This window comes from Anolis carolinensis, chromosome 5 (genome assembly GCF_035594765.1).
Source record: "Anolis carolinensis isolate JA03-04 chromosome 5, rAnoCar3.1.pri, whole genome shotgun sequence".
Classification (NCBI taxonomy): Eukaryota; Metazoa; Chordata; class Lepidosauria; order Squamata; family Dactyloidae; genus Anolis; species Anolis carolinensis.
In genome coordinates this window covers 187,006,758-187,295,115 of record NC_085845.1, presented here as the reverse complement: position 1 = coordinate 187,295,115, position 288,358 = coordinate 187,006,758, and the positions used below count along the sequence as shown (strand labels likewise).

General features: G+C 41.3%; 5 protein-coding genes, 1 long non-coding RNA gene and 1 other non-coding gene across 19 annotated transcripts in view; 3 read left to right on the top strand and 4 right to left on the bottom strand.

Annotated features, from left to right (window-relative positions):
• The window catches only part of cacna2d4 (calcium voltage-gated channel auxiliary subunit alpha2delta 4), a 228,961-nt gene extending 109,410 nt beyond the window's left edge, over nucleotides 1–119,551 (top strand). For 2 of the 4 annotated variants that reach the window (XR_010006905.1, XR_010006902.1), the window contains 13 exons: nucleotides 57,842–57,903; nucleotides 62,055–62,069; nucleotides 87,055–87,099; nucleotides 91,011–91,073; nucleotides 93,729–93,799; nucleotides 95,057–95,132; nucleotides 98,067–98,119; nucleotides 101,088–101,143; nucleotides 102,788–102,808; nucleotides 110,209–110,326; nucleotides 113,289–114,405; nucleotides 115,331–115,440; nucleotides 116,616–119,551. Coding sequence is in view for 1 of the 4 variants with exons in the window: in XM_008110464.3 (XP_008108671.1) it covers nucleotides 57,842–57,903; nucleotides 62,055–62,069; nucleotides 87,055–87,099; nucleotides 91,011–91,073; nucleotides 93,729–93,799; nucleotides 95,057–95,132; nucleotides 98,067–98,119; nucleotides 101,088–101,143; nucleotides 102,788–102,808; nucleotides 110,209–110,326; nucleotides 113,289–113,401; nucleotides 115,358–115,440; nucleotides 116,616–116,711 (872 nt within the window). In the remaining 3 variants the exon portion in view is untranslated. The remainder of the gene's footprint in view (nucleotides 1–57,841; nucleotides 57,904–62,054; nucleotides 62,070–87,054; nucleotides 87,100–91,010; nucleotides 91,074–93,728; nucleotides 93,800–95,056; nucleotides 95,133–98,066; nucleotides 98,120–101,087; nucleotides 101,144–102,787; nucleotides 102,809–110,208; nucleotides 110,327–113,288; nucleotides 114,406–115,330; nucleotides 115,441–116,615) is intronic. The other 2 variants (XM_008110464.3, XR_010006904.1) reach the window with 2 other exon arrangements.
• Nucleotides 917–53,149, bottom strand: lrtm2 (leucine rich repeats and transmembrane domains 2). 3 transcript variants are annotated; one of them, XM_008110462.3, is made up of 5 exons: nucleotides 52,685–53,149; nucleotides 52,301–52,466; nucleotides 14,708–14,860; nucleotides 10,859–11,449; nucleotides 917–6,347 (listed from the first exon to the last, which is right to left on the bottom strand). In XM_008110462.3, the coding sequence occupies exons 3-5, from the start codon at nucleotides 14,772–14,774 to the stop codon at nucleotides 5,896–5,898; spliced, it is 1,110 nt and encodes a 369-aa protein (XP_008108669.2). In that variant the 5' UTR covers nucleotides 14,775–14,860; nucleotides 52,301–52,466; nucleotides 52,685–53,149; the 3' UTR covers nucleotides 917–5,895. The 3 variants fall into 3 exon arrangements, with proteins under 3 accessions (XP_008108669.2, XP_016849101.2, XP_008108670.2); XM_016993612.2 differs by lacking the exon at nucleotides 52,685–53,149 and having other exon boundaries at nucleotides 52,301–52,622; XM_008110463.3 differs by lacking the exons at nucleotides 52,301–52,466; nucleotides 52,685–53,149 and adding an exon at nucleotides 18,345–18,485.
• On the bottom strand, nucleotides 100,365–100,428 carry LOC134299824 (small nucleolar RNA SNORD113/SNORD114 family). Its single transcript, XR_010007064.1, has one exon. It is a non-coding gene; the product is annotated as a small nucleolar RNA SNORD113/SNORD114 family (small nucleolar RNA).
• adipor2 (adiponectin receptor 2) lies at nucleotides 118,806–152,563 on the bottom strand. 4 transcript variants are annotated; one of them, XM_008110465.3, is made up of 8 exons: nucleotides 152,406–152,563; nucleotides 140,218–140,452; nucleotides 128,745–128,861; nucleotides 126,930–127,101; nucleotides 125,287–125,473; nucleotides 123,904–124,091; nucleotides 121,927–122,120; nucleotides 118,806–121,299 (listed from the first exon to the last, which is right to left on the bottom strand). In XM_008110465.3, the coding sequence occupies exons 2-8, from the start codon at nucleotides 140,383–140,385 to the stop codon at nucleotides 121,171–121,173; spliced, it is 1,155 nt and encodes a 384-aa protein (XP_008108672.2). In that variant the 5' UTR covers nucleotides 140,386–140,452; nucleotides 152,406–152,563; the 3' UTR covers nucleotides 118,806–121,170. The 4 variants fall into 4 exon arrangements, with proteins under 4 accessions (XP_008108672.2, XP_062839182.1, XP_062839183.1 ...); XM_062983112.1 differs by lacking the exon at nucleotides 152,406–152,563 and adding an exon at nucleotides 151,104–151,211; XM_062983113.1 differs by lacking the exon at nucleotides 152,406–152,563 and adding an exon at nucleotides 149,604–149,685.
• Nucleotides 152,564–163,146: 10,583 nt separating this feature from the next.
• On the bottom strand, nucleotides 163,147–287,581 carry wnt5b (Wnt family member 5B). Of its 5 annotated transcripts, none has more exons than XM_008110459.3 (5): nucleotides 287,305–287,446; nucleotides 187,997–188,127; nucleotides 185,255–185,502; nucleotides 171,608–171,900; nucleotides 163,147–164,595 (listed from the first exon to the last, which is right to left on the bottom strand). In XM_008110459.3, the coding sequence occupies exons 1-5, from the start codon at nucleotides 287,308–287,310 to the stop codon at nucleotides 164,137–164,139; spliced, it is 1,137 nt and encodes a 378-aa protein (XP_008108666.1). In that variant the 5' UTR covers nucleotides 287,311–287,446; the 3' UTR covers nucleotides 163,147–164,136. The 5 variants fall into 5 exon arrangements, with proteins under 5 accessions (XP_008108666.1, XP_062837224.1, XP_062837227.1 ...); XM_062981154.1 differs by lacking the exon at nucleotides 287,305–287,446 and adding an exon at nucleotides 227,092–227,252; XM_062981157.1 differs by lacking the exon at nucleotides 287,305–287,446 and adding an exon at nucleotides 188,250–188,273.
• On the top strand, nucleotides 213,724–223,190 carry LOC103278822 (uncharacterized). The gene is made up of 3 exons (XR_506351.3): nucleotides 213,724–216,643; nucleotides 217,700–217,991; nucleotides 219,807–223,190. It is a non-coding gene; the product is annotated as an uncharacterized LOC103278822 (long non-coding RNA).
• On the top strand, nucleotides 227,369–234,572 carry fbxl14 (F-box and leucine rich repeat protein 14). Its single transcript, XM_062981152.1, has one exon. The coding sequence runs from the start codon at nucleotides 228,155–228,157 to the stop codon at nucleotides 229,460–229,462; it is 1,308 nt and encodes a 435-aa protein (XP_062837222.1). The 5' UTR covers nucleotides 227,369–228,154; the 3' UTR covers nucleotides 229,463–234,572.
• Nucleotides 287,582–288,358: the final 777 nt, after the last annotated feature.

The window sequence follows — 288,358 nt, the reverse complement described above, 5'->3', positions numbered from 1 at the left end:
TCCAGATGCAGCCTGACTAGTGCAAAATAAATTAGATCCTTCACTTCTCATGAATTGGAAATTATTGTTCTATTAATGAAGCTTAATATACCACATTAACCTTTTTTCCTCCACCACACTGCTGACTCATGTTTAGTTTGTGCTGTAGACTATAATCCTAGGGTCTCTTTCACGTAGTTTCACATTCTCTTGATGCAAATCTTCATTGAGAGGCTGGAATTCAAACTTAGAGAATGCTGTAGCTTTAATTTTTTGTTGTTCTCAATATGAACTAATCCTTTTTAAAAAGTTCTTTTGGTTTGGGATGACCAATGAAATGTAGCTATAATGTGACAGTCAAACTACCTAGAAGTCTCTGGATAAATGTTTAAATGAAGCATGACTTGTATGAATGGTCTCATATCTAAATTAAGCTGGTGATTCTCAGATTGCCAGCAAGTCTTGCAGTGTGTTAAAAATAACAAAGAGCCTTGTGTCACCCTAAAGGCTTTTATTATAGGCCATGGCTTTCATGGGATAGAATTCATGAGATGTATTGTTATTACACATGGAAAAACACGGTACACAAAAGAAAAGCACATTGTGCAAAGATTGGAGTGGTGTCTCTGTATGAACGTTTGTGTATATCAAATGAGGGTAAACATACAATCTAATGAATCCATGAAAGCTTATGCCAGCCTTTAAAGTGTAGCAAGACTTTATTTTTTGCTGTAACATGTCTGCCTGCCTTTTATTCACAGGCACATGATTTAATCAAAATTAAGCAATTCACTTAGCTTTACTTCTTAATCCTTCAATTTCTTGTGTATTTGAGGACATCACTTTTATGCCACTGTTGTTCTTATGGAATTCCTGCATCAAACCTCCAAAGAAGTTGGAGTGTGTTATTTCCACAAAATAAATGTAAAACATGAGATGCTTAGGAAAATACATTCTTTATTATTCTTCTAAAACAACAAGCCAGAAATATAATATACCTTCAGCTGCTTTTTTAAAAAACAACAACATATTGTTCTTTCTTAAATTCTAACAGAAAGAAAAAAGGATTGTATGCACCACCTGTCCATCCCTCTTGCCCCTTTCCCCAGGAGTTGTGCCTATCCCTGTTTTCCTGGGTCTTTCTAATTGTATTAGAGAGAGATATATACATTTTCTCTGGTTGCTGTATTGACCTACCAGCACAGGAGAGCATATTTCTTGCTTATGACACCTTTCTTGGTGGAATTAAATTGTCCTTCATTGGGGCTTCTGGCCAGCTACCAAGAGCCATTTTTATTGTATCCTCTCAGCTATTTGTTATCCGTACCTGATAGTCTGGAGCGCACAAAGAACATTTTCACAAATGATGTTGAAATCTGTATTGAAACTCTATGCATGCATATTTCCGCAGTGATATCACATGCCACATGCATTATAGGTGTTAATATTGCAGCATTTTCACATTTCTAATAATCTTCCAATCAGTTTTTATTGGGAAAGGTCAAGATATTAAAGCAGGCTGTTTTGTTTTCAGTGATGTCATGGCCATTTGTTTTTGAAACCTGGTCTAGTTCTTACATAGAGTAGGGGGAAGCTTTTGTTAGATTATTACAATTAGTAGCTGGATAGTTAGGGACTTCTGTATGCAGTTATCAAAGCTGTTTCCCATGTTAGACCATGCAACAATAACGTTCCAAAGTGCCACGTTAATAATCTGCGTGCATTGTTTTTATCATTTGTGAAAATGTCCTTTGGACTTGTATATACAAATTCTAACAGTGGTGTCATCTTATCACTGAACTCCTGAAAAAAACTCCTTCACATATGCTACACAACCATGCACTGCTGGTAGTATTTTGGACTTAGCATAGGTACTTTGTTACAGCCATGCATACTAGAAGGATTATACTGACTCTGCTGAAGGGCCCCATTGCTGAAGTATTTACCTTCTCAGTTCCACCTGTCAGTTCTGAAATATTCTAGATGTGAGCTTCTATTCATATGAAATACCACTATTTGAATTTGGAAATCCATACTTTTATCTTAATTCTTTACACTGCCCACACCTATGATCAGTTCTAGTTGCATCAATACAAAAATGGTGATATTCTAAATTCTTGCATTCTCAGCAGGTGGATCTTGGCCAATGGGCTGGGAAGATGATGAGATGCAAGAACTTTTAAATAATTTCTGTGGTTCTAGACCTCGTTCAAGAGTAGTAAATTATGTATGCTCTAGAACAGAGGTGTCAAACTTATTTTTATCGAGGGGCACATCAGCCTTGTGGTGGCCTTCAAAGGCCTATTGAATCCATGGATGGAGATGCCGCAGATAGAGGGACAACTGTAATTTTTTCACTTAAGGGTTGGTGCTCTTTAGTATTTACTCAGTCTGGGTCCCCAGATGTTCTTGAACGACAACTCCCATCACTTTTGATTATCTGCCATGCAGATTAAGGATAATGGGGATGGTATCCCAGTATCACTTGTGGCTCTGCGGTTTAGGAAAGGTTAAATGACATTTTAAAATCAGACATCATATCCACAAGCCTTGTATTTAAATTCAGACCCCACTATCCTGACTGAACAGAATAAACTGCAGCCTTCCAGAATTTACTGTATCACAACTCCCATCAACTCGTCATGATGTCTAATGATGAGGAATACAAGAGTTGTAGTCCAGCATCTGGAGGGCTACATAAATGACATAGAGGGCCAGATTCAGCCCACGAGCCTTGTGTTTGACACCTGTGCTCTAGAACTTCAAATTACAACTGAAGGCACAGTTTCCCAGTAAATTCAAGAGGACATTTCTCAGATCAGCTTATTGCATTCTGAAGTCACTTAAAAGTTTCTCCATAAACCAGTGGTTATCAACCTGTGGGTCTCCAAATGGTTTGGCCTTAAACTCCCAGAAATCTCAGCCAGTTTACTAGCTGTTAGGATTTCTGGGAGCTGAAGGCCAAAACATCTGGGGACCCACAGGTTGAGAACCACTGCCATAAACAATTTACTCCCAAATTCTCTAGTATATTTGGGACCAACCAATGTCCATTCGTCATCCTCTACTTTGGTCTACAAGTTATTATTTCTTCCCTTCACTTACTTCCCTTTTATGAATTTCTAAATGTGGAAGTATCAGGGTCAGCTCTATGCCATTTCAATGAGAAATTAGAACAAAGTTTAAGGTTGTAATTAAACACAAAACATGGGAAACAAGAGATTATTGGCAGCAAAGGGAAATGTGTCATAGGTGAAAATAGGGGATGGGAAGAGGAAGGGGGTTTTCTCACCTCTCACTTCCACTTGTTATTTTATTTTCCCTGTTCTCATCCCCTAAACACAAATGCACACATCATTTCTTTTGTGCAAACATGTCATCATTATTCCTTACAAGTAAAATAGAGATCTATAAATATACAGCTCTGACATAAATCCCATTTCAAGTATGATTGTGCTGTCCAATATGTTACAGAGGTAAGTTCTTTCAGGAAAATGATAAAGACAGTAATGTTGGAATGGTATATCCAGCAAGCAGAATGCTAGTCCTGTTTTGCTGGGTATATAAATAGTAGTAGCAGTATAGACATACACACACCGTCTAGATTACCCATCAGATAGGGATGAAGCAGGAGTGGAGCTGGGTGTTTGGAGGAACTGCAATATATAGATGGTACACAATAAGACAGTCCTTCTGCTCCTTTCTTGGAGTTTGTTCCTTGCCCTAATGTTGACTTTCTTCACATGCTTCATAAACTGAAATGCCACAATCAGTTAGTTTCCCATAGTGACCTCCCTGAAGTTCCATCGAATATTTTCTCTGTACTAGAAGTATATTCCATCTTTTTGGATCTGGTAGTCCTTGGCAAATAGGATGAGAAAGGGTTGAATTGTTGCTCCGTGAATGGAGTCTCAAGTCTTTCACAGTGTTCCTGTTTGCTGATAGAGCATTTGGGGATGAATTAAAAGGCAGCGAGCACTACTTCTATTCAAAACCATCAGGAACAGCCAAAGTAAGAACTACAGATCATCTAAAGGCATCAGAAATACAAGAAAAGAAGGAAGAACTCTGGTAACCGGGTCCCTGCCCAGCTAAGGTGATTGCTGGGCTCTGCTCCTGAGTTGCTGGAGAGAGATTTCAGAATCTGGGCCAGCTGCCAGGTTGTTTCATGACTGCAAGGATCACAGTATCCAGAAAAACTGCGGCTGCACGACCTCTTGTGTCAGCTTCCTATCCCAGGAATACCCGCTGTGACGGGCTAGAGCAGGTTACCATGGTAATATGTACTCTCCCCTGGAGACAGCACTTTATCCCACTTTCACTGATATAAAATGCGTCCTTATGCTGATTCTCCGCCCCTCCCCTTCTGCACCTCTGCCATCAGTTGGAAAAGAGATGAGGCTAATGTGATGTGCTACAGACCTGCAAAAGGTATTCAGGGCTCGAATTCATAGGGTCACTGAGGGATGTGCAAATGCATGTGCTCATATGTGTGTTTAAGTGCAGTCATGTATAATGTCCAAAGATGTTTCTCAGAACATTAATTTTGTCCATGATTTTAGGTGGACTCCTATATGGGTTCTTGGTATATTAACCCACAGGTGAATATATTATATATGTATGCCTGTATCAGCTGACTGTTTACATGAAAAGCTGACTAACATCTTCAGATCTGTGCACAGCTTCTCCTTTTCTCAATTTACACAGAGTCTCCTTGTTTTGTTTTTTTGTTTTTCTAGCTCTAAATCATGCCCCCAGTCCTCCCCATCAGGCCCACCCTATGTTGCACTGCATACATGGAAGCAGCCGCATGGCTACACAAATGATTCTCGCTGTGACCTCCAGGGTGTTTGATATACTCACAACCACTTCAGGATTTCTCCCTAACATACTCACTAAGGAGATCAGAAAGGCAAGAGCAGCCTCTTAATCCTTAGAGAGACCATTTCTGCCACAAAGATTGGTAAGAGCCTTTCAGATTAATTCTCCAATGTCTTCGGGAAAAAACATTTTCCCTTGTGCACCATGCATACTAGCCTTTCCAAAATAACTGCTTGTTAAATAGCATTCATCATGTTTCTTCTCATGTACCATCTTTCCTTTTCGAGCACTGTTAAATGATAATTGCAGGATTCATAAATTATCCATATGACAAGGATGAGCTGGTACATGTTTTGTGTTTAACCAATAGGCATGTACAGGTGGTATGCAATGCAACACAGGTATGTATAGGAATGTTTGTTTACATAGGTGGTAATCAGCCTTTGTTAATGCATTTGTCCCAATTGTTTAGTATGTAGACGAGGGCACATGCCAGAATGAATGTGCGAGGTGCTGCTTTTTATTCTAAAGAATGTTAGTTCCTGTCTTATGCCAAAAGTACGGAGGTCAGGCTCTCTGTTGCTATAATGCACTCACGTACATTGGTCTTGGAGTTGTTGTGAAATGAGTTCTCCCACCCATATAGCTAGTGGGTGTAGTGGATTGCCATCTGGCAATGTCAGTGACCCCACTCACAGTAACCTGTGAAGTTTTTAGTCGTTTTAACAGGAATTGGCTTGGTGCCTTCAGCTGCTCATTTTGTTTTCAAAAGGCTCTGTGATGCTATGGGAAAGTGAAGCGGGATGAAAAGTATTCCAGGTTGCCTGAGTTCCCCAGGTGAACTTATTAATGGGGAGTCTTCTGCAAAGAAGAGAAGTGATGAGCCTTTGAAGTCTGACTACAATTTATTCTCTTGGAATTACATGAGAATAGGGGAAAGTGAGATGGACTGAATCCAGAGCCAGGTATCCTGATAAAGCATATTTGACTAATTGAATAAAGAGAAAGCAGCACAATCCATCTCCATGTCTGGGGGGAAGCAAAACTGCCCAGGCTATAGGCCTCTGTTGTATCCACTGCCACTGATTCCTAGATTCATGCCACAGAGGAGATCTGTTTTTGTTCCTCATGTTCACCCTCGGTATCACCCATTAATGGCTGCCTCTTCTTCAGCTCCCGATGGTATTTAGCCATGAGGGATGCATAGATACAACCATAGGCTGCTGCCACTACCATCATGATACACACAATGCCACAAACTACTCCTGCTATGATGACTGTGCCAATGGCTCGGCGCACACTGACAGGCCGGTACCTTTGCTTCTGGGGGCAACTCACACTGGGCTCCTCTTCTGTTTCAGAACTTGCTTTAGGTTTGGGAGCAGTTGTTCCTTTACTGCAAGGAGGGCCAATATTGTCCAGTACAGTAGAACTGTTCTCATCCTCCAGCTGGGAGCAGTAGTTAAACATCTCCACGGGCACCATGCGCATGTCCTTCCCCCGCAGCTCCTTAGGAAGCGTACATGACAGCTGGTCTATCTTTCCTCCTATCCCACACAAAAAAAAAAAATTACTTAGTACCTTATTTTAATGTCATTCCAAATTATATTCAACGTAGCAATTTACTACAAGTATCATGGCTAAAGACTTAAATTTATTATGTTTCCACTTCTCTACGCTATTATAGTATGTTTATATTGTAGAATTATAGAATGAATTATTACAAGAAATATTTTGCTATTTAATTCGTTGGAATCAAACAGGTGTTCCCTTCTTTTTCAAAGTGGTAAACAATAAATAATTGAAACAACAGAAATAATTAAAACAAAATAACAACCAGATAAGTAAGAACAGACATTCCAGAGCAATGCTCAGCCTTTCAAATAAAGCAATGTGTTCAGCAAGCAGTGAAAAGTAAGTGATAATGGTGCCAGGTAGACTGCAATAGGAGAGTCGGTGTAGTGTAATGGAATGAATGCTGGATTACTACTCTGGGAAACAACGTTTTGAGTCCACAAACTTGGGCAGGTCACATTCTCAGTGCCATAGGGGAAGCAATGGCACACCTCCTTTGAATAAATCTCCTGAAGAAAGTCTGTGACAAGTTTGCCTTAGCATCTCCATAATTCAGAAATGACTGGAAGGGACATGTCAACCACAAGGCCTCATTGTACAGGGCTTCCATAGCATAAGTGACACTCCTCAAAAGCCCCATCTCTGGATCTTAGGTGGCAGTGACACAGAGCAGGATATGTACAAAGATGTATGTACTGGAAGTATTTAAGGTCCGCTGGTATGAAATTTTTTAAGGGCTAAGATCTAAGACTAGCTAAGAAACAAATTGATTTTCTGAGTAGAGGTAGAATACTATGTGGTCTGCCTATCCAGCCCCAACAAATATTCAAAGCATCATTTTGGACCAGCTTTTCAATAGTAGTCCCTTGTAGAATCTAATAATACATGAATGCATAGATCTGTTTTCTTCAGATCTGGCTGCAGATTAAATAGTCTATCTTAAGCATGTAAAAAGTCATCTCTGTTGCATGAATATGCAAAACAAGTACTGGATTCCCTTGTTGCATTCCTGTATTTTTATAAGAAGTAACCCATCAAAATTAGAGAGTACCTATATTCCTGTTCCTGATTTATTTGATCCCAACCAGTAATGGTTCTATCTCACCTGAATTAAGTTTCAATCCAGTTCCTCACTTTACCTCATAGTTATTAAATGTTTCCTCATTAGTTCTGAAAACGCTTCAGCCCAAAATATACTAACTTGCCTATTGCTCATACCAAGAATGATAGTTTGCTCTAGTCATAATTACATATACATTGTAGATATGGAAAAATTACAAAGAAATTGGTAGGTCTGGGGAGATTCAGGACATTAATCAAAGCTAAGTTGCTTGAACATGGACCAAGTATGAACACGTCTGATTTAATGGAGACACAGAGGGCATCCCCCAAAACTAATAAATTTTCTCTTAAGATTTCTATACAAGAGAAGAAAGGGAGAGGATGCGGGTGTTTTGTGAGTGACAGATCCATCTTCTGATAGCAAATTGTGTTGCCATGGCTTTCCAATCTTCATGCTTTGAAGGAAGGATGCTGAAGTACTACATCAAGAACTATTCCAGTGCTCAGTACTTACTCCTGGGAGTAAGAGTCACAGAATAGGAATGTTTACCATGCTTTTGTACAGTCAAGGGTACTTGAGAGAAAGTGGCCTTGAGAGCTTCTTTGCAAAAATGAAATCCTTCTGCATTTGTCACTCTGCCATACCTATTATCCCCTCTATCCTATTGCACTTTTTGTGATGTTGATGCCAACTGAACAGAACACAAAGTCCTGAGCAGTTTTTAAAGTCATCATAATTCCCAAGCCCTCCACCAGTACTTCTCAAATTCTGCCTAGAGACAACAAATATATAGTTTTCATAAAAGTTGTCAGAACATAACCGAACATGGAGAAGGTAACAAGAGGTGAAAATTCCTCATTCAAACAACAACCACCACCACCACCATGCCTGTTTGGCTACAATTTTAGCTAAATTAACTGTGGCCACTTCTAGCCATATTTAATTTTCAGAACAATTGTTCACAGAAAATGTAGTCAGAATAAATTGGCAAACCTCTGAACTATATTCTTTGATATAATTCCCCCAGCTCTGGCTTGATCACCTGAGAAAGGACAACTAGCCATGCAGATTCCATCAAGTTCTGCCAGGAAACAAATGATGCTGGTAACTCCTTTAGAAATTATATAAAGTAATGTATGCAATCATCCTGACAAACAGAAAAAGTTACAATCCCTTTTTGTTCCAAGTATGGAAGCTTGAATTTTGAGATCAAGATTCATATTCACAGGAATCAAAATTAGATTCTCCTTTAATTGATCTTCTGTGGTGAAGAGAATTACAGGCATACCTCAGTTAACAAAGCCTCTGGTAGAGAAGACCCTTTTTATAGAGTCCTTTTCTGTTGATCAATCCCTCCACCTTTTCCCTTTAGTCCTCTATATAGATGGGATGTTTAAACTGTATTACTGGTGGTGACTGAATGGAGAAACATAGATATTCAATTGCCAAATTACAACCAAATGTTTGTAATAAACTGTGCAATAAAGCTTGAGCTTGGAAAAATGATATACTTCTCCGCATTCAATGCTCCTCTAGTTGTTTGTGCCTGTCTACTACAGACAAAGTAACCGCAGCTGCTTCTTGAGCAGTGGTTCTCAACCTGTGGGTCTCCAGATGTTCTGGCCTTCAACTCCCAGAAATCCTAACAGCTGGTAAACTGGCTGGGATTTCTGGCAGTTGTAGGCCAAAACACCTGGGGACCCACAGGTTGAGAACCACTGTTCTAGAACATGAGTGAACAGAAAAACAGAAAGGAGGAGTGATGTAGCTCTCAAAAGCCCTCACTGGTATATTAAAAACACATAGATCTGTGGGTTTTAAAAGAAGCTTTCCAGAGATCTGTAGAAGATTAAAACTGTTTTTGTTTACTTATGCAAGGCTGACCTGAACTGGTTGTTTAATTTCCCATGTGTATACTGGTAGCTTTGAATAAAAACATTGGTGAAATATACTGAACTGGTCTTCATTTTTGTATCTACTTTGGATACAATTCTTTTGTTAAAGTAGTTATTCCAGAATAGATCTCCTTTGGTAACTGAGTTATATCTGTATTTTTCTAGTTGCCAGATCACAATCCTGCTGAATCTTGAAGTGATTGCAGACCGCTATCCATAATATTACAGAGAGACTTGGTATTTCAGAGAATAACCAAGGGGCATTTTTTAGCTGTCTAAGTACAAGTCACATTACAATCTCAAGTTATAGAGATCATTTATTTGTGGAATATCCAGTGAGACATTGAAAATAGCAGCTTAGCTTAGCATGCTTTCGTGGCCTTTGAATCACCAAAGTGGAAATGCAAGTCTTATGGAAATGAGATTCTTCTCCATGGAAGTAGAAAGCTTTAGACCCCAACAGGTCAAACTTTTGAACAATCTCTAGCTAGAATAGGAATCCTCTTTATCCATTATTAAAAATCATAAAGTGGTTGAAGCCTCCATCCTTGACCATTCACCTTTTGTTCAGTACAACACAAGGAGGATGTCCCAAAAAACTGCTACTAGTCCCAGAAATGAGCTTTCATAGATTAAGAGTTTAAACACAAATAATTAAAACTAATTTTTGAAAAGATAACTAGCCAGTTGCAAAAAAAAAAAAAAAAGTAGCAAAACTGTAATCACGGAAGATGGTGTGCTAGCAGTTAGAAACACTTCTTATTCATCCAGTGATGTCAAACACATTGCCAATTAATTGACTCAGAGGTTACTTCCAATTAACACATTATCAGTGACATTTGAGACATTGGTATCCTGTCTTTGCAGAACTAAATGGGGGAATCCCTGGTAAAAGTCTAGAAGTCACATTTTGCTGTGAGCATCTTGCATGTGAATGGTACAGCTATGCTCACGTTGTATGAGGTCAAAAGCCTAGCCAGAGAAAACAAATTCTAGTTTTTAGCCTGTTTTTTTTAAGCATTTTGTATCAGCTTGAACCCTCCTCTTAATGAAAACTATCTGAACACACTCGATGCCATTCTCTGTGCATTCTGGTAGTCTTTTTCCAACATGATGATCTACAATCAGTAAGTTCAGAAATTTCTAAGTGATCAGATTTAATATTCTCCCTATTTGAGTCCCTCAAAATAAATCTATTACTGGGAGGCCGGGTGACTGTCATACTTTGCCAAGAGAACAATGGCTTAAGAAGGCACTTGCTACCTAAACAATACCATACATCATACATATGGTATTGTTTAGATAGCAAGTGCCTTCTTAGTGTTACATACAATGCCATTTAGCTGGATTACAATACATTGTGACTATTCTCCTGATCCAACAACTAGAATTTAGGTCAGCCTGATATTCCAAATTGTTTCTCTTTTCTTTGTGTGTGTTTTTTTCAAGCGCCCTAAAGCCATAAAAGAATAGCTGTGAAGAATTTTCTTCATTAATAACCAACCCTTTCCCCAATAGTACTTACCTCGATAAGAAAACCATTCCATCCAGTATTTGAAATCTCTGAGGTTACAATCACATTCCCAGGGGTTGTCCCCTATTTGCAACTGCTGCAAGCTGACTAATGGCTCAAAGGTTACTCTGTCCAAATTCTGCAGGCGATTTGACCTGAGAGAGAGCCAACGAAGAGAAGGGAGGTCATCAAAAATGCCTGAAGGTATTTGAGCAAGTCCATTGATGGAGAGATCTAGCTGACGCAGAAGAACAGTGTTCTGCAGAATATCTTTGTCCAAACTCCTGATGCTGTTGTTCCTCAGTTGTAGTTCAGTGAGGTTCACTAAGTCTCTGAACACATTCTCAGGAAGTTGGTCCAGAAAGTTGTTGGAAAGATCCAGTCTCTGGAGAGCAGAGAGATTGGCAAAATCTTGTCCTGACAAAGTGCTTAGTTGGTTGTTGAGGAAAAAAAAGGTCCTAGTATTTGTAGGAATATCTAAGGGGATGGATGAAAGGCCCAAGTCACTACAGTCTACCTCCAGAGTACCACTGTTGCACTTGCAAGAGGACGGACAACCAACGAGGGATTCTGCTGCACAGAATGAAAGCCAACAGGCAAGCACTGCAGAAGAGAACAAATACAGATTATAACATTCTCAGTGACTATATTGATGTACAGCTTCATTTATGCATACTATCTGGCATTGTAGAAAATTGCAGAAGTATCTTCACCATACACTGAGCAGAATCTATTTCCTGACCCAAGATCTCTTAGTTATAGCTTTAGTTCACCAGTCATCACTTTGTTTTAACTCCTCTATTCATGTGAATAGTCGTATATTCACTTTAAAACAAAGCATCCCCTTCTGTCTTCAGATAATAACATGAATCAGATTGGGAGCCAAATGAGCTTTCTCACAGATGAGTCCTTATACTGCCAGATGGATTCCCACTGTGTGAGCTTCCTTCCAGTCTTTCGTTAGCTAGCGGGACTAAGGAGTAAACATCCTTACAGTATTGTGGAGAAGAAAGGTCATTATGCTCCAAAGGGCTTTGCTGCCCTAATGTCAAGGCACTCCAATATCATAGATAAAATGGAGTCAAACATATTTGGGGGACAATCCAGACCATGTATACACAACATTCAAAAGACAACTATATCTGAATGCCTTTAGGATACAGTTTAGGGCACAAATTATCATTTGGTGTTTTCTTGATAATGAAAAGTATAATGGATAAAGATGACTTGGAGTCCAGCAGCTCCTTGATTTAAATGCATATTTTGGTTCATGTGTCAAAAAGGCCTAGTTGCATGCAAATTACCAAAATACAGTTTATGAATTTATAACCAATACCAACTAAAGGTCATGAAGATATGAAAGGCAACCCTTAAAAAGTGTTGCATCATTTCCTTAAGGTCAACAAATACCATACTCAAAGGGCAGAACGCAGCATGCAGTAAATTCCAAAGACATGATTCCACCCAAGAGAAGGTACTGTCTCATGGTTCCCATAAGGAATAAGACAACTATAACTAAAAAAAATTCAACCCAATTTTTGGTAGGGAGATTAGTTGCTTCATTTATTTGATTTAAGACAGAAGTTTCTACTTCATTACTTGCCTGTGCCTTTGACAAAGCTGATTTTAATTACCATAAAGACAAATGTGCTCCATAGTTACTCCTTTTGATCTGTATTTTTGAAAACATGAATTTCAATCTGTTTATATTTTCTAAACACATCGCAGATTTTGGATTTGGTTTAAGTCCAAAGTCACTGATTAGGACCACAAATTTGTATGTTGGTGGTTCTAAATCACAGTTAAACTTCTGTCCCCTTTATTATTTATAATTTTGATACGTTATGCAATATTTCCATTAGCACCTAAAACATTGGCATTAGTTCAATGAAGTGATATGGTCCTTAAAATATTAAAGTTGTAAACAGGGGAACTTTAATTTGTAAGATTGATCATAAATTTGTTCCTCAGAATGAATGAAATTTTTCTTTGTGTAGGTCTATAGGAGATTCGATTTCAGGATGCTATATTCGTCTGTCATAAAGGAAAGTAGGAACAAAACAAGGGGGTTGGGGTGTACTTTCTGAGACCTCAGAGCTGCTTTATTTCCAAACAGAGGTCATCTCCACAGATATCACAAAGGATGCTATGTATCCTGAAAGGAGATCCTATTGGCACCAGAGCTGATATTGTCTGGCCAGAAGTATTTAATTCCCCTTGAGGCCTCCCACTCTATAGAACTACAATGATGCTTGAAAGAGCAAGAAGGAAAGGAAAGTGACATGAATCGTTCAGGTGATCCTGTCTTTCTTGGATGCTTGACAGAAGTGCCATATTAATAATACAGTGCTACCGGGTATGATGAGAGACATTTAGCTGCTTTAAGTACAGAAAGGTGAGAATATATCAGGAAATGCTATATGGGAGCCACTGTTCCGTGTTCATTTAATCAAATGTTTTTCCGTTTTCTTGTATTTAACTATGTTCCTGTGGAGTACCATCATTAGTGAAGATGTACTTCTACCCCTTCTAAAAACCTGGGTTCATAGTTTATGTCATCAAAATGATGGCCTATAGAGAGAAGGTCCCTGTTACATAGACTCCTGGTGAAGCACAGTCTCCAACTTTAATTGGTCTATGGTCTGATTTAGTAAGAAAGTAGGTAAGTGCAATTAGATCTCAAAATTCATTTTACTTGTGAGTGTTCAACAGAACAGCTAGAGAGTTTTCCTCCCATGAAAAGCAGTGATGGCTGCTAAACAATGGTCTAAGAGAAATATTTGGCATACTGTATGTCAAGAAAAGGTAATGTTACTGTGTGGGGTGTTCAGGACTCTAGTAAGATGATCTCGGAATATAAGATTAGGCTAGGGCTCAGTGGCATTTAGAGTAAATAATTTATAACAGCATTCTAAAAGGCAAGGGTGTATAACAAAGGCAAGACTTGTGGGCGAAAGGAACTAATTCTCTTAGCAAGTTTCATTGACATCTAGCATTCTGACCTCTAGTCACACCTTTCGAAGGGAGTCTCTACCTCCTGCTTGGATTCACGGCATGTATCCTCACTAATGAACACTTTTCACAATGCACTACAAAGATTGCTTGATGGTTCACTGAAGTACACTTAGTTTCCCTTTTACTTCCGTTGCTTTTAATTTGGAGTCTCATCATTCTCCAGCTCTGGATTTGAGGCTCCAGGATGGATTTGGCACTCTACGGTGGGCAAGATAGATTCATGTTGAAGTTATTAGTTGAAAAGGGGAGTCGAGATGTGCTTGCACACTTTTTAGTGAGCATATCAGTGTTAAATTCTTACTAGTAGTACTTAAAAATTTCATCTGCCCCATTCAGAGTCCTTTGTACATAATAATATGGCATCTAAGCTTTATTCCCTGAGACTTTCCCCTGTAATATAAAACAGCAGTTGCGGCTTGTTGTTTTTAAGAGAACTAAAATGCCACTGAAAAATGAATGGCAGGGGTTGGTGCTATATGGACAAAGAACATTTTAGAAAATAAGTGTTGATTGTTAACATTTAGTGAACTTTTCAAACATGTTGTATATTCTTTTGGTATTAGGAGCTAATGGTATCCACAATTTTGCTGCTCTCAAGTCCATTCAGTACAGAAGGTTTGGTTACATATTATTGGTTTTAACCCATGAACACATTGTAAGGTCTCTCCTTGAAATTACACTTCTTGTCATTCTTTGTGTAGAAAAGGTCTGAGAACTAGACCAGCATTATAATTCTCTTGTTATTAAAGGGAAACACTGGTTGTTCTCCGTCCCCACACCTTTTTACTCATTATTTGAGAAGCAGAGAGTGGTCCCCCGTCTGAAAACAAACAGGACAATACTTACAGCTAGTTTCTTTCCATCTTGAGGAGAGCCTGTTGCTGCACCAGTGGCCTCCACTCAGAGACAGCATGATGGGCGCTCGTTCCCCACCGCAGCTTGTGCCTGCCTGCCAGGCTGGCACGCGTTCTTCCAGGACTGAACAACAATCTGACTAATCTGGAAGACAAAAGCAGAGCAAAAGCATATGGCTGTCAGGTGTCTAACAGAATCATCCGTATAGATCTGGAAGAAACTCTAGTACAACTGGCTGGCTGTTAAGGCAAGAAGAGTGCTTAAAATAGCCAATGGTGGATTGGAAGGCAGTAGAAGTGCCTCAAAAGTAGTGTTAGGTGGTATGTTGCTTCCAGGCTTTTTAGAGCATTCCCAGCAACTGTTCTAGGATATCTATATGCAGTGGTAGTATTGTGTCCCAATCGCTGGAGAAGGGGGAAGAGTGGGGTAATTCACCCAGAGTGAATTGCACTCTGAGTAGCAGATATACCATAAATGGATATGATAAAATCGGGTTTTCATGAATTAAAGACAGAGAGCAGGAATGGCTGAAATCTATTGACCAAGAGATGTCCACACTGCTTTAATGGCCAGATCAGTGAAAGTGTGTCAGAGTTTTACAATATGGAAATGTTCAGTGTGTAAGTACAGTAGAGTCCCACTTATCCAACACTCACTTATCCAACGTTCTGGATTATCCAACGCACTTTGTAGTCAATGTTTTCAAAACATCGTGATATTTTGGTGCCAAGTTAGTAAATACAGTAATTTCTACATAGCATTACTGTGTATTGAACTACTTTTTCTGTCAAATTTGTGGTATAACATGATGTTTTGGTGCTTAATTTGTAAAAGCATAACCTACTTTGATGTTTAATAGGCTTTTCCTTAATCCCTCCTTATTATCCAACGAATTCACTTATCCAACGTTCTGCCGGCCCGTTTATGTTGGATAAGTGAGACTCTACTGTATTTTTAGTGTAGTACAATGAGGTATATGCCAAGAGATGGATGGGAGGGATTTAAATGTAGTGTTATGTGGTGTCAGTCACTAAACATAGCCAATGATGGCCAATGTTTCTTAACATCCCTTGTATCTACATTTGAAACAAAAATCGCAATAGCTGTAAATGTGCGACATGGAGAGAATATTCTGTCTACAAAAAAAAACACTTCTAGAGTGGAAACAATCCATTGGGTCTGCAGTAGACATGCATTCTTGAGGGAAGATGAGCTAATTGCAGACAACAAATCACAAATAAACATGCCTTTATTGACAGGAGTGGAGTTAATTATGCAGAAAGATCTCAGATACTCCTTTTCCACTCTAGGCACGCCATGCCTGACTGGATCTTTGTTTTCAATTTCTTACCCACTTTTTTGAGAATCACTGTACAGAATTCTCAAAAAAAAATCTCTAAAGTGATTTTCAAAAAAATCACTGTACAGAATAGGAGCCCCCAGTGGAGCAGTGGGTTACACCCTTGTGCCGGCAGGACTGATGACTTGAAGGTTGGGTTGCTGACCTGAAGGTTGCCAGTTCAAATCCAACCCAGGGAGAGCGTGGATGAGCTCCCTCTATCAGCTCCAGCTCCATGTGGGGACATGAGAGTAGCCTCCCACAAGGATGGTAAAAACATCAAAACATCCGGGCGTCCCCTGGGCAATGTCCACTTTCTGATTTGAATATGGTTGGCAGTTTAATCCCAGATATGTGCCAATATTTGAGGAGTCACTCTGGGAGTCGTTTCAGATGTTTTTCATGAAGAAGGTTCCAAGTCTGATACCTGACATTTCTAGTTGGGTCTGGGGAAGATTCCTATGTGACCTCCTAGAGAGCCATGGCCCATTAGTATAGACTAGGCATGGTCAAACTTTGGACCTCCAAGTGTTTTGGACTTCAACTCCCACCATTCCTAACAGCCTCAGGCCCCTTCCTTTCCCCCCTCAGCCGCTTAAGCGGCTTAGGGGGGGGAACGAAAGGGCCTAAGGCTGTTAGGAATGGTGGGAGTTGAAGTCCAAAACACTTGGAGGGCTAAAGTTTGCCCATGCCTGGTGTAGACTATATTGATTTAGATCAGTGGTGCACAACCTGTGGCCCTCCAGGTATTTGGGACTCCAGTTCCCAGAAGCTGCAGCCAGCTTGTCTAATGGTCAGGGATTTTGGGAGCTGAAATCCAAAAACCTGGAGGGCCACAGGTTATACACCACTGATTTAGCTGTACTCTCCATCTTACTCAGTAATATAAACTTTCTTTATCCACTGTATGATGACTGCAACTTTAAATGATGTAGGATGTGTGTTTGAACAATATTGATGTCCTAATATGACAGATCTTTCATGTGCTTTCAAGCATAATGCTCTTCAATAGTTCATACATTCATCTGGCAGTAATCAAGTGTCCAAAAATCCAGTGGTATCTATCTACATGAGTCAGGCATCGCTAAGATCTCTTCACACTTTCCAAAGCTGTCCACACCATTTCCAATAAGTTTTAAGAATAAGGTTAGATAAGCCCTAAATATACCACCTAACCTAGCAATCCTCACATGGTTAGCTGTCATGCCACACTTTTATGGTGAGGCTTGTAGGGACCAGATGTGCTGAAACTAAGGAATATGTGTGTCCATGGCCCTGGGGCAAAGCATCCCTCCAGGATGGCAAAGTGGATGTAATTCCCACAATGGAAACTGGGGAAGGGGAGCAAAGAAGTGAAGGAAAGGAATCTTAATTATACAGTAGCTGAAGAATCAAAAGTGGGTTTTTGGAAGTGCTGAGAGAATGGTAGGAATTACATTTTAATTTAAAGGAGGTGTGTGAACACTTCAGGTGAGTACATGCGCACATCCTCAATTGAAATCCCCAAGGTGATCAGTTTCCCCCCCTGATGATCATAATGAAACACCATGACAACAGGTCCTCCCCTTGCCCTTCAGATGCCCAAAACAGGAGGAGGGGTGCAGGCAGGGGTCTCCGTTTCTGGGAAACATCACTTGCAACTCCTCCTCCTGATCTTTTATGTTCATTTAGGGGGTGCAATCCTCTTCCCCCCCCCCCCAGTTGTTGGCTCAGGTGGGCAAGAAAGCCCAGGAGCATCAGGCTTCCTCCCCGCACCCCTCCTTTTGCTTCCTCCCCCCCCCCCCCCCAAAACCACCTTGCTCCTGGAAAATTTTATGTCTCCTTTTGGCTTTATTTTTAGATTTGTAGGATATGCCCGAAGCTGGGTCCACATCCATCACTTTGCCCTCATTCGTTTATTTCGATGGGCAATCAAATCCTCCCAAAGGCTCTTAAATTCACACAGCACTGAGGGCGAGAGGATTTGGTGCGGTTCCCGAAAGCTTTTGAGAGATAATCAGGCAGAAGAACACAGGGGTGAAAGATATTAGGAATATTTACAAAAATTTTGCTGTTGGTCCTCTCCTTTAAACACATACACACACAGAGAGACACACTCCTATCACCTTCCTCCCCAAACCTGATCTGGAATCTGTCCCTCCACTTCCCTCCAAAAGGCAAAGCCTAAAGTCCTTTTGTGCCTGCCAGAGCTCGGAGCTCCCACCCAAGGCTCTGAGCCAGCCCCTGAATTGCCCCTCGCACATCCCTCTTCTCCTTTCAAAAAAATCAACACAAAGCAGGAGCGTTTACCTGGAGATGCTCTCTTTGCCAGCCTTGGCTCTGGCCAGATTCCACCTTCTCTCCTCTCTCTCTCTCTCTCTCTGCCTCCTTAATTCCCAGCAAACAGGCTTGCTTCTCTCCGAGTCTGTGTCCTATTTAACTCCCCTACCACACAGGAACCAGCAGCAGAGTTAAGCTGACAGCCACAGAGACTTAGCCGGCTGCTCTGGATGGCTGGGCAAGAGAGTTGATCAGTTTCAAATCCTGTTGTGGAATGATCCGTCCTTCTTTCCCTGAGATATTCGGAAGTGCCTGCCACTCTCTTTGCCTGTTTTGTTCCTACCCCTACCTCTCAGCCCTGGCTGTGAATGGGGTATTGCTATTACAAGCTGGCTCTGATGCTATTGCTGACCCACCTGTATTGCTCAAGTCCAAACAAAGGGATGCCTTTCAGAGGGCAATTTGAAACTCCCTCCTACCTGGCTATGTTCGGAACTTTAAGACAGAAAATGTCCATATCTCAACAAATAAAAGTGTTGGAATTTAAGGCTGGAAACCATGGTATTCTCTAACCTGGAAACTCTTTACCTTACAACCTCTGAGGATGCCTGCCATAGATGTGGGCAAAACGTCAGGAGAGAATACTTCTGGAACATGGCCATACAGCCCGGAAAACATACAACAACCCTCTTTACTTGATCTTGTTTTAACAGATTGTTCTTGTTACCAGTTCTGATTTACACACATGAGGATTTGCCCCTTGGATCAGGCCATTACACAATGGCACATTACCTCACATCACATCAAATGCAATACTTTCCAATGGAATCCACTCACACATTCACACATATTTTGGGGTTTTTAGAAGTAATAATAACACACACAAATTGAAGGAAAAATACTATGTATGTTCTTTAAGGATTTTGTTTTCATTATTAGCAGATTGTAGGACTGAATCCTGATTAATCCTGCCCCCATTCAAATGTCGTGATCCTGCTATAAAATGTTTGAAGAAATAAAAGCAAAAAAGCTGCTTCTGTACATGTGGAAGGGGTATTTGCTGTATTATGACATGACAACACAATTTTCTTTCTCAAACGCACACATACCAAAATATCTCTGGCTTCCAGGTTAGCAATAGATATGACATCCAACCTCCTGTCAGCCCCATCACCTTCCTTCTTAGCAACATGGTGCTTTCCAAGTTGCCATCCTTTCCCTAGAAGTTGCTACAAACCTTTTTTAAACAACATTTAAATCTTAAGACATTCTACAACAGCTTATCTGGAGCATGTCATATGTAAATAGGAATAGTTTTCAACGTTATAATTAATGCATACTTCCATCCATCATCATCATTATAATTCATTATTGCTACTAATGACTTTCACAGTCCTTATGCAACAGTATAGTGCTACTCCTTTGACTAACATACATATTACAAAATAACAAAGTCATCTGATTTTTGAAATCTAGACAGTATTGGAAATATACCTTCTCTAAACATGATCAAATGCTTTTTCAATAACTGGAGAACTATTATTTCAAAACTATGCATTGACTTTTTCTCTGTTGGTTGGGGAGTCAATGAGTTATTTATCATGTTCATCCTTCATTGACATCTTCTACAAGCACCAGCAAAATTAATGTAATGGAAACAAAATATCTTTAATATCTATGGATTTAATATTCATATGACATGAAGAAAGATAGCTAGAGTACCCTTGTGATGGAATAAAGATACAGTCCAGAGAAAAGCTGCATTTGCTGAATGTCTGCTCATTATACCTGAAGATAAATTCAAAGAACAGCACAACCTTTTACGTTGAAGTCTGTATTAAGTGGTTGGTGCCACCAGTGTGGTAACTCAGGATGTCACTCTCCTCCAGATCTCCTCCAGACTATAGAGAATCCTTAGTAATGTTTTTATGCTAATGATTTTCACAAATTGTTATTTCTATATATCACTGAATGTAATGACAAAAGTCGTGACCAAAAAGGCACCAACAACAGACAGAACAGTATGTGCTTATAGCAAGTGTAGACGAAGCTACATGATTTGTAATGTCATTGTAACTGAGTAATCATGACATCTCTGACCATAGCCTATGAGCATTAGAAGATTCAAAATCAAATCAGTATAGAGTGTGAGCTTTGCATACATATTGAAACAGTACATGGAAGCTTGTTCACGCAAACTGTTTTTGTTGTCACAACTAATTACAGGGAATTTTATTTTTAAAAAGTCAGCTGAAATAATAAACAGCATTTTATATATACAGTAGAGTCTCGCTTATCCAACATAAACGAGCCAGCAGAATGTTGGATAAGCAAAAATGTTGGATAATAAGGAGGGATGAAGGAAAAGCCTATTAAACATCAAATTACGTTATGATTTTACAAATTAAGCACCAAAACATCATGTTTTACAACAAATTGACAGAAAAAGCAGTTCAATACACAGTAACGTTATGTAGTAATTACTGTATTTACAAATTTAGCACCAAAACATTGCAATGTATTGAAAACATTGACTACAAAAATACTGAGTATTAAAAGGCAGACTGCATTGGATAATACAGAACATTGGATAAGTGAAGGTTGGATAAGTGAGACTCTACTGTGGTGGACTGCATCCACCACAGTTTCCTAGTGGCAGCACTGTCTATAGTATATCAGAGACCATTCTCATGGACTGGAGGTGTGCAGGACATGTCCCATCACACACTTTCACTTCCTTTCTCATCATCCCACGTTCTCTCTATGTAACTCCAGCCAATCCTCCCCTTTCTCAGTGTATCATGTACATGCAAACTTTCTGCATAGTGCTGGTCTTCTGTAAATGCATCAAATTCCTGAAAATGTAATGTATTATTCCTTCTGCCCTCTATCTTTTTCATCTGCTGCCTCTGTTTAGTGTCTTCCCCTCTGCATTTTTTGAATGTCTCCAGCTCACATTGATCTATATGCTGCTGCCACAATAGCAACAAGAGAGACCAGGAGAAAGGCAAATGCATGTGCAAGTCTGGATGCCCATCCTTGCAGAGGGAAATCCAGGTTATTTTTTTTCTGAAGGATGCTGGCATGTCCTATGGCTGGACCTCCTAACTCATGTTTGTGTCTGTCTGGTCTCTGATTCGCCTTATGGCATCAGTTGGTATGGTGATGTTACAGGAAACTTGAGAGATGCATGAAGTAATTCTCAGGGCTACATGTGGCCTATGCAATAGAGCTTTTGCAGAGGGAAAAGGCACTGTGGCAATTTGAGTCTTCATCCTGTAGTATCCTTTACATCATTGGTCTGCATGAGGTGAGTAGGAGGAACAAGACTGATACATGGGCAATGACTCAAAGGATATCTGGCATCCAGAGCTTATTACTGTTTCTTTTTTATTTGTTTGTTTCTTGCCCTTTTAGGCAAAAAAGAAAGACAGCAATTGAGGACCAACATCTAAATAAGTCTTCTGTCTTAAGTAATTCTGTAGAAGATGAGATTTCAACAAGACTAGCTTTTTCCTACACAGCATATAACATCATTCAATTATCTAATAGCCATACTCTTCTGTATGCCTATTTTTTATTCCTTACAGTCTCAGAGACAAAACACAGGGAAGTTTTAAACTGAGTCCTATGTTGCACATTGTGGTTCAAGGATGGTCCTTGTTCTGAAACATTGCTGCTTTGCATAAGTTTTCTCGCCATTCACAAATGTGAACATTTCGATTAAACCAAGGAGGGCACATACTAAGACCTTACATTGGGAACTGAGAATTGGTTGTAAATTTAGTGTACAGATTCAAATACCATTACTAATAGCATTAGTAATAGGGTGAACCATGTACCCCATCAGAGCGTGTGACTTTAAACACTCTTACCTGAACTACGCTCATCTAAAACATTAAGCTTGTAGTTAGGCATTACTATGCAGTGACATCAGTATGCATTGTCATATGTCTTTGAGCATAAAGGATATAAATCTGCAGAAAGTTAGATATAGCATAAGTTTGCAAATATAAACATACTTGATGTGAACAAGCTCCCTTAAAATCACTATGAGTCACATCCAAATAAATGTATTAAATCAATGAAACAGACATATGTATATGTAGCCATCCATAGGTATATGGAAACAAGAGATTTTATAAGCTTTCTTCTGAACAGGTGCTTTTATTACTCAGTTCTTCAAGAAGTTAAAATTCTTTGACTTCTTTGGAATTTACACCCTGATCTTAAACAGTTTTACTCAGCAGTAAGTCCTGCTTAATCTAGTAAGACCTTTTCCTAATAAGTTTGCTATACTGAGTATGTTTGTTAGAGAGTAAATTACACTGAGCTGATTTGTTTCTGAGGAGTGCTTCAGTATTGTGCTGTCCATGTGTTTTTTAATTGCTGTTGTAATTATATTTTTGATAGTTCTTGGTACACGGGCTTGTTCCATATTTTAAAAGTATTGTCATACTATAAAAATGTGGATATAAAGAGTCATTTACTCATGTGAATCTATACAGACAGACACCCACACCCTTGAAATAATTCAAATATTCATGTGTAAATACATGACGAACCATCTTGTGTGTTGATATATCAGGAAAAAATTATAGAGACAGCTGCTCTTTGAGCTTTAGTTTTGTGAATACCAATATAATTACTAGGGCTAAAGAAAGGCAATCGTTTTTGAAATAGTTAGAAATAATTTGGAGGGATGCCACTTCCTATGCTATGCACACATATATAGTTTGTTCCTTCTTGTGTGTAAATAAAGACTTTTTCCATTTTGATGCAAACAAACATCAACAGTGGGGTGATGTACACACCACAAGATGAAAGCCATCTTTCAAAACTCCTCCAAATCCATATAGTCTCATTTTAGCATATTTGCTGTTCTGTGTAAGTGTAAAGCTGCAGGATGTAATCCTCTAAAGATTTGGATGGAAATGTCATCGTTATGCTGATAGAGTCGTCCCTGTTGCTTGTTTTTGCCTGGTGCTGGGAGTATATGGAAGTGCTGCACTGTTGTCTGAGTGTAGTGATGAACTAGAAGTGAGACAGCAAACTGAACCTTAAGCCAGAGAAAGACTGGACCTCCACTTAAAATTCTGGTTGGTGATGAGTGCTATTGTAAGAACTGAGGGATTGTAGCAGTGGTCAAAACTATGACTTCAGAAGCTGCGTACATCTATGATTACTTGTTTTGTCAATTGTGTAATTATTTTGCATTGCATTGCTTTTAATAAGTCTGGATTTTAAGTTATTCATATTGAAGGAACTAGCAGAAGTCATTTCAGAACCACTGGCAATAATCTGAGAATTCTTGGAGAACAGTAGAAGTCCCAGCAGAAAAAGAGGACCCAGACATTTACCGTTGTCACGACCCAGGCTTCAGAGCACCAAAAACCATACACAGGCCAGAATCTATCTAATATCTTTATTAAGGAAATATATATAGTTAATAAAAGCAAGTGTATGAAATAGTCCAGAAGTAGACCTTTCAGGGAAGGTCAAAATTAGTCCAAGAAAACAATGTCCAATATGAAATATTAAGGTCCAAAGTTGTAATCCAATAACCGAAACACTCACTTTGCCAGGCAAAGTGAGGGGAGATGACAAGGTCCTTTAGTCCATGAACTTGAGCAAGGCTAGGAAATAACTTGAAACAAGGCTTGATACAAGGCAACAAGGAACGAGGAGCGAGAACAAGATCCGTGGAATTACTTGGCAAAATCCGGAAGACAAGGCAAGGTTGAGTCCTGGAAAACAAGGCAAGGTCCGTGGAGGTAAACAAGGCTGGAAACGGGAACGAAGGCTTGGAAACGGAGCGAAGGCTTGGAATCAGGAACAAGGCTTGAAACAGGAACGAGGCTTGGAAACGGAGCGCGCTGTCCACACACAACTCACTCCAGTAGCTGACGAATTGACTCCGCAAAATCCCTCTGTGGGTAAAACACCTAAATAGGGTCTAGTTTTCCCACCAAAGAGCAGTTCTCTGGGGAACCAGAAACGAAAGCTAATCTCTGAGTCCAGATGCATGACTCCTTAAGGTTTCCCATGGAAAGCAGGCTTAATCAGCTGAATTCTTAGCAGCTATCCTAGCACTCCTACGAGAGGCCGCTTGAACTCCTCTCTGTTGTTTACAAAACTCGTGGCGAGAAAACACAGGAGATTTAGACTCAGGGCTTGTTTGACAGATTTCTGGAAGACAAATCTCTTGCAGGTGCAAGGTTCCCAAATCTGGCTGGGAAGGTTCCAATTCTGACTGAGACGGTGAAAAACCCAAGTTCTCCTCTTCATCTGGGACTACAGTGCCATGAACGGGACTACATGGCCCATGACTCATCACACTATCCCCCTCCTCAAGCCCCCTCTCAAACCGGGACTCTCTCCCCGAGGCGCGAGGCCGCGGCTTGGCGGGATAGGTCTGATGGAAGCGGCGGGTTAGATCAGGAGCATGGACTGTGGAAGTGTCTTCCCAAGAGCGTTCCTCGGGGCCAAAACCCACCCAGTCAATGAGATATTGTAGGCGGCGGCGGTGAAAGCGAGAATCCAAAATGTCCTCAACCTCGAACTCCTCCTCCCCATTCATCAAAACAGGAGGGGGGGCCGGTCGGTCTGTATCAGGGCGCACACCATCCGCCGGAAGGAGCAGGGAGCGGTGGAACACTGGATGAATGCGCATTGAACGCGGAAGTTGGAGTTTGAAAGTCACGGGGTTAAGTTGCGCCACCACTGGATAGGGGCCAATGAAACGGGCATCTAACTTCCGGCAAGGGCGATGGGAGGGCAAAAAGCGAGTGGACAGAAGAACCCGGTCTCCTACCTTGATTTCGGGGCCCGGCTGGCGATGTTTGTCCGCGTGACGTTTATAGTCCTCCTTGGCTTGGTTTAATTGCTGGAGCAAGAGTTGTTGCACCGCTGTGAGTTCCTGCAGCCAGTCCTCTGCTGCGGGAACTTCCGAGGTTTCAATGACAGGGGGAAAGAAACGTGGATGGAAGCCATAGTTTGCAAAGAACGGCGTTTCTTTAGTAGAAGCCTGGACCCCATTGTTGTAGGCAAACTCTGACAGCGATAACAGGGAAGCCCAATTGTCTTGCTGGTAGTTCACATAACAGCGAAGGTATTGTTCCAAAGTGGCATTGGTGCGCTCAGTTTGCCCATCTGTTTGGGGATGATGAGCCGAAGATAAACGAGAGTCTATGCCCAATAGTTTTTGTAGTGCTTTCCAGAAACGAGAGGTGAATTGGGACCCACGGTCTGTGACCAAACTCTTGGGCAATCCATGCAATCTGAAAACATGTTGGAGGAATAGATCTGCAGTTTCTTTGGCCGTGGGAAGGCCATCACAGGGAATGAAATGGGCTAACTTGGTGAAAAGGTCCACCACCACTAGGATCGTGGTGAATCCACAGGAAGGTGGTAGATCAGTGATAAAATCCGCAGAGATTATTTCCCATGGGCGGGATGGGGTAGGGAGGGGATGCAGAAGCCCTGAGGGCTTTTCTCTTCTTGTCTTGGAGCGCTGGCATACTGGGCAGGTGTTGACATATTTTTCCACATCCTTGCGGATCTTGGGCCACCAGAAATCTCTTAGGATCAAATGCATGGTTTTAAATAGCCCGAAATGCCCTGCTGGCTTGCAGTCATGACACAGACGAAGTGTTTTTTCCCTGCCCGGTCCTGGGGGGATGTAAACACGATTTCTATAGCAAAGTAGCCCATCCTTAAGCGAAAAGGGAAAACGTAGTCCTTGGCGAAGTTGGTCCTGTGCCCAGGCGTCTGCTTGCTGACTAGCCCTGATTTCCTGAGCACAAAGGGGTCCTGGAGTAGGGGAAGTTGATTCAATGGGAGTGGATTTGGTGTTTCCCACTGTGAGCGTGGCAAAGTTCTCGGGTTGTAGCAGCTGGGACTCAAAGGTCTCCTTGCGCCCTGCAGCGTATTCCGGTTTCCGTGACAGAGCATCTGCTTGCTTGGTCTGGGCTGGGGTTACATAATGAATTTGAAAGTTAAAACGTTCAAAGAATAAAGCCCAGTGTTGTTGCCTCTGATTTAGCTTGCGGGCAGTTCTTAGATGCTCTAGATTTCGATGATCAGTATGGACTTCAATGGGAAATTTGGCCCCTTCTAGCCAATGTCTCCAAGTTTCAAAGGCTGCCTTTATGGCCAATAGTTCCTTTTCCCAAATGGTGTAATTTCTCTCTGGCGCGGTCAATTGACGGGAATAAAAGGCACAAGGATGAAGATGGTCTCCCACTGGTTGTAGGAGTACAGCCCCAATTGCCACATCGGAGGCGTCCGCCTGCACAACAAAAGGGGTTTCAGGATCTGGATGCTGAAGGATTGGCTGGGACGTGAATAATTTCTTTAGTTGCTGGAACCCTTTCTCTGCTTGATCTGTCCAGCGGAAAGGCTGTTTCCCACGGATGCAGCTGGTGATTGGGTCAGACCAGCGGGCAAAGTCTGGAATGAACTTGCGGTAGTAGTTCGCGAACCCCAAGAATCGTTGCACCTCTTTCTTGTTGGTTGGCGCCCGCCATTCCAATACTGCCGAAACCTTAGCCGGGTCCATGGAGAGCCCTAGTGGTGAGACGCGGTACCCCAGGAAATCTACTTCTTGTAGATCAAAAGCGCATTTTTCCAGCTTGGCATAAAGTCCATGATCCCGCAATCGTTGTAACACCATTCTGACGTGGTTCTCATGCTCTGATTGTGATCTAGAAAACACCAAAAAATCGTCCAGGTAGATGATCAAGAACCGATCTAGATAATCCTGAAAGATGTCATTGACAAAATGCTGGAACGTTGCGGGAGCTCCACATAATCCATAATTCATAACTCGGGACTCGAATAATCCGAATTTAGTCTGGAAGGCGGTCTTCCACTCGTCCCCTTCTCTGATGCGAACTAGATTATAAGCCCCCCGAAGATCCAGCTTGGTGTAGACCTTGGCTCCCCGAGGTCGGTCTAGTAGGTCCGAGATCAAGGGCAGGGGATAGCTGTTCCGCTTAGTGATATTGTTCAATGCTCTATAGTCCACCACCAAGCGTAAGTCCCCTGATTTCTTTTTCACAAACATCACTGGGGAAGCGGCTGGGGATTGAGAGGGTCTGATGAATCCCTTGCGAAGGTTTGACTCTATGAACTCCCTGAGAGCTTCTTGCTCCGGTTCAGTCAGGGAGTAGAGATGTCCTCGCGGGATCGGGGCCCCCTCCACCAAGTCAATGGCACAGTCATAAGGTCTATGTGGGGGTAATCTCTCGGCTTCTTTTTCATTGAATACATCCCAATATTCTGAGTACTTCTTGGGCAAGGTGATAATGGGTTCAGTGTCTGTGGCATGGCAGACCTTGGCTACAAGGCAATGGTTTTGGCAATATTTTGAAGCAAACTGCAGTTCTCTGTTGGACCAGGAGATGCTTGGGTCGTGAAGTGTCAGCCATGGAATTCCCAAAATTACAGGGAAATGGGGAACCTCGGTAACAAAGAAGGAAATCTCTTCCATATGTTCCCTTATCCACATTCTGGTGGGTTCCGACCACTGGCTTACGGGACCCGTCTTGAGGGGGCGGCCATCGATGGATTGCACCACACGGGCATTCTTGAAGTCATGGTATTGTAATCCCAGAGAGTCGGCATACTCTCTATCAATGAAATTGTTTGTAGCTCCTGAGTCTATCATGGCATGGACCATGACTGGCCCCTTTTTTGCTGACCACAAGGTGACCACTAGAAGAAATAGGACCCCGGTTGGCGGCTCTTGAGTGGGTTTTTTGACCGGGTTGGCGAGCCTCTCTACGCCCGGTCGCTGGCTTCCCCCGCCGGCTGTGCGCCAGCCGCCTCAGACGTCTTCGTCTCCATGGAGGACGCCGCCGCCAGACGGGCGGGGGGCTTCCCTTTGGCTGGGCACTCTCTGGCGAAGTGGCCCCCGTTTCCGCAGTACCAACAGAGATTTAGGCGTTGGCGGCGGGCCTTCTCGGCGGCATCTAACCTGGGACGCACATTGCCCAACTGCATCGGCACCTCCTCGCTCCCCCTGGGGTATGGGGCTGGTGGCGGGGGTCTCCATACTGGACGCGGCTGGACGCTGGTGGGAGCGGGAGGTTTCACCCCAGCTCTACCGCTCTGGCCTCGGACCCATTGTTTTCTGTTAGCAAGCATGACTTCAGCTCGTAAACATTGATCAATGAGTGCTTCAAGAGAGTGGGGGAGATCCACTTTGGAAATTTCTTCCAACATCTCGATGTTGAGACCCTCCCGAAATTGTCCTCTGAGGGCTATATCATTCCATCCGGTGCTGTGGGCCAGCACTCGGAACTCGGCTATGTACTGGGACAAGGGTCTGTCCCCCTGAGAGAGGCGCCGGAGTTTATGGCCGGCTGCCTCCAAATTGTCTTCGATCCCCCAAGTCGCCTTAATGTGATCCAAGAAGTGTTGCGCTGATCTTAGGTGTGGGGAAACTTGGTCGAACAGTGCCGTCGCCCAGTTGGCCGCTGGCCCGTCTAAAAGGCTGTAGATCCACGCCACTTTGATGTCTTCTTGGGGAAACTCGGCATTGCGGGCCTCTAGATAAGCTTGGCATTGGCGACGGAAAACATGAACCTTAGAAGCTTCTCCAGAAAACTTGGTTGGCAATGCCAGGGCCGGGAGTCGGATTCCGCGTTCCTTCAATCCCTTTATTTCTCCCTCCTGCGCATTGAGCTTATCACGGATGCGGTCCACTTCCTCCTTGTCGATGGTGTAGCTGAGCGGCTGGCCTCCCGGTCCGGCTCCGGTAGACATTCTGGCCTAGGTTAATTGGTGCTTAGGGTGGCGGAGTCAAACTGTCACGACCCAGGCTTCAGAGCACCAAAAACCATACACAGAGGCCAGAATCTATCTAATATCTTTATTAAGGAAATATATATAGTTAATAAAAGCAAGTGTATGAAATAGTCCAGAAGTAGACCTTTCAGGGAAGGTCAAAATTAGTCCAAGAAAACAATGTCCAATATGAAATATTAAGGTCCAAAGTTGTAATCCAATAACCAAAACACTCACTTTGCCAGGCAAAGTGAGGGGAGATGACAAGGTCCTTTAGTCCATGAACTTGAGCAAGGCTAGGAAATAACTTGAAACAAGGCTTGATACAAGGCAACAAGGAACGAGGAGCGAGAACAAGATCCGTGGAATTACTTGGCAAAATCCGGAAGACAAGGCAAGGTTGAGTCCTGGAAAACAAGGCAAGGTCCGTGGAGGTAAACAAGGCTGGAAACGGGAACGAAGGCTTGGAAACGGAGCGAAGGCTTGGAATCAGGAACAAGGCTTGAAACAGGAACGAGGCTTGGAAACGGAGCGCGCTGTCCACACACAACTCACTCCAGTAGCTGACGAATTGACTCCGCAAAATCCCTCTGTGGGTAAAACACCTAAATAGGGTCTAGTTTTCCCACCAAAGAGCAGTTCTCTGGGGAACCAGAAACGAAAGCTAATCTCTGAGTCCAGATGCATGACTCCTTAAGGTTTCCCATGGAAAGCAGGCTTAATCAGCTGAATTCTTAGCAGCTATCCTAGCACTCCTACGAGAGGCCGCTTGAACTCCTCTCTGTTGTTTACAAAACTCGTGGCGAGAAAACACAGGAGATTTAGACTCAGGGCTTGTTTGACAGATTTCTGGAAGACAAATCTCTTGCAGGTGCAAGGTTCCCAAATCTGGCTGGGAAGGTTCCAATTCTGACTGAGACGGTGAAAAACCCAAGTTCTCCTCTTCATCTGGGACTACAGTGCCATGAACGGGACTACATGGCCCATGACTCATCACAACCGTCCAGTTAGCCTGACATCAATCCAAGGAAAATTCTGGAGCAGATCATTAAGGAGGCAGTTTGTAATCACATAGAAAAGAATGCTGTGATTACTAAAAGTCAACATGGATTTCTCAAAAACACATCATGCCAGACTAATCTTACATGTTTTTCATTAGGGTTACAAGCTTGGTAGATGCAGGGAATGCTATGGATGTAGCATATCTTGATTTCAGTAAGGCCTTCAACAAAGTTCTTCTTGACCTTTCTGCAAACAAAGTAGTCAAATGTGGGCTAGGCAATGCTACTATTAGGTGGATTGGAAATTGGTTAAGTAACCAAACCCAAATGGTGCTCGCCAATTGTTCCCCTTCATCCTGGAAAGAAGTGACAAGTGGGATGTCACAAGATTCGGTCCTGGGCCCAGTGTTGTTCAACATCTTCATAAATGACTTAGATGAAGGTTTAGAGGACAAATTCTCAGATGACACCAAATTGAGAGGGATAGCTAATACTCCAGAAGACAGGCTCAGAATTCAAAATGACCTCAACAGATTAAAGAGCTGGGCCAAAACTAACAAAATGAAATTCAACAAGGACAAATGTAAGATAATACACTTATGCAGACAAAACAAAATGCAAAGATATAGGATGGGTGATGCCTGTCTCTACAACAGTACATGTGAAAAGATCTTGGCGTCTTCGCCAAATTGAACATTAGCCAACAGTGTGATGAAGCAGCTAAAAGGTCAATATGATTTTGGGCTGCATTTTAAAAAGTATAGTGTTTAAATCGAGGGAAGCCATGGTGCCTCTTTATTCTGCTTTGGTTACACCTCACCTGGAATACTGTGTCCCATTCTGGGCACCACAGTTCAAAAGAGATACTGACAAGCTGGAAGGTGTCCAGAGGAGGGCAACTAAAATGATAAAAGGTCTGGAGACCTGGCTCTATGAGGAGTGTCTTAAAGACGTATGTTTAGCCTGCAGAAAAGAAGGCTGAGAGGAGACATGATCATAATGTATAAATATGTGAAAGGATGTCATAAGGAAAAGGGAGCAGGCTTGTTTTGTGCTGCCCTGGAGACTAGGACTCAGAGCAATGGGTTCAAATTACACAAAAGGAGATTCCACCTGTTCCGTCCCCCAGGACGATGGTTTGCCTTACTTATTGGTCGTTTGTTTGTTTTCCCTCCTTTGCATTTTGTTTCAGCCTCTGGCTGCAAAGCCCAGGAAAGGTGGCTTGAAGTCTGCAAGAGCTGGCTGCAGTTTTCTTTGCAATGATTGGTCAAAGAGTACAACATCTTAGGACCGCCCTTTTTACCAGGGTCTAGTCTCCATTTTAGAGTTTCATTCTGGCTATAGTCTTCCAACGTGCTGGAGCTGTGCAAGGCTAACTGGGACAAATCATCCTCAAAACCAGGCCAATCTAAGCCTATCCAAATTAGATAAGTATTGAATTATACTGATCTGGAATAGGAATTCTAGTTAGAGGAGCAGGGTTATTCCATCGCTTCTAGAACTAATCTTTGCTGTAAAGATAGGGAAGGAAAGAGTTTCTCCTTCTAATATAGACAGCGTGATTAGGGTATAGTGGTTTTATAATCACCTTTGCCTTCTGGAACCAGGGATAATTCTGCAACTAAAACCTATAGAAATTTGTTTCATTTTCTGCAACTTTAAGATCTGTGCCAGGTTTACAACCTTGTATGAATAAACATCCTTTTTTGAAGTTCTCCAGACTCAGTCGTTCAATATTTTAGGACAGCTTATAGGGATTTGCAGTTCGCCCGGATAAAGGACGGCACGTTTCAGCTTTATAGTTTTTTTTTTATTGTCTGGCGGACGGCACAGTTTTGAGGACGATCAGCGGTTTTCCGCTTGAGCTAGCCTGCACGGCCATAGAGACTTTGATTTTGTTGGTCTGTTGCAGTGAAGCTTGCTGCCATTCCTTCAGCCTCTGCAGTATCCTGCTCTTCAGCTGCGGCTGTTTCTGCAATTGCACGGCTGTGCAAAACCCAGCAATCTACCCCGAGCTCCTTCGGTGGCAGGTATTGAGCCGCGGAGCTCCAGCAGCAGTCTTTGGGCTCACACAGAGGTGGTGAGTCCAGAAGCACCAGGCCGGGACCCAGATAAGCCTGGCAACTCCAAAAGAAAGTTCTGGCTGAGTCTTCACAGTGGCTAGGATCTCGGCCGGGACAGTCGCCCGGCGGTGGTGACCTGCCTCATGGTCCGGCGGTGGTGACCTGCCTCATCATCCTGCGGTGGTGACCTGCCTCATTGACCTGCGGCGGTGACCTGTCTCATCATCCTGCGGTGGTGACCTGCCTCATTGACCTGCGGTGGTGACCTGTCTCATCGTCCTGCGGTGGTGACCTCCCTTCACAGCGGGGAGGAGGCGTCTCTTCTCTCCTCCTTTCCAAAGCCAGCCTCGGTGCGCCTTCGGCGGCAGGCCTCGAGCCGCGGAGCACTAGGTGCTTGAAAATTTGGCGAAGTCGCCATTTTGGCAGTTTACGTCACTCGGGCAAGGGAGGTATCAAGTGGCAAGTTGCTGTCAGTTGGCATTTTGCAGCTTGCCTACCAAAGTTTGGCGCCAAAGGTCACAATCTTTGTAAAGTATAGTTACTTAGTGATATATATTGCTATGGTTAAGTGCTGTGAATTGTATTATATATTGAATTTGCTTTTATTGTAAATTTACTTGCAGGTATATTGCATTTGCCTTTGTTGTAAATTTACTTGCTATTAAGAATACATAATGTCTATGCAATTTCAAGATGATGCAGATGGTATACCTCCTTCTGAGGCTGAAAGTAGGAATGAAAGGCCCCAAAGGATAAAGCACCCTTCAGCCAAGATGCTAGCCCATCTAATAGATGAAAAGGAGCTCCTCCATGTGAGGTTAGGTTCGGCATGGGAGCGAATTGTAACATTAATGGACAGAATTGAGAGCTTGGGTATTACAAGGGTGCCATCCATATTACAGACAGACCTTGAAGAGACCTTCGGTATTTGGAGGGGTTTGGTGTCTAAGATAGTCCAGGTCCTCGAGCGCATTAACGCCAAGGATTCAGAGTTAGAAATAGTGAGTGTCTTAGCTGACACTAATGAGAAAGAAAATAAGGTGAGGGCAATTCTAGATGCCTTGGAATTTAGTTCTCCATCTGTTAATCTAAGGTCTGAGCCAAAAGGAAATCAGTCTTCCTTATGCAGCCATGAGACCAATCTTTTAAAATCACCTGCTGTGGCACTTAGTCTTAAGTCCAACCGCTCTAGCCAGGTATCTAAGCTAAGGGAGTGTGCATCATCTAAACATAGCCACTCTAGCAAGTCTTCTGCTGCTGGGAGTGCCATCTCTTCCCTAGCTGCCTTGCACATTAAGGAGGCTGCACGTCTAGAGCTAAAGAGCAAGGTAGCGGGGCCGGAGGCTGATGCTAAGGCAGCTGATCTCACCCTTCCCTTTAAAGAAGAAGAGCAACGACTGCAAATAGAACAGGCCCGTAGACAAAGCGAAATGCAAATAGAACAGGCCCGTAGACAAAGCGAAATGCAAATAGAACAGGCCCGTAGACAAAGCGAAATGCAAATGGAACAGGCCCAAAGGCAAGGTGAAAAAGAAATGCTTAGAATAAGGATGGATGCTACTGCCAAAAAGGTAAGGGCTGAGACTTTGGCCAAGGCCCTAATTGAGCCACTCACAGAAGAAAATGTAAGTCAGTTGCCGAAGCAGGACCCTTCTTCCAAGGTGCTTGTGCATCTTAATAGCTTAAACAGCCAGTTTTCGGATGAGGAACAGGAAAACTTCTCTCCTTACCCAGAGCAGGGCCCCAAAGTCACTTTTGAGTTTCCTGCAGAGCAGAGCGTCATAGCGGGGAGCTCACCCTTGCCCGAGCTACCTGTGCCTCCTGCTAAATCCCTAGGTCAGTCAATCAGGGCCTCAAGGCCAAGTGCTAGTTGGCCCTTACAGACAGCTGCACAGGGAGCCACCAATTCGTCAGTGGTCGATGTCATCCCTCCAAGAGGCCAAAGGTTGACGCAAGGTGCACGGTGGGAGTCCACTCCACAACAGCAAACTCCTCAATTGTTCCCTTCGACGCCAGAGTCCCAGCTTGTCTCCATCATCAGAAGCCCCAGAAGAGATCTTAAGGACAAGGGTGTCGAAAAGTTTTCGGACAAGCCTGAGGAATTTCTTCTCTGGAAGGCCACCTTCCAGAGAGCAATCAGAGACTTAAAGTTATTGCCTGAGGAAGAACTGACTCTTCTGGCTGCATGGTTGGGCCCAGCCTCATCCTCACAAGTTAAGAAGATCTACGCAGCCCACGTAGCCGATCCCGACAAAGCCCTGGAAAAGGCCTGGGCCAGGTTGCAGCAGAGGTATGGGGCCAGCACAGAGATTGAAGCATCTCTTATGGACAAGCTCCAAAGGTTCCCAGCTTTGAAACTCAAAGACTTCAAACTCTTGTGGGACCTCAGCGATCTCCTTACGGAATTAGAGTCGGCCAAGGAGAATCCAGAACTGCCCGGTTTGAAGTGCCTCGATCAGCACCTGTCCCAGAGGCAGATCTTGACCAAGCTGCCCTTCACTTTGCAAGAATGCTGGGGACAGGAGGTCTTCAACTACAAGGAGGCCCACTCCCAGGCATACCCTCCATTTTCTCATTTGGTCCAGTTCATCACCAGGGCGGCCAGAGAAAGGAATGATCCGCAGACGGGCCTCCCCACCTTATACCAAGGGACCCAGCCAGAGAAGGCACCTAAAGTGGAGAAAAAACCATCCAGAGAGGCCAAAAGACCGGTTAGTGTTAAGGCTGTTGAAACTCAGCACAGGGCCAACGAATCCAAGTCAGAGGTGAAGGAGGTGCTCTGCCCCATTCACCAAAAGCCTCACAGTTTGGCCAACTGCCGGGAATTTGGCAAGAAGCCTTATAAAGAAAGACAACAGATTGTACAGAAGCTGGGCATATGTTTTAGGTGCTGTGGAGCAACTCCTCACTTTGCATCCAACTGCAAAGAGGACGTCAAATGCGCAAGGTGTAACAGCCTTAAGCATTGCACCGCGATGCACAACTCTGACGCTGTCTCCCGCGCCAAAGGGGACACGTCTTCCAAAGAAGGGTCATCTACTGAAGCCACCAACATGCAGACCGCGTCACGGATGCAGGAGGATGCTCCATCGGTCGCCTGTACTGAACTATGCTCTGATGTGCACCAGTTCAGAGTCTGCCATCCCATCTGCCTAGCAGATGTATATCCAGCCAGAAGACCTTGGCTTAAAAAGAGACTTTACGTGGCTTTGGATTCACAAAGCGACGCCTCCCTGGCGACTCCAGAGTTTTTCCAACTGTTTGACATAAAAACCCAGACGGTCGACTACACCATGTCCACCTGTGTAGGGAAGAAGAAGTTGCAGGGTCGCATAGCATCCGGCTTTGTTGTCTCCTCTTGTGACCAGAAGAGACTGTTCGAGTTACCAGACCTCATTGAGTGTTCCTCTATTCCCCGGAACAAAAGGCAGATTGTCACCAGAGAAGTCGTGGAAGCCCATCCTCACTTGCGAAAGCTGAAGAACGCCTTACCTGCTTTCCGTCCAGATGTGGACATTGCCCTTCTGCTTGGTGCGGACTGTCCGAACTTGTTCTATGTGAACGACCAAGTTAAGGGACCTCCAGGGGCGCCCATTGCTCAGCTGCTACCACTAGGCTGGACAGTTACAGGCCCAGTGTGCATAAATAGGATGCACCCTCCATCGTCGGTGGGCACTCGTCAAGCGCACGTGCTTCAAGGCAGTCGCCCCACACTAATGCATAGCTGTTTGAGTCATATCTCGGTCTATTGTCAGGGGATAACACCAGAGTATTCTTCCGTCTTTGAAGTCTCCGAAAGGGATGAAACTACAGCGCTTTCCAAAGATGAACAGAGGTTTTTAGAGATCATGAACTCTCAAGTTTCCCGGAGTCCCGAGGGAAATTGGATAGCCCCTCTGCCTTTTAAAGCAGAAAAACCCACTTTGCCAAACAACAGGCATGTGACAGAAAAAAGACTCTGGTCACTGAAGAAGATAGGATGGGATCAAGAGCTGACCCCATCGGTGAAAGCAGCTTGGGCAAATTGGACTTCTCAAGCTGAAGGACTGGAAACCATCACAGTTCCCAGACAATTTGCGCCCTGTAAGGTAATGATAGAACCCACCACAGAACTTCACATCTTCTGTGACGCATCTGAGCGAGCTATAGCAGCTGTGGCATACATGCGACAAAAGGACAGAGATTTTTGTCACGCAGGATTCATCATGGCAAAGGCTAAAATAGCTCCTATGGGAACTTCAATACCCCGGCTGGAATTGTGTGCAGCAGTTCTTGCTGTCCAGCTCTGGCGCATCATCCAGCAAGAGATAGGAGACTTGTTTCAAGATGTCCATTTCCACACGGACAGTACAGTTGTGCTTGGTTACATCAACAACACAACCAAAAGATTCAAGGTGTATGTGGCTAATAGAATCAACAACATTCTATCCAGTTCTACGCCTAGCCAGTGGCACCACGTCGCCACCAGCAACAACCCAGCTGACATCGCTTCCAGAGGAGCTTCAACTCAACGAGTGTTAAGTTCAAGTTGGCTGACAGGCCCCAGATGCTTGACCGAAGTCAATTTTCCATCAGCCTTTTCTCCCACCGATAATACAGAATTGCCCGAGTCCGTTCCAGAGGTGAAAGTTTGCAAGATGACCACAGAAATCAAGATGGGCCAAAGATCTTGCCTGGAACCACACCGTTTTGAATGTTTTTCGGAGTGGCACAGTCTTCTTAGAGCAGTTGCTAGGCTTATACATCGTTTAGCTTGCAAAGATAGTGAGCCTTTACAGGTCCAGGATATGATAAAGGCTAAGAGCGTCATATTCAAGTCAGTACAGAGATCTGCTTTCAAGCAGGAAATAGCTAGGCTAGAGCAAGGGCTCAACATCCCTAATCAAAGTCTTCTAAATGAGTTAAACCCATTTCTAGACAAGGAGGGTATTTTGAGAGTTGGAGGAAGGTTAGCCAAAGCTAAACTCAAGGCGTGCATAAAAAACCCCATCATCATACCCCCTAATAGTCACACTGCATTGCTGCTCGTTCGGCATCACCATGAAAGGATCCATCATCAGGGTAGAACTCTAACTGAGGCAGCCCTTAGAAATGAAGGTCTGTGGGTAGTTAATGCCAAAAGGTTGGTCAACAGTTGTATTTTCAAATGTGTTAAATGCAGGCGCCTTAGGCGAAACTGTCAAAGTCAGTTGATGGCAGAACTACCTCAGGATAGGACTTTGACAGACCCACCCTTTTCCCATGTGGGAATCGATGTGTTTGGTCCTTGGGAGGTTGTCACTAGGAAAACCAGGGGTGGTGTTGTAAATAACAAGAGGTGGGCAGTTTTGTTTACTTGTTTAGTAATACGAGCTGTCCATATAGAAGTCATAGAAGGGATGGACACTTCATCATTTTTAAACGCATTAAAAAGGTTCATAGCCCTCAGAGGGCCAATTAAGTCAATTCGGTCGGACTGTGGCACCAATTTTGTAGGTGCGACCAAAGAACTCAATTGTGTGTCTAGGTTTGGGAGAGACCCAAAGGTTCAGAACTTTACAAATACTGAACAAATTATGTGGACTTTCAATGTTCCTCACGCCTCCCACATGGGTGGTGTTTGGGAGAGGATGATTGGTATTAGTCGCAAAATCCTTAATGCCATGCTTTTGAGTCATAGGTCATTGACGCATGATGTTTTGGTGACACTTATGGCGGAAGTTACCGCAATTATCAACAACCGGCCGCTGGTTCCCCTTACCAGTGACCCTGAGAACTTACAACCACTGACTCCTGCACTTATTTTGACACAAAAGGTGCCAGGATGGAAGGACATCATGTTGCCAGTTCCGGACGGAACTCACCGTGCCCTGTGGAAACAGGTGCAGTCCTTGGCCAACCACTTTTGGAAAAGGTGGAAAGCTGAGTACTTAAGCCAGCTTCAAGCTAGAAGAATCTGGCAAAGCCCACAGGACAACATTGAGGTTAACAACGTTGTGTTGTTAAAGGACAAAGACTTGCCCCGCCATGCATGGCCCATGGGCATTGTATTAAAGACCTTTCCTTGCCCGGATGGTAAGGTCAGGAAAGTTCAATTAAAGACTTGCAACAGAGACAAAGTGTCCATTTTGGACAGACCAATTAGTGACCTCGTGTTGCTTATTGGAGATGTTTAAAGTTCTAGTGTTTGTATTGTCATATGTGCAAAGGTGTTTGTATGTTTTTGAGTGGTAAATTCCCACATCCTGGGAATTTAAGCGGGGAGTGTTCCGTCCCCCAGGACGATGGTTTGCCTTACTTATTGGTCGTTTGTTTGTTTTCCCTCCTTTGCATTTTGTTTCAGCCTCTGGCTGCAAAGCCCAGGAAAGGTGGCTTGAAGTCTGCAAGAGCTGGCTGCAGTTTTCTTTGCAATGATTGGTCAAAGAGTACAACATCTTAGGACCGCCCTTTTTACCAGGGTCTAGTCTCCATTTTAGAGTTTCATTCTGGCTATAGTCTTCCAACGTGCTGGAGCTGTGCAAGGCTAACTGGGACAAATCATCCTCAAAACCAGGCCAATCTAAGCCTATCCAAATTAGATAAGTATTGAATTATACTGATCTGGAATAGGAATTCTAGTTAGAGGAGCAGGGTTATTCCATCGCTTCTAGAACTAATCTTTGCTGTAAAGATAGGGAAGGAAAGAGTTTCTCCTTCTAATATAGACAGCGTGATTAGGGTATAGTGGTTTTATAATCACCTTTGCCTTCTGGAACCAGGGATAATTCTGCAACTAAAACCTATAGAAATTTGTTTCATTTTCTGCAACTTTAAGATCTGTGCCAGGTTTACAACCTTGTATGAATAAACATCCTTTTTTGAAGTTCTCCAGACTCAGTCGTTCAATATTTTAGGACAGCTTATAGGGATTTGCAGTTCGCCCGGATAAAGGACGGCACGTTTCAGCTTTATAGTTTTTTTTTTATTGTCTGGCGGACGGCACACCACCTGTTCAACAGTGCAACTCTCTGCTTCAGAGCATAGTGGAGGCGCCTTCCTTGGAGGATTTTAAGCAGAGGCTGGGCATCTGTCAGAGGTGCTTTGATTTGCTTTTCCTGTGTGGCAGGGAGTTGGACTAGATGGTCCATGTGGTCTCTTCCAGCAATATGATTCTATGATTCTATATTAGAAAATACAATTCATCATAACCATGTCTGTTTGCAAACTTAAAAGGTTATCATATTTGTTCGATATGATCCTTGCACCAATGGGACTTGTATCCATGGCTTCATCTACCGCATATGACAAAATATGTTCTCTCTAGAATTTTCTAAGTTCTCCAGGCCATTTTAGAGTGTGTGTCTTCTGGAAGTTATCATAATGTTACCCTGAAGGACCTGGGAAATTCCTTTCTAAGAATTTTCTAGATCCTCCAAGGTATCTTCCAGCAGACGGTATTCATTTAAACAGCGTTTGCTATTATCTGTGGTTTGCTGCTTCCACAGTAAATTCAGAAAAGTATCCCCCATAGATACAGGGATCATACTATATTAATTTTCTCACTCTCTGTCAGTGGAATGTCATGTCTATATTATGAACACTTAAACCTTAATCTTATAGCTTACACTTTATATGAAATCTATCCTGTGGACTTTCACAGCTCCAAAGTTAAAAACAGGCAGATCATTTGACCTGTGGTCAGTCCTGCCCAGCATGTTGTCTCCACCAAAGCATTCTAAAGGATGCTTTAGAATATTTGCAGCAAAGAGTATTGAAATGCCTTTCATTTTGTGCCAATCGTTCAGTTTAAGATGACCAAGATTCTCTAAAGCAGTGGTTCCCAACCTGTGGTCTGTGGACCACCAGTGGTCCCCAAGAACTAAAATATGGTCCGCAGCCTCACCATTGCTACACTGTTGAAACTAGAGTGACTGGTCCTGCGAAATTCACTTATAGTGACAAGGCAACAAGGATGTTGGGAGGGGAGAGGCTGACAACCCATGAAAGGTGTGACAACAAGTCTCCTGACTGCTGCTTCTCCTCCGCCCTCCCTCCCCCGAACAGAGCCGTTCCATGTGGCGCCTGGAAGCAGGGGCACCTTGGTGTCTTTGTTTTTAGACCTGTTTCTGGGGTTATTTGGGGTACTGATTCAGAAAATTGCATTGGATAGATCACATCAGCTCTAGATTATTAAATATGGGTTTCTGTGGGCGAGCAGATGGCGACTACTGGATAGCATAAGTTCTGTATCAGAAACTGGAGCTGATGTAGTTTATCCAATGCAATTTTCTGAATCAGCACCCCAAATAACCCAACCAAATCTAAAGATGACCAAAAACTGATTCGTAATCCTTTTGGTACTAATATTGGAGAGTGGTCCCTGGTCAAAGTGGTCCCTGGTCAAAGTGGTCCCTGATTTTAAAAAATATGGTTGGGAACCTTAAAGCATTAGGATGACTACGCGGAGGATTGTATATTGGTGCCCTTCATGTTTATATTCTATAGACTATTGTCATCTACTGGCCATTACTAATTATGACAGAAGAGAGTTTTGCAGTTCAGCTCAGTATATAAAAATTATCTGGTTTCATATATCAAGAATTCTACAGTTTTTAGCTTATGTGTTCTTGTAATCTCTTTATGTAGCATAAAACTATCTCGTTGTCAAACTAATAGGAAAGGGAGATGTACTGAACTATAGCCAAGCAGGGGTTAATATTCAAGTTCACAAACTGTAATCTCACATTCTAACATTGCTTCACATATAGTATAAATATGAAATATAAAGTAATTCGATGATGGAGATAGAACAGGAATCCAAGAGAGTGCCCAAATCTTGCACTATAGCAGTCTCCAAAATCTCAACTGAAAAATTCATTTGTCAAAGGAGCAGAGATTATGTCTGGAAGACGAGTGAGATTGTAGCTTTAAAAGGCTGGAGCAGATGCTAGTAATGATATAACCCTGAGTGCATGGCAACATATGCACACACATCAGAGAGTGGCACTAAAGTCCTCAATTGCTTTAGCATTTTATCAAGAATCCAGCCGAGTTAGGCATGGAATAGAGAATGCTTTAAGAAGATTATCTCCCACTCTCTGTCTTCCTTTCCTCCCCTCCTCCCATGCACATGTAAACATTTGGATGCTCTTGCTTGTCTTTTCTGTGTCATAACAACCCCGGAGCTATTCACAGAGGACAGGGGGGATTTGTAACATCCTATTTGTAATGTCCTATTTCAGCGCATGGAAATATGCACTTGGACAATGTAAGGCAGAGTTCGAGTTTCTCTGGAAGGTTTATCAAGCTTTCATTCAACGTGCAAGTCCTTCAGTGGAGTAAAAATGAATATCTTACATTCTAAGAATCCTTTGAATGTTCTTAAGTTATTAATAATTTCATTTCGAGCAAAATGAATTCTTTTTCAGTTTTTTTCCCCCCATGAACGGTTTGGCTTGTTGCTCTTATATTCACCTACAATATCAGGAAGTGTCAGGTTTTATTCCTGAACAAATTAATTGAGGATTTAATTTTGGAAGTTCCATACAATATTTTCTCCATCTTACGCATTTCCTGGGTGTCTCCTTCCTTTGTGTTCCCACATCCCAGACCATTTTAAATTAACCTAGTATGTTCTAAAATGAAATGCATTGGAGACTTCTCTCTCTCGGACCAGTAAAGATGGCCACCAAGTAAACACAGGTAATGTTTCCAGGCTCAAGTGAAAAAAAATATCACTAAAAGAAAATCATCCTAATGTTTAGCTGGTATCATATTGAAAAAAGAGAATGCACAAAAAGTTTAGACTTCCTACAAAAGAGATAAAACTTCAATTACTGCATATACTAAAGCAGGCATTGGTGAACATTGGCCTTCCAGGTGTTTTGGACTTCAACTCCCACCATTCCTAACAGCCTCAGGTAAACAATCACTAGATAAACATTGTGTGTAACACTATTGAAAAATATTTCACTGATATAGCATCAGTAATACAAATAGTATTATTGATATGGAAATCTTCCACCCAACCTACTACCTGATCAAGAACCGGGTTGCTGTGCGTTTTCCGGGCTCTTGCAGCTTGTTCTTGGTCTTGCAGCTCTTCTGATGTCTGTGGTGGAGTATCCATTGGCCTGTAGAGCCCAGTTTAGGTGGTTCAGTTCACCTTGAAGGACGTAGGGTTTGCAAATTCTTTTTACATGATCTAACAGGGCTTTAATTGTGCTTCTTTTTGGACCTCGGTAATCAAGGTGGCCAATTGTAATATTCACACTTCCCTCAAACAGATAAGAGTACTTTCTCCCATGCTGGACATTCCACAGATATATAAACCCCACTTGCCTAGTTTCCAACAGACCTCACAACATCTGAGGATGCCTGCCATAGATGTGGACGAAACGTCAGGAGAGAATGTCTCTGGAATGTGGCCATACAGCCCGGAAAACTCACAGCAACCCAGTGATTCCGGCCATGAAAGCCTTTGACAACACATTGATTGAGGGCCAGCTAACACCTCCAAACAAAGGGTTCCCTCAGCCAGGAATCAGCCAGGACTTGAAGCTGGCAAGGCCATTGAATGCTAATCAAGATGATTAATCACAACATTCACTTGACTCCAACTGACGAGAGTTTTTTCTCCTACCCTGGACAGATACATAAACCTCCTTTGCTTAGTTTCCAGTTTTCCTTAATCTCTCCTTATTATCCAACATATTCGCTTATCCAATGTTCTGCCGGCCCGTTTATGTTGGATAAGTGAGACTCTACTGTATTTTATAAATGGTTGCACTATCACAATTTGCAGGAGCTAGCCATTATAGTACAGTGATTTGAGTATTTGGCAAAAGTCTTTGGGAGACCAGGGTTCAAATCCTTGTTCAACTATGGAAATCTACAAAGTGACCATGGGGAAGTCAATATCTCTCAGCCTATGAGGAAGTCAATGGCAAACATCTTGTTGCCAAGAAAAAACTATGACAGGCTCGCCATACATCATAGCCAGTTGGACGTATGTACTGATGTGCTCACCAGCATCCAAAATATTTCTGATTAAGAAGTCTCCAGCCTTGATTTTTTTGACTGATGTCTTCAGCCATTTTTATTGTACAGGCTTCTTGGCCACTGGAGTTATGTTATTGATTACTGTTGTTATTCTTGAGTCTAAGTATTTGTCCGGATTCTGAAATAATTTTTCAGACCAATTTGATGTGATTTTTCATATCATTCTGATTACATAACAAATCATCCTTAAGGAGCCTCTGTTCTTTCATGCTTCTAAGAAAATGGGCTGAGGGGAAGAACTGGATGTTGTCATTTATTTGTTTCCCCTCATGTTGCACACATCCTTGAAATGGGCATATTTCAGTCTTCGATGGTCTACTGTTTGTAATAATAAAGTTTAGTTGCAGCAGTGAATATATAGGGCAAGCACAGCTCTTGCTGTGATCTTTCTGGTGCTAATGTAAAATATTTTCCATGGCACTTAGAGCATGTAATTTGTATGGTGATGAAAACCCCTTACAAAAATGCTTCCTGAAACTTTCCTGAGATGTACATTCTCAAAGACTTCTTAATTTTGGGATAACAGTATGGAATTTGTACATATATTGGCCTAATTTTATCTAAATGCTTCTTAATTTTATGTTACCATTAGCCAGAGGAATTGAAGAATTAGATACCATGTTTTTGCTGCTTTTCTATGAGCAGCTATAAGCTACAAAGCCATCAGTCTGAAACTCGCTTCAGCCACAAACTCTAGGCCACTGCTTCTTACACTGAGGGTTTCGAATCCAAATGGGGTCCCTTTAACTTAGTGTTGGCGTCCCTAAACATTTGGCAACAGTAAAAGTTTTCTGAGAACCATCTAGAGGTTGTTTTAGACATTTACATGAATCTGTTGTGCAGTGTTTACAGTGGACTCTGCAGAAGATGCTTCACGTGTACTTCATAAAAGGGAAAATCAGCTTGTTTAGCAAGCCTTTCAAATGCTGATTTGTTATCAGTAAATGCTTGATTTTGATATCTATTTTATATACCTGGGTCACGTAAAACCTTCTCAGCCTGAAAGGGATACTGAGTGGAAAAGTTTAAGAAGCCCTGATCTAGGGGACCTTGACCAAACCACTGATATGTCAGATTCGGTTCCCTCTTCCTTATATAGGGATAATAATATTATTCTATCTAACAGGATTGCTAGGATATCTGAGATACTTTGAACAATTAAAACATGCTTATAAATGTGCTAACCCATAAAGTGCCTCAACCAAGAGATTTTTAAGGTGCTGATGCCTGAAAAATGTCCTCCTTGTTGTGTAGCACATTGACAACAGGCAGCTAGAATGGCCTCTAGGCTGAAAGTGCATTTCATTCTTAGTGTTCCCTGTAACCAAAAGGATTGGTTAGATGTCATCTCCCGGCACCTCAGAAACTCTTCACCTGAAACACTGTGTTATGAAAAAGGTAGATTTGGGAAGCCATGTTTGGTCATTAACAACTATAAACCTGAATCCCCAAAGTTATGAGATCATAAGTGCAGCTTACAGTCTTATAACTGCTGAACAGCATGTCAGCCATTATGTATATCAAATAGAGCTATTAGTTGTTATTTTAGAAGGGTAAGAAATAGAATGTGAGCAATTTAGGATTTGAAATAGCTGTTCAGTTTTAAAGCTTAGACCTAGAGTGCTTAGCCTGGCATTCCTTGTTATTAGCTATAACTCCATGGTCATCCATGTTGAATGGGTGAATTTGTAAGTCCTCCCTTTATAAAGCAGTGGATCTTTCTTTAAGCAGAGAAGTGAACCCCACTCTATGATTGGAGGACAAGGCAGATGCCTACCTGGTTTGGATCATTAGTAGGAGAGAATAAACCGAAGGCCACATATTTAAAACAAATTTTAAAAATGCTGTTGGAACAATATTTTTTTTGTTTGCCTGTATCACTCCCTTGGAATTCTTTCCACAGAGTTGCTGGGACGCAGAGCGTCTCAGAGAAATCTGAGCTTTAAGAATGGTCCAGCAAGAATTGCTACATATGGAAGGCATCAGTTAATGTTGTGTTTTGACTTGGGTTCATCATATTATATACATATATGATTTTGGAATATAGGCATTCCAAAATCAGAAATCCAAACACTTGTGATTCCAAGCATTTCAGATAAGGGATACCCAGCCTGAATACAACTTTTAAATAGAACAGAGACAGATAGGCTGGGCAGGTCACTGCTTGTTTTCCTCTTGCTTCGGACAAATAGTTCTCTAAAAATAATACTCATTGAGGGACAGGGAGAGGGATTCCATGTGAGGCTGCAAAGCCCTATTTTCACATACAGATAGCAACTGTCGCATGGGGGTGACAGTTTCTCACTGGCCCTGCCAATTCTAATCCAAATCCCAATTTTTGCCTCTAGGCTCCAGAGGGGACCCGGAGGAAAGGGCCTTTGCTGAGGCACTTTAATTTCCTGCAGAGGTTAATCTCATGGTCAGTAGTGGCTCAGGACTCTAATCCTCCCTTTTAGCCCTGGACAGAAGGTTTTGGTGTCCATTCTGAGCTCAGCAGAAATGATGAGATTGGCGCTTGGTGTGTGTGCGTGTGTGCAGCAGCACCTCCCCGCTCATGTTTTCATAGTTCCTGCCCACATTTCTCTCTATAAGGAAGAGACAGTTATTTCAGATTGCAATAAAAAGAAATCTGTCATTTGGGAATCCTAGCTCTGGTGATACTATTTACTTACAAAATTGTATTAGATTCTCTCTCATCTTTGTGGATGCTAAGAAACATTTGCTAATGAATACATTGGAAAACTTGGTGAAAAGTAGGAAAAAAGGATGGTTCAATTACTCCTAATTGTGATTTACAAATTACTGACCTTTAAGATGAAATAAACCTCAGGGCCTTTGAAAGTACTGGACTACTGATTCATGTTGTTGTTACTATATTAGAGAAAATTAATCTAGCCATCTGGGTTGTGAGAATAAGAGAGGTAAAGGAGTTAAATGGCAACTTTCCTTGACTCAACAAAGGTTTAAAATAATAGAGTGAGCTCTCGTACTGTACTTCTTAATGCTGAATGATTGGTGGGCATATGTGTGATTTTTATTTGTGTCAGGAGCGACTTGAGAAACTGCAAGTTGCTTCTGGTGTGTGAAAATTGGCAGTTTGCAAGGACGTTGCCCGGGGACGCCTGGATGTTTTGATGTTTTTACCATCCTTGTGGGAGGTTTCTCTGATGTCCCCATATGGAGCTGGAGCTGATAGAGGGAGCTCATCCATGCTCTCCCCAGGTTGGATTTGAACCAGTAACCTTCAGGTCAGCAGCCCAATTTTCAAGTCATCAGTCCTGTCGGCATAAGGGTTTAACCCACTGTGTTACCAGGGGCTCCTGTCTGTGTGATGGAAGGATATTGGATGGACAGACAGAGAGCAAATGATGGTAGTCATTTTCTCAGACCCAAAAATTGAGTGGGGAAGTTCGAGTGGACATTTGCTAAAAATCTGCATGAATGAAAAATTCAGTCTCACTTGTGCTGCAGTTGGACATTTATTTAGTACCCAGATTTGTGCTATTGCTTGTAATAATAATAATAATAATAATAATAATAATAATAATAATAATAATAATAATTTTATTCTTATATCCCGCCCCATCTCCCCGGAGGGACTCGGAGCAGCTTACATGGGGCCATGCCCAGACACGACAGCACAAATCAGATAAAACATTAAACCGAGCAGTAAAACTTCAACATGATTAAAAACAGTCATAAAAGTCAATATACACAATAATATTAAAATCCCGATTTGGGTCAAAAGATCCAGGCCAAGGTGCAAAGCAATACAGAATATAGACATGATCCCTATTCAAAATATATTGGGGGAGACATGATCCCTAGTCATTGGACTTGCATGAGATATCATTAAAAAGTCCACACACAGCTAATGTTGTAGCGGTGGGATATGCTTCCTTGTTGGTCAGAAATGAAGTAATCCGCTGACAATGTATACTGTGCCTCTTGCACTGAGACATCAGTCATGCCTCTCTGTAGTGCAGATTGATGAACAGATCCACCATAGAGCACAAAGCAGAAGAAAAATATCTTGTGAGGGAGATCTGTCAAAATCTCGTGTCTGAGCACTGGCCCAGCCAATGACAGGAGAAAGGAGAAAACACATTTGAAGAAGAATGCCAACAGTGCCTACATGTATACTTGGATTCTGATAACTGACTTTAGATTGTGAAGCTTTTGCTATTAGTTTTTGTTGACTGGCATGTAGGCAACTAGACCATTCCTTGGCTCTGTGACATATTTGTTGCTTAGAAAAATCTCCTACTGTGACTTTTGGCGCTGTGCCTCAGCCAAACGCAAATAAATGGATTTCCATGACAACACCTGCCTGTTCTTATTAAATCATACAGGTGGCCAAGCAATTTTGGGGTTAGAAAAGCTCCTGTACCTTGTGCCCATAATGAAAACAGCCATTCTTGCCAGCTTATTTATCTTCAATGTGTTGGTATTATGCGCAGAACACTGACTGTGGTGCAAAACAGAAAATCATAGATGGAGATGGGAATAGTATAGGGCTGTGTGAAAACTTCTCTAAAGGTAGAAACAAAGTATGGTTTCTAGATGAGAGAATAAAAATACTTTAGAAAATGAAGAGTAAGTCAATAAGCAAGGAAATGGATATGGATTTTAAAATCCAATACCTTGGTTTGAGCCTTGGTAAACAAACTAGATTTATCAATAAAATTCATAGCTCCACCACTATTCAGGTCAAATAGTCAAGTTATAATACTTCTGAATTATGAAAATATAGGCCATAGTCTTATAGACAGTCACCAGCTGAAGCTAACAAAAGCTTATTTTGTGGATATATATGTTTTGGGTTATCCTATCCAGCACCCCTTATGAAATATGTCATATTTCTCCTGAATCTACTGATTAATCCTGTTTGCATGAATCGGTGTTACATATTCTTTCAAATCCTGTGCACCTAACTGTATACATTCTTGTAATATTCTCAACTTTTGATGTCAAACCAATTTTGAGTCTTCAAAAGAAAGTCCCTATGTCTCTTAAAACCAGCATACTCACTATAAAATGGTGAAGCACACAACATATGGAAACTTGAAACAATCCAAAACATCATGCAGAGAGTGTGATCACAAAATCCACAGGATTTCCCTCTTCTTCTGCACATAATAACTGGTTCTGATATCATGGAAAACATGAAAGTTGCATGGCAGTTTGAAGAGAAAATTGCAGTAGAGGTATACCCCAACACTGGAGGAATATAGTACTCAGCTGCCCAAGAAACTAACGTTAATCTTTTGTTTAAAATAGCAAATGTTTACAAAGTATTAGGCCAGTGTTGTGGGAACTGCGATTTGCTATGGATAAATGGATGGATGGATCGATGGAATACATTCTCCCATATTTGAGTAAGAAGCTGCTCAGTCGTTAAACACTTCAAGGCCATCAACTGTTGCAGATATTGGGGAATGGGCAGAGACGGGATTAAACAGCTATGTTCCATAAAACATTCAAAATTCTGTTGGGGGCACTAGTAGTGGGCAGTTGACATCACTTCTAAGTAAGTGAATGTCTTAATTTGATCACCTCTATAAATATAAATAGAGCCCCTGATGGTACAGCTGAACTTGCAGATGGAAAGGTAGGTGATTCAGATCCGGGGAGCAGGGTGAGCTCCTGCTATTAGCTCTGGAATTATTGTCCCTAGCCCCCACAACTATCCAGAACCACATGGAAAATCCCCAAATGAATCCTATGTCATGTTCATTTCTTGGAGCAGAACTTGTAGTCGGAAATTTCATCACTTTATAAGCTTTCTAATTTACCATAGTACAATTCCGGTGCATTTCAGAGCACTCCCATTGGCTGTGATTCCCCTGGATCTCTTCCTGCTCAAATCAGACTATCGGCAGCATGAATAGTTATGAACGACTCTGTGTGCCAGGGAAACAGGAGGCTTGGGAATAGCAAATGGCCACATTTAGGACTTGGAGACTCGCAGAGCCTGGATTGTTGCCTTTTTGTTGGAGGCTTTTATGCATAACGGCATAATGGCTTTCAGGGAACAGTGTAGCAAAAGATGTCAGTGCCTGTGTGGCAGCCACTCTTCATTTCTAAGAGGTTATTAAAAATTGCATTTATAGCTGCTAGCAAAAATCCTGGAGGACGGCTCACCCCTCCTTAAACTAAACTGTATTTATACTGAACTATGAAAAGGCCTTTTACATGTTTCTTTTTCTGCTTCAATTATCTTCATTAATTTACGTTGCTTGATTAACCTCTGTAGCAGAGATGCCCTGCGTGCCACAACTCAGGGGGTGCTTTGGGGCATCCACAGGGGACATTTCAAGGCCCCCGGAGCATCCCTTGAGGTCACATGGTGCACTCCAAAACCAGCTACTTCAGAAGGGAAAATGAAAGGCTATAAGGAAGGTCCCAGGTTCAAATCCCGGGAGCGGCTTGAGCGCCTGCTGTTAGCTCCAGCTCCTGCCAACCTAGCAGTTCGAGAACATGCAAATGTGAGTAGATCAATAGGTACCGCTTCGGTGGGAAGGTAACGACACTCCATGCAGTCATGCCGGCCACATGACCTTGGAGGTGTCTACGGACAACGCCGGCTCTTCGGCTTAGAAATGGAGATGAGCACCAACCCCCAGAGTCGGACATGACTGGACTTAACGTCAGGGGAAAACCTTTACCTTATAAGGAAAAATGGAAGTACGTATTCTGAAATGTTGGATAGTGTAACAAATGGACTAGGGCTTTTGACTTCAGTCACAGCTGGAGCTGTAGAAACTGAAACGGGAGAGCTCTGTAGTTCTTGCGCTGGAATCTGCCCCTTTGGTACCAAAAGCAGCAAATATGGGCTTGTTCATGCCATTTTCAGAGAACACAGGGGCTATTGTGTGCCAGCATACCATTACAGCTTCACACATGCAACAACTGACTTCCTCTGTTCTCTCAGTACTGTCATCATAAACCATATGCTTCCATCCAGCCTGTTCATCACCCACCGTTCCATGGTTGACACTTTCACACCTCCTACTACAGAATCCTGGTGCCGCAGAGGGCTTAGAAAACAACTTAACGCAGGTTTGGAATGATGAATGGCAGTGGTCTTGATATTAAGGAATCAACCATTAATCTATTATACTGGCAGGCAGAGCACTGGCTAAGTGCAAAAGCATATTACAAGGATGGTAAAAATTGGACTTTCCTTCACTCAGGTTTTTTTTCTCTAGGATTTATCTTTACCTGCTTTTACTGATTGACGTTTGTTTATAATATCTGCAATAATATCAGTCTGGGATACAATACCCTTGGGCCTTTTGCTCACTTGGAATAAATTCAGTAGCAAACATTGTCCACTCTCAGCAGTTAGGGAACAATCCAGTCTTCCAAAATGGACCCTAGCAACATATATCTCCTTCTGGATTGAACTCAGTTGATAAAAGTGTATCCCCAGTTTGTGGATCTTTGTTAAAAAATTGTTTACACAATTACTAAAAGTATATAAAAGCAGCTACCTCGGTTTTTAGGAAAACCCAACTCTGGTTTGAGAATAGAATACAGTGATGGTGTTTGCTAATTGGGTTATTAAAAATTTTGCAAGGTCCAATGCACCAGAATATTGTCAGAGCATGGAGCAACTTCAAATACAGAATTTTTGCGAGGCGACATGGCTAAGAATGTGAATTAGGAAAATAAAGTTCTTGTGTTGGCTGAAATCAGCTGCCGTCTCCTAATCGTAGCCTTAATGGGTAGGCTGGTATTTTAGGCTACCAAATAGGCTCATTATAATGATTACATAAAATTCAAAATACTCTGACGTAAGGGTCAAAGCACCACCACAATCAGAAATTGCAAACCAAACTGCATTGCTACATTATAACATTCCCAAATTCTTAGGTGGATGTTTGGCACAATATCCAGCTGAAGTCTAAAACATGTCCTGCTTTTGAAAATTGATTAAATCATTAATGGTGGACAATGAACTGAATCCATTGTGGCAATCTGTTATTAGGAAGGCATGTGTATGTGCACTCTGTCTCATTCAGCATACCTCTGCTATTCCTGATTGCTTACATAGAAATCTTCACAGGCAGAAATATATATATATAAAGCAAAAAGCCTTTTGATCCTTTTACTTTCTCCTCTCCCACCCCCTTCTCCCCAGTGCCTCCTCTGAGCAAATTCTTCCTAAGTGCCACCAAAGGGATCCTGGGTCTTTTCCGTCTCCCTGTTTCCTCTCCCAGCAGGACACCTTCTCAAAGGTCCACTGATCTCCGAGACCAGCCTCTGGGGCAGCAGTGGGGGGCTGGCAGGGGGAGAGGGATGTCTCCTTAGACAACTATTTTTGGCTTCTCTTTCGGCAAAGCATCTCTGGGTTCATGTTTTGTAGCATGCATCTCCTGTGGAGAACAAGGGCATGAAAAAGCAAACCTAAGAGGAAGTGTCGTATCCCATTAAAATCCAGTTAGCAGGGATCTCAACTTTCTACGGACAAGCCACACGTACGCTTTACTTTTTCTTCCATCGCCTTCCTTAGTCATGTGTTAATTTTGCCCAGCTATTCTTTTTCTTTTAAAGAAGCAACTCTATTTAGAAAAATGTTCCCATAAAGCAGTTACTGGCTGGAGTGTTACCCTCCATTTCATAGTTAAGTTACTTTATTAAATTGCTGATTATGAGGACGCATAAAGAAACAGCGGGAAGGAGAAAAGAATGAGCTTGCAATGAATATCTGAACCCAAAACAAACTACTCATATCTGCATTTTCATAGTTGACATGCCTCTGCCACAGAGAAAGTGTAGTCCCTTCTCCAGGACTGGCAGGCATTGTTTTTCTAGCCATTTTCATCCGACTTGGATTAGCCCTGAGTGCCTGCTCTGAAATGATCATCTGTCACTCTGTCAGTCAAACGGCTGTCCAGTGCCCTCCCCCAGCTAAGTTTTTTCTCGGAAGATCCCTCTCGTTCTCTCTCTCTCTCTCGTTCTCTCTCTCTCTCTCATACATACAGAGTATTTCCCCAACGTCTGGTCAGTTCCTCCCGGTGACAACAGGCAATAGGCAAACACATGTGTGGAAGCATTTCCCCCCCAGATGTCAGATGACACCACAAAGACAAGACCCTCTACTTACAGTTTTCCTTTGGCTGGGATGGAGTCTCTCTAGAGTTGCCAAATTCCAGCGCAAGCAGTCAGCAAGCAGACGGGCTTGGCATCATCATCATCATCCCCCTTCACCCTGCATGATGCTGAGGCTCCGGAACCATTGGAAGTGCGGCAGAGGAGCAAAAGGGAAATGCCTGTGTGCAAAAGGGATGGCAGTTCACTGAACAATCGAGAAATCACTACATGGGGAGGAGAGAGAGGGAATGAGAAAAGAAGGAAGCAAAGAAGGAAGGAACCGAGAAGGGTGGAGTGACAGCTCGGGGTACATCTGTGATGACAGCCGTACACACACACATACACACACACACACAGAGGATCATGCATGCATGCATATTCAAACACACTGGCTTACCCACAGTGAAGGAAATGATTCTGACAAACAGGCAGAATCCATTCTCAGATCGTCAACATCCTCAAAGTCTGGCAAAAACGTTAAAGTCCAGAAATGCCTTCATCTTTTCTTAGAGAAACAGCAGGTGTAGCCGTGGGGTTTGAAGTCCTTTCACCTCTTTTTGAAACAGATCAAGTAGGAGCTGATTATCAGGAGGGGCTTGAACATCATCTTTCTTTCCTGCCTTCATTCCCTTTGTTATGAGGGGAGGAGCAATTCTGCATAAGAGCAACTCCAAAGTCAAGAGTGGGGTAATTAGCTTTGTGTGCCTGTGAGTTCCTGAATGTAGCTCCTGAGTTGGGGGTAGCAGCACAAAATAGGTTCGCAGAGCGGAATGGGAGACAGCTTCTGGCCTCTTTGGTAACCTGGAAGAGATGAGGCAAACTAATTGTGTGCCAAAGGGGAGACTGAAACACTGGACTCTGGAAAAGGGACAATTATACTGACTTCATACGAGAAGCATCCCTGCTGTGAAGCTTGAAACCAAATTAGCAAAGAATACTCCTAGAGCGGGAGAGATCTGTGCAACGTAGTTGAGGGATGGAGCAGACCACAGACAAGTAGAAAGTAACCCTAAATTTGCAGTGCATTAGTGGATTAATGGAGCCCCGGTGGCAAAGTGCGTTAAAGCACTGAGCTACTGAACTTGCAGACCGAAAGGTCCCAGGTTCAAATCCCGGGAGCGGAGTGAGCGCCCGCTGTTAGCTCCAGCTTCTGCCAACTTAGCAGTTCAAAGACATGCAAATGTGAGTAGATCAATAGGTACCGCTCCAGCGGGAAGGTAACGGCGCTCTGTGCAGTCATGCCGGCCACATGATCTTGGAGATGTCTACAGACAACACCAGCTCTTCGGCTTAGGAATGGAGATGAGCACCAACCCCCAGAGTCAGACATGACTGGACTTAACGTCAGGGGAAACTTTTACCTTTACCTTTTAGTGGATTAATAAATAAAAACACACTGACCTACAGTCTAAATGCTACATTCACACCACTCTCAATCCAGAGCATGTCATGAAAAGGTTGAGACAGTTTTGATTGTTTCTTTGTTGTTCACTTTGTTGTGGCTGATTGCTGTGCTTGTACTTTGTGCCCGTACAAATGTACCTGCAATCATTTTGCCACTTTAATCTGCCACCTTAGTCTACATAATCTGCAGCCCGGCTCTTAGTCCCGGAACTTGGCCAGCTGCCTCTTGTTTGGTTTGTCATTTTCTGATTCCTACATATTTTCCTCCCTGATTAAGCCACCGGCCCCCTTGCTCTGTCTCCCCTGCCCTTAATTTCCCCTCCCCAGGGCTAAATCCTGCAAGAATTACTCTTCATCTTATCAGCTTTAACAGCCTTCTCTCAAACTTCCCCCCTCTCTCTTTTGGGCAGATTGTATTTGCTTTGGTTGCCTTTTATTATTTTTAGGCTGTCCTGAAGTTACTTTTTAAGCTAAATGGCTCTTGCCCATTCAGCAACAATAGGGCAAGGGCTTGGGGAGGAGAGCTGATGGGGAGATACATTTCACTGGCAGAAAGGATGAAAGAGATCAGAGGTGTCTTTCTGCTACACTGAGGTGCTCTTTTCTGAAAGAATGCTTTTTAAAAGAATATGGGCAGGCCAGCTGCCTTGATAGTCGAATGAGGGCAGGCATGAAATGAATTCACAGAATGGACTATGCTGTTAAAATATAGCCTTGGGTTTGCTGTGCTTATTCAAGTTAGAAAAACAATATGTGGTTGGAGCACTTTATAGTCTAGTTTCTGACTTGTTCCTTCCCAAGGCTTTAAATAGGTAACAGTTGTTTAACCAGTCAAAATACATGATTTTAAAAATGCCCTGTTAAACTGCAATTATTACTTTATAAACTCTTAGCCCAAATGAGAATCCTTTGCAGTGTTCTGAGAATAGAGAAGAGCTAAAAGTCTTATGAAACAGTTGAACATTATTATGTCTCAAAAAGATAGAATGGCAAATCAAAAGTGTCTAGTCTAGTCAGAAGTCAGTGAAGTGATGGGCAATGTCTATGTCATAAACCACATGGAATGAGAACATATTTTAGTGATAGAAACTGAGGACAATTGCAAACTTGTTTAAGTTTGAGTTAATGTGGACCTTTGTAATAAATCATTAGCAGGGTTATTATATAAGATTGAAGAATAAACTAGAGTTTTGTGATGTATTGCTGTTTTTCTCTGTTCTCTCTCTCTCTGTGTGTGTGTGTGTGTGTGTGTGTGTGTGTGTGTGTGTGTGTTTCGATTTCTTCATATATATTTACCCTTTATTTGGAGAAATATATTAGAAGCTCTTAATAAGTAGCTAAGCCAAGATTGAGTAGAATACTTCCTGGTAGCTTCTTGTGCACCCATAAACTGGCCTGGCTGTGATGAAAGGAACGGTCCCTGTTTGAAATTGTTTTAGTGTATAACAGGGATTAACTTTGTATATCTTACCCTCCAGCTGCCCCAGTTAGACAGAAACAGTTTTGATTAATCTTTTGACATCCCGCTTGTTCATATGCCTTTAAAATGTTCCAGTTTCTTTTTCCTCCTCCCTCTTTGTTTCCAGCTTATTTTAATTGTTGCAAATAGAGTTCAAAATGCAGAAATGGGTTGCACTCATTTCACTCAGTGATGGGAAAAGGCGGGAGTGGACTCTTGTCATACAAAGGAGACCAAATCAACACCCTGCAATGTAATTTGCAGTGTATAATGTGTGCCTCTTACACATGCATAAACTTGTACTATCGAGATAAGGCTCTCCAGCTTCATCCCAGGGGGAGTTGGGAGGATAGTCCTCTATCTTTGCTGAATGCTGCTTAGCACTCAAACAAAGACCTGCCTTTTCTTATTTGCTAAGATTCCTAGTGCATCCCCAGAGCAACTCAATTAATATTTAGTGAAGAGTGCCTTGGCAAAATTCAGTTCTATCTGTTCAGCTCCCATTATGTCCTTAGAACTTAGATCCAGATGAATCTTGTGTCTTGTCTTGTTGTGCATGTTCTGGAGTTCAGGAAGAAGGCAGCTGTAGGAAGTAATCCCTTTCCCATTTCACAGCAGTCAGATTCATTTTATAATAAGGATGCTCTAAGATGTACCAGCAGTAGAAACATGACATGAAGGACACTGACACCATGGCTATAAGAGTAGGAATGATGTATTATGCCCCTGATCCCAGCTGCCAGGCTCAACAGCAACGTAGCACAGAATTAAGATTTATCTGTGGTTTCTTTCTGAGTACTATGGGACCAACTATGCAAACCCAAGTGCATGTTAAATCTCGATATATCACTGGAATATTGTATCACTTTCTAATTAACTTTTAGTCTGCTCAGCTAAGTAGCAACCAAGTGATATTGATAGTGAAATGCAAAGATGCATACTGGGACATTGGCAAGAGACCCTCATGCGCATCAGTCCCACTGTGGATTGGTCACTGTGCCTGCTCTGCTATGTAGTAAGGTAACAGCAGCCCTGTAAGAGAAACTGTCCAGTTCGTATTTCTGCATATTTAAGTCCACGTACGCAGGCATAACTTACATACAGGACACTGGCCTATATTTTTAACAACAATGCACCAGATTATATATTAAATTTGACATATATGCACTGTCCCAAAAGTACAATGCAGGATGTGATTGCCCATGCTGTTCAGTATTACTTGAACGCTTGGGTACAACCATAAATTCCCTTTTCAAAGTGAAAAGGCCCTTCTCCTTAGCCCTACAACTGCAGTTCATGTCTAGCTCTCATCTCCCTTCTTAATCTAATCAGCAAATACAGCCCGCTAGTAACTTGTGTTCCTTGAAAACAGCATTCTTATATCAAAGACTTGGAAAGATCAATACAGTCTCGTAGATGAGAGGCCTAGCTGTTGTTTCAAATTATCTCAGGGTTCTGAAAGCATGATAGGAGACACAAAGCAATAGGTGATTATTGGTATCTATAAAGATATTCGAGGTGAGTTCAGGAAAGCAAGAGGCACTAGGGATCTTACTGCAAATATAGGCTGGTGAATGGAGACCACCAAATAAGTCAAAAGAAAAACAGCCTACGTTTTATAGATAACAAAGCCTTTGATTGTGTAAAATCAAAAGAAAGTATGAATTGCTGTTAAACAATGGGGCATGTCATAAGATTTGATTGTCCCGATGTATAACCTGTATTTAAGACAAAAGGCTACTATGTGGACTGAATGTGAAGAAACAGAATCGTTTCCAATTGGCAAAGGGATCAGGCAAGGCTATATTTTACCACTGAGTACAAGAGATACAGAGATACTGTGATCTGCAAATACAGTCATCCCACTGTTTCCACAGAATCTGTGTACACGTTTAACCATCTATTGCTTGATAATATCAAAAATAAATTCATAAAAGCAAATCTTGATTTTGCTATTTTACAAAAGAGACACCATTTTACAACAACTTTATACATAATGGGGCTTGAGCATCCATGGATTTTGGGATCCACAGGGATTCCTGGGACCAAACCTAGCAGATCCCAAGGGCTCACTGCTGTACTCTAGCCTTCCTTATCTAAGTAAAAAGATGTTATACAACTCTGAGAGGTAAAGAAAAGAGTACCAAACACTCAAGGGGCTAAGCAATTCTTCAGTGAGGGAAGATCACCCAGTTTGGGGATTTATAGATTCAAAAAGGCTGCTAAGCAGACTTGCAAATGTGCATAAAATTATATGAGGTGTTCAGATAATGGATGGAGAATATATTTCATAATCTTGAAGACTGAGGTCACCCAACGAGGCTAAATGGTGAGAAGTTCAGCACTTTTTAACAGGCATGCCATCCAGCTATTTCAGTTATGAATCAGTCTTATATCTAATGTCTTTTCTTATCTTCTTCACCAACCAAAGGCGAAACCATTTTAGCAATGTTTAGTGTTTAGTGGGAGGCAAGTGTCAGTATTTCAGCACAACAGTTGACGCTTGCATTTCTATTACCTTGTTAAACCCCTGACTCTCACTTTATGGGCCGATTTAGCACTTACCTGTCATTTACACTTGCAAGTAGTGTGATTTCTTTTGGTTGCTCCATAGAAATATTTATTTCCTGTTCCTATCACACATCTATATTTTTCCTGTAACCCTTCCCTCCTTGCTTTGTTTCCTCCAAGCTGTGGGCGTGCAAATTAAACGGGAATTACTCCAACGCAAGTTGTGGATGACGGCACAGCAGGTAAGAAAGCTGATATTTATGCTGAGGCACTGTATAAAATAGAAGGGTCAATTTTCCTTGGCTAGTCTTATGAAGTGTATGTTGATAGTTTGGGACAGATGTTTTTTTCTTTGGCACATTCCCACGAGAATCTTTGTGGAATACGTATTAAACAGATTTGTGCACTAGATTAGTTTTTAAATTACACATTTTGCTAATCCTTTGACAACTTTAATGCTGTATCAGCTGCCAGTTTGTTCTGAGAATATCATGTTAACTGTCACAAGCTTGGTGTGGCATTAAATCCACTGCAGCTGACACATTTAATTGTGGACTTATGTCTGTGCCAGTTCAGGCATCCAAAATCCTCTTCCTTTTCAGGCAGAGTCTATACCTGTTCCCTTCTAGCCCCCTGATTGCACTGTGCGACATTACTCTTCTTTTGCTTAATTTAGATAGCTAGTCTTTCTCCCCCATATAATTTTCATTAGGCTTAATTCAAAAGATTCGCACTGACACAATCCAGTGTTATTGTAGTGCATTTTGGAGCATTTTTGTAACAGTGATTGCTCAATTTGGAATGTACTTTTCCTTGTTTACATTTAAGATACTGAAGCACATTTAAATTCAAGACCAAGAAAAAGTGCTTGGCTACGTAGATGCAGCTGTCAGGATTCTAGTGTGCTGCATTGTAAACAAGCCTTGAATATCATAGCCTGCCACAAAACTTCATACTGAAGGACAGCCTAGATGTGCTGTTATATTTTTGGATACATTTAAAGTGTTTTTTGATAGCTTTCAAAAAGGCCATGGGTTTTTTTAATCGTGTCAGAAGCAACTTGAGAACATATTGCAAGTTACTTCTGATATGAGAGAATTGACTGTCTACAGAGACATTGCCCAGTGGATGCCTGGATATGTTACCATCCTGCTGGGAGGCTTCTCTCATTCCCGCAAGCTAGAGCTGACAGACGGGAGCTCACCCTATGTAGCGAATTTGAACTGCCGACTTTCAGGTCAGCAGTTCAGCCGGCACAGGGGTTTAACCATGGGGGGACAATTACACATAGTAGCAAGGATTGTGGCCCATAGGGACAGGGTATTTACTCTCCTCCTTTTCCATAGCATCCAGATGAAAGTCCTTAAGCCTTCTGTTTGTACTGGAAGAAAGCTACAACTGAGAACAATGGCAGCTTCACATGCACATACTTACACCAAACAGAACAAATAGCATCTTGATGTGGATGGAAAAGGATCCTGATGTGATTGGAAAGGGTTGAAATCTTTTCCTATGCACTGTGGTTCTGATGCGGAGCATGAGAGCAACATACATACACATACCAACACAACTTTTGAATTCAATGTTAGATCAATTGCATATATTCACACATTTACAGAACAACCTCATATATCCCTAAAATAAGCTTTCTTGCGTTTACTGGGCTAGCCATAACTGTTCTTAGGGTTGGGTGAGATGTATTCTGGGTGTCAAGCTGAAAGAAGTACTAAGCTGAGCTTTGATGACTTGTTTGTTAGGTGTAGTATGTGTAGTGAGTTGTGGGGAGAACACTGGGGTTGTTCTTTTCCAAGGACACTATTTTTAATGTCATATGGGTTAAATGTCCCTTATGTAGAATTTCGAAAACCAAAACTGTCCACACGAGTGTCTAAAATAGCCATACTTCAGCTTTCTAATGGTTTATTTATTTATTTATTTATTTACAGTATTTATATTCTGCCCTTCTCACCCCGAAAGGGACTCAGGGCGGATCACAATGTACACATACAAGGCAAACATTCAATGCCATATGAACATAAAGACAGAGACAGACACAGAGGCAATTTAACCTTCTCCAGCTTTCAGCTCCCTGGGGATATGCTCAATTCTGGCCACAGGGGGAGCAGCTGCTTCATCATCCACTGTGATGCCGGCTTCCTCATTCCAAACACTGGTTGGACGATTTTTATGGTGTCGTAAATTAGTTAGATTAGCCTCTCCACATAGTTGTACCTAAATTTCCTACTTGATAGATGCAACTATCTTTTGGGTTGCTTAGGTCAACAACGAGCAGGGCTAATTTTTTTTAATGGTCGGGTGCTCACTCCGACGGGCTGACCTTGAAATCATGACCTCTTGTTCATAGTGATTTATTGCAGCTGGCTACTAACCAGCCTGTGCCACAGCCCAGTTTAGTGCATACAAACTTTGTTTCATGCACACAATTATTAAGAATATGGTGACATAAATTATATGTCAAAAATGTATATGAAACATAAATGAACTTCATGCTTAGACTTGGATCGCATCTCCAAGATATCTCATTATGTATATACGCAAGTATTTCCAAATCTGGAAAAATCCTAAATGTAGAACCCTTCTGGTCCAAAGCACTTCAAAAAAAGAATAGTTTTGGCCATGACAAAAATTGAAAGTAATATCTGTGGCAGATACAACTCAATGTTTAGCTGTTGTTCTTGTTACTGATCACCAGTCCATAAAATGAAAAACCAGTAATGATGACAAAATGTTTTAGGATGTTTTTTAGCTATCAGACATGTAGACATTGGCAAAGCAAAGTAGGAATCCCTATAATGAAATGAAATGATATTAATCATTATTTGTATTAAGATTTTTGTGGCAGTTATCCAAATTTTGAAAGCAAAAGAGTATCCCTAACTCATCTTAATTATATAAGATAACCCAGCAAGTTTTGATTCAAATCCAACTGTATAATATCGAACGGAGACAAAATTAGTACAGAAATGTGTACATTATTAATGTTACATTTCTAAGTGAACTGAAATTATGTTTCTAAGTGAACTGAAATTGATACTTTCGTTGGTTATTTCAGTAGAACTCAAACTGGCTAACAGTGGCCTCCTGATTGTCAACTCTTGACTGTTCCTTATTGCTATTTTGAAAACCTTGCAATCCTATGTTATAGTGATAGCTTTTTTGTCAGAGAATATAAGGAGCTGCTTATAGAGAATCAGGGCATTAATTGATCAGCTCAGTATGGTCTCCAGGATTTTAGACAGTGATCTTTCTTGCCAGAATGAACTTGGGCTTTTGTTTTACATTAAAAATATGTGTATTGGCTCTTCTCTAAAACTCTGTACTCCCTACTTCCATTCTTTAAAATAAAATGGGGGGGGGGGGACCACATTACTGTGGTCTCATCTTCAAAATAGCCTTTACCCCTATCTTACCCTATCGTTTCTATGCCAATCTTCTCAGTAAGCAGGTGGAAAATCAAGGTACAACATGGTGTGTGAACATAGTTGGAGGATATTGCATTGCTCAGCCCTGTCACCTTCCTGTATAGAAGGAGGAGTAGGTTAAGCAGGGTGCAGATGGTTATGAATAAATAGTTCATCTAATGGGAGAATATGTGAGGATTTGTAAAAAGGCACCATGATATAATGGATTGACTGGAAAGGCATGGGTCGACAGCTAATTGGCTGAACCAACCAGGAGCCAGAATTCCGATTGGCTACTGTCTCTAGCTTGCTGCTGAGACAAATGGTTTTAACTGCCACTTTCCCCTTGGAGAGTGAAGAGAGCACTGACTCGAAATGGTCAGGAAGGAAATGGCTGCCTACTCTCCAAAGCCAGATTATTTATAAGGAAATGAGGCATATTTAAAGACTGTTTAAAGGGACTGTTTATTCCCTCTGTTTTCTGTGTGAATTCAGAGTATATATTATTGCCCTGTTTGACCTTTTGAACTGAAGTAAAGATACTGTTACTTGTTACACAAGCCTGAATGACACTTTATTATACTGCAGGGTATATCTTGGTTCAGAAACTGTGGTAAAGCTTCTATTTATTTATATCTACAACCTATAACAAAATATAATAACTGTATATCACTCCTGAAAGCCACAGTTTAGATATTTAGCCTTATGAGCTATGAAGTGCACATATATATGTATACTTATAAACTGTATAACATTTTATTGCTGGTGATGGTTAAGAGGTGTTTTGTTCATATTTCAGTCCTTCTATCGAATCTTTGTGGTTCATGTGTAAGAAGCATGAATGTTCCTGTGCTCACTTGTACTCAGTAGTGATTCAATAAGGAGTGACTAATACACATGTTTTCCCCCCACCCCTATTTCTCTTCTATGCACTCTGTATGCGGATGCTTCTTCACTTCATCATCTTCCAGCCCAATGATACTGATGTAAGTAAAGAGCTCTCAAAATACAAGAGATTTCCCAAATGCTTTTTCTTGTGTGCATTGATCATCATGTGTCATTTCTGTCAGATGTTAAGTCAGACACATTTCTGTGTATAAGTAAATACAGCCTGGAAAGTAGAACAAATATCCAAGGACACACAAAATTATGAACCCAAGAAAGTATGTTGGATCCAAATTTAAAGCAGTGTAATTGTCTTCATTTATTCCTCTCATGTTAGCCCTCACTCCCACACCATGTGGCACAGTTGTGGGTTTTTGTTGAATAGGACATGCAGACTGAAATCCTGAAGATCAAATGGGAGCATGTCCTTAGAGTATAGGCCTGCATGGAAGGAGTTGCATCAGCTTGGTTTTGGGGGATTGTCCCATTTTCCCATACCACAGTCTGTCTCAATCCTCTATGTAGGTCTCACTCTTTTTCCTTCCTTCCATATTTTCATTTTTAGGGGCTTTTTTCTTTCCTTTATTCCCCATTTGGTAGGCCAGAGAGATTGCCATGAGAAGAAGGGGAAAGAGAGGTTTGCTTCCACCAGTTCAGATGTATGTGCCAGTGCCTAAATCTGTATCCAGACCAATGACTTAAGTAATGGGAAAAATGTAAAATTCAGAAATGGATCCAAACCTAAGTTGTTGTGTTGAAATAAATGGTAAACTAGAGGGATTGCACATCAGAGCTCACATTCCTATTTGATCATGTCTTGCTGCTAACTAGCCTTGCAAATACATTTACTAGAGTGATTTGTGGCACATGAACTGCTTGAATGAAAGAGAAAAAATAGTATCTTTCAGCAGGAAAAAATGCATCTGCCTCTTCTCTGGAAGCAGCATTTGTTTTCTTTTGACAGTTAGGCTTGTGCCTATTCATAGGCATTTAAGACAAAAAAACAGGGAAGAACAAAGCAACACTTGGATCACTATAACTCATATCTGTGTTCAAGACAAATTAGTATTGTATATGGATATTGGCATTCTTTTCCGAACAAAAAAACCCCCATCAAAACACAACAGAGGGTGCATCTATTTTGTAGACTTAATGAAATTTGTTATAACTCAATGCTATGGAATCCTGGGAGGTGTAGTTTGATGAGGGACCAGCACTCTTTCGCAGATAATGCTGAAGACCTTGTAAAACTACAGCTCCCATAATTCCATAGCATTGGGCCATGGCAGTTAAAATTGTGTCAAACTGTATTCATTCTGCAGTGTAGATACACCACTGAGGGCCTTTCCGAGTATACTCTTGTCTTCCAAAAAAAGTAATCTAACTTGCATTGAATCATCTGGACAAGAGCTTCTAAGTCTTAGAAAAGAGTTCAGACAAAATGTTTATATGGTCCAGCAATCATCTTCCCAATGTCCATGGGAATCCATACCATCTCCTTTTGAATCTTCAATTAGATCTTGAAGACTATAAGGCAAAAAATCTTGTTTTGTATTCCTGGATTTTAGGACTAGCATGTCACTTTTTTAAAAACAAGTTATTTGTCTGTTTCCCTAATCTTTACTCCTTTTGGCATGTACTTTTGTGCCGGCAGAGGTTTAGACACAACCAATCATAAAGAAACACAGCTCAGCAGAGGGAAACAGCCTTTATACAGAGGTAATTTTGTCCATGTAATGCATACTCCGTGTGGGACAAAGCCGCAACACAAAAGGCATTTTTATTAAAATGCACAGATGGGCACAGGAAGAGTACACAGGCTAGTGGGAATCTGATTATCACAATCAGATCTTGTCTCCAGGAGATATTTGCATTCCTATTTGACAGGATGGTGCGGTTTAATCAAAAGAACAGGATACAGTAAGTGCTGATTTGAATCTCTATCTAAAATTAGCTCTGTGGATTCCAGGACTTCTTGGTCTAATATCAGGACAATAAGCAAGCAGACAACAAGAATGACAGCTTGGCTTACCCAATCCAAATCAAGGCAATGCCTATGTGAAATGAAGGTTATCACAGTATTTCTGCCATTAGGAGCAAAGACCAGGCTGAAGGAAGAAATAGCCTGCTAAAATATTGGAGTGGAGCTTGTTCCTTCTTGCTCTCATTTTTGGAGACTCTTTAATGTCCCTTTTTTCATGTCAGAAGTGACTTAAGAAACAGCAAGTTGTTTCTGGTATGAAAGAATTGGCCATCTGCAAGGATATTGCCCAGGAGATGCCCGGATGTTTGATGTTTTACCATCCTGTTCGAGGCTTCTCTCATGTCCCTGCATGGGGAGCTAGAGCTGACAGGCGGCAGCTCACCCTGCTCCCCATATTTGAACTACTGACCTTTTGGTCAGCAGTCCTGCCAGCACAAGGGTTTAACTCATTGCTCCACTGGGAGCTCTTTTAATTTAATGTCCCTGGTTTTTGAGAACTGGTTGTTAAATTTTAACTCATTTCTTCTTGTCTTCTTTTGGTTAACAATTTTGAATTTTATATTATAATAAGCTGCTAATAAAATATTTTAAAACTTTTGCCCTACCTAAAGAAGTAGTAGGGGGCATAAGCTGCATTGTGACTCAGCCACCCACTTTTCTATATATCTTTGCAAAGTGAAAAGAAAGAACTGTCTCAGTTGCTGTAAGTCATCTGAATACCTTCCCACTTGTTGACTTGATTGACAGAAAGCAGTAGAGGACCAATGTTGATATTTTTTATCAATATATTTTTCCAAGCCTTTGAGTCAACCTTATATGCTGTGTTTCCATTTTATTTTTGAAAAACAACATGTCGGATCTCCTTTAAAATATTTTCTTTCATTGCTGTTATTCTTTTTGAACTGAGAAAAGGACAGGATTTTAATCAGCTTTTTCATTCTGAAACACATATTACTCTGGCTCTAGTTTTAGCATAGTAAAGTAACACAAGGATAATTATGAAACACACAAGCTTTGGTAAGATTTTTCTTACCATTTAACCCTTCATACACTATTCAATTCATCGTTTTGGCATATGTCATCTTTGCTTTATTGTAAAGTTCCAGCTGAAGCAAATAGACAGCGCCAGAGGCCATTGTACACTATTCATGTATAATTTGTCACAATGTTACCAGAAAACTAAAAGCAGCCAACAGTGCCACTGCTCCCTCCACTTTTGCTAATATTGAGCAGGTCTGGTTTTGCCATGTTTCCGTTCCCAGAAAATTTATTTGATGCATTGAATATCCCTCAGACCCTATTGAGCAGCCCACTGAAGTCACAATCAACTTACTACAATAAGCATTAAGCTGCTTTCCTAAGACAGTTGCCTCTACTGTCGTTCCAAGAGGAGATAATAGTTTTTTTCCAAATCTGACCAGAGAAAAATGATGAAATGCTCTGCATTACTTTTTAGAAGAAAAGATATTAGAAAAAGACCTAAATGTAAATAGGTAAATAGTTATCTGTATTGATTAAGAGTCTGAAGTAGCATCGTGATAGAAAGGCATTGCTTTTTGTGTTTAAAACTGAAGGACTTAGACCAGGCATGGGCAAACTTGGGTCCTCCAGGTGTTTTGGATTCCAAATCCCACCATTCCCACAGCCTCAGGCCCTTTTCTTTTCCCCCTCAGCCGCTTAACCCTAACCCTCACCTTCACCCTCACCCTCACCCAACCCAACCCCCAACCCTAAAACCCTAACCCTAAAACCCTAACCCTAAAACCCTAACCCTAAAACCCTAACCCTAAAACCCTAACCCTAAAACCCTAACCCTAAAAACCTAACCCTAAAAACCTAAAACCATAACCCCAAAACCCTAACCCTAAAACTCTAAAACCCTAACTCTAAAACCCTAACCCTAAAACCCTAACCCTAAAACCCTAACCCTAAAACCCTAAAACCCTAACCCTAAAACCCTAACCCTAATACCCAAAACCTATAACCCTAACCCTAACCCTAAAACCCTAACTCTAAAACCCTAACTCTTATACCAAAACCCTAACACCCTAAAACCTTAAAACCCTAACCCTAAAACCCTAACCCTAAAACCCTAACCCTAAAACCCTAACTCTAAAACCCTAACCCTAAAAACCTAAAACCATAACCCTAAAACCCTAACCCTAAAACTCTAAAACCCTAACTCTAAAACCCTAACTCTAAAACCCTAACCCTAAAACCCTAACCCTAAAACCCTAACACTAACCCTAAAACCCTAACCCTAATACCCAAAACCTATAACCCTAACCCTAACCCTAAAACCCTAACCCTAAAACCCTAACCCTAATACCCAAAACCTATAACCCTAACCCTAACCCTAAAACCCTATCTCTAAAACCCTAACTCTAAAACCCTAGCCCTTATACCAAAACCCTAACACCCTAAAACCTTAAAACCCTAACCCTAAAACCCTAATCCTAAAACCCTAACCCTAGCCCTTACCCTAACATTAGCCCTAGCCCAAACCCCCTAAACCCCTAAATAACCCTAAAAACCCTTTAAAAACCTAACCCTAAAACCCTAACCCTAAAACTCTAACCCTAATACCCGAACCCTAAAACCCTAACCCTAACCCTAAAACCCTAACTCTAAAACCCTAACCCTAAAACCAAAACCCTAACACCCTAAAACCTTAAAACCCTAATCCTAAAACCCTAATCCTAAAACCCTTACCCTAGCCCTTACCCTAACATTAGCCCTAGCCCAAACCCCCTAAACCCCTAAATAACCCTAAAAACTCTTTAAAAACCTAACCCTAAAACCCTAACCCTAAAACCCTAACCCTAATACCCGAACCCTAAAACCCTAACCCTAACCCTAAAACCCTAACTCTAAAACCCTAACCCTAAAACCAAAACCCTAACACCCTAAAACCTTAAAACCCTAATCCTAAAACCCTAATCCTAAAACCCTAACCCTAGCCCTTACCCTAACATTAGCCCTAGCCCAAACCCCCTAAACCCCTAAATAACCCTAAAAACCCTTTAAAAACCTAACCTTAAAACCCTAACCCTAAAACCCTAACCCTAAAACCTAAAACCATAACCCTAAAACCCTAAACCTAAAACTCTAAAACCCTAACTCTAAAACCCTAACCCTAAAACCCTAACCCTAATACCCGAACCCTAAAACCCTAACCCTAACCCTAAAACCCTAACTCTAAAACCCTAACCCTAAAACCAAAACCCTAACACCCTAAACCCCTAACCCTAAAACCCTAATCCTAAAACCCTAACCCTAGCCCTTACCCTAACATTAGCCCTAGCCCAAACCCCCTAAACCCCTAAATAACCCTAAAAAACCTTTAAAAACCTAACCCTAAAACCCTAACCCTAAAACCCTAACCCTAAAACCCTAACCCTAATACCCAAAACCTATAACCCTAACCCTAACCCTAAAACCCTAACCCTAAAACCCTAACCCTAATACCCAAAACCTATAACCCTAACCCTAACCCTAAAACCCTATCTCTAAAACCCTAACTCTAAAACCCTAGCCCTTATACCAAAACCCTAACACCCTAAAACCTTAAAACCCTAACCCTAAAACCCTAATCCTAAAACCCTAACCCTAGCCCTTACCCTAACATTAGCCCTAGCCCAAACCCCCTAAACCCCTAAATAACCCTAAAAACCCTTTAAAAACCTAACCCTAAAACCCTAACCCTAAAACTCTAACCCTAATACCCGAACCCTAAAACCCTAACCCTAACCCTAAAACCCTAACTCTAAAACCCTAACCCTAAAACCAAAACCCTAACACCCTAAAACCTTAAAACCCTAATCCTAAAACCCTAATCCTAAAACCCTTACCCTAGCCCTTACCCTAACATTAGCCCTAGCCCAAACCCCCTAAACCCCTAAATAACCCTAAAAACTCTTTAAAAACCTAACCCTAAAACCCTAACCCTAAAACCCTAACCCTAATACCCGAACCCTAAAACCCTAACCCTAACCCTAAAACCCTAACTCTAAAACCCTAACCCTAAAACCAAAACCCTAACACCCTAAAACCTTAAAACCCTAATCCTAAAACCCTAATCCTAAAACCCTAACCCTAGCCCTTACCCTAACATTAGCCCTAGCCCAAACCCCCTAAACCCCTAAATAACCCTAAAAACCCTTTAAAAACCTAACCTTAAAACCCTAACCCTAAAACCCTAACCCTAAAACCTAAAACCATAACCCTAAAACCCTAAACCTAAAACTCTAAAACCCTAACTCTAAAACCCTAACCCTAAAACCCTAACCCTAATACCCGAACCCTAAAACCCTAACCCTAACCCTAAAACCCTAACTCTAAAACCCTAACCCTAAAACCAAAACCCTAACACCCTAAACCCCTAACCCTAAAACCCTAATCCTAAAACCCTAACCCTAGCCCTTACCCTAACATTAGCCCTAGCCCAAACCCCCTAAACCCCTAAATAACCCTAAAAAACCTTTAAAAACCTAACCCTAAAACCCTAACCCTAAAACCCTAACCCTAAAACCCTAACCCTAATACCCGAACTCTAAAACCCTAACCCTAACCCTAAAACCCTAACTCTAAAACCCTAACCCTAATACCAAAACCCTAACACCCTAAAACCTTAAAACCCTAACCCTAAAACCCTAATCCTAAAACCCTAACCCTAGCCCTTACCCTAACATTAGGCCTAGCCCAAACCCCCTAAACCCCTAAATAACCCTAAAAACCCTTTAAAAACCTAACCCTAAAACCCTAACCCTAAAACCCTAACCCTAATACCAAAACCCTAACACCCTAAAACCTTAAAACCCCTAATCCTAAAACCCTAATCCTAAAACCCTAATCCTAAAACCCTAACTCTAAAACCCTAACTCTAAAACCCTAACTCTAAAACCCTAACACCCTAAAACCTTAAAACCCTAACACCCTAAAACCTTAAAACCCTAACCCTAAAACCCTAATCCTAAAACCCTAACCCTAGCCCTTACCCTAACATTAGCCCTAGCCCAAACCCCCTAAACCCCTAAATAACCCTAAAAACCCTTTAAAAACCTAACCTTAAAACCCCAACCCTAAAACCCTAACCCTAAAACCTAAAACCATAACCCTAAAACCCTAACCCTAAAACTCTAAAACCCTAACTCTAAAACCCTAACCCTAAAACCCTAACCCTAATACCCGAACCCTAAAACCCTAACCCTAACCCTAAAACCCTAACTCTAAAACCCTAACCCTAAAACCAAAACCCAAACCCCCTAAACCCCTAAATAACCCTAAAAACCCTTTAAAAACCTAACCCTAAAACCCTAACCCTAAAACCCTAACCCTAATACCCGAACCCTAAAACCCTAACCCTAAAACCCTAACTCTAAAACCCTAACCCTAATACCAAAACCCTAACACCCTAAAACCTAAAACCATAACCCTAAAACCCTGACCCTAAAACTCTAAAACCCTAACTCTAAAACCCTAACCCTAAAGCCCTAACCCTAAAGCCCTAACCCTAAAACCCTATCCCTAAAACCCTAAAACCCTAACCCTAAAACCCTAACCCTAAAACCCTAACCCTAATACCCAAAACCTATAACCCTAACCCTAACCCTAAAACCCTAACTCTAAAACCCTAACTCTAAAACCCTAACCCTAAAACCAAAACCCTAACACCCTAAAAACCCTTTAAAAACCTAACCCTAAAACCCTAACCCTAAAACCCTAACCCTAATACCCGAACCCTAAAAACCTAACCCTAACCCTAAAACCCTAACTCTAAAACCCTAACCCTAAAACCAAAACCCTAACACCCTAAAACCCTAACCCTAAAACCCTAATCCTAAAACCCTAACCCTAGCCCTTACCCTAACATTAGCCCTAGCCCAAACTCCCTAAACCCCTAAATAACCCTAAAAACCCTTTAAAACCCTGACCCTAAAACCCTAACCCTAAAACCCTAACCCTAATACCCGAACTCTAAAACCCTAACCCTAACTCTAAAACCCTAACTCTAAAACCCTAACCCTAATACCAAAACCCTAACACCCTAAAACCCTAAAACCCTAACCCTAGCCCTTACCCTAACATTAGCCCTAGCCCAAACCCCCTAAACCCCTAAATAACCCTAAAAACCCTTTAAAAACCTAACCCTAAAACCCTAACCCTAATACCCGAACCCTAAAACCCTAACCCTAACCCTAAAACCCTAACTCTAAAACCCTAACCCTAATACCAAAACCCTAACACCCTAAAACCTTAAAACCCTAATCCTAAAACCCTAATCCTAAAACCCTAACCCTAACCCTAAAATCCTAACTCTAATACCCTAACTCTAAAACCCTAACCCTAATACCAAAACCCTAACACCCTAAAACCTTAAAACCCTAACTCTAAAACCCTAACCCTAATACCAAAACCCTAACACCCTAAAACCTTAAAACCCTAACCCTAAAACCCTAATCGTAAAACCCTAACCCTAGCCCTTACCCTAACATTAGCCCGACCCCAAACCCCCTAAACCCCTAAATAACCCTAAAAACCCTTTAAAAACCTAACCTTAAAACCCTAACCCTAAAACCCTAACCCTAATACTCGAACCCTAAAACCCTGACCCTAAAACCCTAACCCTAAAACCCTAACCCTAATACCCAAAACCTATAACCCTAACCCTAACCCTAAAACCCTAACTCTAAAACCCTAACTCTAAAACCTAACCCTAAAACCAAACACCTAACACCCTAAAACCCTAACCCTAAAACCCTAATCCTAAAACCCTAACCCTAGCCCTTACCCTAACATTAGCCCCCTAGCCCCCAAACTACCCCTAAACCCCTAAATAACCCTAAAAACCCTTTAAAACCCTGACCCCTAAAACCCTAACCCTAAAACCCTAACCCTAATACCCGAACTCTAAAACCCTAACCCTAACTCTAAAACCCTAACTCTAAAACCCTAACCCTAATACCAAAACCCTAACAACCCTAAAACCCTAACTCTAAAACCCTAACCCTAATACCAAAACCCTAACACCCTAAAACCTTAAAACCCTAATCCTAAAACCCTAATCCTAAAACCCTAACCCTAACCCCTAAAATCCTAACTCTAATACCCTAACTCTAAAACCCTAACCCTAATACCAAAACCCTAACAACCCTAAAACCTTAAAACCCTAACTCTAAAACCCTAACCCTAATACCAAAACCCTAACACCCTAAAACCTTAAAACCCCCCCTAACCCTAAAACCCTAATCGTAAAACCCTAACCCTAGCCCTTACCCTAACATTAGCCCGACCCCAAACCCCCTAAACCCCTAAATAACCCTAAAAACCCTTTAAAAACCTAACCTTAAACCCTAACCCTAAAACCCTAACCCTAATACACCCAAACCCTAATACCCAACCCAAAACCTGACCCTAAAACCCTAACTCTAAAACCCTAACCCTAAAACCAAAAACCCTAACACCCTAAAACCTTAAAACCCTAACCCTAAAACCCTAATCCTAAAACCCTAACCTAGCCCTTACCCTAACATTAGCCCTAGCCCAAACTCCCTAAACCCCTAAATAACCCTAAAAACCCTTTAAAACCCTGACCCTAAAACCCTAACCCTAAAACCCTAACCCTAATACCCGAACTCTAAAACCCTAACCCTAACTCTAAAACCCTAACTCTAAAACCCTAACCCTAATACCAAAACCCTAACAACCCTAAAACCCTAACTCTAAAACCCTAACCCTAATACCAAAACCCTAACACCCTAAAACCTTAAAACCCTAATCCTAAAACCCTAATCCTAAAACCCTAACCCTAACCCTAAAATCCTAACTCTAATACCCTAACTCTAAAACCCTAACCCTAATACCAAAACCCTAACACCCTAAAACCTTAAAACCCTAACTCTAAAACCCTAACCCTAATACCAAAAACCCTAACACCCTAAAACCTTAAAACCCTAACCCTAAAACCCTAATCGTAAAACCCTAACCCTAGCCCTTACCCTAACATTAGCCCGACCCCAAACCCCCTAAACCCCTAAATAACCCTAAAAACCCTTTAAAACCTAACCTTAAAACCCTAACCCTAAAACCCTAACCCTAATACCCGAACCCTAAAACCCTGACCCTAAAACCCTAACTCTAAAACCCTAACCCTAAAACCAAAACCCTAACACCCTAAAACCTTAAAACCCTAACCCTAAAACCCTAATCCTAAAACCCTAACCCTAGCCCTTACCCTAACATTAGCCCTAGCCCAAACCCCCTAAACCCCTAAATAACCCTAAAAACCCTTTAAAACCCTAACCCTAAAACCCTAACCCTAATACCCAAAACCTATAACCCTAACCCTAACCCTAAAAACCTAACCCTAAAACCCTAACTCTAAAACCCTAACCCTAATACCAAAACCCTAACACCCTAAAACCTTAAAACCCTAACCCTAAAACCCTAATCCTAAAACCCTAACCCTAGCCCTTACCCTAACATTAGCCCTAGCCCAAACCCCCTAAACCCCTAAATAACCCTAAAAAACCTTTAAAAACCTAACCCTAAAACCCTAACCCTAAAACCCTAACCCTAAAACCCTAACCCTAATACCCGAACTCTAAAACCCTAACCCTAACCCTAAAACCCTAACTCTAAAACCCTAACCCTAATACCAAAACCCTAACACCCTAAAACCCTAAAACCCTAACCCTAAAACCCTAACCCTAATACCCAAACCCTAAAACCCTAACCCTAACCCTAAAACCCTAACTCTAAAACCCTAACCCTCATACCAAAACCCTAACACCCTAAAACCTTAAAACCCTAATCCTAAAACCCTAATCCTAAAACCCTAATCCTAAAACCCTAACTCTAAAACCCTAACTCTAAAACCCTAACTCTAAAACCCTAACACCCTAAAACCTTAAAACCCTAACACCCTAAAACCTTAAAACCCTAACCCTAAAACCCTAATCCTAAAACCCTAACCCTAGCCCTTACCCTAACATTAGCCCTAGCCCAAACCCCCTAAACCCCTAAATAACCCTAAAAACCCTTTAAAAACCTAACCCTAAAACCCTAACCCTAAAACCCTAACCCTAATACCCGAACCCTAAAACCCTAACCCTAACCCTAAAACCCTAACTCTAAAACCCTAACCCTAAAACCAAACCCCTAACACCCTAAAACCTTAAAACCCTAATCCTAAAACCCTAATCCTAAAACCCTAACCCTAGCCCTTACCCTAACATTAGCCCAAGCCCAAACCCCCTAAACCCCTAAATAACCCTAAAAACTCTTTAAAAACCTAACCCTAAAACCCTAACCCTAATACCCGTACCCTAAAACCCTAACCCTAACCCTAAAACCCTAACTCTAAAACCCTAACCCTAAAACCAAAACCCAAACCCCCTAAACCCCTAAATAACCCTAAAAACCCTTTAAAAACCTAACCCTAAAACCCTAACCCTAAAACCCTAACCCTAATACCCGAACCCTAAAACCCTAACCCAAAAACCCTAACTCTAAAACCCTAACCCTAATACCAAAACCCTAACACCCTAAAACCTAAAACCATAACCCTAAAACCCTAACCCTAAAACTCTAGAACCCTAACTCTAAAACCCTAACCCTAAAGCCCTAACCCTAAAGCCCTAACCCTAAAACCCTATCCCTAAAACCCTAAAACCCTAACCCTAAAACCCTAACCCTAAAACCCTAACCCTAATACCCAAAACCTATAACCCTAACCCTAACCCTAAAACCCTAACTCTAAAACCCTAACTCTAAAACCCTAACCCTAAAACCAAAACCCTAACACCCTAAAAACCCTTTAAAAACCTAACCCTAAAACCCTAACCCTAAAACCCTAACCCTAATACCCGAACCCTAAAAACCTAACCCTAACCCTAAAACCCTAACTCTAAAACCCTAACCCTAAAACCAAAACCCTAACACCCTAACACCCTAAAACCCTAACCCTAAAACCCTAATCCTAAAACCCTAACCCTAGCCCTTACCCTAACATTAGCCCTAGCCCAAACTCCCTAAACCCCTAAATAACCCTAAAAACCCTTTAAAACCCTGACCCTAAAACCCTAACCCTAATACCCTAATACCCTAGCCCTTACCCTAACATTAGCCCTAGCCCAAACCCCCTAAACCCCTAAATAAAAACCCTTTTAAAAACCCTTTAAAAACCTAACCCTAAACCCAAACCCTAATACCCGAACCCTAAAACCCTAACCCTAACCCTAAAACCCTAACTCTAAAACCCTAACCCTAATACCAAAACCCTAACACCCTAAAACCTTAAAACCCTAATCCTAAACCCTAATCCTAAAACCCTAACCCTAACCCTAAAATCCTAACTCTAATACCCTAACTCTAAAACCTAACCCTAATACCAAAACCCTAACACCCTAAAACCTTAAAACCCTAACTCTAAAACCCTAACCCTAATACCAAAACCCTAACACCCTAAAACCTTAAAACCCTAACCCTAAAACCCTAATCGTAAAACCCTAACCCTAGCCCTTACCCTAACATTAGCCCGACCCCAAACCCCCTAAACCCCTAAATAACCCTAAAAACCCTTTAAAACCTAACCTTAAAACCCTAACCCTAAAACCCTAACCCTAATACTCGAACCCTAAAACCCTGACCCTAAAACCCTAACCCTAAAACCCTAACCCTAATACCCAAAACCTATAACCCTAACCCTAACCCTAAAACCCTAACTCTAAAACCCTAACTCTAAAACCCTAACCCTAAAACCAAAACCCTAACACCCTAAAAACCCTTTAAAAACCTAACCCTAAAACCCTAACCCTAAAACCCTAACCCTAATACCCGAACCCTAAAAACCTAACCCTAACCCTAAAACCCTAACTCCTAAAACCCTAACCCTAAAACCAAAACCCTAACACCCTAAAACCCTAACCCTAAAACCCCTAATCCTAAAACCCTAACCCTAGCCCTTACCCTAACATTAGCCCTAGCCCAAACTCCCTAAACCCCTAAATAACCCTAAAAACCCTTTAAAACCCTGACCCTAAAACCCTACCCTAAAACCCTAACCCTAATACCCGAACTCTAAAACCCTAACCCTAACTCTAAAACCTAACTCTAAAACCCTAACCCTAATACCAAAACCCTAACACCCTAAAACCCTAAAACCCTAACCCTAAAACCCTAATCCTAAAACCCTAACCCTAGCCCTTACCCTAACATTAGCCTAGCCCAAACCCCCTAAACCCCTAAATAACCTAAAAACCCTTTAAAAAACCTAACCCTAAAACCCTAACCCTAATACCCGAACCCTAAAACCCTAACCCTAACCCTAAAACCCTAACTCTAAAACCCTAACCCTAATACCAAAACCTAACACCCTAAACCTTAAAACCCTAATCCTAAAACCTAATCCTAAAACCCTAACCCTAACCCTAAAATCCTAACTCTAATACCCTAACTCTAAAACCCTAACCCTAATGACCAAAACCCTAACACCCTAAAACCTTAAAACCCTAACTCTAAAACCCTAACCCTAATACCAAAACCCTAACACCCTAAAACCTTAAAACCCTAACCCTAAAACCCTAATCGTAAAACCCTAACCCTAGCCCTTACCCTAACATTAGCCCGACCCCAAACCCCCTAAACCCCTAAATAACCCTAAAAACCCTTTAAAAACCTAACCTTAAACCCTAACCCTAAAACCCTAACCCTAATACTCGAACCCTAAAACCCTGACCCTAAAACCCTAACCCTAAAACCCTAACCCTAATACCCAAAACCTATAACCCTAACCCTAACCCTAAAACCCTAACTCTAAAACCCTAACTCTAAAACCCTAACCCTAAAACCAAAACCCTAACACCCTAAAAACCCTTTAAAAACCTAACCCTAAAACCCTAACCCTAAAACCCTAACCCTAATACCCGAACCCTAAAAACCTAACCCTAACCCTAAAACCCTAACTCTAAAACCCTAACCCTAAAACCAAAACCCTAACACCCTAAAACCCTAACCCTAAAACCCTAATCCTAAAACCCTAACCCTAGCCCTTACCCTAACATTAGCCCTAGCCCAAACTCCCTAAACCCCTAAATAACCCTAAAAACCCTTTAAAACCCTGACCCTAAAACCCTAACCCTAAAACCCTAACCCTAATACCCGAACTCTAAAACCCTAACCCTAACTCTAAAACCCTAACTCTAAAACCCTAACCCTAATACCAAAACCCTAACAACCCTAAAACCCTAACTCTAAAACCCTAACCCTAATACCAAAACCCCTAACACCCTAAAACCTTAAAACCCTAATCCTAAAACCCTAATCCTAAAACCCTAACCCTAACCCTAAAATCCTAACTCTAATACCCTAACTCTAAAACCCTAACCCTAATACCAAAACCCTAACACCCTAAAACCTAAAACCCTAACTCTAAAACCCCTAACCCTAATACCAAAACCCTAACACCCTAAAACCTTAAAACCCTAACCCTAAAACCCTAATCGTAAAACCCTAACCCTAGCCCTTACCCTAACATTAGCCCGACCCAAACCCCCTAAACCCCTAAATAACCCTAAAAACCCTTTAAAAACCTAACCTTAAAACCCTAACCCTAAAACCCTAACCCTAATACCCGAACCCTAAAACCCTGACCCTAAAACCCTAACTCTAAAACCCTAACCCTAAAACCAAAACCCTAACACCCTAAAACCTTAAAACCCTAACCCTAAAACCCTAATCCTAAAACCCTAACCCTAGCCCTTACCCTAACATTAGCCCTAGCCCAAACCCCCTAAACCCCTAAATAACCCTAAAAACCCTTTAAAACCCTAACCCTAAAACCCTAACCCTAATACCCAAAACCTATAACCCTAACCCTAACCCTAAAAACCTAACCCTAAAACCCTAACTCTAAAACCCTAACCCTAATACCAAAACCCTAACACCCTAAAACCTTAAAACCCTAACCCTAAAACCCTAATCCTAAAACCCTAACCCTAGCCCTTACCCTAACATTAGCCCTAGCCCAAACCCCCTAAACCCCTAAATAACCCTAAAAAACCTTTAAAAACCTAACCCTAAAACCCTAACCCTAAAACCCTAACCCTAAAACCCTAACCCTAATACCCGAACTCTAAAACCCTAACCCTAACCCTAAAACCCTAACTCTAAAACCCTAACCCTAATACCAAAACCCTAACACCCTAAAACCCTAAAACCCTAACCCTAAAACCCTAACCCTAATACCCAAACCCTAAAACCCTAACCCTAACCCTAAAACCCTAACTCTAAAACCCTAACCCTCATACCAAAACCCTAACACCCTAAAACCTTAAAACCCTAATCCTAAAACCCTAATCCTAAAACCCTAATCCTAAAACCCTAACTCTAAAACCCTAACTCTAAAACCCTAACTCTAAAACCCTAACACCCTAAAACCTTAAAACCCTAACACCCTAAAACCTTAAAACCCTAACCCTAAAACCCTAATCCTAAAACCCTAACCCTAGCCCTTACCCTAACATTAGCCCTAGCCCAAACCCCCTAAACCCCTAAATAACCCTAAAAACCCTTTAAAAACCTAACCCTAAAACCCTAACCCTAAAACCCTAACCCTAATACCCGAACCCTAAAACCCTAACCCTAACCCTAAAACCCTAACTCTAAAACCCTAACCCTAAAACCAAACCCCTAACACCCTAAAACCTTAAAACCCTAATCCTAAAACCCTAATCCTAAAACCCTAACCCTAGCCCTTACCCTAACATTAGCCCAAGCCCAAACCCCCTAAACCCCTAAATAACCCTAAAAACTCTTTAAAAACCTAACCCTAAAACCCTAACCCTAATACCCGTACCCTAAAACCCTAACCCTAACCCTAAAACCCTAACTCTAAAACCCTAACCCTAAAACCAAAACCCAAACCCCCTAAACCCCTAAATAACCCTAAAAACCCTTTAAAAACCTAACCCTAAAACCCTAACCCTAAAACCCTAACCCTAATACCCGAACCCTAAAACCCTAACCCAAAAACCCTAACTCTAAAACCCTAACCCTAATACCAAAACCCTAACACCCTAAAACCTAAAACCATAACCCTAAAACCCTAACCCTAAAACTCTAGAACCCTAACTCTAAAACCCTAACCCTAAAGCCCTAACCCTAAAGCCCTAACCCTAAAACCCTATCCCTAAAACCCTAAAACCCTAACCCTAAAACCCTAACCCTAAAACCCTAACCCTAATACCCAAAACCTATAACCCTAACCCTAACCCTAAAACCCTAACTCTAAAACCCTAACTCTAAAACCCTAACCCTAAAACCAAAACCCTAACACCCTAAAAACCCTTTAAAAACCTAACCCTAAAACCCTAACCCTAAAACCCTAACCCTAATACCCGAACCCTAAAAACCTAACCCTAACCCTAAAACCCTAACTCTAAAACCCTAACCCTAAAACCAAAACCCTAACACCCTAAAACCCTAACCCTAAAACCCTAATCCTAAAACCCTAACCCTAGCCCTTACCCTAACATTAGCCCTAGCCCAAACTCCCTAAACCCCTAAATAACCCTAAAAACCCTTTAAAACCCTGACCCTAAAACCCTAACCCTAATACCCTAATACCCTAGCCCTTACCCTAACATTAGCCCTAGCCCAAACCCCCTAAACCCCTAAATAAAAACCCTTTTAAAAACCCTTTAAAAACCTAACCCTAAAACCCTAACCCTAATACCCGAACCCTAAAACCCTAACCCTAACCCTAAAACCCTAACTCTAAAACCCTAACCCTAATACCAAAACCCTAACACCCTAAAACCTTAAAACCCTAATCCTAAAACCCTAATCCTAAAACCCTAACCCTAACCCTAAAATCCTAACTCTAATACCCTAACTCTAAAACCCTAACCCTAATACCAAAACCCTAACACCCTAAAACCTTAAAACCCTAACTCTAAAACCCTAACCCTAATACCAAAACCCTAACACCCTAAAACCTTAAAACCCTAACCCTAAAACCCTAATCGTAAAACCCTAACCCTAGCCCTTACCCTAACATTAGCCCGACCCCAAACCCCCTAAACCCCTAAATAACCCTAAAAACCCTTTAAAAACCTAACCTTAAAACCCTAACCCTAAAACCCTAACCCTAATACTCGAACCCTAAAACCCTGACCCTAAAACCCTAACCCTAAAACCCTAACCCTAATACCCAAAACCTATAACCCTAACCCTAACCCTAAAACCCTAACTCTAAAACCCTAACTCTAAAACCCTAACCCTAAAACCAAAACCCTAACACCCTAAAAACCCTTTAAAACCTAACCCTAAAACCCTAACCCTAAAACCCTAACCCTAATACCCGAACCCTAAAAACCTAACCCTAACCCTAAAACCCTAACTCTAAAACCCTAACCCTAAAACCAAAACCCTAACACCCTAAAACCCTAACCCTAAAACCCTAATCCTAAAACCCTAACCCTAGCCCTTACCCTAACATTAGCCCTAGCCCAAACTCCCTAAACCCCTAAATAACCCTAAAAACCCTTTAAAACCCTGACCCTAAAACCCTAACCCTAAAACCCTAACCCTAATACCCGAACTCTAAAACCCTAACCCTAACTCTAAAACCCTAACTCTAAAACCCTAACCCTAATACCAAAACCCTAACACCCTAAAACCCTAAAACCCTAACCCTAAACCCTAATCCTAAAACCCTAACCCTAGCCCTTACCCTAACATTAGCCCTAGCCCAAACCCCCTAAACCCCTAAATAACCCTAAAAACCCTTTAAAAACCTAACCCTAAAACCCTAACCCTAATACCCGAACCCTAAAACCCTAACCCTAACCCTAAAACCCTAACTCTAAAACCCTAACCCTAATACCAAAACCCTAACACCCTAAAACCTTAAAACCCTAATCCTAAAACCCTAATCCTAAAACCCTAAGCCTAACCCTAAAATCCTAACTCTAATACCCTAAACTCTAAAACCCTAACCCCTAATACCAAAACCCTAACACCCTAAAACCTTAAAAACCCTAACTCTAAAACCCTAACCCTAATACCAAAACCCTAACACCCTAAAACCTTAAAACCCTAACCCTAAAACCCTAATCGTAAACCCTAACCCTAGCCCTTACCCTAACATTAGCCCTAGCCCAAACCCCCTAAACCCCTAAATAACCCTAAAAACCCTTTAAAAACCTAACCTTAAAACCCTAACCCTAAAACCCTAACCCTAAAACCTAAAACCATAACCCTAAATCCCTAACCCTAAAACTCTAAAACCCTAACTCTAAAACCCTAACCCTAAAACCCTAACCCTAAAACCCTAACCCTAAAACCAAAACCCTAACACCCTAAACCTTAAAACCCTAACCCTAAAACCCTAATCCTAAAACCCTAACCCTAGCCCTTACCCTAACATTAGCCCTAGCCCAAACCCCCTAAACCCCTAAATAACCCTAAAAACCCTTTAAAACCCTAACCCTAAAACCCTAACCCTAAAACCCTAACCCCTAATACCCAAAACCTATAACCCTAACCCTAACCCTAAAAACCTAACCCTAAAACCCTAACTCTAAAACCCTAACCCTAATACCAAAACCCTAACACCCTAAAACCTTAAAACCCTAACCCTAAAACCCTAATCCTAAAACCCTAACCCTAGCCCTTACCCTAACATTAGCCCTAGCCCAAACCCCCTAAACCCTAAATAACCCTAAAAACCCTTTAAAAACCTAACCCTAAAACCCTAACCCTAATACCCGAACCCTAAAACCCTAACCCTAAAACCCTAACTCTAAAACCCTAACCCTAATACCAAAACCCTAACACCCTAAAACCTTAAAACCCTAATCCTAAAACCCTAATCCTAAAACCCTAAAACCCTAACTCTAAAACCCTAACTCTAAAACCCTAACCCTAATACCAAAACCCTAACACCCTAAAACCTTAAACCCTAACCCTAAAACCCTATCCTAAAACCCTAACCCTAGCCCTTACCCTAACATTAGCCCTAGCCCAAACCCCCTAAACCCCTAAATAACCCTAAAAACCCTTTAAAAACCTAACCTTAAAACCCTAACCCTAAAACCCTAACCCTAAAACCTAAAACCATAACCCTAAATCCCTAACCCTAAAACTCTAAAACCCTAACTCTAAAACCCTAACCCTAAAACCCTAACCCTAAAACCCTAACCCTAGCCCTTACCCTAACATTAGCCCTAGCCCAAACCCCCTAAACCCCTAAATAACCCTAAAAACCCTTTAAAACCCTAACCCTAAAACCCTAACCCTAAAACCCTAACCCTAATACCCAAAACCTATAACCCTAACCCTAACCCTAAAAACCTAACCCTAAAACCCTAACTCTAAAACCCTAACCCTAATACCAAAACACTAACACCCTAAAACCTTAAAACCCTAATCCTAAAACCCTAATCCTAAAACCCTAATCCTAAAACCCTAACTCTAAAACCCTAACTCTAAAACCCTAACTCTAAAACCCTAACCCTAATACCAAAACCCTAACACCCTAAAACCTTAAAACCCTAACCCTAAAACCCTAATCCTAAAACCCTAACCCTAGCCCTTACCCTAACATTAGCCCTAGCCCAAACCCCCTAAACCCCTAAATAACCCTAAAAACCCTTTAAAAACCTAACCTTAAAACCCTAACCCTAAAACCCTAACCCTAAAACCTAAAACCATAACCCTAAAACCCTAACCCTAAAACTCTAAAACCCTAACTCTAAAACCCTAACCCTAAAACCCTAATCCTAAAACCCTAACCCTAGCCCTTACCCTAACATTAGCCCTAGCCCAAACCCCCTAAACCCCTAAATAACCCTAAAAACCCTTTAAAACCCTAACCCTAAAACCCTAACCCTAAAACCCTAACCCTAATACCCAAAACCTATAACCCTAACCCTAACCCTAAAAACCTAACCCTAAAACCCTAACTCTAAAACCCTAACCCTAATACCAAAACCCTAACACCCTAAAACCTTAAAACCCTAACCCTAAAACCCTAATCCTAAAACCCTAACCCTAGCCCTTACCCTAACATTAGCCCTAGCCCAAACCCCCTAAACCCCTAAATAACCCTAAAAACCCTTTAAAAACCTAACCCTAAAACCCTAACCCTAATACCCGAACCCTAAAACCCTAACTCTAAAACCCTAACCCTAATACCAAAACCCTAACACCCTAAAACCTTAAAACCCTAATCCTAAGACCCTAATCCTAAAACCCTAAAACCCTAACTCTAAAACCCTAACTCTAAAACCCTAACCCTAATACCAAAACCCTAACACCCTAAAACCTTAAAACCCTAACCCTAAAACCCTAATCCTATAACCCTAACCCTAGCCCTTACCCTAACATTAGCCCTAGCCCAAACCCCCTAAACCCCTAAATAACCCTAAAAACCCTTTAAAAACCTAACCTTAAAACCCTAACCCTAAAACCCTAACCCTAAAACCTAAAACCATAACCCTAAATCCCTAACCCTAAAACTCTAAAACCCTAACTCTAAAACCCTAACCCTAAAACCCTAACCCTAAAACCCTAACCCTAAAACCAAAACCCTAACACCCTAAAACCTTAAAACCCTAACCCTAAAACCCTAATCCTAAAACCCTAACCCTAGCCCTTACCCTAACATTAGCCCTAGCCCAAACCCCCTAAACCCCTAAATAACCCTAAAAACCCTTTAAAACCCTAACCCTAAAACCCTAACCCTAATACCCGAACCCTAAAACCCTAACCCTAAAACCCTAACTCTAAAACCCTAACCCTAATACCAAAACCCTAACACCCTAAAACCTTAAAACCCTAATCCTAAAACCCTAATCCTAAAACCCTAAAACCCTAACTCTAAAACCCTAACTCTAAAACCCTAACCCTAATACCAAAACCCTAACACCCTAAAACCTTAAAACCCTAACCCTAAAACCCTAATCCTAAAACCCTAACCCTAGCCCTTACCCTAACATTAGCCCTAGCCCAAACCCCCTAAACCCCTAAATAACCCTAAAAACCCTTTAAAAACCTAACCTTAAAACCCTAACCCTAAAACCCTAACCCTAAAACCTAAAACCATAACCCTAAATCCCTAACCCTAACTCTAAAACCCTAACTCTAAAACCCTAACCCTAAAACCCTAACCCTAAAACCCTAACCCTAAAACCCTAACCCTAACCCTAAAACCCTAACCCTAAAACCCTAACCCTAATACCGAAAACCTATAACCCTAACCCTAACCCTAAAACCCTAACCCTAAAACCCTAATCCTAAAACCCTAACTCTAAAACCCTAACTCTAAAACCCTAACTCTAAAACCCTAACCCTAATACCAAAACCCTAACACCCTAAAACCTTAAAACCCTAACCCTAAAACCCTAATCCTAAATCCCTAACCCTAGCCCTTGCCCTAACATTAGCCCTAGCCCAAACCCCCTAAACCCCTAAATAACCCTAAAAACCCTTTAAAAACCTAACCCTAAAACCCTAACCCTAAAACCCTAACCCTAATACCCGAACCCTAAAAACCTAACCCTAACCCTAAAACCCTAACTCTAAAACCCTAACCCTAAAACCAAAACCCTAACACCCTAAAACCTTAAAACCCTAACCCTAAAACCCTAATTCTAATACCCTAACCCTAGCCCTTACCCTAACATTAGCCCTAGCCCAAACTCCCTAAACCCCTAAATAACCCTAAAAACCCTTTAAAACCCTGACCCTAAAACCCTAACCCTAAAACCCTAACCCTAATACCCGAACTCTAAAACCCTAACCCTAACTCTAAAACCCTAACCCTAAAACCCTAACCCTAATACCCGAACCCTAAAACCCTAACCCTAAAACCCTAACTCTAAAACCCTAACCCTAATACCAAAACACTAACACCCTAAAACCTTAAAACCCTAATCCTAAAACCCTAATCCTAAAACCCTAAAACCCTAACTCTAAAACCCTAACTCTAAAACCCTAACCCTAATACCAAAACCCTAACACCCTAAAACCTTAAAACCCTAACCCTAAAACCCTAATCCTAAAACCCTAACCCTAGCCCTTACCCTAACATTAGCCCTAGCCCAAACCCCCTAAACCCCTAAATAACCCTAAAAACCCTTTAAAAACCTAACCTTAAAACCCTAACCCTAAAACCCTAACCCTAAAACCTAAAACCATAACCCTAAATCCCTAACCCTAAAACTCTAAAACCCTAACTCTAAAACCCTAACCCTAAAACCCTAACCCTAAAACCCTAACCCTAAAACCCTAACCCTAACCCTAAAACCCTAACCCTAAAACCCTAACCCTAACACCGAAAACCTATAACCCTAACCCTAACCCTAAAACCCTAACCCTAAAACCCTAACCCTAATACCCAAAACCTATAACCCTAACCCTAACTCTAAAACCCTAACACCCTAAAACCTTAAAACCCTAACCCTAAAACCCTAATCCTAAATCCCTAACCCTAGCCCTTGCCCTAACATTAGCCCTAGCCCAAACCCCCTAAACCCCTAAATAACCCTAAAAACCCTTTAAAAACCTAACCCTAAAACCCTAACCCTAAAACCCTAACCCTAATACCCGAACCCTAAAAACCTAACCCTAACCCTAAAACCCTAACTCTAAAACCCTAACCCTAAAACCAAAACCCTAACACCCTAAAACCCTAATCCTAATACCCTAACCCTAGCCCTTACCCTAACATTAGCCCTAGCCCAAACTCCCTAAACCCCTAAATAACCCTAAAAACCCTTTAAAACCCTGACCCTAAAACCCTAACCCTAAAACCCTAACCCTAATACCCGAACTCTAAAACCCTAACCCTAACTCTAAAACCCTAACTCTAAAACCCTAACCCTAATACCAAAACCCTAACACCCTAAAACCCTAAAACCCTAACCCTAAAACCCTAATCCTAAAACCCTAACCCTAGCCCTTACCCTAACATTAGCCCTAGCCCAAACCCCCTAAACCCCTAAATAACCCTAAAAACCCTTTAAAAACCTAACCTTAAAACCCTAACCCTAAAACCCTAACCCTAATACTCGAACCCTAAAACCCTGACCCTAAAACCCTAACTCTAAAACCCTAACCCTAAAACCAAAACCCTAACACCCTAAAACCTTAAAACCCTAACCCTAAAACCCTAATCCTAAAACCCTAACCCTAGCCCTTACCCTAACATTAGCCCTAGCCCAAACCCCCTAAACCCCTAAATAACCCTAAAAACCCTTTAAAAACCTAACCCTAAAACCCTAACCCTAATACCCGAACCCTAATACCCGAACCCTAAAACCCTAACCCTAACCCTAAAACCCTAACTCTAAAACCCTAACCCTAATACCAAAACCCTAACACCCTAAAACCTTAAAACCCTAATCCTAAAACCCTAATCCTAAAACCCTAACCCTAGCCCTTACCCTAACATTAGCCCTTGCCCAAACCCCCTAAACCCCTAAATAACCCTAAAAACCCCTTAAAAACCTAACCCTAAAACCCTAACCCTAAAACCCTAACTCTAAAACCCTAACCCTAATACCAAAACCCTAACACCCTAAAACCTTAAAACCCTAATCCTAAAACCCTAACCCTAGCCCTTACCCTAACATTAGCCCTTGCCCAAACCCCCTAAACCCCTAAATAACCCTAAAAACCCCTTAAAACCCTAACCCTAAAACCCTAACCCTAACCCTAAATACCTAAAACCATAATCCTAAAACCCTAACCCTAAAACCCTAACCCAAAAACCCTAACCCTAACTCTAACCCAAAAACCCAAACCCAAAAACCAAAACCCTAAGACCACCTAGGTAAATGGGCATATAATGTGGTTAAAACCCAGATAATTAGATACTATGGCAATACATATTCCCAATAGGGCTGATATACCATGTAACAAACATGCCACAGAGCGCATCACACATGGGGAGTATTTCTTGGCATTGTCTTTTTGCTAATGCCTGTAAAAGTTCCATTACTTTCTCTCAAGTAGTTTTCCCATCAAGTCCTTTGTCACTGTGCCAGAGCTTGTATGACAAGAAATCAAATGGCACATTGGTCCAAATGTATCTCTTTGCTATCTTTTTCCAGGCTTCACTCCTAATGTTTTTGTGCAGGAATTTTGAAGGAAGCCAGAGAGCATCTGCTTCCAGCTGAATTGAGAAGACTCCTGCAGAAATTTGTCTTGTAGCTTTACTTAATATGATCTTCCTTGCAGAGAAAACAATAGGATATCCTTTCCCCACCTGGCTCCTTCCTGCAATTCTCATCAACCCCAGATACAATGACTAATGGTCAAGAAAGATGAGAATTTTATTCTAGAACAGTAATTCCCAACCTGTGATCCATTGACCACCAGTGGTCCCCAAGAACTAAAATATGGTCCGCAGCCTCACCGTTACTACACTGTGACTGGTCTTATAGTTTCGAGGCAACGGGGATGTTGGTAGGGGAGAGGCTGACTACCCACATAAGGTGCAACAACAAGCCTCCTGACTGCTGCTTCTCCTCCTCCCTCTTCCTGAGTGGAGCCGTTCCATGTGGCATCTGGAAGCGGGGGTGCCTTGGTGTCTTCGTTTTTAGGTTTGTTTCTGGGTTATTTTGGGTAGTGATTCAGAAAATTGTATTGGATAGACCACATCAACTCTAGATTATTGAATATAGTTTTATGTGGGCGAGCAGATGGCAACTACTGAATGTCATATGTTATGTATCAGAAACTAGAGCTGATGTGATCTATCCAGTACACTTTTCTGAATCAGCACCCCAAATAGCCAAACCAAATCTAAAGTTGACCAAAAACTGATTCACAACCCTTTTGGTACTAATGTTGGAGTTGTCCCTGGTCAAAGTTACCCTTGGTCAAGTGATCCCTGGTCAAAAAAAGGTTAGAAACCACTGTTCTAGAGCATCTGGAGGAAGTTAGGTTGTTAAGCACTGCATCCGGAATGTAACTCACCTACCTGAGTTATATCGATAGCAGATCCACTTCATAATACCTGTAGAAATGCTTAGTGTTGTTCAGGTAAATGCAGTTTAAAATGATAACAGTATTTATTTTCTCTTTTGTTCCAGTGTAGTGGTGTGGAGGGTCTCTGTCCCATGAGCTGTCAAGATGATGTAAGTTGCTAGGATTTTAGCTTTTTTTCAGATCAGTATTTCACTAGTCAAGGGCTATAATGTATATAATTTTTTATTAGCTTACATCAGACACAAGAGCACTTTTATCTGTTGTTGGACTTTGCTTGTTTTTCTAGTTTTTATTTTATTTTTAAATAAGGTGAGTAGCCTGGTGATTTGCAAGTCCTTCGATGTCTCCTTTGCCTGTGGCCAAATCAGATGTGTGGAGCAGACATCCATATGCCTGCCTCTTTCACTGATAAACTAAGAGAATCTACTCTTTAAATGTAAAAGAGTGCTTGGGGAAGGAAAGAGAAACCTATTGTGCTCTGTTGCTTCAAGCAGTGTTCTTCCGCTTCATTTTTGATATGGGAAGTGAGCTGGACTAGGAGAAAATAGCTTTAAGCTCAGAGAACCAAAAGACAGGAAGGGGATGTAAATAATAGACCTCACCATCCATCCACTCACTCTTTATATATGAATGATAATTAAATTGTTTATACAGTAGAGTCTCACTTATCCAACACTCGCTTATCCAACGTTCTGGATTATCCAACGCATTTTTGTAGTCAATGTTTTCAATACATCGTGATATTTTGGTGCTAAATTCGTAAATACAGTAATTACTACATAGCATTACTGCGTATTTAACTACTTTTTCTGTCAAATCTGTTGTTAAACATTATATTTTAGTGCTTAATTTGTAAAATCATAACTTAATTTGATGTGTAATAGGCTTTTCCTTAATCCCTCCTTATTATCCAACATATTCGCTTATCCAACGTTCTGCTGGCCTGTTTATTTATTTATTTATTTATTTATTTACATCATTTATATTCCGCCCTTCTCACCCCGAAGGGGACTCAGGGCGGATCACATTACACATATTAGGCAAACATTCAATGCCTTTTTAACACAGGACAAAGACAAACAAACATAGCTCCGAGCGGGCCTCGAACTTATGACCTCCTGGTCAGTGACTCATTGCTCTCCCGTCTGCGCCACAGCCCCGGGCCACTTATGTTGGATAAGTGAGACTCTACTGTATTCCTTTTTCTACATTTCAGTTTAAAGTGTCAAAAAAGCTTGCAGACTAAATCAGGAGTGCCTTCATTTTGATTTATCTTTCAACTATTTATTTATTTATTTGCAATATTTATATTCTGCCCTTCTCACTCCGAAGGGGACTCAGGACGGATCACAATGCACATATACATGGCAAACATTCAATGCCATTAGACATACGACATATAGAGAGCTGCTGCTGCTCAGTCGTTTAGTCATCTCCGACTCTTCGTGACCTCATGGACCAGTCCACGCCAGAGCTCATATAGAGAGACACAGAGGCAATTTAACATTTTCCAGCTTCTGGCTTCATGAGGGTATATTCTGGCCACATGGGGAGCTGCCGCGTCACTGTCCACTTGTGACACTGAGCCCTTGATGGAGTACTTCCTCATTCTTCCGCACACTGTTGGAAGTTTTTGTGGTGTCATACATTAGTTAAATTAGCCTCCCCGCATACAGCAGTACCTAAATTTTCTACTCGACAGATGCAACTGTCTCTCGAGCTGCATAGGTCAACAATGAGCTAGACTATTAATGGTCGGGAGCTCACTCTGACCTGGGCTGGCTTCGAATTCGTGACCTCTCGGTCAGTAGTGATCTACTGCAGCTGGCTACTAACCAGCTGCACCACAGCCCGGCCTTCGAACTATAAGATTCCCAGGAAAAGGCATGGGTCATCCTTCTTTTATCCTCTCAAGGGCCCTGTTAAGCTGTTTAGGAAGAGAGTGTATGACTTTTTACCAGGGGGCACAGGACACTTTACCAATACACATTGCTTAATGTGAACTCTGCAAATAATAAACCCATCACAGATCTTCCGCTTGTGATGTTTTTGTTGTGATATATGAGCTGAACACTGGCTTTTCCCTTCCTGGACAAGCCACAGAGAAGGAAGCCGTTGGGGGGGGGGGGGGAGACAGAGCAGGGGGCTGGGTTCAGGTATCACAATGAACAAACCATGGATAGAAGATATAAGGTCAGTGTTTCTTGGTTCTGCCTTGGACTTACTTACTTACTTAGGGGATCCTTCGTAGCCCGAGGATGATGGCCTTCCAAGTGTAGTGTCTTGGTGGTGAATGCGTTGGTGGCTGTGGAGTCCTATTCTTGACCTGCATGTTCTTCCGCAGTGAAGACATCAGTTTCCAGATGGAAGGCAGTCCCGGTCAGGGTTGGCTTGACACGCCTTCCTTTTGGCATGTTTCTCCCTTTCGCCTTCCACAGCACTGCTGGTCACACCAGGGCTTCCCAGTCCTCAACGTCTATGCCAGTTTTTAAGGTTGGCTTTAAGCCCATCTTTAAATCTCATTTCCTGTCCACCAACATTACGTTTCCCATTCTTGAGTTGGGAGTATAGTAACTTCTTTGGGAGACGGTGATCAGGCATTTGGACAACATGGCCAGTCCAGTGGAGTTGATGGCGTAGGAGCATCGCTTCAATGCTGGTGATCTTTGCTTCTTCCAGCACGCTGATATTTGTCTGCCTGTCTTCCCAAGAGATTTGCAGGATTTTTCGGAGGCAACGCTGATGGAGTTGAGTGTGACGTCTGTAGACAGTCCACATTTTGTAGGTGTATAGCAGGGTTGGGAGGACAATAGCTTTATAAACAAGCACCTCAGTATCCTTAGGATGTCCTGATCCTCGCAGCAATAGGGCAGCATGCACAGCCAGGGTCCTTCATCTCCCATAAACCAACATTCTGAAAACATATATCTCAATGGGTTGCTGTGAGTTTTCTGATGTTTCAGAATGCTTCTGGAACAAGGCCATACAGCCCGGAAAATTCACAGCAACCCAGTAACTCCATGAAAGCCTTTGACAACACATTTGTCTCAATATCGCTTGGAAAGGCTCCAGGATTATCTGGTGAACTGACAAGATATCTGAGCTCCTCTAGATCCTCTCTGACCAGGGATTTCCTTGGTTAAAGAGCAACATACTCAAGGCAAGATGCCAGAAAGATAGATCTTTGAAGTGCCTCATCAGACAATTAGGCAATTTGCAATGGCAGATAGCAAAAACCTCTGAGGCTTCAATGAGGACTGGAAGGACTTTTAACTTCCATTGCAATTCCAAAAATATATTTAGGAAATCTAAAAAAAATTGTGGCATCCCATTCTTTCCAGATGTGAAATGAATATCAAGAGTGTTGTTACGCTTAGTGAATTTTTGTGAAAGCATTTTGAAATCCATAGCTGTGACTAATGATGGGGATAAACATGAGCAAGTGAATTTTGTTTACAGATGCTTTTAAAACATTATCATCCTTGTAAATTGGAGTAATATACTACTGTGTTTACTTTGTTCCAAAGATGACACAGTGCTGAAGACAAGAAGTCCAGGGGGAGGAACTGTTGCTGTTTTTGTTGTTGTTGTTGTTGCTATTGTTGCTGTTGCTGTTGGGGGCAGCATTTGTTTTAGAGAGTAATGTTTGAGGAACTGCTTTCTGGGGGGTGGGCAATATCAGAAACAGCCATAGGTTAGAGCCAAAAGGGGATTTGGTTTTTTAAAACCTTCCCCCCACTCTTTTTGCAGATAAAATCAACTTTTTTTCAGAAAAGAAAGCAGAGAAAGATAATTCCATCATTTCAGATTACTATACCTTACTGAAAGAATAGAGAATGTAATAGTGTATTACCATAGTGACATAGGATCACTTGCAGTCTTCTAATTAGTTTCAAGAAAGGTCTGAACAAAAGCATAAAACAGCATAGAGTCATTTCTGAAGACCCTAGCAAATAAGGGAGCAAAATTGAACCTTTTGGGCTGGCCAAAGGCCAAAAGACTAGTCAATACTGACCTCCGTAGAAACTGAAATTGTTTCCTTAATCTATCTTCTCTCTAGAATCTGAACTGCTTCCTCATTGATAATAATGGATTCATACTTGTATCTAAAGTTCTCAAACAGGTAAGAATGAATTAATGAATGATCACAGTTTTCTATGCCTGCTTGAAAAATGAAGGGGTGGGGAGAAAAAAGGAGTAGATGAAAAGAGAAGGAACAAAGTGGAGACATTTCTGAAAGCTCTTTGGAGTTTTCCCAGAGGAGTAATGAATGCATGCCTCAGTCACATTTAGACTTTGTACAAATGACTGAAACAAATTGATTAATGTGGAGAAGGTATAATTGCATTCTGCTGTTCCTACAAGGTTTTCAGATTGGCTTATTTGAAACTTTATAGGTTATTATTATTATTATTGTTATCTTTATTTATATCCCGCCTTTCTCCCCATGGGGACTCAAGGCGGCTAACGTTTATCTACACTAAACAGTTTAAAAAGAGCAATACAAAAGTTAAAAAAAACAATTACATAATAACAATGTGGTGAAACAGAATTAAAGTACAGCAAATACATTAAATATATTTAAATTGCCTTTATTTATTTATTTATTTATTTACAGTATTTATATTCCACCCTTCTCACCCCGAAGGGGACTCAGGGTGGATCACATTATATACATATAAGGCAAACATTCAATGCCCATATACACATAGAACCGAGACAGAGACAGACTCAGAGGCAATTTAACCTTCTCCTGAGTGGATGTTCGGTTTTGGTCACAGGGGGGAGTAGCTGCTTCATCATCCACTCTGACGGCACTTCCTCATTCCAACGTTGTAAATTAGTTAAATTTGCTTCCCCACTTTATAAGTGGTACCTTATTTCCTACTTGATAGATGCAACTATCTTTCGGGTTGCTAGGTCATCAATGAGCAGGGGCTATTTTTTTTTTTTAATTGATGGGTGCTCACCCCGCCACGGGCTGGCCTTGAACTCATGACCTCATGGTCAGAGTGATTTATTGCAGCAGGCTGCAGGCTGCAGCAGGCTGCTCACCAGCCTGCGCCACATATTCCCACCCTAATCCCACCCATCCTTCCCAGAGCCTCCTCTAACCCTTCCCTAAAAGCCTGTTGGCAGAGGAAGATCTTGACCTGCTTGTGGAAGGTCCATTCTTGTGGAAGGTCCAAGCAGGGATGGGGCCATTCTGATTTCTCTTGAAGGGAGTTCCACAGCCTAGGAGCAGCCACCAAAAAGGCCTTTTCCCACCAAGCGTTCTTAAGAAACTGGTGGGATCGAGAGAAGGCCCTCCCCAGTACATCGTAGATGCCTTCCAAATTCATAGAATGAGATGTAGTCCTTCAGATAACATGGACTGGAGCCATATAGGGTTTTGTAGGTCAAAACCAGCACTTTGAATTGTGCTCGGAAACATGTTGGCAGCCAGCGGAGGTGTCGCAACAGAGGAGTTGTATGCTCCCTGTAGCCAGCCCTAGTTAGCAGTCTGGCTGCTGCTCTTTGGACTGTGATTGATTTTTGTGTTTTGAATGAGCTGAAGTTTCTGAACAGCTCTGAACAGTAGTGGATCCATGTATAGTCACATTGCAATAACAGATTACATATTATGCCAAATATGATTCATGCTAAGTATACATATAACGAAGTGATCATGAATGGAAGATGATAGCAGTAATTTTCCAACATTGGGAACTGGAAACTGGCAGGAAAGTACACCCAGTTGCCTATCCCATAGATTTAAACACTCTGGGCTAAGTAACTTTAAAATATAAAGAACAGAAGTTAGGTATGCAATTATTATTTCCAGTATCATAAACATTCTTATTCATATGGACTATTTCAAGTGTTCCGATACTTTGCATATTTTCTTTCTGTAATCCTTATAACTCTCTTTTGAACTTAACCATTATTATTATTATTATTATTATTATTATTATTGACACAACGACGTTGTATGACACAGCAAACAAGATAGATATGCTGGATTTCGTATCACAAAATCACAAGCAGAACACTTCCCAAGTGTCTAGGACTGTGTGATGTATTTTCGGATGATGCGTGCAGATCCCAGCAGGGTGGCCTTTTGCAGTTGGCAGATCGTGATTTTGTCAATGTCTATTGTTTCCAAATGCCGGCCGAGATCTTTTGGCACGGCACCCAGTGTGCCCATCACCACCGGGACCACCTGCACTGGTTTCTGCCAGTCTTTGAAGTTCAATCTTGAGGTCCTGATAGCGGCTGAGTTTTTCCTGTTGTTTTTCATCAATGCGACTGTCACCTGGGATGGCAACATCAATTATCACAAAATCACAAGTCGAACACTTCCCAAGTGTCTAGGACTGTGTGATGTATTTTCGGATGATGCGCGCAGATCCCAGTAGGGTGGCCTTTTGCAGTTGGCAGATTGTAATTTTGTCGATGTTGTTGTTGTTGTTGTTATTATCATCATCATCATCCACATATTGCAAATGGCAAACTGTAGCTTGCCTAATGCTTTTCTAAATTTGTGATTGCTTTTTGTCTGTACCACCCAATAAATTTGTGGCAGAGCTAAGATTTGGCTGTAATGTTTCCTAACTAATGTGGCACACTTCTCTATCATGTTGTATTTTTCAAAATAACCTAAGTACATCTCCTTAAACGGTTTATTTTATAGTGGTGGTAATGATGAGTGGGGATGGATTAGCCAGAGTCATTCAAAGCTGAGAAGATTTAGTACCAACAATGTTTATACCTCATTATTATCTCTCTCTGCATGCAGACTGGGAAATTTTTTGGAGAAGTGGATGGCTCTGTTATGACTCAACTCATAAACATGGGAATGTTCAAACAGTAAGTGCCACCATCTTCTATGTGACGATCTCCTTTCAGAGAACCAGCTGATAGAAACAAATTGTCTTTTCCACAGTAAGACTCGTATAGCTATAGAAAGAGGTAGGATGAAAACAGTGGTATGCAGCATGTTGCCTCGGTTATTAAGGTTTGTTCATATTCAGCATCCACAGGAAGCCTCCCAATTGTCCTGGGGTATTTGCTCACTTTGGCAAACATAAGGAGTGAACATGAGTCAACAATCGGCAGTGATGGCAGGAACTGAAGACAATTTTCCTGTGATCATAAGAATAGATACTGACTACAGCTGTGATCACACCGTTCATGTGCCACGTGGGCAAATCTACTGTGTTACATGCAGTATTCCCTTACCTGTCTTCTGAAAATACATGTTGTAAGATGGCAGGGAAATAGCTACAGGCACATATATTTTAAATACGGAAACTCTCAGAAGTGAGCTTCCTAATCCTACATTAGTTAAACAAAGGAGCAAATGTTTTATTAATTTTCTCTGCTAGTCAGATTGTTTTAGTCCCTTCATACATTGTCAGAATAGAATTAGAGCCTAGAGCCAAATGGACAGATCTAGTTGAACCTGCTCTTCTCTACCAATGGTTAGAAATGGGTTCATGTTCTCATATTGCATAACATTGCTTCACACATTCCCATGTTTCAAAGCAGCTTCTGTGTTGCTGATGTAGTATAAAATGGCCACATATACATGGCACAAATATGTCTCAAAATTTGATGAAATATATTTGAAAGATTGCATGTGAATCTGGCCAGAGAAAACATATATAATATTGCATTTTGATAGCTAGGAAAAGTTGTAAAGATGTTATTAGCTGATAGAAGAATATAGCTGGACTTTAGATGAATAAATATAACAGCTGAGGATACTCAAGTGCATATAAATAAAAACATAAAATTGTATTACTATGGGTGGCACGCTGTGAAATCAGTATCTTCCTGAAATACAGCATGGTCAGTTAAATGTCATATAGAATGAAATAATGGTGTGAAACTGAAATAGATTTTAAGGATAAGTACATTTGTCAGTTCTGTTTCTGAATTTACGCAGGACACTTGGATATATTTCCTTCTGTGTTCAGATAAAAGTACTATAACTTAGTTGTAGAACCAATCAGAGTAGATTGACATAGGCTAGCTACCCTCGTGGCTTTTCAGTATAAATCAGTTTCCAATGTTCTACTCTTAGACTTGTTTATCACTTTTGTCACTTGTGTGTCTTTTTAGGGTGAAAATGTTTGATTACCAAGCTATGTGCAAAGCACCGCACCACCACCACAGTGGTGCCCGACCTCTTCTTAGCGTAAGTATCTCCTTATTAAAAGGCAGGAGGAGCTTCTATCACAGATCAAAATCTTATAGCAGTTTGTGTATTTACACATCATACTCAAGAAAAACTGTACAGTATATTTCATATTAAGAAAACAATAGAGTACTCCCTAAGCGGGTTAATTGATTATCATGAAAGCAGAAGCATTTTTACTTCTCAGTTCAGTGAGGATGGCATCTCTCTTGCCATTGCTCTAAATGTGAGTGGTTTTCCTGAGCTCTTAGAGCAGTGATTCTCAACCTGTGGGTCCCCAGATGTTTTGGCCTTCAATGGCCAGAAATCCTAACAGCTGTTAAAACTGGCTGGGATTTCTAGAAGTTGTAGGCCAAAACACCTGGGGACCCACAGGTTGAGAACCACTATCTTAGATGACCATTCAAGGGAGGAAAATGAAGCCAATGTAGATATGGCCTCGTGTTCTTTACCCCATGTAATTAGCAGGACATTTGGAAAGATCCCTGAGGGGCTAGAAAGAAACCATGATCTGCAGGAAGTCCACAAGTTATGAACAAGAGAAATTCTGTAGGTTTGTTCTTAAGTTGAATTTATATATAAGTCGAAACAGGTATGTTTTTAAATGTAATACCAGCCATATATATATGCTTTGGATAGCAAAGGGAAGGGTTAACACCTTTGTGGCATTTGTTTTGCTGTCTGTGCCATGGTTCAGAAGATTTCACATCTCTTTCTGTCCCTGTAATATTTGGATTGTGGAAAATCTGGCTTGTAGTGGAAACAATGGTCAATGATAAAGCTTCAGTGGAGACACTTTTTCCCCATTTTCAGGAGTAAATTTCCCTTTTGAGGAGCAGATTTCTCTCATTTCCTGTTGTTCTTAACTATGAGTTGCATCTAAGTTGGATGTTTGTAATTCAGGGACTGCCTTTACCTCTCTGTAGCCATATCTGCATTAAGATATGCCGGGAAGGAAAGATTTTAGTTGTTGATGACAATACAGCACAGATTTTGACTGTGTTTCACAAATGTTTTTATTTCAGGATCATAGATACATTATTGCCATAACAGAGATAGAAATTAACACCTTTTGTTGATAATAACTTAAACTCTCACATTCAAACTGCTGGGAAAGGACATCCACATTTTTTATCCACTAATAATTTCTGCTTCTTTTTACACACATCTAGTTGGGGTCAGAAGGCCAAACACAATAGTTCCATGTAAACAAGAAAATAAAATAGGAAACAAAAACTTTAATATCTATAAAAACAAAAAGGATTGCAGAATTATAAATCAGTAGTCAGCATCTAATATAAAATGATAGGCTACATATCAAAATTTAGCCAATATGCATAAAATAAAATGTCGTATAGTATTGTCAATTTAATTCAGATATATTTGTTTCAGTTTAATAATGAACACAATCATATATGCTGGGGATATATGTAATATTCCTTATGATTGCCATCGTTAATAAATGACTGAATATAAAGTGAAACCAAGAAAGTTTCAAATCAGGATTACCTTAATAGATCACTACAAGATTTGCTTGTTAGATTTAGATTAACTAATTAGCTTTATATGGTTGAAACTGGTTTGAATTGGATTACATTATATAATTAAAGTTGTATTAGCTAAACAGGGAAACCTTCAGTAATTACTGATGGACTGCTATGGTAAACCTTTGTAACTAGTTGGGTTCACTGTATTTGCTCTAGTTTCTTAAGGAGGAAATTTTAAAGGAGAGCATTTGCAAAGCACTGTGCTATTCAGTTTTTTTTAAACTGATTTTTCATGATGAGGAAAATGATGAAGTACTGGAATAATAAAAGAAGGTTGCAATTAGAAGAGATTTTCCTGGTGATCCAATAAAATTCAGTGTGATGGCCTTGTCAAGAACTCAGCCTGGCCTTTTCTTCCTAAAACAAATTGGAAATCCTGTTGCCTTCCGCATGTTGTTGAACTACAAAGGCTTGCAGCTTTAGCCAGCATAGCAATGGTGCAATCCAACAATTGCAGGAGGAATATCCACCTGTGTTTAAAAGGAATGTCAGAATATAGGGCCTTTTTTGTCTATGGTCAGCAACAACCTACATTTTATAGATGATCGTCAATGATTTGCCATCAAGCAAGTTTTGGCTGAAGGAGTAAACTATGCAGAAGACTGATAAGAGTTTCCTAAACACCCATTGTGGGGAACCGTTCATATAATACATCATCTATATGTGGTTGTGAAAGGTGGACAATGAGGAAATCTGATAGGAAATAAATCAGCTAATTTTAAATGTGGTGCTGGAGAAGAGTTCTTTAGATATCATGCACTGTTCAACAAATGAATGGTGCATGGAGCAAATCAAGCCTGGATGTTCACTAGAAGCAAAGATGACTAAACTGAAGCTACTGTACTTTAGACTTATGAGACAATGGGACTCATTGGGAAAGAGAAAGAGAAATAATGCTTGGTTAAAGTAGAAATAAAGTATGCCCTACAGCAACCCCAGATCCCGGGGTCGGGGGGGGGGGCATTGTTCACATAGCTGATGCAGCTCACATCTTACCTGCTTTATGTTGCCACCATGCTACTGCCCTTAACTAGCCATAAAGCTTCACACAAGCTCCTGGCCATTGCAGACACCTGGACCAACATCAGAACCGCAAACTACAGAGTCCCCTTGACTTCCCAGGGCAGGTAAAGGCTACTTTAAACCAGAAACCATGTCATACTCACTGGAGGTAGCTGTCCATCATGGAGACAGTCAGCCTTCCACTTGAGGTGAGTACGGACTTTATGGCTAGTAGAAAAGTCCTTACTTGGATGACTTAGGTACAATTCACCACCTGGTTCTTAGAGCCTACCTTCTAATTTATTTTTTGATGCGGGAATAAGGCCAAAATTGTGAACTAATACTCCTTTTCTTCTGAGATATTATCTTTTGTTCTTTTTGGCAGCCTTTTTATGCCTTGTTGGCAGCAGTAAGGTGGCTGATAACCGACCTCCTCATGTAAGTACAAAACTGGGGGAGTTCTGGGGGGAAATCACAACAGTGACTGCCGTTTCATTAGATTTAATCAGTACATTAATCAACAAATGTTTGATTGTATTGAGGGCAAATTATAATTGGCAGGGCTCCAAGTTCAACGTGTGCTTGTGTTTTTTTCATTCCCAACTTATGCAGTCATAGAAAAGGAACAAAAAATGTTAAAGTGGATTTGAGGTTGCGGACAGTCTTAACTGACTCATATAAGCGAAGGGAAAATATAATCACTATGTAAATAGTTTGGTTGGTCTACAACCCATTCACATTACACAATGGTTCAGCTTTAACTGCCATGGCCACATCCTTTAGATTCCCTGGGTTTGTAGATTTGGGCACAAGAGTTCTCTGTATGGCAAAACTAAATAAAACTCACTAAACTGCAAATCCCAGGATTCTATAGGGCTGTGGTTCTCAACCTGTGGGTTCCCAGTTAACCAGCTGTTAGGATTTCTGAGAGTTGAAAGCCAAAACATCTGGGGACCCACAGGTTGAGAACCTCTGCCATGGGATGTCACCAAAGCTGTTACAGTGGAATAATAGCACTATCATAGTGTGGTATTAGATGGTGTTTGTGAATTTTGAGTTGGGGTCCAGAGGATGGAAGTGTCATATATGCTTCATTAATCAAAGCAATATTCTATCATTGGATCTACTTAATAAACTTTCTGGGCCTTTTAATAAGAGGATCTTGACTTGTAAGCCTGTTTCTTTTCTGGCTCAGTGATTTCGCCCAAATGCCAGTAGAACTGGAAACAGACATGTTTTCCCTTTCTCTGCACTGAAAATGCTACAGTGCTTGCAGGGATAAAGTGTGCTGAATTTTTCTGAGTTTTGCCTCATAGTGTGCTGCAAAATGAATCTAGCCTCAGTGCACGTGCTGACTCACCTATACATGTCTTGCTTTGGAGCTCTAAGGAGGGCAAATCCCAGCTTGGCTTTTTATAAGATGGAGGCATTCTAGAGTACCATAATTCCTGTGAGATCCAAGAGGCTTACAACAATTTATCAGAAAGGCAGCCTAATTATCTTCATCTTCCAGATTAGGAGGCATGATTTTTCCAAAACCATATGAATGCAGTATGTTGTGCATTACATATCTATGGAAAAGGAGACCAGAATAACTCATTTCCAGTGAGCATCCACGTCTTAATATACAAATCTACATATTATAGTTGAATTTTCTCATTAGAGCTTGCCTTTTTAGGGCATCTGTTTAGTGTGTGTGTTTGATTATCCCATGGGGTGGGATGCCATCCATCACAAGCCACAGAGAGCTTGCTGTGTCCCTTTAGGCCTTCTGCAACATTTACAACTTCATGAAATCAGAGTTCCTCATTCTCCAGGGAGCCTTCACAAGTACAGCAAGCTCCTCACTGTTGATGTTCATCTTACAACTTCTGAGTAGAAGGGGAAGGGACGGAACCAGCTATTCATGCTGACTATCCTCTTCATCCCACTAAATCACATGGAAAAACAACTACTCAACTAGGACTAAGATAAACATGGGAAAAGGCCTTACAGGAATTACATGTGAAATCAGAAAGTCATATACATATATGAATCTGAGAAGGCAAATCCATCCTTTTTGCCTTGGAAAAAGTACAGTTGGTAAAATCTGCACTGTCTTTACGAGATGATACATCTTTCTTGAGAAATGTTTTCATATACAGATTTGGTATCAATTATACAAAATGCTTAGAACTGGAAGTGCTTTGGATTTTAGATTTTTTCAGATTTTGGAATTCCTGTATTTCCATGTAGATACATAATGAGGTATCTTGGAGATGGGATCTAAGTCTGTCACAAAATAATTTTGTTTCACATACATCTTATACACATAGCCTGAAGGTAATTTTGTACACAATGTTGTTGTGTGTTTTCTGGGCTTTATGGCCATGTTCCAGAAGTATTCGCCCACATCCTGACATTTCGCCCACATCTATGGCAGGCATCCTCACAACCTCTGAGGATGCCTGCCATAGATGTGGGCGAAACGTCAGGAGAGAATACTTCTGGAACATGGCCGTACAGCCCGGAAAACACACAACAACCCTGTGATCCCGTCCATAAAAGCCTTCGACAACACTTTGTAGACAATTTTAAAAATATTTTTGAGCATGAAACAATGTTGATATATATTGAACTTTTAGGAAGCAAAGGTGTCACTGTCTCGGTCACCTATTTGGGCTATTTTGGATTTTGGAGAACTTTGGATTTCAGAATTCCAGATAAGAGATGCTCAACTTGAATGAGTAAACATCATCATTGATCCATATCTTCCATGCACTCATATTAAATATTTTTTGAGTATTGCATTGTTGTAAAATATGTCATAGCTCTGGACCATGCTTTCTCATCACAAAATATAAGTTGAGGGCTTTATATAATGTCATTGGAGTGAGCCCTACATGAGTGGCAGCAGCAAGAAAGGCAGAGTCTTGAGTACATCTGGTACAGCTGAGGTCAATGATTACATTGGGCCCAGATTTCAGTGTTGGATCCAAACACCTCTGAATATGGGACAACAGCCAGCTTCCAAGACTTCGATTGAGACTCGCTTGCCAAGCATATTCCACAGCTGTTGCTGTGCAGCAAAGACCAGCACTGCATTGCCGAGCAGATGGCTTTCAAGGTGACTGAGTGCATTTCCCTCTCAGTCCCAAAGAGCACAATGTTAATGACAGTCTTGCCACAGGAACTGCTAGTAATTTATTTTCAGGTTAAGGCACAATTGTCCATTCTTAAAAATAACAAAAATATTTTTAAGTCACTGGATCAGGTGTGAACTGGAAGGAACTGCAAGGTAAGTTTTAGACTACCTCCGAAGCCTATTAGGTCAAAGTACAGCCAGTCATCCAGATTGGCTGCCTTTGTAACACCTCTACCCCTTCTGGGCTAGTATAAAAACATCTTCTTGTTCTTATTTTGACAGATTCCTTTTGGAGTTTAATATATCTAGCTTCTGGCACACAGACAACTTGGCAGATGGTGAGTATGTAGAATTACAGCCAGCCCACAGCACACAATTTTTGCAGCCACCAGGCTTGGATGAAGACGTTACACATAGTAACATGATTTAGCACAGCTCAAAGGCATAATCACCCTGTTGGCAGTGAGAATGTAGTCTCCAGGTTCCATTTCACCTATGTGTATCCCCACTGGAATACATTGGTGAGATTTGATATTACTGGTTACTATGGCAGCTCATATATATAAGTTATGTTAGGATATACACATGGTGAGAGCCAGCATGGTGCAGTGGCTTGAGCGTTGGTCTACAACTCTGTAGGCCAGGGTTCAAGTCCCCACTTAACCATGGAAACCCACTGGGTAGCCTTGGGCAAGTCACATTGTCTCAGTCCCAGAGGAAGCCAAAGGCAAGCACCCAACCCAGCCTCCATCCAAACAAACATTGTGGAAAACCCCCAGTAATAGGACCACCTTAGGGTCAAAATAAGTCAGAAATGACTTGAAGGTAGACAACAGCAGTATTCACAGGGTGGATGAGAGATTATGGATATCTGCCTGCTGAAACAGCTTACCAGTCCTATTTTCCAATCTCCAATGAGGTATTTTAGTTGAACTGTGCAGCAGTGAGGCACTCAAAGGTCTTTGCTGCTTTGCCTAAAACAGTGTTGGATAACAATCACCTATGGATTAAATGTAATCCTTACTTCCTTTTTGAGCTGTGAAAACTTCATAATTTTTAAATTATATGTGTAATTTTGCAAATATAATTGCACTGTATTCTAAAAGTAGAAAAGTGTAGGCTAACTTTTAACTTGTCAATTCAACTTTCCAAATATTTAAGTCAAGTCCATTTAGTTTTCCATAAAAATTAGGTAAGCATTTCAAAAGAAACAAAATCTAGCAATATGATACATGCAGATGCCCCCAAAGATTGGGAGCCATCAGATTAATCATATAAATTATGTTGCATGGACTTTAAGTGGTGAGAATAGTTATGCCATTAAGCGGTCATAGTAGGGTATATTTCCATCATCATACTGTTCTTTATGTATTTGTTCAACTTATACCCTTCCTTTCTCCCAGTATGGATGCCAAAGCATTTTACTACATACGTTAACACGAATGTAAGAAAACAGTATCTAATAACAGTAAATAATCATAATAAAACATTAATTTAAAAGTGTTAGAAGTATGCATTAAACATAGTAAAAAGGTAAAAACCTCAGCACACCTCATTAAAAGTCCCTTCTGTCACTGCAAGTAAGCAATGACCTTCTTTAAAAAAAAAAAAAGCATTGCCTGTTTTTTAATTCAAAGCTTTCAATTCTGAAATACGCTATGCTTCCTGAAGCGTACTACATAAACCCCCCCTTAGAAGTGAAGAGAGCACTGAAGGAAATAGGCAACTAAAGACGTCACTCATGTAACTACATCTTGGTTAATTGTCAAGCATTTGAAAATTACTTTCATAGATGAGTATTCTTCCATCAATCATTGCTGTCATCAAAGCCATTTCACTATCATGTCATTCTTTCTCTTTCTCCTTTCATTTCCCATCCCTCTCATGTGTGTGTCTACACAATGACATTGTGACAACAACTTGTGAACCTGTCATCATGGATCCTCATCTTCGTCATTTCATTTGTCATATGACCTACACAGCCAAGGCTGTTTTCCATCATGGTAAGTATTAATATAGTAAAACATTCTGGAAACAAAAGCACACCCATAAGTTTTTATTCAAATCGTTGAATTAGAACTAATGCAGTTCCTAATTGTTATTGTTCAGACAGAAACAGAGAAGTATCTTTGCTTAATTAGCATTCAACTGCTCAGGTTTTGGTATAAATAAAACAAAACAAAAATTGGAATATTTATTGACTTTGAAATAGGCTGATCATGTTGCATGTAGAAAGAACAGCAAAACATGGATTTCTTCTACACGGATCTTATTAAAACAAATGAATGTTACATAGCAGCAGAAGGTTGTTCTCAATATAAACTCAGGTAATGTAAATATAGATAATGAAAAATGAATGTAGGTAGGTAGAGATACTTTGCTAGAATGAACACATAAGTCTCCACAAATGTTGCCCTTTAACAATGATCATATTTTCCAAAAGCTCAAGAAGTATAAGGATCATTTGAAAAGCTGGAATGTTTTTAAAATGGATTCAATCCATCGTATTTCCCCTTTACTTAAAAAATATATCAATTGTCTCCACATTATATGAACGTACAAGTCATAATAATAATAATAATAATAATAATAATAATAATAATAATAATAATAATAACAACAACAACACAACACTTTATTTATATTCTGCCCTTCTCCCTGAAGAGACCCAGAGCAGATGACAGTATATATAAAGCAGACAAAGGCAAACATTCAATGACTTCATTACAATCACATACCATGAGACACACAACACAAACAAAGGCAAAGATTTCTTGCTCATCTCTGGCTCTGGGGAGGTACTCTTCTCCATTTTCAAGCCAAGGAGCCTGTGTTGTTAGCTCCTGGTCATGTGTTCCGCATGAATGCTTGCTCTTTTTGCCTCTTCCCACCAAAGCAGTACCTATTTATCTACTCACATGTGCATGTTTTCGAACTTCTAGGTTGGCAGGAACTGGGGCTAACAGCAGGAGCTCATCCTGTCCCACAGATTCGAACTGCCGACTTTCAGGTCAGCTGTTCAGCAGCACTCATTGCGCCACTGCAGCCCCTAAACAACTGGTCACCTGCAATCTCATAATTGTATCCATCTTACCAGGACTGAAAGTTGGCCTGATGACTGGATATATACATTTCAGTGCTGTCTCTGAAGACGGTGCTTAGTAGTTCAAATAATGTTGGATAACGATAATTTTATTTGATTGAGTAGTAATTATAATGTGTTTAAATTCAGCATATTTGTTTGGTAAGAGGGTGAAGAAAACAGGAAGGATATAGGGATTTCCACCCACAAACAAGAAAATAAACAATGCTGTGATTGCATGTTATACAGTTCTCTCCAGGGCTAATTCTACTTACTAGGTGCTGTTCTGAAAATATCAGGAATGTGAACATTCAGCTCAGAAACAAACATGAAAGGGCATTCTTGTACTTTCTATAGATATAAAATTATAAATTCGAATCATTCAGTCAATCAATTGAATGGGGTTGTTGTATGTCTTTCGGGCTGTGTGGCCATGTTCCAGAAGCATTCTCTCCTGACGTTTCGCCCACATCTATGGCAGGCATCCTCAGAGGTTGTGAGGTATACCTCACAACCTCTGAGGATGCCTGCCATAGATGTGGGCGAAACGTCAGGAGAGAATGCTTCTGGAACATGGCCACACAGCCCGAAAGACATACAACAACCCTGTGATTCTGGCCATGAAAGCCTTCGACAACACAATCAATTGAATGTATGTCCAGGTTTGCCTTCGGTAGAATGAAGAACCATCGAAGCATTTCTTGACAAGCGATAAAGGCTCTTTCTCAACAGCAGCAAGCAGAAAGGCTTCTTTGGTTATAATTAACCAAAAATCACCTTATTATATTTGACCAACTTGGGAATGTGTTTTTTTAATAAGATGCAAACAAAAGAGGGTGAAATCAGATAGGAATAAACCTACTGCAGTATCGGAAATGATGCAGAGATTTAAATCTCCGTTCACAAGGGCAACTATCTGTTCAGTCCAAGTATCTTGGCTAATGATGAACCTCTCTTTCCTAATTTTAAAATCACTACCTGATACTGTCTTTCCAAATAAATTTGTCCTTTGCATGTTCCACCTCCTTTTAGTGTATATAATGCTTCAAAAGCATTATGAAACAAGTGGTGGAGGCCAGTTTGATATTTTGCTTCCTTTTGCGGCTTTTACTCCAGCATAATGTTCACAGTCGTCCCTAGAGAGAAGCTGGGGCACGGAGTGGAAATTCTGTGCTCTATCTGTTGTGATGGCAGCACAGCCTCATAGCCCATCATTAGCAGCTGAATGAATTCCTTCCAACTCTTCAGGCTCAATGGTGTGCACTCTTGTCATTGCCGTTGCTATGTACGAGGAACTCCTCGGTCTGTTTGGGGAGAAATTACCTCTGCTCCAGTTCAAAAGTGGTTAGAGGGCAGAGAAAAATGATCTTGCATAAAATCAATCTCTATCATTTTGAGAGCATATATGTCTGGAGTACAATATTTGAATGAAATAGCCAGGATCCTCTCAATCTTCTACGCCTTTACCTTTGCATAACATTTGTGAAGAGGGGGGATTTTTTTTTCATTTCTGTAAGTTCTCCTTCTGCCAGTCTAGACACCAGTTCTAAAAACTCACAATGAAACATAATTGTTTTAAAAGGAATATGGTGAATGTACATACATCTTAACTATCAATAATGACGATTAGGGCTTTTGGAAATGTTCTGGTTGAAGTGGTTGGTATTGATTGTGTTGCTTCCCAGAGCTGTAGCTAAGGGGGGGGGGAGGGTTCATTCTCCCCTCCCAAAATTTTTCAGGTTTTTTTTTAACTTGTTTACTCATGAATGTTAACTGGTTAACCAAATCCCCATGAGTTTCCACTGAAGTTTATCTATCTTGAGTGTCCACTGAAGTTTATTGATGGAGCCTGATTTTTAAATTATTTTGCATTGTGGAATAAAGTTTCAACTCCCCCGCCCCCAAAATTTTTCTAGCTATGGCCCTGCTGCTTCCTATATGCAAATTACAAGAATTACCAATGCTACAAGGGAAAGGTCTGAGGATACAGCTGAATAGTTATGAGGGTCGACTGTGTTTGTGCAGAGAACGAGTCCCACAAAATCCAGACTGAGCATACAGCTCAACCTGAATCCAGCCCATCATTCATAATTACTAAGTTACTAAGGAAAATAACTAGATTATATAAAAGGGGGTGGAAAATGTCCTGGTGGCATATTCAAATATGAAAAACCCTTTCTTTATTGCATGGAAGACTTGAAATGAAACCTTGGGGGAAAAGTGCTGTTTATAATACTAACTGCTGTGTAAAGATAGCCTGCTTCTTCCTTCACATTTTAAAGACTGAAGTAGAGAAGTTACTACATAATCATGCTGTAGGGAAATTTGATGTAAAATGTTACAAAGAGAAGTGAAGGTACTGCCTTGAGAATGAAATTATGGATGATCCTTGCACCACGAAGAACATGTATTTTAACAATGTTATTAACAGATCTGTATGTATTGTTTTGCTTTTATGATTGTATTCTTTGGGTACTAAATTTTGCCAATTTTTGTAAGCAGCCCTGAGTCCCCTCGGGTGAGAAAGGCGGGGTATAAATGTTGTAAATAAATAATAACAATAAAATCAGTCATTTGAATGTTAAGGCCATGGTTTTCACATTACCTGTGACGTGGCAACTGCTTCCTAATGTTTGCTCTCCAGTGGAAGTAAAGAAGATATACAATTTTATAGTTTCCACAAGTTGTGGAACAAGATGGCAGAATATCAAAATTTATGATAACCAAAGGCTTAGATTGGTCTGGAACCAGTGTTGTTAAAGCAGTTGTACTCAGGCCATATAATGTAAGTTCACTTTCTTGGTTGCATTACAGCTTCTGAATGGTGATTTTGGAGTATTCACTCTCTCACAGTCTAATCTAACCGATACAGAGCATGTACATTATCCTGAATTTCTTTGTGGAGGACTGAGAGATTTAGAAAAAAACAAGCATGCTTTTTAAAACCAAAGATCAAGCCCTTATATTGAAGATCCCAGTGAGTGACACAAACCCACAGTATATGGCATTTGCAATATCTTTGCCCACTCTGCAGTATTCATTACACAGAAGAGAATGTGTCAGCACTCGCTTTGTGTATCAGGCCAGTGCCCAGCAACTGTCCAGAAGCTTCAAGGCAGTCTTGTTTCTGTACAAAGATACTTACTAGGCTTGATCGATCCATGAAAAATTTGATTCTAAACTCGTTTCAAAACTAGAGGGGGCAGTTTTTCGTTTTTGTTGCTAATAACGAATTTGGCCCCCAAAAATTTTCGAAATTAACAAAAATTCGTTATTTTCGAAATTAATTCGTTAATGGCGGACGCGCATGCGCGGTGGCCCAAAAACAGCCCAAGGGGGGGGGGACTTAGGGGGCTCTCCCGCCCTCATTTTTTGAGTGATCTTCTTCAAACTTGGTACAGTGGTAGAACACATTTAACACTGATAGCTCACCAAAATGTGGAACGTTTCCCTTATCCTCTGATGTTTGGCAAATTTTCATAGCTTTTATAATAAACCTTTTTTTAATAATTGCAGTAATCTGTTCCTGGTTTGAAAGTCTTATTTCCTGTTAAATTGGGTTGTCTTTACTGTGAAAGTCATTGTCCTACTTCAGAAACTTTGTTTTTGTGGCTGAAACTTTGTTAAATTGGTGTGTGTGTGATATATATTGTGTATATATATATATATATATAGTCCCTGCTTTTGTGTGTGTGTGTGTGTGTGTGTGTGTGTGTGTGTGTGTAGGTAAAGGTAAAGGTATCCCTTGACGTTAAGTTCAGTCATGTCTGACTCTGGGGGTTGGTGCTCATCTCCATTTCTAAGCCCAAGAGCCAGTGTTGTCCATAGACACCTCCAAGGTCATGTGGCCGGCATGACTACATGGAGTGCCATTACCTTCCCAGAAACACCCAGAAAATGGGAATTCCAGACAGGAAACAATCAGGGCCAGCTAATACCTCCCAACAAAGGATTCCCCCAGGTAGGAAGCAGCCAGGCTTTGAAGCTGCAAGGCTATTCAATGCTAATCAAGGTGACCAATTGCAACATTCACACTTGCCTCCCACAGACAAGAGTTCTTTCTCCCACCCTGGACCTTCCACAGATATATAAACCCCACTTGCCTAGCTTCGCACAGACGTCAAAACCTCTATGTCTGCCACAGATGTGGGTGAAACGTCAGGAGAGAATGCTTCTGGCACATGGCCATAGAGCCCGGAATACATACCACAACAGTGTGATCCCGGCCATGAAAGCTTTCGACAACACAACCACAGTATCCATTCAAGTTCATGTAGCGTGGTATGGACTGGAGACCTGTATTGGGGGGAGGGAGGGTGCGAATCTGGGCCCCTGGGAGCAGCCGAGGACGGGCCTGGCCCACACCCCCTCGCATCCCGGGCCTCTTCCTTCCTCTTCCTTTTGTTATTTAAACTAGATATTGTGAAATTATGGTGTGTTTTTTTTCATGCGTGTTCTGTGTTCAAGATAGGGAGACCAAAGAGGAAAAGCAAGGGAGGGACGGAGGCCCCAACACTTCCGGCTCCCATGCGAACTCCCCCCTTGTGTGCCTTGGAGGGTGGAGCATGCGCACTGGCTCTCCCTTTCTCTATGGCTCTTTTCAGGTCGCTTGGGAACCCGAAGTGCCTCCTCCCTTTGCCTTTGTGTCCAAGAAGGAGAGAAGGACATTGCAAGGTTTGCATTGAGGGTGTTTCTCTGGTGGGTTTGGCTTGGAAGGGGGCTCATTAAGGCCCAATTAATTAATGCACTGAGCTGAGGCGAGGCGGCGGCGGCCATTTCCCCCCTCCGTCTTCCTCCTCCTCCTCGGCCTCCTTCCCCCTCGCCCCCTCCCATTGGCTGAGCCTCCCATTGGCTGAGGGGCAAAAGGAAAGGAGTTTGGGTGCTTTGCAAAAGCTCTTTTTTCTTAACGAAAAAAACGAAGAAATTAGAAAAAATGGCCTCTCGCGATTCGAAACCGCGATATCCAGACGTGTGGACAACCAAGGTTCGATATTGCTTCAAAACAATCGAAAATAACGAATCAATAACGGTAAACGGGGAAAACGAATTATTTGAGCAAGCCTAATACTTACAAAATAGCAAGCCCACTGTTACTGTTTTCATCTATTACAGTTGATAATTGATCCAACCCTACTGTTCCCTTAATCTGATTCTCCCAACAAATACATGCATATATTATTTAGGGCACCTTCAGGTGTGATCTATTTACATTATTGATGTGCGGTGTCTTTACACTATCATACCTTTGTATACAGAGTTATTCATATTATTATAGCAAGAAGCATATTGTCTTTAATAGAAATACATTTGTTCAGAAATAAGAACCACTCTGATAAAACATCCTTTTTTATTCAAATGAAAAGTGGAAAGTTTTGATTCTAGGTTGGAAAACATGAGAGAGAGGCAATTTTGTTTATGTATTGCATATATGGAATATGGTAAACAGGGCAATCCAATCCTGTATAATGCAAATGTTGAGTGCTTTTCCATGAGGACTGATGGCACACCTCCAGCATCCCTCCTTTCTCTCTTCCCCAACATTAAAGATCTGAATCAGACATTTAACCTGATGGGATGGGAGTAGATCCAAAATCCACTGCCCCCCACCCCCTCTGCCCTTGAAGATAGAGATCCATTATGTGATCCTCTCCATTTCCCAGAGAGAGGTGGGAATCCTGAGGAATATCAGTATTTGTTGTACTATACTTCCCATCATTCTTGTCACTGGCCAAGCTTCCCACCCCAATGCATAAGGTTAGGCTCTTACACTTATGAATTTGCAATTTCTAAGACAGAGAGATTTCTTACATAATTAGGACCAAAAATAAAAACCAGTTCGTCTTAAAGATGCTGCTACATTTTTTTGTTTCAGCCTCTCTCCTTAGTATAATAAACAGCATTTAACTGAAATTTGGAACTGTAATAATCTTTTTCCCGTCTCCTTTGAAACCACAGTTATGAAGCTAGAATTTTTTCCACATTTATACAATATGTGTCTTTAATGGATACTGAATTTTCACTTGTCCAAGCTTTTATTTGCAACTTCACATGTTGTAACTTTCTAGCAATGGAAACCCTGTCTCAGGTAGCTCCTTATATTCCTCTTTTGCCTGGAGAAGGTCCACAGTCATGTTCCAGGACATCCTCATAGACTGGTTCTTTTGCGCCACCCAGTGGCATCTAATATCCATGTGCTTCATTTTAGAGGTCAATTACCTTCTGCTGCCTTTTAGTACATCTTTCCTGCCCCCAATCTATCTCAAGTCCCAGCTGTATCACTTGTCTGACTTTTTCCGCTCTGCCTTTTTTTTTCTGTTGCAGCTCACAAGCATAAGAAGCATGACATGCTGCAGCCTTGTGATACAGAATACCCCGTGTTTGTGTATGAACCTGCGATCCAAGAAACCAATGGGATCATTGACTGTGGAGGATGTCAGAAGTAAGAAATGTGCTGCCTTCCCCCTCCTCACTCTTTCCTCTTAAGTTTCCCAGGTTAATTTGCTTTGAAAACTGCCGAAATATTCCTTGTGACCTGATTCAAAACGTCCCATTCCTGTCCACTTTAGTGTGCTCATCCCAGTATTGCAATGTTTGTATGATCCATTTCTTGTTTCATTATATCTAGCTTCACCCATTCCATGTTCCTAAATGTTGTGCAGTTTCTGACCTTTCTTTAGTCTATGAGCACGTCAACTGATTAATGCCTTTTCAGCTTGAGTCCAGTTAGCCAAAAACACTACTTGTAGTTGCCCTTTGCTGTACTTCATTGAGTGCCTGGGAGTTTCATCTTCTAGCACTATCTCTTGTTTCATTTTAGATTGTTGCATTATAGGGTTTTCATGGTAATAGACATTCAAAAAGGATTTGTCATGCCTCCTTCTGCAGTATTAGTAAAACCTGTATCACATGCCACAGTGGTGCAGTGGCACAACTGCTGACCTGAAGATTGCCGGTTCGAATCCAACCCAGGGAGAGCTCAGATGAGCTCCCTCTATTAGCTCCAACTCCATGTGGGGACATGAGAAAAGTCTCCCACAAGGATGGTAAAAACATCAAAACATCTGGTGTCCCCTGGGCAACATCCTTGCAGACGGCCAATTATCTCACACCAGAAGTGACCTGCAGTTTCTCAAGTTGCTCCTGATACGAAAAAAGGGAAACCCTACCAGTAGCACCTAGTATGACACAATTATTTGAACAACTTTATCCAAAAGGATCTCCTTAAAATACCTCTGAATTGTTTGGACAGGGGCCTTATATGCTACAGGGCTCTGCCTTGTGCCTTTTGCTGTTCAATATTTTTATAATGACTTTGGGAAAGTGGTATTAGGAATGCTTGTCAAATTTGGAAAATATATTATGCCCAGACAAATATCTAACATCACAAACAACAGAATCGAAATTCAGAATGTTCTCAAGAGCCTGGAATACTGCATTTAAACAAACAAACAAAAAAGTAAACAAACAGAGATAAATTATGTTCAGTAAGTAAATAGAAGATGAAGTTAATGTTCATGAAGGATCTATATATCTGAGTAAATGACAAGCTATGAACTTGTTTAAAAGGTTAATGAAAATTTAGCAATGAAGCCAACTGCCGTAGGAGGTGATTGCCTCTCTGTCACTTGGGGGATTGAGCAAAGACTATCCAGTTATGTTGAGGGGGTCTCAGAGCTGCCTGCTGCACCCCAAACTGGGCACAGAGTAGGGTGTACACTTTCATCTCAAAATGCATATCAAACACACCACATGTTATCATGACATAAAAAGTAAAGGTTTCCCCCTGACATTAAGTCTAGTCGTGTCCAACTCTGGGGGTTGGTGCTCATCTCCATTTCTAAGCCAAAGAGCTGGCATTGTCTGTAGACACCCCCTAGATCATGTGGCCAGCATGACTACATGGAATGTCATTACCTTTCCGCAGAAGCTGTACCTATTGATCTACTAACATTTGCATGTTTTCAAACTGCTAGGTTGGCAGAAGCTGGGGCTAATAGTGAGAGCTCACTCCGCTCCCTGAACTCGAACCATCAACCTTTCAGTCAGCAAGTTCAGTAGCTCAGCGGTTTAATCTGCTGCACCACCGGGGGCTCCATATCATGACATACTTCTTCTAAATGTATTCTCCATGTAAATTTCTTTTAGACAATTTGGTTAACACAGGCTTTGTTCCTAGCTATACCAAGCTGGAACGTCAAGTTGCAAAGAACGTCTGTTGGAATGAATAAAACCTACACTAAGAGTAATGCAAAAACTGGAAAAGTGGTGCCAAATACATACTGGCACCTTTCCTTAGCTTTCAGGGGACTTCAACGCATCACGGAAAGGTTCCCAGCAGAGGGCAGCAAAACACCATTGCAACCTCTGGCTGCCAGAAATAGCAGAGATCTGACACTTCCTCTATATTTCCCAGTTGTCAAACTTCAGGTACACTTTACGCTTTGTCTTGCATTAAGTGAGAAAATAACTCAAAGTAACCATGCAGCAAAAATGGCAATTTACTACAATGAAAGCACATGAGCCCAGTGCTCAGACGTACTGTATGCTACTCATAGCAATTGCAACAGCTTAAAATGGAGATGAACCCTTTGCACTGTAATCCATGCTTAATCAACCCACTTCACCCTCAGACCAAATACTGTTTGGCAGCTTTTTGTTTTTCAGTGGAAAGGACACAGAAGTCAGAGTATACTGGATGCTATCATCGTGCTTTGAATGTGGCTCTTCTTCTGTAGATTGACTCATTACTTTTACATCCTTCCTTTTTTCCAAGGTGCTCAAGTCACGGTACAAGACTTTCTACTTCCCGCTATATCTCTACAACAACCCTGTGAATTTCAATTGCTTGCAATTCTAATTATTGTTCCAGTTTTTTTTTCCAAAAACATACCTTCAAAGGAAAAATATAGAAGTTGGCAATCTTCAATTCAACTATAAGTTTCATAAAATTGAAAGTTAAAAATTAAACATGTTCCCCTCCCTGTTTTATTTTCACTGACATGCAGACCTTTTTCCCCCCAAGAAGGATTTTAAGATGTGATTGTTCACAGGGAGGCTTCTTGTTGGGCTGGTGTGCTTTATTTGTATAACTTCTGTATGCTTTTAAAGGAATTTTATACTGTTTCAATGTAATTATTGTAATTGGTTTTAGAATTGTATTGTCAGGTTTTAACTGATCCTTTTTTCAGCCGCCTTAGGATCTGCTCGAAGAAAGGCGGCACATAAATTAAAATTGTGTATGAGATTGCACAACCCTTTTTGCCGTCATCCCCCCCTTTCCCATTTTACCTGTTCTTTCAACCCTGGGGACCTTCTTGTGGTGGGGAGGGAAGGGTAAAAGCGTGTTTTATTTGCTTCCATTTAAAACCTTGTCTAAAGGGGGCTCTTTCTTACCCTTACAGGATGTTTGTAGTGCAGCAAATTACAAAGAGCAACCTCCTGTTCCTGGTTACAGATGCTGTTTGTGACTGCAGCATCTTCCCGCAAGTTCTTCTGCTTCCTAAAGAAGTCAAATATATCCTTTTGTTTGCAAAGGCTGTGCTGAACTCTATAGCTGTTTGGTTTCCAAGTTCTCAAATGTCAATAGTTTTAGAGACAGAGTTGGCTCTTAGAGGAAATGAAAGTACAGCACATTTTCTAGTGAAAAGCATGACATAGACGTTGTTTTGCAAGTGTTTGCTATTGCTTAATGTTGTTTAAATATGCATAGGTAGTTCTGTTGACCATAACAGTGATTCCAAATTCTATATTGTAGCTTGTTCATTAGGTGGGCCAACCAGAAATTCACAAAAGTCTTGGTGCTAGCCTTTGGAACCAAAGTTCTTTCACTAGGTAAAGATATTGTTTTAAAGATCATACAGTAAAAGGAGGGAGAGTAAGAAATCAGTTGAGATCCTGAATTGAATATGTAGCTTTAATTTTGCAGCTATGATCCATCTCTTGATCTAACCATTCCCAAACCCACCTTAAAAGCCAGTGATACCAACTGAAGTACTTATACAATGCTTGCAAGTGGAGCATTGAAGGAAGAGGAGAAGGACAGAGAGAATGATCATGATATTTATTTTATGCCTGTTTCTTTCTATAAATTGAGGTAGGAAACAACAGATTAAAATTTATTTATTTATTTATATTATTTACATTCTGCTCTTCTCACCCCGAAGGCGACTCAGGGCAGATCACATTGCACATATAAGGCAAACATTTAATGCCATAACATAGAACAGAGACAGATGCAGGCACAGGTGGGCCTCGAACTCATGACCTCTTGGTCAGAGTGATTTGTTGCAGCTGGCTGCTAAACAGCCTGCGCCACAGCCCTGCATCTTTCCACTTCCCCTTCCAGCAAGCTATGGTGCAACAAACAGGTAGAGACCTCTGCAGGGTCCTAGCAAACTACTCCTATGATAATTTGTGATAATTGATGGCATCACCCTTCACTGCTGGAAGCATCATCCTTCAATGCACCCATTCACCAGCACTGAACATCTTTGTTTGGTGTGCTCTCTTGATTTTAAGGTAGGTTTTAGGAGGCATTAATAACAGTGACAATGTTTCCACAATTGTAGATTTGACCTGCAAAATGTCGAACTTACAACATCATAAATTATGCCCAACCTGCCAGTTGTCTTTAATTGACTTTAAATTGTAGTGAGGAAAAGTGCATGAATTAGCAAGTGAGGGTACACAGATCATGCCACTAATAGCACATAGTCACAAGGTTTTAAATAAAGTTATTGTTGTTGTTGAAGAAAAATGACAAGGTGGAGCTGTAAGATTTTGGATCTGTTTCAGATTATAAAGGGCACCTCTGGAAATTGAAACCCATTACACATGTTGGCAAAGTCATTTTGTCCTTTCTCGATTTTCTGTACCAGACATAAAAAAACTGAGAAAAATGGGAGAATAACATTGAAAGCAAGATCTGGCAAGTCAGTTACAATAAAGTTCCATGGGCTTTCAGTGTGTTTGCTCATGGCTTCCTCCAGTTGGGTTATGGCTTATTAAGTGTGACGACTAGTTATGCAAGCTCACACAACCATACAAGATAGCTCCTGTCCAATTAAAGTCTGGTTGACATTAGCAGAACAAGTGAGTTATGACTAACTTAAGTCCCATTGGTTTCAATAAACTTTAAGTACAATTTGTATTCAGTCATGCTTACAGACCTCAGCTGATCTCAGCAATAACCATATACACACCAGATGTGACTTAAGTATTTGAGAAATACCATTCTTCTGGAGGCACTGCCCACCTCTTTGCTCTAGTTTCAGTCCAGATTGCATTTGCTATATATGTTGTGTAATATATACCCTGTGCTCCATGTGAGCAGAGGGCATTTTCATATACCTAGCAGAACACTGAATGCCTTGGGCAATAGTATTACAATTTCCCCTTACAGAATTTAATGAAGGGCTGTTAATGTCTTCTCCATTTTCCATAGTTGCTCTTAACCTTAACAACAATGTACATAATGCCTCCGTAAAATGTGACAGGATGCGCTCCCAGAAACTGAGACGGCGACCAGATAGCTGCCATGCATTTCATCCAGAGGTAGGAAAAGACAGAATAACCTCTTACATTTTACAAAGTACAGTCTGTCCCAATGCAGCTACAATACAAGTACAATCTACTTAAGTAACTTCGTAGTTAATGTATTATCATTCCCTTATAACCTTGCAAGCAACTTTAGGAAACTTTTGGACTAAAGGGTGGGATACAAATCACTTTAATCACTAAGCATTTATTATTATTATTATTATTATTATTATTATTATTATTATTATTATTATTATTATTATTATTATTATTACAATAATAAATAATAGAGACAACTGGGAGGAACATTTTCAGATTTTAGTGGAAAGGAAGAAGGGGAAGTATATAAAGGCCAGTATATATAGGTATAGGTTTTCCCCTGACGTTAAATCCAGTCGTGACCGACTTTGGGGGTTGGTGCTCATCTCCATTTCTAAGCCGAAGAGCCGGCGTTGTCAGTAGACACCTCCAAGGTCATGTGGCCGGCATGACTGCATGGAGCGCCGTTACCTTCCCGCCGGAACGGTACCTATTGATCTACTCACATTTGCATGTTTTCGAACTGCTAGGTTGGCAGGAGCTGGGGCTAACAGCGGGCGCTCATTCCGCTCCCGGGATTTGAACCTGGCACCTTTTGATCCACTAGTTCAGCAGCTCAGCACTTTAACACACTGTGCCACCAGGGCCAGTATAATTACACCTTTTTGTGAAGGGGGCAGTTTGCTTCTTCATAGCTACAACCTCTCTAAGATGAATGTAGCCCATTGACTGGTTAACAGTCTCTTTCATTCAAGGTTATGGAGGTGTTGTATCAGTATCTTATGCCCCAGTAAGAACTGTTCACCCCTCAGAAGGAAATAAAGTGAAGACCTATATAGTAAGGAAGCTTACAGTTGTTTTCCTGTGGATGCTGCCCTTCATGCCATATGCTACAAGCAGCTTAGTGTGAAGGCATACTGGTCCTGATGCTTGGATGCTTTCTGTGGCCAGCTTCCTATCCAGGGTTCAAGCTGTTCAGCTGTCTATTGGAGCAGGTCTTAGGCAAGTCACTGCCCTGAGGCAAAGGAAAGCCTTCCACTTTCTCACTGCAAGTACATTACTACTGCTGTATTATGGTGCTATCTGGCATGGTTATCCTTGTTATGCAAGATTATTCCAGTCTATGATCTTTATTTCCCTGAATCTTTTAGGAAAACGCACAGGACTGCGGAGGGGCAGCAGAGATTTCTGCTTCATTGAACTTATTGCTCCTTCCTCTAGGAGCCACAGCTCTTCTCCTGCGATGACAGCATCCATCATAGCCCAATTCAGAGCCAAAAACTCATAGACCATGGTATTTTAAAGTGAAATCTACTTGGGTATTTATTGTTATTGCACGTATGCTGAGGACAAAATGGCAGTGGCCCATTTACTCTATGAGTTATAGCCCTCTCAAAGTTTGTGTTGCATTTGCTGCTGAGGCAACTACAAGAAGCATGGCACTTTAATCAGGGCATTGTGCCAACTGGATCAAACATTGCAACCTTGCTACATGATCTAGCCCACAGACGACCATCCCTTCCTCAGCAGCATAGAGACATTTACACAGAATCACTGATGATTACCAACTCTTGTCAGAATGGATGAATTTTTATTCTGCCATTTACTTTATAGTCCAGTGGCTTTCCTTGCAACAGAAGAGTCACAGATTTCATACTGCTGTCTGCTATATGTATGCAACTTGTTTGAGCAGCACTATTACCCTGATGAAAGCAGTGGACCAATTTTGCTCCCAAAGTAAATTGTCCAATTTGGCAACCAGCAACGGATTTGCACTGTGGTTATCAAAGAGCTGGAGAACAGTTGCCAAGCCTTAAAGCAGAAGGAAGTTGCTGCAGGTGCTGGTTCTGCAACTATGGAGCCTTGTGATCGGTCGCTATGATTTCAGCTGCTTGCTCTATGACACTCTAAAAGGGATTCTTTCCAGGTCTTTTGAAATACAATGTGCATAGAATGTTTAGAGATACTATTATGGTATATAAAAAAAACCCTCAGTTCAATTTCAGTAGTCATACAACACTGGTTGGGTTCCCTTTCTTTTAAGCTGTTGAAATTTCCATTCTATGGATCACACAATTAACAGCTTTAAATGTGGTTATACTAATCTTATACTAGGGGACTAACAATGGTTTGACATTTGAAACAATCTGAAAATAGATCGGAGGAAAGTCAACATATGTGATCCAGATTTAATCCCAGATTCTCATCTTCTTGGGGCCATTTTATTCTGAAGACTGCATGGATGGGCATGTACGGCACTTTTCTTCCTGTAGGATCTGTTAGAGAGTAACAAACTGTCAAAATGCCAAGAGGGGAGGGGGAGGAGATGAACAAATCCAGAAATACCCAAACCACTTCAGGGTTTGAAAAACTGGTGATTTGGAATGCTCCATGGAGAAGGGCAATTCTGCTAACTTTATGTGAACTGAAACTTCTGAAGGCTTCTGGAAGAGGGTCATTTTTTTTGCCAGAATAAATGTTCTTCGCAATCTGGAGAGGCTGTGTTTTGCCCTTCTACTGTAAAGTCTTTTCAAGGAGGGGATTGCAAACACCCAAAGGCCTAAATCGTGTTGTTAGTCCTAACCAGAGGAGACTCATTCAATCAGTGCGATTGACCGCTATATTAACTTACCATTCAACAGTTTATTGATTGGGTCTATTCTAGTTGGAATGAACAGGATGCCACCTAGAGTGACGTAACAGTAACATACGATATTTCTCTCAACGTTTGAAAGCCATTCTGCCTTATGAGAGGATGTGAGGGAAATCTTAATCAGATTTTCATTTTATCTGCTTCTCAGGAGTCTTAGTGCCAGTGCTGGGTCACTGACCAAAAGTTAGGACAGCCAAACAGCAGATACTCTTATAATAAAAATCTCAAAAGTTGTTCATCCTCTGAATAAGAAGAGACTATTTCCTAGAAAGTAATAACTGAATGGCTTGCTTAAACTTGCTGACGGCATGAGAATCTCAATCCCCAAAAGACTGCACAGGAAATTGTTGGGCTTTGGGAGGGAGGTTGTAAAAATTGTCACATGGCTTTTTAAAAAAATATATAGCATTTTCACTATAACTTTCGTGTCTTATTTCATGGATGGTGTAACATATGTCTCAAGACTTTACCTTTAGCCAAGGATGGAACAACACTGATGTTTATATCACAAATTATTTCTACCTAGATGTAGTTGGACATGATTCACACTATGGCTTACATAATAGAACTCTTTATAGGTTCAAGTCATATGCTGCAACATCCCTGTTACTTATGTACTAATCTACCCATCTCCATAACATTGACAAATATATCAACCCCCATCCTAGAAAAAGACACCAAGCCTTCATTGCATTTCTTCTTTTTATTAGAAGTTAATAATACAACAAGGAATGAGATCCCATTGCCTGGAGACCCCAATCTTCAGAGTCCAAGATGTGCTTTGTTGCCTCCAACAGTAAGCAATTTTTAAAAAACAAAATACTGAACAAGGCCACTAGTTAATGGGGGGAGCTGAAAATCTCAACTATATTATGCTGAAAACCTGCACACACAGAAACAGAAAGCAAGCCAACCTCCAGCTGCTGAGAATAAGGCAGTCAGGTGCCAACCTGGGAAGAAGTCTCAGCAAGCACCCAGAAAAGTGCACAGCTAAGCATTTTTTAAAAATAGGGACACAAAATGTCCTAAACAGAAACCAATGAGGATTAAGAACAGCAAGTGGGGTGTTGTGTTTTTGTACATGTTATGTGCTGTCAGACCAGGCTATAAAACCCCTTTTATGGGAGTGAACATGAGAAGATCCAGAATAAGGAGATGCAGCTTTTGCTGGTACATACAAAGGTACCTCCCCCTCACACGCACACACGTGAAAAGTGCTTTTCAGACAGGCAGGTTTGGATCTGGATCTGATATGTATTCAACTAACATTATGGAAGCCATCCTTCTACCAATTGGCTACATAAGCCCTTTGAGAGGTATAGTCATCACTGCACTCCATTTTACTGAAGAGTTTTAATTAACACTGTTTCTGGTTTTTGTTTTTTGTTGGTTTTTTTTGTGTTTTTTTTTTGGTTTGGGGAGAAAAAGCCCCAACATATTTGAGTACCATTCTGGTCCATGCATTCAACATTGTGATCCTACCCAGAACACACACGTACACACGCACGCACACTTGGAAGTTGCCTACAAGCACCAATTAAGCACCTCTTGTAGGTCTAAGAGACTTCAAAAAATCTATTTTGAGGGAGTAAAGTTAGAAGCCTCCATTCCAGATGGGACTGAAAGATTTTTGTTGTGATGATCCTAAGTAGTTTTAAAATGTGACCAATTCTACCATCTTATAAATGGGAAAAATACTTCTCACTTGCCTGACTGAGTATTGCTTAGTAAATAATTCTTTTCAGATGTGCTTCTGACTTTAGTGAAGCTTTCAGAGAAAAACTGGGAGGAACCAACAAATTTCATTTAGGCTTTGTGTAGTATTTTAACAAAGAGAAAATCTTTTGCATCCAAGAACACTTCTGTGGGCTTTTAATTTTACTTTTGTTAAAAAGAAGTGCACAGGGCCGTCCTATATACCAAAAGGGAGAGGAGGAATGACAGTGTTACACTGGGGCCAAATGGAGTTAAGTGGATTTAATATGGGCAACCTTAGTGCTATTGTAATTCAGCAGCACCTACAATAATTCAAAACAGGTTAACAGCCAACCAGTCCTCTTCCTTCAAGCACAAATCTTTCTGGTGTATTCCTCTCGGCCCTTTGAGACTATTTCTCACATGTTCACTTAGAAGGAAGGTGTCTGACACTTGGATAGAGAACAGCAGGCCCTGGTGAAACACCAACAACACCCTACCATGAGGTCAGCATATATACCACACTGAATCTCAAAGCAGCAAAGGACTGCTGAAAGAAAGATTACCTAAAAACCTTCCACAAAAAAGCAAAGGTCTCAAAAAATCTGCCTGGAAAGGGAATGAGCTCAGATGCCCAATGCCTCCTCTGCCTTTGCCATCAGAACACACAGAGGCCCCAAAAGCAGCCTAATTAAATGGTTAAGCTTCCATTTGCTCCCAACCCTGTGTGTAAACAAAACCTATTGGGGTAAGCTGTTTTATATATACACCAGCACTAGAACCTACGGATCCTGATGCTGACCCTACAGGGGTTTCACCTGGCCTTCTTGCACTTAAAAAGTCAGTGCAAAATTGAAACAGTGTGTGGCAATTGCATGTTGTAATCTATACAAAACCCTCTCCTCTCCCCACCCCCAATTTTTAAAACATTTATATAAACTTTTCAATTAAACAGAAAGTTAGAAATCTTATATACATTTTGTCTCCCAAAAGATTATCTAAAAATCAACTTACCTGAACAAGATACAAGTCTTAAGCTAGATTTTTTAAAGGAAAAAAATCACTAAGCCACCTCCCCATTACAACCTCTTTTGTTTTCTACAAATAAATATGGCATTGAATGGAAGCTGCTGAAGAAAGGACTTTCTGTAGCTTAGGCTGTAGATCCAAAGAATAAGTTAAGCATTTAAGAATTTCCAGATTTTCAGAATCAATTCACTCCAATGCTTGAGGTATGAATTTTTCTTCCATTTTATAGTTCAAATCCCCACAAAAGCTACCACACCACTCCAGGAAAGGCATTGCCTCACTGCTCCCACAATTTTCTTTTGGTTATGATGCTTGACATAGGACCAGTTCTACAGCATCTCATCTTCTGAGCAGCCTCCCCCAACGGTGAAACGGAACTCCTGAAGGTTGGAAACACCATGGAAGTGCACAAAAGCACCAGCCACTACAAACACATGGAAGAGCTGATGGGAATGGAACTATAGGAAAGGAAAGCAGAAAAGTGGATCACTGGAGAGAACAAGCATCTCCTACTTTTTTAAAAAAAAACATCTCAGGATAATGGTGCTTTAGACTAGTAGCAGCAGTGACAGTATAGTACTGGCCTGCAAAAAAAAAGAAAAAAAAGAAAAACAAGATACCAGCTTGATTTCTAAACAGCAATGCAGATTCCCCATGCAAGCGTCAAGAGCGCCATTAAAACCCTCCCAGCCTAGGTCAAGTTGGCATAACTGTCTGGAGAACAGGAAAAGTGCATACAGCTTCATCAGTTCTGTATCAGAATAGTGTTGTTTTTGCAGTTGTACACCGTTCCTCCACAGGCCAGATATGCCAAGACAGTAACTGAGCAAATGTTTTTCACTGCTGCAAAGCATATCACGAAAAGACTGCCACATTTTGTTAGGGGTCAGTGTTAGCAGCTACACAACCAGGCTCCACTTTTGACTTAAACTGAGCAGTTGGGAGACATTTTCAGAGCTGTAGTATTATTTCTGTTGCCTGTCACAGACCTACAGCTGTTTTGATCCATCACTGCACAGGGACAGTAAAGGGTGGCTTGAGTGCCTTTTTGTGTTGTGTACCTGGCACCTATCAGCCATACTTACCCAGATGTCACACTTCCCCGGGAAGAATCTCTCCGGGATGCGAGCAGCATACAGTGCAGCGCCAGTGATATAGAGGCAGGCCATGAGTGCCAGCCAACCTATCTGTCCCATTGTGGCAGCCTTGAGGAGCCCTTCTGTGATGACAAAATGCAGGGTGGGAATGACCCCACTAAGGCCCAGAGCCAGAAACACACCTAGAAGATAATAAAGGAAGTTGGACAGATTCAGCCATGGAGACAAGAAAACCAGGGGAAGAAATAAGGACACTCTGCCAATACTAAGGACCCCAAAGCAAAATAATGAGGGCTTTTGGTTTCATTTGTTTGTTTACCTGACCACATTTACTAGTCAAAATTAAAATTATGATCAGCTGAAGAGGTGCCTTGATCAAACGGATAGTAGGCGTCAGATCAGAAAAGATATTCTCCCTTCCACCACAAGCAAAAGGCACTGAATCCTTAAAGAAATTGGCCTAACAGTGTTCAGCCATGATTTGCTACTACCACTACAATGTGCCCCCTCTTCTTCTCCTCCTCTTCCAGCACAGCTAAGAAGAGAACAACTTGAGCAAAGTGCAATTTAAATTTTCATTAAATCTGACACATTATAGTCATCATGTGTGTTTGTTTAAAACCAATTAGAACCAGTTTATAAGCCAACTTTAATTCTTGAGTTATGAAGCTAGTGTTTTTAACTAAAGTTTATTTTAAAGCCACGAAACAACAAACCAGATTCGGCAGGAAGGGAAACTAATAATCATATCAACGGAGGAGAAAATGGGCACAGAGGGCAAGCTCAATGTTGAATGCACATACTGATAAATTAAGTTTAATCTATGCATGTACTAGTAAGCCATGGTTTAATATTATGCAGGAACACAGTCTATGCATCATACAGCACATATATAACTACCTAAACACAAAGTATTTTTTCTCCCCAAAAATAATTTTATTTACATGAGTGTAATAACCCAGAGCAGCAAAAATTAGACATTAACCAACTATGATTTCTTTAAACAGACACCTCTCTTTTTTTTCAAGGTGAGGCAAAATTGTATGCATGCACTGCAAAAAAAAACCCCCAAAAAAAACCACGCAGCACATTACTGGCCTTTAATTATCCCAAGTTTACTATACCACTTAAGTTCATAAATACACTGAATACAAGCCAGGAAACAAAGAATTATTGTCAGTAACCCATAAGAGGCCTTTACATCCTACTCTCAAAGAAAGAGAGTAACTGTAGTCATTCATGGAAACAAACTTTGAAGGCACTTGTCTGTTTCACTCCAGCATCTGAACTGAGAAATCACAATAGATATTAAAATGCTGAATATTTGTGCAATTCTCCCAGTATAATTTGCCTACTACACACCTTTTCATTAGGTAATTTGCAGCATTGTAATTTAGAGCTTCCTGAAACATCCCAAACCACTAGCAGGATTCACATTTTCCCACATGAATTTAGCAGGAGGTATTATGTTCCTCCATAATCTTTTATATTGGATAAGTGAGACTCTACTGTATATACATTCTCATGGTTTTTTTGGTTGTCTTTAAGATGCCACTAAACTTCGTCACAAAATGACAGACACAGCTACCTCTTTTGAATCTAAAATCATTCACATTGAATCAATAATTTACTAATGTCAAAAATTCTGCTATACCAGGGTTGGGCAACTGTTAGGATTTGGGAAACTCATGCAAAAAGTAAAAAAATATTTTTGACTCCAATGCCTACGTCAATTCCTGTTGGAAAACAGTATCTCTTCAGGCCTTAAAACTGCCCTGGGTCAGCCAAAAACAGGGCAAAATTGCCCCCGTGACCCACAAGCATTAGTTGAAAAACTGGATTTTAAAGATAACAACATCTGGCAACGTCTAGCATTTTAATCCAAACCAACTGATTAAACTTTCAAACAAAACCACTTCCTGTATATGCAGCTGTGGTAAACCATGTCAAAACTATGAATCTTACCTGCTCGAAATCCTCGGTACTGAGGTGTAGCAAATCTGTCCCACTGGGAAACTATAATGGCTGCGATGCCCAGAACACAGATCACAATCAAGTAGATAAAATAGGGCTGAGGGTTGCAGTAGAATGAGTAGTACAGCCATGGGACAAAGCTGCCCATAATGAGGAGAGCAATACCAGAATAGTCTAGCCTAAGACAGAAGGAAACAAAAATGAATCTGGAAGCTCCCGCTTTTCACCATTCTTATCTAACAATCTGTCTACCTGCCCACTTCTACAGCATGGAATGGTCTCTGTGAATGAATGAATCAAGATTACTACAGTAGGAAGGCTGATTATATTAACACGGTATAACCCCTGTATCCACAGGGATACATGCCCAAGCTTATTGTGTAAATAAGAAACCGTGTGTAATAGCAAAACCTATTAAAACAAATTACTTCTGCCAGAAGTGACCGTAGAATCACCCTGGAGGACCATAGAACCACCCTGGAGGACTAGAACATTCCTGGAGAGGTGCTCCAGTGTGACTTTATAGTAAACATCTGGCAAAAGCACACCACAGAACTGCCTAGAGAACATAGGAAATTTGTAGAGAGGACATTTTTTTGTCAGATGCAGGTAGGTGAAACTATGAATACCAGTCTCGCAGCTACAGGGGTCATGTTGTATTCATTTTCCACCTTGGTGCCAAGCAACTGAACATTTTGAAAATTGCATTTTCCTGAGGTTTTCCAATATCTGGCATATACTAATCGAGCTGCCACTATCATGTAAAACAAAATTTTTCCAAATTTCCTTTCTAGTTCTTCATTGGGCATGTTCAAAAGGTACCTCCCTTAGAAGAATGGGAAAAATACATTACAGATTTGCTGATAAGTGATAAAATTACTGTACTCTTAAGAACCTTTAGAGGACTTTAATGGATGGCAACCAACGATTCAATATATCAATGTAAAATTCATTTACAAATGTACACAGGGGAACCTGTAAGACTGTAGACAAGGAGGAAACTGATATTAATTTGGAGTCTATGGTACCTTTATACGAACTATTTAAATAGAAGACTGTGACTCCTTAAAGAAAATATATTATCTGAGAAATCATTAAGGAAGACTAATAACTGGAAAGTATTGCACTGTATGCAACAAACACTCACAAATGTATGTCTATTTGAATGAATAAAAAAGAAAATTGCATTTTCCAAAGTGCCTCACATATACTCAATCAGCAACCTTTACAAGAACCCCCTTCAACAATCGGGCATGATGGATACCTTTGGGAAGCTGTTTACCTTCTAAGCTCCAACCCTCAATCATAAGTTCCTGAGATTTCAATTGCAGATCTTCAGATTCAAAACTCACACTGAGAGTCTATGACACTTACTTGGAGAAGACCCTTGAGACACCTTCTGAATGGCAGTAAACTGTGTGAAACAGCCAAGAGAAGGAGAGGCAGAGGATGGCTCCCAAGAAGAACACTCCAACCACCACTTTCTCTTGCAAAGGTGCTACGAAAGTCATGTTTGGCCGGAACATGTAGAAGATTCCCAGACAGAGAAAGAAAACACAACCTGGGCAAAGAAAACAAGGTTACAAGAGCAATCCCACCGTAAAAGGGCAAAGAGGACTCAAGATAAGCAATACACAAGAATAATCATATTCTAGAGAAAACTGTTACATTTGTCTCTAACCTACTAACAACAGCAAAATTATTAATAGCAAAAAATTGGAAAGAAAGGAAATTCAATTAGAAGAATGGTACAGAGAAATTTGGAATATAGATATTAATGACAAGTTGACTTGCGATATAAACGTTAAAAAGCGAATATCAAAACAAACAGATTTTTGGGAAATGTATTGAGGATACAAGCCAGCAACAGAAGCAATGAAAATTTGGACTTGTGAAAAAAGATGAAGTGGTTGCGCAAAATGAGGGCAAGGAGGAATAATAATAATAATAATAATAATAATAATAATAATATAGAAATAAAACATGTATAAGTAGATAAAAGAGGTGTAGTATGGATATATGTAGTATAAGCTTAACTCGAGAAAGTTAAAAACAAGATAAGAAGTATACTTAAGCTTTGTTTGATTTTTTTACTGTTGATTTGTATAAAATAGGGTATACTCTTTTGACTAAGATATAGTAAAAAGAGGAAAGGATGTATACTTATACATTTTGATTGATAAATCTATAAATATTTTTTAAAAGAAAGCACATAAACATTTACATATGCAAAAGCTATACATAAATCCATAGCATAAAATGAAAATATGTGTGTGTGTATGTATGTGTGTGTGTATGTATGTATGTATGGATGGATGTATATTTGTAAGCTCCTACATAACTTGATGGATCTGGACTGAATTTGGTACGCATACCCTTCATTATCCAAACTGAAATACTGACCGGGTTTAAACTATAAACACCCATCTCTTCGGGGCCAGGGCCCCAATCACGAAAATTCGGTCAGGCAGGAACCTCTTCCAAATCTCCCAAGAGGAAGGTTTCTCACAGGCTCTTGATGATCCCCAGACATCTCAAATCTTGCATGTCCCCAAAATCCCCTCCAAATGTTCCTACCAGCCATTATGAGGTAAGAAGTTTACTCTGTGAGTCTACTGCTCGGCCCAACCGGAACAGAGGAAGAGCAGGTGCAATGCCAGCCCCATTCACAGATGAAGGAGTGGCCTTTTTCCTTTCCTTTCCTTCTCTTCCCTTTCCTTCCCTCCCCACCTTCTGTATCACCACTGATAAAGCAATGGTCCTGTAAGACAATTGCTTGTGGTGTCTATGTTATTCCCACAGACAATTATATATGGTGCACATTCCAAAAGTTTTTAAGAATAATGAAAAATTATAGACTCATCTCTCTGATTGAACTAACCCTAAAATCAAAAAACTAGCAATTAGTATTTCTAATAAATATAATTCGAAAATTCATCCCCAGGCAACACTGGGTATATATGCTAGATAGTCATAAAAGATAAGAACACTTTTAGCATTTATATGAAGTTTGATACCTAGTAGGTGTGTCCAGATGTTGCCAGTCTCTGTATGTATTCTGAATATGCTTTTGAAGCAAGCCCGGAAAGAGGGCATGGGTGGTCGGTGCCCATGCAACAGGTAGTCATTGTCCTTTAGCCAATCAGGCAAGACATCAAAGGGAATAACACGCCATCGGCCCTCCCATACCTAAAAAGGAACAATGATGAGATGTGTTAAATCTTCCTTCTCCACCACAGCAAGAACACAGTCGTCAAAATGCAGGCCTATTTTCTGTTCACTTATATCACCAGAATAAGACAAAAGGGCACAAGTACAAGAGTTTATCCACATACAAATACACAGACTTCAAGCTTATAGGATAAATTTTGTGTTTTCCTAGAAACCCAAGATCCACCAGTATTTGAAAACTTGTGGTTCAGAAAAGGGTTTTGGAATAAATGTGCATTTAAAATTAAATCACAATGAGTTTACAGTGCATCCCCATCCAGGCCTCTACCGTCAGTAACAAAACTGAGCTCAAGTTCTTTCCTGATTTTCCTCCAAATTTTCTTCATTTCAACAGTCTGACATGGGTTGCAAAGCTGCTATTTTTTACCACTAAGTTAGAAATGCTTGGCAATTCCCTGAAAATCTGCCAGAAACCTATCAGTAAATCCTGACATACCTTTTGCATATCCCTATACTATCAATTTAAATTGGATTAGTGGTGACATAAATGTCAGCCCAGGATCAATTTACTTCTGTACAGAGTTACAATCCTGCTTAATTAAACAACACTGCCATGTTGGAAAGGAAATAGACATTCCATTTCACAGGCAAATATCTAAGATTTAAGTCTAAACACAAAATATTAATGCATTTTACTATGTATTCCTGATCATTAGGATTCACAGTGTATGTACACACTTAGGACATGAAAGCAAAGATAATCAGATCAGATAGAACTCTTACAGTATGCAAGTAGAGGAGTTTGTGACTCATTTGCAAGAGCCACCCAAATGCCTATTACAAATCCTCTTGCTAAACTTCAAAACATTACTAATGTTTATGTTAAACTTTCCCCCATTTCAGGAATGGGCACAAATAAAAAGCTCATACCATAACTTTCCTAAACTGAAGCTTATTTTATATAAAGTGTACTAGAAATCCTGGGTTGCCAGAGTCACCTTTCTACTGATGGACAGACATCATTTAAGCAAAAACAGAGTGCTTTGTTCTAATGTTGAAGTTAGCACCAGCAGCTAGATTCGAATATCAACTATTCCCCACAAGTCAGCTAAGGAGAGTCAAGACCAGTAATATTTACACAGATCACAATAGATTTATCCAGGGTGGAATTTCATTAGAATTTACTTTTCCCCCACTTGGAAAGTGGATACAATGAGGCTACTACACAAAGGAGATAAATGGTAATCCGAAAACAAAGATTTGCAAGACCTGAAAGACAGAGTGTGGAAAAAAGATGACCTTGTAAATTAAAATTCTTTGACCCAGAAACACTAGAAGCTGAGAGTATTATTCTGCTTGGACTTCTACAGATGTTTCCAAAAAGAGACCCAACAATTGTACCATCATGTTTAATCCCACATTTCAACATGTAATCCCTATCGTGCTAAACTTTTTAATTCATCCAATTATGGGAGGCCCACAGTCTTTCCCCCAGTACACACACACAGTGACAGAATCACTCAAGACAAGAAAATGCCTTGGCGGCCACCCAGTATGACTTGGCTCTTTTGTTGCCAAAAGTGCATGGGCTGCTAGTCACAGGCCCACCAGCTGCTTCACATTCACTAGTGCACGGTGGATTCTGCTTTGCAGCCTCTTACCTTAAATACAAACTCTTCCATTCTTTCCATGGCATGGTGTGCTTGGAGAAGAGGCAGTCTCGCCATAAAGCCCTCATCTTCCTGAGTTGGACTGTTGCCGTCATCCTTATTAGAATGCTGAAACAAAATAAGTAAAGACAACTAAGCAAAAACATGTTTAAGTGACTCAACACACAGTGTAAGTATTGAATGCGAGGCAAAAGATGCATAAATATACACACAGAGAGAATCCACAAAAGACAGATTATTTGGCCAGATGAAGAAATCTGTGACTGATGAGGCATAATAGGGCATAGCTTCCTCTCAATGCATGCTGCAAAGTTTTCCAATGAAGACAAAACCCTGAAAATTATAGGGTTAGTTTTAAAATGAAAGCAAAAGAAAGGTACACAACATGAAAATATTCCATTACCTGATGCATTTGCTTATTTGAGAAGAAATCCTAACGAAATATAATTTGCGCATTCACCTCTCACTTGGGAAATTCAGTAAAAAAAATAATGTTTAGGAAGGTAAATGTGTGTGCTTGTTTTTTAAATAGAGTATAAAGTGCCTAGTTCAAATTGTACACATTACACATTGGCCTACCTAGTCTAATACTGTCTAGCATATTTTATACCAGACAGAGGTCTTCCTTCATCAAGCCATTTGGAAACCATGAAATGAAATGCCAGGCATTCAACCTGAAACTTTCCACATGCAAACTATGTGGTCACAAAACGATGTTGTTGCATAAACATTAATATTTCCATCTTATTGTGGCTCTATTGCAACCCTAAGAAAACCCTGAGGAGTTTTCTTTGCAAAATTTGTTCAGAATGCCTTTTACCTTCCTTTGAGACTGAGATAATGTGACTTGCCAAAGGTCACCCAGTGGGTTTCCATAGCCTAGCGGGGCTTCTAATTCTCACCAGTTGTAGTTAAATGTGCAAGCCATGCTATCTTTTGAAGTTCAACTTATACTTAACATTTCAGCCTCCAAGTCATAAGGAACAAGTGCATCAATACCAACACTCATCCTCCCTAGTTACTGCTGGCTCACATCTGGTTTGCAAAAAGAAGTTGAAAATGTGAGCATGTATACTACACAAACTCCTCACACAGCAGTCTGGTCACAATTACTTATTCAAATAGAACTAATTACAATAAGAGAATAGAACTTGGTAATAACAATTTTTTAAATATTTCATTGTCTTCTGTTCCTTAGTAACAACTTTTCCATAAACCAGCAGGGGAATAGGTTGTAGAATATTTAACCAATGGAACAATCAATATTCCAGGTTTTTTTAAGATACAAATATGATATTATTTTCATGATAATTACTAATTAGGCAAACATATAAATGTTTATTCATCAAAATAATTTAAGTAGTAAACTCAAAGGCTCATCATATTTAGAGAACTATTATTTTGGATACATTTACATCAGAGAAACCTAACTTGGCTCTTAACATAGGTTCTGACATGTTGCTCCTGCCCTTTGTCCACTAAAGACCACACTACGAGGGAAAAAACAGAGATAATTTTGTTACATTAGGCATATAGCTATGATATCATAACCAGATATATCATATATATCCTGTTTTCTTGGCCAAAAAACTGCCATTTCTAGAAAGAAAGAACAACAATAGCAATGAAACACAGCCTACTTTCATAGAGCTAGAAATGTTCCAAAGCTGTAACAGAGAATCCATTATCTTGCAGCAACAACGTGACTCTGGAAGCTGTTCATCTAATTGATCACAAGGATATTTTGAGTGACTGCCAAATGACTACATGGGCTTGTTCTAGCTCTATGGGACTCTGCAGCCTCATCACAATAGAGGTGAAGTGGGTAACATGTCCCTCTGCAAACATACCATCTGGATGCAGTTAATTACTATTCTCATCTCAAACACAAAAGAGAGCAGCCTCTCTTGTCTTCAAGGTTATAGGGATCCACACCTACTCTTTACTAGCTTCTCTTTCAAGTTTTAAAGTTTCTTAAGTATCAAAAAGGTTAAAAATGAGTTTTCATGTGGTTTTTGGGAAGAAAATTAACTAATGGCTTTGTGCAGAAGGATGTTAATACTTCCTAGACACGATGTAAAGAAGAACTGGAACTTTTACAGTTAGCATTTTTGAGATGCTTCCCTTTGGAGAAGTGAGAGCTACCACATGTATTCTAAATCCTTGCCCTTCCTGGCTGATCAAACAGGCCAGAGGAGGACTGGCAGAGCGGGTGAAGGTGGTGGTCAATGTCTCCTTGGAACAAGGCAAAATTCCAACTTGCCTAAGGGAGGCAGTTGTGAGACCTTTATTTAAAAAGACATCCCTGAACCCCTCCAAGTAGACAACTATCGGCTAGCGTCCATCTTCCCATTTTTGAGCGAAGTTTTGGAGTCTGGTGGCCTCGCAACTCCAAGAATTTCTGGATGAAATGGATTATCTAGATTCATTTCAATCTGGTTTCAGACTTGGCTATGGAACAGAAACAGCTTTGGCCACCTTGGTGGATGACCTACACAGAGAGTTAGGAAATTGTCCCTGTTGGTACTCCTGGACCTCTCGGCAGCTTTCAATATATTGATTATATTCTATCTTTCTAGGCCGTCTCGCTGGGATGGGATGGAAGGCGCTGTTTTATAGTGGCTCCATTCCTTCCTAGAGAGCTGTACCCAAAAGGTAGTGCTGGGGGATTCCTGTTTGACCCCTGGCCATTGCCCTGTGGGGTTCCTCAAGGTTCTGTTTTGTCCCCCATGCTATTTAGCATATACATGAAACTGATGGGAGAGGTCATCCAGAGTTTTGGAGTACAATGCCACCTATATGCAGATGACACCTACTACTCCTTCCCACCTAACATCAAGGAAGCTGTCCTAACCCTAAACCAATGTCTGTCATCAGTAATGGACAGGATGAGGGCAAGCAAATTGAAACTTAATCCAGACAAGACAGAGATGCGCCTGGACAGTCAGAAGGCAGATAAGGGAATAGGGATCCAGCCTGTGCTGGATAGGGTTACCACCCCCCTGAAGACATAGGCTCTCAGTTTAGGGGCCCTCCTATGTACCAACTGCGCCCATTTCTTGAAAGGCCAGATCTAGTCACTGCGGTATATTCCTTAGTTACATCCCATGTGAATTACTGTAATGCACTCTATGTAGGGCTGCCTTTGAAGAGTGCTTGGTAAATTCAGCTGGTCCAAAGAATTGCAGCAAGATTACTAACTGGGGCTGGCGACAGGGAGAGGACAACCCTCTTGTTGTAGCAACTGCAATGGCTGCCAGTTTGTTTCTGGGCACAATTCAAAGTGCTGGTTATGACCTTTAAAATCTTAGATGGCTCAGGTCCAAGCTATTTGGCTGACCGCATCTCCTTGTACAAACCTGCCTGGACCCTGAGACCTTCAGGAGAGGTCCTTCTCTCAGTCCCATCTTCATCTCAAGCTCGGTTGGTGAGAACGAGAGAGTGGGCCTTCTCGGTAGCTGTGCCTCGACTTCCCTGGGAAGCCATAATGGCCTGTCCCTGCTGCAGACTAAAACCTTTTTATTCAGGCAGGTTTTTAAAGAAGGTTTTAAAAATCAAGTCGGGGTGCTGTGATTTTAAACTCTGAATATGTTTTTATGAATTTTAACTATGGATTTTTAATACCATTTACTGTATATTTAATTCTGTTTTAATGTTTATATATTTTTAGATTTTAAATTATATTGAAATGCTTTTAATGTAAGCCGCTTTGAGTCTCTCTTTGTGGAGAGGAAAAGCGGCATATGAATAAACATCTTAATTATAATAATCTTTTAAAATGAGGACACTTAAAATAATATTTTCATTTTCAGTAGTCGTAACTACTAAACATTAACATTTCAGTAGAGAATTCATTTTCCTCACCTCCTGGAGTCTTTGAATCCAAGAAAGTGGGGAAAAAACAAAACTGAGGAAAGGAGTGAATAGGGATGGAGCTAAGATGGTCCTTAAAATCAGAGAAGAACTGGCTTGATGAAGAAGTGCCCATGTTCATTATGGAATACAAAGCAATTAATTAGAAAACAAAAATAAAAGCAAGTGATTGAAGAAAGGACAGCCAATCAATTATAAGATTTGAGGAAGAACTACAATGCTTTTTTTAAAGCCAAAAGAGAACAAGCTACCTGGTCAGTCAGATTTGGGCATAAGAAACCATATTATAGTCTTAATTTCAAAGATTTTTCCCTCTGTGCATTCATAACAGGTCACTGCAGATAGTTTGCTCAAGTTCAACAGCAATGAAATAGGAAGCTGTATATTCACTTTATTTAGAAAAGGAAAGAGGAAGAGGCATTCTGACACTGGGCAGACTAAAGAATTGCACCTGCCCCAGAAAGCGCTCAAAAAGTCTTCCCCCACCTCTTTTGTCCGTATGCTAATTCCAAAAGCAGCTGTGCATGAGACTGACAGGCAGCATAGCATTTGACTTGCTAACTAAAACTATTTGTGTGCAAATGAAAGACAGTTGCAAGGGGGAGGGGAGGGAAATCAGAATTATGAAATATGCTGAAAGGGAAGATATACAAAGGATACATCAATTCTAACAGTTTGTTTTTGACTGGCTAACAATTGTTGAAATGTCTTTGCTAGTTCCACTTCCTATCTGTGGACAAATAGGGAAAGTATGGTCTGGGAGTAGACATGCTTAGTGTAGCTGGTTTTAAAATATTGCAACAGTGGGGAGGGGGAAGAAACCTGATTTTTAATCTCAACTCATATAGACTCACTGAATTAGTGGAACATATATATGTGTGTGGACTTACTGATTCAGTGGCTTTACTATAGTTGCAGGATAACAACTGGATTTAGGTTAAAATGGATCCTGGTGTTTATCCTAGGACCACATATGCATCTCAGTGAGGAAAGGTTTATAGAACAGTCTTTCCCCAGCCTGATGCCTGCCATATGCAGGATGCAGGATGCAACTCTGATCATTCCAAAAAAGACTGGCCATGCTGCCTGAATGATGCAAGTTGTATTCTGATGCCTGAAAAGCACAAAGTTAGAGAAGGCTGATTTATAAAATCAGTATAAGGACAAATAGATTGGATTCTGTAGCATAGGCTGGGATTTCCTGAGCAGTGCTAAAGCATCTCTTAGATAACCAGTGCCATACCTCAACATTTGCAGTTTTGAATTTAGTTGATTCAAATATTCACAGATTTGTTCTAAGACTCTCTAGGTCCTCCAGTGTAACTCTATGGTTGGTTTTCTCAGATCATGCTGGAGGACCTAGAGATTTCTAGAGAGGTGCTCTCTCAGGTTAAAAAAATACCATATATACTCGAGTATAAGCCGACCTGAATATAAGCCAAGGCACCTAATTTTACCACAAAAAACTGGGAAAACTTATTGACTCGAGTATAAGCCGAGGGTGGGAAATGTAGCAGCTACTGGTAAATTTCAAAAAAAAAATTAGATACCAATAAAATTATATTGAGGCATCAGTGGGTTAAATGGTTTGAATATGTACTGTATTTCAAAGAAAAACAGTAAACTAACTCTATAAGTGGAAAAGCAACAATAACTTTATAATAATAATCATCATCATCAGCTTCATTTGTACCCTGCCCTATCTATCTCCCCCTGGGGACTCAGGCCAGCTTCCAACATAGTAACAGGCAAACATATAATGCCTATATAAATAATGCAGAGCTAGATATAGATCTATCATTATATATACTAATTTCACATGTGTATTTCCCCCTGAAACCTTTGCAAATCCTCTCTCTATGTGCATTTTCCTCCTGCAATATTTGCAAGCCCTATTTATCAATGTTTATATCTATCTAGACATCTGTGTGTGTGTGTGTGTGTGCGCGCGCGCATTTTCCCTCTGCACTTGCAAACATGTAAGGGTAAAATTCATATATAAAATTAATGTATAAATATAGGAACAGATATACAGGTACATGGAAATCTCTAGTTATCTATATTTACATAAGATTTGCAAAGACCTGTAAACATATGAGGGGAAAATTAATATATTAATGTATTTGTAGGGGGAACATCTATATAAATATTTAGAAGCTTTGGGGCATGCATTTACCCAAGGAAGAAATGCAAGCAAAGTCCCCCTAAAAACAACTTTGTCCTCTTTTCTCCTGCCCTTTCCCACCTCTTTTCTTTCTCCCTTTTTCAAACTCTAAAAACAGCCAGAAAAGGCTTTTTAAAACTTCTCTCCCCCTCCCCCCTTTTATTTCCTTAGGAATAAAAGGAAATACACACCTTCTGTTGCTCTCTTTTCCCTCCCTTTGGACTCAAATGTTCTTGCAATAATGGTAGTAGTAGTAGTAGTAATAATAATAATAATAATAATAATAATAATAATAATGAATCGTGCAAATTTGCAAGAATATCTTTTTTTCTTTCCCTTCTACCCATGCAATCTGGCTTGCAAGGGTTTCTCTCACACTCTCCTTTCGCTTTTGAAAACATTCGCTTCTTGTCTCTGTCAATCTCTCTCAAAAAATAAGATAACCAGCCTGGGAGGAGATGCAGAGGAGGGAGGCTTTGGAAAAGAAAAAATACTGTGGCCTCCAGGCTCCGGCTGCTGGCTTGACCTTGACCCGAATATAAGCCGGGGGAGGCTTTTTCAGCTCATAAATAAGGGCTGAAAAACTCGGCTTATCTTCGAGTATATACGGTACCAATTTCTTTATTCAAGGTTTTTCACATTAACGGGAGTTCTGTATCGCTGACCCCAGTGAATATGGAGGATTGTCTGTAGTGAGGTGTAATTAAGTTTCAGTAAGTTAAAAACAAGTAGTAACAAACTGTGCAGCTTTATATGTAAAGTGAATAACTATGTAAGAGTGATATGAAATAACAAAATGACTACTCAAAGCATCAACCTGCCCTTAAAGGTGAGGTTCTGTTCACCCAAAGTAGGGCTGAGCATTTGCATCATCTTCACTGAGTTGCACAAATGTCCTTTTCCAAACTCAGAAGTGACATGTCATATCTCAGTGTTTATCTTTTGCCAACCACTGGGGAGATGGAGAAAAGTGCAAAGTAAATAGGTCATATTTTTGTATGCTGTACAACATTCATAAATGAAAATTGATGGATTGGAGATTTTGGGGGATGGGGTGCATCTTTCTCTTCTGGCTTTAGGCAGTTCTAAAAGAAACCAAGACACTGAGAGGATCATGCATTATATCTATGCAACACTACATTTTACTTTCTAGCTTTAATAAAATGTGAAAGGCAAATCCTACTAAGTATATTTAATAATATGTTATTAAAGCAACCCCTCACCATGGAGGAAAATTTAGTAACAGAGGAAAAGGAGCAACAAGGTGCCAAGAACATACCAATCACTTGTTTTTGCTGCTATTTTGTGCTTTTTAAAATAAAATACCTAGATAGTTCCTAAGTCACTATTTAGAAAAAAGGGAGCTTGGAATTTGGAAAGAGAGTTAACTTATTTTTCTTATCTAGCAGATTTTCTTTTGTAGAAAGGGGGAAAGAACTGCATAAAACTGTTATTCACATAAATACGAAAAAACTGACGAAGTACCAACTGTAGTACAGGCCTACTACAATTGAAATCAGGGACTGGAAATATGTGACTCTTCAGATGTGGTTTGTGTAAAATTCACACCATGCCTTTCCATTGGATATGATAACTATGACCAATAGGAGCCACTCCCCCTTAAATTTTATGAGCAAAACTAGGGTGGAAATGTTCTTCTCTATTAGTACACTAAAAAACTAAAAATCTAAAAATGTTCTTCCTTACACAGAATGCAAAGTTTTTTTTGGGGGGGGGGGGGGGGGCTATAATCTCTCCTGTCTGTTTTCATTTAACCTATAACTTACACAAACTACGGTATCTCTCACTTTGCAAACAGACTTATTAATGGAGTCTTTTTGAAAGGTCAAATAGCTGAATTCAGAAGTCAGTGAAGGCAGGATTGCTTAACAAATGTTCCAGCTGGGCTTTTGCCATGAAGAAGAGTCAAGTGCTGTGTTTCATTATTCTCTGCACAGTACCAAATGCTACAGAGCAACAGATCCAAAATTTCACAGATACGCTCCTAGGCCACACACTGCAAATGCACAGAGATCCACAGATGCAGGCATTTTAGACAAAAGCCACCTTCAATTAGGAGTTGAAGGGTCTGGTAGCTAGAAAAAAGTGATGAAAACAGCCTTTTGTCTCCTATCTGTCACTGGAGGATTATAGTTTTTAAAAAAGGAGACTCAAGTGCAGGTTTTCAAGGCTGTACATAAAAAGCCCATTCATCAGGTGATAAAAGTCACATGCATTTGATTGTGTCAGTTTAACAAAGTCACAGTAAGAGGCATTTCTTTAGGAGGTATCAGTGACTGGAGAACAGCAGGGGGAACAAAGACACTTCAGCCATTCAAACTGCAAAGGCCAGAGCAAGATAAATGCTATGAAGGAGGCCAGACAGTCCGGCACAGGACAGAAAGTGGCAGCAATGACTGACAAAAAATTAATATTCACTAGAAGTGCCAAAAAATTAAAATAAAGGCGTAATCCAATCACCTATGGTGTGCCTGAAATTAGTCCAATTTCGAATCTTTCGCTCTATACTCTTTTCATACTCTACACAAAAATCTACACTGTGGACTGCTAAGCATTCAGCTTAGAAGAGAATATAATGAAATGCTACCTAAGTGCTGTATTTTACCACCCCATCCCTAAACAGAAATATGCATTCTCAACCTAACAATAACTTAAGAAAAATCCTCATAGATTTTAGCCTGGAAGACTTACTGTTTTAAAACAGATCTTAGTCAGGCTGAATACTACAGATTTGAAAATAAACATTTAAATTTCAACTTACAATGCAAACAATGGCAAACACATATGCATAGTACAACATCTTATGACAACAATATGAATAATTGATATTTTGTTTATTAATATGCTTTGTACAATGGGAAAATTGTGTCTAGTCTACAAATTGGCAGAAAAGTTATGATAAAAAGAGCTTTTCATTTCCAATGTTTACAACACAACCCTTCTACAGGAAACAAACAATAGTGTCACAAATTAGAAATGCTCATTAAACATTCATTTTAAGGTTGTCAATGAAATGTATCTGAAGTCTTGAAGTATTGCTTTACCTTTGAAAAATCTGTTTTCTATAAATATACAAAAATTATTTCATATATTTTAAGTCCACTTGACTGCTTCAGTAACTTTATATCCAGCCTGATTGCACTACCAAATGCTGTGTGCAAGCAATTTAACTACATTACTAATACAGAATTGTTTTTGGCCGATTCATTTTTTCTTATAGCAACTACACAAGTAGATACAATGTTGGTCACCTATGCAGTTGACCAAAGCAGGTAACTGGATAGGAAGTGTGTGTCCCTGTTGGTTCTACTGGACCTTTTCAGCAGCTTTTACTACTATCAATCATGGTATCTTTCTGAGTTGCCTCTACAAAGGTACTGTTCTTCACTGCCTCCATTCTCTCCTGGAGGGAGGTCTCAGAAGGTAGTGCTTGAGGATTCCTGGTCAGCGGAGTCCCCCAAAGTTCAGTCTTGTTCCCCATGACTCCATCTTCAACATGACACCCTTTCCAATATTTAAAAATGTTGATCTTATCCCCTCTCAACCTTTTTTTCTCTAAGCTAAACATACCCAGCTTCCTAAGTCGTTCCTAACAGGACATGGTTTCCAGACCTTTCATCATTTTGGTCAATCTTCTCTGGACATGTTACAGCTAGTCAATATCTTTCTTGAATTGCAGTGCCCAGAACTGGACACAGCATTCCAGATGTGGTCTGACCAAAGCAGAATAGAAGGGTATTACAAAAGTAGCAGCATGCATAGTCATGTTACTGGAACCATGGCTCTACAAACTAATTCATTATATATACAGTAGAGCCCTGCTTACCCGAGCCCCACTAATCCAAGCGTCCGTACCATTCGAGGCGCCGCTGGGGGCGGCCCTCCCTCTCACTCTCCTTCTCTCAAGCAAAGGGAGCTTCAGAGAGGGAGAGGGAGGAGGAAGTGTCCCGGAAGCACCCTGCCATCACTGCTGCAGCCGCGCTTGTGGGCTGCTTCCCTGGGCTGAGCCCTCGCCCCTTGGGAATCACCCCATGAGCGCTGCTAGGCTCCAGCAAGGGCCTGTCCCTCCGAGAAACAAGGAGTGTGCTGCGGGTTTTCCTCGGCCAGGCCTTTGATGGAGGAAAAAGTTTCCTCCAGCAAGGGCCTGGCCGAGGGAGATCCGTGGAGACGTCCCTCGGTGAGCCTTCACCCTATCCAAGGAGTTCAGTTATCCGAGATTGGGCCCGCCCCTTTATCTCGGATAACCGGGACTCTGCATGGCTTTACAAACAGATTCATGGTAATGTGGGTGTGGAATTTTAATGCATTTTAATATTTCAATGTTTAATGGTTTTAAGGACACAAATAGCTGTACTGTTTTTTTTTAATGTTTGTATTTACATTGTTCTAATTTGAGTTGTTTTATATTTATTCTTAGCTGCCTTGAGTCTTTATATTGGAAAGAAGGTGAGATAAAAAATAAATACATACAAAATAAATACACAAAAGTCACTGAAGATATCCATACTGCTACTATGTCTTAAAAGCTCAGATGCCTCCTCTCTGTGGGAATCAACAAAACATTCCCATAAATAAGGTGCTCCAAGTTGTTTTGGGGGAACAGTGTGCACTCATCAATTTGTGGGATAATACCAACAGCTTGTGGATGAATTTATATGAAAGGGAGGCAGACAAGAGGTGAGCTTTTCCCCTTATTTTTGGAGTAGGGACACTTACAAGTCTCTGTGTTAAAATGGGTTGCCCTGTTCAAAATCACTTCAGAATTGGAGGGTGTTTTTTAATTTGTCGGATACATTTGTAGGTTCAAAGCATCTGGTAGATGCTAAAGTTTATCCAAGTGTGGTGCAGCATCATGGAAATGGAATAAATATCTCATTGATTTAGAAGGCTATGTACGTAATCCGCACACACTTAACTGAAATTAAGTCTCACTGAATTTAACTGGATTTATTTCCAAATACACACATACAAGGTGTGAATTTCTAGAGAACAAATATGAGCAATAAACTTTGTCTTTTACTGTATCTCCTCTTCTAAAGTTCAGCTCAGCAACAATCCCCCTTGTTGTGTGGAGTCTTCTACCGATATACTGTAATTATGTTACTGATAAATTTCGGAGACAAAAACAAGATGTCGGATTTCACTTTCCATCTAAATGAAGTGAGAGCTGAGCTCTCATCCGCTATAAACACCACTAGAGACAAAGGTAAGAGATAATGGGAGTTGCAGTTGAACAACATCTAAAAGGTTGCACATTCTCCTATCCCTATTTCAAACGTTTAAGTGACAAGGATCCGTAGGGACAACTTTCTTCCATGGATACCCATACCCTCATAGCTATCAACTCATCTCAATCAAAGAGATGATGTGGTTCACTGTCTATAATTCAGAATAAGAATTATTTACCTTTTCATTTTGAGAAGATGTAGTTGGCTCCACTAAGAGAGGCCCCTGCTCACTTGACTGATCACTGGCATGATTTTCCTGCTCAGTAGGATCTGGTATATGACCCTTCCTGAGCCGCAGGACTGGCTCCGGAAAGCTAGCATCCCCGAGATCTGTTGATTCGTTCATGAGACCAGGGGTCTTTGTTGAAATGTCCTTATCTTCTCCAACAAGAGGTGATGATAAACAGCTAGCTCTGAAAAACAGAATTGATAACAGTACAACACATATAACATGGCAATATACTCAAGATATGGAAGCCATAACCCGCTAGCCAATAGAAGTAATTAAAAGTAAAGGAGAAATTTCTCGTGTTCCACAAATAGTTCTACATTTATCCTGTTACATATTAAAATACTCTAATGGTAAGAAGCTAATATAAGTAGAAGACTAATCAAAATAATAAGGTAAGGTAAAGTTTTCCCTTGACGTTAAGTCCAGTCGTGACCAACTCTGGGGGTTGGTGCTCATCTCCATTTCTAAGCCGAAGAGCCGGCGTTGTCCGTAGACACCTCCAAGATCATGTGGCCGGCATGACTGCATGGAGCGCTGTTACTTTCCCGCCGAAGCGGTACCTATTGATCTACTCACATTGGCATGTTTTCAAACTGCTAGGTTGGCAGGAGCTGGGGCTAACAGCGGGCTCTCATTCTGCTCCCGGGATTTGAACCTGGGACCTTTCGGTCTGCAAGTTCAGCAGCTCAGCGCTTTAACACACTGCGCAGCACCAGAAGCCATCAAAATAATACCAGACTCTAAAAACAGACGTTGGACCTTTGAAAAAATGTGTTTTAAGAGAAGACAATTAACCATTAAAAAAAAAAACCACAACCTTGCTTCTGCCAATAGGGCGGTTCTGGAAATCCTCAAAAACAGAATTACAGATCATCATGTTCCTGACATATTAAAAAAATGAAAACTTCCCAGTCTTTTAACTTTATAGAACACAATATCCAATGTGTTCAGAAATCATTACAGATTACTATACCTTTAATCTACGGAAGTTTTGAAATGAGAGGGCATGTGTTCTTTTAGCAGCTGGAAAGGGGAAAACCAAACACTTGACTAACAGAGAGACATCAGCAATACCTATTCTCCTGCAATGGGAATCAATGTTCCCAACAGCTGCTTTTTTGTCATCTGTAAACTGTCAATGCATACTGCACACTGTAGGCAGGTTTTCAGCAGCATGTTGCCAAGGTACACAATGAAGCATTTAGACAGAACTAAAAGGAAGACAAGGACAAGAACTTATGTAAACATGGTTCCCAAGAGCTATTTCAACACAGCATGGGCAGTAAACCAGCTTATAATGTCTGAGGTTTCTTTTTAATACTAGAAGGGTATTTAATCAAATATAGGGATATTTAACTAAAAGGAAAGAAAAGAAATAGAATCTACTCAACTGACTTAAACTGCAGTCTTTGTCAAAAATGGCTCATGGGGTGCTTAAAATGGCTTTGAAGAATTACATATGAATTATAATTTCTCCACATCAGTTTCAAAGATTCAAAATAGGCAATGTCACCTGTACGGTAGCCAATAGATGGCTTCTATATAATACAGCTATCTCTCAGGATTTTCTACCAGTACTGACATTTCAAATGCATTTTAACAAGATAACTAAAGTCTTCTGAAGGCTTTCAGCTCTTCTAGAAATCAGAAGAGCTTATGTCTATCAGCAGAATACAGTCATGTCAAACTACATGTTCAAAGACATGTTTACTCTTCCTTCCCTGTCACACAAAAATGGACTTTACCCATAACCTCTTTTGCTCTCATGGTCTCAGTCTATTAATTTAATTATATATCTAAATGATTTTGTAAATTGTGTTGATAGGAAATAGAAACTTTTACCCTGACAATGATACTTGTTCATTACTTAAATCTGGGGAGAACTACATATTCATTTAACAATTAAAAATTGTGAGTGTTCATCTTAGAACATCTTTCGTTTGCCAGTAAACAATGGAATAGCACCTATACAACTCAGCTGACAACTTTATATTTGAGTACCTAAAGGTACAAGATCTGATCTTGAAAACTAAGCATGAACAACTATGGGTAATATTTGAATGGGAGGATATCACTAATATTGGTGCTGCAGGCTATATTTCAAAGTACAGAACTGGCAAAATCAGTTGAGTTTTCCTTGACTAAGAAGACCCTACAAAATCCATGGGTTGCCATAAGTCAATAGGTAAACTGAAGACTTGCACTTGCACCACAAAACACCAGCGACATTTTTTTGTGCTAGCTATATAAGGCAAGCCATAGTATACTCATATAATGCTGACCAATAATGTGTGGGGTGCCTAATCTTTTAGCAGTATGAGTACACGAGCACATTGTTCCATGGAAATGTGTTTTCAAATGCCACAACTTTTTAAAGTTGTGTAGTCATGTTCCATAGCCTTCCCTTCCAGAATTTTGCAGAGCTATTCCCTATTACTAAATACTTCTGTAATCCTAGTGAACACTTACAACATATAAAACCCAACTAACTCAGTATTCTAAAACAACATTATCAAGCACACCAAGTTCTAACTAATCAGACCTTTAACTGACTGAAACAGAAATACGTAATGATGCACAGCAGCTGGGGACAGGAGGGAGAATAGTTGTCCCTGCAAATAAGATCTATTTGCTGTAGAACTGCATCCCTTCATTTCTATAAACTATTTCTCAGATGGTAGTGAATGACTAAACTAAACACACAAGGACAAGGGTTAGTACAGTTTGTGTCCACTAGGGCAGAATAAGTAATGAAATAATCATTTTATTATAGTGATAGAGTTCAAAAAACATTTCCATCAACAACTAAGACATAATTATTACCTGAACTTTAGTCCCCACTGACTACTTCAATGTAAGCATTATTGGTGCATTAAAACACACACACTTTAATCATGACAAATAAGCAAAAATATCTGTTAGCAAAAAGATTCTTCAAGCATTTCAAGTTCTCGCGATTTAAAAGAAACAAAAAGCCTTGTAACTCATGCTAGGCAAGCAATTAAAGGGATAGATCTGTATAAAGAAGAAGTAAATATACCAGTAGTGAATCTTGATTTGAAAAACCCTACACAATCACATTTTCCCTTTAGTGAACATTTAAATAGCAAGAGTGGCCCTGAAATCTATACAATCAAGCAAAGGATTACCTACATACACATAAGCAATCATTTCGACAAGTCCTGAGGCCTAGATCTCAAATAGCAATTTTGCTTAGAAAGTAATTAATAAAAACTCAAGGGAAAAAAACTCTCAACAATCACATGGTTCTATCAGTTCATTCAAAAGGTACAGTAGCAAAGTTCTATAAGAACCCATTAGGGCATCAAAATCCATAAAACATGATTTACAAGCAAGTATATTTCACAAATTCCGTGATCTTTATTATTTAAATAAAGCTGCACTAAGAATTCAAACCTACCCACGTTTACTGGAAGTGGATTCTACTGATTTTAAGAAAATGTATTTCAGGTAATGTTAAGAAATTGAACCACATCTGAAATATTAAACATCAATGAAGAATGGGGAGGGAAAAATAAACAAGCAAACAACATGCTTGTTTATTTCCTTTTAGGAAGTGTTTGCCTATTATACGCTACACATTGCCTAGAAAGGAACATTTTTAGAGTGACTTACCACAAGGATTGTGTCAAATGAAACACTAGTAAGATGTACTTTAACGTACTTCTGGAAAAAAACTGAGCTTGGCATTCACTGTGTGGGAGAGATTACTACTAGTCATCAGATGAAAGGCAAAGCTCCACCTACCTAACCACAGAAAAATTCTATTGGCTCCAAAGCTGTCTTTTCCCCATGACATACTGTGCAACATTCCTATGTATAATGCCTGTCAAGAATCAGAGTCCTCAACACAGAACTACACCTCCAAACCAAGATTCTGTAACCCACATATACAATTATATTTGGTTTATCATATTAGTTTACTAGGTAGTTCAGCACACTGTCATTAAGGATGATCATATTGCAAAGCCAGTCATTCAAATGAATTTAGTCAGTCTGAAGGTGCTATTATTCTAAACTACATGCTTGTACAACTAAATGTATAGCAGCCATTTCTGCAATTATGCAGATGAAAAATTGTGGCCATCTCTTCACCCTGTTGCAAATACATAGCATCTGCCCAACATGGTAAACCAAATGAAATGAGAGTAGATTTATGTCTGGTCATGAGATGAGCATAGACATATGTCTAGTCAACACACATTCAAGTGGTTAAGAGCAATTTTAATATGCATCCAGTTTAAGCAATCTAGGAAATATTTTTAAATCAAGTAGAGAGAGGTGAGACTGTAAGTTAAAATATAATCACAGAAATAGTTGAAGTCATCTTTATTTCTTAGTGATTTTTGGGTTTTGTTCTATCTTTAGGTAGTTTTCTTTTGTTTATAGGTTATGTGGTAAGTTTTTTTTATTTTGTATATTTCTTATCATTTTGTAGCTTGGTTTTTTACATGTTGTATTCAAATGTTATTCTATTTCGATTTTAACTAAAAATTATTTGGGAGGTAAAAGAAAACTACAATTTTCTAGATATGTCAAGACTTCTTACTATGTGAGCCCTCCCTAAGGTCAGGCTTCCTATGTGTGCCCAAATATTATAAAATTGTTCATCGCTACCAGCCTATATAGTTGCCCAATTCAGAACTTTATGAACTAGTCATCCATTATCTTTTTTAGAAGACGTTGTATATGGGAAAGGACAGTGATTTAAAAGTACCTACTTGGGTGTAAACTTTGAGTTTAAAGGGACTTATTTCTGAAGATGCAGGCAAAGGATTGCACTGCTAGTCACTATAATTGGTTTCTCATTTCAACTGATCTGTCATTTGTTCCCAAGTCACTAGGATGGTAAAATGAAGATAAATCTTAACGTGACTGTGAACAAATTTATGTTATCTTTAATTCAAACATTTTAAAAAGTCAAGCAAGACAAACACAGAAATCTTCAAATAGGAAAAATATCTTAGAGGATACAAAATAAATAAACATTAAATAGACTGGACAGCCCATAAGCCATAATATGAAAAGGATGCTATGTATCAACTTGCCGAACATTTCATGAAAATGAGCTGACATGTATATTTTAAAACAGATGCGAAGTTTTATTCCAAGGCTAAGATTACCCTTACATTTTACATAATGCATCAGGAAACGTTTCTTTAACATCAGAGGCATGTCAGAAGTTTTGGACAAATTATTTTCTAGTTATTTATGCAACAAAAACGTCAACCAGTCTTCCTTCTAAGCTTTGACTTTAATACTACTAGGAGGCTGTTCGACATACTGCTACAGCACCTACTTCCCCTGTTTACACATGCTCATATTCCTGTCGAACAAGGTCACTAAGCAAACAAGACATTCAGGAATTTACACTTTATTTAGCATTAGTACAGTGAAACTAAACCACATGAACCCTCAGCCACATTACTTTATTCCCTTTTCAACTCAACTAAGGCCCCATCTACACTGCTATATGAAATCTGGATTATCTGTTTGAACTGGATTTTATTAGTCTACACTACATTATAATCCAGTTTAAAGCAGATAATCTGGCTTTTATATGGCAGTAGGTCATTTGACCCAACATTATATTATTTAAACTGAAATGCAATCAAAGGACACATGACAAAACCCTTCCCTTTTTTGAACGGAAATACTGTAGTAATTAAACGGTATCAGTGGTGATGCAAGCACTATCCTTTGAACCCAAGATTATATACCATGCAGGCTGGAGACAGGTTTTAAACATATTTAGTTCACTGATATTTTTTTAATTTCTCAACTCTTTTGAATTTATAGCCCTCTTCCAAACTCACTACCCTCTTGCTGTAAAGGTATTAACTGTACAGACATCACACCTCTTAATCACTAGTTTTTATTTGGCTGTAGAATAGGGAAAATAAATTTACTATGCCACTGTATTAGAGGTCCAATGTAACACCTATCCTGCTACATACAGGTTGTAAAAAAAATAGTGAACACTGCATTTTTAATTGAGCCTAGCAGAGAGGGTAGACAGAAAAGTGATATGCATTAAGATATTAAATTATTCTTTTTCAACCAAACAAAAGTCAAACTGAGACTTCGCTGTGGGCCTTGAGCAAATCTGAATAGAATGTCCTGCTTGTCAAGAAGACCAGATAAACTTTACTTTATAGCTGAAGATAGAATTCATTTGCTCTATGACACAACAAAGATCAGTCCCTTAATTCTCCTGGCTACAAAAGATTCTCAGGACACAAAAATTGTGCAGATAATTTGGAAAACAAGAAATACTAATGATGTTGTTTGCTATCAATACAACTTACTACAGCTTCACAAGCGTAAAAGAAATGCCAGTTTTCTGTACAATGTACAACTCTGACTGGTCCACTGCACAAGAGGGGTAATGCACAAGGCTGCAAACTGGACTTCACTTCTACATTCTTTTACCAGTTTTAACATGGAAACAGCTTTGGGAGAATCCTAAACTCCATATAGAAGCTCTGTATCCTCATGTAACTAGACATTGCTTTTCTGTAAAAACATTGTTATATAATTGCATATACCAGTGCTGTAGTCAGTGTTATCAGAGTTAAGAGCTAGATTAGGGTTCCTTCCACACAGCTGTATAAAATCCACATTGAACTGGATTATATGGCAGTGTGGACTCATATAATCCAGTTCAAAGCAGAAACTGTGGATTATCTGACTTGATATTCTGGGTTATATGGCTGTGTGGAAGGATCCTAGGACTCTGGGAGATCAGTTGGAATCATTGTGTCAGCCCTCAGAGAAAGGCCAATGCAACCCCCTCTGGACAAATCTTGCCAAGAAAACCTGATAATAGGTTCACCTTAGGAATGCTGTATGTTGGCAATGACTTAAAAGCACAGAACAACTAATTACAGATACTACAGTGATTTAGTTATATTTCAGAACTAAAAATTAAGGCTTAAATTCCAGTACACCAGATGTCATCCAGACTACCTGTCAGTTTAAGCTTTCCTAAACAAAAATACATTATGTATTTCTACATTATGTATGTCTAAGGCCAAATCCATACAAACACTAGAGTGGCTATCAGAAATACATGCTAGTCAGGAAGTAAGAAGTGGTATGGAAAAAACCACGAGATCTGTGTTGCAAGCCAGCTCTTGAATTCAGCTTCATAAAATGATTTTGTCAGATTTGTTTAACTTGTTTCCTCAAGTTATACAAATATCACTGAATGATATTTTTCTGAAGAGCTGTGTTTCAGCTATGAGAAGAGGTTTTACATATTTTTAAAGAAGTTAGCAATACACAGCTCTGAGTTTTTGGAAAAAAAGTATAGATTTTTTTTTAAAAAAACATGAGAAATATATTCTTTTTGAAATCAAGTTACCAGGTTTTCAGAAAAATCAGATTAGTTCAGTCTCTGTAACATCTGCTAGTTGGTTATCAAGAATTGAACATTTAAAAGTGAAAATCCAAGAGAAACATACACATATCTGCATCTAGTATTAATCGCCAATACAAGATACAGTATAACCAGGACCTGGGCTGTTTGATGAATGATTGACTCTGGGAAAGCTTTTTAAAATAAAACCACAATCAACCCACACCTGCACTTCAAGATGGCACAATCTCAGCGAGAACTACGCTGTAAGTTTAGAGAGACTCCCTTAGCTCATAAGCAAATATTTGGAAGACTTCCATTATTATCAACATACACCAACCTGAACACCTTGAAGAAACAGGGGTTTTTTTTAAAAAAAAGAAAATTTAAAAATGCATTTTCTATCATACCAATTATAAACATGAATATATTTACAATTTAATCTGTTCAATACCATGACACTACAGTGATTCAAACAAGTCATATTCAGCACAATCATATACACTACATTAAAACTGGGTGAATATACAATATACCATGGACTGTGGGCATGCTCACTATACCAAAACTAAGCAGAAAGAAGATCATACTCTAATTGTAACTATCTGCATGATTTGCCATTTTGCAACTCCGATTATTGAACAAGAACAATTAAATCCACTATACTTGGTCACTGAAAAAAAATGCATGGAGAAAATCAAGAGTGTACGTGTATGTGAAATAACCTGTGAATTTAATTCTCAAATATCTCACAATTTGGGAACTGTGCATATATCCAGAGACACTCAGTATCACAGAGTAAATCTGCCTGCCTGCACCAGGGAGTGGTTAGTAGATTTCTAGGTTCTAATAAAAAAAAAGTTTCAAACACTTCTGGTCTGCCTACACTATTATTAAATGTCACAGCAAAATGATTGTTTGTTGTTCCAACCAAGAGTTACTAACTCATAACTTATCAAAGTTATTACTGACCAGTTGAGGTAATTTATCTCTTACGACATTTATGGCTACTAACTTTAAGCACGATTGAGGCTTTACTCTGACCACATGTGAATACATGGCACTCTACATGGATCCACATGTGATAAAAGAGTACAGTCCATCTGATATTCTAAGAGAAAGATCACTACAACTGGAATACCCTCCCAAAAGAGATTAGATTAGCCCCCATCCTTTAATCTTTCCATTCCAACCTGAAAACATGGATGTTCAGACAGGTCTTTGACCTTGATAGGCTATATGGGTCCATATGAAGCTAACACTTGACACTTTGTGAACTGACGACAGTTACCTACTGTTGCTTTAAATTGTATTATTCTGATTTTATGCTATATGTGTTGACGAGAGTCATTGTATAATTTTATGTGACTTGTTTTATACTTTTGTACCATTTTTACCTGTTGTATATTAAATGTGCACCCTTGTAAGCTTTCCTGAGTCTCTTCAGAGAGATGGTGGAGAGATATATTATTATTATTATTATTATTATTATTATTAAAACATCAATTTTACAAAAGAGACATGCTGAGCATCACTAAATACATGGGATTTCTAAGGGAAGTATTGTATTTCTGTTAAGGAATATAGGCTAGCAATTCCCATTTATGAATACTGTCAGTACATATAGACCATCTATCATCATATGTAGACAAATTAATGTTTGTCTAAACCAGTGAGGGAAATTGGAAGATGTGATCCCATAACTCAGTCTTCAAAGCCAAGGTCTACTCAATTCAATGGACCTTACTCTAAAGTAAGAACACAAAGGATTACAATTAGACTACTACTTAACATTTTATTGTTCCCAAGAGTTAACAACAGCAAAATTCTTTTATATATTAGTTGTTTTTCCTTGAAAAGCAACATCAGCTATAAATGTGTGTTCTAAGTTATGGAAGGAATTATACAGCCTTCAGATATTGCTTGGACTGGTGCTCCCAGCATTCCTTACCATCAGTTAGGCTGACTAGGCTCCTGGGAGTAGTGCTCCAACATCATTGAAGGGCTGGACGATTCCTATTCCTGTTCTAAAGCAAAGGTGAACATTCCCAACTAAGGTAAAGAAAAAATAACCATAGGACTTTATGATGCATATTATATTCCTATGACTATTTACTCAGAAGCTATCCATATTGTTCAGTGGCATTAACTCCTTGGTAGGGGCATATAAAATTACAAGCTTGATTACTCAGGAGACAGAGAACACGTGAAGACATTTGTTTATTTTAGTTGGCTTAGTTTAACTTAGAGAGCAGAGTCCACAAAAGGTTCCTACTGTAATAGGTTTTAAACGGGAGGGGGGGTGTTACAGGTTGAGGATTCCTTATCTGCTTTGAACCAGTAGAGATTTGAATTTCAGAATGTCTGCATATACCTTATATCTTAGAGATGAGACCCACATCTAAACACAAAATTCATATCACTTACATATAAACAGTGTCTGAAGGTAATTTTAAACACAATATTTTTGATAATGTTGTGCTAAAGTTTGTGGACACTTAACTATTAGAAATTAAGGTGTCACTACATCAGCTACTCATGTAGACGATTTTGAAGCATTTTGGATTGTATTTCAAAAGGAACTTAAGGGGGGAGGCTGTAAATTATCATGATCTGTGAGGGTTTTTAAAAAAATACCTTATAACAATGTAAGCCAGTTAATGTATATGACACATATATGAATTTCATGTTTAGAATTGGCTCCCATCTCCAAGATTTGATGTATATGCAAATACTCTGAAATCCAACACACTTCTATTTCAAAGTAAGTAATAGATGCTCAAACTTTATTTCTCTGTTAGAACTGTGAAGCCTTGTGACATATTTAAAGACAGATTTATTACACCTACAGTAAAGTCGCACCACTGGTTGCCACTTATTTTCCAGACAAAGTGCAAAGTGTTGGTTCTTGACTCTTAACGCCCAACAAGGTTTGGGTCCAGGTTCCTCGGAGGATTGTCTTCTCTGGAATTATCTTCCCTGGACACTGGGGAACATTTATTTCAACCAGCCAGAACTAGACTGACAACTGTCACTCAGAGATCCTTAGACTGTAGAAAAACCTGCTAGAAGAGTTAGGACAACAACAGCTGTCAGAATTTAAAACACAATTTAAGACCTATCTACTCCAGCAGGTCTACCCAGTCAATTTTAAACTATGAATTTCAAATTTCTATTTCATAAGAATTGGTGTTTTAAACTTTATTATGTGTCTTTAATATACATATTTCTATTACTTTTTGCTGAACAGACTGTTTGAGCTGCAGGGCCAACCTTAAGAAATGGGGCCACAAAGTGGAAAAGAGCAAACTACAGACCACCTAGTACAATGCAGTCTGAGCCCTGAACATGTACAATGGAGGACCTTCTTACAGCGACACCAGAGGCACCTCAGCAATGGGTTAAACCCTTGTGCCGGCTGAACTGCTGACTTGAAAGTTGGGTTGCGAACCTGAAGGTTGCTGGTTCGAATCCATGAACCAGGGTGAGCTCCCGTCTGTCAGCTCTAGCTTGTGGAGACATGACAGAAGCTTCCCAGGAGGATCCAGATGTCCACTGGACAACGTCTCTGCAGATAGCCAATTCTCTCATACCAGAAGTGACTTGCAGTATTGTTCTCAAGTCGCTTCTGACACAATAATAAAAAAAAAAAACCAAAGAAGGTTGAACTGGCCAGCTTCTGGTCAAAGGAAATTTAACATAATGCCAGATTTTTAACTTTGTGGTTTTTAAAAATACATTATAGCTGTATTCTCAATTTGCTTCAGACACAGTAAATAAATAAACATCATTCTTTGTTTTATCAATGTATTTTAATTATGTTGTACTCCACCCTGAGCTGTGAGTAACAAATAAATTATCAATCTCATTATTGTATGAACCTTTTGGAGGCCCTGTTCTGTTGCTCTGTTAGACCAAGTCCAAAACAAACGAATTGCTTTTGCTACCGTCATCTGAAATAATCACAACGATCTTTTCCCATAACTCTTAAAGTGGAGTCACACGTATCCAAGCCTCGCTTATCCAAGTTTCTGGATTATCCAAACCATTTTTGTAGTCAATGTTTTCACTACATCATGATATTTTGGTGCTAAATTTGTAAATACAGTAATTAAAACATAACATTCCTGAGTATTGAACTACTTTTTCTGTCAAATTTGTTGTACATGATGTTTTTGTGCTTAATTTGTAAAATCATAAACTAATTTGATGTTTAATAGGCTTTCCCTTAATCCCTCATTATCCAAGATATTCGCTTCTGACGGCCTGTTTAGCTTGGATAAGTGAGACTCTACTGTATTTTACGGGCACATCACCCAGAGTGGTTCTCAACCCTGTGGGTCTCCAGATGTTTTGGCCTTCAACTCCCAGAAATCCGAATAGCTGGTAAACTGCCTGGGATATCTGGGAGTTGTAGGCCAAAACACCTGGCGACCCACAGGTTGAGAACCACTGGCCCAGAGGTTCCCAATCATTAGTCCAAGTGCTTGGGATTTCAACTCCCAGAAGCCCCTGCTAGCTTGGCTAACTATTAAGAACTCTGGGAGCTGAAGTCGAAAACAGCTGGAAGGACCAAGGGTTAGGAACTACTGATAGGGAAACAAGCGACTTGTCCAAGATCAGCAACAACGACAACTGAAGAGAAGAGAGGCAAAGGAAGAAGGAGCCATGGTCGCAAATGCGGCCTAGGCCTGTGTCACTCGCCTGGGCCCACCACTGTCTCCCTAGACCCCGGCCCAGGGGCCGACCTTACCACGGGCTTCAGCTGGGCAACTGCGCTGACGGGGCTCGGAGGGAGGGAGGGCGGGAGGGAGTCCCCACGGTGCCGCCGGCGCCTCCGGGAAGCCCGCCCCCTCCTCCTCCTCCGCCTTCTCTCTTCGGTCCTGGCCGCCGCCCCTCCCCTTCGCCCTTACGGCGTCATCATCGCAAGAGGCGCCGCCAGCCAATGGGAGGCCGCTCCGGGGGGAGGGAGGCGCGTGCACCAGTCACGCCGCCGAGACGTGGTCGAGGGAAAGGTTTCTCCCCGGTGCATGCTGGGAAATGTGGTTCTTTGTGGGGGGGGCTGCTTGAGCACGTGACCTCTCGAGCGCGTCAGTCAGTGGGAAAAAAGGGCAGGCTTCTCGAGCCTCGGCGGCCAGGCGCCGACTGGTTACGCGAATTGCGTAAAGGGATACGCCGCCTGCGGAAGGAGCGACCGTTGGAAATCGAACGCTTCCAGTGGAGGGGGGAAGGGTGGTGCCAACGGTCGCTTGTCCAGATTGGCTCTTTCAAAATATAGGGTTTTTTAAAAACCCTGAAAGGGTTTCATCCATGACACTGGCTTAAAGTAATGATTCTAGACTAGGTATGGGCAAATTTGGGCCCTCCAGATATTTTGGATTTCAACTCCCAGAATTCCTAACAGCCTCCGGCCCTTTCCTTTTTCCCCCTCAGCCGCTTAAGCGCAAAATTATTGGAGAATGAGCACGCACAGATACTGTGGGACTTCCGAATCCAGACTGACAAAGTTCTGGAACACAACACACCAGACATCACAGTTGTGGAAAAGAAAAAGGTTTGGATCATTGATGTTGCCATCCCAGGGGACAATCGCATTGATGAAAAACAACAGGAAAAACTTAGCTGCTATCAGGACCTCAAGATTGAACTTCAAAGACTCTGGCAGAAACCAGTGCAGGTGATCCCAGTGGTGATCGGCATATGAGGCGCCATGCCAAAAGATCCCAGCCGGCATTTGGAAACAATAGATAATGACAAAATTACAATCTGCCAACTACAAAGGGCCACCCTACTGGGATCTGCGCGCATTATCTGAAAATACATCACACAGTCCTAGACACTTGGGAAGTGTTCGACATGTGATTTTGTGATACGAAATCCAGCATATCTGTCTTGTTTGTTGTGTCATACAATATAACAACAACAATAAGAAGAAGAAATATTTGTTACGCTGTGGGGGATTCTGGGTCACCTCGCCTCACCATTAAAATGCTTACCATCCAGGCACTTTCCAGCAGCCCCTGGAAAATGGTGTCCCTCCCACCATCTTTAATTGCCATTCCACCAGCCGCTGAGTGGGAGGGAGCCAGCCTACCATCCAGGCACTGGAGCCCCCAGATGGCGTATGGACTAAGTGACTTGAAGGTTGGGTTGCTGACCTGAAAGCTGCCAGGTTTGAATCCCACCCGGGGAGAGTGCAGATGAGCTCCCTCTATCAGCTCCAGCTCCGTGCGGGGACATGAGAGAAGGATGGTAAAAATATCAAAAACATCCAGGCGTCCCCTGGGCAACGTCCTTGCAGATGGGCAATTCTCTCACTCCAGAAGCGACTCAAGTTGCTCCTGACACGAAAAAAAAAAATCCAGGCACTTTCCAGCAGGCGCTGAGTGACCCTCCCACCATCTTTAACTGCCATTCCATCCACCACTGAATGGGAGGCAGTCTACTAATCAGGAGTGCCTTTTGTGTGTTGGGTTGTGTTGTTCTTACCACCAAATTAATTTACACTATCAAGACTTGCAATCAGTTGGGGGCCCCTCCCCCCAGCAACAACATAGTATGTACTATGTAATATAATACTATTGTGCTATGGTAATAATATAATATATTGTATATAATATAATATTGATATTAATATTATAATGTAATACAATACAATACGAATAATAGTACAATATAATAATATTTATTATATATTAAATGTAATATTACTAATAATATTACTGTATAGTGGTATAATACAATATAGTAATATATAATGCTAATATTGTGCTATGCTAATGATACAATTTATTGTATGTACGTATAACTTGTAAGCCACACTGAGTCGCCTTCGGGGTGAGAAGGACGGGATAGAAATGTAGTAAATAAATAAATAAAATACATATATTAAAATATTACCCACAAAAGGGTAAAAGACATTTATTAAAATACATAAAACAAAGATTACAATAAAATACATATCCCATCTGCTGCTTGTTTGTAAAGTGAGATCAGTCAAAAGAACTATAAGATCTACTGTTATCCTGAGATTGGTTATATGTATTAATCAGGCACACATTTAACGAGTGGTACAAAATAAATATGGAAGGCCCTCCACATGATCTGGCAAAAGTAGGAGAACCGTGAATGAAAACCTACTATTTTTCTATCTGAGGAAACACCTCTTTAGGTATCTAGATTCTCCAGAAGTTGAACATAGGATTGTGAGGGAGAACCTAACTATTCTTAAGAGAGAACATTAATCAAATCTGAATAATCAAGCCGGAAGTTGAGCCCCCAAATGTAAAGATCTCACTTCAGAGCTTTGTGAAAACTCTTTCTTGTTGTAAACTATGTAATTGCCTGGAAGTCCCCAGTTCCCCTCTGATCTTGAAGACTAAGCCAGCCTTGGTTAATATCAGAATGATAGTAGGCTGTATTTTAGAGGATGGAACTGGCTAAACAACTTCTAGGTATTCCTGACCTAAGAAAACCCTATTAAATTTGTGGGATTGCCATATGTCAACAAGGGATGTGAAGAAAGGCAGAAACCGAAAGAAAGAGAGCTGTTCCTTATGGGAAGGAACAAGGAAAAAAAGGAACCAGTGGGAGGAAGCTGGCCCTGCCCAAAGGATGCCTTGGGAGGAACCTGTACCTGCCCAGCAATTATCTGCTTCTGTATTGTTATGCACACTTTTCATTAATTGATGGTGAAATCTGCAACCTGTATCTGGGTTACAGCTATTCATGCTGCAGGTAAGAACTCTTAAGGATTGAATGTCGACTTCTTACCGCCCATCAATTTCAATGGTTTTTGTAGGCAAGGAAGATTCAGTGGTTTTGCCAGTTCCTTCTTCTAAAATATAGCCTACACCACTTGGTATTTGTTGTTGGTTTCCCATCCATGTACTGACCACAGCTGACCCTGCTTAGTGTCTGAGATCAGGTAGGATCTGGAACCTTTAGAATACATAATAATGTAATTCTAAAACACTGAAAAAGTAATGCTGTGATCCTGTTTGTGCTTGCTGCATCCTGTCACGTCCACTTTGATTTATAACAGCCCTATGAATGATTCCGCCCTAAATATGCTAAGGCAGGCATGGGCAAACTTCGGCCCTGCAGGTGTTTTGAATTTCAACTTCCACAATTCCTAACAGCCTGTGGCTCTTAGAAATTGTGGGAGTTGAAGTCCAAAACACCTGCAGGGCCGAAGTCTGCCCATTCCTGCTCCAAAGGCATCAGATCTCAGGAAAGTCCTATGAAATTCATGGAGTCACCATACTTTGACAAGTTAATTGAAAACACGCTCACCCTCCAAGTCGCCCTCTTTTCTATAATCCTCTTCAAGTCTTGCACACTCATGACTGTGGCTTTCAAGATTGAACTGAAATGTGGTTTTCCTTGCCTGCTTACTTATGAGTAACCCTATTAGGCTTAAGGGATCTTACTTCTGAGTAAACTCTGTTTAGTGTATTGTCATCTGCACATGGGAGTCATTATGCTCACCTGCTTGTTAAGTCACACAAAACATGGGTCTTGAGAAACATGATTCACCACCTCTTATACAGCAGCATAGCATAGGTTTTTAATATTGTTTTAAAGCATAGTATGGCTTCGGAAAATAGAACCTTGTCATTGTTGTTGTGTACCTACACATTTTTTATGACTTATGGTGACCCCAAGGTGGACCTTTCGTGAGGTTTTCTTGGCGAGATCTGATCTAAGGGAGTTTGCATTTGCCTTTTCCCTCTGAAGCTTAGAGAATATGACTTGTCCAAGTCATCAAATGGATTTTCATTGCTGAATAGGGATTTAAATCCTGATATCCAGTTATGGTCCAATACTCAAATCAGTATACCATGCTGGCTCTGGCACTTTTTGCCAATAAATATTATTTATCACTGATTTCCTGAAACAAATAAGCCAAGGAATTTCTGACATAAAGGTGAAATCCCAGGGGCTAGTAACAATATTTGGAAGCAGCTGGCTGTGATGCTAACAAACTTTTTTTTTAAATCATAGAACTGTAGAGATGGGTTGTCTACAAAATATTTATTTATTTATTTATTTTTCAAACTTATATGCCGCCACTCCCCTAGGGCTCGGGGTGGCTTACAAGAACTGGCTAAAATCAACAATTTAAAAACATCTTAAAACATCTTTAATATGTAATCTATTCACCTATTGTAATAGCATATTGAATATATGGGATCATATACATGCTTTTAAGCATTGCTCTTGTGAATTTTGCATGAAGGTAACCTGTAGAACTAGGACAGTGTTTGCATGAATAGTTCTGCAAGCAAATCACCTTCCTCGTGCTCAGAACCTTTCACAGCACGCAGTAACAGCTGACTCGCTGCTATGTAACGGCCAGAACAAACATCAAATCCAAACAAAAATGCAGCCAGTGCTGATTCTATTGTTCAAGTAACTCAGGTAACCCAAGCAATATCTTTTAAAGGGGCCAGTGGAATATTGTCAGTTCCAAAAGTTGCGCCTCATCATGTAGAACATTCTAAAGAATATAGGAGAGTAAATTTCATGGATGGTGCAATCCAGGGTAGTAATCTGAGAATATGACTATAGTTAATTTTATGTTATTATCACAACCAGAAGAAAAAGAAAACTGACATGAGCATGATGGTAATAGGAAATGGAAAATGCAGAGGAAAAAAAATCTGTTCCAGGGATCATTTGTAGCTTGCACTGAGACTATTGTTTATTTTAATGTAAACTCCGCTGAGTTCTCTGGACCTTCTGACACAAAGGTTTGCAGAACTTCATGGCATCAGAATGAGACTAAAATGTTAAAATAAGTTATTTTAAAAATAGAATAAAACAATGTATAAATAAAACCAAATAATTGAAATGTATTATATGGAAATTTTGTGTAAAAATGTTAGCTGCCCTCTTTAGCTAGATGGTTTCCTAGATGAATATCTGATTTCCCTTCATTGCAATGCAGCAACAAATACAAGGGTGCATTTTGAATAAAGAGGTACTGGAGAAACAACTGGAGCTCAAAGTCAGAAATATACACTTATTAGTTCTGAATTACCTTCTTATACAAACAGGGAGGTGCATAAGTTCACACCCTCTTTGAAGTTCATGTTGTCATCTACTTCATGTCTATGATGTCTGAACCAGACTCCATATAAACCCATTCGTAAGAGCTTTTCATCTACAAAGTATTTTCTGATCTACTAATAGGTCAGTCGCCATACTCTAGACTGCCTTTTAAAATTTTCCAGCATCCATTCCCATATTTTGTACTTGTTTATCAAAGTCCTCTCTCAGATTTTACCTTTGCCCCTTCCATGTAGAATCAGACAACTAGATTATGTCAACACTGTGTGTCAACACTGTATTTTGTAAAATGTCTGATAGCTGCTGGCATTAAACCAATGAAGAAGAGAGTATTTTGCCCTGTCTGGAGTCTTGTGTCATGCCTATGATTAGGTAGGGAGACCCCTCTGCCTTAGACAGCAGATGTGGGGTATTGTGAAAGCAGTAAGTATTTATTACTGTTGTGGTCTCTCTGCTAGAGACAGGGAAATTGCTCATCTGCCTCTTGTGAAAAAAAGGCAATAAAGACGGGCAGGGCAGATAAGTTTTGCTGCCTATAGCAAACATTGATTTTTTAAAATGGCAAATTAGCAAGAAAAAAATAGAAAATTCAGCTAGTTTATCCAACAAGCTAAAATGTTTTTCGAAAACACTCAGGCCCCATATAATCTAGTTCAATGTAGTTCAATATGCATTGTATGAGACATTTATTTTTTCAAAAATAGCACTGCAATTAAATAATTACTGACAAGTCCTTTATCATTTTCATGAAGAATTTCCTGTGCTGTCTATTAAGAACTACAATGAATGAATCTTTGGGAGACTTCCAGCTTTTTATATTATTATTATTGATTGAAATGGGAAAATTCCAAGGGCCAGTGGTTTAAAATGAAGCTGTGTGTGGTCTTAACTGGAATTGTTTAATCTAGAAGGCATAGAACAAGTTGCATGCAGCACATATTATTATTGAAAGAAAGCAAAGTAGGCGGATCCTTTTACATATGACATATTTAAGTGGAGACCCAAAGTGATTTTTTTTTCTGTTTGAGAAGAACATACATTATATTATGGGCACATATATCTTGCAGCCTTCATGGGATTTGGGGACCATTTTACTTCCCAGTGAGCTTTTAAGAGAGCTGGATCACACTATTATCCTCTCAATTTTTCCATGAGTGGAAAACAATTTTCATTGCTTAGAACAACTGTAACCATTGGCTTTGGATTTTATATAAAGGAACATAAATCTCTTTCACTTGGTGCATTCTAATAAATTTCTTTCTGAGATGCCAAGAAATGCATGGATAAATATTTTTAAAATAAAATAAAATAATGTTTTAAAACTCAAATAGCATTCTTAATGTGTTCTTCCTCTTTTGTATTGTGTGTCCCTTATATTCATTTCCTATGAGATATGCATTATTGACATAATTAGAAGCAGTGACTGTAAAAAATGATACTTAACTCATGCAGGCATAAAGAGCGACTCAAAAATTCAGAACTGCATTTTGCTGCGTCCTTGCTTTTATTGTTGATTTGACATTTTTGTCCTGTTAACGTTGTTTGTTTTTAAAGGGGGCACATTTAAAATGGAATTTTTACATCTTTTTGATCATTAGTGATTAATTTATAAAAGGAAAAGAATTCAATTTTAATCAAACTTAGTATCCTAATATATATAGCAAAGCTCTAAATCTAACATTGCACTGGATCAGTCCTTCTTGCACCTTCTGATTTAGCAGACCAGCAAGTTTCTTTTTCCCACAGTGTGCCAAGGACCAGCATCATACTGTGCCATTGACTACAATGCCCTTTCTTTTTTCCTTCTTTTCTTATATCCTGGAAACTCACCACTTAATGGCAGTCAATATAGCTCAAGACTAGCACCAACCTGTGGACCAACACTTTGAGTAGCACTGTGCTAATTTCCCTTTCCAGCTCCCTCTATTTCTGCCCCACAGTCTCCTATGTTCTTAAAGAATTCACAGCCATTCTCAATCAGATTTGAAAGGGTGGAACAACCCCACTGGATGATAGTCAATATTTTGTTCATGAAGCATAGAAAATTCAGGAACAAGAGCTAGTTAGTAATCCACTAGCCCAGTACCATCTACTTTGACAAGCTCTAATTTGTAAATGATATTCATAGGCTTAAAAGCAACTGAACTGGAGTAGACCCATTGAATCGATGGGATTTACCCATGTATTGATTCTTTATTCAATAATTTGAGTCAAAAAATTGTGATAATTTATTTTATTGCCGTATGATTTATATGTGCACATGTTTCCTCAATCAATGCCTGGCAAAAGCAGTAGCTAATTCGTGGTATTCTATAGGACCTATCCTGTGAAAAGTACTGGGCAGATCAATAATACAAGGTCCAAGCACTCAGAGGTCAATGCACTCTAACATTTCCTAAGCTCTACTGGAATAGCATTTGTCATCCCCCCCCTCAATTTGTCTAAAAAAAACCACTATATTATCATCCCCAAAGATAAATAATTCAGACTGCTTGGACCAGTAATACTGGCAACTGGTAGTAACTGAGCCATCAACTGCTGGTCCCTGGTGAGTTTCCAGGAAAGAAAACAACTGAAGCACTAGACACAAAAATGTAGTACCATTTCCTGGCACACTGGGTGAGGAGGAAGATGCACTTCCCCACAACGGATAGCTTAAGATGCACTGATTTAAGCTACCATTAGGCCAACTACATTCCCCTAATCCTAAACATTCTTTCTCTATATTAGGGACCTGTTGGAATGATAAATCTTTGGCTGCTTGAGTATCCAAAGTTACTCTGCGTTGCCATGCCATAACTCTGATCTGCTCAGGCCTCTCTCAGCAACAGAACCACAATATTCAAATTATGGCATGATCTTTCCCTCTGACTCTGGAGTTCTCTCTTTGACCTTGGAGGATATTACATGTATTCTATGAAGTAAATTGGAGGGCAAAGGGACTTGATGAGTCTGAGGCCTATTTTGCCCAGTTGGGGCTATCTGTTGCTCCCACATACACAAACACACACACACAAAATGCAGTAGAGTCTCACCTATCCAAGCTAAACGGGCTGGCAGAATCTTGGATAATAAGGAGGGATTGAGGAAAAGCCTATTAAACATCAAATTAGGTTATGATTTTACAAATTAAGCACCAAAACGTCATGTTATACAACAAATTTGACAGAAAAAGTAGTTCAATACACAGTAGTGTTATGTTGTAATTACTGTATTTACGAATTTAGCACCAAAATATCATGATATATTGAAAACATTGACTACAAAAATGCCTTGGATAATCCAGAACCTTGGATAAGTGAGACTCTATTGTGTTAATGTAAACCCACTTTGTCGTGTTTTTTAAAATTACTGTGTGTGTGTATGTGTGTGTGTGTGTATATATATATACATACATACATACATACATACACATACATACATACATACATACATACACTAAAGACTATGTCACTGTGCACCTTATTTTGACAATGAATAATGATTCCTGGAGTATATTTCTCAACATTTACATCAAACAAAATTGGTGGTGGCATTCCAGGAACTGCAGAAAAAATTGAGGGAGTTGAATGTGGTCTTTTTGATGTGTTGCTTACCTTTGGTCTAATTCTTTCCCTGCGTGCTTGACAGAGGGCTGAGGGGACTTTGGATGTTGGCATAGAAATAGGATTGTTTGCTTAATTGTTACATGCTAACCAATAGTGGGCAAACATCTTATTAGTGGTTGGCCTAAATACCTTAAAGCAGCCGATCCTGTCTGATCTTGAAAGCTAAGCAATCAGCCCTGCTTAGTAGTTTGGTGACAGATCAATAAGGAAGATCAGTTGCTGTAAGTTACATTTCAGAGGAAAGAACTGACAAAACCAGATCCCGAGTATTTCTGGTCCAAGAAAACCCTATGAAATTGTTAGGTCACCATAACAAGTAACTTGAAAGCACACACAGAGAGAAGCTATTCCTTATAGGAAGGAACAAGGAAGAAAAGAGAATCAGTGGTAGGAAGCTGACCCTGTCCAAAGAATGCCTTGGGGTTAACCTGTATTTGCCCAGCAATTATCTGCTTCTGTACTTCTACATGCCATACACTTTACTTTATTATAAAATCTGCAGCCTGTGTCTGGGCTAAAGCAAGCGACTTGAAGGCACATACTCACCTACATACATCCTGTTAGTGACATGTGTATATGCAAAGCTCATGTATATTAATTTTTGAATGAAGTACAAGAGACTATTCTCTAGCTTCTTGGATGCACCCAAAATCTCATCTCATGCCAGCCAACCCTTGTGTAGTCAATGCTATGGAAAAGGAGATGGGTGACTGGGAAGCCAGGACTCCCTCTGTCCCCGTTGTTTGTATGTATGGGAGGTACAATATCGAGACAAGAATGTTCTCCCTCTGTCCCTCTTTGTAACAAACAACAGAAGAACAGAGGTGGTTTTCCTGCTGCTCCCAGGCACTTGCCTTCCTTTCCCTTACCATTTAATAGAAGCAGTGGTACCTCCATGGGCTAAAGCTTGGTGATGTTAGTGGAGGGAAGGCACAAATCTATTCATGTGGAGTAGTTATGCTCTATATTCCCCATATAGGATCTCAGCCAATATACCAGGAAAAAGGTGGAGCACCTGCCTACAGCACCAACATTGATATTCAATGCAGAACAGCTATTTATGAGACCACAAGCTACTGAACAGGTTACTATCATTGCTTAGTAGTGGAGACTGGGAATTCCTGCATACTTTTAATGCCCTGACTGAGAAAAAGAATTCCTGTCTGCATTGATAAGTGTGAGGAAGCAACCATGATGCTAACAGACACCTATGAAGCCATACAGTTACTAACAAGCTTGCTGTTCTTGGAGCAAATAAAGGCTGTTGATATCAGTGATGGCAACTAATATCAACAGCATCATAGATAAGGTGCATCTATGTGTAGAATGAAAGCAGTTTGACACCACTTTAATTGCCATGGCGCAATGCTACAGAATCATGGCGGTTGTTTGTCGTTTCCAAGGTCTTTCGTATTCTCTGCCAAAGAGTGTTGATGCCTCACCGAAATATGAATACCAGGATTCCATAGCATTGCACCATGGCAGTTAAAGTGGTTTCAGACTGCATTCATTCTCCAGTGTAGGGCCAGCCTAAGTCTTGTAAGACAGCTTTAACATATCCACTCCATATGATGAGTATTTTGGCATGCTTCCTCACTATTGAAAATTTATCTCAATATGTTGAAAATCAGCAAGAAAGAATGCAAACCTCTTCAAGTAACATGCAACAGTCTCTGGGTAATATTGCCATTTCAGAAAGTAACATGTGAATTGAGTCTGCCACTCAGAAAATGTCCAACTTGGCAAAAGACGCCTGTTCTGTGGAATACATCAGTAAACAACAGATAACAAATGTGAGCACAAAACTAGGGGAAGGGTGAGAACAAGGGATATTTAATGTCAAAAAGAAACTGTACATCTAGGACAATGGCAAGGAGAATGAAAAAGAGCTTGACAAAATGACCAAGTCAAAGTTCACACAGAAAGTGAAGTGTTGTGTTTGTTGAGTCCCCTGTGTGACACTTACTTAGAACATTGTCTCTTTTGCAAAACAAGTCAGTCCAAGAGACAGATAACCAGTTCTTTCCCCACTAGATTCCCTCTTGCCTGCATTCCACCAAATGCAGAAGAACCAGATGCTGGAAGCTGTGACGGGATATAAGGGTAAGGCAGCACTTGTAGGTCAAAGGTAATATTTTCCTTTCCCATTAGGGGCGGGGAGACCATCTGTCACTGTGCAACAGTCTCTCTTCAATCCTCATGTTGACTGCACCATGCATAGGCTCTGTCTTCGAAGCCATTCTTCAACATTGAACACAGGTCATTAGCCTTGTAGTTTGGTATCCCACAGTGTGTTTTGACAAGAAGCAGAAAAAGTCTCGAAGTCCTTTTGAAAATCAACCTGAGCATCTACGGCACTCCCTGTGGCAGTACCCAAAAAGCACTTAACACCCAATATGATTTTTAGTTGTAAGGTGGCAGAGACAACCTATCTCATCCTCTTGGTTTTGGAATAAAGGAGCTTCAGTCAGATCTTTTTTCTCCACTGACCCTCAGGTTTCCCTTTTATCTGAACTACATTATTTCAAAGGTAGAAGGAAACCAATACACAAATCCCTCTCTGTTTTGTTGTTGTTGCCATGTTTTGTCTCCTTAAATGATTGAAGAAGGAAAAGGAGCAACCCAACCAACCACCTCTTCTAAAGGAAACATTTTTAGGCCCTTTCCCCCAAAATGTCTCTTAAATAAGCTTCTTTAATTATTATCATTAACATCAACATCACCATCTATTTATTTATACAAATATATAAAATATATTTATATAGATTTATATAATATAAATTTGTAGCTCTTGTGGACCTTTCATTTACAGACATACTGGTCAACGATTTCTGTGCACTTTTTACACTTGACGTAACAACACCAGTGAAACTTGCAGTGGCAGCGTTCTACTTGCACGCTCTTGAATTGGTCATAGCCCCGGCCGCAGCACATGAGCTCGCAGCCGTCCATGCCCTCCGAGGTCTTATTGCAGAGCCGTCCTTGGGTGCCCAGGGACCCAGTGGTCTCATTGCGGAGGCAGTAGTCAGGGCTGGGATCAATGTAAACTAGGTCGTCTGGAGTCGGTGCATTGAAGCGGCTGTTCACCAAGTCCAGCTTGCCCTTGCGGTTGATTCTCATAGCAGCAGCACTGTCATACTTCTCTTTCAGAAGGTCACCCACTTTGCGGAAGTCCGCTAGCTGCAACCAGCAGGTCTTGAGGCTGCAGGAACCTGAGACACCATGGCATTTACAGGCAACATCTGCCAGGTTGTATGCCGCCTGTGGAGGGGAACAGAGAAAACAGGAGTAGATAAATACCTCACCAGCATCAAGGGCTGGAGTAAAATTATCAAATAATAGTGCAAAGTGATGCATATTTACATAGAAGTTCCACTGAGACTAATAGATAAATGTCTATGAATCCCTTCTTCACATTATTAATTTTTGTTATTGTGTGCATTCTAGTTATTTTTTATTTATAGTGATCATGAATTGAACCTATAATTCAGAGAAAATTTATCATTGTTTTCCTTTGAGACTTAGAGAACATGATTCGCCAAAGCCCTCTCAGTGGGTCTCCATGGCAGAGAGCAAATTCAAACCCTGGTCTTCCAGAGTCCTTGTCCAACACTCAAGCCACTATAACCATGCTGGGTCTGTATATCCGTATACAGACAGCACATCAGGCCTGCACAACCTGTGGCACTCCGGGTGTTTTGGACTTCAGCTCCCATAACTCCTGACCATTGGATAAGCCGGCTAGGGCTTCTGGGAGCTGGCAGTCCCAAATACCTGGAGGGCCACAGATTGTGCAGGCCTGTTCTACATGAATACTATGGCTAAGTATCTGCATGGAAGATGTAGCTATGATGATGCGACTATAACCCATCTTGCAATTCAACTCCAACTTTTGACTGCAACTTAAAAGGTAGTAGGTCTGGTTTACTGGATATCAGACACCACTATATTTAAATTCACCCATCCTCCAAGATAGGTAGCATACATACATGGTTTACAGCTGTTCATGAAAGACCCGCACAGCTGGATCTATTTACTTCTCTATCTAACTATATTTAAATGGCTGTCCTAAATCACATGCTCTCTTGGTGGCTCCAAGGCAGCTTAGCTGAGCTGTCTATCATAGACCATCAATTTCACACAATAAATACATTCTGGGGTGGGGAGAGAAAAGAAAAGGACTCAGAAGCTCTCCTGCCCTTTAAATCCCCATCTTCCACCCATTGCATAGAAAATTGGCAGAAACCATATATTGGGGAATGTCACCTTCATGTCTATGCACTTTACTTCTTGGGCTAGAAATACACAGACACAATTATCAAGAGTGTAGATGCAGCAGCTACAGTATTTGTATCTTGCTCGCCATCTGGTGGTAAATGACCTGTTTGGTCCACTTTCCCCCATTATTACTTTTATATCTTGGAATGTTTGGGGCTTAATAAATTTTGTAACAGCAGCTACACAACATTATGTGAGCTGTTCCAGATACAAGGGTCAAAGTCAGTCCATGTATGCAAACGAGAACCTTGCTTCCAAAAGAATTTGAATAAGAACTGTTTGAAAATAAGTCTTACACCTTGGAAGCCCCAAACTAAAGTCTACCATGGAAAATATGGACTTTAATTTTTTTTTTTTTTTGTGTCAGGAGGAACTTGAGTCGCTTCTGGAGTGAGAGAATTGGCCGTCTGCAAGGACGTTGCCCAGGGGACGCCTGGATGTTTTGATGTTTTACCATCCTTGTGGGAGGCTTCTCTCATGTCCCCACATGGAGCTGGAGCTGATAAAGGGAGCTCATCCGCACTCTCCCCGGGTGGGATTTGAACCTGGCAGCTTTCAAGTCAGCAACCCAACCTTCAAGTCACTTAGCCCACTACGCCATCTGGGGGCTCCATGGACTTTAATGAAATATACATAAAGGAGACTGTTGATTCCCCTGATGAATCATCTTCATTTTAGGGGTTTTTTATTGTGTAATTTGAAAATGAGAGGAAATCTTTACATTTAATATATTGTCTTAACAGTGATAATCATGCACTGCTCTGAATGAATAAAAATACTTCTGGGTAAACAGGAAAGGCATGAGTTGTAAAACTTTCAGAGTATGCTATGCAGCTCCAAAAAATTCATAGTCAGTGACCAAGCTGTTGGTACTCTAAAAGTTGTAATAATAAAAAGTAGCTTGCCCAAGTTTTGTTAACTGTGAAAGCACATAATGTACCAAATTTTCTGGAGATACCAGTCAGTACATCTTAGTGCCTAAATAGGATCTCTCTGTAGAATTCCACATACCGGTATATCACCTTAAGGTTTTCATGAAATTATATTATATAAATGTAACTTATAATAAATTAATATGCAACAGTGATTTGTATAGAATTATTTGCTAGTGTGGTGGGTACTATATGACCTTCAAGTAATAAATGAACCACTGACGATGCCAACCACAGATGCAGGGGAAATGTCAGAAGAAAATGCTACTAGAATACAGTAGAGTCTCACTTATCCAACACTCGCTTATCCAACGTTCTGGATTATCCAACACATTTTTGTAGACAATGTTTTTAATACATCATGATATTTTGGTACTAAATTCGTAAATACAGTAATTACTACATAGCATTACTGCACATTGAAGTACTTTTTCTGTCAAATTTGTTGTATAACATGATGTTTTGGTGCTTAATTTGTAAAATCATAACCTAATTTGATGTTTAATAGGCTTTTCCTCAGTCCCTCCTTATTATCCAACATATTCGCTTATCCAGCGTTCTGCCAGCCCGTTTAGCTTGGATAAGTGAGACTCTACTGTACTGCCATACAGCCCGGAAACCACACAATACCCCAATCTTGTAACACCTTTAAAACTAACCTATTTATTTCAGCAATAATGTTTGTTGACTCATCCTGCATAGATTACTGCAACACACTCTAAGTGGGGTTGCCTTTGAAGACTGTTTGGAAGCTCCAACTGGTTCAACAAGCGGCAGCTAGGCTGCTCACCAGAGCGGCATATTGGGAGCACACAACTTCTCTGTTGCCTCAGCTCCATTGGCTGCCAGTCTGCTACCAAGCACAATTCAAAGTGCTGGCTTTAGCCTATAATGTCCTACACGGTTCTGGCTCAATGTACCTGTCCTGACGTATCTCCCCCTGTGAGCCATTTTGGAGATTAAGACCATCTGGGAGGCCCTGCTCTCGGTTCCGCCTGCTTCGCAAGCGCAGCTGGCGGGGACGAGAGACTGGGCCTTCTCAGTGGTGGCCCCTTGACTGTGGAACTCCCTCCCCAGCGACATTAGATCAGCCCCCTCCCTTCTAGTCTTCAGAAGAAAAGTAAAAACTTGACTCTGGGATCAGGCTTTCGGTCATTAATAAAGTGCAATAGTAGAGTTGGAATTATGTACTATTGATGATGAAACAGCCTTGGACTATGATTTTCGGATTATGTGATTTTAATATTGAATGCAATGTTTTTAAATGTTTAATATGTATTAATTTTAATTTAATTGATTTTAAGCTTCTGTTTGTATGTATTTTCAAGCATCTAATAGTTGCCATATGTAAGCCGCCTTGAGTCCCCTCTGGGGTTGAGAAAGGCGGGGCAGAAATAAGGTAAATAAATAATAAATAAATAATAGTCCACTTCTTCAGAAGGAATGGACCCAAGAGAGTTTATCTTGAAATAAATTGTGCCAATTCCTTCTACTTACGGTATATTGAAACAGATCGACACAACTCTCTGCAAATTGTTCAGTGTTACATGATGCTTAAATCAGAGATGAGAGATTTGTGGTACATTGCTGGATGTTTGCTGCTCCAGAAGTTGTATTAGCCCTATGGCAGACATAGATGCACCTTTTCATAAATCTGCATTTCAGTTTGGAGACTTTATGATCATTTTTTGTAAGGAAACTGACATTAATCCTAATGGGAACAAGAGCCATGGGTTCTTTCTAAATCCACATCAGGAAAAAAGGAGAGCTGACTTGGCTATAGTCGCAAACATCCTGAAACAATCTCTCTTTTCTCTGGCAAAGTTAAGCTCTGCTCCATTTAACCATGGTGTGATGTGTGGCGTGCATCCATCATGAACAGAACTGTGATAATAAGAACAGTCTACAGAGCAATTTAAAATGATAGTTGATACTTGAAGGATGCAAAGAAAGCTTTTGGAGAGCTCTCTCTGGCCTGGGAATGGGTGGGTTGGAACAAGTCATTCATACACAAAAGTGGCACATTTAGAAGTCTGAAAAGCAGCAGAGAAACTTGGAAAGCATTTTCCCTCTACATGAAGAAATATTGATATGCTCTGAATATGAGCTCTTGCTTTATGAGATCACCACATCTTTTCTTTTAGCAACAAATATTCTACTCCACTTGGGGATTTTGCTTCTTTCCAGTTCATACTAGCTGTTCCCACCAAGACAGGAAACATAAGAGCATTCCCTTTTGTTTTTGTTTTTTCTTTGCAGCATAACTTTTACTCTAAGCCCAGCTTTGCAATGATAATAATGGTTAAGTAAGTTTTTAGCCTGTTATGATTTTTTTTAAGTCTGAATTGTTTTAAACTGTTTAATGATAGAATAAGTCCTACTTTTAGTCTCAATTAGAGTAGAGTCATTTGGTCTACTGGATTTATCTGTGTATTTATTCAATGTGTTTACTCTAGATGGGATGACACAATATGATTCCAACCACGACTTCTTTGCCACCCTGAAACCCCACTGTAAAAAGCAGGATATATATGTTAATACATACATATATAGAAACATATATATATATATATGAGTGGGGAAGTTTCTCCAGTATTCTATTGAAGCAGTTTCTCACATTTGTTATGATCCAGCAGAGATTTTAAGACTGCTCTACATAATCTTATGATGCTTAGGGCTGTATGCCATCAAGTTGGTTTCAGCTTATGGTTACCTAAGGCAAAACCTATCATAGGGTTTTCTTGGCAAGCTTTAGTCACAGGGTGTTTACCTTTGAGTTCTTCTAGGGCAACCCACTGGGTGATCTTGGGCAAGCCACAATGCCTCAGCCTCAGAGAGAGGAAAAGTCAAACCAATTTTGCCAAGAAAACTCCATGATAGGGTCTTAGGGTCACCATGAATCAGAAATGACTTAACGGCATACAAGGCAACTTTCACTAAGCTATGGACAGGGTTCAAAAATTCCAAAATTAAAGTCTTAAAAATAGCAGAAATGGACAAATTAGCAATGATGAACAAAGACAAAATACAAAAAACTGTATCGAGGAGTAGGAAGCATCTCTAAACTATGTAAAAAAAAAAAAAACAAAAGAAAGAAACATTTTCCTAGAAGACTTCATAATTTAACCTGTTCGAAACTCTGTAGGGAATTTATAAATGATAAACATCAGGCCAGAAAGAAAAACAGAAAAACCATTTAAGGGGAAGGAAGAACATATATACAAATGTCTCCAACTCAAGGGATGGGAAGTCACTAAATTGGGAGGGGTGGGAGGAGGAGAGAGCATAACCAAATATGAATATTGTATAGATGTTAGGAAGTATGTATTAATTCATGCATATACAGATTTGTTTCTCTGTTTTTATGAATATGTAAATTTAAAATAAAACATATTAATCAATAGAATACCAAAAAAACCCTCAAGAATTCTGCAACTGAAAAGCAGACATACTAAGATTTGTCTACAAGTATCTACTTCAAAACTTCTCCCCCTTCCTCTTTTTCTCACCACTTCAAATTGCTTTCTCCTACTTTCTTCCTAAAAAGCAAGATGCAAAGGGAGTTAGTAGTGAATTCCTTTGTGGTTGATTAGGAAAGTCTCCTTTCAGCCTTCACTGGCTGAGGAGATGACTGATGATGGAGGTCTGCTACGTGTTCAATGGGTAAACGAAGTGGCAGGGCTGCCAAAGTCTGAGACTCAGAGGGACAGATGAGGTACAGAGTGGTGGGAAAAGTGGGGGAAATGGACACAAAATAGAGAAAGGGACTGAAGGAAATGGCAGACTGAGATAGCCGTCAAAAGACAAACAAACAAGGGCAATAAAACTAAAAGCTGGGCCCCAAAAAATCTGAGAGTGCAATGAAGCTGTGATGGGGTCAGGACCGTGTCTAAAACTGAAGCAAACACAGTTCAGTTCCCACCACCACCCAGATAGCTTTTCTGCCTGAGAACCAAAGTGGAATAGAATTCTTGATCTGTCACTCAGATTGCAAAGACATCATGGAAAGATGGGTTCAAAACGCTGCTTGGGAATCAACGTTAGCCTTGCTAGCCTCAACAATTTATAGCCTCTACATGAGAATGAACCTAAGGGAGCAAAACTGCTCATCTATGATCAGGTAACCAGATGTGAATTTGGGGAGGCAGAGGGAGAGGAGGGCCTTGGAGGAAAGGAACCTAGACAATCCCTACAGAAATGCTTTTAATGTAAGCCGCTTTGAATCTCCTTGTGGAGAAAAAAAATGGAGTATAAACATAACAACAACAACAACAACAACAGGGCAAACATTTTTATCACAAAAATAAGGTGATCAGCTTTAGATGGAGAATATTGTATTGTAACCTATTGGAAAAGAACTGCACCCAGTCTCTGTGCACATATCCTTTTGGCAAATGTGAATCTCCATGAATATGTGGAGACCACCTTTTGAAAAGCATGACCTTGTCAAAAGTCAAGTCTTTGAACAAGTGATATGTTCATGCAATTCATGTAATGGCAAACAGGTAACTCAGCTGTTAAACTGAAGGAGCATGTCTTTAAACTGCCAAGGATAAAGCCATGCCACTGTAAAAATATATTTGGTTAGCGGAGGATAGGTGTTTCTTTAAAGTTGAAATTGTAGTTGAATTGTAGTTATAAACACATACTGAATACAAAATATGGTCCTGAGTCTGAACATGTTCAGTACAATCACATGTCTATAGCTCCTTCCACACCAAAGAGGTCAGTCAAACTGGCAAATCAACATACACATAGAAAACAGGTTAGCAAATACAGTATATACATTAATAAATAAATAGTTTGAGGCAACGTAACAGTATGTATCCAGGGAATGTTGTTATAGTTGTTCATTTCTTGGAAGTTGCTCTATATATTTAACTCGGAAATAATCATCCTAATAAATGGCATGGTTCCTAAACTGACTGCTTCTGTTTTGTTTTGTTAGATTTATCAGGTTTAAAAGAAGTGTTGGTCTCATACTGGCTTTACTTGGAAAACAACAAACTGGTCTCGATTTAAACATGTTTCTTCTGATTTGAAAATACTACAAATCATCTTACCCTGCGACCCGCCTCATTATTCTGTAGGTTCATAAGAGTACGGGCCTGTTCATCCGATCCCTTGGCATAGTTTCTTTCCCTCTCCCTGGCATCCACAAACTCTTTAGCGAACCGGTAGCCATACTCCACATTGTCCCCACATCCGCCCCACAGCCAGTCTCGAGGCAGGTCCTTTGGCCGGGGCGTCCGGCTGCAGCCACAGGAAGAAAGCTCCCCTTCGCGACAGGCACGACTGATGGCGTTCACCACTCCGGCTGCGCTGACCGCATACGTGAATGCAGTCTCTCGGCTACCTGGCAGAAAGAATGGGGAGATGTTTAGAAAAGAACCAACCTCAAGTAATTTAGAAGTTGAAGAACTAAAGAAGGAAAGTAAAATGTGAATGCAAGAAGATCAATACTGTAGGATCAGAACAAAATTCTATATCAGTGATGGAAAACTGTGAGGGGCAAAGGGGATGCAATAACTTAGAAGACACCTTAGGTGCATCTACACTATAGAATTAATGCAAGTTGACCCCACTTGAACTGTCCTGGCTCAGTGCTATGGAATCATGGAAGTTGCTATTTTGCAAAGTCTTTAGCCTTCTCTGCAAAAGAGTGCTGGTGCGTTACCAAACTATAACTCTCATGGGGTTGTTGTGTGTTTTCCGGGCTGTATGGCCATGTTCCAGAAGTATTCTGTCCTGACGTTTCACAAGCTCTGAGGATGCCATAGATGTGGGTGAAACATCAAGAGAGAATACTTCTGGAACGTGGCCATACAGCCCGGAAAACACACAACAACCCTGTGATCCCGGCCATGAAAGCCTTCGACAACACATATAACTCTCATAATTCCACAGCATCGTACCAAGACAATTACAGTGATGTTAAACTACATTAATTCTACAATGTAGATGCACCCCTGGAAGGCTGTACCAACCTCCAACAAAATCTTTTTTAAAGCCCTTAAAATCAAGTCCCCACTTGCCAATCAATGTCTCATAGGAAGTAGAAGAGGCAGCTTTCTGGCATATTTCATGCCTCCTGACTAGGAGAAGCCTTTAAAAAATGGGAAATGAACAGAAGTCATTTGTTGTTTGTTTCCAGTTTTTAAAAAGGCCTTCCGAACCTAGTATGGCTTGAGGGAGGGCATGGTAAAAATGGTCCCCAAAGACCCCAGTGGGTATTCTGGGGTAGAAAGAGTGCAGCCTAGGGGCCCACTTTGCCCAGAACAGATATATATCCTCTAGCATTCAATTCACTATCATTGTCAAACATCTCCTTTGGGAAAGCCTACTATGAGAACAGGAGTACAATTGCATTTTCCATCTCCCACGCTACAGCAACCATGAACAGAAACATACTGCTCTTAATACAAGAAGTGATATATAGCCATTCTTTCTCCATGGTCCTAATCTCTCTCCAATCTCTTGGCAGCCATAAGTTGGACAATTCTGGCAATGAATTCCACCTTATGTGCTGTATGAAGAAGTGCAGATTAGCAAAATAAATGTGTTCATAAGCCTTACTTATTTAAAAGAACATTTGGCATAAATAATATGGAAAGAATAGGAATAGGTTCCTATGCTACAAAAAAGGACAGTTCAATATATTTTGCCAGATCTTTAAATCAAAACTAACAACACGTACATGTGATAGGAAGCAACATTAAACATGTAAACAAAAAACTTTTTGAACCTTTTAGAGATCACTAGAAAGCTTCTTCCAAAATGCATCAAGAGATTATTTCTTTTACTACCCTCTGCTTTTTTTATAGGAGCCCCCAGTGGCACAGCGGATTAAACTGCTGAGCTGCTGAATTTGCTGACTGAAAAGTTGGCAGTTCAAATCTGGGGAACAGGGTGAGCTCCCACTGTTAGCCCTAGATAACCTAGCAGTTTGAAAACATACAAATGTGAGTAGATCAATAGGTACCACTCCAGCGGGAAGGTAACGGCGATCTATGCAATCATGCCGGCCACATTACCTTGAAGGTGTTTACGGACAGCACCGGCTCTTTGGCTTAGAAATGGAGATTAGCACCAACCCCCAGAGTCAGACACTACTGGACTTAATGTCAGGGGAAAACCTTTACCTTTATCTTTTACTTTTTTATGATTTCCATTTTGGTGGCCAGATCTATACTTTTTAACCATAGCGAGCACCCACACTGGAGGATTAATGCAGTCTGATACTGTCTTCTCAGCAAAAGAGTGCTGGTGCCTCACCAAACCACAAATCCCAGAATTTCATAGCATGGCAGTTTAGGTGGTGTCAAACTGCATTTATTCTGCAATGTAGTTGCACCCAACATGTGCACAGCTGGTGGAGCCATTTTAACCCCTGACTTCTTTTCACTTGTGCTGTTTATGCATGCTCAGTAAGAGATTTTAGCGACAGGTACCATCTACCTTGTCTGTTGTAGGCAGCTGCACACACAACTACAGTAGGATGAAATAGAATACCATTCCTGGCACAAGTTTGCTTGCATTGTTTATTGTAGACACGCTGCTGGAACCTGATACTAAAAATCTGTGTTTCCACAGCCCTTTCCCTACTCTCTCAATGCTGATGTTTCAAAAATAAATTCCAGCTTGACAGAGGTCAAGGACATAAATGGACTGGAATAGCATAACGCGATTTGGAAATGAAGCTTCTTTGCTAACAGAGATATATACCTGTAGTATCTGTTCTGAATCTTCAAGTCATTTGGATCTTATGGCAACGCAAATGCACTCCTATCCTATTCAGAAGGAGGTTGCCTTTGCCTTCTGCTGAGGTTGAAAGAGTGTGACTTGCCCCAAATCACCCTCTCAGTCTCAGAGGAAGGCAGAAGCAAAGTCCCCTGTACAAATTCTGCCAAGAAAACTTAGGATAGGGTTACCACAAGTTATAAATAATAATAATAATAATAATAATAATAATAATAATAATAATAATAATAATAATAACAACAACTTTATTTTTATACCCCGCTTCATCTCCCCGAAGGGACTCGGGGCGGCTTACATGGGGCCTTGCCCGACACAACAATATAATAACAGCAACAAGACAATAAATCAAATATCCCAACAATAAAACATCAGCATCAATAAAACAGTCATAAAAATCAAATGACTTGAAATGACTTGAAGGCACATAACAATGAGATATCTTGAACTTAAAATTGTTATTGTATTCTCCAAAAATGCATGTTCTGTAAAACTTTACATTTACCATTTGGGGCATTTTGTTTTCACCCATCATTTATAATTTGAAACCCCAAATGGTAGCATAATTGATATGTAAATTCAGTGCTGCTTCTATGCACAAGACATTCTACATTAAGTGCAATGAAACAGACTTATCCGCCTACAAGCATTCGCATATACATTGAATCAGCTGCCTTAGACCACACTATTCTTCCCCTGAATCACATCCTGCATCCCATTTTCCACATGATTTGTGATACATCTGTCACTGCTGTGTCCAGTTTGTCCTTAAGTCTTACCTTTTCTGTGCAAGCTCCAGTGAAATTGTATTTGACAAATATCTCACAGTAAATATAATAGTAAATATTGACACTAACATGTAGTTGCAAAGCCTTGTATCTTTACAAAGAATACTATGTAAGCAGACTGTTGATTTAGTGGGCAGCCTCAGCTAATACAAAAATTCCATACATGCTTTGAAGCCTCACAACTAGTGTGGTATCAATGATGCTGGACTGCGACATGGCAGATCTTGGTGCCAGAAGAGCCATGAAACTCACTGTGGCCTTGACCCAGTCATTCTCTGTCAGTCTGACTGACTTCACAGGGCTGTGGTATAAGAACATGTCCCTATTTTTTTCCCAAGTTATGTCTACTTCTGGTTTCAAATTTGCTGTTAAAGAATACTCAGGAACATATCTGAATTGGGGTATACCTGTAACAGAAACATCCTATCAGGGATCTATGTCTTTCACTAATAGAGGTACTACAACAATCCCAAACAAGCTCTGGTGATTGTTGGTTCTGCATACACTGAGCCAAAATATGGAAAACCGTTCCCACAAATCTGCATCGTGACTCATGGTTTTTGAATCTTTGGGTGGAATTAACAATGAGGAGACAGATGGTATCTGATTGCTTTACTTCATCAGGCACTCCCTTATCCTCTGATGTTTTGTTCCTCTGAGTTGACTTCTCTCAGGATGACTTATTGACTCCTTGCTTTGGATCCAAAGAAAGGATGGACCACGCCTTACCGACACTGGGAAGTATGTAGATTGGCCTAGTTATTAGCATTGCACATCTCTGGCTGAAAAAGATCTGACATTGTGGCTGAAATCATGCAAATATGCTTGCATTGCGTTGGGATTTTATTGCGGCTCTTACAGTTTTGCCTCATTCTCAATAGCCCAAAGGAGCAGTGAAGAGAGATGTGACCTCTAAGATATTCAGAAGTAAAATAAATAGTGAAAAGGACATCTATAGATTTGAAAGAGTTCCTGTTACAATCATTATCCTTGGAGAAGCATTATGACTTCAGACTAACTGGGATCATACTTCATACTTTTACTTGTCACCATCCCAGAAGACCACTGTGAAAAAGAGAATACCAACAACAAATCCAAAAATTGTTGTTTAACTGTCTTTCAGCTTTTGAACAAATGTATGTAAGGATGTATGTGTGTACAGGCAGTCCCAAAGTTATAAACAAGATAGGCTCTGTAGGTTTGTACTTAAGTTGAATTAGTATGTACACCACAATAGGTACATTTTAAAGTGTAACTCCAGCCATATATGTGTGTGTGTGTGTGTTTGAACCCTTCCCTATGTTATACAAAGCATATATATAGAGAGAGAGAGAGATAGATATAGATATGCTTTGTATAGCATAGGGAAAAGTTCAAACACCTGTGATGTTTGTTTTACTGTCTACACCCTTGTTCAGAAGATTTCACTTTTTGTTCCTGTGTGATAATAGGATTTTGAAAAAAAATGGCTTGTTGTGGAAACAAGGACTGGTGATAAAGCTTCAGTTTTTTCCCAAGATAACTCATTCAGGAGTGAATTTTCCTTCCGAGGGCAAATTTATCTCACTTCCTCTTGTCTCACCCCGTTCTTAACTATGTCAGTTGAAATTCGGATCTTTGTAACTCCGGGACTGCCTATATATATGTATATACACACAAACACCCATATACAGTATGTGTGTGTATGTATATATATATATAAATATATACACACACACATATATGTGTGTGTGTGTATATATACGGGCAAAGTACATATATATTTATCCATACCCTTTTTAATGGGTTTTAAGCTGCCTTGGATCTTGTACAAGAAGAAACATGAGGTATATACAAATTTAAATAAGTAAATAATGTGTGTGCGTGTATTTTCAATTCACTTGTCAATTAATTGTAACACCATGAACCTAACTTATAGTCTTACCAAACCTGACATTTCTGATCACTCTTCCAAAGAGGGTCTTTCCGCTGCTGATAAAATAGTTACTGAATACCTTTCCCAGGCAGGTTCAGCAAGAACCCAAACCTATTTTTATTTAGGGCCAAGGCTGCATCTTTTGAAGGATTAAGGAGAAATTATTCCAAGGCTATAGTTTAGACCAGCGTTGACAATCCTTGACCTAATTTTATATGGCCTGCAGCCTGAATTCAAAAGCCCTCTGCAAACAATGAGTTTGGCCCCTGTGGCAAAACCAATCTGTCTGGGAGGGAGAGAAAGACAATGATAAGAAATAAGGAGAATTTGGGCCCTGACTACACCCATAGCCTGTGTACAGATCCTAACAGATATGCCCAAGGGGATGCAAGTTTTTGAAAAGATTCAGAGCATAAGCTGCTAAGAATGTATCTACTAGGAATGAATACTCACTTATATATACATATGCTTTTAAAAATATATTTATTTAATCTAGGACATTAGATAATTCAAAATAAAAGAGGTTGATGCAATATTTGTTAGTGTATTCTCTTCAGGCAAGAATTCTAACATTTGGGTGATTTCTGGTAGCCAACCCTACTCTGATCTGCTCCAGACAACTAATGATATGTGGCATAGTGGCATGGCAAACCTCATGAGCCATAACACTATGTAGCTGCAGTTCCAACCACTATAGATATTGTTGCTTTTTGTGCCTTCAGGTCTCTTCTGACTCACAGCAAGCCTAAGGTAAACCTATCACAGACTTTTCTTGACAATATTTATTCAGAGGGGGTTTGCAATTGCCTCTCTCTGAGTTTGAAAGTGTGTAACTTGCTTAATATCTCCCAGCAGGTTTCCTGGCTGAGTGGTGATTTGAATCCTGCTATCCTAGAGTCTCCAGATCTCAAAATCCACAGTGCTGGTGTCACGACTGTAGACATAATATACTTAAAGCACAGGATGATACAGAACACAAAAAGAAATGACATTTGAAAATGATGAACCAAATTTTGAAAATGGTGCCACTTCAGTACAAAAGAAATCATAGAAGACTGCTCCAAAATATTAAAATTAAACACCACTACATGGTAGCAATGGGATTAGAAGTCAGTAGCCTAAATCCTATTGTTAATTCTACCACACTGAACTCACTGAACCAATATAAAACACCTACCAGTATATGTTGGCTCATCATTCAACAATTGTTTCTATGGGCCTACTCTAACTGAGATTAATCAACAGCATTCCTGCTAAAGTTACTCCTGTCCCTACCAATACTTCTCTCTCCTCTGCATAGGATTTAAATCATTTGTCTCTGGTCTGCAATAAAGGAAAAGCAGAAAAGTGAGAGTGGCTAAAACACCAACACTTTTTGCATGACAGTGCCGAGTAATGTTTGTTCCCTATGTTTACTCTTCTCTCACTGATTGCCAAGTTCCTTTTCCTTTCCTTCCTTCTTTCTCCAAAAATACCATCATTTCTTCATGAAAGTGGGGTTGAGGAAACAGAGAGTGACCAAAATGTGTGGAAATAATTTTATTTTAAAAGAGCTGTGAGGATTGTCAATAGCAGGGCCTTATCTCTGCCCATTGTGGATCACAATTCTTAAAAATAAACTCAGTTCTGATGAATAAAGCCACTGACGGGGCTACACAAACTTAATCAGAAATTATTTCCACCAATTCCAGTTGGATTTTTAGTTAAATTTAGGACTATAACCTAAGTCTCTGTTCATCAACTACAGCTGTTTATAGAATTTTCAAACTCATGTCTGAAGCGACTTGAGAACACACTGCAAGTTGCTTCTGGTGTGAGAGAATTGTCCGTCTACAGAGACGTTGCCCAGGGGACACCCAGATGTGTTACCATCCTGCTGGGAGGTTTCTCTCATGTCCTCACAAGAGCTGACAGATGGGAGCTCACCCCCTTGCGGATTCAAACAGGCAACCTTCAGATCAGCAGTCCAGCCGGCATAAGGGTTTAACCCATTGCGCCACCACAGCTCCTGGTTTATACATTATGATATAACAATGTTCAAACTATAAATAAATAAAGTATTATTATTATTATTAGCCTTCCTTTTGTGTAAACTGTTGCTTATTAAAAGGGAAACCTAACCATAGCACTCCAAGTTAAGTATGCCTGTGTTCAAGCTATCTTCAACCTATGATGAACTGCTTGTGATAAAAAAAAGGTATGGAGTCAGCTTCTATTTTGCCTTGGGTAAACTACAGTTGTATTAGCCATATTATTCATCACATCAAGATAGTTTAAATGAAAGCAAAATGTGAAGTGTGTGAATACTTGATTTCCTAAAAACCAAATGAAAAAGCAACCCTGGAGTTATAATGAAGACCCTTAAAAAAACAGCACTTCTCCAACCTCTCATTTAAAATTAAAACATTTAACCCAGAAGTGAAATTGCAGACTGCACACTTTGGCATTGAAGCCCTCCAACAACACATTGCCTTATTTTTATAATTGTACCATTATGGTATTATTTTGGTTGTATTTTTGTTATCCATTTTCAGCTAAGGGTACATTTAGACTGTAGAATGTATGTAGTTTGACACCACTTTAACTCCCATGGCTCAATGCTATGGAATTCAGGGATTTGTAGTTTGGTGAGGTCCCAGCCCTCTTTGTCATATAAGGGTAAAGGCTTTGTTAAACTATAACACTCGTGATTCCATAGCTTTGGCCTATGACAGTTAAAGCTGGTGTCAAACTGCATTAATTCTACAGCCCAGATGTATCCTAAGAGGAAATATAGAATGTAGATTACAGCTACAATCTACACACTTGATGACACAAGCTATATACTGTATATTTATCACAAGGACTCTTCCATCTCATTTACTTGTTACTGCTACTTAATCTTATACATATCTATTCTGAAGTAAATTCTACTGAGTTCAGTGGGGCTTATGCTCAATTACTTAGACAGAAGACTGCAGCCTTGAACAATGATGAACAAAGGGGAGTAACACTTGATACTGTAACATAGCCCTGGAGCATCCTCAGAAATAATATTGTCCCTTATTAATCCTGGGTAAATTGTTCCTAAGAGCCTTCCATTTAATGCAGGCACTCGAGGTATTTTTCTGCTTGAGGCAGATTGGAAATGCCCACTCCTCACACATTGTCAAGTGGCGCCAAGGGACTGACTTCATTTATTCTAGTGCTCAAGACTAAAAATCCCTTAAGCACATCTCTTAGGAATAAAAACTGAATCTAAAAACAACGTTATGTCTTATCACTTAGTCCCAGCTAGAGTAGATGGATTAATTCAAGTGCTGAACAGGGAATCAATAACTACATATATATCATTGGATCAATGGATCTACTCCAGTAAAGATTAACAGTAGGATTCAGACCATAATACATTAAAATACACAACGGTTGTCCTCTTATGACACCCCAAATCACCTGCCTGAATATATCCCAGGATCTGATCCCAGAGTATCTTTTTATCCCAGGTTATCAGGCAGTGTAGACTCATATAATCCAGTCCAAAGCAGATAATCTGGGATCAGATCCTGGAATATAGGGCAGTGTAGATCCAGCCTGAGATAAATCCAGACAATAAAGTGCATCTACACTGTAGAATTAATGCAGTTTGGTACCATTTTAACTGCCATGGTTCAGTGCTATGGAGGCAGAGAAGTAGTAGTTTTACAAGCCTTCTCTGTCAAATATTATGGGTGTCCTGCCAAACTACAACTCTCATGATTCCACAGCACTGAGCCATGGCAGTAGAAGTGCTGACAAACTGCTTTAATTCTACAGAGTAGATGCATCCCAAGAAGGGCATGACAACAAGTACTTTTTCTCTTGAGAAATACTAAAGAAAGCAAAAGCTAAACATTGAACGATTTATCCCTTACATTCAATCATCCAATGCAAGCAGCCAAAGCACTTTGCAGTTTGAGACAATGAAAATGCCTCTACTATTACACACAAATCAAAGCTAAAATAATCTTTCTGCAAAACATATCTCTCTGAGATGAGTTTCAGAGGGAAATCCTTAAGATTTTCCTTCAAATCTGGGAAATCCTTGCTAGGAGGGGGAATTCGGGAGGCGTGGGGCTGGCTGCAGTTTTAGCACCTTGTCGCTATTATCCTCCCCGTCGGGCACATCAAACCTGATCCCGGATTTCTCAATTTCTTGAGCTGCATTTCAAACAGAGCTGGGACAATGTCACCAGCTCACACCTCAATTCAAGCCCAGCAATGACCTGTCAATGAGCCTCTTTGCTGCTCAGCAAATGGCACCCTGGGAAGCCCAGCATCCTCCTGGCAGCAGAGGCAGGACTAGACTCCCTGCTGCACCAGGGCCTTGAAAGGGAAGAAAACATTCCTCAAACTATCCTTGCCTTCTTGGCCAAGTGAAGCCAGGCAGAATACATCATATTTTGGAGAGGGACAAGAGGGATAGAGGCAAATGCCGTCTAAAATGACAGGGAATAGTAAAAAGTCAGGGATTTCTTAGCTAGTCAGGCTCCCTATTGAGAGTGCAATGTGTTTTTTGGCTGGACCAACAGTCCAAGCAGTAGCAGTAGATAAATAACTCATGAAAGTTAGTTCAGGCTTGCAGATTTAACTGGTGGCTGTTCCATTCCTTAGGACTCTTAATATCTAGTTTTCAAAATATGACAAAACATCCCACTTTGGCATCCTTCAGATGTACTGGGCTATATATCACCCCAAATGAACATGGCAATGGTGGCTGGGGATAATGGGGTTAATAGTCCAGCACATCTGGAGGGTCCCAAGTAGAGAAATCTGCACGAATGTTTGTAAAAACCTTCCACTGTGTGCACACTTTACTCTTCAGGCTGATTTCTCCCTCATGCTCTCCTTCCCATATTGGGTTACAAAACCTCCAAATGGGTGTTGAAGATGGGATTGCTCAGCAAAAGCTTTTATTCAGCAGTGGAACATGCTGCCTTGGAGTGTGATGGAGTCTCCTTCTCTGGAGGTTTTAAAGCAGGGGCTAAATGGCCATCTGTTAAGAGTGCTCTGATTGTATTTTCCTGCAAGGTAGAAGGTTGGACTGGATGGTCTCTTCCAACTCTTACCATTCTATGATTAAAGTGAGTTACTGGATGGGGAACAATTCTGAAAGGAGAGAAGCTGAGTGGCTTATGCATATGTATACATTTCACATATGCTGATTTCCCACTACAACCATCTCTAATCCACTCCTTTCCCCTGGCGACTTCCAGATGTGTATTTACCCTCAAACCAGACAGATAATAGAACAAGATATCCAGGTATGTTTTAGAATCACCTCCTGAAGTACTTGTTACATTTACATTGAACCAACAAGACTCAGGTACAGAGAAACTCAAACCTGGAATCAGTTTTCACTGTTAGGACTAAGCCCTGGAACAAATCAAGCAAAGGAGTGCATCTGAGCATATGCCAATTGCATTTCTGCTACTGCTACAAATTGCAAGGCCAGTGGTTTTGCAATTTTTTGGCATACCTCTGAGATATTTTTGAGCCACATTTTGTTCAGTAAAGGTAAAAGTTTCCCCTGTCGTTAAGTCCAGTCGTGTCTGACTCTGGGGGTTGGTGCTCATCTCCATTTCTAAGCCGAAGAGCTGGCGTTGTCCGTAGACACCTCCAAGGTCATGTGGCCAGCAGATGCGGTACCTATTGATCGACTCACATTTGCATGTTTTCGAACTTCTAGGTTGGCAGAAGCTGGGGCTAACAGAAGGAGCTCACCCTGCTCCCCGGATTCAAGCTGCTGACCTTTTGGTCAGCAAGTTCAATAGATCAGTGGTTTTACCCGCTGTGCCATTGGGGGCTCCAGTGTTTTAAAAGTAATTAATATATATCTCTGTGTTAACTAGATGCTTAACTGGTAAGCATCTAAAGGTGAATCCGCACTGTAGAATTAATGCAGTTTATGACAGCACTTTAACTGTCACAGCTCAATGCTATGGAATTATGGAAATTGGAGTTTTACTAGGCCTTAGCCTTCTCTACCAAAGAGTGCTGGTGCCTCACGAAACTACAAACCAAATGTTTCATGTTCTAAGATCAGGCATGGAAGGTGTGAATCCCTTCAGATGTTGTTGGGCTGCAAACCCCAACATACCTCACCATTAGATACACTTGCTACAGCTAATGGGAGTTTGAGACCAACAATATCTATAGGGACAAATAATTTATCTAGGATACAAATGTAGCTGATGAACAATACAGTAATGCATCATAGAGAGGCATTTCCCCAGAATGTAATTTCCGACACTGTCTCTCATCACTGCAAAAAAGTTGTGCCTGCACTGTAATAAATGTCAAAGCACATATACCTAGCATGGATATTCACTTCTACTGTAGCCATTTCTATCACATCCCTTTCCACTCTGAACAAAGGCAGCTATTCTATGCATCTAGAGAGGGCAGCAGGGGTTTTCCAATGTAAATGTTTAAATCACTTCAGGCAAGACACTCCCTCCCTTTAAAAGAAGTTGAAAGAAAAAAAACTTTTAACACTTCCAGTACATGACACACCAATCAGCACGGCAGTCAGTCGCAGACAACTGTAAAAGTGACTCACAGTTTCTATTCAATCCATATCTCCTCTCTATTCAACAAGGTGGGTGAGCTGCAATCCCAGGTGTATCTTTTATATATGTTTTACAGATCTTCTTAAAATAATAACTTTGAGGCCAGAGTGAAAGCTGTTATGCTTACCTATATCTTGTGAGAACAAGGGTGGCAGAGCTGCTTGAAATCTGCATTGCAGAATCAGGGATTCACCAGCTTTTGCAAATACCTATTTCCATTATTCTAATCCTACCCTCGAGGCAGGTTTCTATGGTTCGCACACAGATTCACCATTATACTTTCACCTTTCTTTTTTCACATCAGTGTTCCTGGGAGTCTATCTCCCTTTGCTTCGTCCTTGCTTTGGTGATCTCACAAACTGGTTTCCCCTTGACTATTTGAAGACCATACCATTTTCCCTATGACGTGTAAGCCATCTATAGTCTGCCCTTCTTCTTATAGATGCACTCTATTTGGAAAATACACCTTCTTGCTTCCTTATACAGGCAATCCTTGAGTTACAAACATCTGAATGACAAATGACTCCTAGTTAAGAACAGGGGTGAGACAACAGGGAGAGAAATCCACCTCTAGAAAGGGAAATGTACTCTTGGAAGAGTTATCATCATGGAGAATAGATGTTTCCACTGAAGCTTTATCACCAATCCTTGTTTCTACAACAAGCAAAATTTGGGTTGTTCCAGGCTGTATAGCCATGTTCCAGAAGCATTCTCTCCTGATGTTTTGCCCACATCTATGGCAGGCATCCTCAGAGGTTGTGAGGTCTGTTGGAAACTAGGCAAGGGGGATTTATATACCTGTGGAATGTCCAGGGTGGGAGAAAGAACTCTTGTCTGCCTGAGGCAAGTGTGAATGTTGCATTTGGCCAGCTTGATTAGCACTGAATAGCCTTGCAGCTTCAAAGCCGGGCTGCTTCCTGCCTGGGGGAATCGTTTGTTGAGAGGTGTTAGCTGGCCCCAATTGTTTCCTTTCTGGAATTCTCCTATTTTCAGAGTGTTGTTCTTTATTTACTGTCCTGATTTTAGAGTTTTTAAATACTGGTAATCAGATTTTGTTCATTTTCATGGTTTTCATGCATTTCTCCTTTCTGTTGAAATTGTCCACATACTTGTGGATTTCAATGGCTTCTCTGTGTAATTTGACAAGGTAGTTGTCAGTATGGTCCAGCATTTCTGTGTTCTTAAATAATATGCTGTGTCCAGGTTGGTTCATCAAGTGCTCTGCTATGGCTGAATTTGTCAAAACCCAATTATTAGAAAGTGAGGTTAAATTTTCTGGATCAGGGCACAGGCAGGAAAACAAACACCACAATGAAGTTCACCCTTCCCAATGCAATCCAAAGCTATATGGCTGGAGTGACACTTAAAAATGTACCTGTTCTGACTTACATAGAAATTCAACTTAAGAACAAACCTACCGAATCTATCTTGTTCTGTCTGTACTTGTGCCTATCACACTGTCTATCATAATAATACTTTCCATTCATTTCTACTACTTTCCTCTGGATTGAAAATTTTCCTATCCATCACTCCTTCCTCGCTATCTTTGTCTTTAGAGGTCGTTTTTCTCCATACTTTGTTTTAATGCTTCCTAACCTTTCTGCTCTGTTCCTAGGAACACCCTTGATGTTGATCAGAACAGCCTCCTTATGCCTCACTTACCAATGCTCATGACTCTGCCGAATACAGAAGTGTTGTCGACCGTGCTGCAGTTCCACCGCCTCTGCCGAAACTGGTACTGGCACTCCTTGATGGCGTTCTTGGCCCCCTCGCCAATATACATCATGTGTTCCTGGTAAAGTTGGCACAACTTCCTCTGTCCTGGAGACAGCCCTGGCAGTTGGCTGCAGACCGGCTGGGCTCCGATGATGTACATCTCGGGTCTGTGGATTGGATTCATTGCCAAGGACCTGAAAGGAGGGGCAGAGGGGAAAAAATACAGGGAAGGAAGGAAAGAAGCCCAGTGAGACCTAGTCTCAGAAACCCATTGCTCTGTCTCTGAAGCTTCTTGTCTCTCAAAAAAGAAGCAAGACTACTGGAAAATAGGAGAGCCTACCTAAGTAAAGCACAAAGAGACCTCTCAGTATCAAAGAGGTCTCAAAGGGGGGAAGAGAGCTGGAAATGGCTAACAGCTTTAACCAGGTTCCTAATCTGTTGCAATTGGTCGCCTGGAATCAATTAAAGGGGGAGAGGCAAACTTTTTCTTTAAAAAGTCGTATCTGCCATTCTCCCCCATACAAAAAAAACACAACTAAAGGTCCCATTGCGTTGCTGTGTGCTTCCCAGGCTGTATGGCCATGTTCCAGAAGCATTCTCTTCTGATGTTTCACCCACATCTATGGCCGGCATGCGAAGAGGTTGTGAGGTTTGTTGGAAACTAGACAAATAGGGTTTATATATCTGTGGATTGACCATGGTGAGAGAAAGAACTCTTGCCTGTTTGAGGCAAGTTTGAATGCTGCAATTAATCACCTTGATTAGGATTTAATAGCCTTGCAGCTTTAAAGCTTGGCTGATTCCTGCCTGGGGGAATCCTTTGTTGGGAGGTCATTAGGGAGTCCTGATTGTTTCTTGCCTGGAATTCCCCTGTTTTCAGAGTGTTGTTCTTTATTTACTGACCTGATTTTAGAGTTTTTTTTTAATACTGGTAGCCAGATTGTGTTCATTCTAGTGGTTTCCTCCTTTCTTTGTCTCTGTCTGTATGTCATATGGCATTGAATTTTTGCCATGTATATGTACATTGTGATCCGCCTTGAGTCCCCTTCGGGGTGAGAAGGACTCAATATAAATACTGTAAATAAATAAATAATAAACGATTATGTTAAAATTGGCCACATGCTTGTGGATTTCAATGGCTTTTCTGTGTAGCCTGGCACACACATACATCTCTTCTCTCCAAATTCCTGGGAGGGGACCTTTTGAGTTGTACAATGTGGACACAGGTCCCATCCCCAAAGTGTCTGCACTCTGGAAAAGCACCATCTCTGTGTGGATGAATTAATTAATAATGAGAAGTGAATAACAACTGAGTAAGGGGATAAAGCCCCTGCTGCTCACAGTCTGTCCTAAGAGAAAGGGGACCTGCCTCCAGGGGGAGAACCCAGAAAGTGGCCACCTTTTAACTTGGAAGGAGATCCAACTTTAGGTTACAGGACTTCCAGGCAATATGCACCAAATCGGGGTCATATGAGGGACAAGACAAGGTCAGCTAACAAGAAATGATAGAAGGAAAATAATCCACCCAGGCATCCTTAAATCTTGTATTGTCTAGGTTGCTGTGAGTTTTCCAAGCTGTATGGCCATGTTCTAGAAGCATTCTCTCCTGACATTTTGCCCACATCTATGGCAGGCATCCTGAGGTTGTGAGGTATATTGGAAACTAAGCAATGGAGGTTTATATATCTGATGTATGGCCAGGGTGGGAGAAAGAACTCTTGTCTGTTTGAGGCAAATGTGAATGCTGCAATTAATCACCTTGATTTGCATTGAAAAGCCTTGCAGCTTCAAGGCCTGGCTTCTTCCTGCCTGGGGGAATCCTTTGTGGGGAGTTTTTGTGTGTGTGTGTGTCAGGAGCGACTTGAGAAACTGCAAGTCGCTTCTGGTGTGAGAGAATCGGCCGTCTGCAAGGATGTTGCCCAGGGAACGCCTGGATGTTTTGATATTTTTATCATCCTTGTGGGAGGCTGCTCTCATGTCCCTGCATGGAGCTGGAGCTGATAGAGGGAGCTCATCTGTACTCTCCCCGGGTGGGATTCGAACCTGGCAGCTTTCAGAGGAGGTGTTAGCTGGCCCTGATGGTTTCTGCTATGGAATTCCCCTGTTTTCAGAGTGTGGTTCTTTATTTACTGTCCTATAGTAGTTCTTTATCTCACCCTGGACCATCCACAGATATATAAACCTCCCTTGCCTAGTTTCCAACATACTTCACAACCTCTGGGGATGCCTGCCATAGATGTGGGTGAAACGTCAGGCGAGAACACAGCCCTACAGCCTGGAAAATACACAACAAACCTTCGACAACACCTTGCACTGTCTCTTCAAGGAAGGGGGGGGGAACAATGCGCCTTGCAGGTATGTTTCCCTTTCCTTATCTTTCCCTTCTTTCTTGGGCAGTTACTTTCCAAGAATCCCTGCTACACTGTCTAGCCAAAGCAAGGAGAAAATGCGCCTTTCGGATAAGTTTTCCCTCCTCCCTTGGTCTTAGGTCTTTTCCAGAGCAGCGACTGGCTCTTGGTCCGGGAAAGGCGCCGATGCTCATTTCATGCACAGAACTGGGAGACGGGGAAGTGTCCGGGGTTTCGCGTGGAGGTCTCCGAGCCCAAAGCCAAAGCCCCTTCCCGGCTGTAAGGACAAAGAAAAGGGGGGATGTGGCGGGGGGATTATGGGGGGAAGGGGGTCACTTACCACCAGGAGCTGGCCTCGGCCACGAGCTGCGTGCAGCCGCAGAGCAGAGCCAGGCGGAGGAGCAGCCGCGTCCCGGGCATGGTGCGCCTCCCGAGCCTCTGCCTGTCCGGGCGGGGACTCCGTGGGCTTCCCTGCAAGGCAAGGCAAGGAGCAGAAGGAGGGGGTCAGGGCGGAGGGAAGGGGGGAGGGGTCCCGCCAAGACCCTCCTCCTCTTCCTCCCCCCCTCAACCCAATACACACACACATGCATCACCTCTTCCCAACTCCTGCAAGAGTCCCGTTGAGTTGTATGTGGGCACAGAGGGCTTGAGTCTCTCAGCCAAGGGACTGCTCTATCCCGCTTTGGCCAGACGACACCTAGGGGGCATCTGCACTGAAGAGTGAATGCACCTTGACGCCACTTTCACGACCATTGATCGCTCAAGGCTATGGAGTCCTGGGATTGTGAGACGCCAGCTCTCTTCTCCAAAAAAGGCTAAAGTCTTGGGAAACTAAACCATACGCATTTTGCCGTGAGTTTTCCGGGATGTATGGCCATGTCCTAGAAGCATTCTCGCCTGACATTTCGCCCACATCTATGGCAGGCATCCCCTGCGGTTATGAGGTATTTTGGAAACTAGGCAAGGGAGATTTATCTTATTTATTTGTTTATTTATTAGACTTGTATACCGCTACTCCCAATTTGGCTCGGAGCGGTTTACAGAAATAGATTAAAACAATACAATTAGCTTTAAATAACAATAAGAACGGACATAGCCCCAAGTTTTTCACCCATCGAAAGCTTGTCGGAAGAGAAAGGTTTTACAGGCTTTATATACAGTAGAGTCTCACTTATCCAACATAAACGGGCCGGCAGAATGTTGGTTAAGCGAATATGTTGGATAATAAGGAGGGATTAAGGAAAATCCTATTAAACATAAAATTAGGTTATGGTTTTACAAATTAAGCACCAAAACATCATGTTATACAACAAAATTGACAGAAAAAGTAGTTCAATGCTATGTAGTAATTACTGTATTTACGAATTTAGCACCAAAATATCATGTTGTATTGAAAACATTGACTACAAAAATGTGTTGGATAATCCAGAACGTTGGATAAGTGAGACTCTACTGTATCTAATGAATACCCGGGGTGGGAGAAAGAACTCTTGTCTGTTGGAGGCAAGTGTGAATGTTGTAACTGGCCACCTTGATTAGCATTGGATAACCTTGCAGCTTCAAAGCCTGGGAATCCTTTGTTGAGAGGTGTTAGCTGGCCCTGATTGTTTCTTGCATGGAATTCCTCTGTTTTCTGAGTGTTCTTTATTTACTGTCTTGATTTTAGAGTTTTTTAAATACTGGTCATCAGATTTTGTTCATTTTCATTGTTTGGGGGTGCTTTGAATGCGATTTCCTGCTTCTTAGCAGGGGGTTGGACTGGATGGCCCATGTGGTCTCTTCCAACTACTATTCTATGATTCTATGATTCTCCTTTTTGTTGAAATTGTCCACATGCTTGTGGATTTCAATGGCTTCTCTGCATAGCCTGACATGGTGGTTGTTAGAGTGATCCAGCATTCCTGGGTTCTCAAATAATATGCTGTGTCCAGGTTGGTTCATCAAGTGCTCTTCTATGGCTGACTTCTCTGGCTGTTCCATGATTCTTGTCTGGGCAGTGCTGCATTTGGTGGTCCCTATGTAGACTTGTCAACAGCTGCATGGTATACGGTAGACTCCTGCAGAGGTGAGAGGACCCCTCTTGTCCTTTCTTGAACATAGCATTTGTTGGACTTGCTTAGTAGGTCTGTAGATAGTTTGTAGGGCATTCCACAGATATATAAACCTCACTTGCCTAATTTCCAACAGACCTCTCAACCTCTGAGGATGCCTGCCATAGATGTGGGCGAAACATCAGGAGCGAAAGTTTCTGAAACATGGCCATACAGCCTGGAAAACTCACAGCAATCCATTGATTCCAGCCATTAAAGCCATTGACAACACAAGGCTAAGTCCTTGGGAAACTAAACTATACGCATTTTGTCCAGTTCCTCTGGTAGACAACAAATTAAAAGAGCTTTCCTCCTAAAAGGCAGACTGCATCTATACAAGTGGTTCTCAATGTTTGGCTGGGATTTCTGGAAGTTGTAGGCCAAAACACCTGGGGACCCACAGGTTGAGAACCACTGATCTACACTGTAATATTGATGGTGCTTGACACTACTTTAACTGCCAAGGCTCAATGCCATGGGATCTTGGGAGTTGTAGTTTGGTGAGGCATCAGCACTCTTTGGCAGAGAAGGCTCAAGACCTTGTACAATGTCAACTTCCATGATTCCATAGCATTGAGCCATGGCAGTTCAAGTGGCATCAAACTACATTAATTCTGTAGTGTAGAATAGATGCACCCCTGGGTAAGAATCATAGGATTATAGAGTTGGAAGAAACTCCAAGGGCTGCCCACACAGAGGCTGGGTGGCCTTCTATCGGAAGTGCTTTGATGGCACTGCAGGAATATACCATCAAAGCACTCCCAGTAGATGGTCATCTAACCTCTGCTTTAAAACCTCAGAGAAGGAGACTCCAACACACTCTGATGGCTTGGCATGGGCTGCATCCACAGCAAGAGGCTCAGCTAGGTACTGAATTTTAGAATAATAGTACTGGAAGAAATCACAAGAGTCATCTAGCCTAATCCTTTTCACATATGAAAACACAATTAAAAGACTCCCAACAGATGGCCACCCAGCCTCTACTTTAAAACCTCCAGAGGAGGAGACTCCACCACACTCCCAGACAGTATATTCCCCTGCTGAACTGCTCTTATCCTCAGGAAGTTAGTTCCAGAATTTAGGTAGAATCTCTTTCCTGTACATTGAGTCCATTGTGCCATGTCCTAGTTTCCAGACCAGCAGAAAATAAGCCTACCTGGGCTGCCCCCCACCCCCTCAATATGACATTCTTTCCAGTATTTAAACATGGCTGTCATGTCTCCTCTCAACCTTCTCTTCTCCAAGAAAAGTACTGAAAAGCTAGAACATATCCAGAGAAGGGCAACCAAAATGCAGATCCCGCCCCATGGGAAGTGGCTTGGGGAGATGGATATGTTTATCCTGAAGAAGAGAAGGTGAAGAGGGAACATTATTTTTTCTTGTGTATTTTCTAGATGTTTCCCACTTATGGCGATCCAGAGACAAACCTTTCACAGGGCTTCCTGAAGATGAGAGGATTTAAGTCCTGTTCCCCAAAGTTTAGTCCAATATTCATGCTTGCTGTCAGGTAACATGATAATTATGTTTAAATACTATATTTGGTGACTGGATGCCCATCTATCAGGAGTGCTTTGATTGTGCTTTCCTGCATGGCCAGATAGGGTTGGACTGGATATCCTTTGAGGTCTCTTGTAACTCTACAATTCCAGGTATGTTTAAAGCAGTTAAAAACACTGTGGTTTAATGGCTGCAGATGCAGTGCAATTAGGGGAACTGAGGTGCAATAAAAGCCCTAGAGGTATTTGTGCCTTCTCTGTGCCATTCAGCCATATCCAGTGGCTCACAAAACTCTTCAGAGCTGACCATATATCAGCAGGGATGCAGGGTTGGAGTATGTGAGCTGTCATGGCCAAAAGATCTGGAATTAGTTAAAAACTGGCAGTTTGACAAGGAAAAGGTTAAAAGGGGAAAGGGTTTAAAAGAGTGTGACATGCTTTTTTTCATGGCCTTTGAACAAGTTGTCAAGTGACACAGCATTGTCGTCTCTTTTTTTGTTCACAAATACTGAAGTGTTGGATGCCAGCTTTTGAGTTATACATAATTCATGGTCGTTTGCTCTATATTTCCATCCTCCCTGGCATAAGGAACCCTATTCTGGGCACTTTCACATTGCTTTCCCTCTCAAATCATCCCCTTCACCACCCCCATCATAACCATCTTCACTAGCTCTAAGAAGGAAATGGGATGAGAGAATACTTTTTGGAAATGGCAGATCTTGACCCTTCTGGAAATCAATACATGAATTAATACAGAATCAGAACTTAGGGAAAGTGGATGGAGAGTTCAGATAGATCCCATACTACCCAGCACTTGCAGATCATGGGTATTTATATCTTTGTTATTATGAATTTCACAAAGTTAAGCACTGATAGTAATGTAAACAACAAGAAGAAACAACTAAAAGGCTCAGGAAGTCCAAGTATTTATGGAGTAGAATCCACTTTGTGGAGTAGATTCAACAATGCAAACAATCTCTCTCCCTCAGATCAGCTTAAAATTATAGAAGGGTTGCTGACCTAATCGCTTACAGAAATGTTACCCAAACCAGTACCCTGGCATGGCAAAATGTTTAGGATTGCAACCCATAAACTGCATCTCAGGCTGGGTCTACACTGACATATAATGCAGTTTGGATCTGTATTATATGGTCAATGTAGACCAGGCATGGGCAAACCTCAACCCTCCAGTGTTTTGGACTTACAACTCCCACAATTACTGACAGTAAGCTGGCTGGGATTTCTGGGAGTTGAAGTCCAAAACACCCGGAAGGACGAAGTTTGCCCATGCCTGGTGTAGACCCATATAATGCAGTTCTATCTGGTAGTGTAGATCCAGCTCCAGGCTATCCTGCAGACTTGCAAAGGATGCTGAGATGCATTACTGCATTACAAATGGCATAAGAGGCATTGCATTATGGCATTATGTCCCAGTATGTTTTGCAGCATTGATCCTCTCAGATGGTCCAGTAACCACCAATAAAGAAAAGACAGGTAAAGAGAAGGAAGAGCCAGTCCTCTGAACTGAACAAGGGAGGAGAGAAGTTTCACCACAGACACTTTTCATTTGTGGCTAATCATCAACTCCATCCGAAACACACACACCAAGAGAGAGGCTGGGTAGATACCATCTTTCCAGACCTGATCCTTCTACAATCTGCTCATTTCCTTTTAAAGATAGCCAACTGTCAGGGCTTAATTTGTGGCAAGAGCTCAGACCTGGAACCTATTTTGAAGTCAGGGTATCCAGGCCTACATACAGCCTGCGGATTCTTAATAAAGAGCTGGATCTCTGCCCTGTTTCCTCCCACAAGATGCACAACCAGATCAGCTGAAACTGGGGTGGGTGGGGAATACACCCTTCAATGCCACAGCTTCCAGGAAAGCTTGAGCCTTTCCTTGGTTTAAACATTAACCAAGGAGGAGAAAATGGCTTTCATGATTTATTTTCTGTTTGCTCTATCCAGGAGAGGAACATCCTTTTGTCAACGGTGCTGCAAAGCAATTTGTCACTGTTGCTGCTGTTACTGCTCAATATTGGCATTGAAGGTAACACTGTTTATGTATTAAAAGCAGACCATTAAACGGGTCTCCTAAAGTTTAGGAATTTCCATTTCAGAAGTACCTGAAGATGTGTAAACATAATCTTTTTGTACTTTAAAAGAGACAATATAATTTCCAGAATATTTTAGTCTATTATAGTAAAAACAATAGTCTTGTGGCACCTTACACAAGAACATTAAAATATTTGCTTTTTTGTGGGCTTCACAAAAGCTTATGCCAAATAGGATTTCTCAGTCTTCAAAGCATCAGAAGACCTGTATAGATTTATTTTAACGTATTGCTGTCTGTACTTGAGATTGCATCCAATGAAGTTGTGATGACTCATGGGCCTTGTAGTCCTGCTCATGACATTGTAATGCCTGATGAAGAAGAAAACTTGGGTTTTTTACCTTCCCAGTCAGAACTGGAATCTTCTCAGCCAGATCTTTCCCAGGCAGATCTGGGAACCTTGCACCTGCAAGAAAGTTGTGTCCCAGAAGTATGTCAAACAAACCCTGAGCCTACATCTCCCGTGTTCTCTCGCCATGAGTTTTGTAAACAACAGAGGGGTTTGGAAGCAGCTTCGCGCAGGAGTGCGAGGATAGCAGCTAAGAATGTATCCAATTAAGTCTGCTTTTCGTGAGAATCTTTAAGGAGTCAGACATCTGGTCTCAGAGTTTAGCTTTCGTTTCTGGTTCCCAGAGAACTGCTCCGGCGGGAAAGTTAGACTCTATATAGGTGTTTTACCCGCGTAGTAACTTCGCGGAGTCAATTCGTCAGCCTCCGGAGCGAGTTGTGTCTGGACAGCGCGCTCCGATTCAAGCCTCGTTCCTGCTCAAGCCTTGCCTTGTTTCCAGCCTTCGCTCCTGTTTCCCAGCCTTTGTTTACCTACGGATCTTGCCTTGTTTCCCAGGACTAACCCTTGCCTTGTTTCACGGATTTTACCAAGTTATTCCACGGACCTTGTTCTTGTTCCTCGTTACCTTGTTCCACGTTTCAAGCCTTGTTTCAAGTATCAAGTTATTTCCTAGCCTTGCTCAAGTTCATGGACTAAAGGACCTTGTCATCTCCCCTCACTTTGCCTGGCAAAGTGAGTGTTTCGGTTATTGGATTACAACTTTGGACCTTAATATTTCATATTGGACATTGTTTCTTTGGACTAATTTTGACCTTTCCTGAAAGGTCTGCTTCTGGACTAACTATTACATTTGCTTTTACTTACTTTATATATTTCCTTAATAAAGATATTAGATAGAATCTGGCCTCTGCGTATGGTTATTGGTGCTCTGTAGCCTGGGTCGTGACAGTTTGACTCCGCCACCCTAAGCACCAATTAACCTCGGCCAGAATGTCTACCGGAACCGTACCTGGGCCGAGCGGCCAGCCGATTACCTACACCATCGACAAGGATGAGGTGGACCGAATCCGTGATAAGCTCAATGCACAGGATGGGGAAATAAAGGGTTTGAAGGAACGCGGAATCCGTCTTCCGGCCATGGCGTTGCCAACCAAGTTTACTGGAGAAGCTTCTAAGGTTCATGTTTTCCGTCGCCAATGCCAAGCTTATCTAGAGGCCCGTGATGCCGAGTTTCCCCAGGAAGACATCAAGGTGGCGTGGATTTACAGTCTCCTAGACGGGCCAGCGGCTAACTGGGCGACGGCTCTGTTCGACCAAGCCTCCCCACATCTAAGGTCAGCGCAACATTTCTTGGACCACCTTAAGGCGACCTGGGGAATCGAGGACAATTTGGAGGCCGCCGGGCACAAACTCCGCCGCCTCTTCCAAGGAGACAGACCCATGTCTCAGTACATAGCCGAGTTCCGAGTGCTGGCCCACAACACCGGCTGGAACGATGTTGCCCTCAGAGGACAATTTCGGGAGGGTCTCAACATTGAAATGCTGGAGGAAATCTCCAAGGTGGATCCTCCCCAAACGCTGGAAGCACTCATCGACCAATGTTTACGGGCTGAAGTCATGATTGCCAACAGGAAACAGTGGGTACGAGGCCAGAGCGGTAGAGCTGGGGCAAAACCCCCCGCTCCCGCCAGCGTTCAGCCGCGTCCAGTGTGGAGACCCCCACCACCATCCCCATACCCCAGAGGGAGCGAGGAGGTGCCGATGCAGTTGGGCAATGTGCGTCCCAGATTAGATGCCGCCGAGAAGGCCCGCCGCCAACGCCTAAATCTCTGCTGGTATTGCGGGAATGGGGGCCACTTCGCCAGAGAGTGCCCAGCCAAAGGGAAGCCCGCCGCCCGTCTTGCGGCGGCGTCCTCCACGGAGGCGAAGGCGTCTGAGGCGGCTGGCACACAGCCGGCGGGGGAAGCCAACGACCGGGCGTAGAGAGGCTCGCCAACCCGGTCAAGAAACCCGTTCAAGAGCCGCCAACCGGGGTCCTGTTCCTTCTAGTGGTCACCTTATGGTCAGCAAAAAAGGGACCCGTCATGATCCACGCCATGATAGACTCAGGAGCTACCAACAATTTCATTGATAGAGAGTATGCCGACTCTCTGGGATTACAATATCATGACTTCAAGAATGCCCGTGTGGTGCAAGCCATCGATGGCCGCCCTCTCAAGACGGGCCCCGTAAGCCAGTGGTCGGAACCCACCAGGATGTGGATAAGGGAACATATGGAAGAGATTTCCTTCTTTGTTACTGAGGTTCCCCATTTCCCTGTGATTTTGGGGATTCCATGGCTGACACTTCACGACCCAAGCATCTCCTGGTCCAACAGAGAACTGCAGTTTGCTTCAAAGTACTGCCAAAATCATTGCCTCGTAGCCAAGGTCTGCCATGCCACAGACACCGAGCCCATTATCACCTTGCCAAAGAAGTACTCCGAGTATTGGGATGTATTCAATGAAAAAGAAGCCGAAAAGTTACCCCCACATAGACCTTATGACTGTGCCATTGACTTGGTGGAGGGGGCCCCGATCCCGCGAGGGCATCTCTTCTCCCTGACTGAACCAGAGCAAGAAGCTCTCAGGGAATTCATAGAGACAAACCTTCGCAAGGGATTCATCAGACCCTCTCAATCCCCAGCCGCCTCCCCAGTGATGTTTGTGAAGAAGAAGTCAGGGGAATTACGCTTGGTGGTGGACTACAGAGCATTGAATAATATCACCAAGCGGAACAGCTATCCCCTACCCTTAATCTCGGATCTACTAGACCGACTTCGAGGAGCCAAGGTTTACACCAAGCTGGATCTTCGGGGAGCTTACAACTTAGTTCGCATCAGAGAAGGGGACGAGTGGAAGACCGCCTTCCAGACTAAATTCGGATTATTCGAGTCCCGAGTTATGAATTATGGATTATGCGGAGCTCCCGCAACGTTCCAGCATTTTGTCAATGACATTTTCCAGGACTATCTAGATAGGTTCTTGATAATCTACCTGGACGATTTTTTGGTGTTTTCTAGATCACAATCAGAACATGAGAACCACGTCAAAATGGTGTTACAACGATTGCGGGATCATGGACTTTATGCCAAGCTGGAAAAATGCGCTTTTGATCTACAAGAGGTAGATTTCCTTGGATACCGTATCTCGCCTCTAGGGCTCTCCATGGATCCAGCCAAGGTTTCAGCAGTATTGGAATGGCGGGCGCCAACTAACAAGAAGGAGGTGCAGCGATTCTTGGGGTTCGCGAACTACTACCGCAAGTTCATTCCAGATTTTGCCCGCTGGTCTGACCCAATCACTAGCTGCATCCGTGGAAAACGGCCCTTCCGCTGGACTGATCAAGCAGAGAAAGGGTTCCAGCAACTAAAGAAATTATTCACATCCCAGCCAATCCTTCAGCACCCAGATCCTGAAACCCTTTTTGTGGTGCAAGCGGACGCCTCTGATGTGGCAATTGGGGCTGTGCTCCTACAACCGGTGGGAAATCACCTTCATCCTTGTGCTTATTATTCTCGTCAACTAACCGCACCAGAGAGGAACTACACCATTTGGGAAAAAGAACTATTAGCCATAAAGGCAGCTTTTGAAACTTGGAGACATTGGCTAGAAGGGGCCAAATTTCCCGTTGAAGTCCACACTGATCATCGGAATCTAGAACATCTAAGAACTGCCCGCAAGCTAAATCAAAGGCAGCAACGTTGGGCTTTATTCTTTGAACGTTTCAACTTCCAGATTCATTATGTGACCCCAGCCCAAACCAAGCAAGCAGACGCCCTGTCACGTAAACCGGAATACGCTGCAGGACGCAAGGAGACCTTTGAATCCCAACTACTACAACCCGAGAACTTTGCCACGCTCACAGTGGGGAACACCAAATCCACTCCCATTGATTCAACTCCCCCTAATCCAGGGCCCATCTGTGCTCAAGAAATCAGGGCTAGTCAGCAAGCAGATGCCTGGGCGCAGGACCAACTTCGTCAAGGTCTGCACTTTCCCTTTTCGCTTAAAGATGGACTGCTTTGCTATAGAAATCATGTTTATATCCCACCCGGACCGGGCAGGGAAAAGGCACTTCGTCTGTGTCATGACTGCAAACCAGCAGGGCATTTCGGACTATTTAAAACCATGCATTTGATCCTAAGAGATTTCTGGTGGCCCAAGATCCGCAAGGATGTGGAAAAATATGTTAACACCTGCCCAGTATGCCAGCGCTCCAAGATAAGAAGGGAGAAGCCCTCAGGGCTTCTACACCCCCTTCCTAACCCATCTCGCCCATGGGAAATAATTTCTGTGGATTTTATCACTGACTTACCACCTTCCTGTGGATTCACCACGATCCTAGTGGTGGTGGACCTTTTCACCAAGTTAGCCCATTTCATTCCCTGTGAAGGTCTTCCCACGGCCCAAGAGACTGCAGATTTATTCCTCCAACATGTTTTCAGACTACATGGATTGCCCAAGAGTTTGGTCACAGACCGTGGATCCCAATTCACCTCTCGTTTCTGGAAGGCACTACAAAAACTATTGGGCATAGACTCTCGTTTATCTTCAGCTCATCATCCACAAACGGATGGGCAAACGGAGCGCACCAATGCCACTTTGGAACAGTACCTTCGCTGTTATGTAAACTACCAACAGGACAATTGGGCTTCTCTGTTACCACTGTCGGAATTTGCCTACAACAATGGAGTCCAGGCTTCTACAAAAGAAACGCCGTTCTTTGCAAACTACGGCTTCCATCCACGTTTCTTTCCCCCTGTCATTGAAACTTCAGAAGTTCCCGCAGCAGAAGATTGGCTGCAGGAACTCACAGCGGTGCAACAACTTTTGCTCCAGCAACTGGAACAAGCCAAGGAGGACTATAAACGTCACGCAGACAAACATCGCCAGCCGGGCCCCGAAATCAAGGTAGGAGATCGGGTTTTTCTGTCCACTCGCTTTTTGCCCTCCCATCGCCCTTGCCGGAAGTTAGATGCCCGTTTCATTGGCCCCTATCCAGTGGTGGCGCAATTAAACCCCGTGACTTTCAAACTCCAACTTCCACGTTCAATGCGCATCCACCCAGTGTTTCACCGCTCCCTGCTCCTTCCGGCGGATGGTGTGCGGCCAGATGTAGACCGGCCGGCCCCCGTCCCTATTTTGGTGGATGGGGAGGACGAGTTCGAGGTTCAGGACATTTTAGATTCTCGCTTTCACCGCCGCCGCCTGCAATATCTCATTGACTGGGTGGGTTTTGGCCCTGAGGAACGCTCTTGGGAAGACGCCTCCACAGTCCATGCTCCTGATCTAACCCGTCGCTTTCATCAGACCTATCCCGCCAAGCCACGACCTCGCGCCTCGGGGAGAGAGTCCCAGTTTGGGAGGGGCCTTGAGGAGGGGGATAGTGTGATGACTCATGGGCCTTGTAGTCCTGCTCATGACATTGTAATGCCTGATGAAGAAGAAAACTTGGGTTTTTTACCTTCCCAGTCAGAACTGGAATCTTCTCAGCCAGATCTTTCCCAGGCAGATCTGGGAACCTTGCACCTGCAAGAAAGTTGTGTCCCAGAAGTATGTCAAACAAACCCTGAGCCTACATCTCCCGTGTTCTCTCGCCATGAGTTTTGTAAACAACAGAGGGGTTTGGAAGCAGCTTCGCGCAGGAGTGCGAGGATAGCAGCTAAGAATGTATCCAATTAAGTCTGCTTTTCGTGAGAATCTTTAAGGAGTCAGACATCTGGTCTCAGAGTTTAGCTTTCGTTTCTGGTTCCCAGAGAACTGCTCCGGCGGGAAAGTTAGACTCTATATAGGTGTTTTACCCGCGTAGTAACTTCGTGGAGTCAATTCGTCAGCCTCCGGAGCGAGTTGTGTCTGGACAGCGCGCTCCGATTCAAGCCTCGTTCCTGCTCAAGCCTTGCCTTGTTTCCAGCCTTCGCTCCTGTTTCCCAGCCTTTGTTTACCTACGGATCTTGCCTTGTTTCCCAGGACTAACCCTTGCCTTGTTTCACGGATTTTACCAAGTTATTCCACGGACCTTGTTCTTGTTCCTCGTTACCTTGTTCCACGTTTCAAGCCTTGTTTCAAGTATCAAGTTATTTCCTAGCCTTGCTCAAGTTCATGGACTAAAGGACCTTGTCATCTCCCCTCACTTTGCCTGGCAAAGTGAGTGTTTCGGTTATTGGATTACAACTTTGGACCTTAATATTTCATATTGGACATTGTTTCCTTGGACTAATTTTGACCTTTCCTGAAAGGTCTGCTTCTGGACTAACTATTACATTTGCTTTTACTAACTTTATATATTTCCTTAATAAAGATATTAGATAGAATCTGGCCTCTGCGTATGGTTATTGGTGCTCTGTAGCCTGGGTCGTGACAGAAGTAAACTGAAGCTTATACAACAACAAAATTGCTCAACCATTAAAGTGCCATAGGAAGACCTGTGTCTGTTTAGCTTTGTGGCAACATAATAGCATGGCTGCCGCTTTGGAAGCAAACAATCTATGAAGTCTTAAATGAACAAATGCAAAAGTATACTATCCATCAGGCAAAAAGCGCCTGCAAAAGTACATCCTTTCTGACTAGGCATAAATCCAGCTGGAGCTATCAAAAATATTGAGAACCCACAAGCCCCAGTTTGTAGTGCCTATTATGTTAGTTCCAAAAAAACTGCAATGCAAATAAAGTCAGTGATAACATTTTATTGGCTCGTCTATAGTCAGGAATAGTAGAATATGAGCTCTCAAGAGTCACAAAAAGGATAGACCAACAAAGAGCACCTGTTCCTATTTGAAACTTGGAAGTGTTTCTCTTTTGAATGCCAACTCCTAAAATTCTCTAACCAGCCTGGGGATTATGGGACTTGAAACTTTCCAAGCTGTGACCTACATACCCTCACCTCATGTATTCCCTAATTGAGCTGCAACCGCAATAGAATTAATTATTTTGAGTTTTAAAATAATACAGTAGTCCCTCTGTATCTGCTAGCGTTCGGGTCCAGCACCTGCCATGGATACCAAAATCAGTGGATGCACAAATCCCATTATATATAATGGTGCTGTAAAATGGTGTCCCTTAATGTCAAAATCAAAGTGAGCTTTTTGGATTAAAAAAACATTTCAAGCCATGGGTAGTTGGATCTGTGGGTACCGAGAGTTGACTGAATCTCCTGCTCAGAAATCAAAACTCCACCAGGAGGGGGAGTTGGAGGAGAAAAGACCTTTTTACAAGGGTGCAAAGAATGGTTCAGTTCTTCTCCCTGGAACCGAATAAGAGAAAGGTCTACACATGTCCATCCATCCTTTCATGGACAGCAGCACCAAGTGGCAAATTGTATAGGTGAAAAGGAGTGTTATCTAACAATGTCCGTACGTTCCATGTTCCAAAGTTCATTTTTCTTTTTTGGCCGCAGAGTGGTGACCCCTCTGGACGCGGCAGTCCAGTCAGGGTAGGAGAGGCACCTTTTCTAGCCCCTTCCCCGTGTGGGGTGAGCAGAGCGGATCCTAAAAAGGGCTGCTCAGTCATGGATACAGCTGCCGGACTACTCAACTGCCTCGGTCCTTGAGGTAGAACGACTGAGTCCATATCCACCGCCCATGTGCCAGTCTGTGACTAGGGGCTTCCAGATTTCACAGTCCTGCCCCCGTCGCCACTCGCTGATCGCCATGAAAGGGGCACATGGGGAAAGAAAGGGGACAGAACAGACTGCGGGAACTATCGTGGTATCTCCCTTCTAACCTCGGCCGGGAAAATCCTTGCAAGAATCCTTGCAAACCGCCTTCTCCCTGTCTCAGAAGACACCCTCCCAGAATCCCAGAATGGCTTCTGTCCCTCCAGAGGAACAGTGGACATGATCTTCACTGCTCGACAGCTCCAAGAAAAATGCAGGGAACAAAACCAACCTCTGTACATGGCATTCATTGACCTTGCAAAGGCATTCGACACAGTGAATCGCAGCGCTCTCTGGACCATCCTCCAAAAAATCGGGTGCCCTGACAAATTTGTGAACATCCTGCAGCTCCTCCATGATGACATGATGGCAACAGTCTTGGACAGCAACGGCTCCCAAAGTGACCCATTTAAGGTGGAATCAGGTGTCAAGCAGGGATGTGTTATTGCCCCCACCTTATTTTCCATCTTCATCGCTATGATACTTCACCTTGTTGATGGGAAGCTTCCCACCGGAGTGGAAATCATCTATCGGACAGATGGCAAGCTATTTAACCTCAGCAGACTGAGAGCCAAAACCAAGGTCACCACAAAATCTGTTATAGAACTCCAATATGCTGATGACAACGTAGTCTGTGCGCATTCAGAAGAAGACCTACAAGCCACTCTAAACACCTTCGCAGAAGCATACGAGAAGCTCGGCCTCTCACTGAACATCGAGAAAACCAAAGTGCTCTTCCAACAGGCACCAGCTAATCCCTCTGCAAAGCCAGGAATACAGCTTAACGGTGTAACATTAGAAAACATTGACCATTTCCGCTACCTTGGTAGCCACCTCTCCACAAAAGTCAACATCGACACTGAAATACAACACCGCCTGAGCTCTGCGAGTGCAGCATTTTTCCGTATGAAGCAGAGAGTGTTTGATGACCGGGACATCCGTAGAGAGACCAAGGTGCTTGTTTATAAAGCCATTGTCCTCCCAACCCTGCTCTACGCCTGCGAAACGTGGACTGTGTACAGACGTCACACCAAACTCCTGGAGCGTTTCCATCAGCATTGCCTCAGGAAAATCCTGCAAATCTCTTGGGAAGACAGGCGGACAAATGTCAGCGTGCTTGAGGAAGCAAAGACCACCAGCATTGAAGCGATGCTCCTACGCCATCAACTCCGCTGGGCTGGCCACGTTGTCCGAATGCCCGATCACCGTCTCCCAAAGCAGCTCCTCTACTCCGAACTCAAGAATGGGAAACGGAATGTTGGTGGGCAGGAAAAGAGATTTAAAGATGGGCTCAAAGCCAACCTTAAAAACTGTGGCATAGACACTGAGAACTGGGAAGCCCTGGCCCTTGAGCGCTCTAATTGGAGGTCAGCTGTGACCAGCAGTGCTGCGGAGTTCGAAGAGGCACGAACGGAGGGCTTAAGGGAGAAACGTGCCAAGAGGAAGGAGCGTCAAGCTAACCCCGACCGGGACCGCCTTCCACCTGGAAACCGATGTCCTCACTGCGGGAGAATATGCGGGTCAAGAATCGGTCTCTTCAGTCACCTAAGAACACACGCCCAAGATACCAAGGTTGGAAGACTATCGTCCTCGAACGACGAGGGATCGCCTAAGTAAGGTGAAAAGGAGCTTTTCCAAATCAAACCTCACAGAATAAGGTCTCCCAATACCTGATATCAGCTCAAATTGTTGGGTGAGGGGGGATTACTTCATTTGATTAGACTCATGAGTCATGAAGAATGGAGATCATTTATACCCGTCGTGAGATGGATATTGAATTAAAAGAGGCAATCCATAGACTTGGTCAATCTTAGGATCAATTCTCAGTTTGCGAAATGAGCTTCCATGCTGAAGTTGAATATTCAATTTTTCTATATTTTCAGTGAATAAAATACCCTTGTTTAAGCCCACGGTCCTTTAGGGCAGCCTTTCCCAACATGATTCCCTACAGATGTGTTGGATGACAACTACTATATCTCCATATCCACCATAGAGACAAGACTTACTTTAGGACTGTTCTTATACAAGATATTACAGGCATTGTCTGTGCGGCATTGAATTTTTGCCAGATTTTGTAAGCTGCCTTGAGACCCCTCCAGGGTGAGAAAGACGGGGTATAAATGAAGTAAATAAATTTATATATTCCCAGAAAGCACATTATACCAATTCCACAAGTACAACAATTTATTATAACTTTCCCCAAGTACAACAATTTGAAATACACACAGGTATATGTACTGATTAAAAGCAGGTCCATATGCTGGCTAAGAGCCCGGGAGGCAACCTATACTAACTGCAAAATGCTCATTAGATCTCAATTCAGCTATCAGAATATGCCTGATTTGGTTTAGATATGCAAATAGATGTCATATAGAAAATGGAGTAGAGACTATAACATGTGCCAATGGATTCAAATTTAAAAAATATTACCCCTAAACTTTTAGGAAGAAATCTCTTTATGGTAAGAAGTTTTCTAATTATGAAATAGATTGCCTTGAAGAATGATGGACTCGCCTTCTTTGGAGATCTTTAAACAGGGTTTGGATGCGCATCTTTCAGGAGTGCTTTAGTTATATATTCCCACATGGCAAGAAGTTGAATTACACATTTCCTGCAGTCCCTTCCAAGCCTTTGATTCTGTGAGAGTGATTTGGAAACTGTCTGATTTTATTTGAGTCTGATACAAAATCTTGAAGATCTTCAAACCCTATTCACTATGATTGGAAATCAGAAAATGGCTTTAACATTTTTTTTTGTCAGACGTGAATTAAGACACAGTAATACCTTTGTAAAGGTTTTCCCCTGACACTAAATCCAGTTGTGTCCGACTCTGAGGATTGGTGCTCATCTCCATTTCTAAGCCGAAGAGCCAGCGTTGTCCATAGATGCCTCCAAGATCATGTGGCAGGCATGACTGTATGGAGCTCCGTTACCTTCCTACTGGAGCAATACTTATTGATCTACTCACATTTGCATGTTTCCAAACTGCTAGGTTGGCAGAAGTTGGGGCTAACACCAAGAGCTCACCCTGCTCCCCAGAATTGAACCACCGACCTTTTGGTCAGCAAGTTCAGCAGCTCAACAGTTTTACCCACTGCACCACCGGGGGTTTCCGGTAATAATAATTATGCCACCCTGCCAGCCCCCTTTCCCTGAAAAAGAAAAAAAAATTAGATAAATTGGTGCAGTGCATTTTGTAATATGGACCTTTACCTTTAGATATTTTTTTTTAAAAGGGAAGCTTCCAATTTATTTCTTGGCAGACTAGGGTAAAATTGACAGGAATGGTTGCTCTTTCTAAAGGAGCTGAGCCTCCTCTAGAGGAAGGGCTTCAGCTCAGTGATAGAGCCCATACTTGTATATATGTTTGGTACCTTACATCTTTAGTTAGAAAGATCTCCAGAATCAGGATTTAGAGAAAACCAGGGAGAGAACCGGAAGAAATAGGTCATATGGCCCCAAAGAAATGAAATTTACAGAAGTTGTAGAAAGAGGTATCTAGTCCATATTAAAGTTTCAGCCAGCATGACCAGTTGGTTCAAGCTGCAGCTATAGTTGAAAAACAAACATTTTCTGAGCACTGTCCTCTCCACATTGGAAGACTCCTATAACTCAGCCCAAGGGATGATTCCAAGCTCAAGAGATGATTCCATGTTTAGTACTTGGCTTTCAGGGGGCTCCCGAGAGACACTTCAACCCTGCTTCTGCTGCCTGGTGAGGCTAGTCCTCTCCCACAGCTGTGCAGCATAAGGTCTGCTGCGAGCAGATCAAAGGGAGAAACCTTTATGTCCATTGTCATGCAGAGCCTTCCCAGAAATGACCAGGCCTCTATGGCAAGGGACTAACAGCTTACCCACAGTTCCTCCCAAATAAACCTCCTCTTCAAAAGAACTCTCTGTAATAACCCCACGCATGCACCAGCAAACCTCCTCTCCAACGCTGAGAGTAGGAGGTCTTGCGTATGTACAAGGCAATGGAGAAAGCAGTCAAGATGGAACAGAGATAGGACTGGCACCATCACCAGAGCCTAATGGCTTTATGGAGTGGGGGAGCTGGCTCAGGGATGAGCAAAACTTCAAAGGCACCTCTTTATCCAAACATCAGATCAGGCAAGCTTGACCAGAGACTTCCCTGCACCATTTCCTAATGCCGCCTCCTCGCTCCTAAATGGCACAGACCTTACTGTGAAATTCTTCAAAACGTAACGGGGCTTCGAGAAGCCATTCCATATATAGCATACAGAAACTAAGAGTGATTCTTGTGTGGGATTGTGCTTTGTAAATGCTCTTACATTTGTGACTAATCCAGACACTCTAGCTTTGTTTCACAGCTGAATGTGGGAGTCACTCATTGATTGTGGCATCAAGTTATGAGTTGCTTTTGGATTTTGCCAACAAAACCAAACATCTGTAGAAAAAACCTTCAGCCCATTGCACATAACCTCGAAAGTATCATGATTTTCATGTTACAGTACTCATTGGTTGTCTATTTTTTTATTTTATTTTTTGTGTCAGGAGCGACTTGAGAAACTGCAAGTCGCTTCTGGTGTGAGAGAATTGGTCGTCTGCAAGGACGTTGCCCAGGGGACGCCCGGATGTTTGATGTTTTACCATCCTTGTGGGAGGCTTCTCTCATGTCCCCGTATGGGGAGCTGGAGCTGACAGAGGGAGCTCATCTGCACTCTCCCCGGATTCGAGCCGGCAACCTTCAGGTCAGCAACCCAACCTTCAGGTTAGCAGTCCTGCCGGCACAAGGGTTTAACCCATTGCACCACTAAGTGCTCCTAGTTTTGAATGATTCTCTTTTCCAAAACTGACCACAAGGGACTTTTGGCTTAGAAAAAATGCATAGAGAAAATAATATAATTACACAGTTAGAAATTACCTGAGCAGTCATCCAATCCATCCCCGTCAGTAATGCAAATAGCTATTGTTGAGGCATCTCTGGCAGTTGTTTATCCAACATCCCTTTGAAAAACTCAACGAAAGCAGGACTCACCACCTTCCAAAGTGCCATACATTTCCTCTCATCAGGATATGCTTTCTAAAGTTTCGTTATCTCTTCTTGTAGTTTGAATCATTATTTTGGGTCTTATCCTCTAGGGCAGCAAAAACAAGCTTACTTTATCTTCCGCACCAGTGCTTTCATGCTATTTGATGTGGGGGACTGGCAATCTCTCTCCCATGTGGCAGATCATATTTGTTCCCATTAGCTGCAACTGTATCTTTCTTTTCTGGTAGCCCTCTGGACAGTAGTAAATGGCTTATAGACCAGCACTGGTCCACCAACCACCACCTTAAATAGCACTATTCCACAAGATATCCCTTCAGATATTTAAATATGGGTATCATATTTCTCTACAATCTCTTCTCCAAGCTAAACATAATTTTTCATTAGCATTTGTTTTCAGACCTTTTACTATCTTAGTCATGCTCTTCTAGAAATGTTCCAGTTTATCAATATCCTTCTTAAACTGTATATGACATCTAAGTGAAGCAAAATAATGACAATATTACTTCCTCAGATTGGGAAGGCTCAAACACGTTACCATTCACTACTCACAAAATTCATATTTTGTAGAGAAGAGATGACAGCAGGGTTTAGATTTAAAAAAAAAAAAGAAATGGCTATACCTCCAACTCAAGTTTTGCAGAAATTGTCTGTGATGATATAGCAAACAGCTCGGAAAGGTGCCATTTTCTCTACTCGGTCTATGGTCAAAGAAAAAAGAACTGCCCTATGCATACTATGAAAGACTCAAATTTCAAGGGATAACATCACAGGCCTATTAAACAGCTTCTAAGATACCAGTAAATCTCACTTCAAATCCAGCCCAGAAAGCAATTTTTTTAAAAAAACTGTTCAAGTTGTAAAAGTGCCATGTTTTGTAAATACTGTTATAGGATGTAAGACATCTGTCTGGGTTCCAATTGCCATGCAGTCGTTAGTTGATCCAATTTTGCACTCATAATAAGAAAGGCATAGACATGGTATCTACCGTTCTTACAGCTAGAAAATATTGGTTTGATCTGGAATCTGCAGCATCAGCCCTGAATGCCTTTTCAATACTAAATGGTAGTATCCAGGATAAAGCTCCCCGATCATGTGCAGAATGCATTTCCATCAGTACTGAGAACATCCCACCCAAACAGATCTGGGATTAGGGAGGAAAGGGAAGATCAGCGATAAGATCATGTAAGTGCTAGAAAAACTTCAGCTGTAACATTTTTTCCTTTTTGTAAAAAATAATTGCTGCTTTGTAACAGCTAGTTTTATTTCCATCCCACCCAGTAGTGTCCTGTGGTCAAACCATATGGGATATCCCCCCTTTACTAAGACCATAGGTAATCCCACCTTTTCTCTAAGGAACTCAGGGCAACATATTATAGGCTTCATATACTATCACCCACTGTATTTTGATAACAAACCCGTGAGAAACAGGTAGGTTAACTTAAGAGACTTTGACAAGTACAAGTGTGCAACATGCCGAGTGAGGATTTAATCGTAAGTCTTCACACTTCTAATCTGATGCCCTAACTATTGCATTACAGTATATGTATAGATCACTGGCCAAACCAGCCCAAAGTCTAACCTCGGGGCTAAAACTATTCCTTTTCTATCATGATGCAAATTAGCACTCAATAACAGGTGCTTGGAACAGGAATGTCACTTGTCAGCAGCCCTAAGACAGAAAAATACACAAATTCTTACAGCCACAATGCCCAGCTGTGTATTCAATTAACTAATTTATCTGGCCACTAATTAATAAATCAAGCTCAGCTGTGAGGGAGAAATCCAGACTGAAATAAATTTCCAAAGATCTGATGTAGATTGGCTGTCACTCAAGCTTCTTCCTATCGATTGCAGCCAACCATTTGCTGCCAGGTTTGTCATCATCCAGAACAATAGGGAGCTGGATCTTTCCCTGCCTAAGCTTCTCCATGCCTGTGATGTGCATACATAATAGTACACCTTTTGTTTGTTTAATTATTGTAATTCATATCCTCTCCATCTATATTCATAACCCATCTGTTCCATTTATATGCAGAATGTATCTAATGGAAAGTGAGGTTAGATTTGAAGGAAAGAGGCATAAACATTGGAGGAAGGAACATCAACAACTTAGGAAATGCAGAAGACTCCGCATACTTGCATAATATAGTGAAGACTTGGGATGTCTATTGAAGAAAGTTAAGGAAGAAAGTGCAAATGCAGGTTATAATTGAATATTAAGGGGAAGGGAAATAATATTAATAGATGATGTACATAACTTTAACCGCACAGGTACCACATACTTTTTTTTTTCATGTCAGAAGCGACTTGAGAAACTGCAGGTTGCTTCTGGTGTGAGAGAATTGGCTGTCTGCAAGGATGTTGCCAGGGGACACCCAGATGTTTTACCATCCTGCGGGAGGCTTCTCTCATGTCCCCGCATGGGAAGCTGGAGCTGACAGACAGGAGCTCACCCCGCTCCCCGGATTGGAACCACCATCCTTTCAGTCAGCAGTCCTGGCGGCACAAGGGTTTAACCCATTGCACCACTGGGGGCTCCACCACGTAAATAAGAGATTAAGATTAAGATATTATAAATATTCTATTACAGATTGTGAGATTTATATGTGAGGTTTCCTAGTCTGTTTAAGAGAGCAGAGAGAATTTCTGACATGCCTTATAGCTTTATCACAAGAATGTCCATCCTTCTGTCCCTCTCCCCCCCCCCCCCCCGCCCCAAGAAAAACTCTGCTGGATTAGGCCAAATGCCTTTTTTAAACCTTAATCCACACTGTGTTGTTTACTGTAACTGGTTTTTAAATGTTTTTTTTTAACTATGGCCAAAGTGTTGAATTGTTACTCGCGTTGAGTCCCCACGGGGAGAAAGGCAGGGTGGAAATAAACAAAGAAAATAAATATCCACAATGTGAAAGTATGAAGCTCTCATACAGGACATCAATACAGTAGCGCTCTCTCGCTTGTCTTTCACAAGCAATTTGTAATTTGTAATACTATAATTAGGGTTTACTGTATCTTTCACCATGCCTGATTTTGCCCTTGATGTATATTAGCCAAAATGCAAGTGCTTCTCACAACTGCATGAGTTTAAACATGAAGAGGGGAGGTCCAATGACTTCTCCTATTCTCCCTAAATAGCGACCCTGTTCCATTCTTGATGTTTACAGGGCCAGCTAACACACATCAAGGCGCACACATAGCGCCTCCACAAACCTCCTTTCTGTCCTTCCCTTTGCCCCACTTCTTCCACTAACTTTGCAGATCGCCCTTGTGGGCATGGTTTCATGAGATTGAATTGAGCCCTGGCAAGTTCAAGCCTGCTGTTCTTCCTCTTCCACTGCTTTCCTCCGCCGTGATTCTTGGTCTGGGACCAACTCATTTCTGTTCCAAAGTATGCAAGTATCTTTCTTTCATAGATAACCTCATAAACGCCAGTAGGGACCATCAATCATCAAGCCTAGTGGTTCAGAAACTGTAGAGGGTTTTTTCTTTCTTTTTCAAAAGTCCCCACAGGCTGCTATAGAAAAACTGCTGTTTGTTTGCACCAGGGCATTGCTTCCTTTCCTTCACTGCCTCAGATGTGCTGTACCTGCGGCTCTTGATGGCCTGTTACACCTGGCAGGCAGATGTGAGGCTTTCCAGCAGAAGATGGGCCTTTGGAACAAAACCTCCCTTGTAAGACGAGGCTCCCCGAAGGCAAGGCAAGGGACACTGCCCAGGCTCAGCAGGAGCCACACGTGAAGAAGACGGGGCTAAATTATTCCCATCTCTTTCATATATATACACACACACACACACACACACACACACACACTACACACACACTACACACACACTCACACAGATATTGTGCCCCTTAATCCCATCTGCTCTCTCTATTATGTGCATTTTGCTGAAAGAAAGGCACAGTACATTTCTGCTGAGCTTCATTTTAATTTTTTTTAAGTAATGATGGGTGGACTGGAAAATTCTGCCAGCCTGTCAGAGGAGGAAGAAAGTTATGTGTGGATGGATGGTTTTTCCATGATAAATGCCGATTCTGTAGAGAGACAGGAGTAATGTCAGCCAATCTCAGGCAAAGGCCCTTGCAGCCACATGTATATATCCTCACTGGCGTGATGGGTGAAACTCTGATTAAGCCTTTTATTTTTGTTTACAGAGGCAGTAGCCACCTAAAATGTTTTCCCCCTTGGCTTCTCTGATGATCACAGTTGTCCCTCCACACTTGTGGGTTTAACTTTTGCAGATTTGATTATTTGCAGGTTCAATTAATATATTTGCTCTAGGAATCTCTAGGTCCTCCAGCATGGCTCAATGGGCAGCACTGTTCTAATTTCAAAAGGCTATGGCTATATAACAGGCAACATCATTAAGCGGCTGAGGGGGGAAAGGAAGGGGCCTAAGGCTGTTAGGAATGGTAGGAGTTGAAGTCCAAAACACCTGGAAAGCTGAAGTTTGCCCATGCCTGGTTTAGATAGAAAAAAATACACCTCTCCCAGATCTAACAATTTAAAATTTGACAATGGGAAGAGTGAGAAGGAAGGAGGAGAATTGGGAAATGGAGGCGAGGAAAGAACACAAACTAAACGTCCTTAAAAGTACTTAGGTTTTGCCATAGCGGAGAACAAATTCAACGTAACAAAGCAAGTGCTCCACAGATAAACAAGAACAACAATAGTGTTATGTTTTACTCAGAACATCTGAATGCCTAATAACTGGGAAAGGACAGGGCAAAACACATTTTTGGCACAAGAGATTGATATTATAAGAGAATTTCAGGAAGACATGCCAGCGCAACTGTTTAGGATTGTATGGCAGAAGCTTAGAAATACCAGAATTACCACGATGGGTCAAAGCAGTTGTGCCTCTTTTCCATTCCAGGTTCTAATCTCCCGAAGGCCAGAAGCAGGTGACTGAAATGAGGATTAAGGAACCTATCAGGAGGTTTCCAGCACCAGGGCTTTGTTTTTTTGTTTTTTGTTTACAAAGAACTTATTACCCTGAAGAAGCCGAACAAACCTCCCAAAAGTTATTATTCCTCAAAAAACATTTTTTTTACTTACTGCATACATGGACTTAGAGACCTTTGTGATAGGCAAACTATTTCCCTTTGGCTCAAGAAAACTAACAACAGAAACAACCCACCAAACTATGTCATCTAGACAACCCTTAAGTGCTGGACTGCAAACAGCTGCCTCTTCTCCTCCCCCATGCCATCTGTTGTCAAATCTGTCTGCAATATTTGCAAGAATGCAATTTTAATTTAATTATAAGGACAAATCACTAGCATAGTGGGTTTGCTAAACTACTCAAGTGGGAATGCTTTAAATCTTGTGTGAGTCTCTATGTCCCCTAGAAGACAGTTTATTATATTGTCCTACATGGACCGAAGATTTGCACTAGTCTATATTCTAGATTACAGAAATACAAACTTCAAATAAAAAAAATCAGTAAAGTCCAAGGGATTCCCATAAGCGGCTTGAGGAAGCATTAAAATTTTTAAATATACAGATATCTGGTATCAGGAAATAGCCAAGATTTGGGGTGATTAAGAATGTCCATATCTACGGCTTCACAGTAAACTACAATTCCCAGGACTCCATAGGATGGAACCATGTTGCCATGGTCAAAGTATAATCATAATGTCACAGTGTTATATAGTGTAAAGGGTCCTGATGTTAATGCAGATTGGTTTATACCAGGTATGGGTAAACCCTTAAGCGGCTGAGGGGGAAAAGGAAAGGGCCCGAGGCTGTTAGGAATTGTGGGAGTTGAAGTCCAAAACACCTGGAGGGCCAAGGTTTGCCCATGCCTGGTTTATACCTTATCCAAAATGCTTGGAACCAGAAGTGTTCTGCATTTCAGATTTTCCTATACTTGCATATACATACTGAGATATCTTTAAGATGGGACCTAGATCTAAACATGAAACGCATTTATGATTCATGTGCACCTTGCACACAATCCTTTGTGTGTTAAACAACGTTTTTGCACATTGAACCATCAGAAAGTAAAGGTGACAGTTTCTTAGCAACCCAAGTGGACAATTCTGGCGTACTTTAGATTTTGGAATTTCAGATAAAAGACGCTCAGCTTGTATTTGCATGTTATCTCTCCCAACTATCTCAGTGCCATTTTAATTTACAGTACTGTGTTTCCAGGCTTTCAGCAGCTATGATTGTTCAGGGATCGCTGTCACAAAGGTCAAAGGCAGTGCAGTTGGAAGTGCTGAGATACACCTGATGTTCTTCAACAGCTTTATGACAGCCGTCCCTGGGGTCCTCAGCTTGAAGAGCAGAAAAGTAAAGATAATACTATAAAAAGCCCGCTTGTGAAGAAAAGCAGGAGGAGCAGGAGGGGGTGTGTGGAATTAAGACAGCAGCGTTGTTACCTGGCTTAGACACAGCGGGGCCAGAGAAGCTGGGCTGTAATAAACCAGTCATAAAAATATTTAGCACTTATATAATGTCTTCCACACACTGGCTTAAAAGAGTTTTATGAACAGTGGGCAAATACGATCTATGTTTTCTTTTACTCACAAGACAAGAAAAAGACAGGAAAACGGAGAGAGGTGAATGAGGTCAAAAGGGCTTCGAGTGACAAACTCAGCATGAGTCATTTTGATACATCTGAAAGGCTGCCAGAGATAAGAGGGAGAACAACTAACATATCAATGGTGTTAAGGGTTGGGGGTTGCAAGTTGCCTTGATAAGCTTATATGATGCCTGGAGATACCATACAGTTATGATCTGTAAGAGATTTGCATGTTATGGCCATAATAAACCAGAATAAAAGATATCCCCCCTTTTTTTGACCATCCTTTTAATTACTGCAATTACTCATTGATGCCACAGTTGTACTTCACAATCCTGCCACTTTCTGAAAGTTTGAAGTCTCTACTTGTTCCTGATACCCATGCAAGCAATGTAGAATGGCAAATAATCTGTTTAATTGTTTTATGTGTTTTATTTGCTTATATGTTTTGTTTTATAGTTTGATAGGGTATGTTTTATTGTTATATTGGTTTCATTGTAATGTCTATGATAAGGCATTGAATTCTTGCCGGATTCTTGCCCCGTGGGGTGAGAAAGGTGGGGCATAAATAAAGTAAATGGAGCCCCCAATGGCACAATGGGTAAACTCTTGTGCTGGCAGGACTGCTAATCTGAATGTTGGGTTGCTGACTTGAAGATTGCCGGTTCGAATCTGGGAAGAAAGGGTGAGCTCCCTCTGTCAGCTCCAGCTGCCCATGCAGGGACATGAGAGAAGCCTCCCACAAGGATGGTAAAACATCAAAACATCTGGACGTCCCCTGGGCAACGTCCTGGCAGACGGCCAATACTCTCACACCAGAAGCGACTTGATATTTCTCAAGTCACTCCTGACACAGAAAAAAATTGAAGTAAATAAATTGGAGGATCAAATCCTGCTGCAAAGAACGAGCTTTTGAAAGAACAGTGCTGTGCCTAAAACATGTTCTCTGGAGAAAACATGGAGTAAGATACCAGCCTCTCTGTGGAGGGTTCATTTATGATGCGTATGATCTTGTAATATGCACAGCTTGTTCCTGTAAGATAGACTTAAATGATGAGTGTAGTTCTCTTAGAGATATAGTTATAACTGATTGAGACAAATTAATGAGAGGGAAATGTTCAAAGCAATTTCCTCAGTTTTATGGGTCATGGTGTGGCATGATCTCTAATGTCATATCTAGATGCTCCCTGATGGCTGCCTGTGAGATTTTTATGAAAAACCCAAAAGCACACATGAAAGGACTGTTTAGCATTGATGAGAGTAGGAACAGGTGATACAATATTCCAAGTATTCTCTTGTCTTAGTAGTTACAACTAGGCTGTCTGGGAATTAAAGGAGCTGTAGTTCAATACATCTCGAAAGCACATAATAAGGGAAAGCAAAATTAAATGCAGAGAAATCTCTACTCAACAGTGATCTTCAACTAGTCATTCTCACTTTCCTTCCCCACAAAGGACTGGTTGCTCAAAATCCGGCTTGTAATGGATTGGCTCCATATCTTTTTATCAATGTATATTTACATTGCTTTTACTTCCAACCATGTTTTAATATAACTTGCTAAAGAGTGTTTAAAAATCCTTGTGTGTTTTTAAAATCTATTTTAATCTCTTTATGAGAAAATGTGAACCCCATTTCTAGGAGAAAGATCCTATAAAAATAAACAAATAAATAAATTGAAGAGCATTATATACCACTTTGAGCTTTCTAGAGGAAATGTAGACTATAAATGTAGGCAGGAATAGTATTCGGCTAGTGAAGGTAGCATTTCATATGTCTGACAAAGAGGGCTTTAGTTCATGAAAATGTCGACCACAACACATTCATTACATGCCACAAGTCTCCATGTTGGTTTTGTTAGCACTACCAGGAATTTACTTCTTCTTCCTGAACTTAGCTTCCCTGCTTTCAACAGCTGCATGACTTGTAAAACCTAACCAATACATATTTCCTCATTAACTGCTTTGTTGCTGTTATATGCCTTCAAGTTAACTCTGACTTATTGCCATCATCACAGAGTTTCCTTGGCAAGATTTATTCCAAGATTTGCTATGAGAGTAACTTGCCCAAGGTCCCTAGTGGGTTTCCATGGCTGAGCAGGCATTTAAATCCTGATCCTAGAGTCCACACACAAATCCTTACACTATGCTGGATCCCGCAACGTCCAGATGTGATGAATTTATTCCTGCTATGAAATTGTTAATGGGTGGCAAAAGAGAGGTGGCTCTTTTAGAAGAACAACCACAGGTTTCCTCTTCAATCATGCTTGGATCATCTTGGTAATGGGGTACAGAGAAGCAAGAATGGAAGAACAACAGAAATGGGTCAGAGTGAAAGGCAAGGCAGCATAGATTTCAGGAATATAAAAATGGGAACAAAGCTGGAGAGAGGTTGGAATAAGAACATGCAAAATGACTTGTTGGATCTCACCAAAGTGTCATACCTAGCCTGTTTCTTAACACTTCTAAAACATTTATAAAATGTAGTTAGTTAGAACTCATCATATGACGCAGGGAGATCCACCCCTTTGCATCCGTCATGCTCAGTTACTGAAGTGTTCTGAAAGTGTAAAGAAATTGGGGGAGGTGGGAAAAGAGAAGACAGGCAGAAATCGTCTCTTGTGCTCAGGAATTGCTTTGAAAAAAGAAAAAAAAACAGTGGGATCTGTCAGATTCAGCCACAATGAATCAATTTGGTGATGTGGGTAAATGGGCGTTCCTATGGGCAGTGTCCTAAGAAGCAGTGATACCCCAGTACTCTCAATTTCAGCTGCTTGATCCTTCCTTTGCACTGTAGTTTTATTTTATTTTATGTATTCATTAGAAATTGCACTACTTCATGAGAGCCCTACTTCATCACCTCAAAGTGCCAAAACTCAAAAACTCATGAGAATTTGATATTTTGCAATTTTGAAGATCTCAAAGTTGTTGTTTTTTAAGGGAGTGACGGGAACTGCACTCTGAAAATGGATAATTTTGGAACACGGGGTCAGAAAAAAACAACATGGGATGGGTAATGAGAAACTATGTACTTTGTTTTCTAATGCTATGGGACAACACACAAGAGTAATGTGGCACATCTCCCTGCTCTCCCCATGGGATGAAGTCCAAAGAAGCAAGCCACACAGCAATTCCAGGAATATGTCAGTTTACAGATTAAGATTGTCTGGCTCAACTGGCTCATCTGTTCCTTTCCTTGCATAAAAATCCACTATGCTTATGCCATTCATCCACTGGATGAATGGCATAAGCACTTTGCATTGTTTCAAACTTTGTATATTGTATTTTATGACTATTTTATGACTGTTTTAACTGTTTTAATCATTTTAGTTTATTGTATATCAGTGTAACGGCATCAATTGCCACTTGTAAGCCGCCCTGAGTCCCCTCGGGTGAGAAGGGCGGGGTATAAATAATTGAAATAAATAAATAAAATAAATATCCCTCTTATGTTGACTGCGCTCTTTAGAGTACATGCTTACAGGCGGTGATGGCATGAGAGTTGACGCTACTAGGTTGGCATCCATCTGCTAAATTCTTTCCACACCTACAAGCTGAAGGACCAGGTCGCTCTGAAGTATTTTCCACTGGTGCATTTTGTATCAGTCCCAGACAACCACATCTCAAGCGTCTCTGCATTATTACTTAAAAAGGGATTTTTCTGAGCTAGTGACTGGTTTGTTACCTCCTTTAGCTGGACTTTGGATTTGTTCTTCTTTTAAGTGTGGGACTCCTATCTGCAATGGAAGTTTTGACAGTAGCATCATTGTAAGTATTTTCTACCAATCTTTCCTCAGGGATACTACTTGGGAGTAGATATTTTTAGAGCAGGAGACAGGATTCTGCTAAATGTAAATGCACTGCCAACTTTTGAATGTGATCTAATAGCTGAAAATATACTGATGGCTCTCTTCCAAAAAGGCAGAAGTAATGCTTACAAAAAATAAAGGCATATATGATAGGAGCTTTAAAAATATTCATTTTAAATATCAAAAAAATCATACTTTGCTTTTGCTTTCATTTACATCCATATTTCTTGCAACAATATAAGAAATGTTCTCCTGATTAGTTGCTGGAAGGGAAAGCAAAAAAAAAAAATATAACATTTGTGTGTCCAGCAGTTCAAAGTATTAGTTCCCCAATTTCCCTGTGATGCACTTTAAAGAGGAGTGGCAAAGGAAGGAGAATAAGTTTGTGTTTTAGATTTAAAACAAAAGCATAGAGGATGGAAGGAAAATGATAATTCAAATGAGAGTTTTTCCTAGGGACCATCTGAAGTACCAATATACTGTTAGAGAACAGTCTAAGAGCTGAAGCTATCATTAAACTGAAGTTAGTGGGAAATGAGAAGAAAAACAAATTAAAAATTTTGAACAGTTCAGTAGGCACTAAACTACACTTTGCCTGGAAGCAAGCAGCTAACAACCCTACAGGCAGATATTAACAGCAGCTGGAAAGTTAATTTTTATTCCATTAAGCTGCATCTTCACACATATACACAATTTCACTATGAAAAAAATACTTCTGAATGTCAAACAGGGATATGAAGCCCGGCCGCTGTATGCATGATGCAACCAGCATTAAGTGCGCCTCTGATGTTTCCTGTTTCTGTGGGAGAGGTTTAAGCTGCCATTACTTCCAAGTATGTTCCACTGAATCCAGTTAGGACTTACCACTGAGAAAACAGGTATAGGATCGCTGTGCATAGCCCATGTCTAACTTTCTCAATGAGATAAAATAGTATGTAAAATCATTCTACTGTAATTGGATTATGTCCCATCTGTTATTCTTATATGCTTTTATTCTACTTCTTAACCAAAATAGTTCCAAAAGCTGCATTTCTCTTGAACTGGATGGGCAAAGAAGCAAGAAAAAGCACTAAACTAAGCCACAAATGATTCAGTGTGATTGCAAAACAAGAAAAAAAATCAAAACAGGAAATGTGCTCTTCAGACTTCAACATCTGCACCAGCTATCTGCTGCCAAATGGTAGCAAGACATCAAACTTTCCCCAACCTGGCACCCTCAAAATGTTATAGACTACAATGTTGTCCCAGGCAACAGAACAAATTAAGAATGAAGGGAGATATAATCTGAAACATCTGGAAGAAACCAGGTAGGAGAAAGCTGCTCTATGCTGTACTGGCCAAGTAATCCATCTGTCCCTCTCCCACACTGGTTGACAGCAAGTCTTAGGACCATATCCAAATAATTTTAAAGATTATGTTTCTATATAAACAATTACGTGTTTTTATTCTAAATGATATGGCATCCCTCGTAAATCTAACTTTCTCCCTTGGTTTAAAATATTTATGTTCAAATATGGGTTAAAGGAATGTCTCGTGAAGTTAGTTGAGTTCTCATTAAGGGAATACTGGTTAGGCTCCAAATAATGTCATCTTTGTAAGAACTTATAAATGCCTTGCTTCTGTTGCTGTGGTAATAATCAATGGGGATCTTCCTCACAAAACATCTATCTGTTCACAAATAATTGTGAATATTTCTTTCTCCCAGTGATTTCCCCCCAGGGGAGATATGTCTCTGCACATTTCTTAGGAACTCGGCTACAGTCCACAATGAATATGCTTTGAGGTGCCACAACTTTTTTTTTGTTTTGTTTTAGTTGCTTATTAATAAAACACGGAGATGACTCATAAAGGGATTATATTTGCTTAGCACAATATGACTCTGGAACTCTGGGCTCTGGAACTCTCTCCCGAGAGAAATTAAATTAGCCCCTACATTGATGTCCTTCAGAAAAACTTTGAAAACTTGGTTTTTTCAAGCTACGTTTGACTAAAGTGAACAGTTGATTGAGTCCCCACCTGTTCCTATAGCACAGTCTTTTGTTCCTTATCATGGATGGCCATGATTAGCTCTCCTAATTCACTGCACGACTGAAATTACCTCTCCACCAAGGCTATGGACTGAAGCGCCATGTTATCACCTCTTTTAATGGCCATGCTTTTTACTCTGTTGAAGTTGTGTTATTGATCTATTGTGATTGTTATGTATTTTATATTGTATTTTATATTGTTGTATTTTATATTGTTGTATTTTATATTGTTGTATTTTATATTGTTGTATTTTATATTGTTGTATTTTATATTGTTGTATTTTATATTGTGTATTTTATACTGTGTATAAAATATACTGTGTATTGTGTATTTTATACTGTTGTATTTTATTGTATGTTGTTGGGCTTGGCCTCCTTCGGGGAGATGGGGTGGGATATAAAAATAAACTTATTATTATATTATTATACTAGTGCAATCAAGAACAGAAAATAGTCTGAACCCATCCCTTCAATAAACCTGCAGTGGAGCCTCAATTTATCTTGGAAACTGGATTTATTCCAATACCAACTTGGTGATCCAGATAAAGTCATGGGTTAGGTCCCACCCCCAACCTCTTCCACACCTTTGTCATCAAGTACGTATTGTCCCTGATGTCCAATATCCATTTTTTTCATAAAAAGGCATGAAGAAAGACACTTGATGACAAGGGGATAAGAGAACCACACAAGTTGCACACCTGCTTTGCATGCTACTTCTCATCCCAACTGGATTTAGTGGTGTGTGAAAAGATTTGAGTGACCTTTAATTCTCCAGTTAGGACTTGAAGAAGCATTTTTTCCAAGTTCCAGTTGCACAGCAGCCTGGGAATACTCCCCAGTTATCTTTGCTAACTGGTGGAGATAGTAGTGAGCTTTTTTCTCGCAAAGCTAGCATTGGGAAAAGAGACTGAGAATAGACTTCTGCAGGATGAAGACCCTCTGCAGGTTAAATTAGGTTCCTCATCACTGTACTAAAATACAGTTTAACCACAGTTTGGCCTCATTCATATGTAATACCAAAACAAGCTTTAGAGGAAGTCAGATAAATACTGTGGGCTCATATGCTAACATCTTGCTCTTGTTTGTCCAACACAGGATTGAGTTTTGCTCTACATCAGTCTTCCTAACCTGGTGATCTCCCGATGTTTTGGAGTGCAACTTCCACCAGCAACAGAAAATATGGGGAAGGGTCACAGGACCTGATCCACAACATCTACAGGGCATCTTATTTGTTAAGGCTGCTTTACATGAAGATTGGCTTGAGATATTTGAAGAAGACATTTTTCTTAAAACAAATTCTATTCTGTTTCAGATCAAAAGAACTTCAAGCTCTAGTCTTGGGGAGATGGTGGCGGGGTATAAATAAAGTTTATTATTATTATTATTATTATTATTATTATTATTATTATTATAGTCTGTTTAATCAGGTTGTTTGAAACTGAAGTCTAGTTTGAAAAACAATTGTCTTCAGCAGGAAGCTTTATTCTACTTGTGTAGGAAGAAGATAAGAAAAGGTGAAAGTTTGAAACCATGGTAAGCTCATTACAGTTTATGTATGTAGTACTAAAACCTAGTATGTAGTCTTACATGTGAACCAAGTCAATGGCAAATTAATTCATTTAAAGTAGGAAGTTGATGCTTCCAAATTTCTCCATGCCCTAGTATCAGAAAATGGAAGGCACTAGGAGTATTTGATTCAAAGCCTCAAGAAAGCTATGGTTTAATATGTATATGCAAACCAAATCAGGGCATGTAATAATAAACCTTATGTATGTAGTGTATTCAGTAAACAGCCAGGTAACAATGCACCTCAAGACATCTGAACAGAAGAAGCTACACAACTACACAGAGGTTTTGGTGCCTGAGCAGAGGCAGCTACCGACACAATCAGTTGCCATGTGACCATCTGAACTATGATAGTTAGTTTCAAGAGCAGATCAAAGAAGTTTTTAAACCACGTGAATCACCTCCAGCTGGGAAAAGATCCAACAAGAGTGAGTCAGCCACCAACTGCTATTGGACAAGCTAGGAATGTAAAGTTCATCCAATGAATAGTGGTTATGGAGATTTTCCTTTCCTTCCAAGGCACAATGAGACCAAAGCCTAAAATAAAAATGAGGCAGTATAAATACATCCATAGGCACCTAACATGGAGAGTGAGTGTTAATGCCATGTTCTCAAACAATCTACTCAAGAGTCCTATTGATACCAAAAACTAGGACGTAACCTTAAAGATATTCATTGAAAATGGACTATCTTATTACCTCATTATGGCCACACAAGCAGTTTAACTTAAATGATGTGTGAAAGTATCATGCAGTCAGCTTCAATTACTAACCAGTAAACCAAGCCAATGCCTTCAAATAACTTCCAATAAATAAATGTCTTATTCCCTTTGAAGATTTGTATAAGTTTAATGGAAGAAAAAGAAACAAACATGTACGTGATAAACTCTTTTATAACAACCCTCACATTTAGAAAGTACTTACAGGGCTAATGTGTCAGAGGTCATCTCAGAGAGCTGAATTAACAGCTTCTGAATGGGTAAAAATAGTACAATATTAGTGGTGAGTGCAATTCATCAACTAGACCTTTCATTCTGTATATGACTATTACTTACCACAATGCTGTGCATTAAATATTCATATTATATGAGGTCTCCCAATAAAGGGTGGGAGAGGAATAATGTTTACTCAAGACTCAGCAGTACACTTAATGAGAAAAAGCTAACATGCTACAATAAGAGTATTTCAAATATTTGATATACTCACAGTGATCATTTTTTTATCCAAGTATATATTTTTGTTCACATGTAATGAGATCTTATTGGACTTAAAGGAAAGATAGAAATTTGGGTCTCTATATTTTGTTGAACTTTAAATGCCCATGGCCTCAGCCAATCTAACAAATGCAGAGAAATCCTAGGAGCTGCACTCCAACAACAAATGAAGGCCAAAATGGTTTTAATGTTGGACCAAGGTTCAGTTCCCTGCTCAGACATGGAAACCCACTGGATGACCTTAGATGAGTCACAAACTGCTTTCAAAACTAACATGCATTTTGCTGCATCATTTCTTGTGTCTCTAGTGGGTTTAAGGGTAAATGACTTGTTTGCTGCAAAATATAGAATATGTTCCTCACATCATTATAAGCTAGACATGATAACATGATTTCCATGATAGATGGCAGTGCTAATGTACAATTTGACTATTCCGTCTGTCTTCTGAGTTCTTAAGACGCTCAGGAAATTACAAATAACTGCTATCTGGATAAAACAAAATCCTTTTACATACCATTTTCCTTATTCCTATAAAGCATATGGTAAATATAAGTCTTTTAAAACTAAACAATAGCCCATAGAATGGAAATGCTCAATGGGCTTGTGCACAGATTTGTTTGGGCCATTTGCCTTTGGCTTGTTCGGATGCCCATAACAGCAAGGGCTCTGCCGCCACATTTTTTTTTGACTGAAACAGCCCATGTGGCTGTGGTCGTGGCTACCTTCAGAAGCTATGATGACAAACTGAGACAGTTGTACTTTGGTCATATTAGGAAAAGAGAAAAATCACATTTCAGAAGAATAGACTGGGCTTTTGATGGGCTATTGAAAGGATGCCTTGAAGGCCTCCAATTTATGGGATTGTCATAGGTCAAAGCCAATGTAATCAGAAGTCTTAGATATAAGTATATATTCATCTGTACATTAGTCTTCCAGCTTAGACTTGATATTATAAAATCTTTCCTAGTATTACTAAAATGAACAGCCATCTTAGGAGGCACCAGATTTTAACAGTAAGGGAACATGGGAACATAACTTTGATTGAGAATTCCAGTAAAAATAACTTTCCTGCCTTAATGAATTGGGCATTCTGATCAGAACAATCAAAAGGTATGAACTTGCATTTGCACCTCACTCAAGGCAGTACCTCTTGAGAATGGTTTCGATTCAAAACAAAAATTGGTAGAGACAAATGCAACCACCTACCACTTTATTGTTATTGTGAGCCTTTAAGTTGTTTCTGACTTATGGCAACTCTATTGCAGGGTTTTCTTGCCAAGAGTTCTCAGAGGGAGCCTGCCTTTGCTGCCCTCCGAAACTGAGAGAGGGTTACTTGCCCAAGACCACCCAGTGGATTTCCATGGTTGAGTGGAGATCAAACGCTGGTCTCCAGAGTTGTAATCCAGCGCTAATACCACTACATCATGCTGGATTTTTAAACATATCCTTACATTACTTTAATGTGCAAATGACAACACCAAATCCCACTATAGGGTTGTTATAAGCACACAAGAACAATGCATTTCAAGGTGAATCATTATTCAGCTTTCCTGCTAGGTTATAAAATGACTCTTAATGTATATAGGGTTTATTATATATTCATTGTCTCAAAGATGCCTTTGATACAGCAATTGTGGTAACTACAGCTGTTGTATATCTCTTGTAAATATATCCTCTACGAAATAAAATATGTGGATGCAGAGTCCTGTCTTAATGTGGAGGTTACATTCCTATAATTTAATAGAATGGTACACTTTTCCAGTTCTAGCTGGTAGACATGGGACATACCAAGAGAAATATTTTAATTAAAACTATTCCAAACCATTTAAGGTTTGAAGAATTATTATTTTCTTCTCAATATAACTTCTGCTAGAAAACAAGATTACCACAGAAGATTAAAAAATCTAGGGTATGCTAGGTAGTGTACACACAGAGTTGCAAAGAAGCAATGCACACTAGTCCAACATAAAGATTTTGTTGGCTCTCATTCAGCCTGACTTGCTGAATTTCCTTGATCTTACGCCAGTCATGAGTAATGCCGATGCATTGCCAACCCTGAGTAGTAAGTGAAGTTAGCCTATCACTACCCTTTTTGTACTACACAGTGGCATTAGGGCGCAGCCAAGTTGATTTAACTTCAAATCTTTCATAAAGCATGCATTCCATAAATAATCTCTCTACCAAAAGTGTTTGCTCTCTTTACATCAGTGGCTATAGTCCAGGCCTAAGTGGTAAAATCACAGCCTGAGGCTGCAGTCTGAATTTAGCAGGATGAAGGGGCTGACCTGGCATGCTTCACTGAAACTTGGCTGGGGGGTGATAGTGGGCCAACCTGGACTTAGGCGCTCCCAGCCGGTATTGTGTCAGCGAGCAGGTGAGGGAAAGTGGGAGGGGAGGTGGGATACTTGTGGTCTATAAAGACCATCTTAACCTGACGAAATTACCTGCTAGGGAGCTGAATCACATTGAGTGTGTATATCTGGTCTGAAAACCAGGGATAGACTGGGGATTCTATTAGTATACCATCCATCCCACTGCCTAACAAATTCCCTGGCCAAGCTCAAGGAACTGGTCTCGGAAGTGTTGTTGGAGTCACCCAGACTTTTTCTTCTGGATGACTTCAACATACAACTGGAGGCCAGTTTGTCAGGTGCAGCTTGGGAGTTCATGGTACCCATGACAAACATGGGCATATCCCAATTGGTTTCTGGGCCGAAGCATTCAGTCAAAAGGTCATACCCTTGATTCAGAATAGTTCTTTCAGAAACCTGGACCTAGGAAACCTATAAAATATTTGAAGAGATGTTTCTGACTAAAACATAGGACCTCGTTCAACGGATTCTGGGCTCCATTTCTACCGTATACACTTTGGAAACAGTGTCCCACAGGAGTCCCATGGAGGTCATCACATGCTATTGGAAAGTTCTGTCTGCTGAATTTAGATTGTGCTTTCATAGACATGTAAATGAAACTTAAAAGTGTTTCAGAAGTATGTGTAAATATCAAAACAACAAATTCATGAAGCCAGTTATCTATAGTGTCTTGCCTAATATTGAAACAAATCTTAGCATGCCCTTTTCTGATCAAATGTGAAAATGTGGTGACTGTGAATTTTTTCCTCTCTGATGAACAGCCAACAGTGCCTAGATGAGATCACAGAAATTATTAGCACACCAAAATGTGTTCTGTGTGCGTGTATGTGCATTCAAGTTACCTGTTGACATATGGTGACCTCATACATTTCATTAGGTTTTCTCAGGCAAGAAATACTAAAGAGGTGCCTTTGCCAGTTCCTTCCTCTAAAATACAGCACCTGATATGCACTGGTAGTCTCCCCTTCAAGTATTGGTCAGGGCTGACCCTGCTTAGCTAGCTCAGACATGATCGAGTGTCTTTGGGATATTTAAGCCTCCATAATATGTTACCACTTAGTAGTGGGTTGTGGTACAGCTGCTTAGTAGCCAGCTGCAATAAATCACTACTGATGGCGAGGTCATGAGTTTGAAGCCAGCTCGGGTTGGAGTGAGCTCCCAACCATTAAATAGTCTAGCTTGCTGTTGACCTATGCAGCCCGAAAGGCAGTTGCATCTGTCGAGTAGGAAATTTAGGTACCGCTTTATGCTGAGAGCCTAATTTAACTAATTTACAACACCATAAAAACCTTGTAGCACCGTGTGGAAGAATGAGGAATTACTCCATCAAGGACTTGGTGTCACAAGTGGACAGTGAAGCAGCAGCATACCCTCATGAAGCCAGAAGCTGGAATGTTAAATTGCCTCTGTGTCTGTCTATGTATGTCGTATGTCTAATGGCACTGAATGTTTGCCATGTATATGTGCATTGTGATCTGCCCTGAGTCCCCTTCGGGGCGGGAAGGGCGGAATATAAATACTGTAAATAAATAAATTTGTAATTGTTGCTTATATGAACCTACACAGAGACATACTACAGTATAGTATGAGTGTCTCAGACACATGGAGGAAGCTTTAATCAGAGGCTATGTCTGTACTTAAACCAGTAACAAGGTTTCAAAAAAAATGATAATATACCTCCTAAAGAAATGCTATTGGATATAATTTGATTTTAGAGTATTTTCTGATATTGTGAAAAAATCATACATCAGTAGTAAAAGCTGGTGAAACCCCCATTTCGTGAAAATGTGCCAACTGTCTCATTTGGCCTGGTCACCTTGGATCTGGGCAATTTGCCTGCTCATAAAAATCTACCAGAGTTTGGGTCCAGGGATATCTGGCAAGCAAAACCCCTCTATTTCAACAACTGGGATAGGAATGGCAAAAGTGTCTTGGTTTGCAAAGGCACTGTGTTGTGTGTGTTAACTGGAAAATGAAGTACAGCAGTCTCACTTATCCAACATAAACGGGCCAGCAGAACGTTGGATAAGCGAATATGTTGGATAATAAGGAGGGATTAAGGAAAAGCCTATTAAACATCAAATTAGGTCATGATTTTACAAATTAAACACCAAACATCATGTTATGCAACGAATTTGACAGAAAAAGTAGTTCAATATGCAGTAATGCTAAGTAGTAACTACTGTTTTTACGAATTTAGCACCAAATATATCATGATGTATTGAAAACATTGACTACAAAAATGCGTTGGATAATCCAGAATGTTGGATAAGCAAGTGTTGGATAAGTGAGACTGTACATGACACCCATTCGATAAGCCTGCAAAAACCTGGGGATTGATTTGATACTGTTTCTGTTTTGCTGCTGCAGAACCAGTTTGAACAAGTTTTTCAGTGCTGACTGCATACTGTTGGTGAAGAGAGCAGTGTAGTCAGAGAGGCCTTGGTATTTTGAGGCCTGTTTGCTGCTGAGAAAAGAGGGTGAAGAACCAGGACTGTATTCTTCTCTGAAGCAGATTTGTGGACTGAGAAAGGACTGTTCATGACTGTGGATTTCTGTAAGTGATCAGAGGGGCCATTGTAAATACAGTAGAGTCTCACTTATCCAACATAAACAGGCCGGCAGAACGTTGGATAAGTGAATATGTTGGATAATAAGGAGGGATTAAGGAAAAGCCTATTAAACATCAAATTAGGTTATGATTTTACAAATTAAGCACCAAAACATTATGTTATACAACAAATTTGACAGAAAAGGTAGTTCAATATGCAGTAATGCTATGTAGTAATTACTGTATTTATTAATTTAGCACCAAAATATTACGATGTTTTGAAAACACTGACTACAAAAATGCGTTGGATAATCCAGAACGTTGGATAAGTGAGACTCTGCTGTACTACTGTGTCTTTTATCTCTTGGAATCAGTAAACTTCCTGTATTTTTGTTCTGCAAACCTGAGTGGCATGTTATTGTTCTGCGGGTGACTCTGGATCACGGGCACACGTAAGAGCTTCCATTTATCATCATCAATCCATAATAAAAAGCAGTTATTTAAATTATTTCCCTCATATTGGCATTAACAATTTGCCTTTATTCCCGGGGGGGGGGGGGGGATAATAATTGCCACTCTTATCCTAAGTATAGCAGTGATTTACACATAGCCTTTTGTTGTTGATGCTTGCATCTTTATGTCCTTCCAACTAATAGAGAAACCCTAAGCTAAACTTACCACGGCGTTTTCTTGGCAACATTTGTTCAGGGGAAAAGAAAGGGGCCTGAGGCTGTTAGGAATGGTGGGAGTTGAAGTCCAAAACACCTGGAGGGCCCAACTTTGCCCTGGCCTGCTTGACTAGGACCCCCTCTCCCAAAGGAGGATCGTTGCGGCTCGGAAAGGGCTTCCTCCCTTTGAAGAGAATCAAGGCCTAAAAAAACCCTCGGAGGCGGCAGTGCAAGGGTTAACCTCTCCTCCTCCTCCCCCTCCCCCTCCCTCCCAGATTCCCGAAAGGAAGAGGCGGAGGAGGAGAATAGAAGCCAGGGGCAGAAGCAGAGGGAGGGGGCGCTGTTGCCTAGGCGACGGCTCGGAGCGGCCCGGGCTGTACCACTGTGCAAGGGCTGCGGGGGGGGAGAGCGGCGCAGTGGAGGCCTCCGCTGCTGCAGAGAGGTACGGCCCCGGCCTGGCTGCCTCCCCCGCCTCGAACTGGGCCTTGCCTTCTCCCGCGCGGCAGTCAGCGAGCGAGAAAGGACGAGCGAGAGAAGGAAGGAAGCAAGGGAAGCAGGCAGGAAGGAAGGAGCGTCGGGGCGCCTGCTGGGCCTAGGAGGGAGGCGGATCCACCGCCGCGGCAGGATCTTTCTTTCTCTCTTCCCTCGCCGAGCGTTGGCTAAGGGAGACAAAGGCGGCGTCGGCGGCGCTGAGGAAGCGAGGCCTCGCGATGCGTCGCGGCGGCGGCTGAGGCAAGGCGAGGCGGCCTGGCGTGGTAATCGAGGCCTGGTCTTGGCGCAGAGCAAGGCCGCGGCGGCAGGGAAAAGCGGGAGGATGTGAGGCCTGGGGCCTGAAGCGGCGAAGGGCCCCGTGCTGCTCCTCATAGAATCCTAGAAGCATTGGAAGAGACCTTGTGGGCCATCCAGTCCAGTCCCCTTCTGCCAAGAAGCAGGAAAATCGCATTCAAAGCACCCCCGACAGATGGCCCCCCACCCTCTGCATAAAAGCCTCCAAAGGAGCCTCCACCACACTCCGAGGCAGAGAGTTCCACTGCTGAACAGCTCTCTCTCTCACAGTGAGGAAGTTCATCCTGATGTTCAGGTGGGATCTCCTTTCTTGTAGTGTGAAGCCGTTGTTCCGCGTCCTAGTCTCCAGGACAGCAGAAAACAAGCTTCCTCCTCCTGCTCCGCAGCCGGGGATGGAGGCACACGTCGCGTGCCTGTTCCCGGAGCTGCTGGCCATGATCTTCAGCTACCTGGAGGTGCGAGACAAGGGCCGTGCGGCGCAGGTGTGCGTGGCGTGGCGGGACGCGGCCTACCACCGCTCGGTGTGGCGCGGTGTGGAGGCCAAGCTGCACCTGCGACGGGCCAACCCCTCGCTCTTCCCCAGCCTGGCGGCGCGTGGTATCCGGCGCGTGCAGATCCTCTCGCTGCGCCGCTCACTCAGCTATGTGATCCAGGGCATGGCCGAGATCGAGAGCCTCAACCTCAGTGGATGCTACAACCTCACCGACAACGGGCTGGGGCACGCCTTCGTGGCGGAGATCAGCTCTCTGCGGGCGCTCAACCTCAGCCTCTGCAAGCAGATCACCGACAGCAGCCTGGGCCGCATCGCACAGTACCTGAAGGGTCTGGAGGCGCTGGAGTTGGGCGGCTGCAGCAACATCACCAACACGGGCCTGCTGCTGGTGGCCTGGGGCCTCCCGCGCCTCAAGAGCCTCAACTTGCGCTCCTGCCGACATCTCTCCGACGTGGGCATCGGTCACCTCGCTGGCATGACGCGCTCTGCCGCTGAGGGTTGCCTGGGCCTGGAGCAGCTCACCCTGCAAGACTGCCAGAAGCTCAGCGACCTCTCGCTCAAGCACCTTTCCCGCGGCTTGTCCCGTCTTCGCCAGCTCAACCTCAGCTTCTGTGGTGGGATCTCGGATGCCGGACTGCTGCACCTGTCGCACATGAGCTGCTTGCGGGTGCTCAACCTGCGCTCCTGTGATAACATCAGCGACACGGGCATCATGCATCTGGCCACGGGAAGCCTGCGCCTTTCCGGCCTGGACGTCTCCTTCTGTGACAAGGTGGGCGACCAGAGCCTGGCCTACATCGCCCAGGGCCTGGACGGCTTGCGCTCGCTCTCACTCTGCTCCTGCCACATCAGTGATGAGGGCATCAACCGCATGGTGCGCCAGATGCACGGCCTGCGCACCCTCAACATTGGGCAGTGCGTCCGCATCACTGACAAGGGCCTGGAGCTTATTGCTGAGCACCTCAGCCAGCTCACTGGCATCGACCTCTACGGATGCACCCGCATCACCAAGCGGGGCCTGGAGCGCATCACCCAGCTGCCCTGCCTCAAGGTGCTTAACTTGGGACTCTGGCAAATGACGGAGAGTGAGAAGGTCAGGTGAGAGGAGGGGAGAGGTGGAGGCACCCCTCCAGAGGGACCTGCCAAATGAGACTGCTGCAGCAGAAGGAAGAGCCAGAGCAAGGAAGGAGGATGTGCCTCCAGATACTAGAGCAGGCTTGGGCCCTCCAGGTGTTTTGGACTTAAACTCTCACCATTCCTAACAGCCTCAGGCCCTTTCCTTTTTCCCCTCAGCAGCTCAGGGGGGAAATGAAGGGGCTTGAGGCTGTTAGGAATGGTGGGAAATCCAAAACACCCGGAGGGCCCAAGTTTGCCCATGCCTGTACTAGAGGGAGGACAAGAGGGATGGAGGGAAGGGAGAGCATCCCCAATGCTTGCTTGCCTGCCTGTTCTATCGGTGGAGGGAAGGGGAAACCCACTCCCTCTCTTGCACTGGAGGGAGATGACTGCACTGCCTTCACTGTGGATGGATAGAGTCTTACTGTCCTTACCCTTTCTATTGGGAATGCAGCTTCTCAATCTTATGCACTGGGGATGGTACACAACCCCTTTCTTCGAGTCCAATTCCACCCCATTCTGCACTAGGAAGGGTGCAGATGAAAGGAGAAGGGAAAAAAAAACTAGCCCGCTCTTATTCTCTCTCTCACACACAACCATGCAGTCTCTTTTTTTTCCCCTTTCTTGAGAAAACTTTGATTTTGAGTCCTTTCCCCATTATGCTTGTCATCTAGTTCCCATAATTGCTATTGTAGTCAGCCATCCCTTTGTGTTGTTGAAGGCTTTCATGGCCGGAATCACTGGATTGCTATGAGTTTTCCTGGCCGTATGGCCATGTTCCAGAAGCATTTTCTCTTGATGTTTCGCCCACATCTATGGAAAGCATTCTCAGAGGTTACCTGCCATAGATGTGATCAAAACATCAGGAGAGAATGTTTTTGGAACATGGCCATACGGCCCGGAAAACTCACAGCAACCTAGCCATCCCTTTCTTTGCATAGCATGTAGACAACCTGTAGATATAGGAATATAGGAAGTTGCCGCCTACCGAGTCAGAGTCAAACCATTAGCCCTTCTAGCTCTACATAGAATGGCACGAGCTCTCACAAGGGGTACCCCCTCCCATTCTGTCACCCTACCTCTCTTCTGACCCAGAATACCCCACCATCTGTCCTCTACCTTCCCTTTTCCTGTGCTTGCAGCCATGCAGGTGGTTCTTTTTTTTTTAGCAGCAATGTAACTGAGGCCCCTTCCACATAGCTGAATAAAATCCCACATTATTTGCTTTGAACATACAGTATATGGCAGTGTGGACTCAGATAATCCAGTTCAAGGCAGATATTGTGGGTTATTCTGCCTTAATATTCTGGGTTATATGGTTTTGTAGAAGGGCCCTGAGTGCACTCATTCTGCTCACTGCTGCTTGGGGAGAGGGCTCATTAAATCATAGTATTTCTCTTCAGACTCATTTTACACTATATCCATCCCACTTCATGACCCACTTTCATTTGTTGCCAAAACCCCCATAGAGGTTGAAGTCACCTTTGTCAACATTCTGTCATCCCAACCACCTGTGCATTTTCCTCTTTTGTAGTATGTGATTTCAAAACAACATATCTATCTATACACTTTCTCCATTTGGAGGACTGGGGTATAGGAACAATGGAACTGAATGCCACTTGTACTCCACAAGAAATGCTGTAACTGGCTTTTATTTAGCAATGCCTAACAAACAATAATGACATTTGCAATGCTCCCTTCAACTTCCCCTTTCTTAAGATCTTGTAACGGTTCTCTTCCTTCTTATCCATTCACCTCTCTTCAGTATTCATCTTTGTACACAGTATGATTTTGAAAGACCTTTGAAGTGGATGTTCTTGTGGATTTTTAAGTACACTTTTTCTGTTAAATATATTTTCTCTGTATAAATGTTTGGCTACCTCGGGTTTTTTTCTTTTTGCTCTTGTTCTACCCTTAGTACCCTTTCTCCTCCCATTTTTACAAGAAAGATAAGAGTCAGAAATATTTTTGTGCCTAGACTGGAAAGATATCCCTTGGGTTTCTAATTGGGAGAGGGGCAGGGAGAAGAAAGGCTGGCTGGAGTTTCTTTCCCTGTGTCTCAAGTAAATGTTATCTTGTGCCTCTTCCCCTTCTTACTAAGGTTCTGCAGTGCTCTTGCATTTCTTCTCTTCTAGCACAAACATAGCATCCAAACTGGTGACTGAGTAGTGGTTAAAAGAAATGTGAAGTAGAAGCTCTGTTTCTTTAAATATATGCAAATTCCCGACTCCCCTTCTCTCAAATGGCCTAGGTCAAAGTAAGGAGCTTCCTGTGTGGAAGCAGAAAGAGGAGCAAGCAAAACAGACTGCCTTGCGGTTGTAACATGATGAACAGGAAAAATCAACTTTGTGTGTTTTTCTTCTGTTGTTAAAATAAAGCCACTTCTTGACTACTTGTCTTTTAAAAAAAAAGGAAGAATAAGACAGATCAGAAGATGGCAAAAGTGATCTGGGGGAGGGAAGAAGGGGCAGCTGTGCAGAATTTTCAGTCCTCCACAGTCGCAGGTCCTGGAACTCAAGACAGGCCCAGATCCACAAGCTCATCATGGAATAAATGTACTGTTTGTGAATTTGTATAAAATTAAAAGATCCTCTTAAAACATTTTATATTCTTACAGTAAAAGGTTAAACTGATATTTATATAATAAAAGAGGAAATATGAAGTATGTTTTTGAAAAAAAGTTGCACCTGTCTTATCTTTGTCTTTTCAAGGTAGTTGTATTTAATCTGAAGTGGTGGGAAGAGAGACACTACGGAGCTGTTGCTGTCAATGTTGTTTGGTCCAAAAAAATCAAAAGAATTGGAAGGCTTTGTCCTTTCGGGGCAGGAGGCGAAACAAGTTCAAAATAAAAAGTTTTCGGGTTTCATTTAGAAAGATTTGTAAGAAACTATAAATTATCCTACTCTGTGCAATTAGTAACTGAACCGGATCAGTAAAACTTATTGGTGCTTATGATCACTACTTTGACAAGAGTTTTTAAAAGAATGATTTTACAGAGACTTTTATTATCTGACAGTGTTAAAAGTTCAAAATGCAGTTTCTGAGTTAGCACATAAGAAAGTTAAGTACTGAATGCCTGAAAATTATGTTTACAATTTCACTTGTATTTAGAACTTAAATTATAAAAATGTTTTGGGCACCCAGAACATTATTAGAGACAGAAATGGAGAAAGGATGAAACCATGCATGCCTTCCAGGGTTTTAGATAAACGTGAAAGTCAGATCTGGATGTCAAAAATAGTCTAAGCTAGAGGGATAAATAAGGTTTTTTTTCATCTTTGACTTTTGCCCTGACAGTGATCTTTCTAAAAACTTCTTTATTGGTTTTTCGGGGGGGGGGGGGGTGTCCAGCAGTGCTTGGAGAGAAAAGCTTTGTTTTATGCTCAATAAGTCATGCAGCATGGCTTTCGTTCCCCTTTTCGTATGGGGGGAAGCAGCAGAGAGAATGTGAAATGGTGGAAGGAGCTGAAACCATTGTTCAGGAAAGTTAAAAGAGGAGCTGTCCTTGCTTGCTTGCTTGCTTGCTTGCTTGCTTGTTCAGTCATGCATACTGAATCTTTCTGTGTCAGGGTCCCTATGGAAGGGAGGAGGGGTGTTTCGTTCCCTCTTTTTAACATTCCTCTCCAGGCCTGGCTGTATTTAAGCTGCTTTTCCTCCATGTGGAGGGCGGGCAAAGGGGGGATGGTCTGGAGTTTCTGTGCATTTGCATTTCAAGCACTTCCAGGGTTGCAGAAAAGCTACTCTTTGCCATTCAAAGGGTTCTTGGAATTAGTCTTTAGTGGTAAACTATCTCTAACAACTCACAATAAAAAACAAGTGCTTCCTCAACTAGGTTATGCTTGCATTGATCCCCCCCCCCTTCAGTACCTAAAAGTAATGGCTCTGCACCCTCTTGTTCTAACATAAGAAAAGTTCTTCTCCTTCAGAGACTGGGGTTGGGTGAGGAAGAAACTACTACCCTTAGGTTTCTTCTTCAGATTAAGGTTTTACTGGACCTGCACTGTTCCCTCAAGAGGAAACCAGCACCTAAGCTGTTATTGCTGCTTTTATTTAAAACCTTTCATGCTTTCTGCTGGGAGCTGGATACAAAAGCTGCATTGTTCTCATTGGCAAAAGCCAGTACAATTGGATCTAATTGAGCCTGACACTACATCCATCTTCTTTTACTTGGAGGGAGGTGTAAGGTCTGTTTCTGTGTCTCCCTTCTCCTTCCCCACCTTGGCCTTTAAAAATTATAGTCGGGTTCATGGGTTAAGAGATTATGAACCCTATTAAAACAAGAGTGATTGACAAAGTTAATGGTAGACACTACACTGGCAAATGTTGTGAGCGCCAACCAGGAATACATCCTCTATTCAACCACATGATATAAATATAATAATGTAAACAATATTTTTTTTCATTGCTCTTGTACAGTGCTATTTATATCTTGGTTGACTCCATAGGTACTATTAAAAAAAGAAAAATATGCAGGAATTCAAGCTTTCTTGATATTTGATATTACAGTATTAAGAAGCATCACCCACAGTGGATTGCCCTTAATTCATCACCACCGCAGAAGAGTTTAAAATTATGTTTTTATATACTGTAGAATACACCCCCATAGATCACAATTTGCACCAATAATTCTGACTTGAACCATACCTGTTACCAGTGAAAGAGTGGACTTATACAAAAGCACCCAATAAGTTATGCCTAAGTAGCAGTTTGAATCTAGGTCTCACAAGCTCAAAAGACATGATTTCTAGTTACCAAAGAGCCACAATATTTTTCTGAATAGCTGAAGTCAAACCCATTTATTCTAGAAACTAGGTTGGGGCATGTATCACCTGTCCATGTACAGTGACCCTGTGAATTTCATCGGGTTTTCTTAAGGAAGGGGTACTCCGTGTATATTCATTCCTAACTCGCACAATGAGCCCCCTGCACATCAGTACACAGTTCCTTTTGGTCACACATAACATACTTTCTACATTGAGGAGCTACCAACTCTTTCTGATTCCATCTTGGAATCAGAAGCCATTCCTTCCTCTCACGAAAAGCAGTGTTCCACGTTTCTAAAAGGTACTGAATAAATACGTAACCAGGTAAAAATATGAGCAGACTGGTCTCTTCATTTTGTTTTGTTTCTGCTGGAGGCTTACATATCAGCATTGGATTGATTTATCAAAGGAGAAGGGTTGGGTGAAAGTTCACAGCCACAAACTTGCACAACAATTTCTCATGCTCCAGTCCTATGCATGTGTACCGGAACCTAATTCAAACTAAGATGAATAAGAGATGTTCCTGAGTAGACAGTCATGGGGCTGTATTGTAACTCAACTTTTAGAGCATAGTCCTTTCAAGGCACTTTACAAAGATTTTTTTTCAATAAATCAAATAAAAATGATTTGTGCCATTTTTATTCTCTAAATCTGGTGGATAATTTTATAATTCAGAAACCTCACAAACAAACAAAGAAATGGGACTAACATAGTGCATTAACTCCAATTTTACTTGAGTACTGCCTTAGCAAAAAGGCCCATAGCCAAGATGTGGGGTTCCCCCTTATTCCTGGAAAAATTAAACAGAATTGTAGCTCCAATACTACTCTCACACATGTTCTTCAAATATGCTCAAATAATGATTACGATCTCAATGTTTGATTTTACTGCCAATATTATATTTCCCTTGGCCCTATCCCAGCCCAGATGAGAACAAGCTCTTACTATGTTGTTTCTTAATTGAATAAGAGGAAAATTTGCCCTCCAGCCATTGCTACTAAACACACATTTGGGGCATTGCAAAATTCCCAAATATGACTTGGTTGAGTAGGACAGGGCAAAACCTTTCCTCTTACGGTTGGTCATGAGATGCCTCAGGCATCATTTGACACTTCTCCAAAAACAAAATCTCTTTGGATGTTAGACTAGGAAATGTGAAGAGTAGCATCCAAACACAGCTGCCCACATAAAACCTGTTTTTGTTTGTTGAGGATTTTAAGGAAAAGCAACTGTATTGAAATCAACCACTTTGTGGCCACTGGGCAGAGTTTAGGAATGTTGCTACTCTTTCTAGAATGCTGCACCCAACATGGCCTGGTGGATTGAGCCTTGAATGGTGATATATAGTCCTACAAGAAGGTGGTGTGATGCCTGGTATTATAAGAAGATGATGTGACATACTGGTTAACAGCATAAGCCAGGAAACCTACCATTCAAACCCTGACATAGCCATGAAGTAGCTCTAGGGCAGTGGTTCTCAACCTGGGATCCCCAGATGTTTTTGGCCTACAACTCCTAGGAATCCCAGCCAGTTTACCAACTGTTAGGATTTCTGGGACTTGAGGGCCAAAAACATCTGGGGGCCCCAGGTTGAGAACCATTGCTCTTAACAGAAACCATGACCTCTCAACATTACCATACAGCATCTAGATAATAGAGCTAACCTACTTTATAGAACGAAGATGACTAAAATATATAGAGTTCAAAGCATTTCATCTACATCAATACTTATGATTATTATGATCATACAGAAGGTGAGTAACAAAACTCCAGGGAATTAACTAGTGCTTGACCATGCCCTCTTTTCTACATGTCTCAAATGAGGATGGGCCTAAGGTGATGTCATACAAATGCTAATTCCCATGATATTTCACTCCCACCACCACAATCTTACGTGCCAAATGGTTTTGCATAATGCACAGTATCTTAATGCTTAAGAATAAACAAGCTAAGCATTGAGGAGTGAAGGAGGCACGTGTTGGCCCCAAGTGGGAGATATTTGGGAGAGGAAGGGAAGGGGTATACAAATTGTAAATAGAAGGCAGTGTGCCTCCATGCTAGCATTTCAAAGGCTTCTGCAAAAAATCCCAATCTCAGGAATAGGCAACTGGTCCCAGTAAAGAGAGGTCTTTGTGTCTCCCCTCCCTCCAGCAAAGCCGGCTTCTATAGGCAGCTGCTCTTTCCTGCTGTTGTCTGCTAAGAAAAGATAATCGATAAACTCTACTGGAAGAGCTGAGGGTCTTTGAAGATGACGGATGCCTTCGAGGCGCGGTGCCAGGGCTGTTGCCCAGATTGCATAATGCTTCCCCCCTGGTGTCCAGCTACTGTCCTTCCTGTCAAATTCTTTAGTCTTAAAGCTGCATGGAGTGTGCAGAAGGGAGGAGGGCTAGGCAGAGGTGGAGCTTTTCGCTTTTTTCCTCTGGCAAGCATTACATTCCTTCCACATTTGTGTTGCAATATTGCTAGCACATTTTCCTTGCACTCCTCACACATGCGCCATTAAATCTAATATACACGGTAAAAACAGGCTCTTGTGAGAATTGAGCCTAAAATAGCTATGTTAAGATTTCACGTTAACTTAGAACAACAGTTCTCTCACCTTTTTTTCTCTCTTGGAAAGGAATAAGAAAAGTGGAAAACCACTGTAATGCGTGTGTATGCATTCAAGATGTCTGCAAAGGTATGGTTACCCCATTAATTTCATTAAAGTTTTTTCAGGCATGGGATATGCAGAAGTGATTTTGCCAGTTCCTTCCTCTGAAATTAGACCTACAGGACCAGGTATTCATTGTTGGTCTCCCATTCAAGTAATAACCAGGACCAACCCTGCTTAGCATCCAATTTCAGGCAAGATTGGACTTTAGAGTATTTAGGTAGTTTCATAAAAATAGTGACATCACTCTGGTAATGTTTTTCACATACATTACCAGATGGAGTTGTTTAAAAGTCCCTTTTGAAATACTAGACTTGCTTAATTAATGAAGTAGATGATATTGAGCAGGGGGAGTATTAATAAGACTTCTGTGTCAACATCATATCCCAATATACGCACCTAGTAGGTACTCCTGAATATAAAGACAGGTAGTTTTCAAATCTGGATCCTTCCTTCATCTTGGACATGAATCACTCAGAATCACTCAACATTGGCCATGCTAGCTGGAGCTTCTGAGAGCAGAAAAGATCTGCATACATATTGTTAGTATTCCATGCATCTGAGGAAATGGGCGGAAGTCTACAAAATCTCTCAGTATACTAAATCTATTAGTCTCAAAAGTGCTCAAGGGATTTTGCTGTTTTATATAGAACACCATTAATATGAAGCCAGTAATATGGCTGCCCCTTTGGAAATTAGTATGCGGAAGCTTCTTCAGTCCCAAAGTAGGATTGCTTGAAGTTCTGAATTTCCAATTTAGAAATTATCTATGACAGACCTTTTGGAGTGCATTAGAATACAACTCCCATAGACCCATACAGCTAGCCCTCAGATTGTGGTAGTTAAGAGTTCAACACCAAGTTGGGAAAGGCTACTTTACAACACAGAGTCAAGAGAATATGTCCAATAGTCCAAACAAGAGCAAACTTCCTTAAAAGAGGTAGTCAACAGAATAATCCTACAGGTATAAGGATTTCAGAAGGTAGTCTAATAAAGGATCTCACCCTCTTCTCTTCAGCCTCAGATTTTATAGAATGCTAAATCGGGGTAGACAAAATGTACCCTCCCTATTTTGTTGGGCTGCAGTTCCATCCATCTTAAACCAGCTTACCTTAGCATCAAAAACCAGGAATAAATCCACAACATGAGATTCAGGAACAATCCTTAAAACTTGGAAGCATGAAACATGAGCAACAGGTAAAGAACAGTGCTATCTAGAGGGTTATGTTATGCCACCCATCCTAAACTAAGATTTGTCTGCACTATGTAGTTGTACTACTAATCCATAATTTATTGCAAATAGTGCCCCCAAAGTGGTCAAATATAATCCCAAACAAATTTCTATCCTTTGATAGGACTGCAAAATTACCACCTAAAATAAGCTACTTTGCCCAATGTTGTACTTCAAGGCTGGGAAACACCTCTGTAATAAACACCACACTGCAGTCCAGGGTGAAATAGTAAAGCAATTTACTGAATAATATATAAAAAGCTGATCAGCAAAACTGAGTAAAAACAAAAGTCAAAATGTCAGAATTCAAAGTACAGGAATAGCATCAAAAACCAGGAATAAATCCAAAACATTAGATTCAGGAACAATCCTTAAAACTTGGAAGCATGAAACATGAGCAACAGGAAACATGGAACTAGAAATCCCTTTAAAAACTTGACTTGGGAAGAGATGTGTCCTCAAAAACCAACATTGACCAGACTGGCAAAGAAACCTTTTGGGCTTGCTAATATAGACAGAAAATCATGCCTATCCCTCTGAGAAACTGATAAGGACCTTTTGGCTAACAAGCGGGTTTGCAAACTGCTGCTGCAGCCCTGTGTTGATGAAACGTAAATCTTCTATCTAACTGCTCATTAGTCTGAGCACCTAGAATTTCTTCCTCTGAGCTCATCTCTGAGTCTGACCTTGCTTCCCTGGAATGTGGCCTTCAGACAGAGACTGCTCAATTTTGGGACTTAAAATCTCTTGCTGACTATCCTGCTGGTTTGCAGGCCCAGAATCCCCAGCAACATCAGGCTTCCCTGCAGGCCCAGAATCCCAATTGACCGCAATTGCAGGCACAATCAAAAGCTGAACTACAACAACCTAGCCCAGAATGGCAGCCATTACTTGGGATATTGCAGTCTTATTTTGACTCCTTCTCTAGCGAGGTCAAGTAGCATTGCAACAACTATTGGCCTCAAGTGAAGAAGGCAGAATATTTCACTGCCTCAGGGTTCATACCTACCGGTATGCATAGAAACAGTGGAAAGAAAGAGAGGATATGTATATAATACACAATTATAGGAAGAAGCAATTGATGCAGATACACTGAAAGCACTAAAAAAAAACCCTTCATAAAAGAGGAGTATGCAAAAGTGTTTTTGCAACTTGCACCTAACCAGAGCGCTTGCTGATTAAGATGGCATGGAAAAGAAGGGCCACAGCAGCAGGAGAAGCTCAAGAAGGAGAGCAGGTGGTCCAGTCACCAGTAACAGATATTGACAGGGAGGCCGCAGCTGAGAAATGGGCTGAGTGATTTATGGACTAAGGTCCCTGAGATGTTCATTCAAAAGCTGGACTCTAATTGTGGTAGAGCCCTCCTAATTGCACATGCGCACAGAGCACCAGCTGGTCTCACTCCATAAATAGGGGGAACGTATTTCCAGGAAGCCCAGTCCAGACTGTGGGGGATAGGCCTTTCACTCTCCATTATCGCCACAATGAGCTGACACAGGAGTCAGAATCCATTCTGAGTCAGAAACAACACTAGAGCTTCAGCTATGCAGACAGCATCCTCCCGCCAGTTCATTATCCTCTTCTACAAATGCATGAACATCCCACTCTTTGTCCCACAAAAGAGACTGAGTTTTAGTAAGGGGACCCTTTCTACGGAACGTTTTAAAAGGTTCAAAGATACCCAGAAAGCACCTCTTTTCAACCCTTTTATGTATGCTATTAGTTGCATTTCTATTCCACTTCTCCTCCTGTGAGTACTTGTGGCTCAGCTCTTCTTCCCTGTGAGATAGGGGAGACTGAAAGAGGGTGACTGATTTTCAAGGACACCCAGAGAGTTGTTGTATGTTTTCCGGACACCCAGAGAGCTTCCTTGTGCTTCTGCAATTGTGAGGGTTTCCCCAAACCATCTGAAATCACCCTCTTGCACATCGGTGGTGGTGGTGTTGCAGCTACTTGAGCAACGTCCTTTATGCCTAAACACTGCAAATGGAATGAGGTTTTTCTTAGTGAAAGAAGAAGCAAGAATTGATATCCACACCCTTTTGGAAAGATGGGGTAAATATAAGCCGCCTTCTTTACCACAAACCTACTATCCTGTCATACCTCCAGTAAAGTGGACATCAATGTGATTGGGTTAGGAAAGGCAGCTGCAGTTCATCTGTCTACAACTCATTTAGTTCGGTTCACAGAATTTAATCAAAACCCTTCTGAAACTCAACATGCTCTGATCTGCCCAAGCCCTGCCCTGGATTCTGTGTCCTTCACTAATTTCTATGACATATGAGGAAGACACTGAATTGGAGGATGGAAGGAGAGGAGGAGATTATTTTATTCCAGAAATCAACCAACTGCATTTTGGTTGAGAATTATTAAGGTAGCTATTTTGGTAGAAAAATCTTGAAACAGCTAGGAAATTTACAATCACATGTCTCCAAATCCTCCAAATGGCAATTGGGCAAGTTTGTGGAATAAAAAACCCTCTCCTGCCCCGGTTTTTAACATTCCCAGACTTTATCTCTCTTTCGTATCTGGTTTTATTGGATTTTTCATTAAACCTAGAACATAACACAGAAACTGGATTTCAGATATATACTACTTAAATGCTGTCAAGTGTGATGCAAAGGAAACATCCCTTAACCCAAAATGTTATGATGAAGGGTGATGTAAAGACACATTGTGTGTTACAGGGAGAGAAGGGTATATCACTGAGTTTGGAAATATTACTCTTTTGGTCTATAACTCCCAGAATTCTCCAGTCAGCATGATTATATTCTATTGCATTATAGAAATAATTATTACTCTTTGGGAGCAGCACAATCTCCAATGTGTTGTCGAAGGCTTTCATGGCCGGGATCATAGGGTTGTTGTATCACAACCTCTGAGGATGCCTGCCATAGATGTGGGCGAAACATCAGGAGAGAATACTTCTGGAACATGGCCAGACAGCCCGGAATACATACAACAACCCAGCACAATCTCCTTCTAAGAAACCTTGGAAAAGAAAACACAAAGACATCCTCCTTCATACTCTTGTAGTTCTTCTGTGCTTGTAATAAAAGTTTGAGAGTGGCATTAAGTGTGTTTAAGTGTTGCTGTGTCATATGCTTGTACTACACACCCCCAGAGGTTCACTTTGGGGTTCTCTGCAGTGTGACAGAAATGCTGGTATCCTAACCCCAGTCCATACAGAGCCGTTAACAGTTTAAGAGATCAGTCAAAGAGATCCCCTGTGGTATTTGCCACAACTCATGATAAATTGGCCCTAGAGTCACCACAAGTTGGAAAGGATTTGAAGGCAAACAACAACAACAACAACAACATACAGCCCTTCAAACTGTATGTCTAAAAATATTAACATTCCAAATGACTCCTTGGCTTCTTTGTGCAGGAGCAGCAGCACCTATCCATTTGTACTTGATACAGACAAATAGAAGTACAGTAGAGTCTCGCTTATCCAACATAAATAGGCCGGCAGAATGTTGGATAAGTGAAAACATTGAATAATAAGGAGGGATTAGGGAAAAGCCTATTAAATGTCAAATTACCTTACGATTTTACAAATTAAGCACCAAAACATCATGATTTGCAACAAGCTCGCCACTTGTTTGGGAGTGCATGATAAGGACCTGTATTTTACCGATTTACCCCTGATCTCAGGATGATGTTGGCATGAACTTTTATGGGTTGAATCTGTAGGTTGAGCAACAAGCCTGCAGTTGATTCATCACAGCCCATTTCAATTTGTGACCTTCTGCCCCCTTTTTGCAGGGGTGTCCTGACCTTTCAAGATAACAAATGAAACTATCTTACAATATCTCCAAAAGGCATCTATGCTGAATTTTTGGTGATGCACAATACTGTCCTGTTTGGAAAAAATTTTTTTTAATGATTTGTTGATCCCATTCATTCAAAAAGCAGCTGCAACGCCGGCTCTGGCCAGCAGGCGGCAGCATTGCACACAGATCGCAGCCGCAGAGAAGGACTGGAGCCGTGTTTGTGGAAGGCTGCATGCTGCTCTTGGAAGCTAAGCAGGGCCAGCTCCGGCTTGTAATTGGATGGGAGACCACCATTAATTTCGGCTATATTTCTTGGGCAGAAACTGTCAAACCCACCTCTGAGTACTCCTTGCCTAATAAGAGTACATTAGGCTGCCAGAAGTCAACAGCAATTGGAAGGAACATACTATATTTCAGAGGATGGAACTGGAAAAGCCATCTCTGAATATTCCTTGCCCAGGAAAACTTGTGAAATTCTTGTGGTCTCCATAACTCAGCAGGTGACTTGGAAGCATATACACATTCTAGAGGTTTTTAAAACACAGCCTGAATGACCATCTGCCGGCAGTCCTTTGATTGCGTATTCCTGCATGGCAAAATGTGGGTGACTGGATGGTCTATGTGGTTTCTTCCAGCTCCTCGATTCTATGATCAACACCTTGATTCTAAATCAAATCCTTCTTCAAATCTAAGTCCTACTCCCATGTGAACAGGTACTTGTCTAACTATGTGTTTTTGTGTTTAATGTGTCCCCCCCCCCCCCCCCCCCACACACACACACACAACTTGCATTTATATATTACTAGCTTGGGGACCCAGCCTTGCCCGGATTATTAGAAGAAGTCATTTTTTTATTTTACAAAATACATAAGGTTGTGGGTGTACTAAACTCACATCACGTCAGATTCATCCCCTGAAACTCTATCAGTACTTAAAGTTGGTTATGTTGGGCACGTTTACTCTAGATGCATCATCAGTGAGGTTCATTGTGCTCTCTGGCTGTTGGGTAAACTACAAGTCCCACTATTGTAAGTCAGTTCCCTCAAACCCCTCCTTACTCATGGGGGTTCTGTGTGCCAAGTGAGGTCGTGGTCCATCATCAGTGGAGTTCGGAGTGCTCTTTGATTGCAGGTGAACTATAAATCCCAGTACCTACAACTAACAAATGTCAAGGTCAATTCCACCCCAAATCTACCAGTATTCAAATTTGGGCATATTGGGTATGCGCACCAAATTTGGTGCAGATCCATTGTTGTTTATGTTCACAGTACTCTCTGGATGTAGGTGAACTATAATTCCTATAAATCAAGGTGAATTTTCTCCAGATCCCTCTGGTATTTTGTGTTGGTCATGGGGGTTCTGAGTGCTAAGTTAGGTCTAGAGCCATCATTGGTGGGGTCCAGAGTGCTCTTTGATGGCAGGTGAACTATACATCCCAGTACGTACAATGGCTATAAATTAGGGTGAATTCCCCCCAAACCTCTCCAGTGTTTTTCTTTGGTCATGGGGGTTCTGTGCCAAATGTGGGCCAAGTCCATTGTCAGTGGGGGTCACGGTGCTCTGACTTGATGCAGAGTGAACTTCAACTTCCACCATGTGAAGTCAATCCCCCAAACTCCTCCAGTATGTTTAGTTGCTGCTCAGTTCTGCTCAATTTGTTATGCAGATAGAGTTGAAAAGAATTGGAAAGGGTTAAGGGAGAGGCAGTGGGCAGGATCATGCAAATTCCACACCTGTGGAGAGAGTAAGAAACATTGGGATGTTTTCGGTTTCCACAGGATGAAATTGTCCTGGACTGAAAGCATCCGTTGGGTGGGGGGCCATAGTGTTTGGGGAGGACATTGAAAGGGTTTGGGCTACATGTTAATGGCGCTCACTATAACCTGAAATGTCATGCGAGGGAGTGTTTGTGGTGGCTTCTCAGTACTGTGAGTTATAGCTGTTTGCGGAAGCGGAATCTGTCTGTGGAAGTAGGCACCCCAGACACATACACACATACATATTTTCACTTTTATTATGTGTATAGCTTCTGAACTTGCAGACCGAAAGGTCCCAGGTTCAAATCCGGGGAGCGGAGTGAGCGCCCGCTGTTAGCTCCAGCTTCTGCCAACCTAGCAGTTTGAAAACATGCAAATGTGAGTAGATCAATAGGTACCGCTCCGGCAGGAAGGTAACGGCATTCCATGCAGTCATGACAGCACATGACCTTGGAGATGTCTACGGACAATGCTGGCTCTTCTGCTTAGAAATGGAGATGAGCACCAACCCCCAGAGTCGGACACGACTGGACTTAACATCAGGGGAAACCTTTACCTTTACCTTAGATGTGGCACCAATAGTTATCATAGGTGGTTTCTGTCAAATTAAAATGCCAACTCTTTTAAATTGGCCTGGAATCTTTGCCAATTTTTGAACCTGGAGAACTCACTTTCTGCTCAGAATGAAGACCTTTTGTACTACAATTCCCAAAAGTCCACATATCAACATAGTTTGCTCAGAGTTTCTTCAAACTATTAGCCCCACCCAAAAAAGTAACTTTTCCAAGGAAGAGCCTGACCTGAAACCAACATCATAACAAAATAATCCTTCCTACTCCTGCCTTGCTTCGATGTCGTGGATCTTTATCCTGGATTCCCCAGATGCTCGACTACAACTCCCATCATCTCTAGACATCATTGCCAGCCTGATAGGAGTTGTATTCCAACCACACAGAAAGCTGGATAGAGGAATAGCTATGGAAATCAGGAAGAACAATGGGAGAAAATCATATTTTGTGATTGCAAAAAGACTGAAATAATAATAATTTATTGTCTTTTGCAAAGCTGTCCACCTCACTGCTGTCCTCAAACGCCAAGCCGGTTAGGAACAAATTAAAAAGCACATGTCTCAACCATTTGCTAATCCAAAACAAGAACTGTAGACAGGGCAATAGCAGGCCTGGGCAAACCTTGGCCCTCCAGGTGTTTTGTAATCCAACTCCCACCATTCCTAACAGCCTCGGACCCCTTCCTTTTCCCCCTCAGCCGCTTAAGCGGCTGAGGGGGAAAAGGAAAGGGTCCGAGGCTGTTAGGAATAGTGGGAGTTGGAGTCCAAAACACCTGGAGGGCCAAGGTTTGCCCAGGCCTGGGCTCTGACACAAGAGAACAGCAATGAACATTGTCTTTGACCATGGCTTAGTATAACTGCTTCACCTTCTTTCTAACTTTCAAAGCGAACCTTTATGAAGGAGAGTTGGGGGAAATGTAGAGAGCACGGAGACTTTCTTTAGATCACCAAGCAGCAATGTCTGGAATCCTAATATTTGCTCGATTCCGCCTATTAAGCCCCAATATTGTCTGTAAACCACACCTGCAAGAAATTAACTGCGTGAAAGGGAAACCTTAGGCGATTCTAGGCTCACCTTCTGCCAGCAGGAGTCATTCTAAGTAGGTACAAATGCACACAAATGTTACTTTCCCTACAGCATAGTTTTTCATCTCCTGGGGTTTCAGACAGCATACCTTTTATTTCACGCAACGCAGATTACTAGTACAGCTTAGTTATGTGCATACCTGAGAGAGTCCTCTGAATTTAAAAGAAAGCCAGGAAAATATTCCCGTCATTATAGCTGCTTCTCCAGTTTAAGAGGCATGGTACTCTTTGTTGTAGCAAAAGTAGCAAGAGTCATATGGCTTATTTAAACGTGATGGGATACAGTAGTCTTCTACTGGGACTAAACTCTCCTTTATCCCAGTCAATACTGCCAAGTGCCCATTGCAATGAGAGTTGTAATCCAACATATCTGGGAAGTGTTGTCGAAGGCTTTCATGGTTGGAATCACTGAGTTTTCCGGGCTGTATGGCCATGTTCCAGAAGCATTCTCTCCTGACGTTTCACCCACATCTATAGAGTCCCCCAGTGGCATAGTGGGTTAAAGCCTTGTGACTTGAACGTAGGGTTGCTGACCTGAAGGCTGCCAGGTTCGAATCCAACCCGGGGAGAGCGTGGATGAGCTCCCTCTATCGGCTCCAGCTCCATGTGGGGACATGAGAGAAGCCTCCCACCAGGATGGTAAAAATATCAAAAACATCCAGGCGTCCCCTGGGCAACATCCTTGCGGACGGCCAATTCTCTCACACCAGAAGCAACTTGTAGTTGCTCAAGCCACTCCTGACATGAAAAACAAACCCACATCTATGGCAGGCATCCTCAGAGGTTGTGATGTCTGTTGGGGTTTATATATCTGTAGAAAGTCCAGGTTGGGAGAAACAACTCTTGTCTGTTTGAGACAAGTGTGAATGTTGCAATTGGCCAGCTTGATTAGCATTTAATGGCCTTACAGACTCAAAGCCTGGCTGCTTCTCGCCTGAAAGAATCCTTTGTTTGAGAGGTGTTAGCTGGCCCTGACTGCTTCTTGTCTGGGATTCCCATTTTCTGAATGATTTTAAAGTTGTTTTTTTAAATATAGACAGATTTTGTTCATTGCCATGGTTTCCTTCTTTCTGTTGAAATTGTCCACACGCTTGCAGATTTCAGTGACTTCACTGTGCAGTCTGACATGGTGGCTGTTAGAATAGTCCAGCATTTCTGTGTTCTCAAATAATACGCTGTGTCCAGGTTGGTTCATCAAGTGCTCTGCTATGGCTGACTTCTTTGGTTGGATTAGTCTGCAGTGCCTTTCATGTTCCTTGATTCGTCTTTGCGCAATGCTGCGTTTGGTAGTCCCAATGTAGACTTGCATGGTATACGGTAGACTCCTGCAGAGGTGAGAGGATCCCTCTTATTCTTTGCTGAAGGTAGTATTTGTTGGATTTTCTTAGTGGGTCTGTAGATAGTTTTGTAGGTTGTGTTTCTTCATCAGCTTCCCTATGCGGTCAGACATCTGGAGAGGCTGGTCTCTCCAACGGTGCATGAACTAGCTTAGAAACCTGGAAAGTTTCTCTTGAGTTTCCATAATATAAAACCCTTTTAATATCATTTTTTCTAAAACGAGACATTGCATTCCCACTGTTTGAACTAACACAGGAAGTAATTTACTGCACGGTTTAGGCCTGAAGTTTATACTTGTAGTCATAGTTGGGTGTTAAAATCGGACTGAGTTTCTTCTAACGATAAATCCATCAAGAGCACTGTGTCCAAGATGAAAAAGACACTAGAGAGCCTCAGAGTACTCATATACTTTCTCCTTTACGTGATCATTTGTTTCTCCTATGAATAGTATTACACTAAAGGTATTTTGTAATTAATTTTTAGAGTTATATTAAAGGTGATTAAGGACTTACAACAGGCATGGGCAAAGTTGGGCCCTCCAGGTGTTTTGGACTTCAACTCCCATCATTCCTAACAGCTTAAGCGGCTGAGGGGGAAAAGGAAAGGGCCTGAGGCTGTTAGGACTGATGGGAGTTGAAGTCCAAAACACCTGGAGGGCTGAACTTCACCCATGACTGACTTACACAAGTAAGGACTTTGTATTTCTCCCGGCTTAGGTCTAATACTGCTATGCTATCTTTGCCTTTCTTGCTTCACTGTTTAGAAAGCAGGCTGTACAACATGAGGCATGCCCACCTATTTATTTTCTTATTTAAAGTCACATTTGGTAAACACCTTTTTCCTACAAGTTGCAATACCTGTTACCAAGAAGTTATGAGACAAGTAGCATCAAACCAAGGCCTCGCTCTCCTCCAATTTGTGAACTCATCCTGTGTGGCTAGGGGTGATTGAAGAATTTTGTCCTCATGTTGCAAACTTGCTGCACTTCAGCAGTTTTTAAAATGTGAACGTACAGATGAGAAGGGGCCCTGGATTTTCCCACAGAAGTCCTACCATTATTTCAGATGGTTTAAACTCAACCATCAATTACTTTTTTCTACCCATGACTTGGTTAAGCACTCAAGAGTGCCAGCAAAGTATATACATAGCACTCTGTGAGATGTCTGGTGTTTTTCGTCTTAATTATTATTTTGGGATAGTCCAAAATCCAGGTGGCAATGTACTACAATGTGCCAGTTTCTGGAACCACACAGCTCTCTAGATCGCAGGGCAATGCATCAGATTACCTCTTGGTCCTCCACTCATCTAGGAGGCTATAGGGAATGCATATGCACCACTTCTCTGCTTATCCACGGTGCCAAAAAAACAAGCCCATTGATGCTAATCTATCCCTGTCTCACGGCTCAGATGCTTTTCTGTGGCTAAGCCCCTTATAATGGTTTTACTAAAATCCTCTTTTGATGCGGAAAAAAAAATCCCAGCTGGAAGTTTCAGGCAACACCACAATGTGCAAGTCTGCGGGTCTCTTTCCCCAGCCACACAAAAGCCTCTAACCAAGTGGAAAATTTGCTGGAGGCCAGAAGTTTGGGCCTGCAATTATTTTTAAGGGATTATCAGGGGAGAATGGGAGGCGCTAAGCACCCTGAGCTTTCCCTTCCCTTTCTGTCTCTCCCTGTGTTTTGTTCTGTCTTGCTTTCAGACAGATTCAACCAGATCCCTCCAAAAGTACAGCTGAGGAACGGAGCATCCTGGCTGCATTTGCCCAACATCTTTTCCTCCAAAGAATGTAAGTCAGATCTCCAGTTCAAACAGGCCTCTGCTGAAACAGAAGATTGCCGGATTTTTAACTGCCCTGTTCCTGGGGCTTTAATAGCACCCTAACCTGCAAATATTTAACAGATATAGCTGTTCTTGGCATGAGGTTAAAGTGATAGGGAAAGGACGCCGGGGAAGAGCCAGGTGGAGAGTGAAGCTTGTCCAAGGCTGTGGTTAACAGCAAAAATCCCAAACACACCCAAAATGTCACAGGGCTGGCTTTGAGGATTTTTCTCCTGCTTACTTTGCTGAATATATGGCTCAACTGGCAACTTTGGTGGACGCCGGCCATTAATAACCCAGATGTTGCATGAAGAGATGATAAAAATGCAGTTCAAATTCAGAAATAACAACAATATAAACTTAATATTGGTTTGGCACTGCCAAGGCCTCCCACATGTATCATTTATAATATTCTACTGCATAAGAAAAATGATCGTTGTTATGCCCTATATTTCAGATTAGGGGTCAGTGGGTGTACCTCTGAAGCACAAACCCCAAAGGTACCAAAATCCATGGATACTTAAATGGTGTTCCATATATAAAAAGGCAAAATCAAGGCTAGCTTTATGGAAATATATATGTAGAGTGTTCCCTCACTACCTTGCGGTTCACTTTTTGCGGATCCGTTGTTTCATGGTTTTTCAATAAACTCTAAAAGAATATTATAAATCATAAAAAATACAATTTACAGCCTAAGGAAAGGAGGAAGGAGAAGCCGAAGGGAGAGAAAAGGAGCCCAAGCAACAACGGGAGGAGAAGGAGGCAATTTATCAACACGCGATTGGTTGATAAAGACTTAAAATAATGTATAACTACTAAAATTCAGGAGATTCAGGAGATTCCACCTGAACATCAGGAAGAACTTCCTGACTGTGAGAGAACTCTCTGATCCGTACTGTGGTGGAGGCTCCTTCTTTGGAGGCTTTTAAGCAGAGGCTGGATGGCCATCTGTCAGGGGTGCTTTGAATGAGATTTTCCTGCTTCTTGCAGGGGGTTGGACTGGATGGCCCATGAGGTCTCTTCCAACTCTACGATTCTATGATTCTATGAAATAATGTATAAATCTATATATATAAAAGGGTGATGGAATCGTGGCACCGAGCAAAACAACAAAAATAAAGGCCCCCCAACCTCGAAATTTGACAACACAACCCATCATCCACGCCTTAAGGTTGAAACAACACAAAATCACTTCACGCACCTCCACATGGACAGAACCCACAACGCACCATCGGGAGCCATGCCGGGAGGGAGGGAAAGAAAAGTCTCATGGCCGCCGGCAAGAGGAAAGGCAGGCAATGGGAAAAAGCTGTCCCCTGGGTCCTAGCGCCCGCCCATCATCCGAATCATTATCCAGAGGCTTGGATAAGCGAGGCTTGGATAAGTGAGACTCTACTGTACATACTAAACATAAAGACAACCATACAACAGACATTCAATACCACCACTAACTCAAATTTCTCACCAACACCACCAGACAACACCACAGCAAAGCGTGGCCGGGCACAGCTAGTATTAAAATAAATATAGTGTCTCTACTTCGTGGATTTTCACCTATTGCGGGTGGTCCTGGAACGTAACCCCCAGATATGCGAGGGAACACTGTATATAATTCGAGCTGTTGATGGCTGAATACCTGGATGCAGAATCTGTGGATACGGAAGGCTGACTGTTGGAAATTTATATGCAAAAGCTAGTTGTTAATTGCTCTATTGCCTTAATGCTTTCTACATAACCGGCTTACTCCTTAGTGAACAGCTGAATAGGGATGTAAGAAAACTCCCACAGACAGATCTCTATCAATAATGAAAATAGACATAGAGGTTTTCTGGCTCGGCAAAGAAGACCTCATTATCCGTAACCTGGGTGGATTTCCCCTGATTTTATGCCAATATTTATTATCCAGAACCATAACAAACATTCCTGAGGGGGATACTGTAATAGCAGAGGAGAGAAACATCCAAGTACCACCTACGTCTGTGGGAAAACACGCAACCCAGCCGAACGCAGGTGTTGGTCCTGGAGGCACACAGACAGCCTGGGCCTGAACGGAGGGACCACTCCCAGAGGATGAGCCTTACTTGCCAGTGGGACAGGATGCCAAGATGCTATTCCCAGCACTAGAACAACATCTTATGCAGCTTCTTCATACAACTCCATACAAACTCACAGACAAAACAGTGGCTCCTTTGCCTGCCCTAGGATGGGGTGTACACAAACCACAACCTTTGGGATAGGTTGTGTGTCCACTGCACAAAAGAGACAGTGTGAGGAAAATTATGTACACGAGCTACCTGTAAGGAATACTTATTGGGGTGTGTGTGATTTTACTGTCCTCGAATAAGAATTCTGTCCCGCAAATGAATTTTTCTTCACTCCTCAAATTTCCTGCATTTTAGTAACTTAAAACTTCAGCTGAACATTTAAAAACAGACTCCAGACTGAAAAAGAAAGCCAAAGTTACCAGGGAATGCGGAAAAGGCAAATGCATAAGGGTTTTTAAGCATAAACAATTTCAGTATCTCACTCTTACCAATGCTAGACATTGGCAGACTGAAGGAAAATCCCATTTGGATTATAGTACACAATCTACATAGGCCTTTGGAGACCATTCTGTTCAGCAAGTGAAAGTGCTGCAGCCATTCAGTTGGGGCTATTTATAAGGAACATGCAACTTCCTTCTTGAAGCAGTTCCACTGGCTACCAATCCCGCCAGAATTAAAAATGCTAGCTATGGGTGCATCTACACTATAGATTACACTGAGAGAAAAAACAGGATAATAATGATGATGACGACGACTCTGGCACAAGCCAGTAAAGGTGGTCCCAGTGGTGATTGACACACTGGGTGCAGTGCTTAAAAACCTTGGCCAGCACTTGAAAACCATTGGTGCTGACAAAATTACCATCTGTCAGCTGCAAAGGGCCAACCAACTTGGATCTACACACATTATTTGCCGATAATCACATAACCCTAGACACTTGGGAAGTGTCCAACGTGTGATCCAATACAACAGCCAGCATAGTGATCTTATTTGCTGTGCATACTAATTTTGTTGTGTATTAAATAATAATAATAATAATAATAATAATAATAATAATAATAATAATAATACACCAGACATCACAGTTGTGGAAAAGAACAAGGTTTGGATCATTGATGTTGCCATCCCAGGTGACAGTCGCATTGATGAAAAACAACAGGAAAAACTCAGCCGCTATCAGGACCTCAAGACTGAACTTCAAAGACTCTGGCAGAAACCAGTGCAGGTGGTCCCGGTGGTGATGGGCACACTGGGTGCCGTGCCAAAAGATCTCAGCCGGCATTTGGAAACAATAGACATTGACAAAATTATGATCTGCCAACTGCAAAAGGCCACCCTGCTGGGATCTGCACGCATCATCCGAAAATACATCACACAGTCCTAGACACTTAGGAAGTGTTCGACTTGTGGTTTTGTGATACGAAATCCAGCATGTCTATCATGTTTGCTGTGTCATACAACGTCGTTGTGTCAATAATAATAATAATAATAATAATAATAATAGATTAATGCCATTTGACACCACTTTAATCCCCATGGCTCAGTGCTATAGAATCACGGGAGTCGTAGTTTAACAAGGTCTTTAGCCTCCTCTGGCAAAAAGTGCTGTCACCTCACCAAACAACAACTCTCATGGTCCATAGTATTAAATCATAGCAGTTAAGTGGTGTCAAACTGCATTAGTTCTAGCCTTTAGCTTTACGGATACTATGGACTGCTAAAGAAAGAGTAAATATATGGGTGCTTGAGCAAATCATGCCTGAATTCATCCTAGAATCCAAGATAACTAAACTGAGAGTGTTGTACTTTGGTCGTTTCATGAGAAGGCATGACTCACTAGAAAAGACCATGAAGTTTAGTAGGATAGAAGGCAGTGGGAAAAGAGGAAGCCCGGATTCCAGATAAATAGACTTAACCAAGGAACTGTGTCTGAGTCCTGAGCAAAGCTGTTGAGGATAGGGTCATTTGAAGGTCTCTTATTCATGAGATCGAGGCATCAGATCTGATCTTGGAAGCTAAGCAGAATCACTTTTTCTTTCGGCAATGCAATGAGGCAGACACAGATGATGGCAATCCCCGAAGCCAAGAATGGGAAATCCTTGCTGACTTGGAAGCTACATTTGTATGTCCAGCAATCACTGCAGGTGGCACCAAGCATAGAAATGCAAGAAATCAGCCGAGAAAATCATGTCAGTTTCTCTCCACGCTTACCAAAATGCAAAACTCAGAACCAGGACACTGCCTAAAAGCACGATACAGGCGTGTCTCGGTTAAGCGCTCTCTAGAAGGCTGAAAATGTTTTTGTTTATTTATGCAAGCTTACCAGACCTGGTTGTTTTATTTCACATGTGTGTATTGTTAGTTTTGGATTAAAGGCTTACTGAAATATGTTGAGCTACTCTTCTTTCCTGTAACATAGGAACCTATCCCTATTCTTCCCATGTTATTTCTGCCTCCAATACCAACATTAAAAAAGTAATGTCCAGGAACACAGTGACTTCATTAACTGAGATATATCTTCTGCTATTTTGACTGCTAACTGGGGCCCCTTCCACACTGCCCCTATATCCCAGGATCTGATCCTAGTTTACTTGCTTTAAACTGGATTATATAAGTCTCCAGTGTCAGATAATCTGGGATAAGCAGATAATGTGGGATCAGATCCTGGGATATAGGGGGAGTGTGGATGGGGCCTAAGTTTGTACTCAGCAGAACTCTTGAGATCCGTTTCACATGCACAACTTTTTAACATTTGGGTTCATTCATTTCTTAAATGCAGAGGTTTACATTTGTCAATGCTGAATTTCATTTTAATTTTCCTAATGCATGAATGTTGTTAGTATATCCAGACCCCTGATGTTTTGAATCTGCTCCATGTTGTCTTTACGCAAACACGGACTGAAACCTGGAGGAGGAAAATGCCTCTTTTGACACCTCAAATGGGGTTGACAGAAGCCACCCACGGCTTATATTGGATTTCAGGATGGGGTGAAGTGGGGTTCAGGAGAGGCTCGTAATGGCGGAGGCTTTATTTTTATAGATAAGCAGGACTGCAGGGGCAAAACCTATGTCAATATGAATCCTATGGAAAATATTGCTCTTGTAGGCAGAAGAGAGAGACTGGTGGTGTTTGTGTATTCAGGCACTGTATACATGAAGATATTTTAGAAGCCTCTATACTTAGCCATTGTGGTTTAGATCTTTTTCCAGGCCAGAGATAATTGTATAAGCCTGGAGTCAGGACTGGCCAAACAGGGCCTTTTAAACCGTGCAATCCCTGCCAATTCTGTGAAGATGAAATTTTTACATTTGAGAAATGTAGAGCCTGGGAGTCAATGATTAAGGAAAATAACTAAGTCCAACCAATCCCACTATCATTCTGCACTGTTCTTTGATACCTCGCAATACTTAATTGACCATCTTCTGTCCAGGTCTTGCTAACTGGCCAAGTCAAACTAAGAGGGGACGGGCCACAGGAAGTGATGACGCAAGTGACTGAACCAGTGGCTGCGCTTCCTCTCTGAGTCAGACCTGAATCAGTGCTACACTCTGGTGCTAGGAAGTGGTCTCTTTCGGTCAGAAGATAAATGAGGACAAGTCAACTGCCTGTGGTCACAAGAAGTAGAGTCAATTTTCATGGCTGGGAGGAGTGGAGAGGAGTGATCGCTAACAGGCCAAATGCTCCCAGTAGTAATTATGTTTTGCTTTGCAAAGTTTTTCCTAAGCCTGCATAGTGGAGAGAGTTGGACTTCACTTTCTTTCCAAGGACAATGGTTTAGCAACATGTGGAAGTGGATTTAATTTGGAGCTGCTCAGAACCATTCCTATCTCACTGACCTATTATCACCTACAGAAAAAAAGATATGCAGCCCATAGTGAATAAACGCTCTTCAGTCTGACCACAGTCAAACATTTGGGGAGCTGAGGTGGAAAATCCCAATGAGGCCCCTTTCCATATTGGAGTGAAGGTGGGAAATGGGAATATAAATCAGGCATGGGCAAACTTTGGCCCTCCAGGTGTTTTGGACTTCAACTCTCACAATTCCTAACAGCCGCTAGGCTGTTAGGAATTGTGGGAGTTGAAGTCCAAAACACCTGGAGGGCCAAAGTTTGCCTACGCCTGATTTAAATAATGACTCTGCTATAGCTGGTAACATATTGCCAAGCATAGTAGAAATGAGACAATGAGCAAAGCTTGGAAAGCTACTTTTTGTACTTTGACACTTGTCCGCTAGCCAGCAGGCCCACTATAATTTTCCCAAGCTTTGCTATTGACCCAGTTTAAGACAGTGATAGGACCAAGATTACTGTCATTTCCAGGAATTCTTGTGACATCTGAGTAGTTTAATAGCCTCCTCTGAATATATGTTGGCACAATATATTGGAATCTTCTAGGCTAAATGCTCTGAAATCAGCATGGCACATACTCATTATGATAACTACCCTTCTAGGTAATTGAATGTGATTTGGTGTTTCTACTGGTGTCCAAGTGAACATGTGATATTCCATGGGCAGTCAACACTGTCCTGAACTTGGTGTGGTGCCTGTATGTGAGGGAGGATTACATTCAGTGTGGAGCTGGTGTGGTCAGTTCAGAAATGCTTATAAACACATTTTCCTTTCACTGTCTTGGAAACTGAAAGCCACACAGATTAGTCTGAATCATGTACGGTGTTTGTCCTGTTGTTAGCCTGTGTGATGTTGATTTTCAAAAAATAAATAGCTGGCACTGGAGGGTCTTGGTGGGGGAAAGGTGGAGCTTTAAGCCTTCGTCTTAGGTATGATCCTGTTCAGAACTATCACATATACACATGCACATACCATATATACCTGCCTGTTGTTTTTTCAGTGGAAGACAAGCAACAAAGGGAATTTATCTCCAATTGCAAACTCACACTGTTCCTAGGTCAATTACAGTCAGAACTGGGGGTTGGGGCAAGTTTAAAGCTTCCCTTTCCCATATTCCAGTCAAGATATACAGTTGGTGTCTTATTTAATCAATTGCCACATATCATTTCGCTTAATAATAATAATAATAATAATAATAATAATAATAATAATAATAACAACTTTATTTTTATACCCCGCCCCATCTCCCCAAAGGGACTTGGGGCGGCTTACATGGGGCCTTGCCCGATACAACAATCAAATATCAATAACAAAGCAATAACACAATTAACCCAATAAAAACATCAACATCAGTAAAAAAACAATCATTAAAATCAACATGAAGCATACAATGTTAAAAACTGGAGACTAATTCTTAGATCCCGGGCAAAGTGCAGAATGTGCCGAAATGGGGAAAGGTAATTTCACAGTTGAAATGGACAATAAAATGCAGTATAACAATGGCAACACATCAAGAATGGGGCTATTATAGAATGGGCAGATAGATCAATCCAACAACAATTAAACGTCAAAGGCCTTTTGGAAGAGCCAGGTTTTTAAGCTCCTCCGGAAGGAGAGGAGGGTAGGGGCCTGCCTGATCTCTCTAGGAAGCGAGTTCCAAAGCCGGGGGGCCACGATGGAGAAGGCCCTCTCTCTCGTCCTCACCAACCGTGACTGCGAGGGTGGTGGGAGCGAGAGAAGGGCCTCCCCCGATGAGCGAAGGGAACGTGCGGGTTCATAGGGTGATGCTAAATCTTTCACCATGGCTCCCTCTCAAGAAATCACTTTTGAAAATACTTCTCTTTTTTGGGCTGGGCTAGCACAGTGGTGCAAACCACCTGCTACAAAAAATCCTGCTGACCAGAAGGTTGGCAGTTCAAGCCCAGGTCAGGGTGAACTCCTGCTGTCAGTGCAGCTTCTGCTCACCTAGCAGTTCGAAAACAGAGATGTAAGTAGATAAATAGGTTCCACTTTGGAAGGTGGTAAAAGGTGCCCTGAAAAACATGCCGGCAAAAATCCGACCAGGAAAAGTGTCCATGGACGACAGGCTCTTCAGCGTGGAAAATGAAACAACAGCACATCCTCATGGCCGAATTGAGCACAGCCGGATGCCGGAGATGAAAAGAGGGAAGCCTCGCCTCTGTTTATGTACTGTCTGTCTTTGTCAATTGTATAACAGCATTGAATGTTTGCCATATATGTACCTGTAATCTGCTCTGAGTCTCCTCTGGGAGATAGAGCAGAGTATAAATAAAGTACCGTATATACTCGAGTATAAGCCAACCCAAATATAAGCCAAGGCACCTAATTTTACCACAAAAAACCTGGGAAAACATTGACTCCAGTATATGCCGAGATACCAATAAAATTACATTAATTGAGGCATCAGTAGTTTAAATGTTTTTGAATCTTTACATCAAACTGTAATTTAAGATATGACTGTTCAACTCTGATTAAATTATTATTTTCATCTTCTTCAATGTAAATGTGCTTATGTATCCTTTTAATAATCATAGAGTGAAATAATAAATGTAATAATAATAATAAATGCAGCAAAATAATAAATGTAATAATAAATAGAGTAAAATAATAAATGTAATAATAATAATACAATAGAATAAAATAAATGTAAAAGTAACAGCAATAATAGAGTACAATAATAATTGTAATAATAATAATTAATAGAGTAACAATACCAATAATAATAGAGAAAAATAATAAATATACCATATATACTTGAGTATAAGCTGACCTGAATATAAGCTCACCAGGACCCTCACCCGAGTATAAGCCGAGGAGGTGTTTTTTTTCAGTCCTAAAAAAGGGCTGAAAAACTAGGCTTATACAGTAAGCCTAGTTTTATACAGTAAAACTAGGCTTATACAGTATGTTATATATGTTATATATATAACATATATACAGTATGTTATATATATATATACAGTATGTTATTATTATTGTTGTTGTTGTTATTGTTATTATTATTTGATAGATATCCATATATCCATATATTTATTTCAAATGTGAACTAGGAACAGGAAGGGATCCTAGGCCAGAAATGAAAGTGTGCATTTGGAAAAAAAATATTGCAGAAAAATAGACAAAATAATGGAGGGAAGGGAGGATAAACTTACTATTGTATTAATCATGCTCTCAAATATATTTCCACAATCCCAGATGTATATAGCAAGGGCCTGCAAACATCTCAAACTACTCATAAAACAAGCCTTGATATATTATATAAGAGACAATATTTCACTATGCCATTGTATATAATGGGACTTGATCATCCATGAAGGTTCTGGAACCAAACCTCAGCGGATACTAAGAGCCCACTGTATGGGACACACAAAAAAAAGACTTATTTAGAAGCAACAAATTTCCAGCACCTTAATGCAGCGATGGGAAACTAAACAAGTCCAGAAGCTTAAAGACACAGAGGAGATGGTTCTCCAGAGAATACACAAAAAAGTATAGAGTTACTACAAAAGAGACAAAACTTCCATTCCTGAGTGTATACTATCAAATATTAGAAGAATTAGGGAAGGCACACTCTTGCAGTACAGCATTTAAGGGCATTTTCTTTCTTGTCTGGCTCTGCTTCCCTAGCAGCACAAAGCAAATGTTTTTCAAATAAGATAAGGTTTTGGCAATGTTGGCTCTACGACGCCTTATCAGACAACTTCTAAAACATATGGATTTTTTTAAGTGACAGAGCTTTACATCTAGAAAGTCCCAAGTTCAATGTTAGCACTTCCAGAACCGGATGATAACAACATGTAAGTGGGGAGGAGATCCCAAGCTGTCACTCTCTCTCAGTGCAAACAACACTAGGCTAGAGGAGTAACATCCTGAAACAATATAAATCTGATTCTTATGAGTCCAAATTTGGGAGGAACAGCAGGGTATAAATTCAGAAGAGGAGAAGCTTAGGGTTGGATCCACAATCAGTTTTCCGTTAGCATAAAATCCTAAATCATAGAAAGCACGACTCAATTTCCAAGTAGTTCCCCTCCCTCCCAACATACAACGCACAACTTCCCCCTCAAGCCTCTGTGTAGCACTTTCAAAGGGCTGAAGGAGCTATGATGGGAAGACAACAAAGGAGGCATCAGCTTTTGGCAGCCCAGTTACCGGTATAGTAGAGTCTCACTTATCCAAGCCTTGCTTATCCAATATTCTGGATTATCCAACACATTTTTGTAGTCAATGTTTTCAATATATCGTGATAGTTTGGTGCTAAATTCATAAATACAGTAATTACTACATAGCATTACTGCATATTGAACTACTTTTTCTGCCAAATTTGTTGTCTAACATGATGTTTTGGTGCTTCATTTGTAAAATCATAACCTAATTTGATGTTTAATAGGCTTTTCCTTAATGCCTCCTTATTATCCAACATATTCACTTATCCAACATTCTGCCGGCCCATTTATGTTAGATAAGTGAGACTCTACTGTACTTGAATCTGCCTTCATTGCCGCAGATTTTTCTTCTTATCTATCCACTCACAAGTTCTTTCTCATCTTCAAAAACTTCTGCAAAGCAGAGGTCTTAGAGTGAAAGTAGGAAAGCAAAAAAAAAAAAAAGTGATGAGGTAATTACATAAAATGTGGCACTTGTTAACAGGACCAGAGAGTTTGAAATGTTTAAAACAAGACAAAACAGATGTGAATAATTCCATTGAACAAATTAGGAAGTGGAGGAGGAGACTAAAAATGCACTTTAGACAAAACAACCCCTATGCACAAGGTGTCATAAAAATTGCAGGAAGGTCAAATGCAATTGTAAATCCATCTTACTTCATGGTCATTGTTTAATATTTACAAATACTTTTAAGTTTTCCCACCACAAGATGACACACAGACATTTAAAACTGCACAACTCCCAGCCCAATATGTGTGTGTGTGTCTATGTGTATGTATGTATGTATGTATGTATGTACAGTAGAGTCTCACTTATCCAACACTTGCTTATCCAACGTTCTGGATTATCCAACACATTTTTGTAGTCAATGTTTTCAATATATCGTGATATTTTGGTGCTAAATTCATAAATACAATAATTACTACATAGCATTACTGCGTATTGAACTACTTTTTCTACCAAATTTGTTGTCTAACATGATGTTTTGGTGCTTCATTTCTAAAATCATAACCTAATTTGATGTTTAATAGGCTTTTCCTTAATGCCTCCTTATTATCCAACATATTCGCTTATCCAATATTCTGCCGGCCCGTTTATGTTGGATAAGTGAGACTCTACTGTATGTATAATCTTTGGATAGCCCAGGGAAGAGTTAACACCCCTGCGGTGTTTGTTTTGCTGTCTGTGCCCCTGTTCAGAAGATTTCACCTCACTTTCTGTCCCTGTGATAACTGGATTTTGAAAAATTTGGCTTGTTGTGAAAACAAGGATTGGTGATAAAGCTTCAGTAGAGACCCCTTTCCCTCATAATAATAATTTCCCTGGGTTTCTCTCACTTCCTGTTGTCTCGCCCCATTCTTAACTATGAGTCGTTTGTGAACCAGATGCTTTTAACTTGGGGGCTGCCTGTATTCTTACCAAAAGAGGGAGAAAGTAATGCTTAAAACATCTTCAAATGACACGTCGGAAATCTGCCATTCTACCATGACCTCTCCAGCTCCAAACCATTCATGGTACAAATCTAAGTTACATCCTTTCCACAAAGTGTAGATATATTATAAATATTTCAAATTGTTATTGCAAATATATATATTAACAATCTCTTTTGTAAAATATCTTCCCAGATTATGAAATAAAAGTGATAACTTTTGATGTTATTTTTTCAACACCCTTCTTTACTCAATATAAAACGCTTTGCACAAACAATGGCAATATGAGAGCTAGGAAAAAGGACATTTTGATCTAGATTAGAGTAGGCAAAGGTTGACTCCCCTGCCAGGATGCTGAATTTCCCACTTGGCCATGGAAACTCATTGGGTGAGCATGGGCCAGTCGCACACTCTCAACCCCAGAAAATCCATCATAAGTCAAACACAACTTGAAGGCACACAACAAGGACCACAGTCCACAAAGCGGCCCTCAGACTGGTCACAGTTGTCCATCCTTGGATTAGATCAATGGTTCCCAACCTTTGGTCTCCCAGTTGTTTTTGACTTCAACTCCCAGAAACCCCAGTCATCTTACTAGCTTTTAAGAATTGTGGGAGCTGAAGTCCAAAACACCTGAAGGACAAAAGGTTGGGAACAACTGGATTAGACCAATGACAGAAACGTGTATTCAGAAAGATACACAGTGAATTATAAGAATACAAAAACATACACTCAACCCTTGATCACTTGCTAGTATTATACATATATCTTTTTTTACAAAGCATAAATAGCAACCATGTTGTTATTTTTATTCACTCCTCCTTACTGGGATGTCAAATACTACTGCACAATACAACACAATACAATGCAATACAAAATGCTGTTATCTTGTTAAAAGCTTTAGAAACCATCCTGAGCTGTAATTCATATTGGAATCCAGCTAGGTCACACACAAAAAAGCTTTTGGAATTTTTATTGCCCCGATACTTAAGTTTTATTTACTACTTGAAAGCAAGGGGGGTAAAGCTCCAGTAGAATGGAGGGTGTCTATATAATTCAACAAACGGAAACTGAGTCAGTATTAACACAGGGGGGCAAAACCATTACCAGTTGAATCATCCACCCAAGTGGCATCAAGCCACTTCCTGAAGCCTTCTGGAAATTCCTTGAATGCTTCTAGCCCAGACTGAGTAGCCTCATCAGTCCTGGCTTTGGGAGACGTCAGACAAAGAACGAAGCCTAAAAAGGGATCAGGGAACCTCTGGGAGGGGGCAAGTTAGTTGTGACACTTAGCTTTGAACAATACACTTTGCTCAGATATGTACATTATATATCCACACTTTCACATTATACCATACTTGATATTTCATTACCTGTATGAGATCCTATCCAGAGCTGAAGGCCTTAATTAAAAATGTTCTTATCAAGAAAAGAAACGTATTGCTGGAATTTAAAGGTTAATATTAAGAAGTACATTTAATAACACATGCTGTAGAAAGTAACTGAAATACTGTTATGCTTAAGAGTAAACTAGTAAATAACTGAGGGATTCCGGGACTTGTTGTTCACCATATCTGGAGGACACAAGATTGGAGAAGGATGGACAAAGAGATGGTCATCAGTAATGATCTGGCTGAACTTAGGGCTGCAGGGATAGGGAATCACGACTGGATTTGATAACGGGTCCTTCAAATTACAGGCAGTCCCCAAGTTACGAACAATATAGTTTCCGCAGGTTTGTTCTTAAGTTGAATGTGTATGTAAGTCAGAAGAGAAACATCATAAAGTGTAACTCCAGCATATCTGTCTGTATCTTTATCTATATCTATAAGCTTTGGCGGGGCCGCAGTGGTGCAGTGGGTAAAACCACTGAGTTGCTGAACTTGTTGACTGGAAGGTTGTCGGTTCGAATCTGCAGGATGGGGTGAGCTCCCATTGATAGCCCAAGCTTCTGCCAACCTAGCAGTTCGAAAATGTGCAACTGTGAGTAGATAAATAGGTATAACTCCGGCAGAAAGATTATGGCACTCCATGCAATCATGCCGGCCACATGACCTAGGAGGCATCTGTGGGCAACGCCAGCTCTTTGGCTTAGAAATGGAGATGACTTAATGCCAAATTGAAATCTTTACCTTTACTATATAAGCTTTGGATAACCTAGAGAATGGTTAACATCCCTGTGGAGTTTGTTTTGCTGTCTGTGCCCCTGTTCAGAAGATTTTACCACACTTTCTGTCCCTGTGATAATGGGATTTTGAAAAAAAATGGCCTTTCATGGAAACAAGAATTGGTGAGAAATCTTCAGTGGAGACATCTTTTTTGCCTGATAACTCTTCCAGGAGTGAATTTCCCTTCCTAGGGGTAGATTTCTCTCACTTCCTGTTGTCTCACCCCCATTCTTAACTATGAGTCCTTTGTAAATCAGATGTTTGTAACTTGGGGACTGCCTATATGCACTTCTCATGATATGCTTCGCTTGCACCTTTTCAATAAATAAAAAGCCATCCAATGATTTCCAGGACCCTCTAGCATTAGTTCCTGCAAGACCTGGTTCCTTTTCTTATATCTGACTCATTCCCACCTGGCCTGGGAAAGCCGGGTTTGTCTATAATGACCATAATTATGTTGACCTCGTTCCAGCAGCAGCCATAGAAACCCATGCAGCCACATGGAAAGAAAACAGAACTTCTTGAAATGTAAAGCATTTTCTTTATTGGACACCTCTTTCTTTTTAGCAAACCAAAGGCCATTTCAGTTAAATATTGTGTTTAATATAGTTATGCCACTAATGTAAGCTCATCCAGTAGTTTCTCCTTTTCGGTCTGCATGTATCATGGCATATTAATTTTGATTTTTTTTTTTAAAAAAAACACCAATATTGATAGATGCTTATGGTGAAAACTATTTTCTTCTAACTAGGAATTTAACTGGATGGTCAGTGTGGGTGGATCCCATATACTCTCACACTACCTAATATACATACTCCAAAGTTGGAAAGAAAACTCCTTTCTGAACAAATCTTACCAAGAAAGCGCCATGATATGTAGCTTACGATAGCCATAAATTGGAAACCATTTGAAGGCACCCAACAAAGCCCTAAGATTTGACTGCTGAATCAGTTAAATATAACAAGACTCCCATAACTTTGGAACACACTTACCTGTGCTGGAGAAAGGGGGGAATGTTGTTTAGGAATTTGCTTGGTGCTCCAGGCAACTCGATAGTATGCTTCCCCCATAAATTAGCATAGATTCACCCTGGAGTACCTATAAAATTCCTAGAGAGGATATCCCTTTAGAAATTTCTAGCTCGTGCAGGATGACTCTAATACACTCAGACTTGAAGTCAGATACTTTAATGGTGTTTGGTTATATCTGTGGTTTTTGGTCCAGCCAGGAATGTATCCGCTACATATATTACCGTAGTTCTTTCCAGCTTTGGAGTACGTCTTTCAGCTACAGTTAGGATATGTAGGATCCAACCACAACACTGATGTGTCACCATGTTGGAATTTAATTTGGTTCATGACCTAATGGATAATTCTGTTAATCAATGAACTAAGATTCATAAATGAATCATTGCTTTATAGGAGATAAGATCTCTGTGGAGGAACTGCTACCAACACAGGGCACCATTAAGAAGGGAACCATTCTTTGGTCATTTTTCCCTCCTGTGTGGGATGGGGAATTTGTGCAGTTGCAAAATCTGCTTGAAAAAAAACCCCTGAGCCAATCAAATAATCTTGTGTTTAAGCTTTATTTTTGTCACCTTTCTCAACTAGACTTCTGCATAGTTTTTGTATTTTTTTACAAGTCTCTCCTGTATGATTATGCAATCGATGTACAGTAACTCCGATTGGCATTCTGTTTGTTTCATACACACATGTACAGTTTTCCCTAACACTTGCATATGTCTGGATAGACTGTGGAAGTTGGTATTCCTCTCCTACCTAAACAGTTCCCAAAACCTCCCTCCCTGGAGTTACTGTACAACCTCTGTGGACAGCAAATGAATAATAATAATAATAATAATAATAATAATAATAATAATAATAATAATAATACCGTAATTATTCTTATTATTAGTAGTAGTAGTATTGGGAGCGGGCAGGATTGGTGAGATGTCTGTGTCTTCAAAACCAGCCGCAAAGTGATGGCATAAGAACTGGGATCTGCTAGTGTCCTCTGGAGATCTTAGTACTTCTGTAATCATTGTGTGTCTGGCTCGAAGGACATTGTCAGACCCTGCCCACTCCCGACTGCATAATAAGTCTGGGAGGTGGTTTATGGCCCAGCCTAACACACGTCTACATGCAGAGCTACTATGCTACACCAAGGCATAGTGCATAATTTCCTCTGACCAAATGTGGTTTAGTCACTTGGCTAAGACATCTGGAGATTTAAAACTGGGTCACATTCCAAACAGCCAACTTGATCAACCAACCTAGACCCTGGAAGTTGGTTGCTCAAGTTGGCTGTGTGGATTGCCACTAAGTTTAGGATTCCCAGATGTTCTTGCTCAAACCAAAGCATAGAGGATCTGTTGTTCAAAAATTGTCGACCCCTACTTTGTGGCTGCTTTTCTTTAGTTTTTGCTAGCAAAGGTGCAGACGGACAGAAAAGTCACCAGAGAGAGAGAAACACATTTGTATGCCAGACCAAAGTTTATTTTTATACTTTGTCAAACTCAGAATATGTTTTCATAATAAAACAAATGTCACTTTTTACAGAGTCCCTGAAGAACATAGGAACAAAGTCTTTTGGCTCTTTGGGGAGGGTTTTTTTCCCAGTTGAATGAAGCTATGAAGAGACATGCCAGATCAGAGTGAGAAACCTAATTCAACATGAGTGGCACTCCATCCCTCTGCCATGCGCTTCCTGGCAACTGAAACACTGTCTGTGATCCTGGAGGTGCTATATAACCACCCTTACTAATAGGCATTGGTTGGTCTAATCTCCATCAAGGGATGAGACAAGGTCTATCCTTCCCCTCTGTTACATAGGCCATTCAAAGTTCTCCAGTGGCTATTACAGCAACCAAGACAATAATTTCATTCTTAATGATCAGTGATATGTGAACTGCAATGTAAGGAAATCATCGTGGTAGTACTAAAATATAATTAACACAGGCAACATCTGTAACCAAGCACAGACTTGCATTACAACTGGGAGATGCTTAAGGAACACCAGAAACTGTAGGCTATTTTTCATAGAAAGGCAATGTCAACTCACCTCTGATTACCCCTCGCGTAAGACAAATCTTACAAAATGCATGGTGTTGCCACAAGTTGACAGATGACCCGAAGGCACAAACACACATACCAGCCACATCTCTACTCATACTTTAGCTGTGCTCAAATACACTTTTTAGAATATACATTTATACATGTTGCTCTCTGTAAAAAGCATTCAGAAACAACTGATGCAGAGTATAGTGGCATGATTTATTATTTATTACATTTATATCCCGCCCTTCTCACCCAAAAGGGGACTCATGATCAACAATGTTTGCCAGAATAATGCCATAGTCAATAGACCTTAAAGAGACTAGCAGCTCCATCTGGATTCAATCCAGATTCAAAAACTCCAGAATAAGGGCAATCAGTCCCAAGTTTTATACTGCAATACAATATTCATACTCACGCACTTTTGAAATAAATTTAACAATCTTATTTGCATCTTACGCCTCTTACTTATAGGTAAAGTAAAGGTTTTCCCCTGACATTAAGTCTAGTCATGTCCGATTCTGGGGGTTGGTGCTTATAGAGGATTTCTTTCAAAATATTAGAATTTAGAGGATTTTTCAAAATTGCCAAAATTGCAGAGGCTTTGATTTCAGCTGCCACCGAAATTATGGAAGAATTAACCTCTACTAATGCTGCCACCAATGTTTTATTCAAGGGCCTCTTCTATGTTAGGATATTGAGAGAGTCACACAAGACACCTTTTGTGAGGAAAACAAGAAGTTTATTTGTATTTGAGCAGTAAAGAAGCATAGCGGTTTCATTAACATTGAACAGTAAAGATATGTAGCGGTTTCAATAACAAGTTAGGCTCTTCTCTTATAAAGGATGGTTTTATAACTTGGATTCTGTGGAAATATGTTCCTTCAGAAAGGAAATCAGGACAATTTTAAACTTTCAAATCCGTTTCTCTTGGGATTTAACACCAACACTCTAGATTATAGTGTCACAATATAGTTTTCAGCCCTTCCTTTCCTGAAGGCTTTTAACCATATTCCTCAAAGAGGATTCCTTTTAAAAACACAGTTCTCAAAACCATATCTCCAACCCCCAACTGAAAAAAGAATTCTTTGGCTGCCTAGCTCCAACTGTCACTTTGGCTCGGCCCATCTCCAGTTGCTAAGCAACTGTTCTTCATTTGCATCAGCCAATCAGACTGCACCCACAGCAATGGCTGCCCGATCACTCCTCCCCCTTGCTCTGCTGAGCTTTTGCAAGCAAGGCCTGCAAAATGGCCGCACACCAGCCCTGCAAGGCAGGCCACTCACCAACCCTATAAGGTAGGCAAGATCCGTTACAGTGCTCATCTCCATTTCTAAGCCAAAGAGGCGCCGTTGTCCATAGACACCTCCAAGGTCATGTGGCCGGCATGACTGCATGGAGTGCCATTACCTTCCTGCCAGAGCGGTACCTATTGATCTACACACATTTGTATGTTTTCTAACTGCTAGGTTGGCAGAAGCTTGGGCTAACAGCGGGAGCTCATCTCACTCCCCTGGATTTGAACTGCCAACCTTTCGGTGAGCAAGTTCAGCAGCGCAGCGATTTAACCCGCTGCGCCACCACGGGCTCCCTCTTACCTAATTGATATAGCCATACTTGATATTTTAAAAATAGAATTGTTTTTTAGTATTAGTAAGCTTTTATGTTGTATTATGGCTGTTGGTAGGAGCCTCTGGTGGTGTAATAGGTTAAAGCCTTGTAACCTGAAGGTTGGGTTGCTGACCTGAAGGCTCCCAGGTTTGAATCCCACCCGGGAAGAGCGCGGATGAGCTCCCTATATCAGCTCCAGCTCCATGCGGGGACATGAGAGAAGCCTCCCACAAGGATGGTAAAAACATCAAAACATCCGGTTGTCCCCTGGGCAATGTCCTTGCAGACGGCCAATTCTCTCACTCCAGAAGCGACTCAGGTTGCTCCTGACACGAAAAAAAATGGCTGTTGGTATGTATTGGATGTGTAATAATTTTGATGGTCATTAGAATACACTTTCTTGATGATCTTAGCTACTTTAACAGGTTTTTAAAAAATTATCATCATGCCAACGGCAGGATGTGAATAACAAACAGCTGCTCTTTCCAGGAAAAGGTAGGTGTGAAATGTTTGTTTACAAAGGAAGTAAATTGGTATTATTTATAAATTACCTATTTGCTTTTCAGTTTTATTTTTAAAGAAAGAGTCACTATATTTTCAAGCCTCAAGAGCATGGGCGTGATCTATTTTAATAAGAACTGGAGTTAAAGAATTTAAAACAAAACAAACCGAGAATTTCCTTTAGTTTGGCAACTGTGAATTAAAATGAAATGCAATTTGTCATAGAGATATCCAGCATGAATGTTATTTAGTTATTCAGATATCAGCAATGTTAAGAGATGGTGCAACTTGTATGACTTTGCAGATTGTCTGTCAGGCAGCTCAATCTCCCTTTCATTTCAAGCCCCAGTATCTTTTAGTGTCTCAGCTTTCATCTAAATTAGGTAACTCTGAGCACCAAAGTAGCATTCCTTCCCTTCTAAAGATTATGTATTAGTCAAACAAACAGTAGGTCCCTTTAACTTCAGATTCCTTTTGATACACAAAATCCACTCTAAGCTCCTGTCTTCTCCAGTTCTTTTCCTTCTTAGGCTCCTTGGGGCTTTATTAAGAGATACAAAGTCTCCTCCACTATCACGCACATCCAGTTCCTACTTCATTCTTTAGAGGTTAATCCAAGACTTCGGCAGCTGGTCACTCGACCAGTCTTCACATACATTCAGTGAATCTCCAAAAAGCCTGACCAAAGGTGCATCTGAACTGTAGGATTAATGCCAATCAACACTACTCTAACTGCTATGGACCACTGCTATGACATCATGGGAGTTGTAGTTCGGTAAGGCACTATCACTCTTTGGCAGAGAAGGTAAAACTACAGCTCCCACCATTCCATAGCATTGAATCATGACAGTTAAATTCAATGCTATGGAATGGTGGGAGCTGTATCGTGACAGTTAAAGGAGCCCCCAGATGGCGTAGTGGACTAAGTGAAGGTTGGGTTGCTGACCTGAAAGTTGCCAGGTTCGAATCCCACCCGGGGAGAGTGCGGATGAGCTCCCTCTATCAGCTCCAGCTCCATGCGGGGACATGAGAGAAGCCTCCCACAAGGATGGTAAAACATCAAAAAACATCCGGGCGTCCCCTGGGCAACGTCCTTGCAGACGGCCAATTCTCTCACTCCAGAAGCAACTTCGGTTGCTCCTGACACAAAAAAAAAGACAGTTAAAGTAGTGTCAAACTGCATAAAATCTACCGTGTAGATGTAACCTGTCACACAGAAATTATGAGATGCTGCTGGCTCTCAGACATCCATGTTAAACTCAAATACCTTACAACTTACATTCAATAAGGTATTATATTAAAGCCAAACAAAAACAATTTAAAAGTATTCTATGCATTTTCAGGGCAAATTTGGAAGACACCAAATATTCTAAAGGCATCATATTCTCCGATTTTGAAGCTAAGCCGGTTCAGCCCTAGGTTAGTATTTGGATCATAGAATCAGAGTTGGAGGAGATCACAAAAGCCATCCGGTCCCACCCTCTCCCATGCAAGAACACCCAATCAAAGCACTCCTGACAGATGGTCATCCCGCTTCTGCTTTAAAACCTCCGAAGAAGGAGACTCCAACACATTTTACTGCCAAACAGCTCTTACCATCAAGTTCTTCCTAATGTTTTGGTGGAATCTCTTTTCCTGCAGTTTGAATCCACTGCTCCAAGTCCTTGTCTCCATAGTGGCAGAAAACAAGCTCATCCCTTCCTCAATGTGATATCAATTCAAATATTTAAACATGGCGACCATGTCCTCTCTCCGCCTTCTTTTCTCCAAGCTAAACATGTCCATCTCTCTAAGCTGCTCCTCATAGAGCTTGATTTCCAAACTTCTGATCATTTTGGTCGCCCTTCTCTGGACACGTTCCAGCTTGACAATGGGATGGGAGACCATCAACAAATACCAGGTGCTGTAGGCTATGTTTCAGAGGAAGGAAGTGGCGAAACCACTCTGAGTATTCCTTGGCTAAGAAAATCCAATGAAATTCATGGGGCCACTGTAAGACAACAAGTGACTTGAAGACACATACACACAAAAACAAACTGAAAAGAAATGAGATTAAATACCATTATGTCTATCACGACGCCAAATCACCGAACGACTCCAAATTAGCTCCTTTTCAGGGTTGTTTTTTTTTAAAAAGCATTTAGGACTTTATCAATCACACGTCCCTTTGCAACCAAAGCAAATGTAGATTTGGAAGAAACATTCATTAGCATTATGCCAAAAAGCAATTCAGGCTGGATTCAGTGTGTGGCTAAAATGTGGACTCAGCCAAATGCAAACCACAGTTCCTACAAGCTGAAACAGTTGTGTAAAGGCTACACTTGGCACATTCATTTCCATGCAGTCATGGGACATCCTGGTCTCTTTAAAAAGCAGGACAAATTCCATTATGTGCAACATTGTGTGCATAACGCATGCTTTATTATTCAGGAATAGGGCTTGGGAAATCACTTTCCTGAATCTTTCAGCCATCACGTTTTTTGGAATAAAAATGTAACTGTCTGAAGCTCTCCTTGAAAGACAACTACAGCGTTGTTGTTAATATTCAGCTTTTTATCTCTTAGAGATTCAAAGTGGCCTTTTACCTTCCAGTAAGCATCCAGCAAGTCACTCCAGCAAATGCATCATACCCAAAGTGATGTGATATGATTTCTGGCTGACATTTTGGCCTATTCTCTGCCCACTTTTTTCTCTTTTTGTGTATGTGTGTTGTGGAGCTTTGCAGAATTTGGGGAGGAAACACTGCATTTTTAGGCAATTTTGGGGTATTTGATCAACTGTTTCTAAGTTGTTTGAATTATTATAATTGCATGCTTAATTCTGATATGGAAGGCCTCCAACCCCCCTCCTCCTTGCATAAAAAGGAAGACATAGCTCTACCATGGGAATTATAGTTTCCCAAGGACGGAGGGCCAGATGAACGGAAAACAGCCTCCATCCCTCCACCTCTCCCTGAGTCTCCTAAGGACTATCAGATGCCCCTTAGTCCATAGCTCCCGAGCCCTTGCATGCGGGCTCTCACCCCCAGCTCAGCGGATTTCCGCAGGTTCAGCAGAACCACTCAACTGGTTTCCTTCTTTTCTCCCTGCCAAGGAACAAACTGGATGGCCACAAATAACTCAAGCACCTCTATTCCTCCTATCCTTGCTACCAGGTATCTCTTTCCTTGCTACCAGGCATTTCTTCGTATTTTTTCTTTTTTTCCCTTCTGCGAATGTGCGCATAATTGAATAAGTTAAAAATATAACAAAATACTACAGAGGACTTCTTCAGGTGCTGCTCAGCTCTATAAAATGAAGTCAAATGTACAGTATACGAACTTACAAACTCCATTAACCTCTCTTGAGCAGCTCTAGATACCACATTCCACGCTGTGTGAGAGAAACTGGGAAGAGACATAATCTATGGGACAAAGGATCTTCCTGGACCTCAGTGCGGGTCCATCTATCATCAGTTCCCCTTTGGGGATCCTAGCTTCCCACAGAACAAAGGTCCAAGATGAAACTGTGATTATGATCCCATCACCATTTTTTTCGTGTCAGGAGTGACTTGAGAAATTGCAAGTCGCTTCTGGTATGAGAGAATTGGCTGTCTGCAAGGAGGTTGCCCAGGGGACGCCTGGATGTTTTACCATCCTGTGGGAGGCTTCTCTCATGACCCGACATGGGAAGCTGGAACTGACAGACAGGAGCTTATCCCGCTCTCTGGATTCAAACTACTGACCTTTCTATCAGCAGTCCTGCTGGAACAAGGGTTTAACCCATTGCACCACCGGGGGCTCCGTCACCAAATATACATCTTGAGGACTCTCCCTTTGTCACCTGGCATGGGGAAATGTCTGGGATGATATCTCCCATTGTGGACAGTGGTATCTACATAATCCTATCAGACTGGCTTTTGGACATTCCTTTGTTTGATTCATTCCATCACCACATACCCAGGAGCGGACACAGCCTTTGGAGCTCCCTCCCTCCCTCGGATCGCCTACGAGAGCCCACTCGGGACTTCTCGGCCCAGTTGGGAGGAGATCTCCAGCTACATCATCAACACCTCCTCCAATTGGAGCAGAAGCCAGTTAGACCCGCCTCCTAGCAAATCAAAGGCCAAGGAGGATGCTGACTGGCTTATTGAAGCTGTCCAATCAGAGAAGAGGGAGGGAATTTTCGAAACTGGACAATGGAAATAAATGGAAATTTATGTCTATAAAATTGTCTGTTTTATGAGCATGCTTTACATTTTATACATCCGTGCTGTAAGAGTGTCCTTTTTGTGCAAATTGAATAAAGCCTCTGTCCTTTGCCTTCATCCTGGTGAGATTCTCCATTCCTGATTCATATTCCGTGCTTAGAAAAGCTTGCCAGGCATCCCTTGGCTTTCTGCGGGACATAGAAATCCTCCAAATTTCGGCATCAATTCCATTTTAATAGCTGTATTTCATGGATTTTAAATTGTATTGTCTTTTAATGTTGTGAGCTGCTTTATGTCTTGATCAAGAGATAAAAGCAGGATAAAAATAAATATATAATAATGGTTTTTTGGGGGGGAATACTCAGGGGTCCCAAGGCCCACATGCATTAAGTTTCTTGTGTTATATTCAGTGCAAAAAAGCAAAGTTATACCATGTGTATATGTGTCTTCAAATTGCCTGTTGACCTATGGCAACCGTATGAATTCATAGCATTTTCATAAGCTAGGAATACTCAAGATGTGATTTTGTCAGTTTCTTTCTCTGAAATACAGCACCTGATATCCATGAGTGGTCTCCCATATCCAAGTACTCTATGTACTACCAAGGACTGACCCCACTTAACTCCAAGATCAAATGGGATCTGATGCCTTTGAGGTTAGTACAAATAAATATTGTGTGTGCATATTTATATAAGGTTTGGATGTTTCCCCTTGAATGCCAAGCGTCTGGTCTAAATATGAAATCTTGAGCAAGCTGATTTGCCACGGCACATAGGCCCAAAGTTAGCAAGAAGAATTGGCTGCCCACTTTAATTTCCACGCTAATTTTGCTTAATGACACATTGACCCACACGGCAAGGCCTGAGAAAGCTCTGCTATATTTAACTCTGTGCAGCCGTCCCAAAGAGCAACAAGGGCCAAAGCAGACGGTGCGGCTCTGAAAGAGTGATTTAAATAAACTGGCAAATATTCTGATTTTTTTTCTTTTGGTTTTTGTTTGTAATGCTGACTTAAAAGAGGGCAAAGCCCATTAAAAATGAGGTAAGTGTTCCTTTGGATAACAGCTTTTCTCTTGGGATTGTGTGAACAGATCACGTAACTGCCTATTTAGAACAAAAGGAAATTTCCAGACATAAGGAAAAACTTGGTGGTGGTGGTGGTGGTGGTTGCTGCTGCCAGGCAAGCGGTTTTTCAATGTACAACTCAGATTTTCACCAGTTTATTCTGCCTTATTTCATCTACACCAATGGGCAGTAGGGTATATGATGGGATCAATGATATTCAGATTTTAGTTTCCTGTGTCTTATATTTCCTTTCAGGGTGCATCAAGACTACAGCGTGATACCACTTTAACTGCCAGAGATTAATGTTTCGGAATCACAGTAGTTGTAATTTGGTGACACACCAGCACTCTTTGGCAAAGAAGGCTAAAGACCTTGCATAACTACAACTCTTATGATTCCATAGCATCGAGCTACGGCCATTAAAGTAGTGTCAAACTGCGCCGGGCTGTGGCGCAGGCTGGTGAACAGCCTGCTGCAATAAATCACTCTGACCATGAGGTCATGAGTTCGAGGCCAGCCCGTGGCGGGGTGAGCACCCGTCAATTAAAAAATAAAAATAGCCCCTGCTCATTGCTGACCTAGCAACCTGAAAGATAGTTGCATCTATCAAGTAGGAAATAAGGTACCACTTATAAAGTGGGGAGGCAAATTTAACTAATTTACGACATTGGAATGAGGAAGTGCCATCACAGTGGATGATGAAGCAGCTGCTCCCCCCTGTGGCCAGAATCGAACATCCCCTCAGGAGAATTGCCTCTGTGTCTGTCTTTGTCTCGGTTCTATGTGTATATGGGCATTGAATGTTTGTCCTATATGCATATAATGTGATCCGCCCTGAGTCCCCTTTGGAATGAGAAGGGTGGAATATAAATACTGTAAATTAATTAATTAATTAATTCTACAATCTGGATGCACCCTCAGTCTTTCCCTGTTCCATTCAGGGGCTCTTTCACAAAACACCATAATCAGGGAAACCTTACTCAACTAAAAATGTAGAAATGCTATTGGGAGGAATGGCAGGGAAATCCCTGTGCCTACAATGTTAATATTTGATGCTGCTGCTGATGATTATTACATTTACCAAGGTACTTTACAAGTAACGTATTTTGACAAGCCGCTAAACCATGGAATTTACAATCCCAAAATAAAGAAAAGCAGAACAGAAGAATCAGAGGATCTGTGCCAAGTGCTCAATGTGTTTCTTCCAAATAGTGTCTCCGCAGAACTGCCGTAACACCGTGTTTTGTGGTACAAGTGATACACCCGGCCCTAAGCCCTTATTTGCTGTAGCAGCAAGATTCAGGAGCAGATCAAAAGGAAGGCACTGAACCCGCAGAATTAAGGGATGTGAGTCAAGTGCTCTAATCATACATGACACCAATACAGAAGCAAGCAGATGCTCAGCAGTTTCCAGACAATGCCCTTCTAACTTGGGATCACTCACACACATCGATGCAAAAATGTGTGCCATGTGTGATCTGATCTCCTGTATCTTTTTCTGCCCCATCGTTCTATTCCAGTCAAGTGATTTCTGATCCGTACATTACGTACAAATGTCACAATACTGGAAATTTCATCTGGTTTGGTTGATTTTGAACACATATGGACCACAGATTATTTTTTCATGAATGAATGTAGAGTGTTCAGGTACTCCACTGAGGTGTTTGCCGATGTGCCTAGAAACATTTGCTCTGTAACAATATGGTGGATCCTTGCCATTGCTGGTTTATAATTCAGCTACAGTGTCCCAGCTGCTTAAAACTGTGATGGGCTTGGGGAGAATGCCAGATGTTGTCCTCATGTCTTCTGAATCAAGGCCAGCCCTTATTGAAACATTTAAAGGAGAACTTGCACAGGTTGTACTTGCAAACCGAGGCTGCATAAATTCACCTGCACGGTTTCAATTCCATTACAGTAAGTGCTACCAGCTGAAAGTAGGAGAGATACATTCCTAATATCCAGTACCATTCATGCTGAACACTTACTTAGGTTCCACTAAGTTTTATAACATAGGGATTTAAGGAACTGTGGGCATCTGGATTCTCATCCCTTTTCTGCTCTCAAAAATGCTGGGCAGAACATAACGTTTTAGCAAGGTTTGGCTTTTTAAAAGAGAAGACGACCTTGACTCCAGCTGTCAGCCAGAGAAGAGTAGATCTGAATACAGATTGCCTAAGGACTATTGAAGAAAGGGGATATATGATTTGCCACAGGTCAATGGAGTAAGAACCATCATGTAGAAACCCTTTAGTTGAGATAATGCCTGGCTTAAGAGATCATCATCAATGCCTTTAAATATGAATCTAAAAATGACAAGATTGTAAGTCCGTCTTTGCGTCTCATAAGTATTGAGCATTTTTAAACAATCAAGTGATCAGAATGATAAAAAAGAGCAGCCAAAAGTGATAAGATGAAATAGTACAATAAAGGTGTTTTTTTTAAAAAAAATGCTCTAAAACACAGTTGAAAAGAAACAATATCAGAACACACAGGTACAGTTTTATGCATATGTCACTGTGAGGATCAGGCTAGGTATCAGTTTAAGGCTCTCTTTGTACAAGGCATTATTAAATGATGGTATTTATTGCCAACAGATACTGTGGTGGTCACTCCTATACATAGCCATTAAAAGGTTGTCTAGTGTGGTGCTACACAGGGTGTTGGTTCTTGAACTGGTGCCAGCCCAAAAGCCATTAATTGCCAGTCCCTGGTAATGTCTAGGGAACTCAGAAGGGACAGGCAAAGAAAGAAACAACTGCAGCCAGTGCATACAAACATGATATGGGGTGTATAGGGGGACGGAGGCCATTGCCGTAGTTTAGGAGTCCTATTTTAGAGGATTACATAAAAGATAATCACAGTGGTGGCTAGCTATGACAGACAAAGCTGAAGTAAAATGCTCTGTTTTCAGGCATGTCGTATCTGATTTTGGTGTTCTGGAGATGGACAACCACAAATGGAGACCCTTTACACATCCTGCTTGTGAACTCATCCGTGGCACCAGACTGGCTACTATTTGCGGACAGAATGCTGAACAAGACTGGCCCACAGCACAATAATTATTAGCTTTTGTGTTCTGCACAGATTGCTTCAACCGTTTGGGTTATCCGGATTAATTTTGGTTGCTCTCTAAATAGTCAGTTAGGATGAAACATCTTGGGAAGACAATCACTTCCACAAGCCGATCCTAAGTGTCCCCTTGATTTCTATAGGGATTGCTTCCAAGCAATGTGGTTGCAATTCAAGTGTTGTTGACCCAAGCCGAGCCATCTTAAAGGGGCTGGATGTTCTCAGCAGTGTTATGGATATCCGCCCCCAGAGAGGTAACGTAATTGCGAATAATTTTCAAAAGACAGGCCTTAAGTCCATTAAACTGAATTTACAGCATTAGCCACAACACCAAAAACACAGGGACGGAACAGACAAGGCATCAAACTGCTTATCCCCACATAGCAGACCACAGCAGTAGCCACACAATTGATGGGTTCCCCAGGAAACAGAAGATCTAAGCAGAAAAGCATTTACATTTTCCTTGAAGTAGCTGTAAAGGTTTGCCCACAGAATGTCAAAAGCTACAATCAACACAAGGAACAAAATCTCAGGTTACAAAATGATAGGCACAGAGTCAAACAGCTGCCAAGTTGCATCCCTTAAATACTGGTGGTGGACTGTAAAAAGAGGACATTACTCCCTTTGAGGATTTTCCCAAGGTCTCTTTTGAAACCCATCATATTTGGTTCTCAAGCTGCTGAAGATCTAAAATGGTACGTAGGAGGATTCCAGGTCCCACTGTACATATTTATTCAGAGAAAGTTGGAAGCAGAGTACAGTCTAGAGAGCTGTTTAATCATTACTTTGCAGTCTCATTTTGATTGTGTTGCGTGTGTTTTAATGAGAAATTCAAAGAAGAGTAGAAGACCTAACTTCCCCAAATCCTCCTGGGAAGCAAAATCTAAACTGCATCTAAATTACCTCACAACCTCTATGGATGCCTGCCATAGATGTGGGCGAAACATCAGGAGAGAATACTTCTGGAACATGGCCATACAGCCCGGAAAGCATACAACAACCCTAAGTTGCATCTGCTGGAGAAAAGGTGTGAGCAGCAGCCAAGCACAGCTGTACCAAAACAGGTCAGGAAATGCTTCAGCTCATAGCCAGAACCACAACGCAGGCCTCCCCACATGTCAACCAGGGACACAGAGGACCGGCTGGGGAGATTAAATTTAGCAAGGTAAACATGCCTGGAGGAAGGATTGGTGACTATTCAGTTCTAACCAGGTAAAATGATGAGGGCAGCAGGGAAGAAACAACAAGGCCACCGAATTGATAGAACCTACAGCCTTTCAGTGTCAAGACATGGAAACAAAAGATGTAGGGACTGAGTAGCTGCTATACATGGAGCCCCCAGTGGCCAAGGGGATAAAAGCCTCGTAACTTGAAGGTTGGGTTGCTGACCTGAAAGCTGCCAGGTTTGAATCCCACCCGGGGAGAGTGCGGATGAGCTCCCTCTATCAGCTCCAGCTCCATGCGGGGACATGAGAGAAGCCTCCCACAAGGATGGTAAAACATTAAAACATCCGGGTGTCCCCTGGGCAACGTCCTTGCAGACGGCCAATTCTCTCACTCCAGAAGCAACTCCGGTTGCTCCTGACACGAAAAAAAAAGCTGCTATACATCTTCCTAGAAATGCCTAGTCAAAGAATTTTATGCCATGACTATAGCTCACTCTGAATTTCTGATTTGCTGCAAGAGGAGACTAATAAACCAAAATGGAGGAGGAAGTATATAACTAGACATAATCAAAGACACTTAAGAACCTAATGATGTCTTTAGTTAACCACATACGGTACTGCCTAGATGGACAGACAGTGATTCTTCAGACTCTCCAAGCAGAGGTCCTTCCCCTTACCTACTACTTGATCGTTAGAACTGGAGAGCTTCAGAACCAAACCTGTGACGTACTTGCCCACTTTGCCACATACCCCAGCACAGCACAGCACAGCACAGCACAGCACAGCACCCTGAGACACTGCTGTCCACCTTTGTTCTGCCTTCTTTTCTGCTGCCCTGCCCTTCCTACTGGTGAAGGGAAGGTATCCAAGACTGGCACATCTACCTCCCTGGCCAGCAGCCCTGTCAAGGCTAGAAAGGCCAGAAAGGCAGCAGTAGCACCCACCAGTGACCACCAGTGACTGTAGCAAATGGATGACAGACAGGGCCGGCCGGAGATAATTTAAAATATTAAGCGGGGGTGGAGAAAAGCCCCCCCCCCCACCGGTGCCGCGCAGGGGGTGGGGAAAAGCGGCCCCCCCGCAGGGGCGGGGGAAGCCTGACGGTGCCCCCCGGGGACCTGCGCCCGAGGCGGCCGCCTCACGTGGCCTCTATGGTGGGGCCGGCCCTGATGACAGAGATACCTTGCCCAATGGAGAGGAGCCTTTGAAGTTCTTTCGTTGATATGTGGGCAAATGCCTCACCAGGCGTCAACACGCCCTCCCTGCTGATGTGTCATCCAGTGTGGTCCACAACGCGCTAATGATGCCACTGAATAAATTCCAGGTATTGGCAATCGTCAAAGGCAAAAATTACACTGGGTGAAACTCAACAAGGCACTTACATCTACATAAGTGGATCTCTGCCTGTGGAACACAGAACTGAGTTTTCCAGTGCCTGCCTTCAGCAAAGGGCATGGCTCTTTCTTGAGCAAATCTGTCACTTTTTCCATCTCTTTTACATAGTTCTTGTATGTATTGTTTCCATCGTCTTTTTATTTCTCCTTGGTCATATAATTGTTCCTCTGCTAGTTGTGGAGCATCTCCATTCTTGTAAATTTCCATTTGATTTCTTGGATTTTGTGGAAGAAGTTTATTGTACTTCATTTTATTGTTGTTGTTGTCATCCTCTATTCTCTGCATTATTATAGTATTTCTCCTTATCTGTTGCACACCAGTCACTGAACAATAGCATTCTGACCCTATTTCTATACTTTTTTTTTTACTTTTGCTTCTTGTCTATCCTTAAACATCTTCATCTTTTCAGTGTCATCTGTCACCCATTGAGACTTCTCTTTCCTTTTGGCTACAACTAATGTCTTTTTTCATTCCTCCTTGACAATGTCCCTGGCTTCAATCCAGAGTTCTTCTGGCTCCCAGTGAATTAGGCTTAATAGTGCAAATATAACAGCACGTACATAACAGTGAAACAAATGCAGGTGTTGTAACATTTTCTATCGCACGACCCATACTTGGTTTTTTGCTTATATGTATGCAAAAGACCTTCACTCGTCCTAATTCCAGATCATAGATTCTGCTATGGAAAATTCTACTTGTTGCCACAGTGGCTTGAACTATAGATAAGAAATTGTCTTTGAATATTCTAAAAACCATCTGTTGTGGAGAAAGTCTAAAAATATGAAACTGCATGCAAAAATTTTGCTGCATTGCATTGCAATTAAGGATTAATATAATAAAATAGTAGCATCTAGCAAGGATGAAGACTGCCAAAGGAGATGTGTTATATAGCATTACACCAACCAGATGAACTAAGGAGGCACTTCTTTCTAATAGAGTGGTCTTTTTCCAATACCTTTAGGGATAGAAACATGAGAAGGTTCCTGGGAATGCAGGAAATCTGGAGTTGGAGAAAAGCCAGTTTGCCTGTCCAATTCTGCCTCCTACTCTAAACTGGCATTTAGATCTCACAAAGTTTCCTTCTTTATATACTATTCCAATTCCTTCGACAGAATAAATGAAAACCTGCTTTCATTAATTGCTGGCACATTTACGTTTATGTTCCATGTATTTTTTTAATGCATTAATTCCCTCAGTCCTGAATTTTTCGATTTCTGCATGCACAGCTTTGCTTTCTCTTTCCCCCTTCTCCTCTCCTTGCCATTCGGCCATTTGGCAACTCTGTCCCAAATGTGACATGAAACACATGGGCGATCTGATACAGACAGGAGTTATTTGCAAGCTGTCCATGGGAAAAACCTATACTAAAAGTTGGATGAGGATTTCATGTGTTGTTTAAGAAAGAAAATGCTTAAAGTCCTAATGGCTTGAGATTTCAATACACGAGGAAATGCCTTACAATGTCTGTCTGAGAATGGAGGCCCACTGGAGACAGAATTGGTGAGCAATGCCATCTGTATAAGTACATTGAAAAGAGGCTTTTCTATTATAACCATCTGCTTGGAGACCAGTGGGTGGTTATTGTTTTTCTGGTGAAGAAAAATATGAAAGAATTGTGATTTAATTTATGTACATTCCCAAACCTCAGACAAGGGTCTAAATCCATTTCTTAGTCCTAACTAGAATGGATTTGTTGAATCCCTAGAAGTCATAAGTTGACTTATCACATTTCCTTCCACACAGCTGTACGAAATCCACATTGAACTGGATTATATGGCAGTGTGGACTCAGATAACCCAGATCAAAGCAAATATTGTGGATTACCTGCCTTGATATTCCAGGTTACATGGCTTTGTGGAAGGGCCCTAAGTTTGACTGTAGTTGGGACATATAATTGGATCTAGTCTGGAATCTAAAGGTAAAGGTGAAGGTTTTCCCCTGAGATTAAATCCAGTCATGTCCGACTCTGGGAGTTGGTGCTCATCTCCATTTCTAAACCGGAGATCCGGCATTGTCCGTAGACACCTCCAAGGTCATGTGGCCAGCATGACTGCATGGAGCGCAGTTACCTTCCTGCTGGAGCGATACCTATTGATCTACTCACATTTGCATGTTTTCGAACTGCTAGGTTGGCAGAAGCCAGGGCTAACAGTGGGTTCTCACTCCGCTCCCTGGATTCGAACCTGCGACCTTTCGGTCCACAAATTCAGCAGCTCAGCGCTTTAACATGCTGCGCCACCAGGGGCTCCACAGTCTGGAACCCGGAAGATGCTAAGCAAATGAATGGTAACTAACCACCACAATTGTGCCAAGCGTCTGTACTTCTAGGAAGTGTTTATTTTATCATATGACATTGAAAAGGCATCTGCTTAAGTGTACCAAACACACACAGTCTCAGGAGAGCAGACATCATTCCCAATGAACGGAGAAGAAAGCTATAGTGCCAAAGATTTAACAGGTTCTTTTATAACCTGGAAAATTGATAATTTGTATGTTCCTTTTAGTATGAACCACTTGGATATATTCCCACAAAAGAAGCCTCCAGGTATTACTCATGTAACTGGCTTTGGGCCATCCCAATAAACAGCAAATAGGGTGGTCTTTTAGAAAGGAGGCCCATGAACCTCATTAGACAAGGGTTTCCTCAGGCGGATTGTGACAGCTCTCACCACGAAACACATAGCAATCAAAAGGGACATAGAAGACGTAACATAGTCTCTCACCTATTGCAGACTACAATGGAACTAAAAGGCTCCAATTCCCAGTTTTTTCTCCTTCTACCATTCTGGCCATCGATCCGGATCTTACCTAACCACTAAGGAACTGCTTAAAATTCTCTCATCATCACATAGTGACAACCATCTATACATATAAGACAAATAATATTGTGACATCATTTTTAAAATAAATCTAAAGACTAAGACCTCTAAGGTTGTAAAACTGTTCCTGAGCTACAGCAGACTCCAAATGTGGGCTTATAAGAATGAAGGTTGTTGTTATAATTATTTTATTTATTATATACAGGCTCTTAAAGAAACTCAGAATGGTGAACAGTGGCAAAAACAATACAATTCATATAAACAGCTTCCTCTGCAAAGAAAACAGGATTAAAGGCAACAGGTTCTAGCTCAATTATGTTCAGACGCTAATGTTCTAATATTTTGATGTTGATGTTTTATGCTGGTTTGTATGTTTATACTGTTTTACCTGTTTTACATTGGTTTAATTATGCTGTATTTTATTGTATGTTGAAACTGGTCTTGTCCCCATGTGAGCCGCCCCGAGTACCCTCTGGGGAGATGGGAGCGAGATATAAAAATAAAGTTATTATTATTATATTATTATAATTGCCTCCGGACATGCATTTTCTATGTGGTGGGGGATATTTTATATAAAAGGGCATTAATTTGTCGATTGAAACAGTAGTGTGACCCTGGCTAGGCCGAATGGGTTTGTTATGGTGTGAGTTCTAGAAGGGAAAGGTCTACAAATGTATCTTCACTGTAGAATTAGGAGCCGTAGTGGCACAATGGGTTAAACCCTTGTGCCGGCTGAACTGCTGACCTGAAGGTTGGGTTGCTGACATTACAACACTGCTTTCTATTAAAGCCTTTGTCATGGAATCATATACATGTACATGATTTTAATTGTTTTTTAATACAATCATAGAATTGGAAGAGACCTCGTGGGCCATCCAGTCCAACCCTCTGCCAAGAAGCAGGAAAATCGCATTCAAAGCACCCCCGATAGATGGCCATCCAACCTCTGTTTAAAAGCCTCCAAAGAATGAGCCTCCATCACACTCCAGGGCAGAGTGTTCCACTGCTGAACAGCTCTCACAGTTAGGAAGTTCTTCCTAATGTCCAGCTGGAATCTACTTTTCTGTAGTTTGAAGCCATTATGCTCTTTGAACTTCAATATACTTTTCTCCTATTGTTTTCAATGTAGTGTTTATATCGTTTAAATATAAATAATGGACGGCATAGATATGTTTTCATCGATACATGAAATAAGGGCGAAGGCAAGAGCTAAATGTTAAGTTATAAGGATTTGCACAAGTTAATGCAAGAGGACAAATACATGTCATATCTGTTCATGTAATAAGCAGTAACCCGGTGACACAGCAGGTTAAACCACAGAGCTGCAGAACTTGCTGACCAAAAGTTCGGCGGTTTGAATCCGGGGAGCAGGGTGAGCTTCTGCTGTTAGCCCCAGATTCTGCCAATCTAGCAGTTCGAAAATAAAGCAAATGTGAGTAGATCAAAAGGTACAGCTCCAGCGGGAAGGTAATGGTGCTCCATGTAGCCATGCCGGCCACATGACCTTGGAGGTGTCTACGGACAACTCTGGTTCTTCGGCTAAGAAATGGAGATGAGCAGCAACCCCCAGAGTTGGACACAACTAGAGTTAATGTCAGGGGAAAACCTTTACCTTACCCTATAACTCTTATAGGTTATAAGACAATAATTGGAGCACATACAAAAACCAGGGAATATCAAAACCGAGTGCCCCTGGTGGCACAGCGTCTTAAAGCACTGAGCTGCTGAACTTGCGGACCAAAAGATCCCAGGTTCAAATACTGGGAGCGGAATGAGTGCCTGCTGTTAGCCCCAGCTCCTGCCAACTTAGCAGTTCGAAAACATGCAAATGTGAGTAGATCAATAGGTACCGCTCCAGCGGGAAGGTAACGGCGCTCCATGCAGTCATGCCGGCCACATGACCTGGAGATGTCTATGGACAACGCCGGCTCTTCGGCTTAGAAATGGAGATGAGCACCAACCCCCAGAGTCTGGAGTTAACGCCAGGGGAAACCTTTACCTTTTACAGAGCCATAAACACCCACTAGATTTCCTTAGACAAGTCACACTATCTTAGCTTTAGAGAACAGCAATGGCAAACCTTCTCTAAATAAATTCAATCAAGAAAGCTCTGTGACAGGCTCACCATAAACCAGAGTTGACTTGAAGGCACACACTCAAAACCAGTTGATTTACAGTCAAATTCCAAACTTTTTAGTCTCACATGGCTGTGCTTTTGTACTCTTTTAGATTTGGCCAACATTACACACAGCTCCCTTTGATTTCTTCCACAAAAGGCAATAAAGCTAAGCTACATCTAATGTAGGAGATGTGTTTGCATCTTCTCGACATCTCTTTCGAAAGCTTAAAAGCAGATGCCGGTGGATGGAGGGAGGCCCTTGCATCTGGGAAGGCCGTGCTTTCTGTTTTCCTCTTTGTTTTTCTAAACAAACTCCCTGTCCCCCTTTCAAATGGTGCTGGGGGGAGGTTTTACACACCACCTAACCTTTAGGCTGCTTCTCAGTGCCGATTTCCACACTCCCAAGGGCTCCTTTTAAGTCCCATCCGCAGACGCCAAGAAATCTGATCGCTTTTAACAAGGGGCTGAAGAGGTCACACTTCAGCCACAGTGTCACACGCCTGACCTCTTGGACACCAGCACACGGCCGACTCCTGGTAGCTGCAAACAAATGCAGGCATGGCTCACATCAAGTCGGATCATTATTGGCCCACCTAACCAGGTACCCCGGTTGCCAGCAAGCACTGGGCTATGCCTCTGGATGTCAGGGTTCAAATCCAGCTCTGCCATGAAAATCCACAGCATGACCACTGCAAGTAGTTACACTCTCTCAGCCTCAGAGTTGAGCCCTTGGTGGCACAATGGGTTAAACCAGGGGTCCTCAAACTTTTTAAGCAGAGGGCCAGTCCACAATCCTTCAGACTGTTGAGGGGGCCGAATTATCATTTGGAAAAAATACAAACAAATTCCTATGCACACTGCACACATCTTATTTGTAGTGCAAAAAAATCAACAATAACAACCAAAGAGCAATACAATACAATATTTAAAAATAAAAACTATTTTAACCAACATAAACCTATCAGGATTTCAAGGGGAAGTGTGGGCCTGCTTCTGGCCAATGAGATAGTCAAGTTAATTAGGATTGTTGTTGTTGTGTGCCTTCAAGTCATTTCAGACTTTGGGCGAGCATAAGTCTAAAACTGAGAGCGGGGGCCAAGTACATGACCTTGGAGGGCCACATCTGGCCCACAGGCCTTAGTTTGGGCACTCCTGGGTTAAACCCTTGTGCCAGCAGACTGCTGACTTGAAGGCTGGGTTGCTGACCTGAAGGTTGCTGATTTGAATCCAACCCGGGGAGAGTGCGGATGAGCTTCCTCTGTCAGCTCCTACTACAGCTCCATGTGGGGACATGAGAGAAGCCTCCCACAAGGATGGTAAAACATCAAAACATCCGGGCATCGGCTGCTCAACGTCCTTGCAGACAACCAATTCTCTCACACCAGAAGCAACTTGCAGTTTCTCAAGTTGCTCCTGCCATGAAAAAAAAGCCTCAGAGGAAGATGAGGGCAACCCCTATGAAAAAATCTTACCCCAGCTATAGCTGCCCATAAGTTGGAAATGGCTTGAAAACACACCGCAGCAACAACAAGAGGGGCAGCAGCCTCAGAAACCTGATCTAGTTTGTCAAGCAAATTGTTACTTAATTTATTGTATGGTTTTACTGCCAGGGATTTGACTGGCTTCTGATACTAGGCACCTGGAGGTGAAGGGACCATTTGCTGCTCTTCTTCAGAAGTTCACCTTAAAGCAGGCATGGGCAAAGTTGGGCCTTCCAGGTGTTTTGGACTTCAACTCCCATAATTCCTAACAGCCTAGCGGCTGTTAGGAATTGTGGGAGTTGAAGTCCAAAACACCTGGAAGGCCCAACTTTGCCCATGCCTGCCTTAGAGTTTCCATAAGTCAGAAATGAGGTGAAAACACAACAAAGACAAGCTGAGGAGGGATGTGAGTTTTTGGTGGATGCTTATGTTGCTCCAGAAGAGAAGAGGGAAAGGGGCTGGGAGGAGACCCCCTCCCCAAACAGACCCAATGTGATTTGTCTCTGGCATCTCGAAAGCCCAGCCTCCCTGCTCTTTCTTTCTTTCTTTCTCTGGGCTGCTCCCAGCCCCGACCCCCAGCTCAAGCAACGCACTAATAGAATCCAGATTTACACTGTAAATTTTAAACTGTACTCATGAATGTTTGCTTCCACCCAACGGAGTCCCCCTCGAGTTCAGCGGGGTTTATTGTCAAGAAATCATTCCCATGCTTCAGCCCTAAAAGGGGGGGAAAGGGGGGCGGGTCTTCCAACTTGCAAACTCTTCTCCCAAAGCAATTCCCAAACATTCCCAGACAGCAATGGAAGGGGCTCTGCACTCCCTCCCTCTGAGACCATAGTGATAATTTATAACAATAATAATAATAAATTAATAACAGTCCTAATAATATGTTGTCGAAGACTTTCATGGCCGGAATCATTGGATTCTTGTGAGTTTTCCGGGCTGTATACCCATGTTCCAGAGGCATTCTCTCCTGGTGTTTCACCCACATCTATGGCAGGCATCCTCAGAGGTTGTGAGGATGCCTGCCATAGATGTGGATGAAATGTCAGGAGAGAATGCTTCTGGAACATGGCCATACAGCCCGGAAAACTCACACCAACCCAGTCCTAATAATATGTTTTTTAGTTACTCGCCTCTCCTCAAGGCAGGGTACAACACAGTTACAATACATAGATCAAAACGTTAAAACACGAATACAGTAGAGTCTCACTTATCCAAGCCTCGCTTATCCAAGCCTCTGGATAATCCAAGCCATTTCTGTAGTCAATGTTTTCAATATATTGTGATATTTTGGTGCTATATTTGTAAATACAGTAATTGCAACATAACATTACTGTGTATTGAACTACTTTTTCTGTCAAATTTGTTGTATAACATGAGGCTTTGGTGCTTAATTTGTAAAATCATAACTTAATTTGATGTTTAATAGGCTTTTCCTTAATCCCTCCTTATTATCCAAGATATTCGCTTATCCAAGCTTCTGCTGGCCCGTTTAGTGTGGATAAGTGAGATTCTACTGTATTTAAAAAATATACCTAAGACCATTAAAACATGTATATTAAAAGATCTAGGCCTCTTCCACACCGTCCCTATATCCAAGGATCTGATCCCAGAATATCACATTCCCTAGCATATAATCCATTTCAAACGAAATAACCTGGGATATAAGGACTGTGTGGAAGAGGCCATAGACCTAAAATTAAGGCTGGATCTACACTGCCATACAATCCAGTCCAATCTGCATTCAGAAACTGGATTATATGGCAGTCTAGATGGGGGCCAAAGAAACATTGTTGTCAAAACTGTGTTGTCGAAGGCTTTCATGGCTGGAATCATTGGGTTGCTGTGAGTTTTCCAGCCTGTATGTCCATGCTCCAGTATTTAAAAACAAACTCTAAAATCAGGACGGCAAATAAAGAACAATAACTTGAAAACAGCGGAATTCCAGACAAGAAACAATCAGGGCCAGCTGACACCTAACCTGACGAAAGATTCCCCCAGGTAGGAATCAGCCAGGCCTTGAAGCTGCAAAGCTTTTCAAGTGTTAATCAAAGTGATTAATTACAACATTCACACTTGTCTCCAACAGACAAGAGTTCTTTCTCCCACCCTGGACCTTCCAGGGATATATAAATAAACCTCCCTTGCCTAGTTTCTAACAGACCTCATAATCTCTGAGGTGCCTGTTGTAGAAATGGGCGAAACAGTCAGGAGGGAATGCTTCTGGAATATGGCCATATAACCGCACTGCAACCTAGATCCAAATCATTCGTCCCCAGAGGAGGCGGAAGACCAGGCATGGGCAAAGTTGGCTTCTTCAGGTGTTTTGGACTCCAACTCCCACCATTCCTGACAGCCTCAGGCCCCTTCCTTTTCACCCTCAGCCGCTTAAGCGGAAAAGGAAGGGGCCTGAGGCTGTCAGGAATGGTGGGAGTTGGAGTCCAAAACACCTGGAGAAACCAACTTTGCCCATGCCTGTTGAAGACCTTGTGAAGCTGCCCTGAGTAGCACTAACTACGAGATCCTGGGCTGCACAAGGTCTTCAGCCTTCTCTCTCTCACACACACACCAAGCGGCAACTCTTGCCCGTCCATCGCAGGGCAGTCCAAGGGGTGTCAAAGCGCATTCCTTACACGCGTAGAGCCCGAGTCCCTTCGCCTCCTCCCGGCGCCTCCTTCCTTCCTACCTGCATCTGAACCCGGGCTTCTTCTTCTCCTTCTCCTCCTCCTTTACTCCGAGGGGCAGGTGAGCCGAAGCCTCGTCCTGGGGCTCAAGGAAGGCTGAAGGGAATAGAGGGTGGCCCAAAGACTGCGCTTCGTGTCTTCTTCCTCTCTTGGGAGTTTGCAAGAGGGGTGGATTAGTGGTAGTATTTGTGAATGCGCTTCGGAGCCAAGGAAGCCGGCGCAGTGGAGTGCGGAGGGAGAGCGGGAGGTAAGGAGGGGGTCGCGCCGAGGGAAGCCAGAGAGGCCACGCCCACGGCCCGCCCCCAAAGCCCTCCCCCTCCCTCCCTCCCTCCCAATGCCTTCAATGGGGAGCGAGCCCTCTCTCACACCCCTTCTCTCCTCCTCTTTCTCTCCCTTTGCCTCCTCTTTGCCCAGACCTCCCATTACATGCCATGCCCCCCCTCCCCAAAGTCCTCTCTCTCTCTTGCCCAGGATCACTCACAGCAGCCTCATGCCCCTCACTCACTTCTCTCACTCACTCTTCTCTCCACTGTTGCTCCTTCCCATCTTTCCAGAGAAGGAACCCCACTTTATTTATTTCGTGTCAAAAGCATTGCATAACAAATACATTTTAAAATGATAAAAAAAGGAAATCACAAGCAACTAAATAGTTTTAGACCAAAAACGGGCAACAGCAACCGCATTGTCCGTAGCTTTAAGCAACTCTTCCTCCGTGCATGAGGCAGGACATTGTGGGCAAGCATACATATGCTGAGTTGTTTGTTCAGCTCCACAGTCACACAAGGTGGAGGATTCCTCCAGGTAGTGCCACCTTGCCAAGTTGTCTTTTGATCTGCCCACTCCACTTCTGAGTCTGTTCAGGGACTTCCAAGTTGCCCATTCTTGGTTTGCCCCTGGAGGAAGACCCTCATGGGGGGCCATCCAGTTAGAATTGCCTGGTTTAGCTGGGAACCCCACTGTCATGTGGGAATACACAATTGCCGCACCTACTGTCCAGCCTCACTTTGAAAACATAAGAACAGAGAAGGAGGCTCATTCCACCAGCTTTGAGGGATC

What these genes read in the sequence shown, in the direction of transcription:
- lrtm2 (XM_008110462.3), bottom strand. Translation starts at nt 14,774, where the DNA reads ATGCTGTCTCTGAGTGGAGGCCACTGGTGCAGCAACAGGCTCTCCTCA. An exon ending in AAGATGGAAAGAAACTAGCT is followed by an intron (nt 11,450 to 14,707) that starts GTAAGTATTGTC and finishes TCTCTTCTGCAG; the next exon opens with TGCTTGCCTGTTGGCTTTCA. An exon ending in GGAATGGTTTTCTTATCGAG is followed by an intron (nt 6,348 to 10,858) that starts GTAAGTACTATT and finishes TGTGTGGGATAG; the next exon opens with GAGGAAAGATAGACCAGCTG.
- fbxl14 (XM_062981152.1), top strand. Translation starts at nt 228,155, where the DNA reads ATGTTCAGGTGGGATCTCCTTTCTTGTAGTGTGAAGCCGTTGTTCCGC.
- wnt5b (XM_008110459.3), bottom strand. An exon ending in GCCGAGGCCAGCTCCTGGTG is followed by an intron (nt 185,503 to 187,996) that starts GTAAGTGACCCC and finishes CCCTCCTTTCAG; the next exon opens with GTCCTTGGCAATGAATCCAA. An exon ending in CGGCAGAGTCATGAGCATTG is followed by an intron (nt 171,901 to 185,254) that starts GTAAGTGAGGCA and finishes TCTTTCTGCCAG; the next exon opens with GTAGCCGAGAGACTGCATTC.
- adipor2 (XM_062983112.1), bottom strand. Translation starts at nt 151,174, where the DNA reads ATGTCTCCACAAGCTAGAGCTGACAGACGGGAGCTCACCCTGGTTCAT. An exon ending in TTCGAACCAGCAACCTTCAG is followed by an intron (nt 140,453 to 151,103) that starts GTTCGCAACCCA and finishes TCTGTTTTTCAG; the next exon opens with AGCTAGCTGTTTATCATCAC. An exon ending in TGGAAGAGTTTGTATTTAAG is followed by an intron (nt 127,102 to 128,744) that starts GTAAGAGGCTGC and finishes GTTCCTTTTTAG; the next exon opens with GTATGGGAGGGCCGATGGCG.